Source organism: Aythya marila (assembly GCF_965140915.1).
Source record: "Aythya marila genome assembly, chromosome: 3".
Classification (NCBI taxonomy): Eukaryota; Metazoa; Chordata; class Aves; order Anseriformes; family Anatidae; genus Aythya; species Aythya marila.
This window is the reverse complement of record NC_139044.1, coordinates 71,231,558-71,510,814: the sequence shown is the minus strand read 5'-3', so window position 1 is coordinate 71,510,814 and position 279,257 is coordinate 71,231,558. Positions and strand designations below refer to the sequence as shown.

At 39.5% G+C, this 279,257-nt stretch overlaps 7 protein-coding genes across 9 annotated transcripts; 4 read left to right on the top strand and 3 right to left on the bottom strand.

Moving 5' to 3' along the window:
* Window positions 1–20,608: 20,608 nt before the first annotated feature.
* On the bottom strand, window positions 20,609–21,595 carry GPR6 (G protein-coupled receptor 6; the record flags this gene model as incomplete). Its single annotated transcript, XM_082758085.1, has 1 exon — window positions 20,609–21,595. The coding sequence occupies one exon, from the start codon at window positions 21,593–21,595 to the stop codon at window positions 20,609–20,611; it is 987 nt and encodes a 328-aa protein (XP_082614211.1).
* Window positions 21,596–47,913: 26,318 nt separating this feature from the next.
* Window positions 47,914–115,758, bottom strand: FIG4 (FIG4 phosphoinositide 5-phosphatase). Its single transcript, XM_082757405.1, has 23 exons — window positions 115,597–115,758; window positions 109,521–109,619; window positions 108,379–108,502; window positions 105,499–105,655; window positions 104,162–104,212; window positions 101,794–101,942; window positions 100,255–100,383; window positions 99,251–99,351; window positions 98,638–98,800; window positions 97,355–97,452; window positions 94,364–94,497; window positions 92,321–92,437; window positions 90,856–90,901; window positions 89,105–89,253; window positions 87,050–87,216; window positions 79,865–80,003; window positions 77,112–77,170; window positions 76,659–76,806; window positions 75,688–75,771; window positions 73,125–73,320; window positions 69,805–69,887; window positions 64,613–64,702; window positions 47,914–51,005 (listed from the first exon to the last, which is right to left on the bottom strand). The coding sequence occupies exons 1-23, from the start codon at window positions 115,660–115,662 to the stop codon at window positions 50,828–50,830; spliced, it is 2,727 nt and encodes a 908-aa protein (XP_082613531.1). The 5' UTR covers window positions 115,663–115,758; the 3' UTR covers window positions 47,914–50,827.
* A 1,137-nt stretch (window positions 115,759–116,895) lies between these two features.
* On the top strand, window positions 116,896–181,544 carry AK9 (adenylate kinase 9; the record flags this gene model as incomplete). Its single annotated transcript, XM_082755922.1, has 35 exons — window positions 116,896–117,012; window positions 119,553–119,616; window positions 122,307–122,359; window positions 122,444–122,540; window positions 125,924–126,036; window positions 128,024–128,197; window positions 128,888–129,013; window positions 129,502–129,576; window positions 131,067–131,165; window positions 133,254–133,393; window positions 133,477–133,657; window positions 134,125–134,269; window positions 135,279–135,401; window positions 137,220–137,353; window positions 137,970–138,130; window positions 142,119–142,229; window positions 142,648–142,715; window positions 156,489–156,695; window positions 157,618–157,745; window positions 158,616–158,828; window positions 159,409–159,675; window positions 164,987–165,105; window positions 165,562–165,781; window positions 167,759–167,821; window positions 168,597–168,803; window positions 169,805–170,023; window positions 172,826–173,039; window positions 173,589–173,790; window positions 175,018–175,164; window positions 176,745–176,965; window positions 178,183–178,379; window positions 178,902–179,071; window positions 180,546–180,644; window positions 180,727–180,829; window positions 181,383–181,544. The coding sequence occupies 35 exons, from the start codon at window positions 116,896–116,898 to the stop codon at window positions 181,521–181,523; spliced, it is 5,118 nt and encodes a 1,705-aa protein (XP_082612048.1). The 3' UTR covers window positions 181,524–181,544.
* Window positions 181,545–183,673: 2,129 nt separating this feature from the next.
* Window positions 183,674–194,748, top strand: ZBTB24 (zinc finger and BTB domain containing 24). 3 transcript variants are annotated; one of them, XM_082755782.1, is made up of 7 exons: window positions 183,674–183,703; window positions 185,306–186,305; window positions 186,728–186,895; window positions 187,060–187,143; window positions 187,803–187,886; window positions 190,205–190,286; window positions 191,181–194,748. In XM_082755782.1, exons 2-7 carry the CDS (start codon window positions 185,333–185,335, stop codon window positions 191,989–191,991), a joined length of 2,202 nt encoding a protein of 733 aa, XP_082611908.1. In that variant the 5' UTR covers window positions 183,674–183,703; window positions 185,306–185,332; the 3' UTR covers window positions 191,992–194,748. The 3 variants fall into 3 exon arrangements, 2 of the variants coding, with proteins under 2 accessions (XP_082611908.1, XP_082611907.1); XM_082755781.1 differs by lacking the exon at window positions 183,674–183,703 and adding an exon at window positions 184,007–184,423; XR_014317101.1 differs by lacking the exons at window positions 183,674–183,703; window positions 191,181–194,748 and adding an exon at window positions 184,007–184,423 and having other exon boundaries at window positions 187,724–187,886; window positions 190,205–190,268.
* Window positions 194,749–198,808: 4,060 nt separating this feature from the next.
* PPIL6 (peptidylprolyl isomerase like 6) lies at window positions 198,809–205,452 on the top strand. Its single transcript, XM_082758084.1, has 9 exons — window positions 198,809–198,904; window positions 199,187–199,326; window positions 199,554–199,649; window positions 200,054–200,242; window positions 200,714–200,776; window positions 200,922–201,069; window positions 202,014–202,070; window positions 203,920–204,055; window positions 205,248–205,452. Exons 2-9 carry the CDS (start codon window positions 199,243–199,245, stop codon window positions 205,357–205,359), a joined length of 885 nt encoding a protein of 294 aa, XP_082614210.1. The 5' UTR covers window positions 198,809–198,904; window positions 199,187–199,242; the 3' UTR covers window positions 205,360–205,452.
* A 4,538-nt stretch (window positions 205,453–209,990) lies between these two features.
* Window positions 209,991–218,183, top strand: CD164 (CD164 molecule). Its single transcript, XM_082755876.1, has 6 exons — window positions 209,991–210,214; window positions 211,824–211,901; window positions 213,299–213,370; window positions 215,135–215,260; window positions 216,484–216,561; window positions 217,480–218,183. Exons 1-6 carry the CDS (start codon window positions 210,115–210,117, stop codon window positions 217,629–217,631), a joined length of 606 nt encoding a protein of 201 aa, XP_082612002.1. The 5' UTR covers window positions 209,991–210,114; the 3' UTR covers window positions 217,632–218,183.
* A 2,520-nt stretch (window positions 218,184–220,703) lies between these two features.
* On the bottom strand, window positions 220,704–279,051 carry LOC309876176 (coiled-coil domain-containing protein 162-like; the record flags this gene model as incomplete). Its single annotated transcript, XM_082756175.1, has 30 exons — window positions 220,704–222,834; window positions 222,962–223,092; window positions 225,519–225,633; window positions 227,456–227,665; window positions 230,441–230,593; window positions 232,230–232,364; window positions 236,162–236,314; window positions 237,246–237,413; window positions 239,915–239,968; window positions 240,139–240,288; window positions 241,081–241,190; window positions 242,311–242,431; window positions 242,833–242,971; window positions 244,398–244,627; window positions 245,570–245,725; window positions 246,168–246,263; window positions 247,471–247,624; window positions 250,882–251,153; window positions 254,908–255,025; window positions 259,988–260,164; window positions 261,836–261,885; window positions 263,081–263,192; window positions 264,137–264,288; window positions 267,199–267,336; window positions 268,237–268,327; window positions 269,605–269,760; window positions 273,803–274,005; window positions 277,003–277,231; window positions 278,268–278,389; window positions 279,043–279,051. The coding sequence occupies 30 exons, from the start codon at window positions 279,049–279,051 to the stop codon at window positions 222,721–222,723; spliced, it is 4,218 nt and encodes a 1,405-aa protein (XP_082612301.1). The 3' UTR covers window positions 220,704–222,720.
* Window positions 279,052–279,257: the final 206 nt, after the last annotated feature.

Genomic DNA, 279,257 nt, shown 5'->3' with positions numbered 1-279,257 from the left:
TGATCCTTAAGTTTAAAAAGAAAAGAAAAAAGTGGGAACTTGTGAGCTATATTAAGTGTTTTTTTAAAGCTTTACCATCAACGTATCTTGAGAGAAGGGGAGGTGCAGCAGTCAAAATCGTGGTCAGTGAAAGACTGCAAAGAACATGGATAACACTGCAAAGTCATTTTTAAGTGCTCCCTAGGAGCGTACTGCATGTTGAATAGTTACAAGGCTTTTGTGTTTCTTTCTGTTCTCTGGAATAACTCCTTCAAATCTGAGCAGAGAGTCAAAAACCTTTTGGTAACGGAGGCATGAGGGGCTGCAAGAGCACTCTGCTTTGCTTACTCCTGGAAAATGGAATTACATAACAGAGGGAAAATAGTGTTGAAAGTCGGAACAAGATTTCTGAAGGTGGGACATGAAATGTGTAGGATGTGGAGCCATTTGCAGAGGCATGTGGTTATTAACCTGCTCTTGGGACTGGGCAAAACTCCAGAAGCCCAGACGAGTAGGAATACGTTACAGCAGCCCTCCCAGCTTTGCTGTCACCATCTCAGGCTCCACTGCAATTTTCTACACAGCCTCCTATATTGAAGACTTTTTCCACTGCAACAGTAATGCCCTTGTTGTGTTTGCAGGAGAAAAAGCATTCTCGCAATTTGTGAGTCTGTGTGTTTATTATGAGAGATGCAGTTCTTCTCCATACACTGTTTTCCTTGATAGTTGTCTAGGCAATAATGCCATCTGGTTTATTCTGCCATTCTCAATTAACTTGCAACATGCGTGTCCTTAATAGCTCCCCATAATTCTTAAAGAAAAGATGTCTGAAGCACCACTGCATGATTATTAGATAGTGTTGGTTCTCAATCCTAAATTGCCAAATCTGGCCCAATAAATAAATGTGGGATGCCATTTACACAGCTGAAAGTGATTGATATCTTCAAGCAAAAGTGCTATGTACGTGCCTGTAGGGAGCCAGATCTACGTTTTAGGGAGCTTGTTGCCTACATCCCATGTTCAGGTAACTTCTGCCAGTCGTGAAAATACTTCTCAGCTGATGTTTATACCTGTTTCTGTCTGAAGTCTCTGAACTCCTGATTTTCCTGGTGGATGTTACAGACAGCAGCCTGCATTGCCTCTTGAATTGGAGCAGCTTCTCCTCAGTGCCTCGGCTGTGACTGTTCAAGGCAGATGCTCTCCTTGCACTGTCACACCTGTCCCGTAGGTATGCTCCGAGTGCACCCAAGAAAAGTGGACTGGGTGTATTTGTAGCATAAAGCACAGAGGGATTGCAGGGGGGAGCCTTACATGACGGCAGCTATCATGTAATGGACTTGAAGGTATAAAAAGAAGTCCTTATTGACAAATGGTTATTATTGACCGGCTTTGCTGTCCTGGTGATTAATGGTATCACTTCCAAACTGGTACCCAGGGCAGACAAAGCACTCATTTAATATGACAGAGTCGCACAAAGTAATGAACCTTGTCGGAGAAAAGTCAAGAGTTAAATTCTGTCAAAATTTCAAAGACGGGATTCTTGGCCTTCTGCCATCTCTACAGCTCTCTGCCATAGCAACTAGTCTCCAGATAGCAATAGCGTGATTCACTAGTAGTGCGAGGTGAGGGTTGAATGTGAGTATTTGCATGTATGGACCTACTCAGACCGGTTTCTTTTCGCAGCTCCCGTGATATGTAGCCCTCTCACTGGGGTTTCTCTCTGCCCTTCTCGTTTGGTGGAACGCTGCTCAGAGGGCCACGAGGCTTCTTATGCCAGTGATTAGCTGCGTAATAGATTATTGATTGCTTTGTCTTGTGAGCTACTAAATCAAGTCTCCTGTATTGAATTGTTTATAGATTCTGCTGTTTACTTCTGTACATTTACAGCAGTTGGTTAAAATCGAAGACTCAAAAGTCTGCCACGGAAATAATGCCTTGGTAATGTTGTTCAATGTAAGTGAAGAGAAACCTTTGTTAAACTTCACACCTTTCTTGAACTGTAGTCTGTGGTTGTCAAAAATGACCTTCCTCTCCTGCAAAATGGGGAAAAAAAGAACAAAATAAAAGCATTGAAAGAAGAAGTGCCAAATAGTGGGGAACAGAACTGGAACGGAAGACTAAGGAGTTATGAAAGTGGTTATTTAGGGTTTTTATCAAAAGGTAAAGTAGTAACAATGAAGCAGCCATCATTCCCAGACTGAAAATAAATAGATAAATGGGCAGGAACAAGTACTGAAGAAGCCAAAATGACAAAGAGACGTAATTCTGGTTCTTTCCTAGCATTACAGCATGAACTGCTAGCAGCCTTTAAATATGAGGTATCATTAAGGGATTATGTAATCTCCCATGAAATTGGTGCTAAACAAGCAGGAGGCGTTTTTTAAAAGATCTTTAGTCAATAAAACCATCCCTCTGCCTGTGGCAGAGGAGCACTTTGCTCAGCACTCAGGTGGATGCTCACACACACCGGTGCCTGCCTGAGGAGTAATTTGGGCTGGCTTCTGAAGGTGCTGTGGGGCTGGAGCACCCAAACAGGCTCCTGTGGCCCCGGTTTCATTGCGACTGGTGTTCTCTGCCCCACTGGGACCACCTCAGCTTGGAAGCGGCTGCCAGCCCTGAAGCACATCCCTGCTTGTTCTGCCTGGTGGCCGTGAGCCCTCGGGCTGCTGCGAGGATGCAAATGGGAACGTGGGCCAAGAAGCGGGCTCTCACATCTCAGTCCCACCAGTCTGTAACAGGCTGTGCTGTGAGCAAGCTTCAAGCATCTCCTGCCAACCAGGGCTGAGTATTCCCCTCTCTCATTTCTATCCTTGATAGCTAAATAGCTTCGCTTTCGGGAGCCGAGGGCCCCCTACAGACATGTTGTTTCCATTTCCCACCCCCTCACTTATTGCCTGCTCTTTCCAGCTGTCTCCCTTGAGTTAAAACTTCAAAATCAGTAAGGAAGCTTGAAATGTCCCCGCAGTTTCGTGCAGCCACCATGCAGCCCTGGCAGGCTCAGCGAGGACAGGACCATCCCAGGGTGCTGCTATGGGGTGGGGGCACACGGAAAGCCCAAGGGCTTCTTCTGCAAGGTGAGATGGAGCCATGGGCATGTGGCCTGCCTGAACATTCAGCTGTGCCACCTCTTCCAGTCTGTTCCCACGTCTGACTTACACCGGTGTCCTCATGTGCTATGTTAGAGTGCTATCTTCTGGGCGGCTTTTACTGTGCTGCACACCCTCATCTGTGCGTTGGCAGGTGACAGAGACACATGGTGTTGTCCTTTTAGCATGTCACTTACACAAGCTCAGCAGCCCCAGTGTTTGTTATCGCTGGAACCAAGTTACTTCTTCGTAGCAGTATCGCTAAAAGAAAAACTTCCCAAAATCTCCCTTCGAGTGATTTTATACTGTATTTCAGCCACTTTCACTCCTTTGTGAGCCATTTTCTCCATCACAATTTTAAAGTACCAGAACAGGGCTCCTCTGGGCTCCCCACATTGCTCCCTTTGAGCTCACAGCCTCCCCTGGTACTGCATTGCTACACCTTGCTTTTGCACTTCCCAACTAGCCAGAAATAATGCCCCCCAAGATCCCTGACCTAAACAAAAGCAGTTCAAAGGCTAGGCAAACGCAGCAGGGTTACAGTCCTAAAGCCTGAGTATTTTCAGGCCAGGCTTGGCTGCCTCTTTGTTTTTTGCAGCCTTTCATGGAGATGCCACAGCTCCACAGCTTGCAAAATCCCAGGATGTGAGGGTCTCTGGAGGACCCTGCCGGCCCCATTTGCATCACCATCATGCTCTCCGCAGCAAGGAGGCGTTTTGGGGCATATAGGGCCCACAGCCCTGCCCCATTTGGTAGGGGTTTGTGTGGCTGCAGCCACAGGTGGCCATCACCCCATCTCTGGGCTGTGCACGGAGCCCCAAGCACCCTGTTACACCCACAGGGGAATTGGGGCTCGGTGGGAGCAGGCAGGGAGAGCTTTGTCCCCTCCAGCAGCCTGGAGGTGCTTCGCTCCAGCAGTCCTCTCTTTCTACTCCAGCTTCATTAGCTGGATTTATGCAGTCACTAAACTGCTTGGTACGGTGCTGTATTCACAGCAGGAAATTATTTACCGTCCTGGTGAAAGTGAGCACCGCCTGGCATTGTCAGCGCAGAGCAGGGCATTGTCAGGGAAACCATAACCAGCCCAAATGAAGGAGGTTTTGATTCACGGTAATGACTGCTCATATGCAGATTACTTACGGCTTTAATTCTTCCATCTCCCACTGTTTGCTTGGTAAACCTGTGGAAAATAAAAAATAAAAAATATATCAAATATATTAAAAAAAAAAAGCCGAGGCCAGGGGACTGAGCAGGGCCATGGCCCGTGAGGGGGCAGCATCGCCCTGCCGGCGGCTGCCACTGCCTGCTGTCTGGCAGTTTTCTTTTTCTTTTTCTTTTTCTTTTTCTTTTTCTTTTTCTTTTTCTTTTTCTTTTTCTTTTTCTTTTTCTTTTTCTTTTTCTTTTTCTTTTTCTTTTTCTTTTTCTTTTTCTTTTTCTTTTTCTTTTTCTTTTTCTTTTTTTCCTTTTCCTTTTCCCTTCCCCTTTTCTTCTTTTCCTTCTCACAAACAAGAGGCACAAAACCACCTGCAGCAGCTGGAGCAGCACCCCCGGGGGCTCACCAGGCAGCACCTTTTCCCCCCATGGGGCCTGTGGGGTCCAGGACCACCCCAAGTTCTGTCCCTCTGTCCCCACAGTCTCCAGCGAGGACAGGCAGCCCCACGGAGAGGGCTCCTGTGTTGCTGATATCACCCACGGTGATGCTCAAGGGGACGGGGCTGGCAGCCTCCCCGTGGGGACATGGTAAGGCTCCCTCCCCGGCCCTGTACCTGACGCAGCACAGGCTGGGACAGGATGCAGCCCGGGAATACAGGGCTGGGCTGGTTCCTGTAGCAAAACCTCTGCCCTGCTTTTCTTTATAGGAGGCAGCAGAGTGAGTTGGGGAGGCTTCATTCTCTCTGTAGGCTTCAATCCCTCTGTGGGCTTCAGTTGACCAGCCCAGGGCCCTACCTGCAGAAAATGCTCCTAAAAAACAAATTTTCCTTGCCCTCACTGTATCGGGATGCTACAGAAGGTGTAATTCCTAATCGGTTGCTATCATCTTTCATACAGCTTCACTTACACCCAGCAGGTGACATGGTGGCATCTGTGAATGCTGCTCAGGTCTGCACCCATTCATCACATCCTCAGGCCAAAGGTGGAGCCTTGGCAGGACTTGCTGTTGCAGGGACACATTTTTGGGTTGCTGGGGTGCTTCTCCATGCCCCTCAGACCCGAAGCACCTTCTAAACCTTCTCCTGGGGCAGGTCCTTACTTCTCTGCCACCTCGTGTCCCACAGCAGAGAGCAGCCAGGGGCCTGGCCCACCACCTGGAAGGCCTGTCCTTTCCAGGGGCTCCAGGAACTGGCTTGCCTCAGCAGAGATGCCAAATATGGGCCTGGACAGGCAAGTGAAAGAAACAAATATTGCTTATTTTATCTTGAAAAGAGAATTTTAGCTGTGTGGAAGACCTGCTTGGGCTGAAACAACATGCGCCTTCTGGGAAAATATGCACAACAGGAAAGCCCTGGGTCTTTCACATGCATGTGGGGCAGAGGAGGAGCAGGACGTCACTGAGTTTCTTTTCCTGCCCCAGGAAGGAGAGGGCAGATGGCAAGGACAACACAGAAACCTCCCAATGCCTTACACTTGGAGGCTGAGCCCCAACCCTCATCCAGGAGAAGACCCTGATCCGTGGCACGGGCTCACTGAGGCATTTCTCTTCATGGAGCATTGAATGCCAGCAGAGCAGAGAGCTTCACAGGAAGGAAACAGTGACCACATGAACATGAAGACCCTGATGTGCCACAAAACCATTAGCACATCCCAATGGCTTCAGTGAGTCAGACTGATGGGGGTGCATTAGAGGAGAGTTGGGTGTGCCACCTTCTCCCCCAAGGTTATACAAGGAACAAGACCTGATGGAAGCCCACCACCCCAGGGAGGGCAGGACGGGGTCCAAACCTTTCCTCCTCACCACCAGTGGGAACTGGGCCCACACCTCTCCCACCCCACACTCTCTTGTGTGCAGCCCCATGCCAGGGGCTTGGGGATGCCTCTGTGCAAACATGGACAAGGAAACCCTTCAGTGACTGCACAAATGAGGAGACAAAGAGCCTGCTGGTTCCCATTAAATTAAATACCTGGTCCCTCTTCTGTAAACTTTTTCTGGTAAACAGTGGAAGCTGTACCTTCATCAGCAGCCGGATATTGAGATATCAGTGCCTGCGATTTCCTCAGCTTGTTTAAGCACACATGGTCCTTTTACAGGCTGCAATAAATCAGGCTGATGATGTTGATTAAATTGCTAGTTTTCTTTTGACTATTTGTCTGTGGATTAGATTTTTATTGTTGCTGATAACTGCATGTTACCATGCCGCATACCTTCCTAACAGGAATAATCATAACAGTATGAAAAGAAAATGCTGTAAGAATCTCCCTTCCTCTTCTCTTCAAGGAAGAGCTATGAAGAGCCAGCCATAAACCAACATGAACTCATTGCCAAGCACATGACTGTGCTAACCATCTTTATTAACCTGATGTTCACAGAGAGACACGAGAAGTAAATATCACTAAAGGCACTGCATTTTATTTGGAAGGTGGTCACGCACCACGTGCGCTTCTGGGCACAGCAGTCAGGTGCATGCATAGCAAAGGTTTGTGAACAGATGTGAACTGCCAAAACTGAAGGATCATGAGTCAGGTCCGTAACCCTTATTCCAGCCCTGGCCACGGATCAGGGCCATGTACAACAGACATGAGCAACCTACTCTTTGCTGTGGACACAATATTTTGAGTCCTGCAGCAAAATCAGTGCTGTGAACCTTGCATCCAGCCACACCAGGCAGAAATCTCCTTTTTCTGTAGCAACAACCTGTGTGCAGGCACTCCCTGCAGCATCCTGCCCCAGAAACAAGCATCTCCATGAAGTCCCTCACACCATTTCTACCCTCCTGAACAAGCCTTCCCCTGTTTCTTCCTTCATTCATCTCTTGCATTGCTTTGCACATTTTGTCCATGGGATGGAGCTCACGTGTGCTCGGAAAGGCAGACCCAAGCGACACTTGTCTCAGTGGAACTGCTCTGCCACGCAGCTTTAATGCCACACACAGGCTCCCACTCAACGGTGATTTAGGGCAGAGAATGAGTCTGGTTTCTGCGTGGGGTGATCAGCTCCTGCTGTAAGAGCTTGAACATCTCATCCTCAGCACCTAAACATCTATGAACTGCCGTGAACACAAGGTCATTCAAGGCCTTTGTTGATGACAGTGAAAGCCCATAAGGTTAAATAAATTCACAGTAACACAGCGTGTAAGGCAAGGGAGATCTTGCAGTCCCTTGCGTTGCACAGCCCCATAGGTATCAGCCAGTACCTGTCCCACAACATTTACTCAGAACACATCCTGTCAGAGTCCCTCGGGCTCCAGAAAACTGAATACTTGCTTTTTTTAAACTAACTCAGTTTGACTAATTTGAACTCAGTAACACGAGCATCTGAACAGATTGCATCCCCACAGATTTTCTGCGAGGCTCCTTGTCAAAAGTTACTATAATTTAGATAAATGCCTACTGCCTTCATCAAGCCGATAGCTTTGACAAAGACAGCTATCGATTTTGTCAGATGTGATCTGTCCCGTATGAACACACGCAGCTTCTCACTCATCAGCTTGTTACCTGCTGCATTATTACATATTGATTCCCTTATTTGCTCTGTATTTTCCAGCTGTGAAAGTTAGCTGAGTTGTTTGCCAGTTTGGGGGATCAACCTTCATGAAGACTCTTTACCCCAGTTTTCTTGCAGCAAAGCATTACCAAAATTTCCCAGAGGGATGACATTATCTTCTGTTAGGTTCCATAGGTTCCCCAAATAACCCGAGCAGAAAGGGACCCAGATGATCTCTTAAAATCCCTCCCACCCTGATCTTTCTCTCAAAACCACAAGCTCTGTCCTCTGAGTTTACAGACACTGACTTGTGTGCATATGCACGTGCACGCCTACCTTAATTCTGCTGCCAGACACCATTACATTACAATCACCATTAATTAAAATTAATGGGAGTGTCCTAACGACAGGGACTAGAATTTGACCCCATTTGTTTATCCTCATCATTTATGATTTAATTTGCAGTCTCTATAGTGCTATGCCGGTTGGAACAGAGCACGTACAGATGATCAGACCGGAGCATCTCAAGGAGATTTCCTTCCACATCCCACTGCTTTTGCCAGCATCATCCCCTGCTTGCTGGAGGCCTTTCCCCTGTCCCACAAGCAGTCGCTCACACCGTATTGATGGGAAGTGTTCAGACAAGAAGTGTTCAGTGAGCAGTGTCTTGCAGGCTGCTCCTAGGAGCCCACGTTGGTTCAGAATCCCTTCCCTCCCACCTGTAGTAGATAACTTGGAATAAAGATCACCTCCACAGAGATCACTTTACTTGTGACATTTTTCCTATCTGTTCATCACCAGCTTCTGAACCCAGCTTTAGCTGAAGAGGAAAGGTGGTTTATTCCTTTGTGTTTTTGCGTGGTGTCTCCAAGAAGATGAGCCCTTCAGCTTGACCAGCAGTGCTGCAGACGCAGCTGTCCTCAGACGACTTTGGTCTTTTCTCTACAAGAGCCTGGAGTTCAGCTGGGTACAATCGTTAATAGGAAATGTGACAAAGCACCTCCTGGTGTGATAGATGATTGGTAGCACTCTGTCCTAGCAGTGGGCTTGCATGCAAGGCAGTCCAACAAAAGAAAACTTGATTTAAAAAAAGATGTGTATATATACACACACAAACTCAGAGATCAGTACTTGATTAAGAAGATGCTGATACCCTGTAGGAAATGTTTCTGGGGGAAAACAAACAAACAAACAAACAAACAAAAAAACCCAACTCACCATACTTATCCATAGGCAATTCTGCTTGTGTAGACTCCATTCTGGTGTGTAGATGCTGTATGAGCTCCACCACCCAAGGCAGTTACAAAGAAGCCAAACCACGCCCTGGCCAAGCCCAAGACCCATGAAACATGACCCAGGACATCCCCCCGCCCAGGCAGCGCACCCCAGAGACCACCTGCCTGTAAAACTGTGGATTTTACAGGCAGTTTTGCAAAGAGCTACTGAATCTTTACCCAGACCAAGTTCTCCTCCCTTGCTTGCTTGTGATGCTGGCTCAACACCTCTGAGAGGTAATGTAGAAGAGCTGGGGGGGTGTCACAATTTCTTTCCTTATTGCAGTTACAAAGGATGCTTGCACAAAGCTGTAGTCATATTTATAGCTGTTCCCTTCATTAGTTGTGTCAGTGAGGGGCTGAGGAACCCACACCGTGGCCTGAGCATGCAACTAGTTAACATCCATGCAAAATGGGGAAAAATCCAAATGGAGAGGTATGGATTGTACTTGGCCTCTGATAGTTTACAGCTGAAGCATGTAACTTCATCATAACATGATTTCAAAGGGAAAAGAAAAAATAAAATCAGATCAGTGATGGCAGAAGAGACAAAAACAAGCCCCCCCCCCCCAAAGCTCTCAGGTTCTGCAGATTCAGTGGTCACGATGTCTGCTCCAGCTCCAAGCACTTTATTTGCAAAAGCACTTTAGCAATTAACACCAGAAGAGTAATAGAAAACACATAAAGGTTTCCACCATATCTCTCTACAAATGAACATTTTTTGAAACTTAGACTTGGCTACTACAGGGTCCCAGCACACAGGAGCTTGCAGAAGGAAGGCTGATATTTATGTGATGAATGAAGTGTGTATGTAGCTCTCAAGAAACACAGCTTGACAGCAAACTGTGCTGAGTAACAGCCCTTCTGCCTCCTTCGGCCGGGGTGAAGCGGGGGAATGGAGCAGGTTAACCACGGCACCGAGCGCAGCGCAGCCGATCGATACCCCAGAGTGCTGGAACAGCCGAGAAATTGTAGCGATGGCTTTATATAAGGCTATAAATTTTAAAGTGAGGCCCTCTGAGAGTAATCCCGGGAAGCAGGAACAGCAACTTTTCTTCTGTGTGGAAGCAAAAACAGAGGTGATGCCAGGACAGAAGAAGTCGTAAGTGCCATTGTAGGGTATTTGGGAATGGGGCGAAGGCAAGATGATGCAAAAGCTGACTTAGACCACGTAAAAGATATTTCTATTGCCTGGGGGCAAGACATTTAAGGAGATAAATGTGGATATCTCAGCCTCTGTTTCTGATTAAGAAAGTCAGAACAATGCAGACCGTGACTGGAGCCTCTCTGAGGGTGATTCACCTTGGTGTGCCTTGGGCACCGATGTCTCTTTCAGGAGGGCAGCCCTGAGTGACACAACCTGCTCGGATTCGGGGTGTGCATGACCTGAGTGGTCAGGCATGTGTGTCCACATGAAAAGGGAGCTATCAGCAGGAGTACTGCTGAAGGGGAAGAGTGCTCACCTCTAGCAAAGTCTGGCCGACTTCTTGGATACGTGGGAAAGCAGCTTGTGGTGTGCTTTTAGATGAATGTAGAAAGAAGTGGAGCTTCATCACCACACATGCATCAACCTGTCCTTCCCCTCCCTGGAGAAAATGAATCACAGGGCACTGCACTGCCTATCACACCCTGAAAGCTGGTCTTGACTTTGTCCTTCAGGAGGCCCAGCGGCACAACATGCACTTTAGGGTTATCCTGGTTACAAAACAATGTGTAAGAGTGAGGATACCCACGGCATCACCCCCATACCCACAGCTGCTGGAGAGCTGCCTATCCATGTGAGAGGCTCACTGGCTGTGATCCCAGAGGTGGGGCAGGCTGGCATGAGGCTGGGTGACAGCCCCCCTCTTAGGCTGTCCTCTTGGCCAGCCCTGCCTGCACCTCCCCATCCACCAGAAAGACTCTACGGCCTGGGGCTTCCCTGGAGCTCACACAACCCTGAAACACACAGATCAGGCAGATGATGGGCTCCATAAGTGGTGTAATGTCCAACACAGAGAAGTGCCTTGTGAGTCAGTCTACAACACTGACAGGGTAGGACTCTCCATCCACCTGAGATATCATTTTTTATGCCCAAGGTCCCGAGCCCAAGACCTTAGGGACATAACATGCTGGTTTTCCTTAGTACCAGCAGACAAAAAAGCCCACAGCTGTGATAGACCCAGATATATTTGCTTCTCCCTCTGCAAGATCACCCCATGCATCCCTCTTATTTATGTTTTTTTCCAGGTGCAGCAAAGGCAGAAGTGGAACAGAAGAGTTGGGGGGAGCAGTTCCCTCTGAGGTGACATCCACACACCTCCTCACGAGTGAAACCCCTCCGAGAGAAGCAGTAGCACCATCCAAAAAAAAGGAAAGCTGGAGATGTGTTTGAGCAAAGGCAGTTCACACCAAGGGCAGGAAACCCAACATTTTCCCAGTGTTTTCAGGGAAAGAATAGCAGAAGTAAAGACCAAGGGAGGTGTCAAAGGAAGAAGAGAGAGAAAGAGGAACAGACACACATGGATCTTCCCTAAAAGAAGACATGCAGAAATGCATTCTACCTCTGCTTCCTATGCAAATATCTTGCTCCAAGAGAAAAATGACTTTTCTAATTTATTTATTTTTTGCTAGCTCCCAAGCAAGTTTCATTGTTACCTCTTCTTCTCACACCGTCATCTCCTCCCCTGAAGAAAAGAAGAATTACAGAGCACAGGCTTTCATGCAGGTGTCCAGCTCTCACCTGTTAGAGATGCTCCACACAGCAGGACAAAACCCTTTCTGTGTCTTGAAGCATCCAGTGATATTCTGTACTTATGAGATCTGCTGCTCACTGTAGCTTGGTCCCTCAGAGCTGTGCATGTGGTATGGCTGTTTCTTAATAAAATAGCACAAACAGAAAAGCAGCAGCTAGAGACAAAACTGTGAGACTTTCTTTAACATGGAAAACAAAGATGCCACTCAGTCACTAGCAGGGATGAAAGCAAGCACTGCCTCACTCCAAAGCCCTGAGCTGCCCACTCGTGGCCTGTGATGGGCACAGAGGAATGATCAGCTGGTTGTGAGGCTGCTGGCAACTGAACTCCAGCCTTCTGGTCAAGGGAAGGGCCATCCCTTCCACCTCAGACCTGGCCCAGCACCACCTGAGGCACCAGGGGATGGCAGGAGAGGTGCCAACACAGCCATGTAGCTTGGTAGGTGACCTGGGTAAGAGACCAGTTTGGTGGAAGGAGACCTCTGCTGCCTGCATGACAGAGAAGCTGCACTGACATCGCCAAGCATCAGGCACACTCAGCGTGCTTCTGACAAAGCAGCCAGTGGTCAGTTTAGGCCAAGCAGGGCAGGATGGAAGTGCATTATTAGGAAGCTTTTACCGATACAACAGACATCCCACGGGTTAGGCAACAGATCCCAGTTTTAATGACTGCGAAGGCAGAGCCAGAACCTTTCCTAAATTCTAAAAATACCTCATGAAAGAAGAAAATTGGAGATGTTTCTGCTGGCACAATAGCTGCCACGTGCTGCTAGTGTAGGGGTGGCTTTCTGCAGAGGTGGGCAGCGGGGGCACTCACCTAATTAAGGTGGGAGGGAGATGATGCTTCACAGAGCTGCTGGGTCTTTATTTCCTACAAACAATTTCCTACAGTATTTTCCTATTGTCTCCTGGCTGAGGGATCCTGCAGAACTGATGCTGCTTGACAACACAGCAACTGCAGCAAAGTTGGGTAATTTCTCCAGTTCCATTTTGGATGAAAATAATGCAATTAGCTGTTCTAGTTCACAAATAGGCAGCCTCTGATTACCTTACGGCTTGCTATTCAAGCAGCATGAGTGAGACCTCGTGCTCTAGGTTGCTCTGCTCATACCTGTCTCCCACGAGACTGCCTGTGACTGCAAAGAGCAGCTCAGGTTGGGGGGGGGGAAGGAGAAAGGAGTCCGTCTTCAGCCACGTCAAGCTGAGGAGCCACTCAAGGTCTTGGGCTTGTGCTTGGCTCACTGATCACATTTAGTCCCCAAAATCTCTCCCTGCAAAAAGGCTTTCTGAAGTGTCTATTTTGGCAGCATAATTCAATCAATTCTATTATTTTCCACAGGCCATTTATAGAACAGCAAGTGTACAGAAAGGTGAAAACCTTAAGTTATTTGTCTCCCACTTTCCTTATTTGCCACTGCATGAGTACATCTAACAGAATATTCCACTATTTGGAGAAATCATAAGCATTTAGGAAAACCTAACTTCCTGGTCATTAAGAATAATTAGCATGATGTCAAAAATCAGAGATTGTTTTGGGGAAGCAGCAACGTCCCCGTATTTACTGATGCACTTGTATTCAATTTCCAACAGAAGAAACTTCTTTTGACAACATCCTGATATTACCTAGATGCACTTCTTTCTATAAAAAGCAACACCAACTAGAAGTGACAAATTATATCTGCCTGCAGGTATACAATCACATCTCACTGTGATGCAAAGGATAACGTGTCACTGAAGGTGATGATTAAAAAAAAATAAAAATCTGTCATTCAAAGAGTGTCATAGATCTAATTACATTTTATAGAAGACTCAACCTTTATTCAAACAATCTTCATTTTGGAGAATGCTTCCAGATCCTCTCCTTCTGCCTCAGTTTTAAATGTAATTATTCACCTGCATGCCATCACCCTGTCAGTGAGAAAATGAGAGTTGGTCCATACAGGATGAGCCATTTCTCAAGAAGGACAGAAAGTTCAAGTTAATTTTTAAAAGCTTTTTCCAAACTTGTCCTGACGGACCTCACCCTTCCAATTCAGCATCAAACTGAAGCAACCAGCAACCAAGCAATGAACAGGCCACTTGGAGAAACTCCTTCCCAGGAATAAATGTTGTTTTAAAAGAGCCGAAAGACAGAGAGTGAGCAGTAGGAAGAGAGTGGGGAGATACTCCCCTAGTTCAGATTTTCTTTCCTTCCCCTTGAGCTGCCCCATCAGGTCCCAGGACCACCTGGGCTGCTGCCAGCATCCCTCAAGCCCACAGAGGGGCAGCCCAGCTCTAAAGTGCTCGGAGGATAAAAGTGCAGAGCAAGAAATTGATACTTGGTACTTGCAGCCAGAAAGCAAGATTTCTGAGGAGCCCACCTTTAGGAATGCAAGTGTGTGCTTTCTTCTTCTAATTCTGCTCCTAAGTCTCTTCTTCACACTTTTAAGCACTGATACTTCTCTTTAAAAAACTGCCCCTCAGGGCTGCCGTCCTACAGATTTTACATTAAAAAAAAAAAAAAACAAGGAAAAAGAATAATCCTCTTTCCCTTCTGAGTGAAGCTAAACACGTGGATACTTTCAGAATCAGGAACTCAATTTACCTAGCACTGTTTCTTTTTCTTGATTGCATAACTGTGACTCTTATTTACATATTTATGAAGAAATACAAGGATACAGCTTAACTATAAAGAGATCTCTCTATAAAGAGAGAAAGCTCAACTCGGAAAAAAGTTCCCCTAGCACTCATTCAAATTTGCTGTTTCCACTCAACAACTCTTCTCATACCTGTGTGCACTAGCAACGGGCAAAAGCCGTGAAGCAAAGTGCATGCAAATATTGGCAGACGTTTTCCCAGATATTTTCCTGCCGTGACCATCAGCCAGATTATGAAGACCTGCACAGCTGTGAGTGAGGTCAAAAGCAAGCTCATGTTGGATCACACTTCTGCAGGAAGCAAACACCTCCAGGAAATGCTCCAATAACAAAAATACCCATTACGACATGCAGCTTTCTGGAGACGTGGAGCCAAGAACCAGAGCTTGGGTCATGTCAAGCAGCACAGCAGCAATCCATCAGTGTGGATGAGATAAAGCACATGGAAAGACATGGAAAAAAACAACAACTATAGATTGAATGTGTCCAAGACACTGAGGACACCTCCTGCTTTGTGTTCCATTGAGACATTTGAAATTTTGTTCCTTTTTTTTTAATTGGTTTTGTCTTTTTCATGAGTTAGAGACGCCATGATTGGATACCAAATGTTCCTGCCTGAGACATAAATATCCATCATAAAAACACAGACTCTCTTGCTTGAAAACAAACAAAAATGTCTGTTCCTAAAGGAGAAGTGAAACGAGCATGGACTAGCCCCGATGGGCTATGCTGGGTGGTGGGGGAAATGGCCCTGTTCTGCCCCACACTTTGTGACAGGGGCACAGAGAGGCAGGAGGGGATAGACGAGGCATATTGTGCTGCTGGTAACATTGCCAGGTCTGGGCTTGAAATATTAACTTGATTGCACTCAAAGACAGAGTGAAATGTGTGTTATTCCTCCTCAAGGCTCTACGGTAAGTTGGGCAGCTCAAGGGATCGGCCTGCACTTGCAGTTGTCCACTCGAGGTGTCTAGCATTAACGATAACGCAAAAGATGCCTCGGTGAAGGACTACTTTTGGTCTTGTTTCTCTTGTGCAGCACCAACACCCTTCTGGAAGGGAGCACATGCAGCTCTTCTCCAACAGCTTTTGGTGTGCCCCTCACAGAGGCCACACCACGGCTTCGGCTCCTCCCTCTTTTAATGTTTTTGCAGCAGAGCCTTTGACATGGGCAGGCAGACCTGCCTCAGCTGGACGGGCTGCCACATCGAATGTCACTGCTGGCTTAGTGCTTCCAGCTCCCCAGGCACTGTGGCAGCAGCTTGATTATTTCGATACTGGGTTGCTGCCCTCAGTAAGTGAAACTGCCCCTGGGGGGATATTTCCCCTGGGAGCATTGGGAAAGAGTGTTGTGTGTTCAGAGGAAAGAGTTTGCACATGGAAAGGGCACTGGAATGCAAGCTGGATTTCCACCCAGGGGAGTTTTGCATGGCATTGCCATGCAGCAATCCAGGGGCTGATTCCTGAGCTTCCAGCTCTCCCTGCCACAGCAGCTCCCAGGGAGGTGTCTACTAGTGTCACCCTGACTAGGAACCAGCAGTGGGCAGACACTCTGCAACTCAGTGTCTGTCCCCCAGAGCATCAGCCCTGCAACCAAGTGATTTTGGGACTGTGGTGTGCTCCTGGTGTGCTTCGCCTCCCTGCAGAGCTGAGGCGCACCCGCTCAGTCACTGATTTCCCTCCGTTGTGCCGTGAAGCAGCTGGAAGGAGACAACATGGTGTTTTTTCTCCTCTTCTCCTCTTTTCAAATGAATATCACAAAAGATGGCTGAAGAGCTTAGGAGCAGCTGCACTATCACAAATTATTTGTACCTCTTGTAAAAAAAAAAAAAAAAAATTAAAAAAAAATTATCCTTTTAAAATTATAGCAGCAGAACGGAGATGAGAGCTTCTGTTGCCGTGCTGTGTGTTACTTAGTACCTGTGGTTCGTTACATTCATAAGAATATGTACATACTCACTTTTCAGGTTTTAAAGTGTTTTGTCCTTTTGTTTGGTTAGCTAAATAAAGGGTTTTTGTTTGACCCGTGATTTTGAATCCAGCTGGCTTTTTAATATACAGTGATTCACACACAGCAGCCTGCGGAGCCATTCTCGTGGTGGTGTCACACCACTGACTGCAGCAGAAACCCTACAGAAAATCAAGCACTGCTTGCTGCTTTCGGACCAGCTCCTGAGCAGTTCCTGCTCACAGGAGCTGTGCTTTTCTCTCTAATGACTCCTACTGCAGTGATGGAGCTGGACAAAGGGAGAGGCACTTCACACGAGTAAAGTTTCCAGAATCTGGCCTTTAGAGGCACTGCAAGTCTTGTCTGATTTTCAGGGTTAGTAATAAACTATTCGATTATAATGAAAATCAGAGCTGAGACCTTTCTGCCTCAAAATTGAAAGTTTTTAATGAGATACTGTCATCATCTTCGTTCTTGTGTAATAGATAAAAACACTGCTTCTAGTGAGGGCAGAGTAGTAGCTTTTAGATGAAAGTTGATGTTATCTGCTTTTATATATATATATACACATATATAATAAACAAACAAAAACCCACAAAGAAACAATTTTAACTGTGTCAACACTGGAAATTTCATTTTCATTTCCAGTTAAGGCTGCATATAATATATCATTATTAAACATTGGCCTGATCCTTGCACCTAACTAGGCATATGTTTTCTCCCCTGAAAGACAGCTCCACTGATGTAAGAACTTGAAAAATGGTGAGCACATGGGCCCACATGTCCAAGGAAAGATTGGCAATTACTGTTGCAATTGTGCAGCCCTTGTGCAGACCAAATTGCCCATTGACTTGTGGAAATACAAGATCAGACACACAGTATGTGATTGTCCTCAGCAGCATTACAGGCAGTGACAGCAGAAGGGCCGCAGGTTCCTTGTCAGGTCTGTGTGGGGATTAAGAGGACGTGTTTTGCAGTGGACTGGCAATGGGGATTCCAGGAATTCTCTTTTTTTTCTTCCAAAAATCATTTCATGACCAAGGTAAAAGTGTCATTGGTCTGACAACATGAGATGTTTGGGATCCAGGTACTGCAAATGTAACACCATTTTGTCAAATAAGCATCTGCTGTTTCATGTTTTCCTTTTCAATAAAAAACTCAGCAAGGAAACTATAGGTGCCATGCTATCCAAACTTTCTGAACTTGCTCTATCAGGAATTGTGAATACAACCAGGGGTTGTAGGTCCTTTTTTTTCTAAAGTGAGTTGTAATGTGAGGAGACAGAGATCATGTAGCCTGCTTTCTGTTATTCTGCTCGGGTATCCCTGCAGATCAGGATGCTCTTTGGAAACGAAAGGCCATATTTTACTGCAACTAGGTTGATGTCAGTTTCACTCTGAGGGATAACCCAAAACCACCAAAATACTCTCTGCCCTTTTGTATTAGTCTTTTTCAGAAATTATGAGTCAGCAAAAGCTTTCTGAAGATGAGGTGTAGAAGAACATTTGTATTGTCCCAACAAAATGAATGATTAACCTTGCTGAACACGAAGTCACTTCCTGGTAGAGGGGAAGAATGGCTTGAAAGTGTTGTGCTTCAGCTTTGTTTTGTAGACACAGCAAATCATTGGGAGAAATGCTAAAGTAAAAGCATGGTCATACAGTGAAAACAAGCAAAGAAAACAAAACAAAACAGAGAACAAAGCCAATATATGTTGGACAAAAAATGGCAACATACCTCATATAAGGTTTCGAGTCCTTCTCATTCCTCATCAAGTGGTTTATTACTGAAATAGGATTCGATCCATCTAAATTCTCTATAACTAATTTTCACACAAGTTATAGCTACCTGATGAATTTATGGTGAAAATAAGCTCCTGATAAAATTAATAGAGAGAAGTGGGTATTGGTGATGGTGTCTAGCAGATTCTGTCTCCCTAACTTTGGCATCTAAAAGTAGACACAAGAAATCTTCCCCCAGTGGCATTTTCTTTCTTTCCAAAGGTTTAGGAAACTAAAGTCTAGCAGGTGGTACATTTTCCAGTTTTACCAGAAAATTTTACCAGATTTCACCAGTCTAAGGCACTTGCTGGTCTTACCTCTCGGCAGTTAACGTGGATGATGGAGCATCTTTGGCCAAGTCTGTGCCAATTGCTCAAACAGGACCAGGATGAAGGCTCAAGTGTTTTCTACCATCACCATCACTTGGTCACCAAGTTACCAGTGCAAGTTGCCAGTGCAAATCTTTGGCTGACACCAAGTGGTATTCTCATGGGGCATTGGGGCACTGCTAGAAGCACAGCAAATATCAGTATCTGCTTCCAGCCCAGAGTTTGGTCACTATTTTCCTGATTTTGCAGAGGGAAAGGAGTTTAGGTATGCTCTTTGACACCTCACCACAGAGCTAGTGGTCATTCTTTGCTCTGTTTTATCTAGTGGTTCAGATGTATGAGATGAAAAATTCTGGGGCTGGGGTCTTGCCCTTTTGGATGGCCTAAAGAAGGGGAAAAAATTCTCACTAGCAACTTTAAAATTCTTAATCTGATCAGCAGTTTGACCTGTCATAAGATCTGTTTTATATCACATCTGTAACATCACCACAAGGGTGCCCTGATGAATTACTTGCCTGAAAGTATTTATCAATTACAATGTCACATTTGTGATTATTAGAACTGATAAAAATAATGGAGCTACCTGAGTCTGGAACATAGTTTTCCAATCAGATCGCACTTCAAATGAAATGTCTTTCTATTATCAGTGAAATTATACTGTTTTTTCATAATACCTATTTTCATGTAAGAACAGTATTACTGATTTACAGCTTCTCTGTGGCCCTGGCTGCTTCATCAGGCAAGTACCTGATGTGGTGCCCCCTCATTAGCTGGGAAACACATCAAAACAAACTCTTTATATAGCACTATGCACATAAGATTAATCTGTTTTAGCCCTTGAATACAAATTTGAATGAGTGACAAACTATACTATAACAATAGTAAAAATGGAATATAAATATAAATATATAAACAGCAAAGCAGCGACATCACTTTTGAAATCATATGTGCATGTTATTGCTCTAAACAAATCTGTTGCCTGTGAATTTGAACCTGAGTGAAGAAGTGTTTCCAAAATCTGAACAGCATTGACCTCTGATGGGCTCTTTGAAGCCGCTAGCTATGGGATTATCAGAAAACTGCATACTGCTCTGAGACAGGGAGACAGCAAAGATGCACTTAAATGATTTTTCTGCAGCACACAATCAAAAAAAAAAAAAAAAAAAAAAAAAAAAAAAAAAAAAAAAGGAGGGGGTGGAACAATTCATGTTATCCACAGAACTGTGGGTGATAAGAAAAGTCAATTTATTATGGCATTGTACAGGCTTTTAGGAAAGGAAATGTTGCCTTTATTTCTTTTACCCCCTCCCTGTAATGTTAGGTTATAAGAAGAAAAAAAGAGCACAGATTAGAGTTTGATTTTTCCCCACAGTTTAATAACTTTTTAAAATGGCATTATCATAATGCTCTAACTTACAACTTGGAGAAGAAAGCTACTGGAAACCTGGAGAATTATTGTAATTAGCAGCCTATTTGCCTGGGCTTTTTGTTTCTTTGTTCGCTGGAGAATAGAAAGGAGTTTGTTCTCTTCTTTGCTCTCTATTTGCCAGAGAAAAAGAAGAGAATAAACAAACAATCAAACAGAAAGGTTCCTTTCTTGGTGCAATATTTCATCTCCATAGTAAATGATGATCTCTTTAGGTGGAATTACCTGGTAAACTTTCAAAAGTAAACAAAAGGACTTTACTTAAACGGAAAATTTTCAAGCTCTCTCATTTCTAAAATCATATGAACACACAACATTTTTACATCTTAAATGCTTTTATTTGTGTACAAAATGTTATAATTTATCAACATTGTGCAGCAATGTATTGTTACACACATACATACATACACCCCCTCTCCCCCAACACACACACACATACTAATACGACACAAAACCCAACTTTCTTTCTCTCTGCCCTTCAGAAAGGCAACACTGTTTTGGCAGGTCAGCAGCTAGAAATAAGGTGCTATAATTAAGCAGTATCGGAATGTCTTCACCTTACAAATGTGATGTGAAAATTAATATACAACCACATTTTTTCACAGAACTGAAAATTCCATACCCTGAACACTCTCAAAAATACAAACTTGTATAAAGTGCTAATATTTAAGCATGTTTCCAATGACTTCACGACATAGTTTGAAGTTTTAACAGGCACTGTAATAATTCACTAAGTAGATTGTCACCTGGTGCAGTACTACAAAGAGAAAAGTCACTCAGACATCGCTAGGGGACCGGGAACGAAAGGACACTTTAGACTGAAAGCAGCCACAGAAGAGAACCCACATGGACCTCTGGATTTCTTGGTTTCTGTAGGCGTAAATGATAGGATTGATCATGGAGTTGTAGGTAGCAGGTAGAAGTGTGGCATAAGTGTACACAGAAGGGTAATCGGGATCCCCGACCACACAGTATATGGCAAAAGGTAGCCAGCTTGCTCCAAAAGTCCCGAGAATTATAGCAAGAGTAGACACTCCCTTTTTGGTAGCAACATAGTGCGATGCAGTCAGGAAATGTTGCTGAAGAGCTATCTGATGGGCATGTCTGCAAACTATTTTACAGATTTCAATGTAGAGATGTAGCATGATGATAAAAATGAGAAAGAAAGAGGCAGACAGCAGAGTCACATTGCTCTTGGTCAAGGGTCTGACAACGCTGCAGACAGAGCGGTCGTGGAGGCAGTTCCAGCCCAGGACCGGCAGCAGCCCCAGGCAGAGGGACACCCCCCAGGTGCCCACCAGCATGGTGTGGATGCACAGCACTGTCCTCTCTGAGTAGTAGGTAAGGGCGTTGTAGAGGGAGAGGTAGCGATCGACCGTGATGGCCAGCAAGCTACTCACAGAGGCAGCGAAGGAGGCGACGAGGAAGCCCACCGTGAGGAGGCTGACGGTCTCAGAGCGGATCACGTACTGGAAAACAAAGTTGAGGATGAGGCCGAGCCCGGCCAGCAGGTCAGCAGTGGCCAGGCTCCCGACGAGCACGAACATGGGGGTGCGCAGGGTGGGCGAGTAACAGATGATGGCCACCACGATGGCATTCTCGCAGGCGATGGCGGTGCCGGAGACGCACAGCATCACATCCCAGGGGTTGATAGCAGCGGGCGCAGGGGGCCGCGACGCCAGCTCCAGCGAGGCGTTACCTCCGCGGGCAGGCATCCAGGGGACTGCCGCCAGGCTGTCGTTCAGGGCCGGCTCTGGCTCCATCTCCTCGGGGGCCGCCTGTGCGGGGCAGGGGCAGCGAGCGGCAGCACGGCGGGGGGGGGGCTCGCATTCCGGGCGGGACACCCCCCTCAGTGCTGTGGTGCCCGCGGGGATGGACGGCGCTGCCCGGGGTGCTGGAACCGAGCGGCCCGTTGGGGTCAATGGGCGCTGTCCATGGTGCTGAAACCGACCGCCCCCGTTGGGTTCAATGGGCGCTGTCCACGGTGCCGAACGGGCGCTGTCCGTGGTGCTGAAACCCCTACCCCCGTTGTGGTCAATGGGCGCTGTCCATGGTGCTGAAACCGCCGGCCCCGTTGAGTTCAATGGGCGCTGCCCGCGGTGCTGCAGGGCGCTGCCCGAACTTTGCCGCTGTCCCGGCCGCCGCCTCCCCCTGCCCTCCCGCTCGCTGCGGCTTCGGCTTTGGCTTTGCCGGGGGCGGGCCGGGCAGCCTTGGGCTGACGTCAATGCCGGCCCGCCGCCGGGGGCAGGGCCCGAGACACCGGGACCGCCGCCGGGCTCCCGAGGGGGCGGGGGAAGCGGCCGCCGGGGGAGGGAGAGGCGGGGCGGGGAGGAGAGAAAGGGGGGAGCGGGAGGGCTCCGGGGGGATGGAGAGAACGGGTCGGGCACGCTCCGGCAGCACCGGGGCTCCGCCGGGCCGGGAACGGTCCCCTGGTGGCGAGGTGTGCAGAATAAAGGAGAAGAGAAGGTGTCGGTGGTGCTCTTGTGCAAAAAAAAGCTCGGAAGCTTTTGTTTTCGGAGTGAAAGTGAGCTGAGCTCGGTCACACCTCAGCTCCCGTTCTGTCCTCTCGTGAAGGTGCGGAGCAGGCTGCTGAAAAACCCCCCATGCAGGAGAGAACAACCCCCCATGCAGAGGAGGGCTCCTCTCAGCATCCCCTCGCGTTTTGCTTGCAGCTCCTTCTTTTTCACTGTCCCGGTGCACGAGTGGCGAGTGCTGCTGCCTGCCCTCAGCCCTGCACTCCGAAAGGGTCTGCACAGAACCGGACTGAGGAGGTTTGTGCAGAAGGCATGAGCTGGAGAAGCACGGGAATGAATGCTTGTTGATACAGCTTGTTTGAGAGAATAAAATTCCTCCCCTTTTCATTCCCCACTACTTCTTTATCAACATGGTTTTGTGCTCTGAATGCTAGCTGCAGTGTGTTTATAGGAAGAATAGGCTAAGTTTTATGTTTGTACAGCACTTACTATAATGGCTCTGAACCTAGCTGTGAGCTTTGTATACCACTGAATGTAAATGTTTAAAAATAGTACTAGAAATTGCCATGAAAAAGCCTGTCTCACATTTATCCTCTCAGAAGAATGCCTACTTTAGAGTAGACAGTCTGTTTACCAGTGCAAGCACCCACACTGCTTTCTGAGATACCTTCTCTAAAGCATATTAATCGATGAAACTGAGTATAACTGTGTCATGCCAATCACTACCCAAGCCAGTATCAAACACAGGCAGCAGGTAGTTTCCATCTGCAGCAGAATGGCTTTTCTAGTTATTAAGGGAACAAGCCAAAAGGTACCCAAGTCTGGAAGAACATGTTTGTTCTATAACTGCTGATCAAAAGAATGTGGAAATAGAATTACATCTCAGTTATGGGAACAGCATGTAAGCCATTTAGACACAATTTCAAAAAATTCATTAAAGAAAATGTGTTTACTGTCTTCAACAGTCCAAATGAGCAAGACTCATAGGCCATGCCACATTAAAGGTGGACACATTTAAAGGGAATTAGAATGTCAGTATTCATTACATCCATCCTGATCCACATCCTGAAAGATAAATACTATTATCCAGACAACCTGTGGACACATTGTATCTCTACAAACAAACCAAGACATTGTGTCCAAGGATTTCTGAAACAGTGAATTTCATATAATTTAGTTTAGAAAGGATTTGTGGGGGTCAGTTTTGTGCCATTTCTAACGGTTTAATTCAGTCAAGCCTAAATATCTTCAAGGAAGTTTGCACAGCCTCTCTGGGCAACCTGTGCCAGAACTTCACCCTCACTATAAAGATTTTTTTTTCCTTTTATCTAATTGGAATTTTCTTCACTGCAACTTGCACACACAGCCTCTTGTCTTCCATAGTGCTCCATATATTCTACTGTGCCCACCCAGGCTTTACAACATCATCTACAAATGCAGCAAACCCTGTAAGAGGGTTTAAGAAGAGTCTACACATCCACATGTCTGTTGCCTTGTATTTTGTTCTGTCTTCAGGACAAGCTGGTTGCTATAGCACTAACACAAGCATCTGCCTATTAGTTATTTATTGAGATGTGATTTATAAATTTGAATTACAAGCTAAAATAATTGGTCAAGCATAATAAGGTATCTCCGAAAGGGAGATTCATAGGTCCAGCTTGACTTTGCTCCTTATTGTCAAGTGTATTCTGAGTTCTGGCTCTTTAGTCCTGTGTATTTCTCTAGATTTCAGGAAGAGGATGTTCTTACAGCCTGTGTCAGGTTCTTAGGCTCTGTGCTTTGCAAACACTGCTCTGAATCTGCCCAGCCCAATAACTCACATTGCCAAGTATCAGTTAGGAGGATTAGTGACCAACTCTTTGTTTATTAAAATGGTTACATTTCTGTGGCAACTGTCTATATATCCAGAATAATTGCTAAAGATCTTTTATCTTTTTAGTGGAGTTTCTTGCATCAGTCATTCCAACAAAAGGTAAGCCATCTGGAGTGTTCTTAATTTTAACTGATTTTGGTGAGAAAAATATTCAAATATTAGATAAACCTGGCATAAAACATCTGGGTTTTGAGCCAGGTGTGCTTCTTTATTTAAAACTTTGTAAAGTTGCAGCACGCAGTCATTCATGCTAACAGCCTACAGAAAAAGTCCAGAGACAAAACATTTCTTTTCTCCTTGGGCTGTCCCATACAGACAGGGAAGGTGAGCATGCATTGGGCGTAAATGAAGCCAAGTGAGGTTCTCCACCTGTTTGCTCCAGCAGCCATATTCATTTAACACAGCAACACTGGGAGCAGTGGAGAGAGGAGCCTGGCCAGACCTTCCACAGTACCATCAAGATGTTTTCATCTTGGCTTCCTATATCTGAGACTGAATCCACAGATGTCATGGAATAATTTAAAAATAAAAAGCTGTGGTGCAACAGTACATGCCTAAGCAGAATGTATAACATAGCTAAGGAATTATCTTAGTGAATTTCTGAAAATTAAACAGCAATAAAATTAAAAAGTTGCTGAAATAAATAACCTATAAATCTTTGCTTGATTTTTTTCCATCTGTTCTGAAAGCTGAGCAATATTGCAGTGTAATTTTAATATGTGATTACTTAATTTCAGTTAACTATGGATTATTTTGATAGCTGGTATTCTTTAATGATTAATAAGTAGGCTGACTAAATGTTAAGTATTATTAAATGTGCTTTACATAGCATGAGTTGGAACAAAAAAAGCACTTCAAAAATTTATCTTTCCAATAACATGCTGAAAATATTTAAGAGTCATTTTTCTTCTGGCAACATAAAGAAACCTTAAAATAAAAGAGGGAGGAGGGGAAGAAAGAGTGGGGATAACACAGATGGTGAGCTAAGCAGTGCTGACATTTCAGAGCTTTCTATGCAGCTGGTGCAAAAAGATGTTTTAAACACTTAGGAATCCATTTAGGCACCTCTTCAAGTTTATCATTTTCGCGACTTGGTGAACTCAGCCACATCACCTAGTGTCACTGATGACCACTTCCTCATTAGCATTACTCCCAGCTGACTGTTTGGATTTAGACAGATGTCCACCTGCAAACACACTGCATTACAAAAGCTACAGATGAAATAAACCTCAGAGGGATTCAGGTGCCATTTAGAATCTAAATTGTATCCTACGCAGTCCCATTTCTCCACCACACATCATGTTTCCCATACACTTCTTGACCATGCTTCTTGCTGAGCATGCACTGTGCCTTCAGTCCTTTTTGACCAGGTTTCAGCTGCTCATCTGCTCAGGCTCTTACCCAGATAATGTCCAGAAATGTCAGTCTGCTAGCATGTCTTGAAAACTGTTTTTACTTGCACAGTAGTGTTATATATGAGCACAGAAACACAACTGTCACACTTTTTCTAGCACATGCTTGGGATGAATAAATCCCATCTTACTACGTTACATTTACAAAATTGCATTTCTCAGATGGATTTTATGGGTGCTTTAGCAAGTACTACTACAGCTTGTTCAGTCTCTGAATTGCTAGCAAAAAGTAAAGGGACAAATGTCGTGTATGTGGGTGAAATAGTGTAATAAATGCTTAATGTCAGGAACGGATTCAGACTGAAACTTTGGTTGAAACCTGAAGAATTTTTGAACTATCACACATTTCTTTTTCATTGAGAAGAAAATATAACTGTGGATATGTGCAGAAAAACAGACAGAAGCATAGCTAACACTGTTAGGAGGTTTCATTTATGGCTCTCAAAGGGCTTTACAACAATTTAAAGCTAAATAAAGAGAGAGGTCAACCTGTGACAGCAGTAGTGTCGTGGAAGCATCATAAATCCCCAATGAAATTTCCAGGAAGAAAAAATATTAATCTCTTAAATTTACTCTTCAACAGGTTAGTCTCCAGTTTAAGACACTGTCACAGAGGGTTAGAAATGGTGGTTTTAAGATCTAGGTAGCACTGAAGGAAAAGAGAAAGGTCAGAGTTATGAATTCTCATTAATTCTTCCCAATGGACACTTTCTTGAAGCTCTGAAAGTCCTCAAGCAAACATGACTCTGTCAAATATCACTTGACTTTTTCCTTTATTCTATATGAGCTGTGCACACATTGAAAGCTCACAAATTCACTTTCTGTTTTATCTAGGACAGAGGGTAAACACTGAAGTAGAAAAGGTCTCTCTCACTCATTCCTACTTCTTCTAGCCCGCCAGCTGAGGTTCTGCCTGCAAACCTCCTTGCATCCTGGGGTATGACACCCCGCCAGCCCCCCCTCTCCCTGCCTCACCAGTTTTGGTAGATGCCAGTTCTTCCTGCAGCTGGTGGCGGCACAGTCCTGGGCTGGGTGCCCTTCTCCTTCTGCCCACTGCCTCTTCAGACATGATGAGGCTTTGAGGCAGCTTTGAGCTCTCAAGCGTAGGCAAGTAGGGCCTCTCCTCTCCCCTGGAAGACGCTTTGGAGTGTTCATCACCTGGAGACATCATTGATTTGGGGGATGAGGGAGCTTGGGCAATCGTACAATCTTTTGGGACCCAATAAATATGAAAGCATTCTACACACCTGAATAACAACTGACACATCTGTAAGTCTCCCTTCATTAGCCAGCAAGGCTAACGTTTTCAGAGGAGCTGGCTTAGCTTCCAAAGGAATGACATTTGGAAGGAACATGTCATAGAATCATAGAATAGAATATCCTGAGTTGGAAGGGACCCTTAAGGATCATCAAGTCCAACTCTTGACACCGCACAGGTCTACCCAAAAGTTCAGACCATGTGCCTAAGTTCACAGTCCAATCTCTTCTTAAATTCAGACAGGCTCAGTGCAGTGACCACTTCCCTGGGGAGCCTGTTCCAGTGTGCAACCACCCTCTCTGTGAAGAACCCCCTCCTGACGTCCAGCCTAAATTTCCCCTGCCTCAGCTTAACCCCGTTCCCGCGGGTCCTGTCACTAGTGTTAATGGAGAAAAGGTCTCCTGCCTCTTGACACCCCCTTACGAGGAAGGGGGATGCTTAAGGTGCTGCACACAGATTTGTATATAGACCATTAGGAAAGGCATGGTTGTTGCTTACCTTTATTAAAAAAGATAGCCTCTGGTCCACTCTGTTTATTTCTGCGATTAGTGAAGAAAATACTAAAGCCAAATACACATATTTTGCTACATTTCTTCCACTGCACTTGATGAAACATCTAGCATTGAATAACCTTTGTTGCAGATGATTTCTTTGCATCATTGGAAGAAGCAGGATGGGGAAGGAATTTTTTTCATTGTTTTCATTCTTCTAAACTTTTCCAGAAACTTTCTTCCCAAGCTTTTCGATGGCTTCAAACCAGCCTTTAAATTGTTGAGGGGCTTTTCTACACATCTAAACTAGATGAGTTTAACTAAACAATTTCTGTCTGTAGTTTTCTAAAAAGATGCAATTTTATCTCACTTAAAATAGATCTTGTTTTGCATGATCCTATAAACTCTTGTTTAGTTACTTCTTGGAAGGGTGTATATATTTTTTCCCTTAAAATTAATAATAACTTTGAGACCAATTTTCTGGATGCTAGAATGAAATCTAAAAATAAATTTCATTGTGGAAAAAGCAATGTGTCCGTCTTCCTTTATATAGATCTTCAGAGAAATTGCTCTTTCAGAAATTGCTAGAAGACAGACCCATTGTCAGCAGCCTGCAATTTACCCACCTGCAGGCCAGAATCAGCTCTCTAGTTTCTATAAAGGCTTTGGGAAACAAAAGTGAAGTGCATGACCCCAAAAAAATAGAAAAATACATATTTCTAAGCCAGAAATCCACCTGCTGAGGATCCCTTGCACAGGTAAAGCTCAGAATAGGACCCAAACTGAAAAAGGACCAAGCTCAGCATCGATTTTGACCTCTGTGGAGCTGGTCAGAGGGATACGCTGAGGGAGGTAGTGATGTCTCAATACAGAAGAGACCTCTGACTGAGCAGGAGCTGCATCAGAACTCTCTCCCCAGAACTGGTAGAACTGTCCTTGCTTTTCAATCTCGAACCTTATTCATCCATTTTTATTTTTAAAGCTAGGAGAGAATGTTTGGCCACCTCCGAATGTTTGACTAGCTCTGTATGTTTGAATCCTCTGTGTACTCACCTATTGCCTAAACTATTCCCTCTGGAAATGGAGATGGAGGTCCAGTTCCCCTACATTACAACTGCCAGGCAAATAAACTACTACACACCTTACCAAATATTTAGATCAACAACTGTACAACATTAAACAGTTCTTGTATGTAATATAGAAACAACACTTTTGGATGGGACCAAAATCCACACCTTCCCTCAACTTACGAGGCTGCAGGCATGCTCTCTTCCATGTGTTTGCCCTGGCCCATCTCCACACAGCCTCAATACAAAATCAGCCATACCTAAGCTATTCCTGCCAGATGGGTGTCCAATCTGCCCTTAAAAGTGACAGATTTGCCTCACCTCCATAGGCAACTTGTTCTAGGGATCAGCCAAACTCCCAAACTGCAAGGTTATAGCCAAGAAACACTGTACGGGTTTGACTCGCTAAACTGTACAAAACCACAGACATCGTAGAAAACTGTGTACTAAATCGACTTCAAAGAAAACATAGGATCTTGGATTTTAGTGACAGGAAAATCGGTGCAGAGCTGCTGAAGAGGGGTCATGGTGGTGGGGCAGAAAGAAAACTTCCTGCTGGCCAGTGGGAAATGTTGTTCTGGGTGCTTGGCCTGGGATTTGGACATCACAGGCACAGGTCCGTACATCCCAGTCCAATGTATCATATGTCAAATTAGACATTACTTAGAGATATTAATGACTCATGTTTAAACCAATATTATATATGATTTTATGTTTCATGCTCTACATACTTTATTTGACTTTTCCAAATATGAATATAGTTTTATGTTTCTTTGAAGAAATATAGCTTTTTATGTCTTTATATGCCTGCTTGGCAACCCTTAGCAAAGACATTTCTTCTGAGAGAACAAATTAAAGCAACTTCAAAACAAGTCTGTTATTGCTCAGCAGCCTGGGTCCCTGCCAGCAAGAAACAAGTTGATGATTATTTAGCTGAGGCAGTAAAGGAGAATTGCAAATTCTCAGCAAGTGTTGATTTTTTTTTGTGCGTATATTTTTTGGTTATTTGGTTGGTTGTTGGTTGGTTAGTGATGTCAGCTTTAATATAGAAGTAAGTCAAACATACAGGCGACAAGGTTGAAGTTCCTGACATCACAGAGTGCTTATGGGGTAGAGGCTGGGAGCCTTGATGGCTACATTTCCCAAGGCAGCAGGATCAGCTGGGAAAAATCCATAGTCAGAGCAATGCTCCGGAGTGAGCCCAGAGTGAGCATGCACTCGGTTGGCTCGGCAAACACAGTGACAGAGCCCTACTGTGGCAACATCTATATGCCTTCACTGAAAAAAAAAAAAAAAAAAAAAAAAAAAACCAAACCAAAAAAAAAAAAAAAACACAACAACCTTCTACAGATATAGATCACAAATTTTCCAGGAAGAAGGATGACTGCTTAATCCCTGTATCCCTGCAGAGGGGCCTATTTCCTGAGATGACCACAAGAATGATTTTTTACCATACACTATTAGGGGTCAGTTTTTACTGTTATTTCCAAAAATCTCTATATTATGGCAAAATGAGTTTGAAACACAGTCCTGTAATATAGAGAGCTTTAAAATAAAATTATGGGTTGAGTCACTAGCTAGAAGTTCACCAGAGAGAGAGAGAAAGAAAATGTAGAGAGTTGAATGAAACAACGTGTTCTGGAGAGGCAGGGAAGGGGCAAAATGCAAGGTGAGCATTGATACTTTACTATTCTCTTCATATATGTGCTAATTGGTAGCATCTACTTTTTATCTAATCAAGGAAGTGTGAATATGTGCCATAAAAAGTACAAATCAGTTGCTTCCTGATATTGCCACAAAGCCAGCAGTGTGGTAGGGAGCTGCTCTTCTGGCATCTCTTCTTGGGAACCCCTGAGCATGGGGCAGCCTCCCCAAGAGACTGCTGCCCTCGTGGAGATCACCAGTGCAACCAGGAGAAAATATAGCAAACCTCACCTGCAACCAGTAGTAAAAATGGGCTTTGAGTGTCTAAAAATAACAAGAAGTCCTTTTTATAATCCAGAAATTGCTATATTCAGCAAGAGGTAATTTGATGGTAAATTACATTCTGACAAAGAAGAGTTAATCACTGACCTAAAAATTAGCTGTTGCCTAGGTACCCCTGGTCAGGCTCTGTTGACATTTATGTTGTGCAAACAGAATGCAATACCAACCAGTCGTATGTATATTTAGGGCTTTAAAATGGCCAGTTTTCCAAAAGGTAAAGCAATGACTGGGAACACAAATTTACTGGTGGAGATGTTGACGCCACCTGGATATCATTCAGATGTGTTCTGTGGGTGACCTTGAGGATTCAGCTCTAAAAATATTGTAAAAAGCTCAAAAAAAACCCTCCACAATGTATTTCACTGGGGAGAAACCACCCTGGTTAAAGGAAGATGCAAAGGCAGCTCTCTTGGTGAGTGTGACATGCCGAAAACTACCTGATGTGGGTAGCATGGTTTCTCAGAAGATAGATCACATCACAGAAACCTTTTTTTTTTTTTTTTCCCCCTTTTGGTGAGATTAGATGGATAAACACCCCTATGCAGAAAAACTCGCTTGGATTTCATACACTTGGATTTCTCCGAAGCTTTTGACCTCATACTGCTGATGTTAAATATTTGTGGGATGTGGTGTTAACCGGGCACACAGTGGAGGGGTGAAAATGGGACTCGCTGTCAGATGGCAGCAAGGGGGTGAAGGGAGAGGCACGACTCTTGCTGTCACTAATTTTAACACTGTTATTGTTATTATTTTTTGAATCATCTAATATTAACGAGAAATAAAATTATAAGAAAAAAAAAATACAAACACAACTGGTAAAGTTCAGAGGTAGCACAAAGATTAGTGACGTTGTAATGAGCAAGAAGACAAAGTACCGCTCTAGGAGGAGAGGGATCATCTGGTTGAAAGGTTGCAAGCTAATAAAATGCACTTCAATTACAATTAAAGACTAAGTGAGCCATTTGGGAGCAACTCACAGAAGCTCAGCCTAGAGGGGCAAGCGTCTATGGAAACTGCAACTCAGAGGAATGGGGAGTCACCACAGATAACCAAGCTTATGTCTAAGTTACAGAGCACAGATTGTTTTGTTAAAATGGGAATTAGCAGTCATTTTAAAGATGTATGGTAAGCCAGGCTCTGAAGAGCACGGAGGAATGGGTAGGACTAAATTGGACAATTGCATTGGGGTGGAGGGTCTTTCCAGCTCTTGAGTTCCCTGGAGATCCTCAAAAACCACTTGGACATGGTCCCGGGCAAGCAGCCCTGGGTGTTCTTGCTGGAGCAGGGGGTTGGGGCAGATGGCCTCCAGAAGTCCCTGCCCACCTCAGCCTTTCTGTGATTCTGAATTACTTCACACCTTTCCCACCAGGCTCTGTGATGCCTTCAGCAATGCCACAGGATGCTCCGACAGCTGCATTCCTGCATGAGGGCAATGGTCTTCAGACCTCATGCTTCAATTACTAAGCTGCTTGCCAGCAAACAGGTGTTTGTTTGTTTTTCTCCAGAATCCTTAAAGAATTGCTTTTTTCCTACTGCACAGCTGGTTTAATTTTCTTTTTGTTTTGTCATTACTATAATTATTATTGAGGAGCCAGCTGTGTCCTCTGAGATGACCTAGTGGTCACCTATGGTCCCTTGTGTTGGACTGGCTGAGTGCAAGGGCGATGTGGTTCGTGTGCAGGGATCACCTCCCTGCGTCAATCCCCTGCCGTTACCAGGGGGTAGCTGACACCAGGGATTAATTGCATTTTATGGGTCTGTGAACGGATGACTGCTTGCTTGCCAATTGCCTGCAAGTAAAAAAATGCACAAGTTCCTCCAGCTCAGTCCCCTGCATGCCCTCATCATTTTTGAATGCTATGACACATCCCAGCCAGATCACACCCTGCCTGCAGCTCCCCCCAGGCATAAGGCAGACAGAAACATGGCAGAGCTGCTCCTTTGTGCACAGTAGTGCTTCATTCACGTTACTTCTGCGTTTACTCATGAAGCATGCTCCCTAGAGGTTTGCAATGCAAGGATCTTGTGAGTGTAAAGAGATCAGCAAACCCAAAGTGGAGCAAAATGTGACTTTGAGAAGCAAGTGATAAATAATACGTTTTGCAATGGGTTCAATAGGTCAATTACACTTCTCTTTTTTTTTTTTTTTAAGCTGTTGACCTGATTTTATTCTATGAATATATGTTTATAAATAGCTAATTGCTTAAACACAGCTCAGGCTTCCAAGGGGACACTCGACAAGTTCATCAGTTTCCACTTGCTTCCCTAAAAACACTTTCCTAAAAACTCATCTGAGCACGGTGACTAGCATCATATCAATGTGCTGGGGCGTGAACAGGTGGAGCAGGGAGAGCACCTCCAACCAAAGCTGTCCCCACAAATACCATGGAGCCAGTGGGTGGTGGTGTCCCAGCTCCACCTGTGGCTGCCTGCCTACCGGTATGGTGGTACAGGGGGCTGCCTCCTTCTCATGGGCTGCACCATGCTCAGATTTGGGCTGGAAATTAAAATAAAGAGGGGAAAAAATGTAAAAAGGTGTCTGTCCTCATGACCATACTTGTTGGACCACATTACCTCCAAAAGGGCTCCCATCAGAGAGGTGGTTGGTTGCATGGCCACCACCCAGCCTGGGGATGTGGATGTGGGAGCAACCAGAGCCCAGAAGAAACCCCATGACCGCTGTCCCCAGGCTGAAGCAACAGCATTTCTTTGGGATCCTTGGCAAGCTTCTGCTCCTCAGAGAGTTTGGGGGGCCTGTTTTTCTCCCCCACCCTGATGAACCCTTGTTACAGAGATGTGTCCAAAGGGCACGGGCTTTGCGTCACGCTCCTGATGCCCTCCTCGCCTGCCCTGGAAACCAGCCCGAGCTGCAAGCTTGCGTGCCAGGCAGGGGCTTCACATCTCAAATGTGAACACTGCTTAGTCTGCAAGCTGCTCCGGGCCAGTTTTTCCACAATCTGTTTTGAAAAAGAAAATGTGTGCATGATAATCTGCTCCCGTGGAAGCGTTACAGTCTACCTCTGTTGCATACACTCAGTGTGGAAATGTGTGTTACCATAACAACAAGAGGAATTAATTTAACCATATTATTAGGCCCTGTTTATATGCACACACAATCATAAAGGAAAAAGAACATGTCCTGCTCTTCAAGAAGACCCCTATGAGGTCTTAATGCATGAGTTTCATCATGATCACCAGACCCTGATTTTCACCTTAGAGGTGCAAAAGCAAAAGCCAATAAACCAGAACAAATTCAGCACCAGAGCACCAGAGCAGCACATTCCTATGCTTTGGAGACACTGTGGTGGGAAGCAGGAAGACACCAGTGGGAAGCTGGAGGAGAACCCAACCCATGGCGTGCTGCACACATATGGGGGATTCACAACATGTTCCTCTTGCTCTGTCTTGTTCTTGAAGGATGCTGAGGTCTGGACTCCTTAGTGTTTTGTCTACCTCATCCCACTGCTGGTGTCTTTTGGACTATCTTTGTCTCATCAACAACTCATCAACCTCACGTTGGAGATTTCCATAAGACCTGAACCACTTCTTGTTTATTTCCCTTCTGCTAATCCCCATCTGAGCTAGCCAAAAAAGCTTCAAGTAGAGCCCAGCCTCTTTCTGCGTGTTAAAACTGATACTATACCTTAAATATCTCATAAGGATCCATTCAGCATCATCAAGGAGAGCACCACTTACTCTCAGGAATCACCCTCTGGTCAAATTGTTTAGTGACTTTGGTATCTAAACTAAATTGTTTGGGAAACCTTGTTGTGAATTCCTAGCGGGAGTCAAAAGACGTGATAAACAGCTCCTTTATCATTGAAGTAGCCATCCAAAAATGACACTCACCTGCCTTTTGACATTTAAAATGCTAACATGGATTATTATTATCGGTTTATTATCTCAGGGAATGAAAATGTTTATTTTAAAATGTCCAAAAAGTCACAAGAGTTCACCTCTTGTTAAAGAGATTTCGTAGACCATCAAGAGCAGACATCTTTCTAAATTATTTTGCACTCTTGTGGTGAAAAATCATTTTTAGTTTATATGCCTGAAAACACCCAGTGCAGTTCTTAACCATGTGCAGGGGGTGCTTGTTTCATGGGCATGGTCTGCACTCGAGCTTTCAGGCACTGCTGGGTACACGAGTGACCTCAGGCCTGCACCAAAATCAATCACAAGAATTTTCTTTTGTGTGGCACTGATAGACTCGGTGTTTTCTTCAGTAGCTATCACAGTTACTCTGTGAGCTGATTTGATGTTAATAAGTTTGGGGTTTAATTTGCAGGACACGATCTCACAATCTCACAGGTTTTTCTTGGGTGGGAAAAAGAGAGGACTGATGCTCACCAACCCCAGGGGAAGAGACAGGCTGGGAACAGAGACGTGGGGATGCAGCTGTCCCATGGATACTTCATCAGGCTTTCTGCAAGGCATGGTGCCTGAGCAGGGCAGCAAGGCTGCCCTGGAAAGGGAGCTGCAAATCCTGACTCAGAAGCACATGAGAAAGCCCAGCCTGTCCCAGCCGCTGCTTGTGAGAACCAGGAGACAAGATGCTGAGGCAGAAAAGAAGGGGCCATCTCCACCGAAGCAGCTGATACAAATCTGGCTTTATTTTGGTCACTTCCCCAACATACTGTTATCTCTTTCGTCCTGTCTAAATTGAGATTTAATAGTTGGAATGCATCCACGCTCCAAAAATATCCAGATACGGAGAGAAAAACACTGGATGAGTCACCAGAAATCCAAGCTGAAGAGTTTGAGAATGCATTTTAATTATGCATAGCAATAATTTAATGCTACCTGCAATGCCTTTAATTACACGGCCATTTATTTTTAGCACCAAAATGCAACAAAATAGGTGTTCATTTATTTTTGAGTACTTGACTCTATCAGTAAGTACAGCATTGAAAAGGGAGACCAAGGTGCAACCATAATGACACAGGTTATGGCATTATCTTTCACAAATGCAGTTGGGCCTCACAAGGTCACAGATGGGCCACCTGAAAAAACAAAATGATTACTCTGAAGAGATTGTTGTGCTGAGAAAGGACAGAAAGATTTGAGTACCTCGGTGCTCAGAAATGCACTCTGGTCCCCACTTTGATAAGATTGATAAGAGACACAATATAGAGAATAGGCAAAAACGGCTGAGTATTAAAAAGCTGTTTGCAGGTCACTTCTAAAAAAACAGCCCTGGTCATGCCTATTTCCAAAAATCTACTTTCGAACCCAATGGCTTAGCAAATAATCATCTCATATCAAATATCCCCTTCAAAACCTTGATGCTGGAACACGTAGTGCTGATATGGCTCAATATAAACACTTAAATAAAGGTTATTATTTCCAGGTCTGTGGAAAAAAAAAAAAAAAAAAAAAAAGCAGCAATGGGGCAGCTGTGTTTGAAAGATGCTGAACAAACTTATTAAATGCTGATTCCATTCATTTGCTCCCTGCTCTTAGATTTCCCCCAGGGGAAACTTGGCCCCATCCTGTTGCAGGAACCCCACTCTCTGCTCGTAGCGTGAGTACGAGCCTGAAGCACCCAGATCTGAAACACATTTACGTAACTCAGAGAAACCAGGCTATTGTGGTCCAGCCTCTCCCTTCAGCACAGGAAATGATGAACTGCCTGATCCCACTAGGAAAGAAAAAAAAAAAAAAAAAGTCCTGGTATTGTGTATTCACTGCAGTCAGAAGCAGCTGCAGAGTTTTTTTCATGTTCCTGTCATTTCAAGCTATTGGTATAAACTGCACATTGTATGAAACGCCACTGAGGTCTGCACGTGGCAGTGCTCTTGTCTCTCTAGCTGGGAAATCATCCCCACAAACACGTGCGTGGTGTACAGGGAGTCCAGCACGGGCCAAACACAGCTGCTGGGTGGCCTGGGCATCTGTTGTGACGGCCAGATAGTAAGATTGCCTTCTTCCATCTCAACAAGATTCAAGGCAGAGTGTAGAGAAAAGGAGGCACCCACTCACCTGGCAGCCAGCCCTGCTGTCTGTGGGGTTCAGATGGGTCGTGGACTTCTCAACAACCACCTCAGGTTACCCTCTGTCAGTTTGTACCATAACTCTTTCTTTACCTGCCCTATCAGCAACCTGTGAAGCTATACAGTGTTTTTAGTCATGGCCACAGTCTGTTAAATATCTGCTGAACAGCCACTGCCTCCATTGAAAACAATGTAATTGCTGGGATGTAAAGATGGCCTGGGGAGCATAGAGGTGACAGCAGTCACCCTCCAATTAAAATAAATAGATAAATAAATAAATTGCTTTTACTGAAAAACGTAGCTGAGCTCCTTCACTCTCTACACTTGGTGGCAGCAGGAAGAGGGAGAGGGCTCAGCCCAGCGAGCTGCCAGGTGCTCTGGCCATCCATCAGCAAAGCACTTAGGCACGTGTTTGCTCACAAGTATTTCAGCATTGTCATTGACAGAAAGCTGGAGCAGACAGCATGACACAGCCCCCAGGATCCTAATCAAGGCTAAACAACGTGTGTGAGATCTTGAAATGCTGTTATTTCTTCCCAGCAATGATACAAGGATTGCCCAAATAAACAAAGTTGTCTTGTTGAATGAATGAGTTTTTTCTGGGACACAGAAAAACAGTGACTTACCCAGTTTGGTTTACAATTATACTGAAGGGTGGACCGTGCCTTCTCTATCGCAGACAGCAATATACTTTGAAGACCTGGCATGAAAACAACAGCTCTAAATTTCTTGCAGTTCTGACATGAAAAATTATAGAAACCAAAACCAGTGTCCTGGAAATCATCAGGAAACATCCTGGTGGTCACTGCTGCCTCTGTTGCCAGTGAGAATCAAAGTTGAAAATACTTTTGCTTGGAAGCAAAATACATGCTTGGAAGCGTTTCATAAGTGTGCACAATTTCTGGTGTATATTTCAGAGCAAAATGCTAATGCATAGAGGCTGTGATGGGTTGAATGCTTTGGTAATTATTATGCCTCTGTGCACCATATATGACAGATGATGAATAAGGTGTCACAGGATAAAGACTCTAAATTAAGCACATTTTCATAAAATCATAGAATGGTTTGAGCTGGAAGGGACCTTAAAGACCATTCAGTTCCATCCCCCCTGCCATGGCAGGGACACCTCCCACCAGCCCAGGCCGCCCAAAGCCCCATCCAGCCTGGCCTTGAGCACCTCCAGGGATGGGGCATCCACAGCTTCTCTGGGCAGCCTGTGCCAGGGCCTCACCACCCTCTGAGGGAAGAATTTCTTCCAAATATCTAATCTAAATCTACCCTCTTTTCATTTTAAACCATTCCCCCTTGTCCTATCCCTACACTTCCTGAGAGTCCCTCCCCAGCTTTTCTGTAGGACCCCTTTAGGCACTGGTAGGCCACTATAAGGTCTCCCCAGAGTCTCCTCTTCTCCAGGCTGAACAACCCCAACTCCCTCAGCCTGTCCTCATAGCAGAGGTGCTCCAGCTCCTTGATCATCCTTGGGGCCCTCCTCTGGACTCATTCTAATGCTTCCATGTCCTTCCTGTGCTGGGGGCCCCAGAGCTGAACACAGCACTCCAGGTGGGGTCTCACAAGAGCATAGCAGAGGGAGACAATCACCTCCCTCACCCTGCTGGCCATGCTGCTGTGATGTAGCCCAGGGTACTGTTGGCTTTTTTGGGCTGCAAGAGCACATTGATGGCTCATGTAGAGCTTCTCATCAACCAACATCCCCAGGTCCTTCTCATCAGGGCTGTTCTCAATTTTCAGCTCAAAATAAGTGAAAGGTAAGCCAAACCATTCAAAATGCAAAACGAATGCAAGCCTGTGCTTTCCTATTGAGTAACATTAAAAAGAAAATGTCGTTTCTGTCATTAACTCTTGATGATTCATACTTAACCTGGGCTATTTCATGCTGGGTTTTACTGACATTTTCCACAATGGCCTTTGTCTGGTTCTGGCTAGGTCAACAGTGCCTGTATTCCTTGAAACTAATTGTTAAACTATCGACCAGACACTATTTTCACTGTGATTTCCAAGTCACTAGAAGTCAATTTATCTAAGCAGACTGGCCTTCAGCAATAATGGGACTAACTCCATTTCAGAGAAATATACTCCTTCTTTTTCGGAAGTTAATGATTTTCTTCTCAGATCAATGTATGGTTTATTGAGCTCACTGGTTTGAGAGAAAGTGAAGTTCTTTATTGCCTAAGCAGAAAGTTATTTCATGCCTGATAAGGCTGAGCCTCGACTCTTTCAACTCAAAAAACTGTCCCTCCAGTGTTCCTGTTAAGGGTCAGGTGGGATAAAATAAGAAAAAAATAAGATAGGGAGAACAATTACACCTCAGTCCCAGCAGAACATGAAGTAAATGAAGTGTTCTTCAGACCTGGTGCCTTGTGCCAGAGGATATCAGAAAAACATCTATTTCCTGCTCTCCTTGTGGATGGTTGGTGCAGAAGGCCACAAGTTGCAGCACAGTGGGTTGTCGTGTGGTCTGAAGCAGTGGAGATGGAGGCCATGACTCCACTCACTCAGTTCTAGTCACCTAAACACCAGGCCAAAATTGTGTGGTCAACTGGGAGAGAATACGAGCAGAAGCACAGAGCAAAGGTTGAGGTGTCTGCAAGAGAAGCAACAGATGGGACTTGGCCCATGTCTAACTGTGCACACCACGTACCTCCTGGCCTGTGCAGGACCCTACATAGTAACCCAGGGCACGCAGAACTCATCAGCCTCCTTGTACGTATGTGCATTAATCCCCTCCCACAGGCAAAGTCTTTGTACAGTGGCCATCGAGCTGGGGTTTCCATATGGCTGGGAGCAGAGTAAAATGCTATTTATTTCACAGTAAAGTGCTCCTCATTTTGACCAGCATTGTTGCAGGCTTGATGCTGTGTAACAACCATTAGCATGAAAGGCAGCTTTCAGGTAGCTGCTCTGTAAGTGTGCAGAGATCAGAATCCATATTTGATACCAGAAGACTTTATTTATTTTTCTAGGTCACTCACAGACTTTGTAACAACATGTAAGCACTTACATAGGTTTCTTCTTTTCCATATGCCAAACTACTATTTACAAATGTGGAAACTGATGCCAAGGGATTTTATCCATCCCTGCAAATGAACTGGCATCAGCACTGGGAACCAGAGCAAAGACTATTATGTCCTAGCCCAGAGCCATCACTGGACCACACCGTGTCTGGCAGGAATCCCTCCTACACATCACTGACATTGAAGCCTCCATGTTGCCCACTGGTACTAAAACGAAACAGTAGCAGAGCATCTAAGAGTTACTAGTATGCTCATCAGATCAATGTGTAAACAACAGTGCAGGATTCATTTCATTCCCTGAGAAATGCAGTCAGCTACGGACACAGCACTGAGGCTTTTGCTTCCTTCTGTTTCCTACACTGGTTTTCTTCATGTTCTATATCAACACCTCAAAACGACTGCTTTGTTGTCTAGCCACCGTGCTCTGTCCACAGGTGGCCATCACAAAGTCATTGTTTTCAGATGTTGAGGTAGGAACCAGGTGGAAAACAGAAGTGCACAGACAGTAATTACCAGAGAGCCTGGGATCTGGCCAGGAAGGAGATCATTTCTTTTACAGAGATCTTAGGGAAATTGATTTTGTTGGTTGTGCTTTCTAGAGCACTAAGTAAATGGAAGACAGGATTCACGATGTATCCTTTCAGTTATTCTTACCTAAAATATATTGAAAAATCAATGCTTTCACAGCAGGCAAGAGACGTCTACAGTTCTGGAGATTTCCAGGGTGTTGCTGGAATGATGCCCCTGGTTAAACAATAACCTTGCTGCTGCTGCTCAAAGCAGTGCTGCTGGACAACATGAGGAAAGTACCACACACATACAGTATTACATAATTCTACCGACATTTTAGAAGTCTTTTATGCTAACATTTTAGGGTTTGATGTTCTTACTGAACTCAAAGCAATATTCCCACAATGCTCAATGTGAGAAAGAGCTGGACCTAGATACCCATGTCCTTAAAAATGAATTTTTATCTATGAACCAAAGACGAAATTACTCTCATACTTTCCCCCTACTGTCCTTTTTTCTGAAGCTGAAGCTCCATGGTAGTCTTTGTAGCTGGAGCAACAGGCAGCCCCCTTCATGTTAGTGTCATTTCACATGAAGGATACTCTGTTGGGACTGAACTGCGAGCAATGGCTTTTAAGCACATTAAAGTGAGTAGCAAATCTCCAGAAAACCCTTTCGGTTACTGGAAGAATATCTGAGATGCAGTCTGTGGAGCGTGGCATGCCTACAGGAATAAGCTACTGTAAAAGAGGGGAGGAAGAAAGGAAGGAGGGAGAGAGAATGTGAGTGTGAGAAGGCTTTCCAGCCACGTGGGCAAAAAGCACGCAGTCAGCAAAGAGGAGGGCTGCAGCCTTCAGCTGGGATTCAAAGAACAAGTGCTACAGAGAGCCCATCAAGAGTGCGTGCTATGGCACTGTGAAGTAAGCTAAGGATAAGGATATAAAACCCTGGGACCAACTCTCAGTATGGATGAAAACTGAAAACTTCCCACTTATGATCCCTTCCATATATGTTTTGAGTTACAACAGGTCAATGTGCAAAATGATGCTGAGATGAGTGGAAAAGTGTCTAAAGCCACAGCACTCAGAGGAAGAGTCTTGGAAAATCTGTTTCTGCCAGCAAAAAGAAAGGAACTGAGAAATAGAGAAATGTGTGTTCATTATGTCCAAATATTAAAGCCTTGTGATTTCTTTATATAGGTGCTTGAGATTGTTTCATAGTTACAAGGTAAAAAACATACTGAGCTAATGAAGAGGCCACTTACATTGAGGATATATATATATAGAGAGAGAGAGAAGATTTAAAGACAGATATAATTAGCTCAAGTTAAATGGTTCCTTTGAAAAAAAAGCATACTGTACCAAACTCTTTGTAGTGTTGATGGTGTTTTGATGATGTTTTTGTTTTGTACTGGAAAAGCATCCTTCAATGGAAGATAAAAACATTCAACATCAGGGGATTCTGTAGAATCACAGGATGGGTTGGGTTGGAAGGGACATTAAAGATCCCTGAGTTCCTACTCCCTGCCATGGGCAGGGACACCTCCCACTGGATCAGGTTGCCCAAAGCCCCATCCATCCTAGCCTTGAACACTTCCAGGGATGGGGCATCACTTCCAGAGATGGGGAAGAAAGCTGTACTCTTTAAAATCACCTCCCATCTCTTGCTTTTATCAACCCACAACCCAACACAAGCTGCTGTCACACTGAAAGTACCCATCTCCACTGGCTGTGCTCATGCAGACGCAGCAACGTTCAGTCTGAAGTATGATCATGCAGTTAAGAAGAATGGATTTCGTGACCATTTTTCAGCTTCTGCAACACCAGGCACGTGGGCCCACCTCCTGGTGCCTGGGGGCTGACCATGTGTTGATGATTTCAGGTGGCAGTATGAGAAAATAGAGACATTTGCAGGAGACAGGTCTTTGATGAAATTATAGGAAGAGAACAGCTGTTTTACATTTATGTCTTCCAGGGCTTTTTATGAATAGCCTGTTCCCTTACAAGGATGTAATGAAGTGTCCCTAAAATGATACTTCAGGACTGCACCTGGAGCACTCAGGCCAAACTGCAATTTGAGTCAGTCACAACCTTCGAGAATGTGGAAAGGGTCTTAACTGCCTTTATTACCTGCAGCCTCTATTTCTGCCAGACAAAGTTAATGGCAAAATCACTGAGCATCTGCTGAGGAAAAGGAAAAATTAAACAGAAGGAAAATATACAGGGAAATACACTGAGATGTTTAGTTCCAAGTCAGCTCAAATCTGCAGCCCAGAAATGACAATGAATAAGCAAACTAATGCCTACAGGAAGAATCAGGCAGAAATGCATCCTTGACTAAACTTCCCAGCTTCACATCTGCAACTACAGAGCTGAGAAGGTGAAGGGCAATCCTGTGAACCCTCAGAGCAGGTATGCTGGCCTGGACCCATGATACCAGAGACATGGAGACAGATTTACAAAATCAGCAATGATGAAAAGATGGCTATGAATTGGAAGTTGTAAAAAAAATAAAATAAAATGTAAAAAGCCCATCTAAGAAAAAACTGATCCAATAAGATATTTGTGCTATCCACAGTATGCTCTACACCCAGCATGTAATAAATGGGAGCATGGAGCAGGCATGCACTGATGATTAAAACAGATGAAGAGATTCAGTGATCTGTCAGGCACACACAGCATTAAACACCTGAAAGCAGGATATGCTAGGTAGATGAGGGGTCACACAGTGTTTACATGGCAGAGAAGTGAAGGTTCTCCAGTTGTGACCAATTATTTCTGAAGAAATATGAAGGTAGCCTTGTCTTCAGGCCATGGACGCTTTCCTGTGCTGGTGGCCGAGTGTTGCTCCCACATGAGCAAGTGCTCAGCAGGCTGCAGAGAAAGCTAACACACTATTCAAACCCAGTCTTTGAAAGTAAAACATCTCATGAGTGGGAAGTGGATAGGTCTCTGGGTTCTCTAAGGGTATAAATGTTACTGGAAAAGCCATTTCATAACATAATGTTCATCCGAAACCCAAGCCAAGGCAGCAGAAGGAGAACCTGCTGTCAGCAGGCAGAGGGGAAGCTGAGCCAAGCTCTGTGAGTCCCAGGGGGGTCAGGGAGAGCTGGTCCCTGGACAAGGCTGTTGGAAAGTGTAGAGAAGCAACCCCCACCCATCAGCAAAGAAGACACATTTTTGGTTCAAGACTCTGGTCACTGAGAAGCTCTGCTGGCCCTGAGCAGCTCGATTTTTTGTGCTGGCTGGTAATAGATCACAAGGGCCACGTACTCCTGGCGATGTGGGGTTGCCCTGACGTGTTCTGTGCCCTTATTTTGGAGAGGTGCTGTTCCAGAGGTGTGCCTGCCCGTGTCTGGAGTGGCTGAGCCTCAGTGGCAGCCCGGTGCCACCCTGCCTGCATACAACAGCCCGCTCTGAGGCTGTCGCACAGGGCCAGCTGGAGACGCTTGTTAATGAGAACCGCGCAACGCCCAGCGTGACAAATGTGACCTTTGGAAATTCAAATCAGGCTCGGCACATGTATCTCCCAAACGACTGCTGTGACTCCTGTCAGAGTTCACGGGGTGCCGGGCATGTCTCGGCCGCAGGGCCGTACATGTGCTGCGGCCCAGCAAGGCCTCGGCCCCACGTGGGCCCGCGCGTGGTGGGCCCTCAGCTGGGGCTCCGCAGGGCTTTGTACCACCAGCCTGCCCGCTTGGCTGACAACGTGAAAGCAGGCGGTGTACTTGTGTACTAGCTCGTGTACGGCTAGTCACTCAGTGCCTTTCTGCAGCTCCTAGCAACTGAGTCATGGCCTTCCTCGCTGCTCTTCCTTGCGCATCGTCTTGGTTGTTCCACACACCTCGCTGAGGTCCAGCCCAGACAGCTCTGGCTCTTCCCTTGTCTGCCCTTTTTCCTTTTCCCCTTGCCTCACCGGGACGCACACTAGCTCTTGCTCACCCCTGGTGTGAAGGCCACTGTAAAGGACTGCCAGCTCCTCCTTAAAATCCTGCTTCTGATATGAAAGGTTTCACCGAGCTGTCCCTCTCTTGCTGAGCAGGAGCTCATGATCCCTCAAAACAACTTTCTGTGCTGGGGAGAAGGAAAACAAGAATTCCCAAATGAGCCTTCAGCTTCACAGACACAACTTGTGAACATCCCGAGTCTGCTATCCAATAATTTGAACAGGCAAAAACCTGGGAAGAGAGCGGCACAGAGCATTTATTGCCACTATGGGAGAAGCTATTGCAGGATTTCTGGGCTGTGGAGAATGTATGCACACAATGAGATGGGTTTAAATGAGAGTAGAAATGTTACTATTTTCCTTGGTTTCTTCTTATTCTTTTCCTTTCTCCTCATGTGCTCTACATTGTATTTCCAGGGAAGTATGGAGGAAAATAATAAAAAAAATAAATAAATAAAAATTAAACAAATGACTCATTGACGTCAACTCTGAATACATTAGTAATAAAAGAAGCAAAGCTAAGTATTAGTAATACAGATTAGACCAAAAAAAAAAGTGCATATACTGCTCTCGTAGCATCTTTATCATGCTATTAGAACAATTCTGAGTAATGTTTTTACCACGGTAAATTATTACCTTGGGCCACCTGAATCAGAATTCCCAGGAAAAGTGGACAGGGCCTGTCTGGAACATCGGATGCTGTCAGATGCCACAGACTGGTGACATAAAGAAGCAGGTTTTCTCCCAGACCTTCCCGTCCAGCCTCCTGAGGTGGTGCTGTGTATGTGTAGCCCAGCCAGCTGCTGTATACCTACCGATGGGACCTACCTTCAAACAGAACATGGTCACACTGCTATCCGTAGGCATCAGCGGTGGTTTCAGTGCAATTCAGGAACTTTGCTCTCTCAGTTTACCATTATTGAGGCAGAAAATCCTGAAATTAACTATGCAAATGGTGACTCATATAGAGTAATTTTGAATGTTTTAGTAACAGGCAAACAAAAACCCCAGAGTGAAATCAGGATGGCAGGTTTAGCCAAAAGCATACATTTACTTTCACATTGGCAGCTTCCACTAACTGCAGGGAAACTAAAGCACTGGCCACCCTGCAGGTCTCTGCCAGCATCGGTGAGCAGCAGTGCAGCTACTCACAAGCCTGCAGAGTCTGAGCTGGGCAGGTTGCAGATAGCAGCCACCGCCACGTCCTGCCCTCGGCTTGATCTCCCCACGTGGTTGGGAGAGGATAATGGAAGCTGCATTTTATTGTAGCTTAGAGACATCCACATGCTCACCTTTTAACCCCATTCAGTCAAGACATCCAGGATACGGTAACACGTTCTTTAAGGAATGGGGTAATGGGCTGATTTTAAGCGTGCCAAGTCGCTTTTAAATCTGAGCTTTGCTCACACAAGTGGACATGTACCAACCATCCTCCTGAGGTCAGAGAAAGGGACTCTGAATGTATTCCAGGGTTAAGAGTACTGATACAATTAGGCAATAGCAAAATCAACATTTGTTTATTTCCATCATTGGGAAAGAACAGAACCCTCCCCTGCGGAACCAGAGCAGCCAGAAGGGACATTGGATGTAGTGTGTGAATGTGTCCCTGCATGACAGACCCAGCAAGGGGAATTCCCCGCTTGTGCTGGGGACTGAGAGGAGACACAGCCCTGAAGGAGTGGGAACCATACTCCAGCTCAAGCCTGCAACATAGTTAATGTTGGTTTTAGCACAGGTAACAGCCACAGAAGGTGGCAATGTGAGCCCCAGCCCTGTGCTGATCCCAAGAAGAAGCTCTGGGAGGGAAGAGGCATCCAAACTGAAAGGATAAAACATGCCAAGGGACCTAAGCCAGACCTGTCACTGCACAGTCCCTCACTGGACATGGCAGTGAGCTTCGTAATGTGCTGACAGCAGCTCACTGAAACTGGCTGGATCCACTTGCTTGGGAGTACGAGCCAAGAAACTCCTCCCTCCCCCTTGGATATCGCCGTGCAGTGGGGTGCAGCACGCTGCTACGACAGGGCCAGAGGCAACCGAAGGGCACTACTCGAAACGCTCTCACTTCCTCAGTCAGAGCAGCTCTCGTCTTCCTCTGGAGGAAAAGATTAAAGTGATGCCTGCAATTTGTTCAAGCACTAACATCCTGTACCCAAGCAGAGCACTTCTCCCGAACGTGTTACCGAGACACGGAGAACCCAAGAGAGACAACACGCGCGTCTGGCACCGCCACGGGAGGTAGGAAAACAAGCAGGGCAGATGATGGCACAGCCGGCCTTTAAAAAGGAGAGAGATGGATTGCTGCAGAAGGATTCAAGGTTTTTCAATGTAAGGTGTTTTTTTTTTGTTTTGTTTTGTTTTGTTTTGTTTTGTTTTTTCAGTAAAAGGATTTAGGGAGTTTTCATTCAAGTGAAAGCTCCAAAAAGGTGGGTATAGAGGGGGAACTGCAACTTGTGGCATGGTTCTGGGTAAGTAAAAGGATTTTGAGCTACAGGTGGTGGAAAAGGTGAAGGGAAATTAAAAATAATAATACTAACTAAAAATCAGAAGAAACACAGTGAAAATGAGATAGCAATAGGCAACCCTTATGAAAAAGGAGTACCTGAATTGGCAGGGAATAGAAAAGGAAAGTGCTCTCTTGTGGCCTAGGGTTTTTGAGGGGATTTGGAGGTTGCAGTATGCACACTATCTCCTATGTTCAGTGTGCTACAACAGGAATACCACAAATGCACACTCTGCTGCTACTGTAGTGCCTAAAAACCATGCTGGGCTTTAGCCCCAGCAGCACAGCTGCTCCTAGAATGGGAAAACACCTAAGGGCCATCCAAGATAGTTTATTACATGCCATTTGTCTGTCTGCCCTTATTACCCCACCTCTTTATTCTGTACAGATGAATACAAAGCAAGGGAATTTGGACTTGATGATCCTTAAGGGTCCCTTCCAACTCAGGATATTCTATGATTCTATGAATTTAAGCGTTACAGCCAAGCCTTGGTCAGATATGGCAAGAAGCATGTATCGCTCCTCTAGAAATACAGTAATTCATGAAATGCTTGTTTTTCAAGCCTTTTCTCGGTGCTCTTTTACTTGACTCTAGTAGACCGATTAGGGTTTTCTTTGTACCACAAATTTAAGCTCCATTAGGTAACTGCTGAACATCAATATTTGCAAGGGTTGCAATTTTAATGTATGATTTTTTTTTCATGAATACTTCATAACATATTGCACTAGTTTCATATTACTTTTAAATCACCACCAGAAGTGACAAGCTCAATTAGGTTTTTTAAGTATATAAAAGACAGAGGGAGGCATGTGGGAGCCAAGCACATTTTCTCTGTTCCACATCAGTCTCCAGGTGATCACTCAGATTCAAAACATGCCAGCAAATGGAACTTCATACATAATGCAACGCTCGTGCAGCTATTGAAGTCACACTGCTTTATCTTCAATGAGCTGTACTTGGGGGTGTGGTTATTCACCAAGTACTGACAGGGTGAAATGCACATGAAGAATGAAATACCTCGAGAGAAGCTGCTGTTTCACCTTATCTGACAGGTCACATACTTTGGGGTTTATTCTAGTGATGACTGGCCTGTCTGCGAAGGCCAATGTAACCTTCCTAGGATCCTGTGCAAAAATCTCCAAAACTCAACACCAAAATGAGGAGCTACCTTAAACATTATCTCAGAAGTAAGTACAGCTCTTTTACCATTTCCCCTCTTGTAGCTGCAACAGTGTGCACATTACAAGCATTGTATTTCATGTTTGAGTCTTTCTGGAAAGGAATTTGAGTGAGAGAACGAAGACAGTGAGTGGGTTTTGCAAGTGGGAACAAAACTCTCAAGGATGTGAAAGTACCAACAAAAGTGCTGGGAGTAATTGCTCCTAAGGGCACAAGCATCAGTCTGAGCAGTCACAGAACACAGCTCAAGCTTTTGGACTGTCATCAAGGAAACACTGGCTCAAAAAAGACAGTCCTAAACCCATGGCTGTGCCTCCTCAATTGACAAGGAAAGAAACTGAAGTCATTATCTCCATGTATACATTTTGGTATTTTATTTAAATGTAGTCTTCAAACACATCAGAACAAATTAAATTTTGGAGGAAAAACCACACGTTTCTCCGAGAGATATTTCTCTTGTCCATATGGATTTATAACATTAAGATGTTAAAGATCATTAGCACTTAGGGTCAAAAAAGCACCATGTTAGTATTCACTTACAACACAGCCCATTCTTTGTGTTATAAACAAAGATATATATTACTTTGCACACAGTTTCCTCAGCTTCTGAAAGGTAAACAGATTCAGAACTTCTCACATAGCTGACAACTGGAACTTACTCTCACAAGAACAGAATATAGCAAGTACATGCAGACCAGCATCTCTGGAATCCTTTGTGCAACTTAACTTGTGTGGGCAATGAATATATTATCCTTTTCAATTAATGCTTTACATACACAAGGCTGCAGATTTATTCAGACAGTTAAAAATTTTTAATTCAATCAGTGTTAAGCTAGGAGTCCTTGTTTGTGTGTCGTTTTATTTTTTTTTTAACAAGCCTAGTAAATAGTTGACATCAGCACCCTGAAGTGTTCTTAGCAGTTTCAGTACTCTCGTGGTAGAACACACAACCAAGCACCTGAAAATTAATGCCCAATTATCTCATGAAGTAATGAACATGGCTCAAACCACAGTGAAAACTAGTGTTTTTGTTTGCTTCTTTTTAAAACCTTTTCTAATTGGAAGGAGAAACAAGAGGCAGCTATATATGCTGCAAGATTCAAGGGGATGCTGCTATAGGACTGTCATGGCAAAAATTTAGAAAGACACTGAAAATCATGGCAGCAGATAATGGGCTGAGATACCATTCATCTCTCAAAACTGTAAAATCAAAACCCTTTAATCTTTTTTTGCTAAATAGTGCTTGAATTGCTAAAGTCTGAACATATTTTCTCTTAGAGCTGTAAAATTATTTCAATTACTGTATTTTGCAGCAACTTTGGCTGTTGAAAAAGGATGCATCTTTCACCTATCTGTGGTTAAGTGGCACGCTTTCAAGGACAGCTTTTATGAAATTCCAGTATCTACAAGCAACAGAAGTACAAGGAATGTGGTCATCTATAAAACATCTTTGGAAATAGTTTAAGTGCAATAAGAAAAGCATGCATGTGTTTTGTTAGGATAAGGACTCCAGCTCTACATTTTTCCAAAGGAAACATTTATTCTTTCCAAGTATTTTTTCATAATGGACAGGAGAGTTTGGTACTTTTTTGTTGTTGTTGTTTTTGTCTTAGTTTTTGTTTTGTTTTGTTTTTCCAGAGGAAAGAGGTTGCCAGTTGCAATGAAGTGTTATCTGAAGTGTGTTTTCATTCTCACACCTGCAAAAATACCTTAATTTCTTTCAAAACAATATGAATCAATTAACAAAAGAGAATGGACACCAACATTTTTGGTAGCTTGAGGTACCACATTCTCTAACTGTCCACACACGAATCATTTCCTGAAACACACAGACCCCACAAGAAACTCGAATCTCTTTGTTCACTGCATCTCTTTTTTTGTTGAATTACTGACAAAAATGCTACCGACTGCATGAGATATGCAAACATATGCAGAATATGTTTGCAGCATGCAGCCAAAAATCTGGAGTAGCTGCCTGCAAGCGACTTACTGTGAACACAAACGTGTTCGCTACATCTAGCATGCAGTTGGCTGACATTCCCCAAATAAGTTATTCAGAGTTGGTCCAAAAAATTCTGAAATATGGCCTGTACAAACACGTGGAATAACATAATCTATCAAGGATGCTGTTGTTGCTGCCAGTGTTCCTCAAGGCAGAGGGCTAGAAAGCAGCGTTGGAAATTTTAGCTTGTAATTGCAAGTCATAGGTTTTTGTGTGTGTGTGGTTTATTTCTTATTTGAGAAAATGTTTTGATCACAAGACCAACTTAAATAATCTACGTCAAATACCTGATACCTCTCCACTTCTTACATAGCACTGGACATGATGCTCAGTCTTCCCTGAACCCAACTACTGCTTTCCCTTGCATGACCGTCCCAGCTGATCCAGTCTCTCTACACCACCACTTAGTGACACTGAGTTGTCAGGAGGCTGTAAGCTTATATCTGGAAGCATCTTAACTGAGCACAAATATGAGGCCGGAAAGAATATGCTGCAAAAAGGGTAATGCCTGTCATAGAGTAAAATGGTCTTGCAACCTCCAAGACTCTAAAGCCAAGAGCGTTCCCTCATTTACAATGTAGTCAGTGAGTGGTTCACCTCAGAGGCCTACTAGAAACCCACAATAATTATTCATGAGCCATTTCCACCCTGCATGTAGCACAGATTTGTAGCTTCTAGAACCAATGAAGTTAATTTGACACAGATGAGAGTTATGTTAGTCTAGGTGTTAATTTTGATTTTAACATAAGCAAAAGAAAAAAAAAGCGTGGTTTAAGAAAGCAGCAAAGTGCAAGAAGTCATTTGGGCAGTCAATTTGCTAAAAATCTCAAGAAATATCAGAAAACATTTGATTGTAAAAAAGATTGTTGCCATAGAACAAAGAGGAAGAAAAATATTCTACTCTGATTCTTATGTACAAATCATTTCATCTCTGCTAGCAAACATAAGAATGTAAGTAATATAAAAACTTAAAAGACAATATTTTCTTTGCCATAAATCACCACATACCTTTCCGTTATTACAGGTGCTCAAATTATTCACTTAATCTCTTAAAATAACACTTTTCTCTTCCAGCTGAAGAGCAGATATTAAATCACTTTTTCTCCTGTAAAGCATGATACCATAAATGTGCAATAGCAAACCATAATAGATAGAACTGTTAGATAAATAAATTTATTATTGCAAAATAACAAAACTAGATTTCCTTTACAGAATTATTTTTTATGACCTATCAGTACTGTAGACGTCACATGAGAATCCAGCTTGTATTTAGAGGTATCTGTTTCGAATGTACTCTCTGTACATGAAGAAGTCCTCTTTTCCCAGTGGCTGCATGTTTCCTTTTCCAGCCTGAATGTGCGCATGAAAAATCTCTATTGATTTCCTATCGGCTCTTGGAGGCTGGACTTCGTAAATATTATCTTGAGAAAAGGAGGAGATTGGTATTCTGGAAAAACAAACAAACAAACACAAAAGATATTCAGAGGTTTAAGTAAAACAACTGCATGGTTAAAGAGGAGTATTTATTTTCCTTGAAATATATATTATATGAGAATCAACAAAAAGGTAACTCTGCACTTGATAATCTATTTACCTAGATTGTGAACACTACTGCAGACCTTGTAAGACCCGCTTTCCAAGTAGGGTAATTAGGTAAGATGCCACTAATCACATTAAGGATACTTTCTGTACTTTCCTCACTCTGTCCTCATTTTTTCATCCTTCCTCAGATCTGCTATGCTCAATAAGCACCCGAGCTGACCTGTGCCATACATTATAGCAGGTAACAGGAAAATGTTATTGAACTACCCACTTAGCAGCAATTATAACAACCAAGTGATTATACTCTAAACCACCAAGCAGAAAGAAGTTAACAGATAAGAAATTTCTATCTAACTATAAAGAAACAGAAAACATAGTACCAGTAACAGCACACTCTACGCACTGGGACAAAGGATGATTTATGAAAATCATAAATCATGACTTATGAAAATATATTTTGAATAGTTTCATAAAATACTTGCTGTCTTTGAATCCTAATATTTAAACCTACTAATCTTACGAGAGATACATGTAGTCTGAAAGTTTACACGAACCTGAGTATGTCAGAGCTTTTCTAAGCACTACTGTGAATCAGACTCACTTATAAGGTAGAAGCTGGTCTTTCAACTGCAACTCTTGAAAACTGCAAAGCCAGCAGGTCAAAGGAAATGATTGTTTCCTCTCTGCTCCAGGCTCGAAAGACCACATGTAGAACACTGTGCCCACTTCAGGGCCCCCCAGTACAAGACAGACAATGAAATACTTGGATAAGTTCAGCAAAAAAACCAACAAGATGGTTAGAGAGCTGGAGCACATGACGTGTGAGGAGAGGCTGCAAGTGCTGAGTTTGTTCAGTCTGGAGAAGCTAAGGCCAGCCTCATTGTTGTCTCCAGCTACCTAATGGGATGGTATAGATAGTGGGGAATCAGACTCTTCTTGGAGCATTATAAAAAGACAGATTTCAGAAAGGGCATGTAAAATGCAAGGATATTCAAAACTCAAGTGTACGTGGCCCTAAGCAGCCTAATTTGGTCCTGATCCAAACCCTTGCTCAGAGGAGATGACCTCCAGGGTACTTTCCAATTTATAATATTCTATGGATCTAAGCCAAATTCCTCAGCAGTAATAATGTGTTCTCCACAATCAACTGCAAGGTAGTAACAAAACTATTTATACTCAATACATAATAAATGAATAAACTCTAGAAGTACCTGTGTAGCAAATCATTTTCATTTTAAAGCACTCAGCTATTGTGAAAGCAGTATTCATAAATATACTATGTGCATTTCCCAGCAATATTTTACTAATTTATTTATAAAACACTCCCAGAGTTGAACAGCGTTGATGTTTACCTGTTTGATAGCAGATCAGTTTGGATTCTGCAACAGAACATCAATGTCTAATACACTGACATCTGAAGGCAACCTATGCATTAACTTTTCTTTCTGTCAATACTGTTTGATTTAGTGGAAATCTGATTTTGAAATGAACTCCAAGAAAAAAATATCTGACAGAACTCAGAGTTATCTAGAACATTGCAATACACCTGTAAATCCTAAGCAGGAGAAATAAATCATTTCTTGGTTATGAAAAAAATGACATACATGTTTTGAAGAGTTCTCTGAATCATCGGTTTAATATATTTTTAGTCTGTATTTCAGCTGGAAAAGCTAATTTAACTCTTTAGATAGCTATAAAAATACACCTGCTTTATAAATACTCTCTGTAAATGAAGCTGCCAAAGTATTCACTACAAGAGGTACTGAACAATCCCTTCTCCAGTATATTCTCCCATATTTCAGCAAACAGGATTGAGAAACTACCTGAGGCAAAATTTGAAACTGGGCTACTGCTTCCTGAGAAGTGATTTCCATGGGTGATTTTTCTGATGTCTCTCTGAGACTTATGGAATCCTTTAGGAACAACCTCTACTACTTGGTTGTGTCTGATGCTATGCTCCTTTCATTTGTGATTATGTGCCTTGGTTGCTCATAGCTCTTAGACTGAGAGAAACGGTGAACAGTCATTTGCCTCCTCCACATCACTATTATACAACTAAATGTATTTCATTTCTCCTCACACACTAGTTATTTTCTGATCAACCTCAAAATCTTGTCATTTATGGAGCTTTCCAAGGCCTACTACATCTTCTTTGATAATGCATTGAGCAAAACTGCATTTAATACCTGAGATTTTTTTTCAACTAGCTTTTTCATTTGTCACCTACTACTTTAGTTACCAAAGACAAAATTTCTAAAAGCTTCACATTACTTAATAGTGTATTGGAATAATAGCCAGTGGCTGAAAAACAGTCAGAATGCTATTGTTATATATTGTATTAGCATATGTATACATTTTTGGACTATGAAATTACAGCTGCAACTTCCTATCAAAGCCAATTATTTCCGAAGGCGAACATTAACCAGCCCAAATGCAAGGAAGATCCACATATATTAGCATCATTGCCATACTGCACAGAAACCACAGTCATAACTCACTATCTGGGTGCTCTTCAAGAAACAAGAAGTTACTTCTGTGTGAATAACCTCCTCTTTTAGAGAGAAAAAACAGTGAATGGTGCTTTTGAAGAATTGGGGCACCCAAATGATGGCACAGCTCTTCTGTAAATGAAACACAGCAACGTTCTTCTAGTTGTGCTATGACCAGGAAATAATGTTTGCAAGGTCAACTTGGAAAAAGCCCCACTTATTCCCAGTCCACTGGAAGAGAAGTTTGAAGAAAAACTTCCAGTACAACAGCCAGCGGGTATCAGCCATTCAAAACTACCCAGCATTTATACTGTAATAGCAACCATCTGATTTCCAGAGATGTAAAATAACGAGGCTGCCTCTGAATTAAAACTTAGTCAAAACTGATAATGCCAGAGTAAAGAAAACAATCAAACAAAGAAACAAATGAACAGAATGCAGAACTGACTTCTCTTTCAAATCTCCATCACATAGATTTTACGTTTGTGTTTAAGAGATGAAAAATTAAATTTCTGGCAAGAGATTAGGCCATGTCAACATATTTTTCTGTTTGCAAAAGCAGAACACGCTTTACTACTTACAGTTTGTCAGATAGCAAAAGTTAAAGGTTACCTATTTATTACATCTTGAATTGTTATGATAACATGGTCTAACATTACTAGTATTTTTTATAACTTAAATAGAAATACCACCACTTATTTGAAATATAATTTGAAGGAATGAATTTACAGGAAAAAAACTCAAAACCTTTGATTTTAAACAAGACGGGACTACAACAGAAGTTTCCTTTCAAGCCCTTCTGACCACCTCCTCGAACTAATCAAGTAATTTGTATTATACTCCCTTTCTATTAAATACAATAAATTGACTAGCAATATGAACTAGTTTTATGAAAGAGTGAAATACAACTGCATAGATTTAATATAATAATGCAAAAAAAAAAAATAATATCTTCTGGGAACTGAAGACAAACATTGGACTTGCAAAAGGTTTATACACATAAGCCATGATACTCCCTGATTTTACTGAGTTCTTACCAAGTATAGTGCAAATTTAAAACATGTACAGTTGTGCTTTCTCTCTTGGGACTATGCTGAATGGCACAGAATATTGATTGTTTAGTTGTTACAACTACAGCATCCAAACAGAATATGACATTTAACTGAAAATCCAGCCTTTCCCGACTATTATTCAATGAAAGGTGCCTTAGAGGATACTGCACTCTTCATCTACACATCTTAAAACCTGTAGTATTTATGTAATGCAATTCTAAGCGCACTGCACAGCTTTCATCGGAGAGGTCAGCATCTCATCTTACTGTCACTTCTGGACCACTACTCCTCAGAGCTACAGACGTTACATCAAAAACTGTCCTACTACAGTCCTACTGCATAAGGAAGAACAGACAGAAGAAGCAATGCTGCCCTTAATGGTTTTCTCCTCTTTCTCTTCTTTTCACTGTATGCTTCTCCCAGGATCTCTGCAAGGGAAAGGGGAAGTCATTCAAACACACGTCCCTCAGATCTAAACACCAGGGAAGAAGAGTGAAGTGTGGAAAATGACACCTCTAATTCTTCTTTGTTACTCTTACTTATTGTACACAGAGTTTGTTGTAAGGAAAATCGGTCAGTGCATTTCCAGTCTGGACTGCTCTTCCCAAAAATAATCGATGCATCAGCTCCAGCCCCAAATTTCCACTGAAGCAAATCATGGAAACGTGCTTATTCCAGGCTACAACCAGCTAATTTTCAGCAACGTAACAAGAAACTGCTCTGACTTATATTGGACTTTAATAGTTATGTGGGATGGTTGCAATTTAGTGTCTTAGTGACACCACTGTTGGCTGCAAAAGTAGCTGTACTAAAAATGAACCAGGACAGCTCTCTCTTTTTAGGCACTCAACTGCACTACATGTACAATGCACATTTCTGTTGGATCTTTAAAACAGGAGAACATATGAGCTGGCCAGTGCCAGCTCACAGCTAATTGAACTTGGCTCTGGGCTCACATCATCTATACCATAACCATACTTCACCAGTTGGTCTAGTATTACTATAGTAAAGCTTGTATTAAAAATTCCTGCTCTGCTCCATGTTCTCTGTATAAAATGTATTTTATCTGAGTGGAGGAAAGGGGAGGAAGTTTTATCCTAGGTATCTTAGCAACATTGCAGTGCATTCAAAAAGGTGAATGCAGTGTTTTAAAATCAAAATGTAATTGTCCATTCTTTACAATTTAGTTACCAAATGCTGATCAATTCAATCATAAATTTGGTAGAAACTTTAAAATGCAAAGTTGTGTGGACAATTCCATTAGATGCTGCAATGTCTGATAAGTTAGATTTTACACGTACTGTAATCGGAATAAAAATTTAGTGTAAACAGGGTAAAAAGGATTGTGCACAAAAGGCAGCACACTGTTACTGCCATAATAAGTATTAAAATTATTCCTTAAATCACTAACTTCTGAGGCATTAGATATTATAAAGTGATTACAATGTAAATTCTGAGAAGTAATGCCTCTTATAGGAGGAATTACAACAAGTATTTCTTCATGAGCCAATCACGAGTTCCCAAGCAGATAAAATTCTGACCCAATTTTGAATACTGCAATTTAGTTTTGTTCAGCTATGATTATCACAGCTGAGAAAACACTCTAAAATCTATTTCTACTCCTAGAATAGGAGAGAGAGAATAAGCATTCACTTTTAAGAGGCAAAGATGAAAAAAAAAAATTACTAGTTGCTGGTACTGTGGCTGGTGATTTCTGAGAAAATATAGCCACTGCATATTGCTCAGGTCTGTGTTATGCAGCTCTTGGTGTTGAATGTTAGTATTTTTTGCAAGTTTCTCCAAGCTCTGATTTTTGGAGCAACTTGTTTCTATGCAATGTTATGTTTCAATGCTGATAGACATCGTATTAGTTTCCCTAAGGGATCAGGAATCTGTGGAGGAACAGATCTACTCTTGGTCTTAGGGCAAAAGATGTTACTCTGAAAGATGTAATGCTTGAAACATAAACCTAACTTAAACATAAACATTACTGCAAGTAACTTCAAGATAAGACTCCGGTCCTTCCACAGTTGTACTTGTTTTAGAACCTGTATAAAAACCCCTTGTCTATGCAAAGTAAAATGTTTTCTTGTTAAATGACATGAAAAATATTACAAATCGTACATTTTCAAATCTTACAATACTGTAATGTTCTGTCAAACTACAAATTGAAGGGCAGAATTCTCTGCAGGTGTTTTACAGATGTTCTAGGAACCCTGGTCAAAGTACTCATCCCTACAAGCAATACAGGAAAAAAAAAAAAAAGACAAAAAAAGACAAAACCTATCACCAACAATGTCAGTTATAAAGTCACTGGTCATCCATAGAGTTTGTCTGCGTATCTAAGATCAGTTTGCTAGGTTGCATCACAGAAACATTTGTCTGTTCTAGAATTAAACATGCGTAGCTAAAGAATTTGCAAAAAAAATGAAGTTTTACTGCACAGAATGAATTCTTGTTCTTCCTTATTTTAAATTGTACTGTGATTCCTGTAGAGGCTTCTTAATCTCAGAATTCTGTTGTACTACACTGGAATGTAAACTAATAATAAAATGTGTATTTTGATGCTTTTCTTGAACAACACAAAGCTCTTATTTCAAAAGAGTTGAAACTTGTGTAGATTTCACCCTCTGCTATTACACTCTCACCAAATCAGCATTTTGTTTTATTTTTCATTAATAAACTGCATGAACAACATTGTGGGAATTCAACTTTTCTTTCTATTTTTTTCCCAGAGTGGCTGTTTCTTCTAAGCCTCACTAACATATTCTTCCAGTTGATTAGAACACACTAATGTGGGTGTTTTTCAGTATTAGTACCAAACACTAGTCCATCTATATTTATATCTAAGTGCTTGTAAAGTAGACTGCTTTTCAAAGCACCCACAGCTTCTGCAGATATTTACCTAGTTTAAAGCATTCAAGCTGAACCTCTAGCAATGGCATTTAACACCAGAACACTGTGATAACTTAACAATATCATTATCTAGCACCGAAAGGTGATACCTCCTCAAATGTAGCTGGCCTGCTTAGTCTGCTAGAAACTGAGCATTATTAAGCAAAACCAAAACATAACAAAACCCACTATACTAATTTGATGTTTTTTCTCTTTATTGAATTGTTTCTAAAGACATGACATTTCTGAAGCACTTGTGAGTCAAAGTAACTTCCTTAGACTTCGTGAAACTTGGACAACAAAGTGTATTTTGAGCATTTAGTTTCTTAAATCTCTATTTTCAACATGCTAAAAATGTTTTGAGAGAACTTCAGTTTCATGCATGCCAGGTTTGATTAATAACCCCACAAGAAACAATGGGCACAAACTGAAACACAGGAAGTTCCATCTAAATATGAGGGGGCACTGCTTTACTGTGAGGGTGACAGAGCACTAGCACAGATTGCCCAGAGAGATTGTGGGGTCTCCTTCTCTGGAGATACTCAAACCTGCCTGGATGCTATCCTGAGCAATGTGCTCTAGGTGATCCTTCTTGGCAGGGGCGTTGGACTAGAGGATCTTCAGAGGTCCCTTCCAACCTCAGCCATTCTGTGATATTAAACTGGAGATGTTTATGGAGTGGTTGTATTATCCAGTCATTTAATTAAAGGCATTTATCTAACATTACTCATGTAAAAATCTAATCTGATGAATAGGTTTAATAACAGTAGAGGCGCAAAGAACAGCATGTTATTTAGGACTAGGCTATCATATATCCCTGAGAGATCTGTATTTCTATGTCCTCCCAATGAAAATTACACAGATAGGAATGCAAACTCCATGTCCTGAATGACAGCACCCTTGAAATGCAAAGAGTTAGAGCAGTTACTTTCATCCCACTTGTGACCAGGCTTCATGGTGTTATCATCTCACTAAGAGTAGTATTGTCTCTACAGTAAAAGATATGGTTATAGCAAACATACAGTTATAGCTTCAGTTTCAGCAAAGATGTTTCACACTTTGAAGAAGTGGTGCACGGACGGCTTAGCTCACAAGTACAGCAGTCACCAGAAAGCCACTAGATTAGTTCTCCTCAAGTCCTAAAGAGTATCTGAAGAAGGAGACAAAGCATACTCTATTGCCTTGTTTGAATCCTAAGTAAATAGATCTGACCTACAAAACCCTGGCAAATCTAGTTGCTTGTTTGTTTGTTTCCCATAAATGATATCCCCTTAAATTGCTTGCTGAGCTTTTGAAAGAGTCTTCAACATTTTTTTCCTTCCTTTGGCACCATTCCCTACATACAACAAAATTTCAATCAGTCGTCAGGAGGGGAGTGGACTGAAAAATAGGAAACCTCCTCTGTCCATTAGCATATACTACTGCAAGTTGTTTCTTGAAGAACTGACCAGTAGCAAAACCTGGACAGTATCCAGGTCCCTAAGGAACCACCTGAAACTAACAGCATGCACAGTTTTAAAGGTTAGAGAAAAAAAAAGACTCTCTTTTCAGTTATACATCCAAATGAGGATTTTACAATCCAAATTAGAAGCAGCTTCTCTAAAGTGCAGACAAGGAATTTGAGAGAAGGTTACAACACTTGATACAGAAGGGTGATCTCTGAGGCAAGATCATTTTTTTTTTTTTTTTAAGTAGGGATGATTTATGCTGACCACACTAATTCAAAATTTAAAGATTCAATCAATACAGAGGAACCAGGAGATAGGACAGGACAAAACAAGGCAGCTACCCAAAGAACTCACTCATGCACACTCCAAAAACAAACAAAAAAAAAAAAAAATGGGAGAGGAGAGAGGAGGTGGCCACTGAAAGGGACCTAGACAAGCTTGAGAAGTGAGCCCATGTGAACTCAATGAGGTTCAGCAAATCCAAGAACAAGGTGCTGCACCTGGGTCAGAGCAATCCCAGACAGGAGATTATGGGGGCTTAAAAAAGGGCTTAAAGGGGGCTTATAAAAAAGATGGTGAGCAACTTTTTTGCATGGGCAGATAGCAATAGGATAAGGAAAAACTGTTTTAAACTAAAAGAGGGGAGGATTTCGATTAGATGTTAGGAGGAAATTTCTTATTCAGAGGGGTGGTGGGGCACTGGCACAGGTTGCCCAGAGAAGCTGTGGATGCCCCATCCCTGGAAGTGTTCCAGTTCAGGTTGGATGGGCCCTGGGCAACCTGGTCTGGTGAGGGGCATCCCTGCCCATGGCAGGGGATTGCAACTAGATGATCTTTAAGGTCCCTTCCAACCCAAGCCATTCTGTGATTCTGTATGACAACTAGAACCAAAATCTGAATGATTTTGGAGCACCACACCAGAGACTCACTATTAGATGTTGTCTCAGCAGCTCATTCTGCACATTCAAAATAAAAGGAGGAAATAATCTAGTTAATAAATGAAACACTGTGAGAGAAAGGGCATGATCCCTGGTTCATGATAGTACATCTTGTACTACAGGAGTGAAAAGACTGTAGCTCTTACTGAAGTTATAGGAAATGCTCATTATTTTATATGATCAGTGCTTATAATGGAACCATCTAGTGTAATTATTTCCAATATAAAAGAGAACAATATATTACTCCTCAATGAATGCTATACTTAAATGCATAGGGGAAAATACTATCTTTTGACTTATGCAGTAAGTCTACTAATAATTAGGCAAATGATAAGGAAGTTATTGAAGATGACATTACCTCAATGTAATCAGGATATGAGCTTATAATTTCTAAAAAGTTACTTGTTGACTAATTAATTATGAATGTGCTTTACTTTGGCCTTTGTTCCCACAGTTGTGTCAAGAAACCATTTAGATATTTAGCAAAGGTTTCATGTAAAAAATATACTAACCATTCTTCAGATCCCTTATTCATTTACTTCTGCCTTTCAACATAAAGACTGCCCCCTCCAAGAACTCCTCAAGAACTCCTGAGATTTAAGAACATAGCAAGATGACACACTCAATAACAACTGTTTGTTCTGTGCAGTTATATGGAAGTGATGCCACGTCTACTTAGCAAATTTAACATGACTTTTTTTTTTCTAATCCTCCCAGAAACAGACATTATATGAACAAATTCATATGGAACTACTGAAAGAACAAGACAATTGCTCTAAACAGAGGTAACCAGCTCTCAAAAGTAACAGCTTTCAAAAGTAGCTAGGGCTGTAAAACACTCCATTAGAATTACAAAATGTTCTGCTGTATTTTTACTTTAATATTTTGAAGTGGTACTATCAGATTAAAAATACTCCAGTAAAACATTCAGTAAGTTAACAGAAATTGAAAATTACGCATTGAACTTCAAGAGAATTTTGAAAGCACGGACTACAAGATACATCTTTGAAGAAGGTCCATTTTCTAAAGATTTAAGGAGAACACAGCTCTGAACCTTACTGCAGGTATCACTGAATTATTCTCCTACTTGAGCTTCACCAGTGCCCTGCATAACAAAATAGGATAGTAGATGTATATGGATTAATTAAAGTTGGTGTAAGCATTGTTGCTGTATTGCATAGGCCACAATGTACAGAGGCACTGAAAACACTTTGTACCCTGATGTATGCAACCAGCTAGCTGCTCTTCATTAAAGCATATCTACACTCTTCTCCAGAAGTGCTACAGTGAATCAAAACACTCAATTCCTTGTTCAAGAGGAAATCAAATTTCTAGCACTCCTAGATTATTTTTATCACACTGCAGGGAGTACTAGGAAACTAGGTACAGGTGCATGGTGTCAGCCAACAGCAATTATACCCCGGTACTCAACAAAGTCTTTCTTCAGATACACCATAATACATTGTACTAAAAGAATCACGTTTGTCCTTGTTCAAGGGTCCATTTTTTGCTTCTAATCTATACTTGCAGTTTCTAAATTTAGGCCAGAAGCTTCTTTCTTCATTATTTCTACAGTGCATATTCACGTTCATAAATGTGCTAATAAAATGTGCTCTACGAAATCAATTTGCCCCTTAACAGTATATATAATATCTAATCTACTGGTTCAAAACACATACCTTAGGTAATAGTAAATTAAGAAATATTTATATTGGCTTTATGTAGTTGATACATACAAGTGGCCACAGGATTTAAGGCTGTGAGCTTTTACAATCTAAAAAGGAGATAAATATAAGATTTTCTTGAAAAATGTGGAAATGACATTGATGCAAAAGTTAATCGTGCATAAGACATTTATATAACTGTATTCTATCTCACTGCTGATAAGAAACCAAAGTTTTAGACTGAGTACTTCATTTTACTATAAAATGACTGGAGTTTAATTGCATTTTTATCTGTAAGGAACTACTGGAGAATGAACTTTTTTTTTCCAATTTAAAATGTACCTAACACCATTTTTTTCGATATCTTGAAGAACTACTGGAGACATAAGGGAACATACAGCCCAACACAATGCAAGACGTGCCTCAGCTGCTGGTACTGAAAACTCTCTCTCAGCCTAATCTTGAGCTTAATATGTTTATACTATTTTATGTCTAAAAGGTTGCTATTCTCCAAGGAAATTTCTGGTTCAGAGCACCAATTCAAATATTAGCACACAGGAAGAAAGCTTCAGTGTTCCAGAATTGAACAACATGCTTTAAAAGAATGGCTACATCTATGACTTTTCTTGAAAGAACATTCTGTTGCCATCTAAACAGTACTTCAAAGTTTTTACGAAGTTGCAAAACAAAAGATTAAGGTTTTTCTTTTTTTTTTTTTTTTTTTTTTTAAGCTGTACAAACATAGACTTTCAGGAAAACAAACAAACAAACAAAGCCAACTACCAGCTATAAAATACCCTGTTTCCTCTCAGATCTGCACAGAAGAACAAATTATGTAGAGTTGGCAGAGAAAGATGAGCTGTATGATTTTAGTAGGAGGAGTGACAGGAGGCACAGATTTGCGTGCTCTATGACTTTGACACTTTCACAATACAGATATGCAAGGAAATTACACTTGAGAAAAGAATAAAAAGAATGTCTGACTCCACCCATCTGCCATCACAATTATATGCATGGATTCTTTTTATTGTGTTCGTTTTACAGCAGTGGAGCATGGGGAACAATTTACTCTAAGTTAAGGGGTCAAGAAAGGAATCATAGAATGGCTCGGGTTGGAAGGGACCTTAAAAACCATCCAGTTCCAACCTCCTGCCATGAGCAGGGACGTCACCCACTAGGTCAGGTTGCTCAGGGCCTCGTCCAAGTTGGTCTTGAAGACCGCCAGGGATGGGGCATCCCAACCTGAATGATCGTCTCCTACAACTGTCAAAAACACATTGGGAGATTTTGCAGTTACACAAACAGAATCACCATTGTTCAAAGCAAAAATATTCCTATTGTTATGAAATGATTTCTTAATAACTGTTTCCTTTCAAAACACTCTGAGTTGTTCCTTCATGTTTAAAAACAATTTTACAGTTTGCCAACCTAGCTTACTATTTTAATACCCATCAGATATAATTCATTATAAAACTACAGACATGTTCACCTACAAAGTGTAAGCTTATTAATGATGAACAAGGCACAGTGGTGCCATCAATTTAAGTATATATAATATCAAGTGACTAAGAACTGATATTAGGTAGTATTTATCTTACACACAATAATAGATCTGTTCCATGGTATCCTGCTCCCTCATTAGACACCCACAGTCTTTATTCCTGCTCAGGCAAGAGCCATGTTCAGGCTTTCCCCACTTCATCAGCACACAGGGAATGGACTACAGGGAGTGCAGGAATCAAAGCTGAGGTGTCTGTGCATCAGTGGATTGCTGTAGAGGTCTGTAGTCCTATGGAGTGGCAGTGCTGTCAGGCAAGAGATCAGGTACCCAGAAACACGAGCAAGTAGAAGCCTGCCCTGGTGAAACTTTAAGCAGCCTACAGTACAGGGAGATTTCAACTGGGAAGTTAGGAGCTGATCATCTAAATGTCACGACCTACATCAATAATAGTATGATTCCTGAAAAACATCATGATCCAATGTTTTTAGTATTAAGAAAAGATTCAGATGATCTGTCCTGGCACTAGAGGACATTCTTGTACAGTGATAATCAATTCATAATCATAAACAGTTACATTTCCTATCTCAGTATAAATTAAATAGATACACCTATTATAGCTTTATTTTTCAGCTTAAGTGAAAATTAAAAAAAAAATACATAGAAGTTACTCCAAATATCCCTACAGAGTGATACTCCTACCATCCTACCTCAATTGCCTGGCTCTGTTGAATACGGTCCTTGTGTGAATCTTTTGGGATTAAAGTATTCAAGCAGTCTTTTTTTGACAGGAAGAATTTTGACCTTGATTTTCCCTTTCCTGAGGAAAATGTCGTCGATTTTAATTGTTCAAATAACATTTATGCAGACTCAACATGCTCTTTTGTTGAAATGCACTGCATACTGATTTAAGCTAGCAGATCCTCTGATTTCAGTGACACAGATAGGTGTCAAGTGCACAAAACAAAGCAGGAATCCATTCCCCCTTTACCTGACTCTCCCTAGCACTGGACCGTCCACCAGAAAAATAAAAATAGAAAAATATCCCATTTGACCTCCCAAGACTCCTTAAATGCACATTAAAATAAACGCAGGGCATTTGTAGCTTTCTTAGAACAAATAAACCAAAGGTTACGGCACATTAAACTCTGAATTGCAATTTTGAAAGTTTTTTATGAAGCGAATGTATGTCAACCAACCTCTTTCAAGCTACCTTTTTCAAAAGCAATTGTATACCCAAACACATACTCAGTAACTTCAGCATTTTATGTAGTGATAAATCATGAATGCTAAGAATTTAGAATGCAAAAATCTTTGACACAACAAAACCTAAAAAATAAACAAGTTAAAAAACAACAATAAAAATGCACTTTTTAAGTTCCAAGGGAGAAGTATGAACCTGGTTCTTCATGCTATGCAATGAATCCTCAACAGAAGTATGGCTCTATAACATCAAATTTACCTGACAATTTTTTAGGTCTAGTAACAAAAGTAACTACAAATAGGCTAAAAGAAAAAGAATACTTACAAATTTATAACTCTATCCAAGTGGAGTTTTGAACAAAATTGCTGGCTGCTCTTGTCTGGTTTATGTTGACTCTGTCCCAGCTGAACAAATCTGGGAAAAACAATAGAGTACATTGGAGAAAATGAATGAACTATCTCCCAAAAACCTCAACAGATGAAAGAAAGTAACACAAACAATACGTCTTTAAGTAAAAATATGCAAGTCACTGACGCAAACATGCCCCTGTGGTAAATACGAGAGAGTTAAAACCTCACAACAGGTGCATGTGAATACTCAGCAGCTTCTTTTAGCTTGAAAAAAGTTTGCCTGTTAAATTAATAATCACATAGGAATTCAAGGAGCAGAAACAGGCCTCTGCTCCTACAAAACAGCCCGCAACAGTCACCTCCTATGTCTTCTTCAAAGCAATCAGTCAGTTGGGTAACCTACGGTAAAAGTCAACACAAGAGACAAAGTCCCTCAAGAAGTTTCAGATTTAAGTCAGCCCTCAGACAAACTCAACCTAGTCCATTCAGGTGAAATGGTGGCAGTCCAGTTCACAAGCACAACCTTTTGGGAGAATTTCTCCATCTCCATGTGTTTGCTGGAAGACACCGAAGACGTAAAATACTTTAGCTTTTTTTTTTTTGTCTTTTTTTTTTCCCTCTTGGTAATCAATTGGAAGGAAATAGAGAAAAAAAAAAGTTAATTCCTAGTCTAATAAGACAAGTCAAAGGGTTTCAAATATATGGGTGTGTACTTAACTCAATTTGTTCACTCTCTAAAACTGTGCTACTGAAGATAGAAGTAAATGTTAGTTGCAATCTTAATTCAGTTTTCTAAGGCAGAGTTTGTTTTTAAATAGTAAAATCCCATTTAACTTAAAAATAAGCTTATTGCTCTATTTCAGAAATATTTACTTCATTTTCATAGGGGGCAGTGCAAAAAGTGCAAAAGTAATTCTTCACAGTGCAAAAGCAATTACAAGGAATAGTACCCAGAAGACAATGGAATAATACATTCCTGAACAACTGATGGTGTTGTTTTTTTTTCTGTTCCATTCAGATTCTATACTTTAGAAATGAAAACACCAGAAAACTGCAACATGAGATTTCTAGATAGGAGAATTAGCAGAGGAAATAAAGATCTTCTTAAATATCTTCTAGTGCAGGAGCCTGCTACTGAACCAAAGTGAAAAAAATGTTTGTTTGAAAACAAATACAGGCAAACTAAAGGTGTATTTTCATTAATTGCTTCAAATTATCCAATATTCTGAAACATACAAGGCCCAAATTAATACAAGTAAGTTACCAGACTTCAATAAGATACAATGCACAGCTGATCTGCAGTATAAACCTTTAATTTGTTTCTATTTTGATGAGAATTAACACAAATTATATCATGAAAATGCACTGAACAGATTCAAATTATTCTTCATTTGCATATATACTTTGTATGTATCAGTTAACATAAAGTAACTTATCCTGAGGTACTTTATATTTGTGAGTCCTCAGAGAGTAATAACCTGATGATGCTAACAAAGACAAAAATATGCAACATGTCCAACAATGTCAAGTAGAGCCAGGATCTTCTATCTCCATTTCCATTATTATAATAATAGAAGAAGATTTGAAGCAAGAACTATAATCATACTGTGAAATAAATTGCAGCTATTCTCAAATGATGTACATTATAATAAAGGATGCACGTAAAATCTATACTTTCCGCATAAATCAGCGCATCAGGCCATAAATAGCCCTATGTCATGTTAGATAAAAGAGGTAAGAGTCTGTAACTGTTGTATTTTTAAAATCTGCATTCCTTGAGGGAAATTAAATGAATGCAAGCTTTTTTTTGGTCTTGAACAGGATATGAATGGGGAGCTTCAACCCCAAAATGAAGTTTACAGTATTTTCTAACAATATGAATGTTTTTCCAGCCTGAAAAATTGTAAAATGTTCATCTGCATAAAGTAGCTTGCAGTAGACAACAAACAGCACTGGCAGCATTGGGTTTATGTGCAAGGTTTTGGTAGCAGGGGGCTGCAGGGGTGGCCTCTGTGAGCAGAGCCCAGCAGCTGCCCCAGGTCAAATCAGAGCCAGCTCCAGACGGCTCCAAAAGGGACCTGCTGCTGGCCAGAGCTGAGCCAGGGACAGATGCTGGTTGGGCCTCTGGAAGGGATGTCTGAAGAAAGAGGAAAAAAACCTGCTGTACAACAGCAGCTGGGAGAGCAAGGAGTGAGAAGCAGCCCTGCAAATGCCCAGGGCAGTGCAGCAGAAGGGCAGGAGGTGCTCCAGGCAGGCAGCAGCAGTTCCCCTGCGGCCTGTGGAGAGGCCCCTGGTGGAGCAGGCTGTCCCCCTGCTCCCATGGGTCCCACATGGAGCAGATCTCCACACTGCAGCCCGTGGAGGAGTCCCTGGGGGAGCAGCAGGGGCAGAAAGTGACCGTGAAGGAGCGGTGGAGATGCAGCTGACCACAGCCCCCATTCCCCATTCCCCTGCACTACTTGGGGGAAAAGAGGTAGACAGGAGTGAATGGGAGGGAAGGTGTTTTTAGTTTGCTCCAGTGTGTTCTTAGCAATATGCAATAAATTACACAAATCTCCCTATGCTGAGTGTTTTACCTATGAGGGTAACTGTGGAGTGATCTCCCTGTCCTTATCTCAGTCCAAGAGTCCTTTTCATCATGTTTTCTCCTCTTGCTCTTCTGAGGAGGGAGCGTGAAACAGTGGTGTGGTGATGCACTGCCAGCCGTCAGTGTGAAAACACCACACCGGGCCATTTCCAAAATAACTGCAACTAACTTATATAGCAAAGGATACTTGGCAAATTGGCACCCATCTTCTAGTGATTAAGGAACTGAAGTTAGAGATATCAAGTTAAAAACTTCATCAGAGGTAATGAGAAACATTCTCCTCAGCCTGTTTCAAGTGAGCCATCTTCAAATTACACCGTATATAAAAAATAGTTGAAATGGGAATTCCAAAGCACAGAAGAGTGCAAGAGAAGTACATGTAGCTACCCCTAAACAAAAGTTAACAGAAAAATAGTTTTTAAATAAAAAGAAAATTACTGTTTTTTTCCTTAAAATGTTTAAGAGGATAATTAACAGCCACGATTAATGAACTAAGACATAACATATCATCAAACCAAAAAAGATCAAAGTGAATTAGAACATCCATCACAAATTAAAGATGATTCAAATACTAGATAGTCACTGCTATTACACATTAGAAAACAAATGCACACAAGCTCATTTCAATTTGCATGCCTCACAAGTGTTCACTTCAGTATACACATGATGTTTTTCTGAGATGACGTGTACTTTTCTTGAACCCTTTTCAAACCCCGTTAATTCTACAGTCAAGCAGGTGTTTGAAACACGGGTTTGTTAAGCTAATATAATTGATTTGCACTCCTGGTGTCTTGCATAAGCAATTGCTCTCTTGGCAACAGCATTCCAAGCCTTTAGGAAGTTGGAGGGTCTTCAATTTGCCTTCAGATTTCTCCAACTGACCTCTGGTACTGAATTCCCATTATTCTGGCTAGTTTTCAAAGAGAAAGACTGCCGCTCAGGAAATGATGTCCTTAACCAGGGAGTTGTATAAGTAACTTTTCAGTTCAATTCTAGTTTCAGTTCATCTGCAACTGAAACTATTCTAGTGAAACTATTCTGTGATATTGAGGAATGAATGTGAGAATAGCTTAAATACACATTTTTTAAACAATGGCATCACACAACTAGTGCCCTATATGGGGTTATGATGATTCAGAAACAAGTGTTCCTGATACAATAGGAGTCTTTCCCTTTTGTTGGAGCAGCATATTATTAATTTGCTCATTGCTCTGTGGGAGCTGGCAGTTCATGACTCCTGCAGGAGTGGTAACAACTGTCTTACACAGGATGAAAGTCCAAGTTACCCTTGAAATAAAAGCAGAAGTTTTTGTAGCTGCTACAACTTAGACAGAGCTGGGAGGTGACACCTTGATGTTTGCACACCAGCTCTTACCTCCAGCCGCTCACAGTAAGCCAGCAGCTCCTGAGAAGCAACTGCACATGCTGTGCAGCATGCTGCCTCCCATTGTAGCAGTTTACAACAAAGTGCAGGAACTGAGTGGGAACTTGCTGGACCACCTGAGGAGCTGTATTCTGTCTTGCAATATGCTGTACCTTACTCTCATTTCCTGCATGTATGGTTCGGGTTCGTGAGACCAATTATTACAAACAAGTGGCAGCATGATGCAGTTCAAAACGAAGTATGTAAGAGCACATTATTACACACGCTACATTTCATGCTGTGCATATGTATTTATAAACATAAGCACATGTAATCCCACACACCACATATATTTGTGTGCTGTTATTTCATGCAACTTTGGTAATGCCAACAGCCAAAGTCTCTTCTGAAATTTACAAAGTCCTCTACTGAAATTTACAGTAGAAATACCTGTCACCTGAATATCCGTGCCCCTAGAGTGTGCTGCTACCTGCTTCTTCCTCCTGTTTTCTCAACTTTACTGTCCAGAGCCTATACCAGATTTAGTAACGGCCTCAAAGTCTCCCTATAAAATACACTATTTTGTACTTCAAGCTTGAATAGTCAAGATGTTTCAATAAAAAAAATTTCTACTAGTCAGAAAAACATTTTTCTTTAAGCATCAAAAGTCACACAACTATTTACATTCAGGTAAAATGTAACAGTTAACACATACTTCTATGAATAAGGTAAGTTTTTCAAACAAAAAAAACCCTTCCATTCATTTGTATGCATGTTTATAGAAAAGGCTATTTCAGTTATGATCAATCTGCATTAGTGTAATACAGTATTTGGAAAAAAAAAAAAAAAAAAGAAAAAAAAACAGGAAAAAATCACAGACTACATAGTTTAGAGCCATGAAACCACTCCTAATATGGAATTTGCTTATTAATTTCTAGGAATGTATTAAGTGATGGTCATTTCTATCAAAGTCTATTTCATTTGATTTAAGTTCCAAATTTTGCATGTGGAGACGCATGCATTACTTCCACAGAATTTAGAGTTGACACAGACCATCTGAAAATGGTTTGATTTTAAAAAGTAGAACAGTGTTTGGATACATCCAAATATGCCTAAAATTTATAATTTAAATAAGCTTCAAAGAAGCCCTTTTGACAAGCTTTATTTAACTAATTTAAGTTATCTCTTAATGATTACAGCTGGAAACTTATCTCACCTTGTGTATATTGTGAGATCATCTTCTGAAGGAACATCTGAAAGATTAACTCCATACACATCTTTGGTGGACTGAACTACATTCTGGAACATAATAAGAACAAAGATTCAGACCAAGGATACTGTAACAACATCTAAACACAGAATTGCTTTCAAAGAGTTATTTCTAAATCTGAAAATAGTTTTATAAGTTCTGGCAAAACCAAACAAGTTTTTCATATACATAGTAACATTAGGAAGTTTTCTTTAAATAAAAATCATTTAGTAAAAAAAATCTTCAAGACATTTGTTCATCAAGAAAGTATATACATCAGATAACAATCAGGAAAATAATTTATATTTATAGGGCATATAAAGATGTACGTATTAAATTCTGTTCTGTGTTGAGATTTAACAAAGAAAAAAACATGTTAGTTCGGAACTTGCTTTCACATTTCCTTCTGTCAATTCTGAAATAATTACAACCTTCAGTAAAATAGAAAACTATTTTTATTTTATAAGTTACACAATCACGTCAGTCAGCTATAATAAGGAGCCAATGCACATACAGTACTTAGTATGTCAGTGTTAAACTAAGGGGTTACTGATAAGGCACATGCAATTGCAAGAGTGTCAACTATAAAAATAGGTAGCTTTCTTTTAGTTCAAAAAGATCTGAAGTGAAAGGAGCTCTTCAGAAAGGTATGTCCTGATCAGAAGAATAAAAGATTTTTATTATTAACTTCTGGGAAATATGAATAGGAAGGAACTAGCTGGTTCCACATCCCCCCACCCCCGGCTATACAATTCTCTGCTTTACAATTGCTGATGTAAAAAAGTACCAAAATTCAAATCCCTGACCAAACATCCAATTGTTCTGCAATAACTATATATACTCAAAAATGCACCTAAAAATATAAGCTTACAGATATAAACTCCTTCACACACAGCAGTGCCACATGCTGCTGCTTTTCTCCCAAACTTCTCATATTTTTGAACACTATTAAACAAAATCCATTTTCCACAAATGAGAAAACAGTAAAGTGCAGACTGACACTGGCTAGAGTGTTAGCATATTGTCAATTTAACTAACAGAGACACATAACAGAGTATTTGTAAGCTTATGCTTTTAAGTGCAGTCTTCATTGAAGTTTCTTCTTCTAATTTAAGCTTAACTGAAAAGTATATCTGGAATATTTTTATGATTTACCAGTTCTAGAAAATAGACACTTATTTAATCAATTAGATAGGCTATCATTTTTCACTGTTGTTTTGCTTCTTGTTAGGTTATTAACAGCCATCAAGCTTTGAAACCCTGCATTTATAGGTCTTCTTTTAAAACTTTTTAACTACAAGTGTTGAAACAACAAATAATTGCCACTGCCAGAAGAGTAATTTCAAAACTTTTCTTAAAAAGCCTGTATTTGATGTTCTGCTTAGCCTAGTAATGGAAAAACAACTCTTCCCAAGCTAAATGAAGATTAGCTGGTGAATATATTAAAATCTAATGGGTAACAGTCTTTAAGATTACTAATTTATGTTTGACTTCTGAACAAAAAGCTTCCATAAACATTATGCCTCAAAAAATAATGCGTCTAATACAGGCTTTGTACTTTTGAAGAGAATAAACAAATTTACAATAGCAGGCACAGACATTAATGATAAGCCAAGTTAATTGCTAACACAGCCTAGCAGAACAGGTAATCCTGATGAAAATTAGCAATGCAATTTATGACTAAAATTTGATGCATGAAAAGGTGCAATAAAATGGAAAGTATGTCTTCATGTGCATTAACAAAAATCAGAATATTTCACCCAATTGTAAGCTATTAATATTCAATACTAACTTAAATCATATTTTGTGTTTACATGCACTGTTCATTTAAACATCTTTAATATCTAAAAAAATGTATCTTAGGTCTCAGTGTTGAAGTGTGCTTAATACACAGATGGAAAATCTGTAGTGAAATATATTGTGTAAGTGTTCAATGGTAAGAATCATAAAGAAAATAGGATTGGATTTCTGATAAAAAACAAAAACTCTAAAAATAACCTGAATTGCTGGAAAAGTATTTAACAGTTAATACAAATTCTCCAAAATTAATATCACACAACTTCATAGTTATTTTATTGCAAAAAACTTTGCTGAAGTTTGGAAGAAAGTGTTATACAGAAGGGTGAAAATCTACCGGAGGGTAAAGACTGATTGGAATAAAAATTTGAATTGTAGCAGAAAAACAAGCAGGTTTATTCTCTGTTGCCTGTCAGGTACTACATCTTATACTGACGAAGGTCACGAATACTGAAGTTTCTACAAAAGCAGTAACATACACAAGTAGAACATGATAACCATTTAAATTAGCTGTGACTTGGAAGAAATACACGTGTTTTTAAGACATTTTCAGTGGTACCCAAAATAGGTATTTATTAAAAAGAATTTGGAGAAACGTTACATGAATTTGTAAAATTGGTATTTGCATAATACTTCATACAAATTAGTGTAAATTAGCACTAAAGGGATTCCAACAGAATTGGAGTTATGCTAGCAAAAAAAAAAAAAAAGGCATTAAAGGATTAATAACCCATAGCAGAGAATACACGTTCTTTTTATATGACTCTGCATGCACAATCGCACCTATTATCCTGCCACTGTCTTTAACCTTGGAGTTAATGGTCAGCATTAACTCCAATTAACCAATGTGACAAAATGATAACAGTCATTTTTAGAAGTAGTTTTGTTCTATTGTTTTTGACAATTCAGAGAACTTCATTAGGAAACAATTTAAAACTCCACAGATAAATCGGGGTGAAATTTAGTCAGATTGAACATTAATTTACAGTAATATCCACATGAACAAGTACCATTACTCAAAAGGAGGCGATTTCTAAATGAAAGAGGTGGTCTGAGGTCTCAGGACCTCAGATCTGTACCAAAATGTGAGCTAAAGCGTAGTAAGGGATGATGATCAAAAGTATACTACTGCTTTGAACTACCAAATTAACATAGATATATTTTAGACACGGTATTATGGACTACACCTGACCTGAGTCCCTTTCAAATGCCGTAGGTTTTAAACATTATTTTCCATTCTTTATGTATGTTATTTTCCACTTGAAGCTGTGTGAAATGTGCGGTGTAATTGAAGACTCTTATATGAAACTGAAAATAGCAAAGTTTTATAGCCAGCGTGGCTAATACTGGAAACGTTTTTCTCTTAATTTCTGTGTTTTACTTCTGATTGTTCTGTAATATTTACTGTTTACAAAAACTTTTTTTTTTTAATGGAAATGTGAACTTGAAGTTCATGGTTAGCTTTTTTGCCCACCACAATGATTTCTTACCTCTGTGATTTTTGTGTTATCTCCTGTATCAGTCACCTTTACTGGAGTAGAGCGCTGAGAAACAGCTCCTTCATCTTCTTTGTCTGTCCCGGAATCATCTTCAGAACTACTTGACACTGCCTCCTCGCTTGGGGGTGGCGGAGCACTAGCAGCAGTTTTGCGCTGCAGCACAGTTTCTTCTCGATTACTTTTGTTCCTATGAAAGGCAGTGTGTATTTATGAAATCAGAAAGCTATTAATAGCAAGTACTTCAAACTCCTAATTTTGATTACTACCTTACAGGAGGAAAAGAGAAGTTCTATCCGCTGGAGCAACTTGCTGCTCACGTTTTGAATCCCATGATTGATTTGATTTTCACCAATCTCTTGTTATTCCAGAACATCTAAAGAGATCTCACTGGATTAAGCCAGCTTTTCCTCAGCAATTCTCTGGCTCTCTTTTTAAATGTTTCCCCCATATTGTCATATTAATATATATATACACACACACAAGAATTCATTGAGACATAAGATGTTTGATTTTATTCTGGGAAAAAGTTTCACTTGCTGATGAATATTAACCAGTTCACTAACTTTTTTATTCTCAGGTCCCAAATCTTCCAGGAGAAGGCCAACATCTAACTGTCCTAGGGGACCACAACACTAACAGACGAAAACAGATTATCAAATCCTCCAGAAATGTCATAATAAATCAGAAGATGCTGAAAAAATGCAAAGCAAAGAGACCACATCTAGCGGCCATATAAAACAAAAAATAGAATTTCACTTATTCTGGAGAAAGTCATTATGAAGAAGTTACCTAGACATGAGTACGTAATTATTTTCCTTTTTCTACAGAGCTGGCCATGAGCCAAGTACCAGCATCTACCAAAACAATCTGACTATCTGACAATGAAGAGGTTGAAAAAATTAGTGAGAAAAGAGAAGTAAAACTTGGTTGTGGCAAAGCTAACGATTCAGGACTATAACACTCAGCTACAAACTCTTCTACTGAGAATGACAGATTGCTGTGTCAGGCAGAAATTTCTTAGCATTTCCCTAAATAGAAAAGTTGGGGAATATGAAATTGTAGTAATAGAAAGAGCTGGGATATAGAACTACATCCAAAATGTCCAACCTTGAAAGTGCTGAGGAACTCATCTCACTGGCAGGATTCTGTTCTCTAAAGATCTTGCTGCCTGCCTGGACTATGCTGGAGAACTTTATACTCTTGAAAGGGCATTGCAGGACAAATTGCTAGACTTTTTTTCTGGAAGCTGCTTGAAAGACCTGTAGACTAGAAAGTTGCTAAGAAATAATAGGAATAACTCACTGTTGCATGCATTGTTGCATTTAGAAATAAAATCTCTTTCCCATCTAAAGGGTTAAATATCTCTAAAGTAAGGCGGAAGGCTGAAGCCACATTTTACGCCAGAACATTAGCAAATGCATGGAAAGCCTTATGAGAAATACCCAGGGATCATGGCTCTGATCCAGCTATCTATCTTGTAACAATCCCTCAAAGTCAGAGTGGAGAGCCTGAAGCAAAGCACTTGAGAAAGATATAAAATGGTTAAGTATTTCATAGTATAGCTGGACAGAAGTTAGTCCAAAATATGACACTATACCAAAGGAGAAGAATAAAGTTTTTTTTCAAAAGCACACAAACAGGCACAGTTCTTAGAAGAGGTAAATTGTATAGCTATCAAACAGTCTTTCTGCTTATTCCCAGGGAACATTACCTGTATGAAATCGGGTTCTGCTAGTGATAAGCATAGACTGCTCAACATTTATGGACAGTGAGTCTCTCACGGTCAAGGCATAACAGATGTTATTTATGAGACAGTCAAATTTTATAGCTTGTAACAGAACGCAAAGTTTTCAGAAGAACTTACAACACTGTGACGGCACAGGTTTAGTCACTACTGATAAAATGTTTCCTTAATATGAGGTATCTAAGAGAGAATGAAGTGGTTCCAGAAGAGTCCCACAGCTCTTATGTGATTTGGCAGATCAAACACAATGATGGAATAAATGAAGTAATGATGCGAGACCAGAATGGAAAAGCAGCTACATGAAACATTCATTTGTCCCAGTAACTATTGTATAACTGCTTTATATAATTTTATATAAATATTTTCCTGTAACATTTTTACTTTTTTGATCAAAAACTATGCTGAAATAGTCAGTTACTGCTGTTTCAGGATATGTTCTATTTATACAAAATTTACTTGTAAGGCAACAATGATATATGGTCCATCTACAATAGTGAATACAAAGTTGGCACCAGTACCAAGAGATGATCAAATTTTAACAAGTTCTGTATCTTCATTCTAGAAAAAATTACCTTATGAGTTTCACTTATATAGAAAAGATTAAACAATCTGAATAAAATATTCCCAGCATCAAATACAAATCATGAATTAGATATGATTTTCAAAGCATACACTTCTACAGTATACCATCAATGATTTTTTATTTCTCACGTCACAGAGAATATACTACACAAACACACAGTGTTTATATATTTGCATTACAATTTCACTATTATTGAACCAGAACAAAATTTTCTATTTCTAACTTACCCCAGCACTGATTTTCCAGTTTCATCGGGTTTACGAACAGTAAATGGGCTTGGATCAATCCCCATATTCTTAGGCATAAAATCCCTGGCAAAAGAGAAAAGAAAACCTCATCATAAGCAAAATTGAACACACACACACACACACACACACAGAGAGACACAGACACACACACACACACACAATAAATCTGGAAGAACTACTTCTAACATTTACCTTTGCATTAAATATATATATATATATATATATATATATATATGCATGAAAAGAACTTTGTCACTACAAGTTAAGGTCACGTGCATATAAAACCCCTACTACATATTTAAAAAGTTTTCCATAGCATCATTTGGTCTCATGAAACAGCTACAAACATTACCACTTGCCAAGGAGGCTAGAGCAATGGCATACTCCTGTACTGATGAAGCCCTGTGACTCACATACATTGTTTTCAAAATGCTGCCAACACTGAAATTGGGTCAAAAAGCTACATGAAGCATAATCTGCCTGGAAATCATTAGCTAAAGCGTGATTAAGATTATGCTTAGAATATCCATCTGGTTGCTGCCAACAAAAAAATTACCAAGCCAGCTCTGAGAACCTGGTGCACTAAAAAAAGTAATAAAGTAAAATGCAAGCAGAACAATTAAAAAACAATTGCTTTGAAGGTAGCCTCCATGATCTAATGAGTCCACAGAGAAAACCCATTTCTCAGCCTACAAATGCCCTTATATTACATACTCCATAGTGGAAAATAATTGTAAATTTAAGTGCTATCTTAACAGAATTTTTCAGCACTAATTTTCCATTTTAGTGTTATGGTTTAGTTTCTAAGAATTGGCTAAATTTGAAGATTCAGAAAAAATCTAGCCTGTTACCTAGCTTTAAGTAAATTAATCAAATGCATAATTCATTCACTTTGAATGAATTCAAATTTTCAGTTCAAGATTTATACTCCCAAAACATCCCAAATATACCGTGTAGAATTGGTCATTGCCAAGCAGAAGGTCTCATCAAAGCTGCTCAACTCATATGGCCGAAAAAACTCATTATGGATATCAATTTCCTCTTCGTACTTGTGGAATTTCTTCACTGTCAACTTACGTCTGTTTTCAGCACATGTCACTGGGGAAAAGAAAAAAAAAATATTCTTTTACTAACAGTTACTGACTTGACTCTACAAAAATCTAGGTAAACAGTAGCCCATTTACGTATCCACCCTACCAGGCATTTTTCTAGAGTCTTATTCCCTCTAAGACAAGAAAATATGAAGGAAATATGAAGCACATCTTTCATAAATACATGTTATCAACCACCATAATTTGATTTCCCTTCATGATGACAATTCCTCATAAGATATCCTCCACAGTATCCCAGAGAAATAAGACACTGTATGTCTACAGTAGGGAAAGATCAAATACAGTTCATACCTTCATCAAAAGGAAGAGGTAAATGCTTCAGCACATCAGTGGTCCACCAGTAAGTATAGCTGTACAGGAAATACAGTCAGAATTGATACAGAAGATCTCATCTTGCATCCAATCTAAGGATTTGCACTTAACAGTTACCTAACCATACAGTCTCATTGGTAAACGTTTCCTTATAATCAAGGGGAAGGAAGTAAAGAATTATCCTTGGATAGATGCTCTCAACAGGCCCCTACTTTACAACTTTGCTCAGAGGACATGAAATTTAAACACATGAAGCCTGAACACCTGAAACAGGTATGGGGAGCAGAGTGGTTTTGTTCCACTGAACAAAGTACATCTGCCCTACCTATGGGACTGAAAATTAAGCTTCTATGACATATAGAAGGTATATGGAGAAATCAATTAAGAATATGCAAAGCCATGCAATAAGCATACTTTACATGTATATTTTTTGTTCTTATTTAAAAAAAAAATAATAAAGTAAATATTCCCACCCCACCACCATTTGTTATTTAGATCACAAGATTTAGGAAAACAGTATGAGGAAATGAAGGTAAATGAAAATAAATAAATAAAACCAGAAGATTTTCAAAGCAACTGACTTGTACATGTAGAAATAAATTTTAATATGACACTTCTCTCAAGTCTAAGAATTATATGTTAGCATAACTAATAGCAAAAAAAAAAACACACATGGCCTGCTGGAAGCTTATTCAATATTTCTGAAAAGAACAAAAACAACAACAACAAAACCCAAAGGAAACAGCATTCCTAAAATAAAGCATGTTTTATCTTTTATATTTACATATTTTGATTTTCTCTTCTCAAACATACTTCAAAAATTTCTCTAAATTACTCTGACAATTTCTATTATTTCATTACTTTGAAGGAAAATATATTTACATATCTTCATTGATTTTATTTCAAATACATGTGTATTCATGATGCTAAGGGCTGTATTATCAGGGTATTATATAGCGGTTATCTCCTCCTGATGTCAATGTAGCTACCTGGAGCACAAGCAATGGGTGTATTCCCATACCCAGGGAGAGGTTTGTCAGTGGGACTTCACAAATGGTGTAAAACAGGTAGGGCAATGTATTTCAGTTCCAACAACTGTGAATGTCCTAAACAGAAAAGACTGAGTTACATCTGACAGTCCCATCTCTTCATCTCTTGATAAAGTATTATATCAGGCCATGCTAGCAAGCCAGTTTTTTCAGTGCCTTCAGAATCTGTGTAGACATATCCAAGTCTTGTTGCTTGCACAAATGACAAGTAAAAATTTTAAGTAAAAATTTTTACTTAAAAATTTACTTAATTTAAGTAAAAAAGACAAAAGAAAATCTTCTTTTCCATCTTCACTGTCCTTTCATGTGAGTCACAAATTATACAAAAGTAATAATGAAAGTCATTATGAAATCTTTCTTTTTTTTTTTTTTTTTTTTTTTTTTCTGATGCAGAGACAAATACAATATAGGAAAAGCAGAAATAGTCATAAGACGTTTCAATGACAGGAAACATCTTCATTCTCTTTCTATATCCTTGTTTTCATTGCTTCCTTTGCTCCTCTACCCACGGATTCTAACAGAGAGGCAGGAAGAAGTTATCTGAAGACCTTGCAAAATACTTCAGTAGAAACAAGCAAAAATTACTCACAAGAGTTTTTTTTTGCTATCTGCTTATTACATGGAGATGTCATTTTGTTCAGCTGAATTCATTTTGACATACAACAATGTCTGGAACCAGTAAGCAACAAAATGAATCTTGCATGTTTCACGTCTGAACTAGCACTCAGTTACATGGCTGATAGGAGCTAGCCTCAACAGAAGCCTCGGGAAACAGGAGAAAAAGACTAAAATTTAAGAACTGTCCTATCATGATGGGTTAATGGAACAAGCAGCCAACAGGGACCATATGCACAGTTTAAACACTTGGACTCATCCCCAGACAAAAATCTAAATGCAGATATTTGCATCCACCATCAGTGATACGACCATCAGCTTTACAACTTGTAGAATGAACAGAAATGCAAAACAACAAAATCCATAAAATATACGTAGCAAAAAGCCTAGTACTGTCCTTATTATTAAAACGAAAACATATTTTTAGACATAGCATTTACAATCTTTAATGAAATCATTCCACATTCCAAAGCAATCAGTCTAAAAATGACTCTACAGTTTTTAAACTTCAACTCTATTATTTCTGTATATTACTGTGCAATTACAATGGGATGCAATTGAAGGAAAACAAATCTTCAAAATAGGCTGAAAGGAAGGTAAAAAATGATGGGCTTCCTGGTAAGCACAGCAGCAGACTAAGTGCACTAGACAAAAATATACACAAAGTTTATGCGCATAAAAATACCCAATACAACACCAACTTAATACATTCAACCATCAAAACCACACCTGTATACAGCTTATCTAGGGCATTGCTAACTGTATTTCACCAAGACAGTGAAACACTTCACACTGCAGGACTATTTCATACAAAATGAAGCTTCTTTTTTTCAGTACAGCAGGAAAATAACTTATTAAAGCAAACCCTTCAAAACACCAACGTCCAACACTTCTGGTAATCTCTTGAAGGTTTCTTTTTTGTTTAAGTGTTTGTAAAAGTGTAAAAAAACGGTAGTTAATTAAGAAAATGAGTTTTCAACAGGTTGACCACATTATTTGGTTAGCAGCGTGCATTTTTAAAATTTATTAGAGCAACACTAAACAAAAGAAACCAGAACATCAAAATACCTTCGCCTGGTCTGGGATAGACCGAGGGTGTTCTTGTGATGCAAATAAAAATCAGTAGGTAGTTCCCAAAGATGAGGCTTCCCTTCTGTAGGCTTGAATACTCCCAGAAAGAGATTGATGGAGTCTTGCCTGTCTGCATCTGTGAGATAAGAGATACGCTTACTGGCACTGCAGAGCTCAAGTTCCTTCAGGCAGCTGCTTATTTGTTAGATTTTCTCCTCACAGACCCCGCACACATGTCCTAAGACTCCCACAGGGACCTCTGGGCTTCAAACAACACAACAAAACTTCCTTTAGACTTGACTTTCTGCCACGCTGCAGTGCACGTGGGGCTGGTTTCAGTGCTGCCTCTTTCCTTGGCTTCTCTAACAAATTCGAGGCAGAAGCTTGGCCTGAAACCTTGACAGAGGTAAGATCTCATCCTGCAGCTTGGTCTCTCACCTCTGCGTGTATGTGCATGCACAAAACACGTGCATGCATTTAGACTTGGTCTACAGAGCAGATACCAAATACACTGAAGTCAGATACCAAACATTCAATAACAGAAGAGTAATTCCTTGAAATTAAACAACCACCAATACAATGCACACATTTCCCTCAGCAGATAAAAATTAAGAATTTGTTGTTGTTTTTTGTTTGTTTGTTTTTTACTACAGAACAGTCAGTAAAATGATTAAACTTTATAAACACCTTTTAAAAATGTGGACTTTTTTCCTGTAGGCTGAAATCATCAAAAGATGAATTTCCATCACCATGTCCTAAACTTCATTACTTTAATAAGGCAAATACAAAATCCAGCAGTTACAGGCCACTGTAGATGAAGCATGACAAAAAATGTTGTTCATCTACGTCTTTGAAATCTCCCTCACTACCCAGCTGCAGATAGGATGAGTTAAAACAGATCTGAGGAAAAACAGGAGTCAGGTGAGGGCTTGGGGATGGTGAACAGTGAGGGCGACAACTTTGCAAGCAGATGTAGAGAAGCAGAGGATGCTTACATGGAAAAGATCTTCAGGTAGGGGGAATATGTGGAAATTGAGCTCTACTTAAGCCCTGAGGAATTAGCATGTGGAAAGCTCTCGTCTCCACTTCTGTTGGCACTTCAGTAATCATCAGACACAGAATAGTTCAGACTAGAGAGGCACTCTGACAGCATTACTTCTTCAGCTCTCTCCGTGTTTCAGAAAGAGTATTATGAGACGAGTGTCCCTTTAGCAACACACTGCATCAAAAAAACAAACTGAATTCTCAGTGTACCAAAAAGCAGGTAAAATAACCAACAGAATCCACAAACCAATGGTGTGATACCAAAATCTCAGCCCACATCTCTTTCCCCATGCAAGGTGTAGTGTTTTTACAAGGAATTCAGACACACAAACAGCTGACAAATGAAACGCTATATAGAAATCTGGTGGCAAGATTATAGGATAGTATGAAACTTTACAGCAAAGTGCACGTGTTGGAGTCAATATTTGGATATGGAATCTTCTGTATTAAGCAGCCACATGGTGAAGCAGGGCAGGGCACCAGGAAAAGTGAAAGAAAGGGGAAATGTTGATGTTTTTCCACATCCCCTCCCTACTTAGAGAGCCCTTCACCCGGAATCTGGCTTTTTCTTCCTTTTCTCTCCACTACTCCTTCCAGATACTTTTATTGTCCCTTCAGAGCACTGTGCAAAAATATACTTATTTTACCTTCTTTTTTGCTGCTCGCCTTATTTATTTTCTTAAGAGGATCAGCTTACTAATTCTTACACAGTAATACTCAAAAGCATACATAGGTCCTTAGGGCTTTCAGAACATATTACTTCTGCAAGATAGTGTCACAGTTTAACAAAGTGTATTGGGTTTACATGGCAAGAGATGCTGCAGGGGTGAGAGGAGACCAGGGGCAGCCCCATGTCAGATCAGAGCCAGCTTCAGATGGCTCCAAAAGGGACCTGCTGCTGGCCAGAGCCAAGCAATGCTGGGTGGGCCTGTGGGAGAGCAGACTGAAGAAAGGGAAAAAACCTTGCTGTGTGACAGCAGCTGGGAGAGGGAGGAGTGAGAACCAGCTCTGCAGACCCCCAGGGTCAGTGCAGCAGGAGGGCAGGAGGTGCTCCAGGCAGGCAGCAGCAGTTCCCCTGCGGCCTGTGGAGAGGCCCCTGGTGGAGCAGGCTGTCCCCCTGCAGCCCATGGGTCCCACATGGAGATCTCCACGCTGCAGCCTGTGGAGGAGCCCTCAGCAGAGCAGAGGAAAAGAGTGACCATGAAGGAGCGTCGAAGATTAAGTATTAGGGACTGACCACAGTCCCGATTCCCCACACTGCTTATGGGAGAGCATAGAAGAAAATGGATTAGGGGTGGAAAGTGTTTTTAGTTTGCTTTTACTTCTCATTGCTCTCTATTGTTACAAATTGGCAATAAATTAATTTAATCTTCCCTACACTGAGTCTGTTTTGCCTGTGACAGTAATTGGTGAACAATCTCCTTGTCCTTATCTCAACCCATGAGCTTTTTCATAGTATTTTTCTCCCCTGGTTCTGTTGAGGAGACGGAGTGAGAGAGCTGTGTGGTGCTTGGCTACCTACCAGTGTTAAGTCAGCACAGGAAGACACGAGCAGAGAATGAGGAAGACCAGGACCTATGCAAGAAGGCTATGCAAAACTCAGTAAAAACATCTTTTTTAAAGAAAAACTTGTTAAGGACACTGAGTAATAAACAGAAAGGAAAAGTCACAAGCAATAACATACATTCTTTCTTCCTGATAAATTATTTATTTAGTGGTTTAAAGAAAGTGCTTAACAAGATCCAAGAAAGCAGAGAAGTTTCCACCTTGAGCATAGTAACTCAGGAACCCTCGAGACAAAATTAATTAATTGGTTAATAGGTTAAAACTGGTGTGATATGTAAACACTGAAGGCAGAGATGTGCCTTTGTTCATTTACCATTGTTTCACCTCCCACGAACAGAAGGTATTCTGAAATTGTTAACTAAATCAGAGTGAAACAACAAAATTCAATTAACAAACTATGTCACTACTTATATGACAGATGCTAAAATTAAATGAAACAAAATGAAATTTGTTCCGTGAAAAACAGCTTGAATCTAAACCCACACCAACTGAATTAACCACCTGTATAAAAAGGTCTATGGCAGCAGTTCATTAAAGCTTTTCCACTTTTCTTCTGTAGCAAAAAAAAAAAAATGACTCTGCTGTTAAATTTTACTCTGCAAAAGGACACAAACTCTCTTCTACATTTTGTGTTTCAGCTGTAGTGTTGTAACTGCAAAGTAGAAATATGAGACATTTGTCAGAAAATGTCTTTCTAATTTACTTTTCAATGCCTAACTTGAATGTAGGTAACATATATGTGTGAGACTTGGGAAGCAGATAGTTAACTCAAAAGGAGACAATCCTTCCCCTCTTTACAGTCTTACTTCAAGAGTTGAACAATTTTATCACATATTTTGAACAAAAATAATGAAAGCTTTTGTCTTTGACACACTAGGCAGAGAATACAGGATATTGAGCTTTTCAGATCAATTTTCTTATCTAGGTGGAAAATCTCTTTTCAAAAATAAATAAGAATGTGTCAATGCACAGCGGAGCGCAGACAAAAGAGCAAACAGGTTTTCTTACTTCGTTGTTAGCACTGAATGTTATAATTATGTACAAGCAAGTAGAAAGACTGCACCGATTTTTCAAAAGATACTGCAATGTACGTGTAGACTAGCACATTTTAAGACCATTTGAGAAAACAGGAACTGAAGGGGGATGTTTAATTCAATTAGCCAAAAATAATCTACTGCTCTCAATCTGAGTTTGCAACAGCACTACATGACAAATTACTAAATCATGAGAGATTCAACACAATTGGGACTGTAACATCCCATGACTAAAAGGGTATAGTAATTAAGTTTATTTTCATACAACACTAAAAGGTGGTTTACTATGTCCAGTCCTGTCTGTGGATAAACAGATTATTCCAGATTCCAGAAGCTTATTATGCATGTTGCAACTCCAGCACTGAAGTCTGTAATGTCACCTTACTTTCTAAAGGCATAAAAGCTAAAAGAGTATTATTTGGAATACTATTCCCTAATTTTTAATTGCAAACAAAAGAAAAATGTTAGAATTCAGATAATCAGAACGCCTGCCAGAGATGGTTTTGAAGGAATATGCAATCCTTAGCTAGGTGACTTTCTTATCCTGGTACAACTTACCTGTTTATAGCCAGGGTACTTTCAACAGATGAATTCCCAAACTACACTATACCCTCTACTTTTTTTCAAATGTTAAATTTAAAAACATGCATGGGAAAAAAGGCCAGAATTTTTGCCTAAACCTGTAAGATTTTTTCTAGTTACCTTAAAATTCATTGTCCGATATTCGTAGAAGAAAAACTTGGTTTTCTTCTATGCTTCAGCTACTAAACTGATCGTTAGAATGTATTTTAATTCTGCACTCTTCTATTATATAGGCGACATATTACAAATTTATAGATACAAAAAATCTACAGGAAAGCTAAGCTGCACAAGAACTAGGGTCAAGCTGCACTCAAAGGTATCTTTCTTAGAAGTCTAAGTCTTATCTTTCTTAGAAGTCTGTCTGATCTACCGCATCAGTATCTCTGGGCAAAACACCTTACCATTACATGTCTTACTTTTTCTCATCTGTACGACTTAATTACTGGTAATTATCCTACGAGCTTTGAGGTCAACAGAGGAAACCATCTTCTTAGAAAGTGAAAATTAATTTTATAATCACATTTTTTTACAATAAGCAAAGCAAGAGAGGCTAAGTGGCATATTTAGGAGGCACTGTTAGCAGGCCATTTGTAATCTTGTTCTGAATCTGATACCTTGTATGACTTCAAGCAAGTCACTTTCTGTGATTTCTAAAACTTTCTGTGCCTGTTTACTACTGGTAAATAATAAGCATTAAAAAGAAGTTTCTCACATCAGAAGCATAGGGAAGTGATCTCTCTTCGTTTGTCTCAGTAACAGATTGGAGATACCACATGAAGAGCAACAGGCAGTGCTGGACAGTGAACCTTCACATATCTCTGAAATTAATCTTTTAAAATTTCATATTAAACATGCAGTAATTAAAACAGAATGTTGCATTTCAACAACACCATCTTCAAACGCAAGAAATGCATAAAGCATATTTGGCTCAAATGAGATCAAATACCAAAAACATATGGAAATTGGTGAAAGTGTGCAGAAACTTTATGAAAGTCTCCGTTGTGCTATTGACTTCAGTAAAGACTAACATCTGTTTGTGTACTCAGCCGCAAGTTTACTGTTGTGCCAAGATAGAATGCAGAATGAAAAAATTAATTCTCCTTTTTTGTAACACCTTTTTCAGAACAAATTCTTTGATTATGAAAACAGCAGTTTTGACTATATTTGCAAGTAGACCAAGTCCTCAAATGATGATGTGGACCTCTGCTAAAGCTTGTTTCCAAAAGCTTCCATCTAAATAGTTCAGTGTCTGCCATAAGTATGAACAGCTTCAGAGTTCACAGAATCACACAGAATATTTAGGGTTGTAAGGGACCTCTGGAGGCCACCTGCTCCAACCCCCTGCTCAGTCAGGGACACCCAGAGCTGCTTGTCCAGGGCCATGCTCAGGAAGCTTTTGAAAATTTCCAAGGGGGTGACTCCACAACCTCCCAGGGCAACCCGTGCCTGTGCTCCATCACCTGCACAGTGAAGAAGTGCTGCCTGATGTTTAGATGAAACCTCCTCTGTTCCAGTTTGTGCCTACTGCCTCTTGTCCTGTCACTGGGCACCACTGAAAAGAACCTGTCTCTTGTCTCTTTACACCCTCCCTTCAGGTATTTATGCACATAGATAAGATCCCCTTGAGCCTTCTCTTCTTCTTCTCCATCTTGTACTTACCAGAACAGGTGATACTGCAGACATGCTTCCCTTTGTTTATAAGAATTGATGAAACCATACCTTTACGATGGCAAATAATAAGTGACTCTAACACTGAAATGAACAAGCTCTCCATTTCTCACTAGTCTGAGCAAATATGATATGCAGATTACACGAATTACATTTAGAAACAATACTTGAAATGCTGTGTGCTCTCATTTTGTCACATACACAAAATTGTCACTAACAAAAGCAGTAACTTCAGCCAAAGGAACCAGAGAGTACTCGAGTATTTTCAGCTAGAGTCCATCTCACTGTTTTAAAGTTAACATAGTTACTAAAAATCAACTAGAAAAAATTACAACACTGTTCCTTAGCAGTGAAGCTTTCGTGACCAAGAGTAATAGGACTGACACAATATTAAGAACACAGCAGCACTCAGTGTTTGCTGTCTTGACACACAGTCCTAGACTGTCCTTGATTGTTCTTTTAGATCTTTCTCATAACTTCTAAAAACACTAGGCATTTTTAAAAACTTTTTGCGTAAGATATGACTCAGTGTTTTTCAAAGGTGTTTTTTTTTTTTTTAATTTCCCTCTTCCATAGCCAAGCAGAACTGTATGAATAAGTGACACATGCCAGTAAAGGAGTAAGCTAATGTTTTACAAGTGATTTATCTTAAATAATAGTTTATCTACTTGGTGGGGCTTGTTTTTTTAATTCAATTTTATTTGCCCTTTCTACCACAGATTTAATAATTAGTAGTTTCTATTCATGCGTAACAATCATGTGCATCAGAGCTTGCTTTCCCCAGGAATCCCACAAGCTATATCCCCCATGATAGTCCCCAGGAGTATCACATGCTATACAAAATACCAAATTCCATTCTGAGAACTATTCCACTTGCAGCCTTCTACTTCTGCATAGAATTTATATTAGCCAGCGTCCTATTATTTTTTGAAACCATTCTCTCCATCACTTTAACAGCTCTGTAATAGCTACCTGCTCCTCTGTTGAGCTGCAAATGTCACTGCACTGGCAGCTTCAGTGCTACCTGTGTACATTCACTAAACAGTTCTTATATCAGTTCATTAACTTAACCAAATAAGGTTACATGATACAGCACACTTTCGAATAAGATATGCTATAAAGATTCCATCAAATCATAATATCCATTTGATATCCACCAGTTTTTACCAAATTATATGGAAATCATAGTACAGAGGATCTCTGCCATAAGGTCATAGTACTGATTATTGAAGCATTACATGATGTTTTCTAAATAATGGCTTAAAAGAAAGGACTTAATTAGATTTACCTGAGAAAGCATTACTATAATATCTTGAGAGTGTTTGCATAATGTCTTTGGAATGCTGAGTCCATGGAGCTATCTTTCTATAGGTTTTTACTCTGTGGACAAGCTGAGAACCTCCATATTGCAGAGAAAGTGTGTCTCCATGATCTTCATACAATTCTTCAAATAATCTGAAGGAAAAGCAAAATGTGGCATCTATTAAACTGGTGAAAAGAGCTTTTAGAAGAAAAAAGGAATAAAGTTTAAGATTCAAAATAACACTTGGAAGTAAAAGAACACAAGAACTTTAGAGATCTTCACACATCCAATTGCTTTTCTATGTAACAAGCAATACCTTTTCTTCTCCTCGGTACTTCTTCCAATTTACAAAAACAAGTATTTCATTAAAACATGCTATTAACCTGTTAACTCTGAAACTTCCAGCTGTGTCTGTATTCTTCATTCAGACATAATAACTACTAAAAAGGATGAGATTAAGATTTTCACTGATTTGTAATATATCAGAATACATTCACACTACAGAATAAATGGTACCCAGCCTAAAAGACAACAGACTGAATAAACACTTCTCAGAAATAGAGATTATGGCCCAGCCTTAGCGAGACAATGACAAAGAGGACATCTGGCTAGAATACACTGAAAGTGTAGTCAAAAGAAGAAAACTAATATACTTATCATCTCCAACCCTGTGGACATTTATTTTATTTCACATCAGTATAGCACCTAAGCAACAAATCACTTTCTGTAAAAATAAAACACTTGTCCAGCAAATCTTCTGCCCAAGGTCAAGTAAGAAAAGATGTGCTTAACCAAACCAAACACATTTGCCTCCTTATTGTTCACTGCTCATGATGCCACCCATGAGAATCTCCAGTTTGTTTCTGTGATTTTGGAGACATGTCCATCTCCTCTTGATCCCCACTAGTTAGAAACCAACAGCCCCAATTACCAAGTCCCCAGGGGCTGCACAGCAGCTGCAGCAGTTGCTTGTTCTCAGAGGTAAAGACGCAGCACCCAGCAGCTGGTACATGGTGTTTTGCTAGCACACTGAGAAAGCCAGCTGGCCATCGGGCAGAGGCCAAAAGCCACTGCTTGCCCAGTGAGCCAGCATGCTGCAAGTGAGATTGTTTCTGTACAACTTACCTGCTCCTGGCACCAGGCAAGTGCCAGAAGCTAACAGAGGAGAAAGGACAGGAGCTGAAGGTACATCTCAAGTAAAGGGGAGGAGGATTGAGAGAAACGTGTGACCCAGTGCTTTTTCGTTTCTAGAAATATGAGTTACACGTCCATGTTCTAAAACTAACAAACCAGTAGACAAAGACAGCAATGAAGCTGTAAGTTTCATGGCCATTACTACAGCTGTAAGGAATAAAGATGCATCGCCTCACAGATTCTTAGATGAATTTTCAAAGTGCATTCACAAGTTAAGTAGCTTAGTTTCCTCCCACCTCCAGAGCATTTAATTTAAATGCTGACTTTTCTTGTTTGTTTGAGGATGCTTGAATAAGTGCCATTGATATTTGACTGGAGAGAACAACTTTGCTGAAAACTCCTTTCTTCAGTAAATCAGGAAGCACAACATTTTTCCAATGAAAAGTAGGAAATAGCAAGGTAAGACACAAATCAGATACAAAGATACTTCTATACAAGTATCAGTTTGGCATTCTGTAGAAAAGCATGTATCAATTTCAGTTTTCGTTTTTGGTTTAGATTTTGCATGAAGCAAATGAATGACTACTAGAGACTTTGTTGTTGTTGTTATGGTTATTTAAGAGGGAAACTCTTTACTCTAAGTTTAGGTACATACAGAGAATGAAGCCAAGCAGTTAAGTTTTAAGAAACATGATTAACACACTTTTTCAGAGTAGCAAACTTTCAACCTACCTGGATTTTCTCAAGAAGATTTCAAACATGAATGACTTTTGACTTAGATGAATAAATATGAAATCATTGCAATAGAAAAAGAAATGCACGTTTCTTGTACACAGACAATACTTTTCCGAAGTCCCTTCACAAAAGAATAAAATAAAACTGACACACTGAAGTAGTATTTCTTACCTAACAGCATCTGTATCAAATTGTAAATTAGGTTTATCAATCAGTCCCAGTGAGTAGAGCTGGTATGCCAAAGCACATTTTCCCACCATAAATTGCGCTGTGTTAGTACGGTCTAAGCAGTCCACACAATTGGTTCGGAGAACTCCAGTCTGGTAAAGCAATCCAGATAAGACAATTTTTTTTTATTTTTATTTTTTTTTTAATTAAAAAGCTACTGCACTCATGATTACTATTTTTCCTGCTATCCTAAGACTTATGACATCTGACATACTAAATTTTATGTCAGTTCAAGCCTTGAACTAAAGCCTTGTTCAAAGACTTTTTTTTTTTTTAATTAATCTCTAGCAATCTAAATTACTGTTATAAGGCCAACTTCCAAAATATTCTTGCTTCTCTCACCACACAAACTGAATCTTTCAACTCATAAACAGTCCTAAAAATTTACCTTAAGAAGACTGTGTTGTGTCAGTGAAGGTCTAATTTTCAAATATGCTTTAACTATTGCACAAAAGCATGCCTGCTTGCTGTGGTTCTACTGTGATGGTGCTTGTATTTTAAGCTTCCCGTATCTTAAGCAACATGTATGAATGTTTTGGTCACAGTCATACACACTTTTATGCTCCTTGCACCTCCACTCTTCAATTCCGTAATGCACACAAAAGAAGTTATTATAGAATACGAACAGCTGCTAGAAGATGTTTAATATAGTAGAATGGGGGATTCTTCTACTCAAATATATATATCTATATGGTTACATCTGTGATAGTCATCTAAATGTTTATTGTCTTAATAAAGAAACACATTTTGAGTGTGACACGAGCTGTGTATCCCAAGACGAGACAAATCATGATTTAAATGCTTATGCAGTACTCCTGTGGTGACAACCTCAAATGATTAAGTTTAGAGAAAGAAAAAAATATCGTACCCCTAATACAGGTAAAACTGTAAGAATAGCATTAAAAAAAAAACATGACATTGATATGCGTCTTTATTTTAGAACAGACCAAATTCTACCTGCTTTGCTGTTTATCTGCCCTTAAGGACTATATCCTAGTGTGCTCAGTTAGTAAAGAAATGGTCACATGCTTTCCAGCTTAGGTGAACTACAAAGTAATGAATGACAAGTCAAAAGGCATTGATGTTTCTCCAGAACACATCCTGTGTTCAGAGTAAATAACCATAACATTCAAATATGAATCTGTTACTAAATAATTTATCACCCTGCACTTTTTTGACCTCAAAGCAGTTTTTCTAGTTGTATTTTCGTTTAGTGGCAGTAATTGTAACAATGTACAGAACATTCCAGCAGTAGCAAAAATGCATTTAATACTCATTTTCACGTGTGTAAATGTCAACAGACTTAAGTACGTGTATTTCTCACCCCTCCTAACTAATATTATATTATACAGATTGCTAAAAAGCTGATATTTTACCTTTTGCTACCTGGGTAGTACTACAGACTATGTAGTAGTGACATCTATTCTAAAATCTGAACATTTCTCAGACTATATTCAGCAAAAATATAATTCCAGCAATTTTGTGATACCACCCAAGAACTTAAAGCTCTATTTCCCAGTTAGGTTTCTCAGATGGACTCCAATAATGCTGTTGACTCTACTACAAATATTACTTTAAAAGAGCAACCTGTGAATCACTAATGAAGTATTTACATGATGTGGCTTGCTGGTGCTTTTTGAGTGCTGATTTACATCACTACAAATTTGAATTAATGAAGTATATTATCTTAGTACCTGCAGGCGACCAGTGGACACAACACAACCTCCAAGTTCATTCCACCTGAAAGAGAAACAAAATAGAATAGAATGACTTACAAATCCTTTTAAAAATATATCAGATCATACCATGTATAGATCAGCTCAGTGAAAAAGGGTGTCAACTAAAAACCTGCTGCAAAGCAAAACTGGAATCACTGAACAGAATAAAGCAGGGAAAGCTCTGTGCATTAGTAAGGTGTTGTATTTACACCAAAAAAAAAAAAAAAAAATCTAGCCTTGAAGTAGAAATGTTGCTAAGCCATATGAAATATTTCTTTTGCTCCCTTCAACAAAGAGTCTGAACAAGCCTTGCTCAATGGGTCCCAAGTGTAAAAACAGAAAGAAGTAGGCACAGTGCCAGTGACTGAAAGGTAGAGGCAAAACGTTCTCTGTAGCACAAGCTGGTTGATTTAAATTTTGCCTTCATATTGATTCTAGACATACATACTATTCATTGTCCAGTTCCTGCTACTCTGTACAGGCACTAGCTGTACCCCAGAGGCAGGGAACACGAATCTGAAATTAATGAAATTTTGAGGTAGAAGAACAGTTATACTTAATGCAAGTAAACCCTGAACAACAGACTGTTTTCAAGCTAGGAGGGTTAACTAGCTTATGCACTACTTTTGAGTCTCATCTGACTCCCTACAAACCACAGCATTACAAGGATGCATTGATCTCATTCATACCAGTTTATAGTTGCCACTTTTACTGTACTGCATAGCAAAAAAGCTCTAAGAGTCTCTGAGTTTTACTTCATTGTTTCTGAACAGGTTAGGCTAAAAATGCAAAGATACTCTTAATGTAAAATAAAAATGCCCAGTAGGTAGTGATGAAATTAACTTGGAAGTTACTTTATTTCTGAATTTTCAAAGACCCTAGAGGATTCAGCTGATTAAATCATTATATTTCCATAGCACTCTACACAAATACGTTTTCTATATTAAAAAAAAAAAAAAAAAAAGTTTTTAGTTTTGTATTAATATAATAAAAATCAGTTGGAAAACACAGGACCAAGTAACATTTCACTGATAGGTACTTTGTTCATTCATTTATTTAAGAGAAGCCCCTTACTAAATTCCAAATGTTGTTCTCATTGTTAAAGTTTACCCTCCAATTTAGCATTCTGTTGGTTGAGGAAAAAAAAGCTTTATATAAATACACACGGCACAGAATACAAGTTAGAAATAATGATAGAAATAAATTGATATAAGAATTCATTATAAGTGGAAAAACAACAGCATAATTATACTGACTATAAAATTTTCAGTGTATTATATTTCTTAGCATATGCCTTTGACTACAATCCTTTTTGGTTAAAACTTAATAATGAAATATATATTTTCATGTTAACTGAAGCCTTAAAACAGACAGTAGAAATTCCAGACAACTCTCCAAACAGTAGATATTATTCATTCTACAGCTGTATAAGAATACATACTTTTCATCTGGCCGCAAAATACTGCAGTAGGAATCAGGTCGATTCACAAAAAATCCAGTTTTCTTTACTACACTTTCTGCAATCACATTCAATCTATCGAGCACATTACAAAGTTTGCTGAGAAGAGAAAAAAAAAACACAGTAAAGATACATTAATATTCAATAATTTTCACTGCTTGGAAGTCTTTTATTAACAAAAATGATTTAATTGAAGACTCCCATCAGATTTATTTATCTAACAGTAATTACGTCTACACTTTTCCTTACAGTTTGCAGACCTAGAAAACAAACATTGAGCAATTTTGTTTAGTTATTAATAACCATGTTACATAAAATTGAATTGGAATCAAAAATCTAAAACTCTTTGCCTTTAATATGGCACACTTTTCCCTGCTGAAGTTTTTGTGATTACCACAAAATAAGAATGTGACAGAAAAGGATACATGATCATGTTAAATTGCATGCCCTGTTTTTATTTGCAAGCTGCTGTGTTAACATTTGTTTCAGCGTGTTCTTCACATTTTCCTATACCAGTTTGTTCAGATCAGGGCATCCATCCATTAGTTGAGACTTTATTACTCAAGTGGAGTACATTTTAGTACAGTTCTTACATTTTAGTAAGAACTTTGAAAACAAGTACGTGTAAACAGAAGTTAAAAATTACTTGTTTTTTCACATCTGCTTATCTTAAGATGGAAATATTATTTTGAAATGTGTCCACCAATATTACTTCCCAGAAAACTTACTTCAAAAGTACATGTTGAAACAGTCTCAGCATTCCTGAAATGGTCAGTTCTTTAAGCAAAGACACATTATCGTTCGTTCTTTAGTATCTCTTGGTTGGATAAAAAACTGATCTTGTTCAATGCCCTCAGATATTTTTTTGTATCTGTACTAGTGTGGTTATAAATATACACTTCTCTTACAGCTGGAAGGGGCATCTTTTGATCACTTGGTATCATTCCCTATATGAAGCATTGCTCCATACAGAGCCCAAGAACTTACATCTAGCATATCTTGTGAAAGAAAATCTACTCTTCTTTTGAGATTTGTTATTTCACCATAACAGAAAAAGACCTAACCTAACTGGGCACAATGACATTTTAGAATAAAAACTGAGCGTGAAACCAAGTCAAACTTTAAATTAATAGTCATTCACATCTATGTGACCTACCATAACTCCCAGCTTGTAATCTCAAATAATAAGGATTGCTTTTCAAAGCATTTTTTTTCCATTAAAAATATTTAATTACATCCCTATCCTTTGAATTAAGCTAGTTTTTTCATTATTTTGCTCACATTGATACAGTAACAGAGACCCAAAACCAGATACAACCATTCTTGTTATTCATCTGGAATTTTTGGTATCATAAGAAACAGTAGATATAGGCAGGCCACACAACTTCAAAACTGAATTGTGTGTTACTGAAGAAAAGCAATTTGCGTTTATAGATTTAAAACGTTTCCTACTTGTAAATGTTTCACCATTTATGAAAACATTAATCCTTTTCACATGATACTAGTACAACAATCTATTGTCAAAAATCATAAAAGTTACTGAATATATTTGCCAATGATAAATAATCTAATAATCTAAATGCTTTATAACATTGAAATTAATACAATATCCTTATTATCCTCATTTCCTTTTGTAAGCAGAAATGGAAGAGACATTGATATGATTCACCCCTCCTCCTTTTTTTTTTTTCTTTAAAAAAGAATGTTCTAACTCAATAAATTCCAGACTGGTATGAAATACCTGACAAAATGCAGTGTTTTGACTCATTCAAAATAAAAAGAGAATGCTGTTGGCTTTTCTCTAGAACTTTCCTTTGCAGAGAACTTCAAAGTTTTCAGGGCTTGCTCCAATTTGGTATGATGCTATATATTTGAACATTAAAATTCCTCCAGAAAGGTCAGGTTTTATTCTGTCCATAGATCTTAATAAGACTCTCCCATCATTCCTAAGCTAAATTTAACTGAAATCATACAGTTACTTGAATTGTGGCTAAGAGCACTAATACAATGAATGACCTTTTCTACCTTTTTGTGTATTTGGCCATATCCCAAGGAATATATATAATTGCATGCTCTGGGGGTAAAAACTGGTTGAGATATGTTACAGCAGCAACAAGTTCTTCGCTAAGAATCCTTTCATGCTTTCTTTTTTCACGTTCCTTTGGTGAAAAGAAAAGGACGTTAACGTTAGTACTCTCATTAACAAACATATGTAATCTGCACACTTACATATGTAGGTCTGTGTATATATTATAGACTGATACACTCTAACACAGACTCTTTAACTTAGACTTAAGTGTTACCTGCTTGGTATGAATGAGGTAGAAACAAGACATAAACAAAAATAGTAAATTATGTTCACACAATACATACAAAAAATCAGGAAATGAGCATTTGAATTTGAAGAACAATATCAGAGTAATATCAACTTATATTAGTAATATTTTCTTAAGTGAAATAACTGATAAAATCTGTGAAAAATCACAGTGATACTATGTATCAGCAACAAATAGGGTATAACTGTACTAAAATCAGAACTAGCAGTAGGTGTGCAGTGTCAGGCATATTTGATACCTGTGTTCAAATAGTTATCCCATTTATTTCCTAGGTATATTTTTTGGGAGAAATAAAAGGTCTATGGGAGAAACAAAAACCTAAACAATGCCTTCTAAATTAAACAGTAAGTATCACGAGTTTTTCTTCAAGAATAGCTTAGACAAGGAAAAACAAAAAATCTAGCAAACATTTTGTCTGTTAAGCCAATAAGCAGACAGTTAACGAGCAGCATTAATTAAACAGTCATATAGTAGCAGTGCATGCTTATTTTAAAGACAGACTCACACCCCTCTTATGCATTAGTACATTCTCAATCGATGCACAGCACTATCTCAACCATCTTAGAGAAAACTTTGTCACTTTTTTGAATGCCACAGAAAAAAAAGCTAAGCATGAGTAGTTTTACTTCAATTCAGTGGTGTACTTGAATGTTTTAGTCATTAACAGAAATTAAAATTGGAAGCTGTACACCACACCACAGCTGGCACATCTGCATAACTAGTCTAATTGCACTACAAAGAGAAGAGAGAGTAATCTAAGTATTTGACAAAAGTTAGAATTACACCGCCATTCTCTGAACATACTGTATGTTTTTGGCACTCTTATAAAATAGCTTTTCTCTCAATTTAGTCTAAACTGAAACCTATATTGAACTTATGTTATAAAGACTGATTTAAATACATAATAGTAGCCATAAATAACCAAACCCAAAGAAAGTCTAATACATTTGTTACTGATGAACAAACTTCTTGGCTAGACAGGTAAAGTGTGAAGTAGATTTACATTTAATCAGCTTTTAAGAAATCAAATAATAAAAGTACTAGACACAAAAGCCATTAGCATTTGTGTAAAAGCAAAAGCAACATGCAAACAAAGGTGATTTGTTTTTGTTTTTTTTGAGGGAAAGAAAGAGATGCATTTTCAGCTATAGTATCAAAAGGCCTGTGAATAAAGACATATAATCATTCACATGTCAAGGTTATGTGAGTCTAGACTCACACTGTAACAATGGCCCTTGAAATCTATGGCTGCAAGAGAGAAAATTTTCTTGTCAACAAATGCTATCCTAAGTTGATTTCACAGACTCTTGGACAGTTTTAAAAGTATTGCTATGTAGGAAAGCTTCTCGAAATAAAAAATAGGTCATCTAGTTGCCATTTATTACAATTCTGGGTTTTAAAAGTCTTCCTTTTGTATTTTCCCTACCTTTTTTCATACTAGGAATGGATCCTACAAGCAGATAAAAGGTCCTTTTTTCTACTGAATACAGTTCTACGTGATAAATGAAATGATAAATAGGTTTTTTTTAAAGCCTAAAAAGTAGTAAGATATTCAAGCAAAACAAATCAATTTAAAACAGAATGTGGAAGCAGTTCATTAAAGAAAAAAAACTGCAGTAAGATACATAAAATAACCTTTACTGTCCAGCTATCAGAAGAAAATACCAAATAAAATGACAGAAATTCTGGAAAAAAAATCAAACTACACAGTTTGCATCTGCTCTACTAAAGCTGCCAAAATGTAAAAAGAATTTATGGTTTCTGCCTTGTAGCAAATAAAACTAATTTTAAAAACAGGTTACACTGTTATTCTCTTCTGACATCATACTCAGATGTTTGAGACTTATTTTCACTTATTTTATTAGAAATTCTGTTTGAGACTGGGTAAACTCCCAGGGTCTGGAGTCCACTCCTCCTCTCTTATTTATGCTGCCTGGTATACCTCCCACCTTCCAACAGCAAGCTCAAACCTGCCCAGCTGAGATACCATGAGAGAAAATGGCTGAATCAGAACAGGAAAACAAAAAAAACAACCACAACCACAAAATATAATACTCAGAATTACAGTGCCACCCAGATTCCAGGCTTTGGCTACCACAGCCTTCCACACAGCAGTTAACAGAATTACTGCAGCAATCAAGGAGCTTCCCTGTAAGCCCACCCCTGCTGCCCCTGGCACTGCCCATTAACCAGCATGAGATGCTTCAGCTTTGTCTCCTGCCCATACACCCATGACTCTACCAGACCAAACAAAGTGAAATACCATTTATTATGATATTTCAAAAAAACTCAGTCATTTGTGTTTAGAAACCTACAAACTTCATTTTGCATGGAACCTTACTATCATAGAAAGTTAATAGTAAATTAAATTTACTAGTCATAAATTTATTTGGACTTACTCCTATCTAAGGGGTAGTAGCAAGAACCTGAAAACATCAGTGAAACATAATTATGAGAAGTTTACAAAAATGGGAAATACTTCTTTTTTTTTGGAAGAGCTACAGTGGAAGATGTTATAAAATTATGTACACTCCTGCGTAGGATTAGATTTATGAAGAAAATATGCCACTTACAAGCTAACGTTAGTTCGGAGTACAAACAAAAGTACACAGAGACTCCACAGAAAAGCATATTGTATTTAAAATAAGAAAACATACAGAACATATTCAAAATATTGTACCTTCACGAGATTCAAAATAATAATGGGAGAGCCGAATCTTTGAAGCATTTGGTCAAAGTGAAGAGCAGCAACATGTGCAAAAGGATCTGCTTGGTCAACTGCAACAGATACATATATCCAGGATGACATTAAGAGTCACTTAAATCATTTTCCCTTAAACGTACTTGTCCTGGTTTCAGTCAGAACAGAATTAATTTTCTTCCTAGTAGCTGGTGGAATGCCGTGTTTTGGCTTAGGATGAGAAGAGTGCTGATAACACCCCGATGTTTTAATTGTTGCAAAGCAGTGCTTATACCAAGCCAAGGACACCTCAGCCTTTTGCTCTGTCCTGCCAACAGGCAGGCTGGGGGTGCAGTAAGAGCTGGGAGGGGACAGACCCAGGACAGGTGACCCAAACTAGCCAGAGGGGTATTCCATACCATCTGACGTCATGCTAAACAATATATAGGGGTGGCTAGCTGGGGGGAGGGGGCCGGACTGCTCGGGGTTAAGCTGGGCATCGGTCAGCGGGTGGTGAGCAATTGCATTGTGCATCACTTGTTTGTACATATTATTATTATTTTCCTATTATCACCATTGTATTATTATTATTATTATTGTTAGTTTAATAAGACAGAAAAATAATAATGTCTTTATCTCAACTTACGGGCTTCACTTTCCATTTCTCTCCCCCGTCCCAGAGAGGGAGGGGGAGGGTGAGCGAACGGCTGCGTGGTGTTTAGCTGCCAGCCGGGTTAAACCACGACAGTACTCTTCACAAAATAATTACTAATCACATTCTTTTCTTTCCATGCAAAAGCTGTTAAAAAATCCTCATTTTTCATAAATGGAAGTGACTTTTAAACCAAAACTTTTGTGAGATACTTAGAGAGAGCAATTATTCTGGCCCCATTAAATTTAACCCAGATGTTTTCTAACAGGTTCAAAATTTTATCTACAACCCTTTAAGATAAAATACGTAACTGTATACAAACCAATAAGCACAAAGAAAGCTGACATTTTTAAATGTAAGTTTTTTTGTATTCCATATCTGACTATGAAGTCTAAGATGGGGATTTTTTTCTATTCAATTTCATCAAATGCAGCTGTTTATATGGTTGAATGTTTATAAGCCACTATGTTTACTATAAAGAACTCTGTTTACCTTAAATGATAGCCTCCCATAAAACAAATGCTTAGACAGTTTATTCACTTTACAAGTTCATTTTTCATTTACTCTCTCAGGTGTTCCATTAGGACACAGTGCTAGCCATAACCTATTACAAAGAAAAATTTGTACATACGTGTTATGGGTGGTTTAGGCATCATAGTCGAAATATCTTGAGACCAGTACAGCGGGACAGATCCTCGAACCTGAACATAGGAAGAATAACTCCCCGCAGAAAATGACATAACCGATGCATCATAAAGGATTTGTTCAGTTTCCACTTCATTAGCAACATCCCCCTACAACGAACAGAAATACACACATGAAATAGACGTGACACTTCAGAGCTGCATGCATTACAGAGAACTGATCATTACAGATGGAGCACAATTAAGCTGTAAGACACCAAAGCATAGTAGTGACAACACAAATGAAGGCTGAATATCCATTTATCCCTAAATGTATTTGATCTATTTTTTTTTCTATTTGACAAATAACGTTATTGATGCAAATAACATAAATGCTATAAAAAACTTCCAATTAAAAATTACTATTTTAAGAAAGCTTTATTACCTGCCTTTAAAATGTAGTGATAGTTTTAGTAACATTATCTAATAATATAATTTACAACCAAAGCCATAGCAACCCTCTAAACGTATCAGTTCACTAGTCATCCAGGTTCATGTTTTCTACATTGTTAGGGGACAAGGGGGACCTACCACACAACACTGCGATCACACTTATTTTACCTCACAGTTTGCTCCTCGTTTCAGAAAACGTGTTCCAGCAAATTTGCTTGATCTTCTGGCTATCAGAGTGACATATATGGGGCGACCATAAATTAACAGTTCTTCAAAGAGAAGTTAAGGTTTACATGTCGTACATGATTTTTGTTTGCTTAATTCAAGTGAGCAAAAATAAATTCTAGGAAAAAAAGTTGGGGTGCAAAACATCTGTTCTACTAAAATCTCCTTATAGAGATGAGTATCACTTCCAAATTTCTTTTGCAGTTGGGAGAAAACATTGCCCTTTTCAACAATCATTTTGGAAGCATTTTGAAAAGGGAATTTACATCACAATACATCAATACCTCCTCACAACATACGGAAGAGAAGTATGTCTATTTTAACTAGCATTATACTGTTGATGATTAAAATCCAACATCCCCGTAATATACTAAATTCTTATCGACTAAGATATTGAGATGGCATTTCTTTGGAATGAGACATGCATGCATTTGTTTTTTTGTTTTTTTTTTTCCTCCTAGTAATATTATGTAAATAGAGACATTTAAAATAATTGCTGCAGAAGTCATGGAGGTCTATCATCATCTTCCAAAAGAAACAGCGTAAAGTCAAGATTTTCTTCAAATCTCACTTACTAAAAAACTATTTTAAAGGGGATTAGTTAGAGGGCGTTTCTATGTCAGCAATTCAGTTCTGTTTAGCTTTTCTGCCCTTCCTCAAATATCTTTGAAAGATACAGCTGAGCCTTAAAATCTTCTCAAGCTCTTTATTACTGAAGTCCATGCTTACTTAGTGCCTCTGTGAGAATACAGCCTACTTGCATCACAACCATATAAAAAGAACATAACCATATTTAGCCACAAAGCCTAGAGAAGTAATGAAAATAAAAGGCAATCGATAATTATAAAATTAAAAGGTGACCTTACAAAGAAATAGTTCAATGCATTTCACACATTCAAAGTTTTTAAATCAATAAACTGCCATTAGTTACAAGGGTAAAAGGATACTTGATTGCCCACAAAATCCATGAATGATGTACAGCAGCCAGTCACGATGAACAGTATTTTTTACTGCCTCCAGCAGCTTCCCATTCCACACGTACTTTTCGTAAGGTTTACTGCAAATTCCAAATACACCTAGGAAGTCATTACAATGAAACAGCATTAACGATTAAGAAACAAACTCAATTACATTAGACTCTTTTTTAAACATGGGGTCATTGGACCTTTATTTTTATTTACCCTCGGCTGCAACCCAGCATAACATCTACTCTGATCTACCAGTACAAGGCAGATGTACATCTACCTTGAAGTTTGCCAAACACAGATAACATGAAGCAATTGCTGAAGTTCAGCATTTATTGAGATGTACAATTTTTCTATGGTTGCCAGTCACTGTAGTATTTGAGTGTCTTCAACACACTGTGCAGAAGTTTCTGATACTTCCAATACTAGAGAGAGATCTCTGCATGGTAACAGAGGATTTGATAAGAGAAAGAAATCAAGTTGTGAATTCCAGTTCAGGCAAAAATACTCTCAGAGGAGGACTATATAAGCTTTTCAATTCTGGATCAGCTCTGGAAGACTGTGAATAGCATTTAGCCCTTTTAAAAAAAAAAAAAACAAAAAAAAAAACATTTTATCTCCCCTTCTTACATAATTTAGTCTGGTTTTCTTAATTTGCGCTGACGCTAAGAAACACAGCTATTGTTGGGCTGCATATTAAAATTCAATTTCCAATATATCTGGAACCTGAGTCTTTACTCACTTCAGAAATTAGAATATTACAGGTTTAAACAAGTAAAAAAAAGTGGTGACACAATACCTAAAAATACACAATTTATTACCAGTGCATTCAGATTATTAGTGCAAGTCACAGGATAATAAAACCTAGAAACATCAGCTTCAACAGAATGAAATCCAATATTAAGAATTTAGGGTAGGGTTGATTTTTTGGAATGGGGTGGGAGGGCGGAGTTGGAATGGCAAAGCATAAGGGAGAGAGAACAATTTTCAAGTCTGATTGGTCATCTTTACAATCTTTTGTCTAATGTGTGTATGTCAGCTCCAAAGTGAAGGCTGTAGTTTTCAACTGAAATCAACAAATATTCTTGGGCTTCCTGACAGTGCTTGATACAGCAAGTTGATACTAACTTCATACAATTTCTCTGCAGTAAGTATTTCCCAAAATGAAACAAAAAAGGGTTAGTATTTAACCAGTTATTGCTTCCTATTCTGTTTGTAAATCAATCCTATTGAGAATACTACAAATCAGTTCAATAATCAATTGCTGAAAAATGTCAGCATGCTCCATTGTCTGCCTGAACTGCAATGTAAATTACCAAAACAATGATTGATCATGTCTACAAATTGCATTGTTCAAATTCAAATGTCTAATTGGCACTTTACGTAATCTTTTATTAATTCACTGCTTTATTGACTACTGATTAATATTGAAGAAACAACTGTTTCTCAAAACTTAAATGGAATGTATTCTAAATGTACTCATGACCAACAAAATTTATTTTATAAGCTACATTTGCTTACCACTTCCACCCTGTGCTGAAAGTCCTTCATCTTCAAATATATCAAAACTCTCTTGTCGGGTCTGACTTGTTTCGGTTTTCAATATCTCAAGTGGCATTCTCAGAACAGTAAGATTATACTGAAGGGAGTGAGACAGATCATAGCTGTAACTGATAGACAGTTAACATTTATTAATAATTGTAATTGCATGAGACTTCTCTGAAAGCCCTTACTCTCTATCTATACTTTTATTTAACATATTATGTTATACATTAAAAAATGACATTTAAACAACATACAAAAATTTTGATTCTATACTGGCAAATGGTACAGATGGTTTCCAAAAGAAGCTTTACAAACACAGAAACTGTTTATGCTACAATAGATGAAACTGTATTTATATTCTTATTATAACTGAAAATTGAACACAGCTTTTGAACAAAACCTATCTGAAAACATACTTCCCTTTGTTCTAAGGAGCAATCCAGATGATCAAAGCTAGCTATTCCACTAGAAATACCCATACAGAGACAACCTACATTTTCAGAAATTTAAGTATCACTTTCTACCTACTACCTGAACTCAAAGCAGGAAGAAATTTGACCCACAAAAACTTTCTGACCTGAAATTTGTGATTGCAGCATAAATACATCCTAAGAGTGGGGACTGCTGAATAAGCAAAAGTTGTCTTTTTTATTTTTTTTTTTAATTTAGTTCCATAACAGTAACAAATGCAGCATCTCATGCCTTTTATACTGACAGCACTATGCTTACAAGCCATTAGGATTCATTTCCCCATGGAGAAACCAAATTTATGCAACACTTAAATCAGAAGTACAAAGAGACTTCCACTTTAGCCTAAGGCAGCATCGGTGATTATTGGCCCTCCAGTAAATTCTAAATATTCATTAACAATCTAAAACAAATTAGGCGTATAGATTTATGGTTGATGATAACGACATCTAACCCACGTATCCACTATATTTCCATGAACAATTAAAATTAAACTGGTAAATGTGTTTATCAGAGAGTTTTACAAGAAACCTTTCCTTTCCCCTCTAGGCACAACCACCGCAATAGCATATGTTCATCATCTCCAAGCAGATTAAAAATGGGGGTTATATTACACTAGGGCTGAAAGATAAGAAAAAAGCAGTTTCAGCACTGTGAAAACAGTCTTCCTGTGCAAAGCCATGAAACAGACATGAAGCCTGGGTAGGTTTCTTCTTCACTGATACAGCTGTGACATAAAGCCTCTATTTTCCAAGAGGAAGTATGTTCTAGACTGTTAGGTACTTTGGTACTTTTAAGAGGTTTTGTTTCGTTTTGTTTTAGGACAAAGTCTCGTAACTAACACTGCTAGGTTTAGCACAACCTTTCCCTCATTTTTCTGCTGTACCAAAAATCTCACGTGTGATAGCAGCTGGGACTAGACATAGGGACTTGTCACTTTATGAAAGAGTAGGCAAGTGAATCAGTAATGCCAAGAAGGCCCTATGAAAGATACACTCTGCATAGGGTACTATTTCTGTTCTTTTGTTTCAGAATCAAGGCAAAGCTCCATTTCTGTGAAATGAGATCAAGAAAGAAAAACTGACAGGACAAGCAAATCCCCAGAAATACGCCACTTTTTTAAAGAAAGAACGACTGTGTTATCTGGCAAGGGTAAACAGTTGTATTATTTATTTAAGGCAAGTAGTATTACATTCTCCCCATTCAACTTAACTAGAGAAAACCAATCAAGAAGAGCTGCAGGAAAAAAATTGCAGTTTTTATAATGAGCCTGTAACAGCACACAAAAATACTGGCAACTGTTTACAGTTTGCATCTAGGAGACGCTTATTGTGAACACCTTGCAGAATGAAACAAAGGTAAACGATCTGAGAACTGGGCAAAGAGAAATCCCATTATTTTCTGAGCAGCAGAACTGTTTATCAATTTCAGTTCAATGTCCTTCTATCTACAACTGCAAGAAAGCAGTGATCCCAAAACTCTCATTATATTTTACAATTTCCTCAGCTCTACAATTTCCCCTCCAAGTTCATAGATCTCCACAAGGTCTTCATGTGCAGACTGACAAGGCAGCATAGCAAACAGAACAGATTAGTGCTGGGTTCATACTGCAGTTTTTCTGTCAGTGAAACACAAATTTCAGTATCTAACCTGTCATTAATATTTCTATAAGTTTTTCAGCTTCACAGAGGCTATATTGTCAATGAATTTGTTGAAGCAGGTTCAAAAGTCAGAGGAAACAGACAAACTGTGTGATCATATCCATCTAACTTCCCTAAGATAACAACTTAAAGATCTTGATTATCAGAATCCAAAAGCAGAATCTTATAGGAAGTGTAATTACACTACTTTAAAGGACTTAGTAATCAATACTTACCTAAAATAGAAATTGCTAGAAAGGTCCACATTTTGAAAGATTCTCAGATACCTAAAAAAAACAATGGAAGTTAAAGAGACAGTTATTACCAGCCATACAGACCAAAGTCAACCAGGACCTCGGCAAGTAAACTACATATAAACATTGATTCTTGTTATAAGTTCTTTAGCTATCTTACTGCAATTGTTTCGACAGTCAGGTAATTCCACTAGAATGTCAACAATTGGATTAAATAAATATTTTTTTTTATACAGTGTCTACTCATGTAGATCCCCTTTCTTTAGGCAGCTGTAGAGACAGTTGTAATTCTGTTTTCCACAAATGTGGGTCAAAATTTCTAGGATTTACATAAGCAAACTCCCAACAGTACTATATAAAAATTAAAGATTTTCACAGTTATTCTCAAATGAACAGAGAAAGAAATATCTAGATCAACCTGTTATACACTTACAAATTCTCAGAAGAAACTCTAACACTGCCTATGAAAGATAAAATGGCTAACACCATGGGTATTGAAATAATAGCTTAGATAATATGGTTTGCTGCACTTTAAGAGGAGAGACTGAGGTATACTGTCAATCATATTTTAACGTGGAAACTTTTTTTAATAGTTGCCATCAGCTTCATTTATTACCTGCCATCAGTTTATCATAATCCATTACAACTTTTAGGCTATTCACAATTGGTAGAGACTGAGAAGTAGTTTATTGATACCATTCACCTGGTGTTTCATAGAAGTAAAGTTACACCATCCTGATAAATTTAACATCAGGATGTATTTGTACATTTCATACAAGGTTCCCTGATGATCAAATGCCCCATTTTTTTAATTCAGAAAGAAGTCACAGAAAGAAAAATGAAGCTAAACTTACCCATGGGTGAGTTTATCACCCTTTACAACACCAACATCCACAAGGTTCTGACAGCACAGAAAGATTACATTAAATCACCTACTCAGAATGTCTTGAAAGATCTCTTCAGGTGAGATTAACATGATGCAAGTGATAAAAAAAAGGACAGTAACCCCAAACAATATAAACTAGTATTAGCATTACATTGCTTTTGTAGAGTACAATGCTTATATTGGATGTTTTGTGCTGTGCAATGGCTAAGATGCAGCTTTGACATGTGGCATGGAGAGGCTGACAAACTGCTCTGAGACTAACAGCGGGAGGTACCCTCCAGGGTAGAGGCCACAGAACTTGTGTCCCATTCTCCTGGACTGATTTATCAACTAGGATAAAATGGCTTGAATGACGTAACAAAATCTCTAGTTCCAGTTCCTCATTGCTTGTAAAACATTCAAAAGGCACACACCATTTGCCACCATAACTTACCTGGCTTCATCAGGATGAGTGACTCTTACAGAGTCATTTGGAATGTATATCATGTTTGTATCTTCTATTTTATATATGGCGTGACCTCCGATATCTGCCATTTTTCTTCTTTTAGTTATTAACACAATATAGTAGCCTTCTAAAAACCTGACAAAACCTGTTTAAAAAAAAAAAAGTATGAAAATACCATTAGTTGGATGTTTGGATTGATTTGATCGTAGTTAGAAAAACAGTATCAGAACCATTCAGGGCTTCATAAAAATATTCTTTTTTTATATATATGATTATATGTGTAAATAAAAATACTGCTATTGATAGATTCCTAATGTTCACCTCAATGCGTTATAAAACAATGTACATGTAGTTGGGGTTTTTTGCTTGTTTGTTGTCTGTTTTTTTCTTCTCCTCTCCCTCCCCCCTTCACTGTTTATATTTTTAATATTAGGTAGTTAAGACACAGACTATTCCAAATAAGTTGCTGTCTGCTTACGATACTTGCATTTACTTTTTATATGTCTCTCAGTGCTCAGAGTGAAGCATAGCCTGATTACTTCAGACACCATAAGTCTAGAAATTTTCTTTTCAGTTTTATGTATTCTTTGCTGGGAAGGGGCACAAAACAGCACAAGTGTACAATATCACCATTATGCTCTCTATCCTTAACAGTAGGGAAATGTCTCCCAGAATCTCCCAAAAATTAGCCATTCAGAAAATCGAGGGTAATCCTTTCTTGCCATTTATTCTCTCAGGAAATATGCTTGCCCCTGCTGAAGTCCAGAACAGGCAGTGTCTGGCTTTATTGTGTATTAAAAAAGGCTTCTGAACTCTCTACTCATTCCTTACCACTACAGGGTATAGCCATACTTCTTTACTGAGTTTCTTTGCATGTCTCTGTTATGTATCATCAGGAAAATGTGTAATAAACCATACAATGCAAAAAAAAAAAAAGTATAAATTCAAATTAAAAAGAGAAATACATAAACACCCCTGAACCAAATTTGTTTTCAATACAGTGTAAGTAGTAACACAGCAACACAAAGTTTAATTAACTAATAAATTGTATGAATGAGCTCTTGGAAAATAGCTGCTTCGCGATGTTGCTACTAGGAACAAGACTGAAACTCAGTAACTGCTGCACTGTCAACAAATATATTAATTTGGAAAAAGTAAATCATAATCATTTTAAAGTGCATTTATAATTTCTTTTAGTTTTGCATTATAACTTAAAGAAGGATGAGTAAGCACACTCATTTTCCTCCCTGTCACTGCTGGAGGCTGCAAGGTGATCGAATGAATGGCAATTTTTTTCTTCTCCCTTATTATCCGCCATGGAAAAATGTTCTCACCTCCACAAGGAAAGGAGACCCTGCTGACACTATGAAGCAAAACCTTCTGTTTGAAAGAGCTGGGCTATTGACTTTCAGTTCCTAAATAGCAGTTGAAGTCCTTCCTGCATCCTCCAGGTAGTGAAATCTCTTAAACAAACATGCTTTGTCCTTTGAATCTCACCAACTGTTATCCTGAAGTCTGACTGGGAATACAGCCCTTCCATTTTGCTTGGTCTTCCCCATTTAGTAGTGTTTTCTATTTTTAAACACTATACAATCTCCCCCATTCTGGGGCACCCACATGTACCATCTCTGGTTAACAAAGTAACCAGAAAGCAGAGCAAAACTGTCATTTCAGATTCTACAAAAAATAGCACTGTCCTCCTGACCAGGAGGCAGAAATAAATTGTTAAATTCCCTCAGATTAGATAGGACCCAGACATAAAAGGCCTGGAGCATGTACCTTAACAGCGCAAGATAAATACCTGAGGATTACGAAAAGAGTATATTGCTTCTTAAAAAATGTCTAGAAATAGTACACCATATCTAATAATCAATACATAGAACTTCAGGTCTCATGTAATTGTTATGAAGCATACATATAGATATACATACAATTTGGATGCAAAATTTTAATTGAACATGACTACTTGCCAACTGATTAGATTATCATATGTTTATGTAGGGAACACTGGTAGTTTGTGCAAAGAAAGCCAATGCTGTAAGACTATAAGAAAAATCTTTATCTTCAGCTATTATTAATACCCCTACATTAATAGGAAACAAACTTCATCTGAGGAATTTCTGAAAAGAAGTGGATCCATTGACAGCTTCCAAATTGTCTTTTGGTTTGGGGGTTTTCTTTAGCAGAAAAAAAAAATATAGACGGAAGGTTGCAGAATCTGCACCTTTAGAAAACTATTTTATTTTTATTTGGTTGTTACACAAAATGTAGGAGCATCTTTTAAAGTACCTGCAGTCTCTACCTTCCTTGCCGTTTTGGATTTAGATGTTCAGGTGTATATTGATGTCAATCAGGCACAAAGTATTCTTTGGGGCTGTCAGAGCTCACATTAACATCTACTTTGGAGACATCACCCATCCAAATATTAAACTCAATATTTGACAATAGGGAGGCAAGTAGTGACTTTCATATGAAGTTAGTTAGAAAATAGCTTCAAGAATTTAGTATCTTCTAAGATAACGGACAGCCGATCAGCATTTAAAAATTCAGTTGACATACTTGACAGTCATACCTGTTCAAACATGAAAAAGAAATATTTGAAGATTTCAGTGCAAAATTTAACCAAAAAAAAAAAAATTAGTCATCTTCCTGAATAGTATGTGATGAAGAAATACAAGCTAATAAAGGACACCAACTCTGACTTTTGTTTTACTTTAAAAAGCATTTGATAAGCTCTGAAATTTAGGAGACCGTTTTCCATGTGAAAATCTTCAGTTTAAAAAAAAAATCATGGGGAGACAAAGATGTACAGTGTGACACAGTAAGCCTCACCTCCTTAAGGGGATAAAAACCAAATGAAATACTTACCTACTACTCCAAAAGCAGAGACAGCTCGGGATAACCCAGAAGAGCCCTTCTGCCCAATCTTCGTTCTGTTTCCCAAGTCTAAGCGGCCAAGAAGTTCCCTCACCTCTTGTTGCGTATACACATGCTTTAAAATAAAAAGTCCCTCAAGTTACTGCTTTGGTAGTTAGATGTTACTCCATGTCAGAGAACAGTAGAATTTACTTAATATAGAATAAAACAATTTTTTGCCCTGCATCCTCAGTCTCCTGTTTCACTCTTACCAGGAGGTACAACAAGTTTTTATGCACAAAAAACAATGTCCACTGCAACAGTAATAATCACAGTCACATGTGAATTCAAACATCTTTTGACTCTTACACATTAAGGCTTTAAATTATAACCTTCTTGAAAATATTTATTTTGCTTCAGATATGATATATTAGAAACAATGAAAACCTGGCTAAATAGTAATTAAAAGTATTTTGCATTCAGAACAGCATAACCAAACATAAGAAAACTGTTAGGAGCATATACACAGCCAACTTAAGACCTTGGGAAATTTTCATTAAAGTGAATGTACTATTTGGAGATCTCAAGACTACTCCCCATAATATAGTCATTATCATGCTAATAATGTATGTATCTCACATATGAGGCCAAGAGTGCTGGGACTGATTTGCCTGCAGAAGAATAAGCTCAGAGATCTTATCAATGTGTATCAAAATACCTAAAGAAGAGAGTAAGGATGACTGAGATAGACTCTTCTCAGTGGTGTCCAGTGAAAGGACAAGAGGCAACAGACAGAAACTGAAATACAGAGAAATTCCTTTTGAACATAAGAAAAAGCTATTTTTACGTGAGGATGGTCAAACACTGGAACAGATTATCCAGAGATGTTACGGAGTCTCCATCCATGTTCAAAGAGTGACTGGAAATGGCCTTGAGCAACCTGATCTAGTGGATACGGCTCTAGGGATAGGGCTTGGACTACATGACCTCCAGAGGTCCCTTCCAACTTCAACTGTTCCATGACTCTGTTATTCTGTACCACACCTTTGTTGAAACAGATTAAATGTGCACTATTAAAATTCAGCCAGTGGATAACACATGGTATTTTTGGAGTAACTGGAAAAAAAAAAAAATCTAAAAAGAGATGCACTCACCTTATCATCAATTATAACCAAATCCTTTGGTTCAGTGCGGTCTATTTTCAAAACACGGTACTTGGTTTCTGCAGGATTACTTCCAACAAGAAAAAACCTCTAGATAAAAAAAAGTCAGAACATAACACGTAAGACACAACATAAAGCAATCAAAGCCCATTATAACATTACACATCAGCAATGCTGTTTATATAGCTTCTAGATTTGATCCATTTCGATGAACATAAAATAAGCTGTATTCCATATGCACTGTTAATAAACTGCTCTAGATATAAGTACTTTAGGCAAGTACATTTGCATATAATCAAACTTCACAACTTAAAAAATCTCATTCACTCCACTGTACAAGAAAGGGAAAAAAATAAAAAATGAAGAAAGGTGAAAACTTGTCTAGAGAAGAAAAAATGCATCTTACAGCAGGCACTGTCCAACTACCCTTGCCACAGCTGTTAACTGTCTTCCTGTTTGCTATACAGAATTCAGCAGTTTATACATATGAGTTTGTGAATTCTTCAACCACTTGGCCTTTTCCACCAGGCTGCAAACACTTGCAGCTCAATGGCAACCTAACCAGTGTCTCTTGGTGGCATTGTGTAACAAAGACCCACAGGAACAGGCCAGTTTGAACGAGTCGGTGTCCTTCTCCACTGACACTGGAACTCAAACACTCTTACAAAGTGAAAGATATAAGAGCTTTGACAGACAATCTGATGAGAAAACGCTAAAAAAAAAAAAAAAGTGAAAAGGAAAGATAATTCAACAGCAGTCAGACAAAGGAAAACAGCAAAAGTAAGAAAAAAAAAAGAGAGAGAAAAAAGGGGCACAAATAATGCAAGTTCTACATTTCATAACCATTCTTCTAATCAACACTTTCAAATGAAGAAGCTTTCGATAAAATTTTTGTCTCTGATTGTGAATAGGAACACGTATGTACTAACAGCTGTGTGGCGGTGTTTGCAGGAATAAGGATGCAGTTTATGATTAGGACCAAACTACACCTTAATTAAAGAAAAAGCTTACTTCGAAATCACATGAAATTCTCCAGACAAATCATCTCCAGTTATGCAGCTTTTCATTCCTCTTTGTAAAAATATATATTAAAAACGATTACATTTCTCATTTAAAATAAGAAAGGCTGCAAATATATAGTGTGTCCATTTCTCATTTAAGGGAAATGGACTAGAAGTAATTTTTTACATTTAGAGGAATTGACAATAAGTGCAGATTGCAAGACTGACATGCTGTAGGCAGCTCTCATTTCACTAATTCATTTAATCAGTATGGTGCTACCACGCAGCAAGATAACTCATTAATACTGCTCAGCCTAGGAGGAAAGCATGGCAAATTCATGTGAATCTATGCAGCCAGCTCTTAACTTTAACAGTCACATGGATTCAAGGTGTGGGAGAGGAGATCAATAACAACATTCACACAACACTCAATTTCATAATTCATACCCATTATTTATTAAGAAACATCTTTGAAGTCAAAATGTTCAAGGTGACAGAAGAACTTAAAGCCCCTTTCAGTTTCCTTGAAAGCACAACAACACTTAAATAGTAAACTCTTGAAGAAAAAAACACACAACTTAACTTTAAGAAGAGTAAGAGGGAACATCATCATCACCTCCCTCCACCTTGTACATGGCCATTACAGTGCTTACTGTACTTCACCAACCATGGCAGTACACCATGCAGACAGTACCTTGAGATCTCGACTGAAGCTTATTTTATTGCACAATTATCACTAAGCAATCACAAGACAGGAACAATCGTTCGTCACCTCCACCTGGGACTGAGCTTTAAGCAAAGAAATCTAATTGAAAGGCTTTACACCCTCTCTTATCAATCTCTTGATTCAGCCAAACCAGTAAAAATAGCTTCTTCTAAAAGGAGTTGGAGTATAAGCAAAACAAAAAACTTCTGCAAATTTTTGTTTGTCCTCATAATTTTGTGGTAGTCTTAATACATAGTGAACTTGATTGTAAATCTGAAATTCTTCATGGCTTAAACGAGGCATTATATAAGCTTTAAAAGTATATAGGTTCAGCCTCTTTACTATAGCAGAGACAGGGAGAAGAGTCATTGCACCTAGACATAAGGCATAGCAAAAACTTTACTATACTCCTTCTTTCTATAGAGCCCCAAGCTCTTATGGGAGTATCTTTCATCTCTCAGACAAACTGGCGGAATGACATGAAGAAAGGTAGAGAGAAGGAGCAAAAAGATGTTTCTGGAAACAGCAAAAACTCAGCTAGCATGTTGTATACTTCCCCCAGTCTGTTGAAGTTCCTCAAACACTTTCAAGATGGGAAATTTTAAACCATAGCTTGCCAAACACCACTCTCAGGGCACGTAGAAATGGCTACTTACTCCCCATCCTAAATTCACAACATTTGGTAATTCTTTTCTGTCCCAGTGCAACCAAAGTGTTTCTGTCCCAGTCAGGACTTTGTTCTTGCTGCTTCCGCTGAGGATCTCAAGATACTCCCTTCTAATTTTCAGCTAAATTTATTAACCATCCATCTATACATATTCCTTTAGCCAAATACTTCTCCTCTCTTTAGCATCGTATTCTACTGGAATGCTCTTAGTAACATAAGTAACTGGATCCCTTTTCAGCACTCGCTACAACAGACTAAAGAAACATTCCTGACCCTCCTAAGAGAGGTATCTCTAGCACCTGTTACCTCTTTGGACCTTCACTGTACCTTTTCCATGATGAATTCTATTTTTTGTGGACACTTTCTGTTCATCCACACTCAATACACCAAACAAGGTCTCATTATACAGATACATTAGTATTTCTCATTAATGACCATACCACAATAGAACAAATCTGCCTTTTTCACAGTTGCACTTCAGCAGCTCAACCTTCCATCTTTTTTTCAGATAAAACACCCAGACCTTCCTCCTCTATACCTTCTGAATTGATAAACTCTCACCAAACTTCTGTTGGTGTGTAATCTGTCCCTAGGTGCATTGTTTCATAGTATACCATTCTATTTCAAATTATTTCTTTTGAGGGTTATCACCATTTCATGCTATTTGTACTCTGATTATCCTAATTATTGGCAATATTTCAGAACTCAGCCCCATTTGGAGTCACAATCATTACTGTAAATGCTAAAATATATTGGTCCTAAATCCATTACTTAAAAAATAAAATCCCCCCATGAGATGATTCCTTATTCACTTTACAATTAACTTCTCTGCTAACCTCCCTTCCATGTGTGAAGCCAAAAGCTTTCTTCATAGCACTGCACCTCAGCAGAGCATTTGGTTTAAATACGTAAGACCATCTAATTTTTAGATGAAGATAAGCAAAACAATCAGACTAATCTGGCTGCATCTTTCAGAGTCTAGACTGCACTTTATGTCACTTATCTCAATTTTCAATTACTTTCCTCCAGAAAATTATGCACAGGACTTCAGAATGGATTAAGCATTTCATTTGATGTTCCAGTCACAGCGTCACCCTGAACTTGAACAGCTTGTTGAAAATATTTACAGCAATACCACAGTTTTGCATGCCTGTCTTCAAGTTTCCAGCATGGAGGTATTACCCTCCAACCAGAGCATGTTGAATACATCCAATTTTATTTCTAGCCCAACATTGATCGTTTCCCTTTTCATAAACTCATTTTATCTTTTTCCCCTCACTCACTATGGTCATTCTTACTTAAAAATAAGATAAATGCTCATTTCATTGTAGGGCCATAACAACCTAGCTAGTTTGTTTCCTCTTTCTCTATGCAGGTCTCTATGCAGGTCTACTTCTCATTCTGTTCTTATTCACATGCCTGAAGAAACTTCTGCAGCTGCTCTGTCATCCTTTGCAGTGATCAGTTGAGCATGACTTTTGGCAGTGCTCTCTTTAGAGATCAAGATGTCAGGGAGTAAACTCAGTTTTTTGGCCAGTAATTCCTTGGTTTCCACTTAAAACTTTCTGTGAAATGTCAGGCCCATCACACGCCTCTCCACCTTCACAGACTGTGGATTAGATTCCTACAAATTTTCGCTCTTCAGATTAAAGGAATCTAAAAAACACATTCAGGTCTATAAAGTCTTCAACATAATTGTCTGAGGACTTAGTTTTGAAAAGAAAAAATAGTAATAGAAAATACCTATTTTTCTTCATCCATCCACTACATTTAAGTGCATTGATTTGTGGTCATTTATCCACAAATCCCTTATCATCCCAACCAGAAAAGTGGATTCACAGCAAAACTAAATCCATATGAGTACCTCTCTCCTTTTGACATAGTGAACACGTGATGACCCCTGAGAGAAAACAGGACAAAGGAAATAAACTATCTGCCACTTAAAAAAAAAAAAAAAAGCTCAGCAGGCCTTTGAAGGCATATCTTTCCTATGCAGTGCTGTGCTTCCACACTGCAGCTTTAGTGTTTTTCTTCCAGCTGAATAGCATATACCCTTCAAAACTCATTGTGTTCTCATTACTGTTATTCCACCAAGCACTGCTGTACTTATAAATGGTCTCAGATCCCCCACACACCATTAAGAATAAATTTCTCCTTTTTTTTGCCCATATACCTGGCACTACACCAAGACATTTAAGACAGAAACAACATTTTCCTGAGTTTCACAAAACTCCTGCCCTTGCCCCAGCTCCATCCTCGGCTCCGCTATGTCATCGCCATTCCTGGATGGTTCTTTCTCTCTTGTTAATGAAGTCACTCCAGAGAGACAAAATTTCACAGCAACTTCTAGCTAGAAAATTATGATAGCTAATTAGATGGTCCAGTAGATGGTTCATTACTTTTAATAATTTTCAAATACTATCTATAACCACCTATATAAATAACCATCTATATAAACCAGTGCACTTCATAATTCTGTAAAAGCTGTGTAGCTTTTTCTGTCAAATCATTTTTTACATTACAGTTTCTCCTGTCTGACTACAGACTAACCTCAGCATAAGCTAACCAGGTTCTATGACCTCGTTTTGTTAATACAAAAACTTTCAAATTATTTTGAGGAGAAATTAAATGCATAAAAAACCCACAGAGTTTTCCTGAGGGAAAAAGGCAGAAAAATCCACAAGTAATTATGCAAGTCACATTGCTTAATAAACTTGTGGAAGTCATTTGGGTACTATGGAGACAAAGACTGTAGAAAAACCTGATTAGAATAAAATAATATTAATTAAGCCTCATAAAACCCTGAAAATGGGTAAGTGATATGCTTTTACAGGGATGGCACAAGTTGCTTTGCTCAATGTCAGACCACCTCCGGGGAATGAAAATTTCCAGTGAATCAGCCTACTGCTTTCAGGTGGGTGTCACTTGGGGCAAACACACAAGATCAATCTTCTGAAGAAGAAAAGAAAATATCTTTTGTTTCTTCTTCAGATTCCTGAAGTATCTTGGCTGCCCTCTGGTGTGCATTTCAACAGTAAACATATGCGTAAAATGAAAGATTATTGGAATTGATCTGAATGAAACTGTTTCAGTTCGATGACTTCTAAACAAGCAAGCCCTCAACTTCCCAGGATAAGCAAGAGATATAATTTGCATCTCCATGGTACTTATTGATCCAAGCTGTTCAAAAAGTCTTAGCAACTCCCCTAAATATAAATGTTAATAGAAAACACAGAATTTTGCTCTCTGTTGCTTCAATTGACGCCGTGAACTCAGTTCTCCTCACTTCTAGGAGTCTTTCCTGTTTGATTCCAATAATGCTAGCGCATTCTTATCTCAAGGAGAAAAAAATAAAGAGAAAAGGGAAAAAAAAACACTTTCTGAATTGTTTTTATCATCCATTTTGTCTCTTTATCTTTTGATACAAAGGCCTTTTACAGGAATGGGCAGCAGGATTGGTGTAAACTCCACTGTGCTCACAACCTAAGGCATCCTTTCCTCGCCTTCTCACGGTTTCCATCGTGAATTTTGGGGATACAGTTTCGTGTTACCTCAGATCCGAGAGGAAACAGCAGCGTGGGGCGCAGTGACAGGAAAGGAGGAGGCTGCGTGGGGCCAGGGTTACCTCAGGGTTACCTCAGAGGGCCCCACACCACACCGGCCGCCTCCCCGCCGGGCCCACCCGCTACTTACGGCCCTGGTCTCGTACAGCACCAGCTTCTGCACGCAGCTGATCAGCGGCGCGGCGGCGGCCGGCATGGCTCACGCGTGGGGCGACAGGCGACAGGGGCCCGCCTGTCGCGACACGGCCCCACAGGCCGCACTGGGCGCTCCCCGGCGGCGGGACGCACTGCGCATGCGCGCGGCGGCGTGAGGCGGGGGGGCGGCGTGGGGCGGCGCCGCGCGTGGGCTCCCCCGCGGGGGGTTGGAGGGGGCGTGGCCACGCGGAGGGGGCGTGGTCAGATTGGGAAGGGGGCGTGGCTTTGGGGTTGCCATGGTGACGGGGTACACAGGGCGGCGGCGCGCGCTGCGGCCGTTGCCGCCTGTAACGGCCCGGGGGCGAGCTGAGGTGCGGGGCCGGGCGCTGAGGGGGCAGGGGTGGGTGGGGGGGGCTGTGCCTGTGTTTTGTTTTTTAACCTTAAAATGTCGGCCCTAACGATCTTTCTCTCTTTCTCTCAACGTGTCTCAGCTGATAACCTTTCCTGGCCTTTCGTTCTGAAGGAGGTTTTTTTGGTTTTTAACTCAAAAGTGAATTTTCTGGGGGAGGTTGAGACTTAAGAAGCCCTCTTAAAAAAAAAAAAAAAGCGAGTTCTCGCTTTGCCTTTTTCAAATCACTTTTCGTCACGCTCCTCACGTTTTTGGACTCAATTTGTTTGAAAGGTGCACCCAATTTCTGCTCTAGTTTACTTTACTTAGAAATTTCTGTTTCCCTTTGTGGCATAGCGCTGGATGTCCCCGGATTTACCAGAGGATTGCAGGACAGATCATGAGCCGTGATTTAATTCTGCAAAGCTTTATGCCTCTACCTGGCTGTGGACACAGTGAGTAGTTCACTGGTGGTGGCGGGGCTCCTCTCTGCCTGAAGCTCACAAGAGGTCCTGGCAAGGCCCATTTCAGGGACCAGAGAGAAGTTCCAGCCATGTGGTAATTGGGTAAGGAAGGAAAAGGCAACAAAACAAATAAAGGCTGTTTTAAGAAATACTACGAACAGTTGGAGAGTCAGAAAGAAGAGGATAAGTTGTTATCAACATCAGCATAGTTACATCAGGGGTGGCTCCAATAATCCCTTATTTTTCCGAAGCACATCCTCTCTTAAGGCTGGATGCATTGTGTATGTTCACTAAATTCTTTTCCTTCTTATTACATCTGCTGTTACAAAGCAGTTTGCCTTGTATCGTGTTATTATTCTGTTCCCTCAAGAATGTGTCATTTTATACATATTTAAAATATATTTTATAACAAGCTGTCTTTTCTTTCAATCTTAGATACATTATGGCTTCACAAGGAGAAAAACAAGCTCTGCCCTTTACAGACATCTTCGATGAAGATGAAGCTGAAAAATCCTTTCTGTTGTCTAAGCCCACTTGCTTAATTGTCCTGGGAAAGCCCGTAAGATGTCTGATAGAAGTTAATTCTTTTTCTTCAAATACACTGCTAGTAATGTTATTTTTCCTTTCAAAAGCATTGGTTTAGTAACACTGAAGAAAAGCAGGCATTTACTTTATATTTTATCTTTTCCACTTTGCAAATCCTGTAGAGTGAGGTAAGTATATTGATCATATTGACCGAAGCCATTTTGGGGCCTGAATGACAGGTTAAATGCACTTGAAAGCATTATTAGTATAAATAAAGTCACATATTGGCAAATATGCAAAATACTACTTGGCAACCAGATTGTTTTTATGTTATTTTAATATTCTAATTTTTAGTAAACTTGACAAAGACATAAATAGGCATAAAAGAACTTTCAGGTTAATGTACTGACTTAGAGGCATGCAATGAGATATTAAATATTTAAATGACTTTGACATAATTAGATGTTATATGATTGGGAATAATTGAAATCCTTCTAGGTATCCTGATAAGAAGAATTGCGCTATATTAGAATTATAGTTGAAGCTTTCCCTTTTTCTCAAATAATTTGTGGCCTCCTTGACTTAGGAAAGATTGATACTTTGTAATTATAGACTTCTCAGATTTCTTCTTCCCAAGTATGGGAGACTCTTACATTAGCCCCTTAGTGTGCTGAAGGGGGTTCTTTTTACATGCCTTAAGTCTGAACTAAACCTGGTATGCACCAAAACATACAACTGATACACTGGAAGCTGCTTTCCTCTTAAGCACTGCAGTTATCCATGACAGTGCCTTCAGAGCACGGGAAGCCGTGTGAACACAAGGTCTTCTAGCAGCTTGCCCTCTGCATGTACGTGTAATTTCAGTAGGTACTACAACACAGTCTGAAATGACCGTACATAAATCTGCTTTGTGCTATCCAGGCAGAGTTAAGTGATGTGCACCTAGAGCTGGCAACCAACCTGAACTTCAGTGCTTATTGACCCACCAAATCACACTCCACATCCCCCTGTCTGGGCCACACCACATACTAATGCACACCTATCCTGTGTGGTGCGGTATGCCAGGATGTATCGTTACATGACAGTGACAGATTATGTCATGGGGAATGTCCATACAGCCAAGATGCAGCTACAACATTCGGTTTCTTCAAAAACTTATTTCAGCAAGCCTGAGGCTCTAGTGTTTGCTCTGCATCCTTTCTTACTTCTTGGCACCAGTTGCTGGGTAAAGGTTAACTGCAAATCTTTACACCTGAGCAAAATGGGAAAGAACCCAGGGTATTGTTCTGCAAGTAGCTGAGATACAAGCTTCACAGAGACAGAACATAAGCTGATAGCTGACAAGTGACCCTTTGGTCAGCGTGAGACATGAAAGAATGCAGTCAGCTCAGTAGACAGCTACAGTGGTCTGGCTTCTCAAGTTTTAAACAAAGCTCAAACTTCTAACTCTAAATGGAAAAAGTAACTTTACATTTTTATAAACAAAAACAGCATGAAATGCCCAGTGAAAGACAATGCAAAAACATTTAGGAAATAGATATTATCTTCTGAAATCATTACATTCAGTAAATGATTGACATTATTACTTAATAGGTTTGCAAATTTTAACAAAGGATTGAAAATGAACTGTCCTGGCCAAGAGGACAGAGTATTAAATTTCTATTTTTATGATAATACCTTGTATTTATATGGCTAATGCATCAATCTGTCTTTTTTAAGATATTTCTTTTCAGCTAAAAAAATAGTGCCATTAAAGCAAAAACAAATGCGTATATTCTTGTCACATCTATAAGATGCAAGCTATGACTAGGCTGGAGTGTTTGATACAGAGTTAACTGGGAGTGCGATTTATTTGTGTCTGTTTTTTGTTTGTTTGTTTTGTTTTTACTATTTTCAATAACAAAATTTATCTAGGGCAAACAGACAAACAGACTGGCAAAAAAAAAAAAAAAAAGGTCTTTTTGAATACCCTCGTCAAAAGGGACTAATCCTAAGGGTGGAAGATGGTGAATTTGCAATATCCCATTCAGGTAGCCATACTCTTAGAGGACTCATTATTCTTGGTGATGTTGGTTCCTTGGGATTAATTTAAGTGATAAGATTAACATTTTGTCAGAATCTAAAACAGGTCTATGGAGTAACAAGGGCAATAGTTATGTTTTCATTGTTTAGCCAAAAAGCACTATCCCTATGTATCTTATTCAGAAATATGACCATACAGGTTTTAATCATAATTTTCTCTGAGACTGAAGATAATTTTAATCCTGGAGAGTTTCTCAAAGGAATTTATGGACAAATCATACCTGAGTTTTAAAAAGAATTTCTCAGAAACAAAACCAATACCATTGCTTTGGAGATAGTCAACTGCAAAGGACAGTGACAGTATATTAGCAATGCTGGGAAGTGTAAAATAAGGGATGGTATTAAAATAAATGTTTGTGTTTGTCCAGTGCAGAGTTCACAATGGCTGCTTTTAACTGTTTTTATCATGTAAAATATATATGATTTATTGTGTAATATGAATTTTTTTCATTCTGACTATTTTTCTTTTAAATGTGTATTTTTCATTTTAAGGGTTCTGGAAAGAAAACATTAGCTAGAAAACTAGCACAAATATGGAAATGCATTTATATAGAAGGTAAACATACACTATATTTGGAACATTGCATTGGCTTCATAATACCTTTTGTTTTAGAATATCCTTTTTTCCTGGTAATTCAAAATGATATGTTGCTGATTGCATCAAAGACTACTGATGAAGACCAAGTAATCATTTTGCCAGGTACACAATTGCTCAAAAATAGACTTTTAGGTATAAAGAGGTTTAAAAACTGCCCTCCCGCCCCTTTTTTTTTTTTTTTTTTTTTTTCTCAAAAGCCTATATATAATCAAATTACATTCTCAGTCATGTGAGGTACTTCATGTGACCCTTCTTGTTTATGTGGAGGCAACTGATTGAAGTCCAGGGATCACAGACATTTTCTGATACAGACCATGAGAAAATAGGAGAATTTTTCCTCTCTGTATTTATGCAGTGCTAATACAAGGGGGGATGTACTCCAGGAAACAGAAGCACAGCTTTTGAATTAGTGTAAGAAATCAGTGAAAGAATGGCAGCTGGCACTTTCAAGTTTCTAAAACAAATACGTCCAATGGCTTATTTCACAAAGTTTAGCTAAGTTTACCATAGTAGATGCTTTGTAGTAAGCATCATACACCAGACTAGAAGATACTATTTCATCTTCTAAGCCATTCAGCTCCATTTCTTACAGTCCGTCTCATCAAAGATTTTTAAGTCTGTAGAGTGAAATCCGATGTTTACATTATATTCCCCCTAAATATATTGCTAGAGGGCTTTATTCATTTTGAGGTACCTCAGCAAGAAAGTGGGTTTCCATAAAAAATAATTATCTGGCAGTTTTCTTTTATACCAATTTTGTCAGTTGTAACTTATATAGATATATACACTATATATATATATATATATTAATCTCTTGTAAAGTTTTTGTATGTGTGATGTTGTATTCACAAATTGTAATCCATTCCCTTAAGCCTTATGAAAAAAAAGAAGATATTTTTTCTACCAGATTTGTCCTACCTGTTTGAAGGATAATACCTTACTTTAAGTAGAAGAAAAAGAAGGCATATAGTAACCTGAATTATGTAGAAATTTCTTGAATGACTCTTTGAGGATACCAAATTATAAATCTAATTTTATGGTATATATTTGTACAGGCATTGTGAATTAACTCTTTATCTATCAATTTTCATTACATTTTTTCTTTTAAATGTGCCCCAGTATTTTTTTATTGTTCTAATAAAAGCCCTCTGGTGGACAGTGTAGCACTTCATATTTCTGTGAATATATAGGTTTACTTATCAAATGAAGTATCTTTATTTTATTTTAAAGGCTTGGAATTATAGTATTATAAAAGTCAGTTTTATCAAGTGCCTTTTTTTTTAACTTAAATAATTATAGTATTTTTAAATAATGGGATAGTCTAACAAAAAAAATTAATACCTGGTCCAAAACATAGGTCAGACCAAAATCAGAATTACCTAATTGGAATTTCACATTGTCCTGCTTGCATCTGTTGCATCTTGTCCTCTCAGCACTTCTGTGAAGAGAGTGCTTTTGATTTTGTGCCTTCTCATTAAGTAGTCTTAGACAGCAATAAGAGCTGCCCTCAGCCTGTCTTCTCCAGGCTGAATAAGACCAGTTCTTCTGGCCTCTCCTTCTAATCATCTTGATGCCTGCCACTGGCCTTGTTCCAGTGTGTCAGTATCTGGCCTGCACTGTGTTATTTATCTGGAAAACAATCCAAGTTTAAGAATTATTAAATATGAAAAGTGTTCACAGTCTTTTAATGTGACAAAATACTGTCTATTCGTTTATTCAGTGGATAGGTCATAAATAAACCAGACAGGGGTACATGTACAATACCATTTTTCAGTGGTCTGTATTGTTTGTCAGTGCATTCCCTGGGCCAGTTTTGACTCCCTGCCAAGTAGTAGTATCCCAAGCAGCCATTCACTGTGTGGGGAATATTTGTGACAGTCATCATCACTACTAATAGTAGTTTGGACACAGCCACTGTGTTTTGGGGAGAAAGATTTTAGCTGTATAAGCATGAGCCACTAGCTTCAGGAACATTCCCTGGCCTGGTTTATTCGGTAATATATATGTAACCTTAACGGTCATTCTTGAAAATTTTTGTGAGCATCTGCTAATTTCAATAAGTGTGAAAGACTTCCAGGATCATTCTGCCATGATGTCACTGTCCAGAGAGACAGCAGGAAGGAAGACCTTTGAATTTGAGGGGTGTCAAACTGGGTAATTAATTAAATGATTTATTTAGACCATATAAGGAGTAGGCTTTTAAGGGCATTATTAAAACAGATGATTTTCTCTGTTTGAACAGTTCTTTTTCTAAAACTTGCTTTTAAAATTTGTAAGTGTTTGAGCTCAAATATTCTTCTCTGGATTACACAACAGTCATATTAATATGATATAAATCATTAGTTAAACTTGCAAGGCTGCTATCTTTACTACATAGACCTGAATTGTAGGGAAGGTAATTTACCCATCCATTGCTAGAAAGCACCAAGTTCTGGATGGACAAAATATTATAAAGGCCCTCAATATAATGGCTGTCATTCAAAAAATAGTCTGGCTTGCTGCTATGCAGTGTTTCATCACAGAATTATCTTGGAGCACACATACCTACCTTTGTGTATTTGTCTATGTATGTTTGTCTGCATGTACACGCATGTATATGTTTATTTATGAATTGTTTTAATTTTATTCTGTCTGATGTGCTTCTTCAGCTTTGGAAGTAATTGAAATGAATATTCGTGAAGAAACAGAATATGGGCTTAAGGTAAAAGTATGATGTGCTAGTAAGTTTTGTCACATTCCTGACAAATATATATTAAATAAGGCTATGTTTTGCATTTTGTCTTAGTGTCAAGAATTGCTTTTCAAAGGTCAAAGTATTTCTGAAGAACTGGTTACAGAAATGATTCTGAAAAAGATTGAGTCACCAGAAGCTGCTCATTTTGGTAAGTATGTTTAAATTTCCAAGAATAAAATAACTATAATTTTGTCACATTTTACATCCGTTACTGCTTAAATATAGTTTATTTTATATTAGACTGTAGCAACTTTTCTTGTGCTCCTAAGGTTGCAGAGCATCTCTAAACTGAGAGTGTAGGTAGGGATTAATTTACCAACGTGGGAGATAAGAAAGCATCGTGCCAATCCTATATTGTGTTAATTTTGAGAAAATTAATTTGCCCCAAATTTTAAGTGTTGCAATGACTCTCATTTAGCAGAGGATGTAAATGTTATGGGATTTAAAATACAGATTTTTTGACTTGAATACTTATGTAACAAAAAAAAAAAAAAACTACCAAAATATTTTAAAAAAAATTAAGGTATAGAAAAAGAAAATCATTATTTAAAATGTGAAGTAGTATGGGCTTGCTTGCTTTTCCATTTTGTCACAGCAAGTTAGATAGGAATAGTAATGCTAATGATAATAATGTTACTCTGTCTGGTCAGGACTTCAATAAAGGCCTACAGAGACATCTGTGTCATCTAAGTTCCCCTCTCTGAGTCAGTCTGATGATGAATGTCATAGATGTATCACAGAGGACCACAGAGATTCTAGAGACTGTAAACAAAAAAGTTGATAAAAGTTTTGTTGTTGTAGTAAAGCCATTTTTTGTATTACAAATCCCCCAAATGCACAAGGGATAGAATAACCTATGGCTTTGCTGTTTTTTCTACTAACTAGAACTCAACTCCAAACCCAGTTTTTTGTTAAGTATTTTCTATTCATTAAATATTTTCTCTCTCTAATTTTTTTTGTTTAGCAACCGTTATTTTAATATAATCCTTGGAGATTTTAAGTAGGCTTTCAGCAGGAACTAATCTGTTAATTGGCTGTTATTTATTCATTAAACATTCATTAAAGATAAACAGTTATATGAGAGGCTGAGGTTTTACTTTTAACTTTAGTTGTTAACATTGCAAAATTGAAGTTTCTAAACAGTACACACAGTAAGGGATTATTTCAATTATATTCTTCTGACTTAGAAAATAAACACCTTCTATGTGGGGGACTGATGCGTCAGAGGTATTTAAAAGTGCTAAAACAAAAGATGGTATTTTAAAAGTTTAAGTCACTAAGTGGAGTTTAATTCTTTGAGTTCTTAAGGAGGTCAGATATGAAGCCGCTAAGCTATTTCTCAGAATAAGCAGTCTCTCTTTTTAAATTAACATAGCCACTGAAGGACTGGAGAATAACAAGCACACTTGTATTTTAGGTAAGAATTTACAGAATAGTAACCTCCCTGTAGCTGGTGTGCTTGCTAATTTTTTTCAGTAGAACAATAAAAGCATAAGAAGTTCATACCATGTTAGCGTAAATAGTATTTGCAAAGAAAGTTCTGTGTCATTGTTACCAGAGAAAACTGCTCAATTATTATTATTTAAACCATATCAAGACCAAGGCTGTTTATTGATTTATTAATGACAAGTAATTAGCTGGCAATCAGTGAACTGATGATCAGGGAATAGGTTCAGTATCAGGCATGCAATAAACCACAGCACTAGGCACTTGCCAAATCTTAATAAACACCTACAAATTTCTGAACTCCTAAAACTAATTCCAAGGAGTACACTCAAACTTGCATGGTTATGCATTAAAACCCTCTCTCAAACATGGGTGGGGGTTATAAGCACACATTCCCTCTTCTGAGAGCACACATTCACCTATTTAGACACACTTTCTGTTGGAAATGTTCATGTTGCAGCCTTGTGTGTGCTATTTCCTCCAAATTGCTGATCCACACACCAGTGAGAAAACGCCCCAGAAATTCCCATGCACTCTCAGGGTGTGGGTCACATAGCCTGTGCTGTCAGTCCAGCAGCTGAAATGCAGGTTACTCACAGCACCCAACGTGGAGGCTGCTCTGTCAGGCCTAGAAGAAGAGAATGTGGCACATCAAACCGGTTTGGCTGCTGTTACCTTATTATCACTTTAAAGAAGCATTACAATTTGTGGTAAGAGACCTTAATGTTTCTTTTCGAGATGACTCCTTTTCTCAAAAGTCTCTTGATACTACCTTGGTTAATGTTTGATCTGGTTGATGGTTGTCATATAGGTAAACTTCTTCATTGTTAGTTTCCTGACAGCGTTATCAGCCTTAGGGCAAAGACCCTCTCAGAGAGCAAACAGTTTCGAGTAATCTGTGCAGATGTTGTACTCACATTCTTCTCACATCAGCTGTTGTTAACCAGCTTTTTATAAGCGGAGGCTGTGCAGGCTCCCCATATCTCACTGCCTGCTAGAATCCTCTAGAGGTGTCAACTTAGATTTTCATTTCCCAGAGGAATGATTGTGCTCTATATTTTCTCTTGCTAATGCTATTCCATAAATTTTACATCTGTGGATCGAAACTCCCCAGAGAGCTCAGTTCCAGTACCCATTACAGAGGCTGCTGCTATGTTTTTGTGTTGCATAGACTTGAATTTAAATGTTATCACATACAAGTCTAAGCATTTGGAGCATTTCATGAAGGGAATATTCTTATCATTAAGCTAAAAAAATCAGCTCAATTCTTGTTTAGTTTTTCATTCTGGCCTCATGAATATTGATTTCCTTGCTATACAGCAGTTCTTTCTTCATTGTACGTAGTTTTTGGTAGTTACAGTACTCGAAGCTATCGGTTCCAATCTCTCTGGGTCTGAGCACACTAATACTAGGAAAAAGGTATTACACTACTGTCATGTATAGTCAGTGCCTTTGCTGAAAAGGACTCGTATTGCAAATCCTTAGTGAATGGATGCTTGCCAAGTCATGTGCCTTGTTATGCATACTGTGTGCATACTGCCTCCTTCTGAGAAAATTTAACATCTAGGAGCACTGTGTATCCAGCAGAGGAGTTCAGCTTCCTTTATTGTCAATAATGGCCTTTAAAGCCTGTAGAAAAAGCTTAGACTCCTATTTAAAATGCTTTAAATGCTATGTGTCATAGAGTGGCTGTTTTGTGCAATACCTTTCACAATGACTTTTAGTGGGGAAAAAAAAAAAGTTACTAAAAGCTAATTTCCTTTTAGTCAGCTGTAATGGCTGAGTTAGGCATATGAAGCAGGTGGTCTGAGTATGATCCTTAATGTCTACATATTTCTAACATTTCTTAAGTGAGTTAACAGACTTTAAGAGTCCCATATTAAGTCGAAAATAATACACTCTTATGTCTGTATTTCATCTAGAGTGGACATGGGTGCACGATTTTTGTAACAGTGTTATGTCATGTACGTGGTTTTAAATTGTGCCACTAAATAGATGTGTTATTTAAAGGAGATCAGTATAACTGGTATATTTGTCATAATGTTCTAAAAGATATACATGTATTTAATAAAATGTGTTTGGCAGGTTACGTTCTCAGTGGATTACCTTCTCTCTCAGAGGAATATATGACTGTTTCACAGCAAATACAGAAAATAAAAAATCTAAAATTAAAACCAGATTTCTTGATTAACATTAAGGTAATGTTTTATTCAATAACTTGTTAATCATTTCCCTAATTATTAGTAAACTTACATACTGCATAAGTCAAAAGATAGTATTTTCTCTTATGCATTTGAGTATAGTATTTATTGAGGAGTAATATATCGTTCTCTTTTATATTGGAAATAATTACACTAACTGGTTGCATTATAAGCACTGATCATATAAAATAATGAGCATTTCCTATAACTTCAGTAAGAGCTACAGTCTTTTCACTCCTGTACAGATGACATTGGTCAGTCTTCCATTGTCAACTGATGCAGTCACTCCATCATAGAAGGCCACCAGATTGATCAGGCATTGATCTATGTGGTTTGTCAGATGCTAAACTTTCATGCTTGGACTGAGTCTATCACTTTGACAGATTTAAGTCAATGTCTTAATGACAAGGCTCCTTACATTCCATACTTTCCAGACTTAATCTGTTTGGCCATGCATTATTAAAATGCATGAATGCCTATTTCAAACATTTTTTTTCCTCATTTTTTTTCTCTTGGAAAAATCTTAAAACATTAAATAAACAAATATTTGTGCTGCTTTCTAGGCTGTTTTTATTTTTTCAGCTACAGAAAGTCAACCTTTTTTTTTTTTTTTTTTAATATCAGGCAGTGAGAAATCCCAGCTCTTGAGAATGGATGTTGTATAGTTTCATATGGAGCAGTACATATGGAAGAGTGATATTAGCTACACTAGAAAGAAAACAGAATTCTTTACTTCATGTAATTACATCATTTTCTTGGAAAAAACTGAGACGGAACGCTCATTAAAAATCCTTGCCCCAAATTCAAATAAATAATTTTGCCTTTGATTTTGCTGGGTTTTAGCAGTTTTCATGGATATGTCAGAATTGTAACTATTTTCATTATAAAAGAAAGAAATGGGGGACATACTAGATATCTCTGGGAATAACGAAATACTGTTATTACAGATCAATTTAGAGAAATTTTGCTCTCAAAGAAAAAAGACCTTTGAAAAAAAGAGCTATATCTGACCAAATTTCTTCTTCCCTATTTCAAAATGTGCTATGTCATATAGTAGTCAATGTCAGCTGTATGACTCACTGTTACAGCAGAAATGTAGAAATATCCTGAAGTATTGTTATATTTCAAGGGATACCTTAGGTAATGAGCATAGATAGTATGCCTCTTACTAGCAATGTGATCACAAAAGCTCTATTTTCTTCTGCAGAAATCAATCTTCCCTTTCTGGCATTCTTCGAATTTATTAACTACAATATTTTCTTGTTATTTCAGGTTTTTCATATGTATGTTTGAAAGTTTTAGCCATTCAGAAGGGAAGACTTTCTTCTTTGTTGCACACGATTCCCAATTCTATAGTAGAATTTTAAGACATCCATGTTAAGACCACATCCAGATTTAACTGTGTTTATTGTTAAACTAACGTTGTCTGCAGGTGGTTTTATAGAAAGACCTGTACTTGTTCTCTCAGAGCTCTAAACTGTTGAAAACCTTTAACCTCTGGACAATAGCACTATGCTTTTGGGTACTAGTGAAGATCTGGGAGGTCAGAGGCACCTATTAAAATTGTTTTATCTTGCTCAAGTCCAAACCCCTTCAGCATTAATTGCAAGAGCAATCACAAGCCTCTTTGTAAAAGACTTTTATCCATAAATTACACCTGAAAAAAAAACGGATATGGCAAAATGTGCTCAAGCTGTGGCTGCACTCCTGATATGCAATGTAAAATACTAAAGGGGAGTAACTATGCAAGTGATTAAGTCTTTTTAATAACTTATTTTTGCACCAAGTAACTTTGCTGCTTTATAAAAAAAAATATATATTTACTTAGAAAGTTATGGGGGAAGAAGTTTATGAATCCAAATATTTGCCAAACAGTCCCGTCCCATCGCCCGCCCTCCCACTCCCCGGTATTCTGCAGTTTAAGGAAAAATAATATTGTTATAGCAGTCCACTAAACACATTTCTTTTAATTATTCCTTGCTAGTGTTCAGACTATGATTTATGCCAGAGAATATCAGGACAAAGGCAACACCCTGATTCGGGGCAGGTATATCAGAGGAACCAATGGGATCCTAAAGTTATTGAAAAGCAAAAGAAAAATAGTGAACAGCATGGAGAGGAGGATGAAGAAGAAATTGAAGAGCAGGAAGAAGAAGAGGTAAATACTGCTAATTCCTAAACAGTACAAAGTATTAGAATGTACTCTAGACAAAGCAGAACAAGTTCTAAAATATCCCATACTACATTATGAATTAATTTTTCTGAGCTGTAATCTTAATTCCATTTCTGTTCTGCTTTAAGAGATGTGGGAAAATATTTAAATGGTAGATTGAAATTACAGTAAATGGTGATTATTGTATAGCTCTGCATTAATCCTCTAACTTGGAAGTCACTGAAATCTTTTTTGCTGTAAGTTAAAAGGGTGTACCAGAAGAATGGTGACTTTATATTGCCTTGAATCTTGGTTTGAGCGAATACAAGTTCTTAATTTTTGTTTATTGTAACATGTTTTACGTGTTGGATATATGCAAGATAGAGTCTAACACGATATTTGGTGTTAGACTACTACAAATAGATTTTGTGTTATTTCATGAAGTTACTAGTTTTGACTTCCAGTTGGGTTGCTCTGGTTTATAATTCTGGCCAGACACAGTGCAAGTTCCAGTCACATTACTCTCAATTTCCAGGAACTGCATTTCATCAGAAGTAGGATCTTTGTCAACAATCACTGGGCACTCATTGCAATATTTCTGAAAACTACTTTATTTACTTCTGAGTGTAGACAAAATTTAGTTTAGTACATTATTTTATTTCTGTATCCTGAAATATTTAACTTTTGATTCCTCAGATTGCAGAAGATTCACTTAAGACGTCAGAAATTTTGCATCAATTAGTGCAAAGGCCTGAAGATTTTCTTGAAAATGCAGAAGAAAGAGTTGGCATGTATAAGGATATAATGCTTCGTTCTTTAGAAGTAAGAAAAAGCAAAAAAATATGATAATGCTTAAAAAAAAAAAAGTTGTTTAAAATATCTTACACTATTTTCAGGGTGTCGTGGCTCTGGCTGAGATAGTTATTTTTCTTTATATTGGCTGGTATGTTCCTGTGTTTTTGTATTTAGGAGAAGAAATAATGTGCTTAGCTGCCTGCTGGGTTAAACCACAACAGAGGGGTTTTTCTTGAGTTTGAGGCCTATTTCATGGAGGTGGGCACAAAGCATGCTAAAACATATCCCCAAGTTCTGTAATTCATACTGAAATCAATAATACAAAATTGTCATCTGTGTGTGTTGTTTCTATTCTAGAATGTAGAGGGTTTTTAAGTCATCAGCATAATGAATTTTGTTTTTTTCTGAAGTCCACAATAGTCCAACCTTTAATATTTACAGGAACAGAATGAGCTTCAATGTCATTACATGGTTAGGTACATTCAGTTGATGAGCATGTCTTTGTTCTTAAACAGGACTTGATGGCTGAACAGGATTCTCAATATCTCATTGAACTGGATGGAAATCAGCAGCCAGACGAACTCTTTGCAGTAAGTAAGCTATACACCAACTTAATTAACTTCCACAACAATGGAATTTATCAGTTCTTTGGATTGCTTTCTTTCTTAAGGTGTTAACAAAATTTTAAGTTCCGTATAAAACTCACTTAATTATTAATAGAAAACATCACCTTTGAAATGCTTGCTTTTGTTGTTCTGAAACTACTATATAATTCACTGCACCCAGGCTTACATGTGTGGTACAGGAAAACGTTTCCAGGTAGGTTACAAACTCATTTGCATTGGATCCATGCAGTTTTACTGCTTTATATCTTGTATTAGTGTCAAGTATAATTATTATCATATGAAAATAAAACATTTTTGAAATGATATATTTACAGAATTGGCTTAATGTGCTTGTGTCTAAAATGACAGAATTCTTATTATCTTTGTTACTGTTTTACAGTGTAATAGAAGACACTTCATTTTTTTCCATTTGACAGATCTTCTGAGTCTTTGTATCTAGATTTTTGGCTTATAACACAGCAACTCATTCTCTCTATTAAAATTTAAAATGATAAATTTTGAAGATAAATAATCTTATCCAATGCCTCAACAATAAGAGTTACTTCCAATCAGAACCTAAAGTATGGGGTTGAAAATGAAATGAGAGATTGTCTTTGAGAATGCAGGATGTGAGCTGTTCCTGCACTTTCCCTTCTGTTGTTTGAAACAAATTAAATTGAGTATAATTCTGTAAGTGTTTAAATTTAAGCTTGACTTTACTATCAATTGTAGTTCTATGGGTCGTAAATAATAGATAAACAAATAAATAAATTTTGAGAAGTGGGAATATAAAATTTCGTCATCTATGATCTCTTTGTGAACATCACAACAAGAAATTTATACTAAATGCAATAAAGTTGTATAGTGATTTCCAACTATTTAACCTATGAATAAGGCAAAGAGAATTATGGAACTAGTCCAAGCATGACAAAATTAGCTTATTCATTTCAAGAACTCTTGCATTCAAGCAAGATCACATTCAGGAAATACTTAATTAAATTCATTATCATCTGATTCTCATTGGCAGGCAATAATAAGTATCTTTTAAAATAAATTACCCAAAGTTGTATTGCTTTCAAGTGTGCATAATATTCTGATCTCCTAAAGAGATTTTCCTCCTATTCCAGTCTTCTTGGCACAGAATGGAGGTCGTCTGAATACTTGTACTGCTTTGTAGGAAATAGTCCTTCCAGTGTATTCCTTTAGAAGGCCTTGGATTCACAGCATACTGAGGAGACACAAAGGCTGTGACTCAGCATTTTACATTGCCTGTATATACCAAATTGGTTGTTAGAGCTCCACTGAATAACTAGCATGGCTTCAAGTTAGAAATTGGACCTCGTTTTATATACATTTGTATTATTTATATAATGTGGCCATTATATAGACCATAAGTTACAATTTAAGTACTACTTTGGGGGTCCTTTCAGATCACAAAAGCAATTTTGATTGGTACTAAGATGTTTTCTTTTCAGTCAGTTGTAGTTCGACTTCAATCTATGGGTGTTCTAAATGGAGCTCCTATAACAAGACTTCAAAGTCAGCAAGAAGAAGTGCTGGAAGGACTGGAAAATGTAAGTATGTTCTAAAATGTTATTGACTGTAATAATTATACAAATATTTATTTTCTACTATGAGCTTATACTATAACATCTTTGGATGGGGTTTTGAGCAACCTCATCTAGTGAGTGGTGTCCCTGTCCATAGCAGCAGGGTTGGAATTAGGTGGTCTGTAAGGTCCCTTCTAACACAAACCATTCTATGATTCTGTGATTCTACAATCTTTGTTTCACTGCAACCAGTTTCTTCTATGACACAATGAAGGCATTTTTTGAACCTCAACTTTCAAAAAATGTGAATTCAAGATAACTCTGGGACTGAAATCCACCTAAAATTGTGTGGAAAAAAAAATAAATCTGTGATTGAAAAAAAGGTGATTTTGAACAAAATATTTGTTTCAGCAATGGATGAAGAATGAATTCCTTTGAAGAAATTTTAGCCAAAGGATTTAACCAAAGAATTTTTAGCCAAATTTTAGCCTCAGCAGCTGATTCTTAGTTCAATCTTTGCTTTTTTCCTGAAAGAAAAGCATAGCACGCTAATACAAATTTAGCAACATAGCTGAATTTAGCAATTGCTGAATTCACATACATTGTGTTTCCTTTAGTTATTTAGAAACATGACAAGTTACTGTTGAATTTTGCTGAATCATGACAATTAAAATATGTGGCCATTCCAAATGAAACTGAAAACCAAAAATCTTTGCATTCACTTGGCAGTGTCATCTTTCACCAAAAAAGATCTGTCATCTTTCACCATTTTTCAACAAAACTTTGAATATATGAATACTGTGAATATATGTGTACTGTAACTGGGGAAACCCATCTATACAATTTCAGAGCAAAAAAAAAATCCATTTGTTTGTTTTCTCAGTCCCTGACAAAATTCACAAGTGAAGGACTTTCTGCGTCAGAGGAGGTCTATACCTATTATTTAGTCTATATGTTTGTGTTATTCTGTGTGTAAGCTTTTAGCATGTGCAGTGTTTGGATCAAGGAATTCTGCAGCTTAACTGGACGTTATATACAGAATTGCTTCTCTTTGTGTTAAACCTGCCACCTTTTAGTCCTCTAGCTGCTCACATGGAAAAGTCAGTGAATAGTTTTGTTTTTTTTACATGCCTCCTAATAACTCATGATTTCAGACTTCCATACAGTTTTTATGTAGCTGTCTCTTTCCTGAACTGAAGAGTTTCTATCTACTTAATCTCATTTCTTGTTGCATGGAAACCATTTTGTGTCATTGATCCATCACATCACATTTTTCTGAAACTTATTCTACAGCATACTTTCTGAGATTAGTGTAGCAGAATGCACACAGCAGTAAAAAAAGAGGGCAGGATTTATACAATTTAAAAATGTATCTAAACATTTTACTCTCTCTTTGCTAACTATTTCTGATATTCAGTTCATTTTTCTGACTGCTGTTGGGCATTGCCCAAATATTTTAAACTCCAAGATCTGCTCCAGAGTAGTAAGAGTCAATGACATTTCATCATTTTATATGTAAAATTGCTATTTTAATGCCCAGCTTTCTAGATCCTGAAGCTTGTTCTGCAGTTCTTCATAGTTAGCACTTGTCTGTACTATTTTGGGTAATTTAGAGTCACCTTAAACCTTAGAATTCATCCAGTATTCATGTTCTGTAAAGGTCTATTAAACTTATTCCTGTCATGTGACATTTCTGCATGCCTGAAAGAAATATTTTGGCCTTGCTATTCCCCCTCCCAGATCTTGGTCCTTTCTTCATCCCTTTTAGAAGAAATCTCGTTCACTTTCAGTCTTCTTCATTAACTGGCTAACTTGTACCTATTTATTTTACATATTTTAACTTCTGAAAATAATTAGTGAAGCCTACAGGAACTATTTCAAGTGCTCTTTTTATTAAATAAAATTGAAAACCTAAATAGTTTCTCCTTAAATTGTACTACAATACTGAAATATATATGTGTTTTTAAATATTTTCAAATTCATGATTTGATTTTCTTTTTAGGTTTGCTTGTTTTCCAACAAAATATTTCAGAAGGCTAATTTATATAGAACAAGGTATATGTAGCTTCAGACAAGAATTACGTGTGCCATTATTGTTGTTTTAATAAACAGGATGAACTTTTCCGTGCTCTGTCATCATTCAAACAAATAGCACCCAGATACCGATGGCGTAGAAGCAGATGGGGACAAGCATGTCCTGTGGCTTTAAAGGAGGGTGATATTGTAATGGGAGACCCAGAACTGGCTGTCAGGTTAGTGGATTTTGGCACTTCTTATTTGTATTTCTGTTTTATAAGACAACTGTCTAAATTGTTAGCTTATCTTCTGTTTTAAGTTTTCTAGGTAAAATGTATGTACTGTCATCCCCAGAGGCACTGAAAAAATTCATGTTGAATCCACGGCCTTACCTGTTACCACCAATGCCAATTCCTCCTTGTAAAGTACTAGTATTTGGCCCTCCGTTTTCTGGAAGAACAACTATTTGTAAGCTAATTGCAAACAAATATAAAGGAAAGGTAGGTTAATAAATACCTTATATAATACGAGTGTTAGCTGAGGCTTGGAAGTCAGTTAAAAACATTCTTATTTCTGTTGTATCATTAACATATATATTGCAAATATTAACAAACATACTGCAAGCATACATACTATGCAAAAATAGTAGTTAAATGAAATTCATTTACAAAAGTAGCTAACTTCCAAAAACCGCTCTTTTACTTCTCCTCTATGTGAGACAAATATTTGTGTCAGTTATTTGTCTTAGCATAAAAATATTTTGACTATCTGTTGCACCTAAGCTAATTAGATGTAATCACAAATTAGAAAGTATTTTAGACACACACACGAAGAACTCACTGAATTATATGTATTTTTTTCTGAAATTTGCAGAACTTTTCCAAATTTATTTCACTGTGTAGCTGTTAGATCTGGTGCTATATGTCTATTCTTCATTAATTATGATTTTTTCATGTACTTTCATTAGGTTCTTGATATGACGGAACTCATTCAGCTCCACATAGAAGAATCAAGAGAACAAAACATTGAGCAAGTGCGAAGGGATACAGTAGAAAAGGCTATAAAAGCAGTGAAAGATAGGTTGGAATCAGAAAAACAGTTGAAAGAGCCAGGTGATTAAGATGTTCTGTGGTCTTTGAAGTTATCGTTGCTTTAGGTTATCTAATGGAAACAATTGTTGTCACTGAGAAATGCTCTAAGTTACTCACAAAATATTACAGAAGTTGTTGTGTCTACTGTGTATGTTATATAAATCAAAAGAACATGAAGTGAATGGAATCTAAATAGAGCTCAATATTTTGGTATTATATATAAATATTCAGAAGTTGAGAATCATATTACAAGAAAGTTTTCTGAACTCCTTTTGAAAGAAGAAGTTGATTCCAATTCATACTGGTTAGAATCTTTCCCTTTGATTTTCTTTCTGAAAAGTTAAATCTTTTCAAAACTGAATTTTTTTTCAAGAAAGCAGCTAGTCTGCTACGCTTGTGTAAATTCGCGAACTACAGGTGTTCCACCTTAGGGCAGCCTTCCAAATATGCTGTCTCAGATTGCACATTCACAAGATTCTGCATATCTGGCCATATCTAGACTTCTTCAGCTGCCTAAGTTTCTGCAGCTTGATGAAGTCTGGAAATATTTTGAATTAAAATAACATGTTCTTTTAACATCTTTAAACAAAAAGTGCTAGTCTTTTAATGCACTCGGATGACATCTAGCTCGAACAGAACCACACTGTTCTGTTTTGGGGATCAGGTGTGGGGGTAAGAAACCTGTTGAAATGAAGAAGTGTTCAGAATGTATGTATTTTTTACTCTTTTCTGTGTTTTGTCATAATTCTGATCTTTCTCTTAAAGAGAAAAACAAGCATATAGACAAATGATACTACTAGAGAGCTGTTTGTGTCTCTGATGGGTACAAGTCTTGTCCTTTGCCAGGGCTTGAAAAGTGCTTACAGTTCCTAGAAGGTTGTTTGGGGGCTTTCACAGACTGGGAGGCTGGAGTTCATGAAGGGAAAGCTGGCATGTTTTAGTCAAATGGATTTAGTGGTGAAGTATTTGTATAAAATGATTTTCTACTTATCTGTTTTTTCATGACTTTATTATGATTTCATAACTATAGGAGACTTGAAGGAACTTAGTAGTATCGAGGAAGCAGATGATTCTGAAGAAACCACTGAAATGGGAGAAGAAATAAACTTGGAAGAAGAGGGTAGTGAGGTAAAATCTGACATCATCCAAGAAGGTAAAAAGCAAATCTTAGCTACTCTAAGCATGGCACTCCATGCCTTCACTGTGTCTTGGACATTAAAAAGTGAAAGATAATCTTTTTTTCTTATTTACACTTGTAGGACTATCTTATTTTTTTTTTTCTGTTGCTGATACTATGATTTTAAGAAACAAAATGAAATGGTTAATTTTGTAATTGAAAATATATCTAGGTTAGTTAACTCATTAATACCATTTTACTATACAGGGAAAAAAATCCCACTGATTTTTGTAGGAGCTAAATTTGGTGTTTCAATTACACTTTGTGTTTTTATAGCATAAGCTCATTTCAGAAAATTTTCGTAGATAAGGGGACAAGTGTACATTCACACACACACACAAAAATAACTGAAGAAAGAAAGGATCTAAATTCAATAATGAGATTTTTTTGCCACTTGAATATGAGAAACTTAAAAGCATGCTGTGTTTTAATTAGTTGAAATAAACAAATAAGCAAAATGAAAATAGTTTCATGATTTTTTTCATTTTTCATGATAATTAAAATAAACAAATGAAAACAGTTTGTAAGCCTGACGTGGTTTACAAATACTAGGATTTATTCTCATACAGAACAGACTGACATTTTGTCGTAAGTGATGAAAATGGATTATTAGGTGTATACAATTAATAATGGACATTATTAAATATATTTATAAGGATCTAAAATGGAAATGAAATAAACATGGGAAGTGAAGTAGTTTTTACATGTTCCTTTGCCTTTTTGAAAGGAAAACAATTGTTCCTTCAGTCATGATCTTCCTTTCAAGGTGTTCTTTAATAGCAAAAGGTATTAAAGAGATCGCTGAAGAAATAGCATTTTCTGAATGTGGGGAAATAGAATATAGTGTCTGTAGCTACAATAAGTGTAAAGTCTATTTATAGTTTTTTCCGTTTGGTTGTGGGTTTTGGTTGCTTTTTTGTTTTCAGAATAGAAACACTTAGAAAGCTATTATCTCTTTCCCATGGAGCTTGTAATTTGTGGGGAAAAAAAAAAAAAGAAGAAAAAAAACACAGCAACTAGTAATGTGTATATTTGTGCATGTAAAAATATCAATACGATCACTGAAAAATATTGGCATAATTAAAGAAAGCAAATACGACATTTTTGCTGATTATACTCCTTGCATAATAGTACTGCAGTTACTAAGAACGGTTCTTTACCAAACTATGTTATAATTTTATCAAATTAGTATGTAAATTGTGAAGTAACTCTGAATGTTTTCTTAAAAAATTCATAAGTAATTACAGTTCATTGTATCAGTAATTATTAACATAATATGAATCTAATGTGAGTATTTTGTATAGATTAAGGAATGCAGGCTTCTTGATTATTGATGATATACTGTCTTGAACTACACATTGTATTAATTTTTAAATTAATCTGATCAACCTTTGGATTTAAGAATCAAAGAGAAATCAAATCAAAGGAAATTCTCAGATGCCGCAGCTGCCTGATATTTCTAGTATGCTAAATGTTGTTCCATTCATATTGAAAGAATACTTCATTTAGCAGTAGAATACACTGTAGAGTTAAAAGTTTTTGGATTTGTTTTTTGAATAAGAGAGCAGCAAATCAAGATCCTAAAACTTAAATTTTAAGATATTCCTCGGAAATGCATTCAGAGGGAGTACTATTTGATTCTTTTTCAATATCATTGTGTAATATTGTTTAAAATGACTGCTACACTGTACTTATACAGTGGCTTAATTTAGTTGGCAAGCAGTTGCTCCTGATTAGAGGAAACACGTATTTTAGGAATTTGTGATGTTCTTAAAATAAAATCTATATTGTTAGAAATGTCAGAGATAACTGCTGACCACCCAGAAGTTCAAGCGATGGTAGAAGAAGCTGTAAAAAGTGCATCAGAATCTGAAGTTATATTGTCACCTGAAATATATGCTGAAACACTGGAGAGAGCTATTGCAGAGGTAAACCTACAAGTATTGCATAGCAAAGCACTTTCTTTCTAAGAGCAGCCTCTAACAGTTCATACATTATTGATACATATATTCTTAATTTTACAATTTGAAAGATCAGTCTAGTTCATATCACACAGCCTGAAATTTTACATATGATTGATGATAGACTGAGCAAGATCATGAAAGACAAATCTATTGAAGGTTGATACAAACTGTTACAGACAAGGAGAAATATCTTAAAGAAGTACATTGTTACACTCTTAATCACTGTTAAAGAATTGTATTTGGAAGTTTATCCAAGAATCATGAACTGTTTTAAATTTATGCACTGTTTTGTAAATCTTGAACCTGGAATATAAATTGTTTATAGGCAGCCCTAAAAATTACTGACATATTCATCTCTCTTTGTTCAAAATGTTTTTATTGCATTCAGATATGTAAAGTTATAAATGTCTTAATTTTTATTAACATGAAATGATATTAGGGAAAGAGTGATAACATTTAGAAAATCATTTTGTATTGTACAGTCTTTTTAAACATATCACAAGCTGTGTTAGTCTTTTTATGTTAATGAACATAAATGTTAATGTTAATTAACCTTACGTTAATGAACATTTCATAACAGCTCACGAAGCAGAACAAAGACAGGTATCCTGGTGCTGCAGAAAAAGGAGGATGGGTAGTGGATAATTACCCTTTGTCAGAAGATCACTGGTCAGCTTTATCAGAAAAAGGACTTTTACCTGACACTGTTGTCTGTCTGCAGGATACAGAAAAAGATGGTTAGTAAATACACACTAGTGGAACTTAACCTTTTCTATTTTCTGTGTTGAAAATAGATATCTGTAGATAAAGCACACCTGCAAGAAAACCCAGCAGTTATGTTCTGTTTACAAATTTTGGGAGTCTGTAGAAAGTGAACAGAGAAGGAAGTATTTAGTGGATCAACAAGGGTACTCTAAATTTCGTATAGTTTAGATTAAGGGAATTAAGAAAACTGAAAAGAGGAATGCTTTACAAAGCAGTAAATGCCTTCTATTTACAAACCTATTTACATTCTCCTCCTACTTACAATCAGTAATACTAGTAAATAACACTGGACTCTTGCAGACTCTGTATTCCATGTCTGGCTGACCACTAGCTTCTAATGTGGCTCTTAGTCAAATTTCCCTGCCTGTGCATTGGTTTCCCTGCTTGCAAAATCAGATTATAACTTATGAACTTTCTCTGCTTAAGAGAAAAGTGGGGAGTACCTATATGCAGATGTACCTTGTTCCCCATCCTGAGGACAAAGAAATTTAAGGAACTATTTGGCTAGGTTGATACAATAGCTTAATATCAGTGAATGCAGAGGAAGGGATTTTTACTTCAGGCTTTCAAACAAGAAGGAAGGTTGGTACCAGGTATGGAAAAATGAAACAGATTCATACATTGTTAACAGTTTTGCTTGCCAAATCATGTCTTAATCGATTGATTGATTCATACCACACAGCAGGTTTCATTGTCCTGTGACAATCATATATAATCATTATTTGCTCAACCCAGTTTCTTATCAAAATGTTTTTCAGTAGTAGAAACTGCCCCTCAATAAAGGAACGTCTATTAACACTTAGTTCAAAAAAACCTCAGTAACTGATATTAAAATCAGTCAAAATCCCTCGTCCTTGAATATAAAAACAAACATTGCTTACATAGTTTATGTAGAGCAGCTTTCCTATTTAAAAAAAAAAAGGCTTTTCAGAAGCATGTCATCTTGATCAGATGATCAGCTAATCATCCTTACAGCTCAGCTAAGTACCCAAACTACTTGGTTATATGACTTTGTGAAATTTTTTAACTTTTAAACATCTTAACAAAAAGTAAAATGTGGCTGGAGCTTGTATACATACTTAAAGCGGGATGAAGATTTCTATGAGAAATTTCTAGATCCACTGCTTGTCAAAAAATCATATTTGTTGTTCCTGTCACTTAAGAAGAGCTCATCTTGGGTAGTCCCAGAGAGAACTTAAGGATACATTGCATTTCCATGCCTGATCTTTGCCTCCCAGAAATTTCAAGAATATTAAAATGGTCACGAACCTAGTTTCTGGAATGCTGTGCATTGTCATTTCTTCCCACCACAAAAAACACCTTAATGCATGTAGTTGGTATGTAGCAATGTGATGTTAATATGGTGTCTTGTTTACAATAATAAACACAACAATACTGTGATATATTAACATGGTGTATGTTAGTTAATACTAAATAATAGACAGCAGGAGTCAAGTTCTAGCCTTTTCTGCAGGGAAAGGACTGAGGTGGGGTAGATGCTTTCAGAACTATGTTAAATTCTGACAAGTGAAGAACAAGTTAAGAAATTAGTGAATTAACTGGATAAAGAAAAGGTTGTCTAGTCTATAATTATAGTCTTTGTTATAGATCAGCCACTTTAGGAATAGATAATTCTTCATGGGAACCATGTTGAAACTCATCAGTAATAATTTCCCCCTTTTTTCGTTGTGGAAGGGAAGAACTTGAAGTCCATAACAGAGGTTTTCAAGTGAAGACCGCTCTAGGGTCTGCAATGCACACCTTTCTGCCACTACCACTAGTTTTCAAAACTTATCTGTGGATCGCTTGTTCTGATCTGGACAATCTGTTTTATCCTCTTGGTAGCCATCTCTTCCATGCAATTACCTTCTGTTTTTATAGTCCGATAGTTGGAAGATTCTTTAAAGCCTAAACCTAAGTCTTCCCACCTAGAAGTGAGACAGATCTTCATGAAATTTAGAATTTATGCTCACAACACCAGTGTAACCTCTATTTGAACTAACACAGTCATAATCTTTATATTACATAGGAATAAAGACTTCTTTTTTAATTGCACTCCATTTGGTCCTAAGTTTAAGTAGAGTTCAAGCTTAGAAGGAAATCACCATTCCCATTTTTAATGTTTTTGAGATGATAATAAGACTGTACACTAATTTTATCCCTGCTACTGTATCAGATTTTCATATGAATGGATGTCTTTTTTTTTTTTTTCCCCTGAGTTTCACTCAGGTGGGAGAAAATGAACTAACTTACTTTAAATGATAAAATATTATTTTTACTGTCTCAGCTTGAAACCAGTCCTGTGCAAATTGAACGCAAGACATAGTATTTGTATTGCAAGGGAAATATAATGCTGGCATTGAGATTTTCATAACAGACTTTAAATTGCAGTTAAACAGGACACTTCAAGAACATTGTTCTTTTAACCAGAATCAGATCAGCTACCTACAAACCTGCTCCGTTAGCAAATTCATTTCTGGTTAATACTAGTGGTTGATATTCTCAGGTCAGCCACTTGGAAATCAGCTAATTTATTATCTGTTATTATAAATGCTTATAAGTCACTTGCTCAATTTGATCAAGTGATACTGAAATCGTTTATGAAATGTAATAATATTGATCCTTTAAGTGAGAAACAACACGTGATGGTATATAAGGAAGAAAGAATGGTTGAAATTGTAGTATCATAGATAGTATACTAATTGTGTTTCCTCTAGATGTTCTCCATAGGTTGATTCAGTAATTAAAGCTGCTTCACTATAGTTCAATGTAATTTGGATTCTGAATAATTAATTAAATTAATGCTGTTTGGCATTGCTGTTTTTCATAACACTGTGAGAAGACACAAAGTCGGGGAAGTACATATCTGGGCCACCAGACAAAGCCACTGAAAACTCACAATCTTTTTGCAAAAGAATATCCAGACAGAATTATCTAACAAACTACATAAAAAAAAAATCCCATTACTCACCCTCCATTTTTCAGAATTATATATATTAATTAAGAGAATCTATTTCAAATATGTACCATTCACACAAAATTATCATCTATTTCAAATTGACACAGGCTCGATGTTCTTAAAAGTTAAATAATGTGTGCTTGAGTTTACTTAAAAATAAATTTTATATGAGTTGACAATAGTGACCACATGAGATTTGGGAGGAATAAGTATCGATAAGGTGAGGTGAAGGAGGCAAGTCCATAATGTCTGCTAGAAGGCTTGTTTGCAAGCGTAACTTTTTGTTTATGGCTGTTTCCTTGAACTTAGCAATTTTATTTTTTTTTTATGTTATTCCTTTTTTTCCCCCTTTGGACAATTTATTTATTACTGAACTCTTTATTTGATTCCCATATTTCTGTCTCTAAATAATAATGTGGTACTAGAGTTTACATAGCATTTTGAGTCACTACTTTGTAAGCTATTCCTTGAAGTAGCCTGAACTAGCATGGTTCAACTGTTGGAAATAGATTTCAGCCACACAGCCATGTATCATAAATCTATTTGCCAAAGTAAATAAATCAGTTGAAATTCCTAGTAGGAACAGTGTATTTCTTCCTTTCTGTCAACCAGCTGTAGCAGTACAGGTATGCACAGGCTTTAAATTTTTATTTGAATGTTTTTCATTTGTTCTTTCATAGTTTTCTTTGTGCGCATCCAAACAAAATAAATGCCAGAGAAATGCATGATACATAGAAATATAAGATAAATCATTTCAGTGTTCTCTCTCCTTATAGCCTTCATCATAGCCTTCCAATATCCCAGTGTCAGTTTATTAGGTGCTTGAAGTTGAAAACAAAGCTCTAAAACATTATAATAACATTTCAGGGGTATATATGCCTTTCCTGGGCTTTAAAAAGAAGTAGGAAAATTGTTTATTATTTGTTAAATAATTTTCCTAACTCAGCTTTAGTTTTATACAGCTGCACAAAACTAATTACTGTTGTATAATTGTACTGCAGGCAGCTGTATACTACGCAGAACATACTTAGCAAATAAAGATGAAATTAATTCAAAGATATTGAGAAGACTAGAAGATGAAGCATTAGAAAAGAAAGAAGCAGCAGAAGCAGCAAGGTAAATTATACTAAATATTTAAACATATAAAGTGCTCACAAGAAAATTCTATCCTTACTTTGAGTTAAACGTTATCAGTGCATTTATCAATCAACAGAAATTTAATAAAAAAGCACATTAAGCTTTGACCTGATGGATATAAAATAACCCAGTATGTGTTAACTTCAAGGGTTATCTTATTTAGATTGATACATGTGGTGGCAGAAGATTATCTTGCTGAACGCATTTTCATTAGCCTTCTACCAGCCCAGCATTTTGAGACAATGATACAAGTATGATACAATGATACATGTATGAACCAAATTATATTTCAATTCTGAACAGTATTTTTCCACATATTTACTTCCATTTAATAATTTGCAATTTGCTATGTTCATATTTATATAAGTCTTTAAGATGAATTATCTTTTACTCACAGAAGAGAAATGCAAGAGACACTAGAAGAAGAACAGCAGTCTCAGGAAGCTGCTGAGGAGAAAGGTGAAAGTATGTATCATTCAACCTTTATTTTATCCATGTATGTGTTTCAAATGATTTAGGAATTTGGTGTTTATGCAGATTTTACAGTTTTGAATTTCTTTTTACATTCGACATTTAGAAAAATGACTTCAAATTACTGTATTTGCTTCCTTCACTGATTCAGGCCTGTATTTCTATGTGGCATTCTTAACGGATGTTGCAGAATAAAGATGTTTATTAAATCAGCCAGCACAGTTATGGTTTTCAATAAATCTGAAGGGCAGAACTCTTTATTTCCTCTCTAGTAACTTTTCTAAGTGGGTTGGTAACTGTATTGAAACTTCATACTCATGAAAAAATCTGTATCCCCCTCATAAATTAGAAATTTTTGTTAGAATTTAGCCAATGGCTAATCAGAAAATTGCAAGACTGTCTGAAGATGTGTTTTCCTCCAAGAAGCTCAGCCTGAAACAATTAAAGGGGAATGGAAATTACTTCAGGAGTGGCACTGTTAACATGTGTTAAGGATTGCTGAATACAGTAGCAACGTATATTACAAATTGATGAATCCTATATGCCATTAGAGGCAAGGCTGCTGCAGTTCTGTGTCCCCAGGTCCAGCCAGTAACAAGTCTGAGCATTTATTCCCAATTTTCCTTTCATCCTCTTCTCCCTCTATTATCTACACTTGTTCCTCTACAGTCCACTTTGATCCCTTCTTCTCCTTGCCTTTGGTCCTTTTCTGAAATGCCACCCATAATATTACGAGTCTCTCGCAGTCCCAAACTGCTTTTCCTGGCATCTCTTAATGAGTCTCATGCCCTCATAGGCAGGGAGAGCCTCCCTGGTTGACTCCTCTTCCAATGGCCCCGAGAGGAACCAAGTCAGGGTTATCTTTGTTCTGATTAAATAATCGGGATTCAAAAAAAAAAAAAAAAAAAAGAAATGAGAATATAATTGTCCTGGTTTTGAGGGCAGGCTAACTGTCACAAACCAGTTGGAATTTTGCACCTCAGACAATTCTATCAGTTGGGTCAAGATTTAAAATTAATTCTGGTTAGTTTCAACATTTTTGAATCTCAGTGGTCAAAAAAATTGTAAGGTTGAACCTTCCTTTTTACCTTCTTCAATCACTGCCTACTTTCTTAGAAGATTGTTGCTGTCTGATTTAAATCTGCTGTCAGGATGAAGTACCATGCACAAGTATCTCTTTCTACATTAAGAACCAGGTTGGGGACTTCAGGGGATTTGCTTCTGCTACAGGGTATGTAGGTAGCTCAATGGCAGCCTAAATTATACCCTACAGCTTGGATCAGAAATTAAAAATTGACATACATGCTGATATTCTTTTTTTTTTCTTTTTTTCCCTCACAGCTATAGGGGTTAGACTTCCATTTCTGTCTTACTTTCAGGTATAATATACTAGTTTCTGTCAAAAGATATTGTGGCCAAGCTTATGTTCTTTTTTGTCAATATACCTCATACACTCTTTCATTATCCAGTGTGGTATTTATTTTATCTATCTATAAAAAGGACTAAGACATAAAGGTAGTATAGGATACACTGAATTTAGTAACTTGTTTTTTATTTTTTATTAGGTAACGTTTTACCTTTCCTTGACAAATACTCTAGCTTTGTTCTTTCAATTAAATTTTCAATTTTCAAATAAAACAGATAGCTCTTCTCCAAAGTGAGTGGGTTCTAAAATATTAAATATAAAGTGTTCTACAGACATACTATATTCTTTCTCTCAAACTACAAAGTTCATCTTAATTTTGAATATATAACTCATTTTTATCTGAGTACATCAAAACAACGATTATTAATGACAGAAGAAATAATGTCACACACACACTTGTGCTATTAACACGTGATAAGTCCTTGTTCAGGGAAATCGTGTTTTCCTACGCCTACATTTGGTTTCAATAATCAAACACTGACTCACCAAAAACACTTCAGTCATGCTGTTCTTAGCTTGACATCTGTTTTATTTCACATGTAGTGCCATCAGCACACTGACTGCAGCTTTTTTGCCATGTGACGTCTTTACAAAAATATAAATTGATTATATGTTCACAGTGCTTTTTTTATAGCAGTTATGATAGTAAAATGAGAACTCAAAAACCAAAACAAACAAACAAAAAAACACAGAAAAACACTGCAGAGCCCCAGTCATGCTCTTTTGATGTGTCATATAAATAAGTTGCATTTCAGTAACTGCAATCTTTGTTACCTCAGTGTTGAATTAAATGGGAATTGCTTCAGGACTGAACATATTCAAATTTATAATATTATCTGTGTTTAAAAGGAAAAAAATATTCTAGTAATGAGCAATGTATTTTCATGTCTCCTAATGAAATTAAAAGTACATAGGGAAATTTTTTGGCTGAATTTATCAAAAATATTTAATTAGGTTAGGAAGCTAAGTCCAATGCTGAAAATGTCTGGAGAAGGTTTGCCAAAAAAATTTACATAGGACCTCTTGTAGTGTCTAGCTGCAAATTATAGCCCCATATCTTTTTCAGGTTTCTTATTCCGAGCTCAAATTATTTTCAAGAGTTTTTTTTTTAATTGTCTTTAAGTATTTTTTAGCAGTTTTGCATGAGTATGGATTTATTTATACCATATGACAGCTATATAACTTCATGAGAATATAGAAGAGTTATACAGCTTCAGGTAGATCTGGGTGATCATTCCAATACTCTTGAGATAAAATCTGGCATTGTCTTGGATGGAATTGATCTTGTCCACTGAAGCAAGCAGCTGTCATGGTTTAAGACTATCTTCTGTCCTTTATTTGTCAGCCCTGCTTTTCTGCCAGAGATTATCCCTTCCTTAGAGCAAATTGGACAGGAACAAATGCATGTGTATGCCTCAGTTGCTGTATCTCAGTGGGGTGTGTAACTACAATCCCATCTTCTTGTTTGTTTTTTCTACCTCTACGTGGAAGCTTTTCAGTGAAAACAGAAATTGAAGAAAGAAAGTTTATTAATCTGCAGACAGGGGAATAGCAAATTACTCGTACCACAACCTTCAAAGCAAGCTGTAGTGATATTATCTTCTCAGGAATGGTTTGTTCAGTCTTTGAGCATTATTGCATGGTCTTCAAAGCCACTTTCTGGTCTCCTTCTTAAGCCAGACACAATAATTACATTCTAATGCCCATAATCACAGCTTTTTAGGCAGAAGAATTCCAGACTTTCAAGCAGAAAGGTTTTGAACAGCTTATCAGTTAAATAACAAATATCTTCAATTTTGAAAGTTTTTGGCCTTTTATTCAAAGAAGAAAAAAAGGCTAAGGGATATTGGTTTAGTACAACTATGCATCTCTTCTCAGCAAAAAGAATGAAAGCCTACGATTTGAGAAAAGCTCGTCAGCTTCTGCACATCTATAAGAAAAATCTTCTCTGTTTGCTTTGTTTAAAGTCTGTATGTCTTTCTTGTTCCCATACAGCACCAATCTTGTAAATGAAATCTCTGAAGTACTCAGGCACACTGTGAAAATCAGACATGCTCAGCTTCTCTGCCACAGCTATTTCCAATACCTTAAGGACTGTCTGTGATTTTGTTATGTATGCATGTGAGGGTTTGCACAATGGCAGCCTTCACAAATTATCTTCCATTTTGCACATATTTTTCTGCATGTCATTCTCCTCTTTGTGCATATTACGAACTCTTGATTTCTTTAATACAGAGCATCAAAACTCATTTTGTTGGACTGCATTCCTGTGAATATCAAAAGGAAATAAAGAATTAGACTAAGTGAAGAATTTTCTTGCTTTGACACATGCTAAAGGCTGTGGGGTTTTGTCTGCTAACTATATAAGAAGATGCTTGTTTATGAGAAATTTAAATCTTCCTGATACTGCATAAATCAGAAATTCAATTTGCCAAAAAAGAGATATATGTAAAAATAAATGCCATAACTTCAGATTTTAAAATACATCCTTGTATAATATGATTTCAGTTTTGGGTAGTCATAATATGTTTAGATATATTAATGGTGTTTTACTACTAAGGGCATAAGCAGAACAAGGCTTGTAGAAAAATGTGACCAACTCATTATTGACCAACTCATACAGTCAGAAAAATTATACCAGCCTTCAGGTACATAAACACTTCTTCAAGTCAGAAGCACTGCCATCCAACAGGAGCTGATCTGTAGAACACTGAGTGTGTTCTTTTGCAAGGTCATGTTTTTGAGCATAGTTTGAGCACAGATCACATAGCTTATAATGAATTCAAAATATTCTTACATGAAAGCACTGAACTAAGTACTATTCTTCTCCGCTTCACAGTATTGTAGCATCTGATAGATATCTATGTGCCTTTCTGCGCAGATCAAATAGCTGATTGTAGGCTGTTTTGTTCAGTATGTAATACCTAAGCATCAAAGGAACAAACACCTTTTTTGCTGGTGATTAAATGTAAGTTTTGCAGCGTGATCCAAAAATATCTTTATTTCTCTAGTGCCTCAATCAACCATCAATGGGTATGCTAAAGTCACCAACGAACATAAATTAATAAAGTTACTTCTGTGCCTACAGAATTTGAGGACAATGATGAGCAGCTTCCACCTGAAACTGAACAAGTGTCTCAGGAACAGTCCGGTGATTCTGCTGGTCATAATGAAGAATCTAATCATACAGGTTGGCCTTGTAGCATATATAATCTCTCTTTCTTACTTGTTTGTATCCTTTTCTGCAAGTTTTTACTAAATGAGCTGTAAATAAGAAAATTTACAATAAGAAAAAAGAAATTTATAATGGAATAGTCAACTTCAAGTTATTTTAACATTTATAAATGCAATTAAAGGCATGTAGTGAATTCCTGTTAAAAATAATTCCAGTCAGCATGGGTTTATGAAAGGCAGGTCCTGCTTGACGAACCTGATCTCCTTCTATGACAAAGTGACGCGCTGGGTGGATGAGGGAAAGGCTGTGGATGTGGTCTACCTTGACTTCAGCAAGGCTTTCGACACCGTTTCCCACAGCATTCTCCTCAAGAAACTGGCTGCTCTTGACTTGGACTGGCGCACGCTTTGTTGGGTTAGAAACTGGCTGGATAGCCGGGCCCAAAGAGTCGTGGTAAATGGAGTCAAGTCCAGTTGGAGGCCAGTCACTAGTAGCGTTCCCCAGGGCTCGGTGCTGGGGCCAGTCCTCTTTAATATCTTCATCGATGATCTGGACGAGGGCATCGAGTGCACCCTCAGTAAGTTTGCAGATGACACCAAGCTATGCGCGTGTGTCGATCTGCTTGAAGGTAGGAAGGCTCTGTAGGAGGATCTGGATAGGCTGCACCGATGGGCTGAGGTCAACTGCATGAAGTTCAACAAGGCCAAGTGCCGGGTCCTGCACATGGGGCGCAATAACCCCAGGCAGAGCTATAGGCTGGGAGATGAGTGGTTGGAGAGCTGCCAGGCAGAGAAGGACCTGGGAGTGATGGTGGATAGTCGGCTGAATATGAGCCAGCAGTGTGCTCAGGTGGCCAAGAAGGCCAACGGCATCCTGGCTTGTATCAGAAACAGTGTGACCAGCAGGGCTAGGGAGGTGATCGTCCCCCTGTACTCGGCTCTGGTGAGGCCGCACCTCGAGTACTGTGTTCAGTTTTGGGCCCCTCGCTACAAGAAGGACATGGAGGTGCTTGAGCGGGTGCAGAGAAGGGCGACGAAGCTGGTGAGGGGCCTGGAGAACAAGTCCTACGAGGAGCGGCTGAGGGAGCTGGGCTTGTTCAGCCTGGAGAAGAGGAGGCTCAGGGGCGACCTTATCGCTCTCTATAGGTACCTTAAAGGAGACTGTAGCGAGGTGGGGGTTGGTCTGTTCTCCCACGTGCCTGGTGACAGGACGAGGGGGAATGGGCTAAAGTTGCGCCAGGGGAGTTTTAGGTTAGATGTTAGGAAGAACTTCTTTACCGAAAGGGTTGTTGGACACTGGAACAGGCTGCCCAGGGAAGTGGTGGAGTCACCATCCCTGGAAGTCTTTAAAAGGCATTTAGATGTAGAGCTTAGGGATATGGTTTAGTGGGGATTGTTAGCATTAGGTAGAGGTTGGACTCGATGATCTTGAGGTCTCTTCCAACCTAGAAATTCTGTGATTCTGTGATAATGTTCCAGGTACTATGCATTTTGAAAAACAACAAAACCCCACTACTTCCACTGCTGTGTCCAGTCTAAATACCAAATTAATACATGTGTACAGGGATCTATAGAAATAACAAGTGAAGTGAGGCTTTCTGAAATTCCAGGTTAACTTGACCTGTCTTCAGAAACCAATTAGTGCTCTTTACAGGATGAAGTGGTAAGTGAGGGAAATCAGAAGGAACAACAAAAAAAAAAAGTCAGAAAGTCACTATCATGAATTGTGATCAAAGGAAAAAGAAAAAAAAAAAAAAAAAAGGAGAGAGAGAGAGAAGGGAGCATGAGGGAATTTAAAATATATATATCAGGAAACAAACTCAGGTATTCACAAATAGCTGCATGTGATCTTAACAAATCCCAGTTCTACAGACCACTTTCAAATTAATATAAATATCCACATTAATCTGAAATTACTAATCCATTCTCTGCAGCAAGGAATCTTGGAAAAAAATAGAAATGGATGAATTTGAACTTTGGATGTAAATAATGGGAATATGTCCCGTATTCTTGCTAATCATCCATTGTCCTGTTTCATGTTTTCCCATGGAGTTGTATTTTCTTCTTTTTGGTAGAAGGCACAATTCTACAGTATGTGGCATGCCATAGAGCCATTACCTAATGAAAATAAATAAGAAATAATATCATAGCTTTCTCTCAAAAAAATATTTTGAAGGCAACTCGTCTTTAATGAGGATGGTCCTTTATAGTATTTAAAATTAACATTTTAGATTTTAATTATTAGAAGATTTAGAATATATTGAAGTCCAAGAGACAAATAAATCCAACATAAAACATTTAATGTTTTAGCAAGATGTTAAATATGCATTTTTATGCTTTTTGCGCAACCTCAATTCTTATGCAGTGGAAAGAATCAACTTAATCTGTAGACTAAATAGTTTTTTTACCAAACACCATAATTCAGTACATACAATATAAGGTTGCCTACTAAGTGCATTTCACAGTAATTAGCTAAAAATTATTTGGCAGCATATATTTATAAGTCATAAAAAGTCTTTATTAAACAAACTACAGGATCTGTTTCAAAAAGACAAATGAAAACATGTTCATAATGAAATATGTATCAGTTTCAAGGAATGAAAGTGTCGCTGTTATCCCACATTTTGCCTGTCTGTTTATTTTGATGGTTAAACCCTTAACGAAGAAGCCATGATAGCTTCTGTTCTCTCTGTCTCAGCTTTGGTAGGGTTTGAGAGGAGGGAAGGACTTTTTCATCTTTTTTGTTGTTGAATATGGACTGAGGGCAGAACAAGTCATATCTAATACCAGCAGAACACTGTAAAAATACATTAAAGCCTCTCCTTCCCCAGTAACTCACTTGGAGAATGTGGGGGCAGAAAGCCTTAGAGGATTGTTTGTCTCTATGGTAACTACGCTCAGTAAAAGCAAAAATGACACAGAGCAAAAGAATATGAGAGACTGTGGTATAGACATGCCACGTGAAAGCTCCAGATTTAAGGGTGTGGGGGATTGTCTCCTATCACCTCAGTTATAAAGAAAAGAAACCGATTAAAAACAGCATGGTTAGATTGACTGACACCTACTCTGCAGGAAATGTGTTTGGATTTTTAGATCCAGTTATTTTTAAGTCATTACTGTCTTTTCAAGATATTTTTCTTGATTATGTTTCTTTCTTCAAAAATCTTTTCACACAGTGAATCACCTCTGTAAGCACAATGTTTTAACTCATATATAATAGCAAAGGTGCAGTTGCCTTACTAAACTATTCTCCAGTATTCTGGGTCCCCAAGACCGAGTTTGAGAAAAGCCGAATGTCAGGGAGGCAATGTTTTTTATCATAACAATGTTGAAATACCAGAGCCAATACAAAATAATATTTGGGTTGTAAGGTTTTGGGGTTGTCCCTTTTCCCTAGGAATGTAATTTTTTTTTTTTTCTCTTTTGTTACTTCTCCCCTCTTTTAAACATTTCTTCAATTTGCCACATAATCTATTAAAAACTCCCTAAGTATGCAACAACTGCTGTTGAATAAGATTCCTTAAGCAAGAAAACTCTCTGGTAGAGGTAATATGACTGAATTATGTATCTAGAGTAGAGAATCAGACCTGGAACATCAAAGTTGCTTATCATCATTTGATAAATGTAGCCTATCAGAAAAGGTACAGCATGAATTGTGAGTGTTCCTGAGATTAAGGTTCATGTGGGAAGACCTCTATTGAGTGGATTTGTTACCGTATTCAATATGCTGTCTCAGATGATGCCACAGATTCATTTAAATCCATTATTCTGCCTGTGTATTTTCAAAATTTCATGACCTACTCAGAATTGAGAAGTTTTTAAAGGGCAGGACTCTGAAAGATGCTCTGTCAAATGCTAGATCTAGACAATACACATTACCATCTTCCATACATTACTGCTTTGAATAGGTCTGCGGTTCACAAGGCAGCACATGTGATTTCTACAGTGTGAATGTGCCAGGGATAATGTGCAAAAAGCAGTTAGTGTAACTTAGTTATTACTGTATCCTTTGCTTATTTTCTTGATATCTGTGTTCCTAATGGAATCATCATTACATAATGCATTACTGCTGCCCAGATTTATACGGGTTTTACTTGGCTAGATGTCTGTCTCATTTGGAATACATCACTGTAGACTGAAACATAATTAACTGTGGCGTTTATACAACATATTTTAATGTACATAAAAGGGAAGGTAGTTTCATGTTCCTATTTAGAATCACAGGAGACAGCAGTGCCATTGCTGAGGATAACTGATGCGATGAGATGAATGTTTAGCTTAGTAAAAAGAAAATGTTTATAAACATTTTCAAGAAAATAATTAATTTCTAATTCAAGATCAAATTACATAAATTCTGCATAGTGTTTCTGCTTAATGATATGCCCATTTGTGCTTTTGGACTAAAAATTACTCAAATGCAGGGAAGGTTAGCCACTGAGGTGTCAGTCTAACAATTATGTGCTGTTCAAAGCTGTAAAAAGAGGAGAGGAAATGCATTAATTATTCTTTGCTATAAAGGATCACAAAAATACTCGTCAAAATGCTTCTTTGTTAACCTATTGTTATGGAAAAGTGGCTCAAATAAAATAAAGTTTTGCCGTTCACCTTAGGGACAGCGTGTCAGGAACTGAGAGCAGTGTACAAAACGGCCACCAGGGCAGAGGACCAGAGGCACCAGAGCAACCCTAGCCACAGGTCACCAGGTGCCTCCTCAGGGACAGGCTGATGCTGGGCCAGGACATGGGCCCACGAGTGGGCCTGGCTTGACAGAGGCTGGGGCCAGGCAGGGCAGAGCTGTGGGGAGCTGGAGCCTGGCTTTGCTGCAGCTTCAGTGGGGCAAGAGCTGATGGTCTCAGGGTGATGTGGGACCCTGGGCCTGGGCAGGGTTGGGGTGCTCCAGGGGGTGGGGAGCAGGAGATGGTCAGTGCTGGCAGGGCCCTTAGGTCCTGCATGCAAATTGCCATAGATGGCCAGATATATTTAATATCTGTTTATCATATATATAATAGAGGTATATGGGGATATTGAGTGAATAATAGCTTCAGCCCTGTAAATGAAAGAAGAAGAAAATTCTTAAGACACGGAAGTATCTAGGAATTTACTCTAATTCTAAAGGACTACACCTTAAGACCTAGACTCGTAAGGAGATGTAGGCATTGCAGTTCCCAGAACTTTAAAATGCCTGCCTTCATATATGGCATTTAGGGTTAGAGAAATAGGCATGAGTAGCAAACTAGGAAGGGGCTGACCTTACTAAGCTATGAAGGAATGTCAGAAAGAGGAACATGTCTGAAAGCTTGCATCTTTTTAAATTTGGCTGATGACAAAAGAATGGGAGTCTCTACCTGTATTTCTTCAGCAATTAACTCACTGGAGGCAGAGCACAGACTTGATGACTTCTAGAAGACAGCACTGATACTTCCTTTGATACAATAGCTTCATAGGTAGCTTAGCCAGGCAAGTCAGAAAAAATTAGTTAGATGTGTTCCCTGGCTGCCAGGTGTTCATAGCCCCTTATCCCAGCTGCTATTAACACGCCTGGATGTTGCTTTAGTAGGTAGCATGTTAGAGAAAAGTTAGGCAGCATCTCCACACTTGCTGTTATGTTCAGTCCTATTTCCTGCCATATATTTCTGATATCTAATCACCAAAATCCACCTACATCATACTTGGTAATAAAATTTTTTGAGCAGGCTCTATTTTGGAAAATATAATGTGGCATTTGTGTATTTCTTCAGCAATTCACAATAGAAAAATAAGCATTCAGTTTGGGGAGGAAATAAATTAATTTTCTTAAAGAAGAAAACAATAACAGGGCAGTCTCACTCTTCATGAACCAGAAACACATTTTTTTGAGTTTTCAGGTTAGGGCAAACAAAAAATGTAAGTTACATTGCTGTAATTTCACATAGTGACTATTGGCCTGCTTTATGTCAGGGGGTAACTATAAAAATCCATCAACCAAGCAAAAAACAAAAACCACTTTTTCACTGTATTCCCTGCATTTTTAAGAAAATGGTCAAAGCTTTTAACATACAGAGCATTAAATATGTCTTTCTGGTTTAGTAATACCTTTTTTTTTTTTTTTTTTTTTGGCTAACCCTGATGTTGCTTGTGTCAAAGTCTGTTCCTGCTCTCAAAACAGGACAGAAACACAAGGAGGAGGGGAAAATTATGGCAAAGTAGAAAACCACTCTGTCCCCTGTTCAAGCTCTTCCATGCAGCTTCATTTCTGGCAAGAGACAAACACAGCATACAGCAAGGTTATAGTAATATCAGGCCATTACAGTCATTGCTCTGAACTTCTTTTCTGTCTGTGAGCTAAAGAGAGTGATGTCAGCCTTGTTAAACAGAATACAAAAGAAAAATGACAGGAGAAGGAAGAAAATCAGGGCTGAAAATGCTAGGAGGGCAAGGAAGGTGAACAGTAGCAACAACACGCTGCAGCTGCTGGAGGCTGTGGTATATTACAGACAGGGAAGTGATGATGCTATCTAGGCACCTCTGTACCTTCTAGCTGAGACAGAATTTCATACCAGGACTTGCAGGACCTAACAAGGTCTACATGGATATGAAATGCAGCCCTACAAACTGATGAGTTTCTCCTTCTCTGTCGCTGTGTTCTCCTACTGTCAATAAGTTTTTAATTACTTCTGGCTTTTTCGGCAAATGGATGGTGTTGGAAGCAGCTCTCTCTTTATTATTTTGCTCGCTGTGACAGATTTGGTATAGCAGCATACATGAAGTTTTTGTCATGTTTGTCATGCATAGTACCTTGAATTTCTTATTTAAATCAATGCATTTTTTTCAATTTCTAACTTTTGTTTACTTTCCATGAGAAAGTGTTACGAGACAGGCTTGGACAATCTTAAAACAATTGCAATTCTGGACAACTTATTTAAGAGATTGTCTTTCCTTTCCTTTACCCATTAAACTGTGTTATTGTATGTAGACATGGCTTCATTAAAATTATTTTTTTTTTGAGTTCCTCAGTTTAAGTTTCCACAGAGGGAAGCCTTGATATATACTTTTTGTTTAATTCTATTTATTTATTCGTTTTGTATTATTATTATTATAGTACTCCTTGTCCCAGAGTATATTGTCTGGTCACATGGTATCTACATTCACTGTCTTTTTCCTTGTATACCTATGGATAACTTCTGGCCTCCAGAGAAAGGGGTTACACTTTTGCATCTCATTATTGGCACTTCTTAAAATTACTCTATGTACATACATCTGTAATGTTTCATAGCACCAGTATTTGGGTTCAGTAGGTCATTGGTTTAAGTATAAGTCATTTCTTAAAATGCTTCTGTCTGCAGAATTAAGAGTATTCTTAAGATCCTTATAAGTGCTGAGCTGAGAAGGTGCAGAGGGAACAACAGCACACTAAGTCATACTCCAAGAACACAGTAAAACTAGGCTGCTGCTACTTGCTGGGTTTTGACAGTAGTGTAAGAGAAGCTGTTTCTGAGAATCCTGTAAATAGCACAATGACTTTCAAATATGATGCAACTACTTTATTTGTGTGGGAACCTTCAGCCCTCAATACATGCATATTCTCCCCATATTCAGTAGCACAAATGGGGGAGTTAACTGTTTCTTCTGGGACAGTGTGTGAGCACACTAATTTTATCACACTGATCCATTTTGTTGGGGAAAAAAAAATAAAATTTATCAACAGATAACTAAATGAGAGTTAGTAGAATATAGAAGCAACTTATAAAATTGAAGAAGTGCAAAGAGATGTTCCAAGCATTATTTTGTTTTCTGTTTTTACAGTTATTGTCAATAATATAAAGAGGAGGAAAAGACTTTTTCTTTGAAATTGGAAGAAGTTCCATTATGATATTCATGATATTGTGTATTTTGAGTTCATATGTAGTGCATAATTTATGACATTATCTGTTAAACTTTATTTTTTCTTTACACATGCATGACCAAATTGTCTCTGAATATGTAACAGATCAACTCTGAGTTAATATCTGTACGTTAATAGCAATACACAGTTGAAAAGATGGATCCTTAACTTCTAATTCCCTCTTAATTCTGTCACAGATTTGGTTGTGACATTGAAAGTATTCCAGTTCTCTAAACAAAGAGATCTAAATATCAAGCTATTTAACACCCAGTTTCTGTTTCATGTTACGGCAAAAGGGTGTTAGGTGTATCTGCAGAGATTAAACCTTAGGTATTCGGGAAGCAAGACATTTCCAGTACAGATCATTTTTAAAAGGTGGATCATAATGTCAGTGTACCTGTCTTGCCTCGTTTTTTAGTTATGGTTAGAAAGGTCATTTGTAATTTGTTTAATAACTCTTATATTGCATATTTAGGATTGATCAATTTAGGATTTCAGTCTTTGATAGCACCCTCATATCCTTGATATTTACACTGAAGTGAACTTCTCTGTTTAGTCTCTTTTTTTTTTTTTTCCCTTCTCTGAATCTTCTGTTTTCTCAGCAATGTTGGCATGTTGATCTTTATATATCTATGTACCTCTGTTTAAGTAAATGAAAGTTTGATTTATTAACATGCATATATTGAGATCTTGTGCAGGAGAGGAAAAACACCTAGTAATGTGCATTATACTTATATTCACATAAACAGAACATACGCCACTTGAAGAACAGATACCTAGCATGCAACCTGAGCAATCCACTACGTCTTTAGTAACTGAACCTGAACCAGGTTAGAACATTAATTTATTTGCAGTGTGTGCTAGTTTTCTTATTCTTTATTTCTTCCTATATTGACAAGTTCTATGTGAGGTATGACCATAGGGATTGTCTGTCAAAAACTGTTCATCATTAAATCATTATTTTAAATTATTATATATACTGTATTTTGCTATGCATAAAAAGCCATTATATATATGTGTGCTAATTTAAATAACCACATGCAAATTTAATTAAGTAATCAAAACTGCATTCCTGGAGATGCATCAGTATATAGTACCTCAACATAATGAAGCTGGCATTTTCAAAGTATCTTCTTAAACCAGTAATATAATCATTTATAATTAGAAGAGAAAAATTAAAGCATTAGGGAGAAATTATACCACCATATCTGAGGAAAATAAAAATTATCTTAAAACATGATGATACTTACTTAAATGCAAAATATTTTAGAGGAACATTGCCTTCTATATATGATTTGATTTTCAGAAATTGTGCTACCTGCATTTGAAGAGGATGATTTTCTAGATATACCAGAAATGGAAATAATTAAAACGAAGATTAACCTTTTCATGAATGACTGGCAAACAGTGGAGTCAGAAATTAAGCAATCATCTCAAGTTCAGGTTGTTGTTTTAGAGATTGCTGAGCAAACTCCAGAAAGTCTGCTTAATCAGATTGTTCTGGTTATGGAGGGTAAGTAATATTGTTTATGTGATTTACATTTACCTTACCAAGAGGGATTTTGGAGAGCTTGTATGATGAATGGGGGAGAAGTTAAACTCGGTTCTATCTTACGCACATGTAAGTAAGCTGAAAAGCACGCTAACAGCTTTCCAGACTTGGAAGAGTGGGGAATATATATATATTTGAAATACATATACAGGTATACAAATACATACAAAATAGTTCCCTAAACACTCTGATGTTGTATTTCCCTAGTCACTTTCTCTATGTTTTTGTGCCAGGATACCTGTATGAGAAATGAACAGATAATAAAGGTTCACTAATGTACAATATTCATTTATGTCAATGAGACTTTCAGTGTGTGAAATAATCTACACACCTGCATCAACTGTGTTTCAAGGCTGAATTTTTGCACTGTTAATATTTTTATGGCAAATACACTTTCTTCACTCAAAAGCTAAAATCTCTAACAATTTTGAGTACTGGATAAATAATATTAGTAATACATTTTTCCTATAGTTACTCCAGTGCAAGTTAAACAAAGTATCTATTATGCTAGATATATAATCAAATAAAATTTGACTCATGATTTTTGCCAATAAACAATATGAAAGAAACTGTTGCACAAATTAATGTCACTATCTGCATGTGTTTGTATAATACTTTCATACTAGGAGATCCCATTGACAACACTAATTTACTTCAATTAAAAAAAAAAAAGTAGCAATTTAATTTTTGGAAGAATCAATACCTTAATATATATTTATTTCATCTGTTTGAGAAGAACATTTTATTCTATGAGTAGGAGAAATGGAATATACAGTTGGCATGATTTGCTTCCATATATGTGCTTACTTCTATGGACAAAGAGAATTTATTTTAACATAGCCAAATGAAAAATATTGAAACAGAAGAGAATTAACCTTTTCAGAACCTTTTAAATATCATGGTTGGGAGTTATCTGCTGAAGACTTAGATGAGGAAGCAGAAGACCTGGTTGCTGAAGTGGAAGCTGAAGAAGAAAATGAAGTTGCGGAAGAAGAAAATGAAGATGAAGAAGTAAGCATGCTGTTCTTGTCCATCTATCATCTGATTTTAGTTTATTATCAGTTTGAGCAGTATCCCATAGAAATCAGTTTTTGCACCTGGTTTTGTGTGATCCAGTTTCAGCTGTCTTAAAGAATAAATGTAAGCACATGCTTCCAGAACAGTTTCATTGTATTCCCGTGTTCTGGCTGATAGTAGTTTTATTCCAGCAGGAAGCATAAATACCCCATGCTAATAGAATCAGTGTAGCTAGTTGTTTTTGTTTGTTTGTTTGTTTGTTTTTAATGGTATAGAGGGGTTTTATAAAAAAAAGGAAATGAGAACTTTAATTTCTGTCAATCAGCAATGATTTTGTGATCTATCATGCAAGTATCAAAAGATAAAATTTAAAATTCCTAATGTACAATCCTCTGTATCATCTCGGCTATTTATAATATTTCAATTAAATTAGAGGTCTGGCTTCAGCTTTCTTTAATTTTCATCCTATATTCAGATATGTCATTTCCCAAATTTAACAGTACAAAGTGTCTATATACTGTACTGGAACAGTATTAAAGAGATTTTTTTTGGAATGTCATTTTATTGGATAAATAGATTTCGTACTACCAGCTCTCACTGATTTTCCAAAGAGGTATACTTGCTTTTTAACATTTAGAAGCAACAGAAAGTGAGTTGCAGGAACACTGCAGGAAAAGATATTATCATAGATACTTCTTTACATATTTTCATAGACTTACACTCAGCTTATAAAGTGTTTTGAGAACACCATTCTCATTCAATGGTCAGATGACACATTTGATATAACTTGTTCTAATCTACTTGATCTGCTTAATCTGAGTGAACTACTTAAACAAATTTTGAAAAAATTCGTAATCTTTTCAGGATGAAGAAAAAGCTAAGGAAAAGAAAAGGCACATGGGAGATACAAAACACTTTTGTCCAGTCAGTCTGAAAGAGAATTATGTCCTTTATCCAGGACTCTCTGAACTTGCAGCTAAATATCAAGAAAAGATTTATTATTTTTCAAATCCTGAATACAGAGAGAAATTTTTGAAGAACCCTGAGGAGTATGTGGCTCACAATGAACCAATACAAGTAAGAATCTTTAACAATATTTGAAGCATATAATAACAAATTATAATCACTATTTTCCATTTCCATTTATAATTGTTTATCATTACTGATTTTTTTCTAATTAATTATTTGTATATCATGCAAGTCCCTGAAACAAATAAAACATGTTGCTTCCTTCGTAACTTTATGGTGTACATTTGAATTAACACATTGTATTGATGATGCAGGTAAAGCAGAAAAGAGAAGATTTTAAGGGCATACAATAATCACCTGATGTAAATAACAAATTACAAATATTATTTTTCTAAGTCTTCTTTTTTTTTTTTTTTTATTGGAAGAAGGGTAAAACAAGTGCATATTTACCAGAATTATCTAATGGGTTTTCATTTTTACTTAGTGTCATTATCTGCTGTATATTTGTTTATATTTCTAGAGAGTGGGTTATCTGTTTGGAATGGTAGCAGAAGACCTGGAAAAATTAAAATGCAATATCTGTCTGGTTTTTAGGCAATTTTTATGATATTTCAGAACTGAAAAACAGTAGGAGGTGCACTGTGGAGTCTAAATTATTTTAAAATATTCCATTTTTTTTTTTCTATAGGCTCCTCCCTTAAGGGTGTGCTTACTGGGGACTCATGGAGCAGGTAAAACCACTTGTGCACGATGGCTAGCAGACAAATTTGGTATTTTCCATATTCAGTTTGAAGAATATCTACAGGAACTGCTCTTACCCAAAATTAAAGAGAAAATTGGGCCTGATTTTGATGAAGAACCTGAAGAAGATGACGATAAAATGCTAATTCTGTCACAGGGACAGGAAGATTTCTCTCAGACCATGACTGAAACTGAAAATGAAGAAAACAAACAGGTAACAATCTGAACTTTTTTGTGTCTGTACACTACATAATCATTTTCAGACCAAACTAGCAATTACCTATAAAATTTTTGCTAGGTAAGAAGTGCTCATGTTACATTATTTACTTGATAAAATTAGGGAATAACAGTTCTTTCCAATAAAATAATACACATATTGACAGTGTTTTCTTATGAATGCCACAAAGATTCTCCCAAACATTTATAAGAATTATGTATGTTTTTTGTTGTTGTTGTTTTGGTTTGTCTTTTCTTTTTTTCCAAGATACTAGAGTTACTAAATGGGACAAAGGAAGACAAATAGAGAAAAAAAACACAAAGTCAGAATAATAATGGGAAGGTATGGTTTTCTTCAAGTGCTTATAATCAGTAGGTTCAGGCTGGTACACATACACCAGTTGCAAAGAGTTTTAAAATGTTCCCCAGCAGTGCTCTGTGCACTGTCTTGGGACAAAAAGAATAGAATGCTTAACCATCCGTTCAGTCTGACCATCCCATGTTAAAAGTCAGAAATATTTCGATGTTCATACCAGAGTAAGGTTTGGTTTTGTGTTTTTTTTTGTATGATTGTTTTTAATATGTTTTATTATCTGGATTGTAGTGTTGTCTTTCGTTCTCTTATTGTCAGAGGAGTTTCTAAACAGAAAAAAAAAACTCTTAGGCAGATAAAATATGGCTTGTGGTTTAAAAAAAATGTTTCACATAGCTGGATACTTATGATACTTGTAAAATAATTCATGAAAAATAGTTTTCGGGAAATTAGGTGTTTTCCTTAAGATTGAATAGTTACTGTAAATTTTTATACATACATATTCTAAAACCTCTCTCATCCCCAAGCAATAAACATTTCTGTTTAGCAATAATCATTTACATAATTATTTACCAGGAGACAACAATTTCTTTTATTAGGCAGTAATATACTGGGGGAAAAAATGCAAGGCTTTGATGTCGATGATTTTTTCTTTAGACAGCAATGGATATGATAAAAGCCTTTATTGTGTAAAGAAATCACTACACATAGGTACTCAACATAAAGATCTTTCAAAAATGCATAGTACAAGAAACTCTACCTTCTAGACAATACAAATAAGGTTTTATCCAACTCTCAAAGCTTCAGGAAGAAATAAGTTTCTGCATCACATTCTAAGAGCCATTTTTTTGTTCTCCTGATAGCTGTCATGTTTCTTCATGTTACTAGTCATCAAAGACTTTCAAAGACATCCTAGTACTGCATCTAAGGAAACACGCAGGAGGGGAAGCAGGCTATGGAGGAGGCATACACACCATCAGGAAGTTAAGCAATTATTGGGAGTTGAAACTAGCGAAGGGTAGAAAGGATATTTACAGGAACAGCAGCAGCAAAAGGAAGACAAAGAAAATAGGAGACTGCATCCAAATGGGGCAGGTGGCTTTTTTATGAAGGATATTGAAAAGGCTGAGGTGCTCAATGCCTTCTTTACTTCGGTCTTTACAAGTACAGTCTAGTCTGTAGCCTTCTAGGTCTCAGTGCAAATAAGAAAGCATGCATAGTGGTACTACACACAGCAGAGTAGGACCAAATGAGTGGTTGTTTATGGAATTTGAACATAAACAATTCAGTGGGACTGAATGGAATACATTCTCAGGTGCTTGAGGAAGCTGCCAAAGGTTCATTTGAGGCCACTTTCTCTTGCCTTGAAAAGCGGGGTAGGGAGGGGTCCCTGATAACTGGAAGATAGCGTTCCTGATGAAATAATACAAGAGCAGGTAATATTGGAAACAAATGCCTCAACACAGATGGAGTACTGATCAAATCATGGATGTCAGAACAAAATTTCAGGTTTTCATCAGTTAAATCTAAGAGGAGGTTATTTTGGCAAGTCTGTTTACAACTTGATCATCACAGCCAAAAATAAGGCAAGTGTTCTTGGCACTGATGTTTATGGCTGGCTCTCAGTCAGCATTATTAATTTTTTTTATTATTTTTTTGGCACCAAGACAATGTTTTACATTGATGCCCTTCTGCTAGTATTTTTTTCCTCATCAGCTTTTTATCTCCTGGTAAACAACATTCTTCTACATTAGTATTTTTTTCTTAGACTTGCTGTAAAGTGCTTTATCTGCGGGCATGACCAAAACACAGCTGATATAATTGCAGTTCACTTTAGAAACCTGCTTCTAGCTCCATTTGTAGGCCAACACTGTAGGGCATGGTTTCCAAGATTATGGACTGCCTAAGCATTTCTCTGGGTGTGATTACCACCAAATTGTATGATTATCCTGCTTTCCAAAGACCCACTACTTCTCCTAACTCAAATCCTTGAAGTATATCCCTTGAAGCTTCAGGTAAAAATCAATTATAATATTCAAAGCAAAAATACTACAAGGCAAATAAAACACAGCATTCAGTCTGGGGAATTTAGCAAGCAAATATCGTGGTGGTTTTAGTGTGTCAGCCAAGCCCTTGCAGCTTTAACCAGTCTGGAGAGCCAATGACTTATTTTTCACCGGGCAACTTTCTCCTTAGAACTACCAAAACACTGGGTGCTCTTTTCTGCACCCAGAATACACATCCCAATAATTTTATCAAATACAGATGCATTTTCAACACCACATCTACAGTGACATCAGTGATACATTTTTACATGCGTTTTGCTCTTTCTCCCACTTCACACAGTTCTATCAAGATGTCTTTGTGGCTTCCGCTCTGTCTTCTTAGGTATCTCATATGCCATATTACCATCTTTTAATATATACCCTGTGTCAGGCAATAGAGGAAATATTACTCATACTCACGCTTCATTAGACCTGTGGCTTCCAGCATTTTCTCAGGTTCTTTTGGCTACGTTATTAGAATCAATATCAGACATAAGAATTCTTATTCAGATTTGGCCTTGTGGCAAGCGGCTCCCTACCATCATTTTGAGGGTTCCTGAACCACCTTGGATCCTTTTGTTAGTGAGGGTTATTGCTTTATTTTCTGGCAGGTCATGCTAACAAATTCTTGAGCAACTTAGGTTGATGTGACTACCTACAATGAGGAAAGTATAGCAGAACTTTATAATGAATTTCAGGGTACAACTTAAATTAATTTGCTGAAAGAGACAGAGGAATACCTAGCTGCATGTTAAGTTTTATCTCTAGGTGACTTTGGATGCAAGTTAAGTGAATGTTTCATGGCCACTGGCATTAAAAGACAAACTCATTTAGCAGCATGTGTCTAGTCTTCTTAAACAAACATAGATGACTTTTTAGAAGTGAGATTTTTATAGAAGTATGGCGGAAAAGGTATTGCATTCGTTAAAGGATACCAGATAGATTTCTCAGTTATGAACTTGGCCATTCTGTTCTCAGGTGAAAAAAAATCTCAACTAACTAGAAAATAATATTTTCTTCTGTGAAATATTTCCATGAAAAGTTAATACTGCAGCTGAGTAACAAAGATATCTTTCTGACTTCTAACGTCTATACTTCCAGTATATCTTTAAAAGTATATATTTTGACACTGTGACTGATATAAACAAATCCAGGATCATCAACTTATATCCTCTTGTCATTCCTTTTTAGTGCAGTGTGTCAGGAAGCCATTCTATGAGAAATGCATCCTCAACCATATCAATCTCATATGCTGAAAAAATATTTTTGCACAAAATCTTAAAAGCTAGATTTGGTATTCGAATGCTCAGCATGTGACTAGTCATTAATAACCCTACTGCTTTATAGAACAATGTTATCTTTGTGATATCTGGTCACATGCCCATACTCAGTAATCCTACGTACATTTCTTTGACATCTTTGTTTTGATTACATCAAAAGTTAAAAATTGCTCTTAAAAAGTAAATAAATAAATAAATTTGATGTAAAGCAGTGTAGTCTTCCAGCATGAGAACATGTAAAACTAAGTGGAAAGCTTCCTGTAGGCAATTGGAAAGAAAGAAAAAAAATTAAAAAATAATAAAAAAATCAGTTTCTATTCCTCTGAGTTGAGCCTATGTATAATTAAATATTTAACAATTGTGCTTGGTTTAGGTTTCATACAGCAGTAATTTTGAGCTTGTCATGCACTAGCTTAAAATACTTCCACTTTTGCCTGTTGAATAATGTATATGTTTCTGAGAGGTTTATCTAAGATATTTCTATTAGTGAAGAACTTAATTCTATCAGGACACTTGGATTTCTAACAGAACCTCCATCTGTTCTCGTCATCTTGCTGATTTTACCACTTTTCAATGAAAACTGTATGTTTTTACCACCCCCAAAGTATATTTTATCAGTAAGATGATTTCATTAATTTTCATGAATTCTATTTCATGTGAACAGTAACATCGTGGGTGTTCAACTCAAGTGCATGGTAATTGTGATATCCAACCTCCTTGTCAAACAATGACAACATTACATCTTAGTTAACATTTCAGTTTCTGCCCAGAGCATGCATTAGAAGCAAATCTCACATTTGTTCCCACCTTTTCAGTTCACATAGAACAGTTTCAGAGTACATGAACTGAATTCATCTTGAACCTAAACACAACAATACACTTCAGAAACATGCCTAATGCATTTCATCTGCTAATGGATGTTCAATCCACAAGGCCAGATCAGAGCTAGGCTTAGGTACTACACATAACAGCTGCACTTTGGGACTAGCTTTTAGAGCAAGCACCTCTCTGCATTATCTGCAGGCAGCCTTCAGGCTGTTTATGAGGCAGCCATTTGGACAATAATGGAAATTAAAGGTGAGAAGACATCAAAATGTATTGTATTCATGGCCACCTTAGGCACTGCCCTTGGAGAGTCATGTAAATGTAGCCCATGGGACCTGTGCTTTGTAAAGCTGAATTATTATGCAATGTTGCACTACAATTTTTGTTGTCTTTGTTGTTATTTTAATAGTTACCTCATACAATGAATGAAACTATGATGTATTTTCTAAGTTTCTGAGGCCCACTTTTACATCTAGTGCTTCTAAATGATGAACTGATTAATGCCAGTTAGGGGCAGATGCCATACTCAGTTATGGGAAAGCTAACCCCTAGTATAGCCAGCACCAAGCTTGTGCCCTTCAGGTTGATAGGAAATTGCCCAAACTCTAGGGAAATATCCAACCTCAAGCATGTAGAAAATAACCCACAAGTATTCCAGGCATTAATTTTATGTATAATGTAGTACAATGAAATGTAGCAAAGGAGTTTACTTTGTTTCTGTTGGATTAAGTCAAAAGAAGACTGTAACCAGTGCCTTATTTAGACAAAAAGAACAGCAACTGTCTCAGATCTTTTTTCTTTCTGTTTCGTTTGTTTTCATTTGTTGTGGATTTTCTTTATATAAAGGAAGTGGAGTTAACTGATGAGGAAGAAGCAATCAAAGCAAATCTAATGGATTCAGAGGCATTGCCTCCAGAAGTACTTGATAACATTGTCCCTGACTGGTGGAAGAAAGAGCCATTCCGGTAACTGTAATTAGATTCTCTGTTTCTTTAATTAATCTTAGGAAGTATATCATCCACCGTGTCCACAAACACAAAAGTGCTGTGACAGATGTTACCAAAATAATGCTTGGGGCATGTTCTCTTTGAGAGCAGTGGCTAAGAATTACAGTTTTAGGGTCACACAAATAATACTGAGGACACCATTTATTTATTTATTTATTTTAAAGTTATTTTAAAGTAACTTTTTATCTCTGTACTTTAAAACCCCATGAGAAATAAATGCAATAGTACAACAATTAAAATATGTAGTGATTTATCACTTTTACATTGTGAAGTTAATACATGAAAGTAATTTTTAAATTTTATCATTATAAGAGAGTTTTTGTTTGTTTGTTTGTTTTTTAAATTCACTGCAGTTTCTCTGTGGTGCACTTTAAACTACATTATGTAACGATAAATATCTATTTTTTCAATTAGGTCCACAGGCTTTATACTAGATGGTTTCCCTCGTACTTTAGATGAAGCCCAGTATTTGTCAGAACGAGGACTCTGTCCTGATGTTGCAGTTTATATTAATGTAGAAGAAAATGACATTATCGACCGTCTTTTTCCTCCACGTCTGGAAAAATGGAAAGAAAGACATAACAAAAAACTGGAAAATAAAAAGAAACTGAAAGAACTGAAAGCAAAAATAAGGGTAGGTTTTTAGTTCTGTCAACCTTTTTGCAATTTCAGGGGCACAGGTCTGAAGACAGATTCTAAAACTCCCAAAATAGTGAAGAGCACACAGAACAGATATAGGAGCCAGGAGACACAGCTCCCCACATTCACAGCATTCCCAGATTCATCATAGGAACCAAAAAGAATTCATTTCTCCTTTTCTCCTCTGCCCCTTCCACATTAGCACAGCCTGCTGCAATTAAATCATGCAGGAGTGTAGATATCTGATAGATCAAGCAAAGTAACTGTGCTGCTGGACACCTGGCAGTGTGACAGCACTATTACTGAATAGGTTACAAGTGACTTGAAATAGAAGTTTCAACTTCTATGCAGACATGTACAATCCGTGCAAGATATTCAAGGTTCCTAACTTTCTATAAAAGGAAGTTATATTACTTCAAATGTACTTTCAAAAAAGGTCCAAGTTACTACAGAGCTGCTAACACACAGTATGTTAGTACAATGGAGCTTGGGACAAGACCCATGTGGTACCAGTAAGTTACATTAGCTGCTTGTTCCAGAGGTTGGCTCTGAGAATGCATATAATCTTGCAGAACTCAAGTATTTTTTGAATTTATCTTCCCTGACACAAGCTGGAAATCTATCTGGAAAAGGTGCATTCTAGTGAACAGCCTGTATCACTGTATTAAGCTCACCTTGTAAGCACTTACTCTGAGAACTCTAGTGACAAATATGTGTGCTACTGATTTTAGGGTCCAAACTTCTACGGTGTAGGCATCAATACATCTATTAACAAAAAAAGAACAGTAACAGTCTGTTACTTAAAACACATACACAAAGCAACTATGCAAATTGATCGAGGCATAAAAGACCCCCACTTAGAAACAAAGAAAGGTGAGAATCAGGATTTCTGGAGTAACAATATTTTGATCTTTTTGCAGATGTGTATAGCATTACAGTTTTTATTTGCATGTTGACTATTTTTCCATAGCATACAGTCAGTGAGCAAGATGGACACTTGTGAGACTGGGGTATGGGTGGGCGCGCTACTCTCTCTTCTTTCATTACTAAAGTTGCATGGAGAATCAGAAAAGCAGATACACCTGTTGAATGCTGCATTAGTTTCCTTCTGCACTGAAAGAAGCTGGCAACAGGGGACTGAGGAATGAGTACATCTGCATTGCGGTGCTGCTCAGCAACACCTGAGTTTAAATAGCCATGCGAGTAAAGAAAATTAGACTGTGCAGTTTCTTGCTGCTCTGCATCCAATGCCCTGGTATCTAGACTACTTTGTTTAAAGTTAATGTGGATTTCTAACACTGCAGTATTGCCTGCAGTGGTGACGTGCTCAGTTTATCTGATCTCAGTTCAGGTGGAAGTATCAGAGTGTGCAAAAACAGCAGGTACAGGTTGAATCCCCATTAACCCCAGTGGTCTTAAGGAGAATGCTTCTGTGTATTACTTCTGAGACAGAATTTAATGACTGTGTATATGACAGGTCTCTACTGAGTGTATATATAAAGGAATGTATTTTAAATGCTTATAACTTGGTCAAAAATGTGCAGTTTTAAACACACTTAGCAAATAGCACACATATAATACTCATTCACCCCTTTGCCAAATGGCAGTAACTACCTACAAATTTAGAAACTGTAGCTTTTTTGAGTCTGACTCTTTTACTGACAAAAAAGATAATATTCAATATCAAATAATATCTTCAGTGTGAACAGAATCACGGTCTTTTCTTCCCCTAATCTCATTCTCAAAAGTTGCCAATTTAGTTTTACAAAAATTTAAGTACATGTTCACCTAGAAGCATATCTGGTTTGCAATAGTTGAGGCTACACAGACAGGATTTTTTAGCATTAGAAGCAACTCAAACAGAGTTTTAAGGTGGAAAGAATAACGTTAATTCTAGTTCATTATACCAATTCTAAGAGGAGATTTATGAGAAAATATCATTGTCTTCTTACATCTTTTTTTTCATTAACAGGATGAGAAGATTGCTAAAAGAAGGGCAGAACTTTTAGCAGAACAAAAAGAAAGGAAACAGAAGGTAAAAAAGTTACAAAAACTATTTTAAATAGAAGTGTTTGCATTCATATCTTAGAAATTTCACATTTTTCAGGGCAATATATAATAGTACAAATGTGATAGACTGTCTGAAATCTCTGCTTTCTGAAGTAATTTGGCAAGATGTTTAAATTGTTTTAGAAACTATTGATTCATCAACACTAAAAACAATTCTCAATATATGCCCCAATTCAGCAAAATACTTAAGAATGTCTTTAACTTACCTACTTTGTAAGCATAAGAGTGATTGCAATTAGGTATGTGTTTTAAGTATCCTGTCAAATCCACAGTTAATGCAGAATAGGATTCTACCAGGACTTCTGCCCAAGCTCAATTACAAAGCATATTTATAAATGCATTGATGAACAGTTAGACTGCTGACAAAACTTGATCAACTACACTATCAGCTAACAAGCGGGTTCTTAACAAAGTCCTGCCAAACTACAATACCCAGGTATCTGGAACAGATACTTCTCAAAAATATTGTTCTCATCAAAACTGCAGCATAGTGATTAAGATTTTTAAGCATTCTCAAATATGATACTTCACTGTATGCACTATGCAATACCTCTGTATTTTCTTCTGAAATATGATTTTAGAATTTACTAGATTTTTGCTTGCAACAGAGGACGCCTCCAAAATGAGGTTTGGTTGAATTAATGATTTTTCTAATTCAAAAAAAAATTAAAAAAGATAGTAAATGTTCGCTCAAAACATATGCATAGAAGACATGAAGACAGAATATTTTACATTTATAGGTTTTAGCAAGCAGGGAACATGATGAAACCAGTGAGGAGGAAGATGAGAGTGAAAATGAAGACATTGAAGCTATACTTGAAGAGGAGTTTTTAGAAGAAGAAGAAGAAGAGGCTGAAGAAGAACAGGAGATTGATGCTGTTGAGCGCATGCAAAATGAGATTGCAGAGAGGTTTGATTCGGAAAGAGACAATTTACAAGGTGTACAGGTACCTATTCCACTGCTTATTTTATTAAATTACATGATCTATAAATTATATGATAATAAATGTACGATGCAAGAAGTCTTCAGTGTTATTTTAGTTGTCAGATTTTAAAGTTACAGTGCTTGTGCAATAGTACTGCTGATGTCATGATCTAAATATGTGAGCAAGATAAAAACTGTACAAAGACACTACATGCTTACAAAAGTATCTAATTTATAAGACAAACAGAATAGTCGATGCAGGCAACCAAACTGGAGAATCATGAAGATATGAATAACGTTTCATATATACTTTTAAATGCAAAATTCTTATTAACATTTTAATTACGTTAGCATGTGAATTATGTTAATTGGGATTGCACACTAGTTAGAATCCCTTGTTACATTTTCCCCATTTTTCAAAAATTTCAAATAATGTTTATGCCTTTATTACTAATGCTATATAACTTGCTATTTCTGATACATTATTCAAGACTTTTGCTTATTGTTATCTGATTCTTTAATTGATGGTCCTCTTTGACATTATAGAATCTTCATCTTTTATGGAAGAATAAACAATGACTTTAAAACGTTATAGCACTTGCAAAACTATTAATAATATCTTTATATTTTTGTTGAATAAGCTGGGGAATAAGAAGTCACCAGAGAACAGCAATATTTTTAGACAGTAGCTAAAGAAAGCATTCTAAATTGTTTGGAGTAAGGAAGAATGATATTTGAATATTTTTATAAAATATATTTCTCAAGCTTTATCGTACTATATTCCTCAGTGTTAACTGTCAGATTTTCCAATTCTTTTTGAATACTGTGATACTTAATGTAGCCTGGGTAACTTGAACTTCAGTGGGGAGGAAGACCAGTCTCAAATAAAATTTTGCTGCTTTACAGGGACTGAGAACTTGCTCAAAAATCCTTGAAAGTTCACAGAAAATCTTGCTGATGGTTATTAATGAAAATCTGAACATGTTTATTATTTTAATATTTTATTATTTTTCAATTAACCAGGAGGAACTTGAAAATTTGCTAATACCACTAATTGAGATCAACGGAGGACGAAAGCCTCACATCGTACGCTACCAAATATATTGCAAGCTGAATTCTCTAGTGGAAAACCGTGGAAGCATTTTTGAGAAATGTTACCCGATAAGTTTGCCACTTGCACATAAGATGTTGATTTTCTTATATAAGTTTCCAAGTTCTTTTGGTCAGTGGGATCCAATCAAGGTAATTTTCTTGAATAATACAAAACTATTTTTAGAAAGTAATACTTTCAAAGAATATATTTCACATACAAATGTTATGAGACAGTATCATGTAATACCAGTAATACTTAATGAAAACTACATTACTGAATCAAAACTACATCACTACAACACATACACAAAATACAACAAGCATTTGTAATGAAAGGTGTTAGTTTTTTCAGTGTTGCAGCTAAACTAACACTGAGAGGCATTTATTAAAATTTGTTACACTAGCACTACTGATGCAGTTTAAAGGTGGCACTGAGTCAGAAAGAAATGCCTAATTGGTAATGACCCATGAAATGTAGAACAACAAAGATATTAGAGCCTTCTAGAAGCAGTGAAAACAAGCTGGAAAAATTTGGGAGTTGAATTTGCAAGAAGTCGCGTAGGTGGCCATCAACGCTTGCAATAGCAAAAAAGTAAACCAACACATGTTAAATATATGTCACTCATCAGCAATAATTCTTTGTTGTCATTATGCATGAATTTTGAAGAACAGTAAATCTGATTTCCTATTTTACCAGCAGTCTGGAAAGTTGAGGTCAGTCTGTACTCATATTTATCTCTGTGGGCTTATAGATTTTTATAGGTAACAAGCAAAATGTTAGTGGGTAATACATGTATTTTTTTAATGCTAGAAATAAAAGCAAGTTGGATTGTGAGTAAATCAGAAATAAAAAGGAGGGCTGATAAATAATAAAACTACAACAGCAAACAAGAAATAGAAAGCAGAAAGTTTCTGAAGGAAACATACATTTGGCCTTCATTTCACTATGCTAATTAATTTTTTCTTTTTGCACAGAAATCGTGCTGGTCTTTGTTTTCACCTCTTCCAGATCATGTTTTTCCTTTTTTAATCTTGGTAACCAGAACTGTACGTAGATCAGATCTGATTAGGACTTTAGAGAATCAAAATAGTTAAAGTGTGTTAGGATCAGAGCTGCCTTTTCCATGGCTGCATCAAATTGGCATCTAATAATCTAAATGACTGACTAATAGAAGTAGATATGTCTTCTCAGAATTCTGTCATTTCCAGTTACTGAATCCCAGCTTAATATATGAAATTCTTATTAGTCCCTACATGCTAGGACTTGAGCTTTGTCCTATTAAAGTCACTACAGTTTTGCTATTCCATTTCTTCAAATCCTTCATTTATGCTGAAGTGTTTTGTGTGTTTTGTGTGTTGTTTTTTTTTTTACCAACTAAGAAAAAAAAAAACAGTTGGAAGAAAGTCCTAGAAAGCCATTAGATGAAATCAGAGGAGTGTGCTGACAGTAGGAAATGTACATGCTCACAATAATGAAAGGAAAATAAGATCATTTTAAGGGTATTTTAGGATATTATAGAAATAATGAAATTGATTACAGACTGGAGGGTTTTCGAAGAAGGGCAAATAGAGCATATGACAATTACTTTTAAACTAAATTGATAGGGGGAAGTAGTTATGTAACTGATTAGATACCCAGAGAAGAAAAATGATGAGCTGAAAGAGGAGTGTGAGCAAATATACAGTAGATCAGACTTCTGGCATCTTATAAATTGAGGGCAAATGCTCGGAAATGACTTCTTGTGAGAACAAGAACCTAAGAATTAGTCCAGGGTCTGGCAAGGTAATGCCATGCAGCAAACAGTCCCTTATCTTACTGTATCAAGCAGATTGTCTTCAACAAATACTAATAGATTTGTGAGGTATGATTTTCCTCCACAGAAGCTGAGTTGGCTTCTCTGCATTATTTCTTGTACCTACCGATTGTTTTTTTCCAATTTGCTCAATATAGGGACAGATGTACTGGACTGTGGTTGCCAGGAGGCGTCCTAGAGGCCTTTTAAAATAATTATCAATTTTCCCACATTACTTTTTTGTTGAAGGAACCAACGTAAGCAATAGGTTATGCATCAGTCAGTAACAATTTCACTTTCCCCATAGAACTGTAACATGAATACCATCTGGTCTTTGCAGTTTTCCCTACAAACGTTTCCAGTTTGTTCTAAAACAATTTTTGACACTTTAAGGCAGTTCCTCAAGAAAGGCTCTAACAGGGACGTGACTAAATTCTTCCTTAGTGAACAGTGCTGCAAGAAATTCATTTAGTGTTCCTGCAATGACCATTTCTACCATCGCTTCGTCTTACTACTCAATTAGCCATCAGCACTACAGGCTTTCTAGTAGGTAACCTGATGTATTTCAAAAGATTCCATCAGCAGTGTATTTATTTTACCAAAAGCTTTTTTGGCTTGCTTCACTGTGGTTTTACATTTCACCACAATTTAATATTGATGTTCATTTCTGTTTTCTTCTTTTGGAAGTGACTTCTGCTGAGTACAACATTCTAAGTGTATCCTCTACTGTCAGGCAGATAAGTGTTGTTTGTGTTTTGTTTTTAATTTACAGAGGAATATTTTTTATCCTTAATAGAAATGGCGTAAATTCTTTGAAAATTTAAAAAAAAAAAAAAAAAGACAAAAAAAATTGTTACACATTATACCTCTGATTACACTCTGCTGATGGACAGAAAGTGTTACGGTACCACCTACTGGAAACAGTGAATATTCTTTCTCTCTTCAGTGTTTATTTCATCTTTTTGTACAATTACATAGAAAAATACCACAGACTCATACAAAATATTATGTCTGCCTGTATGTATTTCAGAATACTTTGATATTTTATCTCCACCAAGTGGTATTTCTCAACCTGCCTGTAAAACCACTTTTGTAGGATAAAGGGGGAGGGGGCTATGCCAAACCTAATCAGTTGCTTCCCATTTTGTGTATTCTACAGCTCAGCGAAGGAGAGGTAATCAAGCCAGCACAAAGCCCTGAAAACACACTCTTTCCTGTAATCCATCGACAATATATTTATTTCTTTTCAAGTAAAGAAAATAAAGAAACATTTATGAAAAATCCCATCAAATATATTTGTCAGCCAAAACCTAAACCACCTGTGCCAGTTAAGATTGCAATTGTGGGACCTCCAAAATCTGGGAAGACTACAGGTAGGAGACACTATTACCTATAAAGCAAAAAATTATCTAATGAGTGATGTTGTGTCTGTCATTACTGCTATTAAAAAAGCCATAAATCTCTAATATTGTTGGTCTTCCTGCTCTTTTTATTGGGCATAGAAACCTTTAGTTACACTCTGTAGTGTATCATTTTATAGTCAGGTACTTAGGGATTATCCATCTTAATTTTATTGCAGCTTCTTACAAAGTTAGTGAACTGGAACTGCTAGACTGTTCTGTAAAAGGGGCAATAACAGAAGTGTATTTTCGAAGATATTTTTGAATAAAATTGACTATGCCTGCTGAGGTTTGAGCTAAATTGAGCTAAAGTGTGCCCTGGACACACCTTGCACATACACAAAGGTCTGGGTCCTTTAGAGAGCTAATTGGGGTTAGGTGCCTGCTTACCAAGATTATGTATTGCAAATGACCCAGGGAACGAGTACATAGCTTGTAAGACTAAGGACATACTTCAAAAGACTGCTAGGCTGTGATGTTGCTTATGTAAAAGTTGGTTGTTGAAATCAAAATGTTTTACAGTTGCCAGGAAATTTGCAAGTGTATATGGGCTGATGCGGCTGAGTATAGGAGATGCCATACGGCTAGTGCTAAACAATCAGCCCGAGAGTGCATTGGGACTTCAGTTAAAGTGGCACCTTCACAAAGGACTGACTGTACCTGACGAACTGGCCATCCAGGCCCTGGATGTGGCTCTGATGGATTGTGTATGTATGAGCACTGGGTAAGAGTCTTTTTTGGGCTTTTTCTTTAGGGATTTTTTCAAGACATGACAGTTCCTCCAGAGGCAGTGATTCCCACATTATCACTGTAAAACCATTTCACTAAAACACATCAGATGCATTAAGAAAATAACCTGTCCAAAATGCAATTCTTCACATTACTCAGGAAAACCAGCCCAAAACATAATTTTCTGCAATTTTCAAGTCAGCTTATTCCATCAAATCAAAGTCATATGTTTTATGTTACCTTTTTCTTCAGCCAACAAGCCAATGCTTTCTATTATACATTGAAAACTGCCATTTTCTCTCTCTTATTACCAACTGCAGTAAAAACTTGGACACCTGATTCTCTCTGGTCAAGCAGACTGGTAGTTCAGTGTTCCTTTTGTTTTGTTTTGTTTTGTTTTGTTTTGTTTTTCTGGTTTTGTTAAGAGTTAATTTACTAAGGAGGAACATAAACCAGTAATTCTTTCCAGCTAATTTCTTACGTGATCCAGATTTCCTATTTCTTTTCCCACCACTGAAACACTGTCCAATATGGGCAGACGTAAAAAGCTTTTCACTTCATGATCATGATTTCATGAAATTCATCTCTCTCAAAAGAAGAATTGTTACAGGAAAAGGCCATTTGGGATTAATCTCTGAAAATTATTTCAGCTTGAGATCAGAATTTTTTCAGCTTTTCTATCATGCTAAATACTGGAATACTGTTTCAGTAGGTTATGCCCCAGTGTTTATATATGTCCAGCATATATAAAGCATTTCTAACATGAAGAAGCATTTCTTCTTCAATAGGATTAAAAAAAAAAAAAAAAAAAAAAAGAGAGAGAGAGAAACTCAAATATTGTAAATCAATTTATTTTTCATCTTGAAAACTAATTCTCCCAATTCATATGGAGTTTTCACATAGTTAAAATTATGTTTCTGAAAGACTAATGTGTCAGAGTTTAAAACTCCATCATCTGTACGTCCACTTACATTTCTATACCTTTTCCCCCTCGTGTATTTCCTTTACTTGTTACTATTTCTAATTTTAGCTACTTGATTTTTTAAATTTTAATTTGATTGTAAGTTCTTCAGAAAGAAGACTGTGTCTGTCAAGCCAGGATTGATGGCATAGGAGTAGACTTTTGTCTCTGTTGAGAATGTACTGGGAATACAGGTAGTCTTAGTGGTTAATTAGGAACTTGTTTCCTAGAAAAACTGTCTTTGTTTCTGTTTGTATGCAGAGTTGTTATTGATGGGTACCCTGTAACAAGAAAACAAGTAAGGCTCCTGGAATCAGCTAGGATAATTCCAGTGAAAATCTTTGAATTAGAAATGGATGCAAAGGAAGTGTTCAGAAGAGCTCTGTCGGACAAAGAAAGCACGAATAGGTAGTGATAATCCCTGATATTTTTATACACATAATATTGTCATCTCTTTCTATGTATCTTTCTATGTATGTGCCTCAGTGATGTATTATGAGAGGCTGCACTGCTGCATAATCCAGCTGCCTCCAAACTCCATATATGAACAGACATGGGCATAAGGCCCTTGACAATCTTTGATTTCCATAGAACAAAAATGAAGATATAAATTGTCAAAGAAATCTGTGGCACTCTCTGGACAGATCCCCAGAGCGCGTGGCTGAGGATATTGATATGCAATGGCATGCACCTACTGCTTAATTTAATAGATTTTAATGAAATTGTGTATCAAAAAATTTACTAGTTCACTCTGCTGCTGAAGTTTATTATTCATCAATTCAATATTATCATTATAAGAGAAATTGATAATTTCTTTAAGTCTTAATTGTAGTTCTTTTTAAAAAGGATAGAAATAATGTATAATAGCATACAGTTCATGAGTTACTCATCTATATCTTACAATTAATCTCTCTCTCTGGTTTTTATGAGTTAAATATTCTGTTTAAAGACCTATTGGATGTTTTTGAGGAAGACCACTAAGTAGTTTATAAACCAACAGAGAGTTAAAAAGAACAGAACATTCACCTTGAAATTAAATTGTATAAGAACCTGGTTCTCATCAGGGGAAGAATTTCTAAGAAGTTCCAGCTATCTTAGAGCATTATTGCATGTCTCTTTCATTTTATCAAGTAATCAGTACAACACTTAATTGTTTACTGAAAGCCTAAAGACAATTTGCATAGCAAAAAATTAAATTAATGCTTCTCTTTGAAAACATTTACTTCAAACTCTAAATACCTTCTTGACTCTAAATACCAAACTAATTACATTTACAGGTTTAAATACAAATAAATGTACAACATCAGATATAGAGAAACGAATACTGTTAAAACAGAACTTTCTCTTTTTTTTTTTTTTGGACTCATTTACATTTAGAACCAGAACAGTAAAAGCTTCTATGTTCTAGTGAAAATCTCTCTTCTGGTCTTGCATATTGTTTTAGAAGTCAAATGGATTATTTTCATTTATGTATATATAAATTTTACAGATAGTTTTCAAAATATATCCAAGGATTATGACTACTACTCAGTTTCAAACAACAGTGTAATTCAGAATTAAGCCTGTTTTTCAATGAACTACTTACCTCCATTCTAATACTCTCATAACATTTTGTCTAGGGTGGCATTTTATGGTATATAGATTGTGTGTGTGTTGGCTAGTATGTGCTGACACAATCCAAAACCTTTACAAAATATTGAATTCTATTTGGGAAATAAACAACAATTTTTTTGTTCTTTGTTTCTGAATATAACTACCTGGTCAGAAGCATATAATGCATCCTATGATTCTATGATACTACTTTCCATATGGAACTGGTATCATTCCTAATAACAAATCTGTGTTTCTCTAGTATATTCTATTGATTCAGAAAAGCAGGATTTTTAAAAAGGATTTAAAATGAACTCTAGAATTTACATCAAACATTCAATAAAATGATCTAATCTTCAGACTCATATTAAGTCAGTGCTATTTTTTGTTGTCTTCAGACCTTCCTACCCTGTACACGACAGCTCACAGATTCTAGCAATTAAAAATTCCTGCTACAAACAGCACATTGATGCAATCAGGACCTACTATAAGAAGGAGCACCAGAACTGGTGCATGGTTGATGCCACTCAGAGCAAGTGGTGGATATGGAACAAAGTACTGCAGGAAGTTCAAGTGGTTGTTAAAGAAATACAGATATACCTGGAAAGAATAAAAGAAGGTAAAAGAAAAAAAGTTGTTCAGAATAATATTAATTTCTTTTACAAGCTGTAATGAGTGCATTTATATTCAACTTCAACTTTCTTTGAATAAACCTAATTCCTGATTCTTTGATCTCATCTGGAGAGAGCTTGAAGAGATCTCTTGAAGACAGAAAAAACCAACTATGCCTTTGCCAATAGTCTGCAGCCATCTTCCTGAAGAACAGGGTAGCAGAATACAGCTGAAAGAAGTCAGAGGTCTTGAAGTCCAGGGCAGATCTCTCAACTTTGAGTGATAACAGAAAATCACAAAGGGTACCCCAAAATACACAAGGGAAACTATGACTTGCAGATTCACAGAAATGTCAGTGGAGGAATTAGGAATGAAGGGAAAAATGTTAATTATAAATTCAGAATTAAGGTTAAATGTCCATTTGAGTTGATTTCTGAATTGAGGGATGAAAAGCATGAAATGGGAAAGCTCCCACTTGAATTTGTGTGTGTCAGCATAGGTCAGGATTAAATGTGCCCTTCAAATATGTCTGTACAGTTTAACAGGAATTTCTCTAAAGCACGAACGTGTCTCGTCTTCCTTATCTCATACCTTCCTTTTGGTTTTAACTTTTACAGCTCTGTGGTTGCACTCTCCTTACACATTTCAGTCTGAAGTCTCATCAAGTTTGAAAAGCAGGGTTCTTAAATAACCTGAGTTTTATATGGCATTTTATTCAAGACTTTGAATATATTTCATCCAGATAGACTGTAGCAAGATACAGATACATCTGCAACATACAGATGAATAAATGGGAAGCTTTCCTCACATCTTGCACTTTTTTTCCACCAGTGTTAAGAAATATAATAGCTGAAGTATGCCTTAGCAACACAAGGGATTTAAAAAATAAATAAATAAATTTGTCCTGGGGAAAACACACTAGTAAGCTAAGCATGCAGAGTATCCCACATAACTAATGATTATTGGATTTCTTAAGTAAAGAAAAGGAAAGTGTCCTTTTGAGTAAAGAAAATGAAGTGCTAGGAAAGTGTCATTAAAACTCATTTATAAAATGAGTTGCAACTTCATTTTAATATCAATCTATAAAAATTGCTATTTTGATTCTCATTATTTGATATCATTTTCACGTAATAATCTGGAACATCTTCTAAACTGTAACATTTCTACATAGAAATGCTTTACATTTCTGTCCTTCGTTAGCAAAACGTTAATTTTTATTAACAGGCAAAGCAGCCAGCATTGCTGATTTATGTATCACCCCTGAAGAGCTGCAGGGTCGGCTGGGGGAGTTTGGGCAGTACTGTCCCATCAGTCTTGCAGAGAAGGGTGAACTGGTTGACTGCTCTAGCACAGCATCACTGCAGTTTGCTGCAGAGTTTCGAGGACACTATTACAAAATGGCTTCACAGGAAGAACTGGAGGTAAGTGTCAATATGCTTGTGGGGAAGGGACTACAGGGGAAGGAAATGTTGCCTGGATTCTTTGATTCTGTGCAGAAACAAGCAATAGGTAATTTGAATTAGGCTACTATTACTAGTATTCTCATTTTTGGTCTGTATACTTTGCTATCAGATGTCCAGTCAGACGAAATGCAGCTGACAGCCAGTTCAAACCAGTGCTCTTCTTACAAATTGTCATAGATGAAAAATTCATTTTAAAGTAACCATTTCCTCCACTCTCCATCTGTTTTGGAGGGGGCTGAGGGTAAGAAGCCCCAGTGATAGCAATGGATAGTGATGGATGGTGGGTGGATAGTGATGATTTCAACTGAGAGTGGGTTGGAAAAGAAATGACTTACCCAACTGTAGCAGCAGTGCCAGCACACTAAGAGGTGTTGTAGAAGAAACATGTATCTAAATTTCATGAGCCAGTCCTCTGGAGTTTGACTAACAGTCTTTCAGTCCTTCTTTCATTATACAAACATTTAAATTCTCCCTTTACAGAAATTCTTGAGCAGACCTGAAATATATGTGCCACCACTGGCACCTCACCCTCTTCCACCCCCAGACATGCTACCAAAAAGACTAACAGCAGCAGAAGTGAAGGCCTTATTCCCCAAAAGTGCTGAAATGCAGGGATACTGTCCAGTCACTTACCTGGATGGAAAACAGAGGTACATCATTCCTGTTTTTATAACTTGAATTACAGACAAAGTATCCTATACTAACACATTAATGATGAAATGCTTTCAAAGTACTTTTTAATAACATTTGGGGTTTGGAAAGAAAAACTGATCACAACCCTCTACATTGTGCCTGTGGCCTTGCAAATCTATGCAAAATAACCTTCTGAAACTCATATGACTACAGGTTTCAGACTGAATCTGGACAACCTTGCATAGAAAGTAAAATGAGTACAAAATGTCTAAATTTGGGGACCCTGGAAGACTTCCCTTGAATCTGAGTTTGTGTTCCATTCATGTCATAACTCCACCTCAAAATAAAATGCAGAAATGCAGCATTGTCTCTCTCTTCCATCTGCTTACAGCTTCAACATGAAGGAAACACAAGTGTGCAGTCTGGAAAGGAGCAGCACTACACTATAGTGTGAAAACTGGAGACCAGCCTTTTCCAGACTTCTGCTCCTCTCCTCCACTAGTTTTCTTGCAGTAGTGGGCACTAAAAACATTGTTGCTTCAGCTGTTAAAAGATTTTGCATTAGTCTTTATTCTGAGGGTGAAAAATTCCCTGTCAACTCCCTGCCTTTACAGCATGGTCTAGAGTATTTCTAGTAACCAGATGAGGTATATCTGAAGCATCCCAAAAATCAGCAGTTCCTCTACATCTGTAAGTGAATGAAGCAAGAGGGTTGGGTTTCTCTCCAAAATCTTTTAATGGTTATGAGGCAGGCTTATGTAGTGGAGACTTAGGTTGGCAAGGTGGTCACTTACTGAAGATCGAGAAGGACAGATACATAGGTCATCAGTTCTCTGAACCCAGGATTACTTCTTATGTATCTTGGGTAATGCCAATTTACTTAAATTGACAGATAAATGGAAATGTATTAAATGCATGGGATCCATTTCGCCAAAGCTGACTGAAGGTGACAGCAAGCTTAGCTTTCTGAACGAGTATTAAGCCAACCACAAGGATCTGTGTTGGCTTACTGTCTTTTGTGATAAGTCTGCTTGCATGTAGTTTGAGTTTTCCCTACCACAACCCTTCAAAAGTTCAAACAAATTCTACAAAACCTATGTAGATGGAATACTGAACTATTACAATCTTTTAAGAGATCCATAAATCTCCACCTTAAAGCCCCAACAATTTCCTCAGTGTGCAGGAATTCCTCACTGAGGTACAATCTTAGGAGTCAATTGTGCTGTCCCATGTTAATCTTCTAAACAACCACGGTTGCATTTTAACTAGAGGAGCTCTAGAGTGGCTCTATAAAAGTCCCTTTATAAACAGGTTTTGAGGCAGGGGCTCACTCAGAGTTTGACCCTTGTAGCTGCCAGTAATGTGATGGAAGCATGGACAATCTGATTGCTGCTTTTTTAAATTCCTACAAATTGCTAAATTGCCAGAAGGCTCCCAGTATCTGATGAGTATGCACTGCACAAGCATAATACTTTCTTTCTATCTCTTCAGATATGAAGCTTTGGTGCCTGGCAACATTGAGTACGCTGTAATGTACCAAGATAAAGTATATGTTTTTGAGACTGAGGAAAAACTTCTGAAATTTATGAGGTGAATATACTAACTGCATTTTCAACCTTAATCATGTCACATCTTATACAACTTTAAAGTGTTTACTTTTTTATCTGGTTAGGTTACCAGAGAAGTACTGGAATTTGAAGCTTCCACGTAAGCTCCCTCCCAAAAAGGAGCCAATACTACTCACTGCACTTCCCATGGCTGGATACCTTGAACAGGCCAGTTGCTGCTGCTTTTTTTAAAATGTGATTGTGCAATGTATACACCACCTAGTTGTTTTTGGTTTTAAATGCAATTTAAGTCTTATGAATATTAAGAGGATTACATTAGATTGAAATATGTGTACTCACCATTGAGGATTTTTTTAATATTTAAAATAATAGATATCAGTAACTTAAATGGTAAAAATACAAGCAAGATACCAGACAGGAATAAAAAACTGCAAGATTATGCAATGGGTTTCATGACTCTTTTATTTATCATACCTTGTAACATTACATTTTGCTTTTATTTGTAAAACCACGATAGATACAAGCCTATCTGGAATCATTTAAGGATAGTTGGTTACATTTTCAGATATGGTTATGAAATAAAGACAAGATTTTACAGTCACCTCCCTCCCAATTTTATATTTTTATTTGTTTTTTTACAATTCACTAGCTTAGATGTCATCCTTGTTTGTTAGATTTGCATGACAACAGGATCAGGATTTGTATACATTTTTGTTCTAGATCTATGTAATGGTCTTCTAAAATGGTTTTATTTCTTTAGGGAGTAGCAACTTCTCTAATAAAAGCTCTGAATGAAGTTGGATGCTTAAAGCCGAAGCTTCCATTCCTAAGTGTAAAAAGAACTGCTCTGCTGTTTGTGGCCTGCCATTTAAAAGGTAACATACAAAATAATATGCTATGAAAACAGTAAATTAAATAACTGCAGTAAATCATCTGATACACTGATAATCAATTTATTTTGTTTTCTTATGTCCAATCTGGAAAAATACCATTATATATTGATTGAAGTACACATTGCCAAGTTTCTTGGAGATATGTATGGACCAGGGATGAAAATAAGGTTAACAGCTTAGGTAGATAAACAGGCTTACAAATCACAAGATTTTAATGACATTTTATCACCAACAACTTGATGGCCTTGATAACATCTCTAACAGGTATCACAGAATTTTGAGACAGAAGGTTAGATTTTATAATTTAGGTGGCACCATATTTTAAAGCAGTCATAAACAACCTTAATTGTCTTTAAAAATTATGGAAATCACTGTAATAAAAGACTGCTGAAACACACTCTGAGAAATGGTTTTGGTGCCTGAATGTTTGTCTTTTTTTTTAACTGTCTCAAGTATGCAAGTAAAACTTAGTAAAAAACCTCACCTTGCAAATAACTTCAGGACAACTTTCTGATCATGCATATCTCTGACAAGACATCACCTAAATATGTTAAAAAAAAAAAAAAAGTATTATTGTATTGAAAACCAGCTTAAGTGCACATAAAACAACTGTCACTTTCAAGAAAAGCATTTCTTTTACAAGGGCTTAGTGATACACTAAATTATACAGTACCAGAGAATAGATGTCTGTGCAGATTCAAGTAGATTTTTATGTTTTTAACAAAGAGAAATGAAATGCTATTTATCAGTCTGCTTGTTTGTAGTTATCTGACAAGATTTCAATATTAATATAGAGTATCAGTATGCTGATTATTTTTAATTCAAAATTTTTAATTCTTTTTTTTTTTTTTTTAATTTAATCTATGATCTGACCATCTTACCTTTCCACAACAAAGATAATTCAAAATTTAAACTAGGTGTTCATACTCTACCCACAAAATTATGATAAAGTAATATCTCATGGAGCTAGCAGTGGTAAGGACTATGTCTGCACCGAGGAAACTTGTTCAAACTTCATCTCCTGCGCTCATATGGGCTATTTTGTAGAACTTTTTTTTCTTTCTCCACTCCAAGACAACAGTTGCAGCTAATAATCTTTAACAGTCTGCAATCAGGCTACAACAGTGCCTGATTTCTGCAGCCTGATTTGCAGCTCTGCTGTGGCTTTGGTCTGGTTTCCAGTATGTACATGTATTACCAGAGATTTCTGAAGCAACACCAACACTTCAGCGCACCAGTTTTGCCTTTTACAAGCCAACCTGTTTGCTGGGTGATCTTTACCTTGCCTTTTGTTATTTGGAGGTTTTGCTTACCCTGTTGGATAAGGGCAACCTTTATTATCTGTCTGCTATTCTTCACATCTAGCATTATATCAATAATAATTGGCATGATAATAATAAAGGGCAGCTTCCAGTGCCCTTCACAATTTTCTTGGGCTAACAGACATTTTTGCTGGAGTAGCTTCCTTACGGAAGACCACTGAACAGCATAGGCACTATGAGCCCCTGTCTAAACATACAGTTCTTAAACCAGCAAAGCTGGTTTTGTACTGCAGATTTTTTCATCCATGAAGACTGTTTTTATTCTATTGTTAGCACAGCTTTGCTAATGTAACCATGTCCATTCTAGGAATGCTTTGCTCGTGTGTTGTATCATTAAATCATTGTTAGTGCTGGATGATGACCTGTAAGGGTTATGTAAGTGCACAGAACTCTCCTCGTGCACAGTTTGACCACAGGAATCCAGGACAACAGGTTGTCTTCTTCTAAACTCCTTCCGACTTTAAGACGTAGCGTTCTAGCGCACTGGAAAACCACCTTTGCAAATGTTTATTGTTGTCTCTGGAGAACAGCAGCTGGCTGCTGTTGGTCACACAGGCGGCGCTTTGTTCCCGCAGCGCACAACCCTCGCGGCTCGGCGCAGGGCCGCCGGGCGTACCGGCAGAGGCTGGCGGAGCTGCGGGAGCACTGCGAGCTCGTCCCCTACCTGGGCCGGGCGATGCCGAGCGACTACACCGAGCCCCACCGCCGGCCCCCGGGCTTCGACCTCAAGCTGCGGACCTTCTTCTCCCTCAAGGACGCCCGCCCCGCCTTCCCCTAGCCCGGAGCCGGCGGGGGAGGAGGGAGGGAGGGAGGAAGGAGGAGGAGGAGGAGCGGCCGCCATCTCGCGTCACGGCGGCGGCGGAGCGGTGAGTGCCCGGCCCGGGCCCCCTGCACCCCGGCCCCGCTCCGCCGCCCGACCCCGGGGGGTGCGGGGTGGGCGTCGCTGGGGCTGTGCCCCCCGAGGGGTGAGGATGTGGCTTAGGGGCGGGCAGAAGCCGCAGAACCGGCGCAGCCCGCTGTGGGAGGCGGGTGTGTGGTGTAGGGACGGCCGCAGGCCGCGGTGGTGCGTCGGGAGTGCCTGAAGTACGGAGCAGATCGGGAGGCACGTTTTAGGGGGCCCCAGGAACATCAGGCCCGCATGCCCCTGAAGTTGGGGCTCCCAGGTCAGCGTGGCTCTGCTGCGCTTGGTCAAGCAGCTGCTCCTCTCCTTGGTAACCGAGGACACACAAGAACAGCACAGAACAGCACCAGGCTGGACATAAGGAAAAAATCTTTTACCGTGAGGGTGATCAAATGCTGGAACCGGCTTCCTGGAGAGGTGGTCGATGTCCTGAGCCTGTCAGTGTTCAGCTGGCATTTGGACAGCACCCTCAGTAGTACACTCTAACTTTTGTGTACCTTGACGTGGCCAGGCACTTGAACTCGATTGCCTTTGCAGGTCCCTTCATATCGAACTGTTCTAGCTTGGCTCTAGCATGGGCTGTTTGGTGGCTGAATGGGCCTAAAGAATCACTTGTTGGCCACCTCAGTAGCACTCTGATATCACCTGTATGTAACGCATGTTGTTTCTTACAGCATTCCTTCAGGTAATCATAATTGTTGCCTTCACTGATTGCTACACTTTAATATGTATTTGTATTTAATATGTCGGTTTTATAAGTTAGGATGGCAGGTAGCTAACCTGTCTCACATTTGGCTCAGCTGGTCCATGTGAAATGACCATTTTTGGCACATCTTCCGTGCTATTTTCATTTGATAGATTCTTCGGAATTGCTGGATTATTATTTTTTGTCTATATTTATAATTGAAAATGTGTAGCAAGCCAAACTGATGCTTAATACTTAGAATACTCAGCCCTATTTTAGACACAGTTCTTAGAAAAATCTGCTGGCTTTATGCCTTTATTGCGGACATAGCCTGAAGCCTCACAGGTATGTGTGCTGAAGGAGAAATTTTTGGAAGGACATGGAGTCTGGCCAGGCTGAAGCAAATCAAGTTTTATCATTGTTTACAGGATCTGATAGCCTGAATAGTCTGAACTGGGGCATCTGTAGTGATGAAGCTGCAGTTGTCATTTTTTTTTTGGTTTGTTTGTTTGTTTCTGTTTAGGAGCAGCAAACAAAGAGAGCTTTTTGTTCAATTGTTTGAGTTCTGAAAGAGGAGTTTTCAGAAGGGGCAGCCATGTTTTTAGATGCTGTACAGTTCACAGTACATTAGAGCTAAACAAAATAACTGGCAGTAATTCTGATCTCAGAAGAAACTGTCTGTAGCCATTTCTTAGGATTTTAAAATGCTTTCTGAAGAAAAAAAAAAACTGTCAGCATTAGAATTGACTTTATAAAAAACAATTCAGAGGTTTCAGAAGTGCTTTAGAAATTGTTGCTCTGTTGACTAGTAAACAAAACAATACTTTATGTCTTTATATGCTGACTTCCAAGATGTGTTTTAAACTTCCTCTATTCTTGTAGGTGCCTCCTTTCATATTTGCAATAAAAATGGCAGAGACGGCTCCTGACCCTTCTGAGAAACTGGTTGTCATCCACTCGAAAACTCACAAAGATACCATTCTAGCTAACTTTGAAGAACAAAGGAAAAAAGATTTTCTGTGTGACATTACTCTAATAGTGGAGAATGTGCAATTCAGAGCCCATAAAGCTCTGCTCGCTGCCAGCAGTGAGTACTTTTCAATGATGTTTGTAGATGAGGGCGAAATAGGGCAGTCAATTTACATGCTGGAGGGAATGGTTGCCGACACCTTTGGAGCACTGCTAGAATTTATCTACACGGGTTACCTCCACGCCAGTGAAAAAAACACAGAACAAATTCTAGCTACTGCACAGCTCCTGAAAGTGAACGACTTGGTGTGTGCCTACACCGACTACCAGGCCAGCCGCAGCCCAAGTAGCGCGCTGCCGGCGCCGTCTAACAGCAGCACCTCCATAGCCCTTATTGCAAGTGACAAGAAAACCGAGGAGCCGCCAAAGCGAAAACGAGGGCGACCGAGGAAAGTCAAGACGGTCCAGGAAGAAAAATCAGCAGCAAATTCTCCTGAAGATGTGCAGCTGAGAGAGAACAACTCCATGCAGAATAAGCAAAATTCTATGAAAAAAGACGTGGCACTGGAAGAAACTGTTGTCAGTGAACAGGATCCAGCAAGGAAAGATGCAGAAGAAGCGGAACCTGCTTGTGGCTCAGAAGCTGCTGTTAATATGTCAGCTGAGAAGGATGAGAATTATGATCCCAAATCTGAGGGGATGCAGAGCACTCAGAGCCGTTACAGCAAACGTAGAATAAGGAGGTCAATCAAACTAAAAGATTATAAGTTGCTTGGTGAAGAGGATGAAAAAGGACTGGCAAAGAGAACTGATGGAAAAAGAAAACGTACAGGTTCTGAAGCTCGCTGTAAAGACTGTGGCAAAGTATTTAAATATAATCACTTTCTAGCCATTCATCAGAGAAGTCATACAGGTAGGCCTTAAGAGACTGCTTCTTTGAGTGTAGGATTTAGTGACTTGCTGCTAAATGCAAGCCTCTTGTTTAAATATGGGCTGTTGTCCATAGCAAGAGCTGCCCAAAACAGTACACTCATCCTAATTATTATGGTGCGATTCTGAGGCTGTTTGCTGTTTTCTTATCAGGAGATCTCTTAGCCTTTATGTCTTACCTTAATTGCAGTTTAGTTAATCATTTCTCTGTTAAAACACTGAATTATGTGGCAAGACTTAAGTATTTTTACTGCTGCATGAGGCCTGCCTCTTTCTTTTAATTCTCCTTATCACTATCTAAAAGTCATTTGGTAGATACTAGATTGCAGTGATCCCACTGTCGGCTTGGAATATCTAGTGAGAAATACCAGCTCTGTGCTTCCTAATGTCATCGTCTGCTTTCAGGGGAGCGCCCTTTTAAGTGCAGCGAATGTGGCAAAGGCTTTTCCCAGAAGCACTCCCTTCAGGTCCACGAGCGGATGCACACTGGAGAGCGGCCGTACACGTGCACTGTCTGCAGCAAGGCTCTCACAACAAAGCATTCTCTTCTGGAGCACATGAGCCTACATACAGGTAAATATTACAAGGCAAAGGTAACCTCCCTCCCCCCAGAAATGCGCCTGTATGGGCAAAATAAGTGTTTCTGCTCTTTCTCGTATGTGCTGACTTTTTTTTTTTCCTGTTCGTATACTTACTTTAGATGCAGCTTGCATTTTAATAAGTGATTTTCTTTACAGGGCAAAAGGCTTTCACATGCGATCAGTGTGGGAAGTACTTCAGCCAAAAGAGACAGCTGAAGAGCCATTACCGAGTGCACACAGGTATCACAAGTTGGGGTTGAAGAGCTGGCTGACAATCCATGCTCATTTGTCCTCACAAAGATTGACTAAGGCTGAGTATTCTCTTGCAACAATGTATTTAGGCTCAAAAGACTGAATAGTGTGCAATAAGTGGAATGTTTAAAAAGATAGTTAATTGAAGAGGACCCTTCTGATGTTTGAAAATTAACTGTGCTGTATTAGCCATAAAATTTCATTCGTTTTAGCTCTGCTGTCCACGTTACATAAAAGCTAGGAGTTTTATAAACACTTGTGCGCTGCGTGTTGCCTTGTAGTTTCGCATTACTTTGGATTAGTAATGGCAGACAAGCTTTAAGAAGTGTTTTACAGTTTTGTTTTAGAAAGATGAAGGTAAAATTACATACGCAGGAAGTGGTGGAAAAATTCAGATTTTGCAAAAGTTCAAGAGAAAGTAAGCTTGAGGGGGAGCAGGTGTCAGGCCTGAGAATAAACAGAGTCAGAGGGGTGTGTCATCCTGCTAGTTTTCATGACGAGGTAGGGAGAAGGCAGTGAATCACCTTGTGTTTTATCTCTATATTATATCAAAGTGGTTATTTTACAGGAAAGTGCTTTAACAAAGATCACTGAAGAGATACAGGGGATCACTTATGCACTGACACTTTTTTTGTTGTTGCGACAAGGCCGTTCATTGCCGGAATGTAACCAGTGTCATCGCAAATTCATGGATGCAGCTCAGTTAAAGAAACATCTAAGAACACACACAGGTAATATCCTCTGCTAGTTTTAAAATTTTAATTGTTTTTTTTCTTTTTTCTTGAAATAACACAGACAAAACAATACATTGCGCAAAGGACGCTCATTTCTTTGGGATGGGGTTTGTCTGTGCTTACACATAATGGTGCCTGTGTTTCTGATTAGGAGATACGCTATTGAGATTGCATAATGAGCACAAAACAGGACATACTACAACAGTGCAGAAGCAGCACCTACTACAAGAAAAGCTTTTTTTCTTTCTTTCTTTTTTTTTCCCCTAAGGAAGCCATCTGCAGAAGGTGCTGGTTAGCTCTTCTGTGGTAAAATCTTACACTGGGAATTAAGTTCATCTGGAGAGCCACATCCAGCATTTATTGGGCTTGAAATTAGCTATGTAGGAACAGAAAATGTACGTCCTAAAAGTGTCAGTGGGAGATGGATGCTTATGGAAAATGTTGCTGACCGTAAAAATAATTATTTCAGTTTATCTTTTTATTATGCTGTAGTAAACCAGGTGCTGGCAGGAGATTGGCTGGAAGGGATGGTGCAATGCAAGTGACATCAGAAGGTGTTTTAAAAGAGATTTAGGGGGTGAGGTGATACTTGAATGGCCAGACAACAGGAATAAAAAAAAGTTGATCTCTCATGATGACAAAGCATAAGCTTCTTAAAATACTTTTCTTTAAAGAAGTTCATAAGATGAGATGTAAATATTTTCTTTTAAAATTGCTCTAAGCGTTGGCAATTGTCCCCAGAATTGAATTATATATGATTATATCACGTGTGGTTGTAGTAGTGTGCACAAGATCAAGTTGTGAATTTTAACTCATGTCCTTCTCAGTGAAAATAAGAGCTTTAAATTCCTTAGGACATGATGAAGTCAGAATTTGATCTTTTGGGAGTTTTTGGTGTATCAGGGATAGTGTTAACTTGTGATACTTTTAAATGTTGCCTTTTTATTGAGGACAATGTAGCATGTGTTTACACACAACATTTTTGTATCTGAAGCCGATACAGCTCTGTAAATGTAGCAGGAGATGAGCGTGATGGTGGGAAATGAGGAGAGGGGGCACAGTAGCCATGTAAGTTGCAAAAATAGATGAACTGAGTTCTAGTAGAAACTGATCTGCAGTAGGTAGTGCTTCTGGAAAAGACAGGCTGGACACCAGTATTGTCAGTGCAACGGATCTGTCCCATCTCAAAAACAAGAATTAAAATCACGAGGAGTTTGGGGGAAGAGTGTTAACATTGATTTGACTGTTAGGCTTTGGCAGCAGTTCTGTAGCACTGGATGTCATAAGAACACAGTCCCCTTAAGTTGCTCCTGTTTTTCCAGTGCGGTCTGGGACCAGGTGACCTCAGATGTCCCTTCCAACAAACATTTCTTCTCAAACTTCACCCCAGCCCTCTGAAGCAGAATGAAAGCTGAAAAGCTTTGCAGGTGTACACTAAATGTGAAGCTTCCTTGGAAAGCGGCTGCAGCCCTGTGCTGAGTTTCAATATGCTTGGGTGGTGTGAATTACCGCTGTGGTGATCCAGATTCTCCTGCCTAGTGTCTTAAAGTCGTCAAATGCAGAGAAAATCTGTGGTGTGAGTTAAGCATTCGTTTTGCTGGGTGGTATCTGTTTCTTGTGAACCTTTCTGCTATTCAGTTCATTCATTCTGCTTCTACTCAATTAGACGCAAGAATTAAAATTACAGTAAAAAGCAAACAACAACAAAAAAATATTCAACCCACCATAAGTTATTTTTTTTTTTTCTCTGATTGGTGTTAGAATCATAGAATAGTTTGGGTTGGAAGGGATCATCTGGTTCCAACCCCCATGCCGTGAGCAGAGACATGGGATGTGTTCCCAGGGTATTGTGGGCGTAGGATGGAGTCTTAGAGGTCAGCAGGCTTGTTAAGGTGATGGATTCACTTCTCAGGTTTGGAAATAGGGGCTTACTCATCTGCTTGGTGTGCTGCACGTGAGCCTGGCATTCATGTCTGGAAGTTCAGGGTCAGCCTTTCTCAAACTTGCCTGTTCCATGTGGATTGAGCTCAAGACACCTCCATCTGTCTTAGGCATGATTTTTGTTGCTCTAAGGGCTTGGATCACCTAGTTCTCTGTCTTCAAAGAGGAGACATGTCAGAGACGTACCTTCAAAATTCTACACCCTCATTTAAAGCATGAGCTTGTTCCGTTTCAGTTAACCATCCTGACCCATGGCAGAAGCACAACCATTTGCCTTTTCATGCTTAAGAACAATGTGCAGTAAAGTGTCACATTTTTAAATAAATTCATGGGAAGCGCGACCTGAAAAACGATGTCAAATTTCTTTTTGATAGGTGAGAAGCCCTTCACTTGTGAAATTTGTGGCAAATCTTTCACAGCTAAAAGTTCTCTTCAGACTCACATTAGAATTCACAGGTAAAGTGTGTCTAATTTTCATCGCATTCTTTAAAACTGTAATTTCTCATCTGCTGCCTGTATCCAGTGCCTGTTTGATTACAGATGGTCAAGGTTTGTTTGCGTTTGGGATGGACGATTGAGGGCTGACAGTTTTGTTTAATTTATTTAAAGAAATAATTAGTAGTGGAACGTATTGCACAGTTAAATATTAGTTTGCCAAGATACTGAAGATTCTTCTTCTCTACATTGTGTCTGTTTAATGACGATGTACTTCGGTATTATTTATGAAAAATATTTCCTGTGAATTTTTGTTTGACAGCAAAACAGCAGCCATGGTGTAACAAGGTTATTAGAGCACTTTCCTGTTTTCCTGTAGTCTATCATGTCTTTTTAATAGCATTCCTTAGCTTTTATCGATGTGAATATTGCATAAAGGCACGTCAGATTTGAAATCACTTGAGGACTGTTTTGTGCCTTAAAAGAAAATATCTCCAGTATAATTTCTTGACCTTTTGAGACAGGCAGCAAGGCAGGATTTAGAGACTCGTTTAGTTAGAGAGCCCATACTATTAATAAACATCCTGAGAACAGTCGGTGCTTACGATCCTGTAAGTTGTTGCATTCTTAATCAAGATCTAGCAGCACAGAGCTTGTACCTCTGGTATCATGACAGGAGGGAAATTGTGTTGTCTCTGTAGCTCTTGAGCAGATATAGACTAATGTAGGTGTTGTACAGCGTGTGAAGTTGTATACAAATTAGGAAGTCAAACAGAACATTTTTTAATGTTGAATATTCTTAAGTGTTTATGATGCAGCAAAAGAAAATTGTTTTGATTTTTTATTCTATATTGTTGTCAAAAGCAGTGCTTTTAAAGTGAATATTTTCATGAGATCAAATCTATTCTTTTACAGAGGAGAAAAGCCATATTCTTGTGGGATATGTGGAAAATCCTTCTCTGATTCCAGTGCTAAGAGGAGACACTGCATCTTACACACTGGCAAAAAGCCTTTTTCTTGCCCGGAATGCAGTTTGCAGTTTGCTCGACTGGACAACCTGAAGTCTCATTTGAAAATTCATAGCAAGGAAAAGCAGTTTCAAGAAGCCAGCGCTGCTCCCAGCAGCACCACGAATTCGGAAGGCAGAAACATTCTTCAGCTGCAGCAGTATCAACTTGCCACCTCTGGAGGGCAGGAAATTCAACTGCTGGTTACAGACGCGGTGCATAACATAAACTTCATGCCTGGTCACAGTCAAGGCATTAGCATCGTCACTGCAGAAAATGCCCCAAATATGACAACGGGGCAGGCTGCTAACCTCACGCTGCTTGCTCAGCCGCCACAGCAGTTGCAAAACTTGTTGCTTTCAGCTCAGCAGGAGCAAGCGGAGCAAATCCAAAGCATCAATATGATGGCAAATCAAATAGAGGCTGCCCAGCCCGAACAAATGCATGTCATCACTCTTTCCAAGGAAGCACTAGAACATCTCCACGCTCATCAAGGGCAAAATGAACACATCCACTTAGCAGGATCTTCCCATCCAGCTCAGCACATGCAGCTGACTCAGGAATCAAGTCAACGGTCGCACTCCAGCCAAGATACAGTTCCTTCCCATCAAATTAGTGGAGAACAGAATCAAAACGTACAGGTTTCTGAATCCCATCAGCAGCCTCTGTCAGTAAATGAGTCAGCTCATGAGCATCCTATTCAAGGGCAACCTTTCTGAAAATGCTTATTTGTCATCAGAGGGCTAGGCTACAGCGTGCGTCTCAGCCAAGCAGTGATTACACGCATCGCACTTTCTTTTCTGCAGCATAATCTATCTGAAGATGCATTTCTTGGTGATTTTCCATGGGTGACTTTCAGTTTTCTTAATAATATTTATTTTAGACATTTTAATTATCGCCAGTTGGTATTTCTCTAGTCCATACCTCACAAGCGATTCGTGCTTTTTTTGTGTGTGCCTCTTACACATCCATGCCTACTGAGCAGGTACTTGCCCTGCAATTTGCATTTCCACGTGACTTTCCAGGGAAGTGTGCCTTGCTGGTGGAAGAACAGTGTTGATCTCTCTGCTGACCTGAAAGTACAGCTTCTCTGATGGATTTCACATTACCTGAACTACTGTCAAGCTTCAGATAACCGGTACTTTTTGCAAAGATCATGCCATATGTCTTACGTCTAATGAGCTTTCTCTCTGCGGGTTAAAGAATCACTTCCTGTGTGACCATTCCCTTAAGTGCATTTTGATTTATTGAATACCAAATTGGTTTGGGTTGGGTTGAAATTATTGCAGCCTTTGCCTGGCTCCAGATTGCCCCTTCCATTACTGTATGCTTTAAGAGTTTTGCTCCTCAGAAATGCTTCAGCCATTGCACTTGAACAGTGGCAGTGGGATGCGGTGGTTACACTGGACAACTGAAAAGCCCGAGTTGTGTTCATTCCGCCACTCGCCCGCTGTGTGACAGTGAGCAAGGCAGTTGACCTCCGTGCCTTAGTTTCCTAATGTAGTAAGCGTGGATAACGTTCACACGCTCTGCCAAGCACTTTGAAGAGCTCTTGATGTTGGAGGCACTGTCTGTTAAGTGCAAAATTCTCTTCCTGACAGGCCTCGGTCTAAGCTTAGGAGCCAGTTTATATTTAAAGTGTTATTTTTTCTACTTTTGAGAGCAGAATGTAATGTTACTTTTAATATATGTTAAAGCCAGAAATGGTTTTTGTGGGAACTTGAACAATGAATCTCTCCAGAGCATAACGAGCTATATAAAGGGGGCATATTGCGTTAAAGCTGTACAGATATTTTTGTTGTCTAGATTAGATGTGTACAGATTGTTTTCAGTGACTGACTGCTAACAAAAAGATTTGTCAACCTAATAAAATGGTGTGCCGGAGTATACGCTTTGCATCTTCAAGTTCAGCTACTGGTAACGTCTCATGTAGTGTACAGGTGTGTTAAAATCCAGATAAAATGGTACTAAAAGCAACGTACTCAAACATCACATCCATTTAAAAAAGTCCTTCTTGTGATTTACATTGGTATTCTGTGTTTTAACAGATTAAAAGTGTAAAAAAAAAAAAAAAATAAGGCATCAGCAGGTGAATTTGGAAACAAAACAAAATCTTTGATGCTTGGCTTATGTGACTGACCAGAGGGAGTCACTGGCATAAAAAAGCAGTTCGTGAATGGTACAACAGTGTAAGGTGGAAGGGACTTCCAGAAGCCAGCCGGTCCATCATCTTGCTCAGTTTGACTGTTTCCAAGGATGGAGATCCACAGCCCCTTTGGGCGACCAGTTCTGGTGTTTGACCGTACCTGTAGTGACAAAATGTTTCCTGTATTTCATGGCAATTCCCCAAATTCCAGTCTGTGTCTGCCGCCTCTCATCCCGCCGCTACACCTCTGAGGAGTGTCTGGCTCTGCCTTTGCGCCCTCCCATGAGGCAGTTGAAGACAGCTCCTCCCAGAGCCTTCTCCTCAGGGCTGAGCAAACCCAGTTTCGTCACCTCCAGCTCTTTAATCACCTTGGCAGTCTTCTGCTGTGCTCAGCCCAGTGTGTCAGTGTCTTCTGAGGAGCCCAAATTCTGGTTGATTGATGTTCCTTATCTAAGTATTAGGCAGGCTCCTGACTCTGTGCTGCTGGACTTTGGGTAAGCATCTCAATTTTTTCCACGGACTAGGTCAGGTTTTATACAGACTGATCATAAGGAGGGTAGGCAGTGGGAGTGGATCAATACAAAGAACCAAATCCCACAGCAGAACACTAGTCAGGCTTTTCACCTTCTGATTTTTTCCCTCTCAGAACAATACAATTTATGCTTCCTGCCACTGAGGAGGAGCAGCATGTTCTGCAGCTGTACTTCAAAAGCTTGAAGTCTTGGTGCTGTGAGAACATACAAAAAAATGCAGTGAAGCTGCTTGTAAGAGCTACAGAAATCTTTCTGGATTGTATGCATTTAAGATAAATATTCCAGTGGTTTCATACCAACAACTTCTATCTATAATGAAGGTAAACTACAACACTGAAATGTGCAACTCTGCCGTTTACTGACATAACTCCTGGAATGTTTAGAAGCTGATTACAAGCTAAATTCCAAGCCATCAGTAAAATAATTGTCATACACTTTCTACTGTTGTTTTTTTTTTATTATTATTATTATTTTATTTGTGCTTTAAATTGTTCACTGTGAAGCTCCCCTTGAAAACCACGTTTGAGCTGCAGTCACACAGGCATGGCTGGATGCTCTCTTTCCCTATAATTAAAAAGGAAGTTGTGCTTTTGGAATTTCCTTACACTCTTCTTCTACCAAATTACCCAACAAGCAGTGAAGAAACTTGCTTCTGTGGATAGCACAGCAGTGACTAATCTTGCACCCTGCATTGCTTAAGCTGTCAGCACACGTTTTAGCTTGCAGTTGGAAAATTAAAAGCTCGCGTGGTTTCTCGCACCACAAATGTTGCATTTTGACACCATTTACTTCCTTTGTAGTGAATACATTTATATTAAAGATGAAAATCAATCTCTGTTCCGTGTGTGCATTTCTAAGGCTGCAACTGAAGCCTAAAATTGCTTTGAGTTTTAAAGGAAACCCCTGCAGCTTTGCTTGTCAGTCCAGCTGTCACCAAGAACTATTTAGCAAAAAATGCGTGCCCCTGAAACTGTGCTTCAAAGCAGCTCTCTAAATATCTTTCCTCCCTAGCCAATAAACACCTCAGCTTCTCACCTCCTCACACAAGATAATCTTAGCAAATTCACCTCATTGCTTACTGTGTTAAAATGAGATTAGGATTTTGGATGTAAATGTAGGAAAATAAGTAGACTATTGAAAGACCCCTTTTTGTGAGCGATTAACACATTTGTATGTTTATGCCACTCCGTTTGTAAGCTGCTCAGTGTGTGTGACCCCTAAATTAATTTCACTATTCTTCCAAATGCAAGTTAATGAAATACCAGCTTTTTTTCTGGAAGATTTTGGCTGATTGTCCAAGTGAAAGTTTAAACAAACTCTTATGGGGTAGAGCAAACACGTTGTGCTGAAGTATGTACTTGGCTATTGTGTGCGTGCTTACGCTGCTTGCCACTGATATCCATGGTTTAGCTGTAAATAACATTCGACCTCAGCAATCTGAAGCTTACAGCGCATGCAGGTCTGCGTCTAGAAGCCGGGACGCTGTCGCTGTGGATCAGATGTATTTTTTACACTTGTTTTATGCTCCCTGCCATGCTCAGGGGCACCACCAGGGGTATTACAGTGACTGCCTCTTGGTGTCTCAGGGCAGGAGGCGGTGACCACCTCCTCGTGAACTCCTGCAACCTGAATGTTTGTTCACACAGTTCAGGATGCTGAGCCTGGCATTGACAACCTTGCCAGTTGTTCAAGGAAGAGATTGTTTTGTGTCCGTGAGTGAAATGATTGTTTCAGTCTCTGAACTAGTGAGGCATCGTGATCAGGCCACAGATGGTATTTGCTATTAACCTATTGTGCTGCTGTTGTCTTGTGTGTTGGTTTTTTGTTTCTCTAAATCTTTCCCTGCTTCAATGAAGGGTAATATGGGATTCGTGCCTAATCCCGTACCGATGCCCAGGTGAGTGCTTTCTGTCTCCCCGTGGCAGGCAGACCTAGTGGGAAGTGCCCAGAAGCAGGGGAAGCAGATGCTGAGGGGAGCAGCCAGGAGGAGACCAGCTTGCAGACCAGGCGTGCCACAGAGTCTGGGCTGTCATCGTGGTGCCTCCTGCGTGTGCGCATCTGCCTGTGGCCAGCAGTCCTGCTCTGGAGGCTTTTCCCAATTCCGCTTTTTCCCAGTTCCTCTTAAAGAGTGGAGAGGGAACTGGTGATACCGTGCTTCCCAGAGCTATGGTTTCAGAACCTCTTGTATCTGTTCTTCATAAGATTAAAGATGCTGCTTCTCACAGACCTGCAGTTCTCTGAGCTACCAGAGACCCTGTATGCTTCATCCCTTTTCAGATCTTCCATATAGATGGTGAACAACGAATGGTTTTGGACAATAGATGGACCACCGTTCATCTCTGGCCCAAGCAGTTCTTCCCCATGGAAAAACACCTGCAGGCATATTCTAGGTGATCCAGCATCTCACTGTAGTACACTTACTGCTCTTTTCTGGCTAATGTTTTAACCCTACCTAATGGAAAGTATCTTCGGAATAGATGGAATAGCAACTCCCTGGTGTGTCCTGCAGGATTTTCTATCATCCACGGTTGTAGCCTGGTGTCTGTGCATCCCCAAAGGGGACCAGCTCCCAGAAGTGTTCAGGGGTCTTTCCCGCAGAAGTCAGTTGGAGAATTTCAGGTTGTGGACAGACCATTAGCGAGTATATCATCATCTTCACAATCACATTTCCTCCTTGGGTGTGCTTTAAATTTTTTAATGAAGTGATGTCAGCTCCTGCCTTCCACCTGGAAGACACAGCTTCCTTAGAGGTCTGCCTTGTTTCCTCAGCCGAATGTGTCCATCATCCCCTCGCAGTAGGAAGACTTTTGAAGCCTCCCACGCTGTTTGCTTTGACCGCTGGGTGACCAACAGCTGCATTTCCCCTCCACAGCCCTGTCTGTTGTGGTTCAGCAGCTGCAGCAGACGAGCTGGGCAGCGCTTCCTCTCTAGGTATTTGCTATAAAGTTCTTTGGTGTTTGCATCTTCAACAAGCGCACCGTTATGCTTCCTGCTGGGCGGTGCTGTAGCCACTGGGCTGCCCCAATGTATATTAATCCAGCCTGCCTTTCTGTTCTCTTTCTCAGCCTCTCTCGAGTGCTATCTTGGACCAAAAGGAACTGAAATGGCAGCAGAGGCAGCAGGTGGAGAGGTTTGGCGAGGGCAAACCCTCCAAGAATCACGCAGAAGGAAAACTCGGGGCTCATGTGTCAGGGCACGTGTACACATTTCAAAGCACTCCATGTTTCCAGGAACATCAGCTGCACGCCTTTTGAAAGGGCTCTGGGATCATCTTTTAAACGTACTGTACAACTGCTTGCGCTTGCCATGCTTTCCTTCACTGTAATCCTCTCTCAGAAATGATGGCAGTGCTGTGTGAGCACACTTCCAGCAAACTCTTAGCACCCGCAAACCATTTACACCCATCTGAGTGCTGTGACTAAGCCTGCACAACAGTTTCAGATTGTCATAAATGGGTAACAGAAAAGCTGAAAAGAAAAACAAGCACCCAGCTTAGCATTTTGATAATTAAGGATTTTGGTAATTGGCAACCTGCTCAGTAGATTTTTGTGTACCTGAAGTACAAAGGGACATGAAAGGAAGGGGAGAAACAAAATAAGAAATGGATAGAGACAGCAAGTAATCTGTGGCTCTTGGCTTGTTCTCTCTTAAAAAAGCCCAATGTAAATTTTCAGAAAACAGCCCTGCTCAGCTAACGATATTGTGCTGCTGTGGTTAACTGCTGTATCTTTTTTTTGGTTTTCCTTGCTGCATTTTTTTCTTTGACCATTGGTTTTCATTGGCTATTAGCTGACTATTAGCAGCATGTCTGTAGCTAATTCCTTCTTGCCCACAGTGGCAGTAAGAATTTGCACATCTAGAAATTATCAGTAAAAAAAAGAATAAGCTATATGTTTGTATGTATATATATATATATTTTTTTATTATTATTATTATTTTTTTTTTTTAAGAAAAATGAATCTCTATAAGGTTGCTATATAATTTTCTGGCCAGAGCAGAAGCCATACGGTCATGCTACTAAAATTAGGCTCTGCTTGTCACGAGCTGCAGAGGCTATGGCAGCCTGGAGAGGAGGAAAAGGGTTTTCCTCACCTTCCTTTGGCCACAGTGTTGAAAAAGTAGCTGGAGTTTAATGTGCTGTCTGGTTGTGGTTAGCTAGAGTCACACCTAGGCTTGTTCTTTGCCACCCCATTTAATTTGTGTATACACAAATTAAAACTGCTTCATCTCAGATGGGATTTTAATATGTCAAAAATGCTTTTTTTTTTTTCTTTTTTTTTTCTAGTGGAGACATGATTTATTTCCCACAGCCTTATCTCTGTGCTAAACTACATCATGCGGTAAAAGTAGAGAGCACAGCAAAAATGACTTGTGATGAAGCGTCACGTCAGTGCCTTGCAAAATGCGTTTGTCACGCCTAAATGAAAACTAAAAAAAAAAAAAAAAAAAAAAAAGTGAAAAGAAAAGAAAAAGGTGGGCAATAACTCTCTCTGTAAGAATAGGTCTCAGTTTGCAAACAGGCTTAACTTCTGCGAAGCTCCCAGCGCGGTTCAGAACTACTGAGCTGCGAGGCTCCAGGCTTTTGTGGTTCTGCCCCTGGGGTTATGAACAAGTGTAGCACTTGATGAAGCCACTTGGATATACAGTTCCAAAAAATGTAAATACAAATGTGCGTTGTTACTAAGACAAGAAATGAACGTAATTCCTTGTTGTGTTTAACATAGGTTCATTCTGTCATGGTTTTCTTCTGCGTGAAAATTACAGCTGTCTCATCAGTAGTCAGATTTTGATGTGCTGAGGATGTGTTTCCTCTGGGGACTTGCAGACTGTTCTGTTGTTCTGCGGTGCCATGAATCTCTGACCTTACACACCACCAAGTTTTGTCCTGTCTCATAAAAGTGTCTGCTAAAATCCACGTTGCTCAGAGACTGTAAGCGAAGTGACCCGACTCAGGTGAGCTGGCAGCGACCCTCGCTGAACCCGCAGCCATCCCACAAAGCCACTTTTACACAGGATGCTTCAGCAGAAAAAAGGGAGCAAACCTGCTGGGGCGGCAGAAAGCTTTGCTGCGATAGCTGCGACCCCTCCAGAACTGCTTTGTCACCGTGCCGGGCTGCATTCACCACGGGGAACAACGTCCCACCGTGTCACCGCAGGGCGCGTCACGCAAAGAGCTGGGGGGAGCTGTATGGTTACGTGCGATGCATGCATGCTACGAACATGTTGTACCCGCAGCAGGAGGTGCGTGGCCGGGTTGCCGTGGCACCGGGCTGTGTTGACGAAGGGGCGCCATGGCCCGCAGGCAGCTGCTGGCGGTGGCGGTGACGGGGCTGCTCCAGGACCCGGCTTTCCACGTGGCCAAGTGCGCAGCTGAGGTGAGCGGCAGGGAGGGGAAGAAATAAACCCCACAACATCCGCGGGCAGGTGCCGGGTGCCTGCTTCTGCAGGTGCCAAAGGCAGGAGGGGAGTGGTGCGGTTACTGGGTTAACACGTGGCGGAGGCTGCAGGGAAGTACAAGCAGCTTCTTGCAGGATAGGACAGGGTGGAGGGGTATTAAACTGCTCATAAGCATTTCTTTTTTCCCCATATCTGGAAAATCTAGGCACTGAAGCTGAAGTTTCCAAGCAAGTTTGCGGATCCTGTAATATGTCCTTTATTAGAATTTGCATGGCATGAATATTTACAGGAGAAAAAGAAGGTAACTCTCATTACTAACAGACACCTGCGCCTCTATAATTGAGAGTAGGTCTTGGCTCGTGGGCCCCTTGTTTGACAACTTCAGGCTGGTAAGATAAGCAGGGCCCTCAAGGCTTGGCTGTGTCTGTCAGTGCTGCTCAGAAGGTGCTGGGTGGCCCTGGGGAAATCCCTGGGGGATGAGGGCTGAGGAGCACATAGGCAGCAGCCCCTGAGCTGTGTGCAACATCAGCGCACCTCACCAAAACCCAGGGTGCAGACCCGTTGGGTTGGCCAGCTTTGTGGTTTTGAAACCAGAGAAAGCATAAAAAGAGCACAGGCCACCCGAGCAGTGGTGCAGTGTTACCCGTCGCTTCTTCACTCAAGGTGGAAATGATTCCTTGAGGCTTTAACCCCTCTGCAACGCAGGAACTGCGGGGTGAGGTGTGGGCCTACGCCTCCCGCGTGATGTGCTTCGTTGACGGGCGGCTGCTGGGGGACGAGAAGGAGCTGCTCAGGTGGGCCCTCCACCGGTGGGACTACCGCGATTTTAGGCCCGAGGTGCTTTATCAGGCCATCTCTGAGGATTGCTACACCAAGCACCTGAAGAACAGCCAGGCAAGTAGCACGGGTTTACAGGAAGAGCGCGAGGTGTGCGGCCAGCTGTACGCGTTATCAGATAAAACACAGAGGATGCCGCACGGATTCCATGCAGATTTGAGAACGGAGGGCACAGAGCAAGAAACGTGCCTCGTGGTGGGGTGGTGGGACGGGCATTGCTGCTGATTCATTTGTCCTGTTCTTACCGTACAGGCTGCCACAGGCGTGTGGACAAGGGCAAGGCGAAGAAGTGGGCCCTGCCCAGGATTTGCTTTAGCACACTGCTAGGGTTATTTCTGCCCAGAACAGAGTGAAACGTCCTCTACTTTTTTGTTTGCTTACACAAAGCAATAGAAGTACTGTTCTGTACCAGCAATCCCGCTGAGATGGCTCTCACTGGGCTGCTGGGTGCTGAGATGTGTTAGAAAGTGAGAGCTGCACTGAAAGCTGGCCTTCATCTCACTGGATTTGTTTTTTGTGTCCAAACAGCACGTGTTTGTGTACCTGGACATAGCCATTGATGAGCAGCCCGTTGGGACGCTTCTGTTTGAGGTATGTTGCTGTGAAGAACAGCAAAAGCAAAGAGCAAAGATAGCAAATGTGGTGGTTTCATTTGCCAAAGGAGGGGGGGTCCAAAATCCGACCAGTTGGCATCGGTTCTGAATTTCACGTTTCTCCTCTCACACTCACTTTGCAGCTCTTTTCTGATGTGTGCCCCAAAACCTGTGAGAATTTCCGTGCTCTGTGTGTTGGAGGAGTGACGTCTCCTTACAGCGGTCGAGAGCTGACTTACAAAAATTCCTGTTTTCATCGGCTGCTAAAGAACGGGTGGATCCAAGGAGGAGGTGTGTTTCCAAACAGCCCGAATAAATCTGGGTCACGGCAGATGTAGGATGGGATGATCTGAATGGGTTCCAGTCCAAGAAGACATAACCAAACACAACAGAAAAGCCAGTCTCTGCAGGACAAGCTCTTAATCAATGCATATGAAAAACTGAAAACATTTTATTTTTTTGTCCATCTTACTTTCTAAATAGATAAAAAAAGAGTAGATAATTTGTTCTTTTAATTATCCAAGACTTTTTCCAAATATCTTCGGAAACTAATTGAAACCTTAAAACACTAAGAATGTCCACAGGAAAACATGTTACTTGTTTTATGGGGAGATTAACTTCCAGAGGCATTTAGCCAAGGCTCAGAGGGCCAGATAGTGAGCTGTGTCAGGAGAGGTTGCCTTCATTACTCCCCGTTGGTCTTTCATCTGTCTTTACCTACCTGTATTTCTTTCCTGTGTTTGCCTTGCCTACTCTAAACACAAGTGCTCAAATCCATTTTAAGTTTATACTTTGAAGATGAACTTCGTACATTCCACAAACATCTAAGCAGATATCTACGCAGTCCACAAAACCAACCTAAAATTACTGTCTCACCTGTCAGAAATCTGTCCCAATGGGAATTTCTCTTTTACTATACTTCTTTCTCAAGCAAGTGAGCAGCCTTAAGCTGCCATAGCATCACAGCTGCCTTTTCCTCCTTCCTTGTTCTAACCCTGTTCTCTCTGACAGATGCCCTTCTCCCAACCTGTCCCATCCTCAGCTGATGCAGTGACTCATGAAACGTTTCCAAAAGTCTGTTAAAATGTTGGTACGAAAAGAGAAAGGTCTGTGCAGTTGTTTCCCCAGTGGACGGGGAACCCATGTCTCCGAGCTCTGCTGGAGCTGCTCAGACAACCCCAAATCCTGCCTGTGCTACACCCGGCCTCTGACTGCTCCTTCTGTCTGCCCTACAGACATAGTCACTGGGAAAGGAGACGGAGGAGAGTCCATCTATGGTCCCACCTTTGAAGGTATGTTTCCTTAATTACCTTACTGTGCAAATAGCAAATTTAAGCAAAAATCATGTTGTTTCATTTCCCCGGAGGAAATAATTTGATTTTTTTTTTTCAGTGAGACACTTCAGTTTTAGGCACTGACTTGCAGTCTTGGCCCACTCCTCTGATGCTGGGTGCTCAGCTCCACCTGTCCCTTTTCCCTGACAAAGTTAGGGCTGAGATTCACCCGCCTGCCCACTTCAAACATGAATACTCACCCTTGTGGAAGGACTTTAGAAGTGGGTTAGCTGCAGATCTCCAGGCTGCTGATACCACTCGTTCAAATGTGTTTAAAGTAATGGAAGTGAGTTGGCTTTATCTCCACATTTCCTGGACCTCAGGCAGCTTTTAAGGCTTGGGCACACCGCAGGCAGCGCTGCTGTTGGTTCTGTGACTGCGATGGGATGCAGAGTTACTTCTGAATCCGACGACGTGCAGAAGGTCCATAAAGCTGTGAAAGTCGAGAAATGACAGGCATGAGCGAGTTTAACAATAAATGTCCCCCCATGCTGATAGAAAGTAATGAGATGTAAAGAAAAAAGGACATTATGACATGCACTATTTAAGAAAAAACACCCATATAATTGACATAGGCGCTTGGGATACTCCGTTTGGATTAAATGCTGCCCATAAAGATGTTTTAGGGCAGTTGAAGCGCTTCTGAAAATGATTTATGTTCTCTTATGTAAAAGTTTGCTTTCTGCCAATGTCACAACCAATGTTATATTCGAGCAGGCTGGGCAGCAGCCAACAGTGAGATCAGAAGTGCCAAGAGTATCTGAAAACTTTATTTCCAAAGGCAATGAAGAGCCCACTTTCACCTCGAGGCCACGGACTGAGCCAAGGCAGGCTGGAAGCGGGAAGCCTGGCGGGTTTGACCACCACTGCCCAGAGCCCTGCTCTTTCTCCTTAACATTTCAAAGTTGCCCATAGCTTTTCATCCTCCAGCAAGGTGTTCACTCGGGTACGCCCGTCTATTTTAAGGCTTAGGTTGCTTTCCAAGTGCTTCCCGCCACCCTGTTTACACAGAGGACAGAGGACAAATATCTTCGATATCTGCAAACAGTGACAGATGCCTCTGTCAGATGGCGAAACTCTGTTCTGTGAAACTGGGCACTTGGCACACCTCCATTCACTGCAACGCTTGCTGAAATTAAAGGGACGCGGCTATGTTTTACTGTAATGAGCTCAGAGCCCTGAGGTAATTACAGAGAATCATTTGGATCGAAGCAGCACGGAGCGCAGAGCATCCCGCTCCAAAATTAGACTGCTGAAGTCATTCTGCGAACCACGAGTCAGCACTCGGGGAGTAACTCTTCAGTTAACATTTCATTACCATTTTTGTGAATCAGCTTCTCAGAAGGGCACTCGAACAGGGTAAAAACGATCCCCCCCAAATCAATTTTACAATCTAAACATTTCTACAGTTTCAAGCTTGTTGAGGTTTTGATGGAGCCCTGGATCACTCGGTGTGACCAGGCAGGAGATGAGCAGTGGAGAAGGTCAGGATTGGTGCTCCCCTGCCCCACCTCCTCGCCGGGCTCCTGTCCATGGAAGAAGCATCCAGCCCTTGCTGCCATCCCACAAATCGAAGTACAGCTTCTGCTCACCCTGTCACCTCTCCATCCCCAGCTGTCCGTTGGAAGGCTATTGATTCACACCAGACTTTATTCACACGAAACTTGAGGGACCTTTGGGGAAAAAGGAAAAGGGAAAGTGTGAGCGGGGAAGAAAGACATGGGAGGTCGTGGGAGCTGGAAATGAAGCTCAGCAGAGGAAGGAAGCAGCACAAGTGCTGCCTCTCATCCCTGAACTCTTTTCCCAGATGAAAACTTCGCCATCCGTCACAAGGGAAGAGGAGTCCTCGGGATGGCCAACAAGGGCCGCCACAGCAACAGCTCCCAGTTCTACATCACCCTCCAGCCAGCTCCCTACCTGGACAAAAAGTGCGTGGCCTTTGGGTATGTATGCACGAGTCTGCACCTGCTGCAGCGTGCAGGAGGTTGCCCTAGCTCTGCGGGACACTGCTGCCCTGGAGGGAGGTCCACTGAGTCCCTAAAGCTGCAACATGGATGTCTCTGGCCAGGGGGAGGATGGATACATCAGATTTGAGGTAACCCCCTCATTCCACGTCTCTGCCCTGGCTACAAATCGGAGCCTGCATAGCTCGGTGTCAGCTGAAGGTGTGACCTGACGGGCATGGAGGCGTTGAGCAAAGCCTCCAGCCTCCGCTCTGCCGACAGGAGCTGAGAGAAATTGTTTGAGCAAATGCTTGTCTCAGTAGGTTAACGCACAGGGCTGGCCCTGGTGGGATTTTTACGATTTCCAAAATGTAATAAGGAAGATAATTACTCCGAGCAGCTTGCTAGGCATAGGAGCGTAAAATATGCACATATTGCCACACAGAGAGAAATTTACAGTACAGCTTCCATGTAGTTGCATGATGGATAGCGTTTTGGGAGGATGTGAAAAACATGAGTGCCTAACCTGCAGAGAACAAACCAAGCGGGATGGCTGGCTGGACAGATTTCTAACCCGTGGTGTTTACCTCGAGTTCCTGCCTCGCCACTGGCTCTGTGTAATCTGGAAGGTGCAGAATCCTCGAGCATAACTGACCCCTGTTACAAGGCTAATCTCTACAGGACAAGCTCTTAATTAACGTATATGTACACTGGAAAACATTTTCTCTTCTGGCCACCTCACTTTGAAAACAGAGGAAAAGTTTGGATGATTTGTTCTGTTGCTTATCTAAGACTTTTGAAAAGATCTTGAAAACAGCAAAGGTTGCAGAACACAGGGTGCAGGTTGGCATTGCCAAGGGAGGAAATGAAAGGTATTTCTCCGGGACACTCTTCCCATAACTGTCACTGCCAACATTTAGCACATTTTTTTCACTTCTTTCTCCTCAAAAGTATTTTGCAGCTGGGTACAAGGCCTATTTCTTGAAATAAATGCAACTGCGCAAACTCATAGTATTTTCTTATCTCCTACAACACCAATTGGCAACCATTTAATCAAGAGCCAATGGCATTTGCTACCCCATGGCAAAAAAAGAGCAGAGCCTGCTTGGTTCTGTTACAGCCCCACAGCAGCTGCAGAGGGGATGCTGCTCGGGCAGTGACAGCAGCTCAGAGCTCTTTTTCCCTACCACAGGCAGGTGATTGAGGGCACGGAGGTTCTCCAGCGACTGGAAGCCGTACCGACGTACAAAGAAAGGCCTACAGTGGACTGCAAAATTTTGGACTGTGGGACCTTCCAGCCATGATCAACAGTTGGTTTCCCTGCGCGCAGTGAGATAGAGCACTGTTTCCTGCTCAGGCTTTCAGTTACGATAAGAATAAAAGCACTTCTTTGTACATGAGAATGTTCTGGGATTGTTATTTTGACTTTAAAAAGTGTTTGTAGGCTGTTAAGAGCACTTTTACACACATATAGGGAAAGACTTGTGGACATGTTCCAGTGCCAGCCCCTGGTTCATGAATAATGGTGTTAAAATATGATGATACAGTGGGTAAAGTGCAGGTGGACAGATGTGTATGCACCCAGATGGATAAAGCTGACCCATCTTGGCCAAATTCTGCCTCTACTGCAACCTCCACGCACAGCACAGAGCGCTGCTTGGGGCACCAATGCCCTGCACAGCGCTGACACAAGATGCAGCCCGTATGTGGTAACTCACATCCCTTAGAGGAAAGGAGAAAAAAATGTCTGCAGGATTGAGGCCTCTCTGAGAGCCATATGTTTGATCCTTCACCGACCACTCTTAACCAAAATCCCTTGACATAACCCTTGAAATCAGGTTGAGCTGCATCAGGCTAAAACCAGAAATGTTAAAATAAGCTTAAGTTTTACGTAATTGTTTTTGACAGATTTTGTTAAAACCAAAAATGTTTTTTTCCCACTAAAACAGGGAAAAATCTTGTTTATAAAGTTAATGCACAGCAGGAGATGTTAAGGTTACCTATGGATGCAAATCTCTAATACACAACTGCTGGTGTTGAGGACTGCACACATGGAAGACATCTCTGGCAAATGGAGCAGAGCCTGGGTGCTGACGACTCCAGCAGAGGATGGCAGAGAAGCACTAAAAGAAGAAAATGAAAACGCAGCCTGGAAAGAGAGGCCACGAGGAAGTGCACGGGAAATGCAAAGTAAGGGGCAGTCATAAGGGCTGGGGTGCAGATGCAATCTGTGAGACACACGGACACTCTCAGCTTACCGTCCTCTTACCTTTATTTCCAGTAGCATGAAGAGGCTGTACCGAGGGAGTGACCTTTGCTCCTGGGCTGAGCTTGCTGCGTGAGCCACTCAAATCTGCAAAACAAGGCCAGCGTAAGATGGGAAAGGTGGAATTAGCAAAGCATTAGGAGGGGCCCAGTTTTGTCTGAGCTTAAGCCTGTGGATTTCAGGAATAGCAACGTGCCAAAGTTTCTTTGCTAACTGGGGATGAATTTAACAAATCGCTTACCCAGTGTTCAACTTAATGCATTAAGAGGGTGTAGACTTAGCGTGATCCCACATGCTCTGAGGGGGTATAACGAACATCTTAATTTTAGCAAAGAAATTCAGATTTTTCTTTATCTATGGTACAAACAAAAATATTCTTTAGCCTAAAATACACATATACGTCTTCAGCTAGCTAAGGAGCTGTCAACACATTTTCTCCTTTTATTTTCTAAAGAGTTCTGAAATCTATACACGGACCAAGTCTTCTGTAGGAACATTTCAGATCAATTAAACTGCCTAGAGAATAATTATTTTCACTTCATAGTTCTGTGCCAAAGGCAAAAATATGCTGTTATGTTTTCTTCATAAAATAATATATGTCCTGACAGATTACTTTTCATAAGCAGTAGAGAAAATGCTATAAAAAGATATGGCTTCAAAGCTCAGTGTTGGGATGCAGGTTAGTGGTTCATATTTCTTGCAAGGACTTTAAATTGTTTAAATATTTGAAGATGAAAGTTAGAAAAGTAGTTTTAATTCTGCAGGTTATAGAAGAAAATTCTAAAAGGACAATTCTTTGATTTGTAAGGAAATTACAGCGCGTGCTTTGAGTCCAAACAGCCTGAGCTGAGAGCAGCAGGCAGGGCACGGGAGCTCGCGCCCCGCAGACGGGCAATGTTCAGGATCCCGCAGGGCAGACAAGCACCTGATTGCGTCAGGCATCAGAAAGCTGATCCTGTGCCAAAGGTCAGAGCCCTGACAGAAAGCATGATGGCTGGATGCATGACATACAGGATACGTTTTGAATTTCAGGCACAAGGATCCTGCAGGCAAGCCACAATTACTGTATTCGCATTGGTCGGGAAGGACACTCTGCCAGAAAAATTGTGGCAAAATCTTTCATCCAGTATTGAGGAGGGCACCTAAAAGAATGTGTCCTTTGTCTCTGGTCCCCCAGTTCCTGCAAGTAGGATACGCCTAAGGAGCTCTGGGTGATGAACAGTGAAACAGTAAAGAAAGGCTCTTGTTCATCTTGTTAACCTCAATCAAAGCACGTGCCATGGGGCTGTATCCAGCCCTGATCGGGTGCACCTTCACGGCAGGTTTTGCAATCCTACCCGCCTCTCTGCACGAGGATTAGCTCAGGTTAGCAGGCTCTGAGCACGGGAGTCAAAGTACCAGCAATATTTCTGAAAGGTTACAAAGGTTAGAAAATCATTTTGCAGATTCCAACAATGCACCAATTTGTAATGGTATGAAGTACCCCAAAACCACTTTGGATGCTGTATTTTCCCTGTCAAAACCACGCAGGTGTGATAACACTTTTGAAACAAACAGAAATGTTTGCAAACTGAAACAAACACATGTTCCCTTCAGTTTATCTGCTACATTTTGTTTTATTCATTGCCACCATCCCAGACTGCGGTCGGCTCCCCTGGCACCTCTTCAAAGCCCTGTCATTATTGTCTTGCCCAGCACCAGCAGATGCAGAGGGTGATCCACTGAGATTCCTGGGCATTCACTACATTTAAAATGTGCTTCCCTAAAATGGACATCTGCAGACCCTTAGGCTTGATCCATTTCTGCCAAGTGCTTTGCATACGTTTCCAGTAACACAGTGCTTGCGTCCTGACATTCAAAGCAGAGGTAAATGCCTTACTGACCACTAAGTATATAACGGCGTAACGAGAAATGAATACAGTGATGAGTCTGGTATTTTAAATCCAACAACAACAACCCCGACTGCCGTGATCCTGCTGACCATATTCCTCAACAAAGTCCCGAGATGCTGACTTTAAGAAAAAACAGGCAAACCACATTTATCATTCACTTGGATTGTCACCAGCCCCCAGGATTACAGGACAGACATATTTTCACTCACTTGTGGAGACAAGCTGTAGCTGTAATTCTTGCCCTGCTGGTAGTCTTGGGTTTGTTTGGTTTCATTCACTTCATTTTCTCTCTGGTTTTCCAAATATGTACACGCTATTTTTTATCAGTCATCTTTTAACAATCACACTTAGCATATATCCTGTTTGCTTGCAGTTTAAAAAGATTGCTGTCCTCCTGCCACTCATAACACCAAACACCCTATTATTCACTGCTGAAAACACATTGAATACCGTAACCCCCCCAAGAGCTGCAAGAAGGGAAAAACGCGAGTTCAAATAACGCCTGATGCCTAGGGAAATTACGAGGGACTGACCCAGTGAATCAAGGCCGGCAGGATGCCAGCAGGTCCTTGGTCCTTGTCCCAACAGGACAGGCACCCCTGCGGCACGGCCAGAAGGGATGTGCAGGAGCCATGAGGAACTCCCGGCTTCAGCTGCCGTTTCGGCAGTGCTGCAATATCTATTTATGCTGCTCCACAGCTTATTTTACGTGCTGCTGAGTCAAAGCCATAACAGAAACATGGTATTTAAATAATGGATGTGGAGTCTATTTCTTCTCATTAAGGACCCAGCAACTGTAATCATACTGAGGGAATAACCGAGCTGTGTCACACCGGCATGTGCAGACCGAAAGGTCGCTGGGGTGGCGCGACTTCTCTGCCTTTGTTACCTTCCTGAAAGGAGTTGGAATGCCGTAAAATTCACAGCCAACAAGACATGTCAGGTCATCCCGCCATCTAGGAGGTGCCCCTTTATACCACAAAACTCATTTTGTCTGCTGTTTCTTTTGCTTTTCTGTTTCCTCTGTGAGGCTTCTTCACAGAAAGGCAAAGCGTGAGACATCCTACGCACCCCGACAGATGACAGCACAGAACTTTCTTCACCCAAATTATGTTATCAGCAGTCACAGAATCACAGAATATCCCCGCTTGGAGGGGACCCACGAGGATCAGCGAGTCCAAGCCCTGGCTCCACACAGGACCACCCCAAACCCAAATCCTGTAGTCATTGCCCAGTAACCCCGACAGGCGGCTCGCCTGAAAGCTCCCGATGCTGTATGGGTCTCGTGGCAATACAGCACCTTCTGGCAAGACACTAAAATGGAGGATTAAGCCAGAAGTTTATTTGGCTGCCTCCTCCCCTGTAGTGCGCAAGCCCGGCTCATGCTTAAGGGGAACGGGAGAATTTTCCCGATTTTATCTTTTCGTCTTTCACTCTGCCGGCACTTTTCCTGGATCAGCACCGCAGCCGGGCTCCCCTGCGTGAGGAGCACCACATCTCTTCGCCTCGGCTTCCCACCATCTGCCTGCGTCGGCGTCGCGCAAGCCATTTTTTCAGACATTTTTTTATTCGCAGAGGGCAAACGCCGCCTGAGGGGGGGAAGAACAACGCGGGGAGAGGGGGAGAAATCTCCTCAGCAGCGAGAGCAGAAGCCCTGTGGCAGGCTGAGGGGGCCACGGCGGCGGTTGGGGCAGCCGTTACCCGCCCAACGGCCGCCCCCTGACGGCGGGCGGGGCGTGACGCGGCCGGGGCGAGGCGGGGCCCGGCGGCGGCGGCGGCGCTCAGAGGGTGCGCGGCGGCGGCGGGAGCGGAGCGCGGCGGGGCCGAGGGCAAGAGAAGAAGGAAGGGAAAGGAAAGGAGAAGGGAAAGGAGAAGGGAAGAAGGGAAGCGCCGCCGCCGCCATGGGCCGGGGAGCCGCGCTCCCGCTGGCCGCCCTCTTGCTGGCCGCCCTCTGCCTGGCCGCGGGCGGCGCGCGGAGCCGTTGGGCGCGTGAGGCCGCTGGTGAGTGCCTCACGCCCTCCCCCCCGCTTCTTTCTCCCCCCCTTCCCTTCCCTTCCCTTCCCTTCCTTTCCCTTCCCTTCCTTTCCCTTCCCCTCCCCGCTGCTGACGGGGCAGCCCCTCCCCTCCCCTCTTCCCCTCCTCCCCTCCCCTTCCCCGCCCGGTGCCGGTCGCTGTGGGGCGCTCGGCCGCCCGCGGGGCCCCTCAGGGCTGCCCCGGCCCCCCGGGGGTGGCCCCGTGTCGTGAAGGCTTCCTAGCGGGTGCTGAAAGGCACAGGGTGCTTCCCCGGGGGGGGTTTGGGGAGGTTTGAAGGGAGACTGGAGGTCCTGAGGCGCCGGGTATGAGCCTGTGGGCTGTGCCAGGTCTCGGTCAGAACCAGCGAGGGGGTCCCAAAGGTGGACGTTGTTTGTTTGGCAGACGCGAAGCTGTGCCTGATAGCTGGAAAAAAGCATTTTTGATCTGGGAGCTCGTAGCGAGGAATGGCCATATACCCAATGGAGTGGTTTAAGTGGCACCATTTGCCACTTAATTGTGCTAAGACTGTCATATCCCTCACTGAAACGAACAGGCAAAGATCTTGTTACATCTCATTGCTTCTAAGAAGCATAAAGAAATAGCACTGGTATTCCTAGCCCGATCCTGCCGTACCCAACAGAAGGTCCAGCAGCATTCAGGCATGATTCAAATCCCCAGAATACTGAAGGCAGAGAGACGATCCCTTTCTGGTTATCATCTGCTTGTTTCGATTGCCAAAAATCCACAAACAGCCAAGCTGCCTTCGCTGGTGAGCAGAGAGAGGCGAGAGGTCATCCATCGGTGCCTGGAGGAGGTGGAAATGTGCGTGGAACGTGTTGGAGGCTGTGGTGCAAAGAGCCGTGTGTTGTCTGAATGCGATGAGCGTGTGACTAAGTCTTATTCAAAACTAATGCAGTGAAATTGTAGATTGGGAGAATTTGTTTGATCCAGACACTGGACGTGTTGACATTGTGGTTTCGAGAGGACAATGTGTGGCTCAGATTGACATTAAAAAAAGCAGCCCGACTGGTTGGGTTGCTGGCTTCTGCTGTGATCAAAATGGGGATAGATTTACTGTTTCTGCTTTCCTTTATGTGCACTTTTATGTGAAGTCCTCGAAGCCGGTGTCTTTATTTCCCCTAAATCAGCTGCTTTCTACTGCAGGATTCTCTCTTATTTATTTTTTTCATAGTTGGCTGTATTAACAGATCCATAATCAAAAGGAACCAAGCTTTTGCCATGGGAGGTTTCAATTAGCTACTTTGGTAGCTTCAATTAGAGCAGTATATTTTCTGTTGTCTGTCCAGGTTGACTATAATGAGAGATTATTTGAGGCATATTCTCAGTGTGTATGTGAGGTCTGGTTTTGGAGTATCAGTAGTGTTGGGAGGGAAATGTATTTGTCTCGTCAGATACATTCACAAATTGCAGCTTTTAGGAGCAGTTAGTTCAGTGAGAATGGTTGTGCCTTAACCCAGGGCGTTGATACGTGAGAAGTATCAATGGAAATATCATCCTAAGGACTGTTTCCATGGGTGAAGTTGCTCTCTTACAGTGCTACTTTTGACCTAACCAGTTATCTGTTTCTTCTTTTCAGACACCTGTGGAAACTTTTCTACCTGTGTTTCATGTAACAACACACATGACTGCCAGTGGGTGAAGTGTGCAGAGACAAGTAAGTAAGACTACATGAAGCAAATCCTTTAATCCAACTAGATGTATTTTTTCTGTATTGATGTTCACTACAGGAAATACGTTGTTCTGTTTGATAACCTAATGGAGGAAGAATTCATAATTTGTATCTGTTATTCAGTAAATTTGAAGTTCTTCTGTGAGACAATTGAAAATGTTCAGAATAAGCCCAGATTTGTAAGGCTTCTGATCTGAATCTGCTGCTGCTATCTGAATCTGCTAACGTTTTCCAGAACGTCAGCAGAACAAACTGGTCACTTGAGCTTATTGTTAAGGGGTCAGGTCACAAGCGGGCTGTGACATGCAGGTGCATCCCGGTGCGGCCCCTTTTGATGCTGTGCCATAGACCTGGTCACAGACACTGCGCCTGAACTGAAATGCAGTCAGGGAAAGGAATCCATAAATAAGATCAGTTAAGAGCAGCGTTCCTAAAAGTAAGAGTTGCAACCCACTGAAGGGGACGTAGTAGAGTCAAAAAGAATACAGGGCACTTGCTGGCCTCAGTCAGAACTTTGTTTTCCACATTGTTGGGGAGGTGGATGTAAATACTTCTAGGTGACCTCTTGTAGAGGAGATAAAGCTGCTGTTGACAAAGGCATATGAAGGCTACAGAAGTAGTGCTCAGGAGGATCGTGTACACTTTGTGAGGTGGATATAGGTAGAATAAGAAAACAGAACGGCTTGGCTGTAATAATGTTCTTGTGGATAGAGTATGTATGAATGCAGAGGATGGTTCAGAACTGATGAAAAGAATTTATAAGTTACTTGTCCGGTACAAACGTCCTGCAGGAAGGTGCACTGCATGTACTGTCTGACCAGCAGGCAGATCTCTCAGGTGTTTGAAGTAACTTCTTTGAGGGCAGAGAATAAATCTGAGTCGAGGAAAGTGCAGACAATGAACAAGAAACAGATGCCTTAAACAGTTACAAGGTCATGGGTCTATTGAAAAGGTGGAACTAAGTTGTGCTTGCGTGGAGAATTTAAGACAGTAAGAATTCTATACTGTTTCCACAGAGAAGCAAAATATTTAACTTGAAAAGTGTAACAAATAGTAGAAACACTGCTGAATCTTTATAGGCTATAAGGAAGTGTCAGGCTCTACTGTTACTGCAAAATGGTCTTTAATCAAGTATGTATAGTGCTTAAATGTTGAGCAGTAGAGTAACTAGTGGAAGAATGTACGAAAACTTCTGTAACTTTTAATATAAGACTGAGGTCCTGCATATTGAAGTGGTTTTAATGTTATCCTACCTAGAAGATACTTAGTTTATCCTGGGAACAGTTTATTAGCATTTAAGAATATCTACAGTAGCAGAGCTTTTTTTTTTTTTTTTAATATAAAAAAAAGTATTTAGAACTTGTTCTTTCCTTTTCTGACAGACTATACCTGTGTAAAAAGAGCAGAAGTAAACAGCTCAAAGTATAATGAATGTACGATTGAAGATTGTTCACGTAAGTACTTAGATATTTTGCTTCTAGGTTGTTTAAAGTGAAGCAGTCTCATCTGCAACTCCTTAACGTGGTGACCTTTGTTAATGACTTCTACAATTTACATATGCTCGCACGAGTATGTAAATAAGCCCTTTGCTTCCAGCTTAAACCGATGATGTGACATAAAAATACACAATTCTATTACATGTTCAGTAACTGCTACCGATGTTGTTTCAAGAAGCTTGATGTATTTTAATAGATGTCTCCTCAGCTAGTGCCCTGTTTTCTTGTATTAGAATGGATGAAATTTCCTGTTAGATGGAGCCTATCCTGTTTAGGAGCTTAGCACTATCCTCAAGAGAGTAAGTTTCATATTAAACAAAAATTTTCACATGGTAAATTCTCAGCTTTGTCTGAGAAGTAGTAAATGGGAAGGGGAAACTTAGAAACATACCTGTAGGCTATCTTGTGGTGGCAGTGGCCAGTCAGAAGTAATTCTGCCAGGCTTGAACTTCGGTATTGTTTCTAAAATGGTACCGGTACTCTGCATTACCCACGGTAGCTGGAAGGTGGCTTATCCCAAATAGCTTGACTGTGATGGTTACAGCAGGCCTCGTGTTGTGTGTGGGTTAGCCAGCAGTGGACAGCGGGGCTGTAAATGGGTACGGTGGCAGTGTAGTCCTGTGCCTCACCTCATGTCCTGTGAGGCTGAGGGGCAGGAGTACCTGGGTCACTTGGCTGTAAGGCAGCCGAACTCAGTCGGCTCTGATACAGGTGGCTGGGGAAGGGAGGCTCTCCTCACCAGCCTCCTCCCCGCTGCCCAGCTATGGCTGGTTCCTCCTGTTGTACAAGCAAGGGCTCGGTTTTAATAGGCACCATGGAAGAGTTAAATTAGTGATGTCAATCACTAACGTGGATGGATGGGAGCTCCTAATGAGCCAGTGGCTTGGCTCAGCACTACCTCTGCGGCGGGTTGACATGGAAGTATATTAAGGTGGTGCTAAACTGGCTTGAGGCCAGGCGTAGATTCTGATGTCTCTCTAAAATCAGGCTGCTCTGGTTTCCCACCATGCCAAACTGCTTCAAGATGCCAAAAAATATTAAATGACTCTGAGCTCTAAAGGCTTCTGGACATAATGGTATTCCCTCAGGAAGCTCAGGTCTGAGTGTTCATAGTGTGATCAAGTCCTGTCCGTGTGGGATTAGCTCAGTTAATACAGTAAATTGTAGAAGGCTTCGCAGGTTTTTCTGCTAGTTTTTTTTTTTTTTTTTTTTACGCCTATACTAGCCACAGCCTTCAGAACAGAGGCTGTCAAACTGTTGAGGATGTCCTAGTTCCCATCCCCCCAGCTTCAGCTGTCTAACCACTCTGCTTTCTGGTTGACCTTGGTAGGTCAGGTTTGCTTTTCTGAGCAGTGAGGTCAGGAAGCAGTACTGATTACCTACTTCGGTGTTGTGTAAAACCTGCGCAGTTTGTGGTTGTCCAGGAGGGCTGTTCTACTTTCTGTTTGCTTTGAGGAGCCTGAGTTGCCGTAGTCAACAGGGATCTTGCATTCTAATTTGCACCCAGGCTGAGCACTGGGTTGATTGCACTGCCTGTGACAAAGTCTACATGTATTCATTTATGCAACTTGTGCTTAGTTCACAAGATTGTTAGTTCAACTGGCTAGAAATTACAAACCAGAACTACAGAAGAATTCAGAGTCCCTAAAACTCTGCCTGCTACTGTTCTTCTGTTAAATACTGTTGCTGATGATTTTAATGTAACTTTTTATTCTTTCATAGTTCTTACAACTGCTCCTCCCGCTACTACATCGTCATCCAATACCACGACACCACCTTCCAATTCTACTACAGAGTCTTCCAATGCTACCACAACAACTTCTGCTATCACAGCTCATCCTACTATAGGTAATATGAAGGAGCATGACCCGGTGAAGCGATGAGTGGACGCACAGGATCACTTAGTAAACTGCTGCTTGAACTGGAAACTGTAGTGGCAATTAGAATGCAGTATGCCTTGCTAGGATTGCCTCTGTTCAACATAGAATGGCAGTAAGCTAGGGCTTAGTGAAGGAAAACAAGGACAAGGGCTTTTTCTGCAGCTCACTGTAGTAGCATGACTGCTTAACATCTGAGGCGTGGAATACAGGAATGGTCCCAAGGCTTGGAAGAAGTGGATTGTATAAACTATGACAGAGAATTTTTTCCTTCCGATATAACTAAGAATTGGCTCAGTGGTAGTTGTTTGAATTACATTAGTCATTTCCACAAATCATGGGTTCTTACGAGCCTGACTTTTTGTTGCCCAGTCCAAAAGCTTCTGTTCTTTCACACGCTGCTGTCTTAACAGTCAGGTTCTTAAGATCTTGTCTTTAAAAGCATCTGATCCTTAAAACAGCTGGGGGGTAACAAGAGCTGTACTTGATTAGACTCGTAACAGCTTAATGTACAGAGGGGTGATGATTACCTATCAGTAAATGAACAAATGTTGGCATTTGTCCTAGGTACAGAGCGGAATAGTCATTAATTTTTAGTAATACTAATCGTGGGATGGGGAAGGTCAGAGAGCCAGATTTCCATATTAAGTGAAGAGCTTTTAGGAGACAGTTTAGCTACAGGTGAAGTGTTCTCATATTCCAATTATGATGTTGGCAGTTAGTGGTTTTGGGAAACATTTTTTGGTGTTTATCTCCTATCTAGAGATAGTGCATTTAATTACTTAAATACAATAAATACTGAGTCTAAAGGCCACTCAGTGAAAGTCCTTGACCTTGATGCAGATTCAGTTGTCTTGAGGCAGCTGTCCTGATTCTTATTCAAATAACATTTATGTTAGTATTTGAAAGAAGGGTTTTCTGCCTAAGTGAAAAACTATTCTGATTTGCGGAGAGCCTTGAAATATTTGGATAACAATGGTATGGTCAGGCTGTAAGTTTAAAAAAAATAAATCCTTGTTGCGGAAACTTGGCTTAATGCCATGCAGCTGAACATGTAAATTGGATGGGGTATAGTCTGAGATCAAAATCTATTCTTGCTGAAACAAAGCAAATCACTTATTTAAGAACTTAAATACTTGCAAGGTTTGCTCTTGAAGCTTATGATACATGCTGAATTTTTCTTCTCTCAAACAGCTAACACCACCAATGCAACTACACATGCTCCTATGCCTTCAACCACCGCTACTCCAGTCACAACAACCCGTACTCCAGGTAATGGCTATTAGTAATATAGCTGAAGCATAAAACACTTAGAAATTGGTGTTAGTGTTGCCTTGAAAGGTACTTTTAATGTTGTACCAAATTTAATTTTGCTGAGGTTATATATATGTATGTATGTAGCAAGATAATAGCCCGACCAGCAAGGCTCATTGGTGAAATGTTAAGTGTCAGAAATGTGTTGGTCAAACTAAATCAATTGGCCACTTCTAATAGCATGTCTGAAAGTCATTTGTAAACTCAGCTGCAGGACTTACCTCTGGAAGATGTTTTATTTTTCACTTGTAGCATGGGATACCTTTCTTTAAAGTGTATGTATAGTGGGGTGCATCCAGTGGTGGGAATAAGTAAGTTGTAGTATTTTATTTCGGTATTAGTCCTGAACATGCTGTTTCATTAAAAGCTCTAGCGAGGTGAAGCTCTTTAAAACTAGCCATCAGCAGATGGCTGTTACTTCTAGATTCATGGGTTTTGACTTCAGTTGAGTTCTTAAAGTAAAATTTCTGGAGTAAAGTATAGTAGATGAGAGATAATGCAAATTTAGGCAAAAAAAGAGCAAGCAGGAAAAAATGGAAAATAGGTTTTGACTGACCATATCTATATTACACTATGGAAAGGAGGAAAACTTTTGGCTTTTTGAAGTACAAATAATGTCCAGCTGGGACTTGCTCAGTATTGAGGTCCAAGGCAGCTTGGCTATAAATATCCCTATCTTTTTTACAAACATTGCTTAATTAAAATTTCAGTATCACTTACCTAAATGCAGCTGCTGGCATACCTTTACTCTTACATTTTGTTTTTGTTGGTGTTCAAATGTTTTGTCTGAGTAATCTTAACAGGAGCACACCAACGCTACAATCTGTAAAGCTGTAAGCATTGTACACTCACAAACTGCTTTGTGTCCTTTGACAGGTACTGTGACTCCTGCACCTTCTTCACGCAAGTCTACATTCGATGCTGCCAGTTTCATCGGTGGAATCGTCCTTGTTCTGGGTCTGCAGGCCGTTATTTTCTTTCTGTACAAATTCTGCAGGTCAAAAGACCGAAACTACCACACACTTTAGGACCTGTCACTTTATAATGGACTAGTAGGCCAACACCTGTAGTTCACTGAACCAAAATATTTTCTGTTGCTCATGGAAGACAGCAGTTCATAATATCCTTTAAATTTCTAAGAGAAGACTTCAAAAGAATATTTTTGCACCATTATACTTGGCAAGAGGTAATATGAATCTCTCCAACAGGATTACTTGCAATATGCTGCATGGGTTCTAATGGCTGTCTTTTCTTTAATGGCTGCTGATGTGGGACTTCTTTTGTTTTTGATATGCCAAATGTAGATGTTCAAAGTCTCTTTCTCAGTGGCAACACTGTCTCGAGTAGACAATCTCATGACTTCCTATGAAGGCTGATTTAATCAACGTTTGATACAGTGTCCCTTCAGTTTTATTAAGATGTGAATTATTGGTGACTGATTTCAGGGAGTGAAATACCATTTATTCTAGCTTGTGGCTTGCACAGCGTGTTGCAAGAAAGGTGAACAAAATTGTAGAAGTAGATAGTCTCATAGTGGAATCAAAGAACCCTTTTTTCTTTTTTCTTTTTCTTTTTTTTTTTTTTAAACAGTAAAAAAATAAAAGGTTGCCTGACAAAATAATGCATTCCAAACAGAAATCCCATGCCCTTCCCAGATAATGTTGAAGGTGGAGAGGGGATGTATGGATAATGCTCGTAAAGGGGAAATGAAGATTAGTGCCTTAAAAGACTAAAAATTAGCAGGCTGTAAAAGTGTCTCACCTATCAAAGATAAATAAAATTTAGTAGGTACTAGCTTTATATAGGAGAAAGGAGTATGTGTGACTTAAGCATTCCAGTTTCAAAATCTTCTGCATTGAATAACTGTCCCTTGCTGACCTTGTTTGCAGGTGAAGGGAGTTTGGTACAGTAATGTTCAGCTACAAACTAGCTGTAAGTCGTTTACCTTTTTGTTCTGGCATGCAAAGACCATAAAACTGAAGTGATAGAGAAAGTACAGTTCACTCCCTGTGTGAAAAGGCAACGATTTCCATTTATACTTGAAATACTGGTGTTTGGGGAAATCCTGACTTTCCTTATTCAAATGCAACTTGATTTCAGTTTTTTTTTGTGTTTAAACCTTCCTGTGTCTGCTTGCTGCAGGAGCGATTAAGGGTAGTCAGAGGATCTGCTGATTTGATCCAAGTCAGGATTGCTGTAGTCCTGGTAGTGTCAGGGCTGTATCTTCCATGAGCCTCATTCCTGGTATCGGGTTTGTGTGACCCTGCAGGAAACTGGTTAAGAAAACTTACTCAGCCAAATGCTTTTCTTTCCTTTTTTTCTTTTTTCCCTCCTTGGCTGGATCACCCCTGTGATCTGAGTGTAAGCAAAGGTACGTCATTTTCAAAGTAGACCTACTTGAAGACCCACAAAGATAACCCCACAGGAAAAACTGAAGTAAAAATAAAATGAAACAGTGGGTGTAGCACATGAGAGTAGCTCTTCATGATACTGCTTGATCATCTGTAGTACTGTCTTACTAACTCTGATCTGACTTAAATTTGGCAGAAATGCAACAAAAGGATAGCATTAATGCAGGTAATAGTCATGGCAGTGTAGCTTAGACACGAAGCAAATCAAGTGCACTTCATTTGCAGATCACTTAAGTGCACGGTGTTGCTTTCTTATGTTCTAGTTTGAATGGCATTGTTTCTGTTGTGCTGCATAGAAAACTCAAATTACTACAAAATACAAAGGTTATTCACCAGTACTGTATCCTTGAGTTCATGAGCTTGTGGTTTTTCTAAGCAAACCTAAGACAATCAGCTCAGGTTTATTAAAACAAGTGAGCAGCCAGCTTCCAGCAACAGTGTGTGTGGGTTAGATGGTATATCCTTGGCCTTATTGTGAAATCACTTAATCTCTCCTTTCCCTATCTCAGAACTATTTTATTACCTTTATTTGTTTAAGAAGATATCCATGAGCTTGTATTCTGTGCTTTGAAGTGAGCAAAATACTCTCCTAAAGTGTGACAGAGTTCTCCTCAGCTCAGCAAAGCAAACTGTATTCGTAGTGTGTTATATATATATATATTTTTGCCTCCAAGGGCTATCTTTTCGGAAACTTGCAGAAAAACGCTACAGAACACTTCATAGCATGGAAGACGTTGCCACCAAAAAAAGTTGTTGCTTTGTAATATGTTGCTAAAATGCTTATTCATGAGCTATGCTGATTCTGATTTAGGTTGTAAAATACGCTGATAAAGCAAACGAAAATAATTTTCAAGTGCCTTAAAATTGCTTAATCTTTTGCCTCTGATTTTGTTTAAAAGGGTAGAAAGGATACCTTGCCTTAGTTACTAAATTTTTTTTTCTTGGTGCCAGCAGTGGCTACTTTCCAAGACTTTAGGAAACCCAGGATCTCTGACACGTACAGATACCAGTCTGAAAAACTCGAGCTTGTACTGCGTCAGCTCAGCTGTGTTCTGGAAGGCCTGCGTTGCGCATTGCTTGCTCATCAGCCTTGCTGCCGAGGTATAACCCACAGCTTCCAGAGTTGGAGCTGGGGTCATTTCCTGTTCCCCTCTGTGGGGAGGGGGCCTGGGTTGTATGTCTCCACCCTGTGCTTGGCTGCCTCACTGTAGAAGCAAATTACTCCTTGGCGAAGTTGCAGTATTGGCTACTTTGTGCTGTGTACTAGCAAATAACCCGAAGTAACAACTTGCAGTTCTTCTCGGCCTTGTGTTTTGAAGTGGAAGCTCATAGATCTGTAGTTTTATTTGCCCCTAAATCAATTTTAGGCACTGAACTGTAGTGACTCTTCAAGTTATCTGGCTTTTTCTCGAAGCCAATTGTGCAAATATCAAGCTGTTATCTTATGAATGTTCTTTGCAAGTGTTGCTGTAAAAGTTTATTTTGTCTTCAGTGGAAGAAAACTGAAACAGTTGTAATCACAAAACCAAATTGATAAATAAAAGCTGTTGAATGGAATTTTACTTGTAAACTTTCTTTCATGTGAGCAATCCCAGAGGGGACAGTCTGCCAAGTTTCTGGAGATAAGAACTGTTTTCAACAGCAGTCAAACACTGGGGAAAGTGCGAAAACAAAATCTTTGAAGAGTTGATCTAGCTCTCCGAAGTTGTTAACTTTGCACTTGGTTTGTACAAAAGTACAGATTCAGATTTAGAATTGTCTCAGAAAAGTAATTTTCAATTAGGTGATGAAATTTGCTGTGTTAGATTAACTCTGTTGTGCTTTGGCTGTCGGGTCAGAACAAGGTATTTGTCACATGTTCCACCTGTGACAACCTGTAAGTCTAATGCTGAATGTGCCTTTTTCCAGTAGCAAAGTTCCTAATACTGACTGGCTGCCTGTAAGGTGGAAGAGGGGCTGCAGTCTGTGGCTCTGGGCAAGCTGTTAATGTTCATGTTAAAGCATTTCTTCATGTTAAGATCCCTGCCTACGTGAAAAAGGGGTTGCTCTGGATCTGATTGCCTTTTCTGTGTAATCAGGAGAGCAAGGATATTTGCTAGGGAGTGATTGTCAGAGTATGCTTGAAAAAGCCAACATAGGGTGTGCAGTTCTGTAGTCAGAGGCTGACTGAAACCATCACCAGCTCTCAGTGAACTAACCTCGGTAGTTCCACGTTGTGACCTCGATGGTTTTGTGAGTAGTCAAGTGCGAATGTGTCACTAGGGTAGTGGTGGCATAACTCGGTCAAATATGAGAAATCTGCAAAACTTGAGTACTGTTTCTGGAAAGGCTGTATGGAAATGGAGGAAACCTAGAGCTTCCTGAGGTGTTAAAATTGTGCCTTCCAGAAAATTACCCATTACATCATGCAGTCAAGCACTGAATTAAATTTGTCACAGTGCAGCACTGAAAGCCTTTGCAGGATTGCTTTTTCTTATAGTACTAGCCTTGTGGTACTGCTGCTCTTGGAGGGTAACCTTCTGTCGGTGCAGCACTCATTCAAAATTCATCTTTGAATTTTGCTGTATCGAGCTCCCAGAGGAGTATTACATCAAGATGCTGCGATTATCCTGAGCCATCCCTTCCCTTTTTACCACTGCAGTGGCATGTAAGTGCTTCTTGTAGGGGATTTTGTTCTACGTCCAAATTGGCTTCTGGTTCCTGGAATGTGTGATGATCACATTTGATAACTCCTTCAGCAACAGCTGGCCTTATGTAATTACCAGCCCCCTTTTTATTCATTTAAGGCACACCTTAAAAAGAACTCATGTTATTTGATGACTGATTCCACAGCATTCTGTTTATATTGTGACTTGTTTTAGTGTAGTACAGTAGCAGCCAACTTGAATGAAATAATAATGCCTAAGCCTTGGTTATTTATAAATGAGGTGAGTATTGTTACTCACGTCCACAAGCATCCAGCGACCTGGGTGATGCTGATAGGTTAGCATTCTAACTCATCATCAAAAGCTGCAGTACAATCTGACACATCTCTGAAAAACAGCTTTGATTCCTTTATTGGTTCAGTTATAAAAACAATGGGTTTACATGCGGGAGAGGTGCAGATAAGGGAGCATGAATTTATGCATTTTGCTCTAGCAGTGCAGCACGGTGCAAGGAGCCGCTCTCCTTCCCCTTTCTAGGGGGAAGGAGAAGAAGGTGCTAGGGAAGGTAAAGGTTCTGACGTTTTGATGATTCATTTTTAAACATGAGAGGTTCACTGCACAGGCAGCAACCTCCGGGGGTAAAAGCAGCCAGGCAGGATGTGGTGGTGTTCGATGGTTGCAATAGGGAAGCAGTTTAACTAAAACCACTTTTGCTCTGAGAACTTAGCTGTGCTTTGCACGGCTGTGTTCCAAGGTTACCGCAATAAAAGGAAGCCTGTTAGTTTCGACTGGTATCCTTGCCTTGCTGTGCTGCACTGGCCGTCAGGGGAGGACGTGCAGTGCTGCTGTTGCTCAGGAGGAGGACCTGCATCACCCAGTTAGAGGATGAACTGGCTCTAGCTGCCAGCACTGCATCCAAAGGTGTTGGAGTGTACGTGCACAGCACTGGAGGATTGCTGCCTCCCTTTGATTTGTGTGTAAATGAGGCTTCTCTCACTTCAGGGTTGCCAACCCGGGTAATTTCTGAAATGCCTCGAACTGATTAAAAAACACATTTAGGCTTACTTCTGGACAGGCCTCTGTTCCTGTAGCTGCAGGAAGACAGTAGGAAGAGGCTTTTCATTTAGGTGTGGTAACGGCCTCTCTGCCGCGCTCTCCTTCCATCTGCTAGGAACCTGGAAGCACAAGTAACAAATGGAAGAGTCACCAACCATCTCAGGGTACCCCAGGGGTGCGTGGAGCAAAAGAGTTGTTTATTTTGCAGCTCTCTCAGGCTGCTGTTACCAGCGCCAGTGTTCTTACTGTCTTCGGTCTTTGAGAGTTTCTTCTTTTTACGGTGCTGCTTCTTGGGTCAGGATTTGGAGGGCGCTGCTTCTGATCCACAAGCAGAGTGGATGCTGGAGGCCTGTTCCTCTGGACCTGGGCTGCAGAACCTGGAGTGTTATTGACAACACAGCCAAAGGGGAACTTGAGTTGAATAAATGCCACAGCTGTTGTTTCTGATCTCTAGCAGAATGTTAACAACAGCAACAGAAAGGGAGTGAGCTGTGAGCGCTCAGGGCAGTGCTAACAATAGCTGCTTGCCTGGCCTGCACGAAGTGGTTCACAGATGATCTTAACACAAAGCAGAGCAAAAATTAGTTGCAGTATTTTTACATAACACCTCACTCTCAGCTCTGCTCATTCACAGTAACGAAGGTATCAGCATTTATTTTTCAAGCAGGAAATAGATCAATGAAGCAAAAAAAAAAAAATTGTGCCCAATTACATGCACCTATTTTCCCTACAACCCTGATTTTTTTGGTCCTGTTGAAAACCAAGATCAAAAGAGGTGGGAGTGGAGGGGTTAATAATGTGCTCCTGGTGAGTTCCAGTCTTTGTCCTTTTAGGATTCCCAAAAGCAGAGATGCAGCCGCTTAACGCCACCCTTCAGCCTGCTGAACCAAATGCCGTGGTTGGCACCACCCCTAACACGATCTAACCCCGCTTTGTACCTGTGCACGGCGTGGTATTGCTGTACTGCACCAAAACCACCCGTTAGCCTTGCCAGTAACTGTAGGCGAGAAGTGAGGGTGTTTTGCTGCATAGCTGCAACCCTGCACTTTCTGGGAAGGCGTTCCTCTTCCTCAGCTATGATGCAAAACGTTCTGGACTGTATAGGTTGGCTGTGTCTGGTGTTATTCCAGGATGTGTGTCCAAGCCACTTGGCCTCCTGTGAAGCACCAGGAGAGCAGACGCCTCTCCCAGAGCTACCCCAGGCAGACTGCAGGCAGTGTCTGCAGCCCGAAGCATGGGGCTTGAGAGGAGAGACTACACAAGCACCACAGGAACCCAGGGAGAAGTGCAGTGGCTGTTTTACACTGCCCAGACAGGCCATGGCTCAGCGCAGCTGGGAGGGAAAAGGAAGATGTGAAGACGGAGGAGGCGCACAGGAAGAGCTAGAGGATGTGGCTCAGGTTGCTCAGATCAGGGGGGCTGGAACTAGATCCATGGGAAAACAGATCTGCTGTATTCCTGCTACCTTTTTGAAGGGGAAAAAAATACCTCACAACATTCATCTACTATTACAGACGTAGGAGAAAAATTAGGAAAAAAAGGTAGCTGAATATATTGGAGAGGTTCAGACTAAGTGTGTAAGTCTATAGCTTGATGGTAGTCCTCTGTTGACAACAGAGAGCTCCAAGCTCCTCAGACAATTTCTCTAGCTCTGCATCATGTTTAACACCAGCAATTTACTGCAAGGGAAAAACAAAAAGTCTCCATTCTGTCTCACCTGCTTTCCTTCTTCTCACTATCATCAGACTTAGAAATTTTGCACAAACTTCCCCCGAACTTCATTGTTTTAAAGCCACAGAAACCACACAGATGTGTGCATTAATTAAAGATACCTCCCTGTGCTTTATTTCTCCATGATCGGTTCATGTCTTGTCTTCAGCAGCGTGCTAACGAGCATTTCTCAGTTTCCTCTGGCAGGAATAACTAGTGTCTTTGTGCAGAGCAAACTGTAACTAAATCTGTGGTACTTTACATTCCTTGTGGCATAGAGCTGCACCTTGAAAGATCATTGTTTATTTTTTCCTATCTATCTATTTAATTTACTAGGGATTTAGGTATCACCCATCGTCTGCATGAGTTTCTCAGACTGAAGCCCCAGTAGGATTTTGATACCACAGAGAAAGCAGCAATTTCAGGCAGATAGGAGTAGAATTCCTTATTTGAGTGTTCTAAACTATGTGAATTATGTAAGCATCGTATAAAAAAATAAAAACACTAGCAAATAGCAGAGAAGGAAGATTTTTCTTAAAGTTTAAGTTCCAGGTTAAGTTGTCTAAAGGCTAGGAAGTTCTCACCGCTGTTTTGAGCTCCTCTAAAGACACCTACAATCATGGGCATGCAGCTCATCAAATTACCAGTGTACCAATTTGTTTCACTGGTCCACATGATTCGTAAGCAACCTTTATGAAGACCAGAGCCACTAATGAAGCCTGATTTCCTACCACTTGGGATCCTCGGTTTCCTAATTGCCTCCTCCCCTGAATGCAGACCCCTCGTATTTCCCCTGATGTCCCTACAAAGCAAAAGATGACCTAAGCAGTGGTTTAAAGCTATTCGCTTGGGGCTCAATGTTTCTTGTACTGCTTGAGCAGCTGCAGTGAGGGAAGGAATCACTTCCTGAGACTGATTTAGGTCTTTCCCTTCCACCTAGGCACTTAAGTTATGAAGGAGGTCTTCTCCTCTTTCATACTTGGCTGATGTTGCCTGGTGGTTCAAAGGTTAAGGAGGGATTCGGGGAGGTGGACACATAGCTCATAAGACTTATTTCCCCAAGGAAACAGGTTGCAACACAATCTGTCTTTACCTGCAGTCACATTCCTCTGGGAAGCTTCCAGGCCATAAACTTGACACGGTAGTTCATCAGCAGGCTGGAAGGTCTCCAGTTTGAAACTGCACTCTTGGGTTAACTGGCTTCCTATCTAAAAGGTATAAAAGGATTAATGGCAGCAACAAAAATTCATAATCCAGCAATTCCAGCTTAAAGCAGGGGCCTAGATTTAGAGGAAAAAATGTTGATGCCCTGTGCATGCTTGTGAATGAGAGACCATCACTTCTTGCTGGTTGTAATAATCTGTAATTACAGCTTTGCTAAGCATATCCATGATCCCTCTAGATGCAAAATACAACAGAAAATAGGGCAAACTGACGTCCTCGTTATTGCTTAATTGGAATCTGCATTTCAAGCTTTGCGGGAGGAAAATAAAACCAGCACAGAGGACCTCTCTCACTGTTCTCTGTGTGTAACCCTACCTCTGGTTTCAGGGCTGAGGTATGTGAAAAAAACAGGCAGCTTTTCCCTCATCTCTCCCACAGAGTTTGCCAGCCAAGTTTAAATGCAGAGCTTGCTGTTGCTAATGATCACAGGTGCTACCTGTGGCTGGGACTGCTGTGTGGCAAAAGCCTCCCCACTGCAGTTGCCATTGCCCTCTGCTCTCCTCGAAGGCTGATCCAGCTGTTGCCACCTCTGCTCTCTTGAAGGGTTATTTTGCAATCACAGCAAGTAGAGCCCCAGCTCACAGCCCCATCAAAGACAGAAAACACTGCAATCAGTGGCCTCATGTCTGCACCCACTGCTTCAGCTGTGTAGCAGTCTCTAACTGCCCTACGATTTTGCTGAGAGAACATGCCAGCAGCCTGGAAATTGTTCCCAGCAGAATGGCATTTGTCGTCCTGACTCTCTCTGGAAAACAGTCAATGCTTTCACCTTAGTGCTTCATAAGACTGAAGACAGAATATACTTGCTTGGCTTACAAGAGAGGCATTCAGATACATTTACAAGGTGCTTTCTAGATCAAGAACACAAGGGCTAGGAGACTTTAGTGGTAGCAAAGCTGTCAGTTAGTGGATGGATTCATCTAGTTAAAGTCTAATCAAGCAGTTTCCAAACAGCATTTTTTTTCCACAGGCTACACGACAAAAGAAACACTGCACATTTCAGAGCCAAGAGCTCGCTCTACCAGCTGCACTATCCACAGAGATTTACTTGGCCAAACCATTTTTAAATTGAAGTAGTTAAATCTCTACAGTCCTTTTCACAGGGGGATGCTCTTAAAGTGACCTGGTTACTCAATTGCACTAAATCCACGACTAGCAATGCAGTAACCAATTTGAAGTCAATACATCAGTTCGGTACAATGGCCTCGGTTTAGTTAAAATTAACGCCATTTCTGTGTGCAGACAGAGTTAAAGCTGCCCCCTCCCCAGTATGTTCACTTGGCAGTTCAGAATTTGGGAAACACCGGTGTAATGTATGCAAAACAAAGAGGTAAGGGCAGAGGGTTTACGTCACACGCGCAGTAGATAAAGCAAAAGGACAGCAGTTTATCAGCTCTGCAGCACTGGCACAGAGGGAGGAAAGCCCTGCCTGGGAAATATCACAGGGAAGTACCAGGCACTGCAGATTCTTGTTCCCGCTGCACAGCACCTTGCATGAACTCCCAGGTAGTTTATTTCTAAAATAAGGGGAACAATACTCACTCTATAGGACAAAGATACCAAAACGAGCTCAACAGCTACCAGAAACACAAGATGCCACCCAAAGGAGGAGCATGACCCCAAGCATCCAGCACCCAGCACAGTGCCACTTGCTGTGAGACCCTGGAGGGCTGCTGTGAAGCACCATGAAACTCAGACACTTGAGGGGATTTGCTCAGATGTAGCTAGACAGTGTTAAAACTGTCCAGAAATGCTACTCCAGAAAAGTTATCATTTCTGTTTTTTGAATGCATACTTAGAGTTTACCTCGTGCATTTCTTTTTTGACCCTTTTTTGTTGAAGCTGGCCTATTTTAGAAGGCTTTTCAGCTCCCTTGGTCAGGCATTCCAGTCTCTGCTCTTTTCCTTCTATTTCTTCAAGCATCTTCTCCACATTTTCAGCTTTCATCGCACTGAGAATTTCTCTCTTCCTAGCTTCTTGTGTCATCTGATGTCCCATTTCCAACAGCATTTGTTTCTACAACAGAAGATCACGAAAGTTTCAGACTTGGATTACTTCCCCCAATTCTCATACCCACCTTTTAGATTTCCTTTTAAACCCTGGTGACCAGTCCTGAGATATTATCCCCAGCTGAGCAGAATGAGGAGAGACCCCGTCCAACATGGCTTGGTGTTGAAGAGAATGAAATGTTGGTACACAAATCTGAATTATCTTCAGATCTTATGAAAGGAACAGTCAAGACCTAAACTCAAAATAAAATCTGGGTTGCAGGAGGGGGGAGCACATGGGAAGGGTAAGGGGGAGTGGGAACAGAGTTCTGTATTTACAGCATTGCTTGTGAGAGAGAGAAGCCTCGAAACACCATTTGTGTGTAGAACTTGCTCAATTGCAAATAAACAAGAAGGCAGTTGGTTCCAATTTCCTTGTTCTGCTGTAATTTGCTCTCTGCAACCAGCCTCTGGTCTGCATGTGGGACTTGTCTTTAAAAGCAAAGCATAAACAAGGCAAGAGAGGGGAAAAATGAGCACAGCATTTTCAAACATTGCTGTTTATACACTGTGTGTCAAGAAAGCCAGTAAGTGTGGCTGCATTTTAGAATCTGTATCCCAACTGAATGCAATGGTATTACAAACCACGCAGATTGGGTCAAGCTGTCCTGCACAGCCAAGGGTTGTGAAATGGAGTCTGCAATTTGTAAACACCTTCATCGCTACCTATACAAAGGAAAGAATTAGAAACAAGAGAAAGAACCAGAAGCCGATGTCAGAAACCGAAGGAAAAAACAAAACCAATAACAAAAACAGCCACAAGAAAGAAGGTAGATGCGGTGGGTCTTTTGGCAGTAAATTGGCAGCTTGTCTGTTCAGAAAAAACAATTTATCATCCAAAGGCAACACCGTACCAGCAAAAAAATCAGAGTCAGAGCGTAAAGCACTCAGGCCCCAAATATTTTATTTGGGAAGCTCTCTAAGCCATACTAAGACTGGAGGTTCATAGACCAACAAGCTCAGAGTGGAACAATTAAGCATCAGATTTGACTTTTTAATATCACATGCCACAATATTTACCTCAATTACTCTCACACTGGAATGAGCAAGCTGGTTTAGCTAAGCCATCTTTCCCAGAAAGGCACCTGGTCTTGACTTAAGGATACTCAGATGTTGTCACTTCCATGGTTAATCCCATTTTGAAAATATTGTTTCTTATTTCCAATTTTCAGTTTGTTTGTCCTCAAATTTTAGGTACTGCCTCTTGTTACACCTTTCTCTAAGGACCCTTTAGCATCTGCTGGTCTCTCCCTACAAAATACCTGTAGATTATAAACAAGTCACTTTCCTTTTAGATAGGCACAACAGACTGGGTCCTTCTCTAGACTGTTTTCTGCAGCCTTCAAATCATTTTTTGTAATCCATTTCCACATCCTCTCTGTATTTTCCCATCTTTTTATAGCACACTCTGGAACCAGAGGCAGTATTACAGCACGTTGTACACAAACCATTTTTAATGTGTATGTGTTATTTAGCTGTTTATAAACTAAAAGACTGCAGCATCCATCCTTTCCTTCCACTGCATTCATTTGCCTGTTACGATCCCTGCCTTTTGTAGGGATGCTGTTACCCTGTTCTGTAGAAGCCTTGCTTTCTTCTCATTCTGTATCTACTCATAAACCGCAGTATTTCCTGGAGAGATAGTTAAGTTACCAAGCTCTCTGTACAACTCTGTACACCTGCTCTGCCCACATCATTATTCATTAAATGTAGCTCATCAAATTCACTAACATTCCTACTCAAATATGTCATCAGTAAGCTTTTTAATCTATAATTTTGCATTTATTTCCAAGCCACTGACCAAAATGTTGAATACTGAAAATTCTGCTACCAGTCCCTGTAGAAATCCATCAGAAACCATCTTCATTTAATAAAAATAACACATTTTTAAGATGTCAAAAAATCTAGTTCTTAATCCAGGTAGCATTTTCAGAGATACTGCATAATGCTAAAATTTTAAATACAGAAGGTGTATGCTGCTAACCCACGTTACAAGGTCTTTCCAAATATGTATTACATCTCAAGCATTATGCTTATCTATCTAACTTGTAATCTTATCAGCAGAATGAAATGAGGTTGGCTTGACAAGGCTTATTTTCCATAGTCATGTCACCTGGCATTAATTATGTTGCAAGTGAAGGGTGCACTTTTCAGTTTGTCTTTGAGGAACGAGCCATTTCAGCACATGTAGCCATGTGTAGAAGGGAGCTCATTATGGCAGTGATATATCCATGAAGCTATTCAGATGGCAAAAAATGTGAAATGATTTTGTCGTGGGTTTAACGACAACATGTCTAAATGTTTCCTTGAAATTTAATGATTGGGTAGGAGATTAATAACCTCAAGGTCTGTAACTTTTTTTTTTTTTTAATTATTATTTTTGCCTGTGGAATAAAATATCAAATGCATTTTTTCTTCTGCAAAAACATAGATCAAGCAATGTTGATCACATATATGAATATAGTACCTGCAGCTGTCATTTTGGCATGTGACTTAAACTTTATACAAGATGCTACAGATTTTCCCTAGTTCTCTCTACCTGCAGTTGTGAAAAAGCTCAAATGAACACACTATTTCAGTGCTATAAAATACATATCTAGCTTCAGTAATTGTATCATGCAGTTGGTTTTGAATCCATTCCTCTCACAAAATAACAGTAGGCAAAATCCTCATTAAAGCAAGTGAGATGGAGAGGAGAATTCAGCTTGCTATGCTGATGAATCTGGAGCTCTAACTCAGATACCTGTTTATGTAGCAGTTTCTTTAGCTTGTCATTGTCTGCTTGAGATTTTACAAGAGCTTTCCTTATGGACGTGAGCTGACCATCCAATGAAGTCACCTCTTGTTCTGCCATCATCTTAGCATTCAGACACTCTTTTTTGTTTTGAACAGCTTCCTGTAAACAAAGTAAATAACAGGAACAGTTATGAGAGCAAGGATTTTCTCTCTTCCATATAACAACAGGTTTCTTGAAAGATAATCTCTAAGAGATTTTTAGTAGAGCAGGATTGAATTGTTCATATTTTCTTCTAACTGAGGCTGGATTATTTTAAGGCAAAATGTGGAACAGAATGGACAAGACAGGTTCATTAAAGATTAAAATCTGCATTTTTTTTCTTGCTTTGACCGGAGTTACAGGCATAAATACTCCAGCTGGAGATGACAGTATTTTTTAACTAAAATAATAACAATCTTTCATGAGGGTACTACTGCACCTCTTTAATTACATCCACATCAACTATTCAAGCTCTTTTGTGTAAACAAGCGCAGAACAAAACTTCATCTTGTTTGTGCATTAGAAAGAGCTGTCCATCTACTAATGTGTTTATTCCTTTGTTATCTGTAAAGGAAAAATGTGTGTGATGTAGCTTATTTTCCTTCTGGGTAGGGTCTTTTTGTTTGTTTTAAACACAAATGTAAATGTATATATATATATACATGATATTATGTCAGGCACAGATTTAACAGCTCTTTCTCCTTCCCCATTATAAGCAAGCTCCAGGATCCTCTGCACTTGAGTGGAGGATGGTGAAATACCAGTTTTTAGATATGCAGGGTCATTGCAGAGTCAGACACAAGAAAGTTCTGTCTCAGCAAGATGAGCTAGTTCAGCATTTAAAAAAGCCAAATTTTCCCATTTATTTTTCTTTCAGACTTTTCTTTTTTTTAAATACTGTGAAGATAATTCTTATTTCTTATTTAAATCCACAAGTTTTCAATAATTCAATCCATCTTTGGCTGATCTACATCTAATATAAATTAATAAATTAATAAAATACCAATTTAGCATCTCTGTGATACAGTTGAACTGAATACATACATATTCAGTTTTATTTGGCTTCAAAATTAACAAGTACAGAAAAAAGATTTTGCTTTCACTCTTTTTAAGTTAACAAATATGATCCACTCAGCCTTCCCTTTGCTTGACATGTGCAGCTAATTAACCTATATAACAATCAATAACCTGTTTGTTCCATTCTAATCAGCCTCATTTAAAGCAGTGAGGCACTTTTCTTTCCATCCATCTTCACTTTAGTTTAATTTAGTCATTTTTGTGCTTCATCTTGTATTTCTGTAATTAAATTTATAAACCTCATGCTGTGTTCTGCTTTGTTTAAGCAGATACCAATTTCAAAACAAAACAAAACAAAACACAACGTCAGCCTTCTCTTAAGCAAACTGTCTACTTCATTTTCACTTCATATCTGCCTGTCTTCTTTTTCATATGGTTTGGTCAGTTGTGATATAGTTTATTTTGATATAATATTATAGTTATTCTTCTAAGTCAACAACAGAATTAGGAATACTGTAGGCTGCTTATACTTCCTAGGCTCTTGCTTCAAGCAAGCATCAGTGATTTGTTTCATGCCCTTCGCAGCTGAAGACCACCCTTATACCTGTAACTTAGAGGGGAAAAAGTTTTATATCTAAAACCTGTGGTTATCTTGAAAGCCTATAAACTCACTGAATAATAATGAGTCTGACCAGTTTAGCAGACACTTAAAACAGATGAAATGGTAAGGAAATATAACCTTCTCAGCATCCCTCAGTTTTGCGGAGAGCCGTGCCTTCTGAGTGGTTTGCTTCCAACAGTTCAGAGCCTTCAGCTTGCACACCAGCTTGCTTAGCCTGATATTTTCATCCTGCAAGAGCTGCAGCTGTTCCTGCTACAGAAGACATCCGTAAAAGTAGACACCCACGAAAATTACCTTCCCCAAGACATGTATGTGGTTTTGAAATAAATACAATTGAGAAAGCAGACAACTATTTGCATTTCATTCTAATTTTCAAATGTTCAAACTTTGAACCAGCACAGCCTTTGGCAATAAACTTTATTACTGTGTCTCCAGGGAAACAGGAAATGTGAACATTGTCCAGGGACTGGGGAAAAAAATGGAAGAAATCTAATCCAAAATAGCAAGCAGGTAAGCCCCTCAGAAATGAAGCATGGTTAATGGTGATAAACACTGTAATTATGCCAGATGGAGATTCTGGTTCATACACTATTAGTAGCCTGGTTCACCCTAATTACAATGTCCTTATTAAGAACAAAATTAGAAGATTCATGAGAAGTATAGTCATCAGGTTTTCTTTTTCTTTGTTCAGAATAGCAAATTCTTCCTGGAAAATGTTCTTAAGGCAGAGGAAAGCAGTTTCTTTACACAAAAATCATAGAAAAAAGGGTTTCAGAGGACCTCTGGAGGTCTTGGCCCCAGGTCAAACCTCCTGCTCAAAGCAGGACTGTTGACAACACTAAGCCATGTCTTCTATGGTCTTGTCTAACCAAGTCCTGAACAACTCCAGAGGTGGAGCTCCCACAGTTTCCCCGACTTGTCCTGTTGCTCCACCGCCTTCCTCATAAAGAAGACTTCCCGATGTCTAGCACAAGCCTCCCTCACCACAACTGGTGCCTGCAGCCCATCTGGTGCTACCAAGATGAGTTCAGCTCTGGTTTAGTTTGCTGTAGTTGAAGGCTGCTCTTAGATCACCTCTTGAACTCCTTTCTGCCTGCCTAAACCAGATCAGCTCCCTCAAATTCTTGTAGGCAATGTACTCCACAGCAGGCCAGTGGCCATTTTGGCAGCCACCCGCTAGACTCTGCATTTTCTCAAGCTCTCTTATACCACCAGGCCCCTCTACAGGGCTCTGTGCCAGGTACCACCTCATCAGTGCTGAGTAGAATAACAATATTCATCTGTCTTATGGCCATTCTTAACAGGTCCTTTCCAGCTGCCACTCAGCCAGGTGGCTCCCAGCTTGTACCATTGCATGGGGCTGTGCATCTCCTTTGTAGTTCTCCTTAAAGACCTTCACAAGGCTTTTGTAAATCCAGTCCTCCATTTTTCAAGGTGTCCCTGCACTGAAGCTCTACTATCAGGCACAGCACTGTCAGCTGGTCGAGGGAAGGGATTGTCCCACTCTTCTCTGCACTGGTGTGACCTCACCTTGAGTACTGGGTATAGTTTTGGGTGTCACAGTATAAGGAGCAAATAAAGCTATTAGAGACTGTCTAAGGGAGGACTGCAAAGATGGTGAAGGGTTTGGAGGGGAAGATGTGTGAGGAGCAGCTGAGGTGCCTTGGTGTGCTCAGCCCCGAGCAGAGCAGGCTGAGGGGAGGCCTCATGGCGGCCTGCAGCTCCCTCACGAGGGGAGCGGAGGGGCAGGCGCTGAGCTCTGCTCTCTGGGGACAGCGACAGGACCCGAGGGGACGGCATGGAGCTGGGACAGGGGAGGGTCAGGATGGGGGTTAGGGAAAGGGTCTGCACCCAGAGGGTGGTCAGGCACTGGGACAGGCTCCCCAGGGCAGTGGTCGTGGCACCGAGACTGCCAGAGTTCAAGAAGCATTTGGACAACGCTCTCAGACAAATGGTCTGGTTTTTGGGAGGTCCTGTGTGGAGCCAGGAGTTGGACTTGATGATCCTTGTGGGTCCCTTCCAACTCAGGATATTCTATGATCTAGTGTCAACTCACCTTCTTATCCCGTGTGGCCCATATTAGTTTTATCTGAACTTTGGCCTTCCTAATTTCATCACTATAGGTCTGAACTCTGTGATTCTACCTTTGTGGCCTGTCCATGTTTCCTCTACTTGCAATATCTCTTTCTGCATTTTAGTCGTTTAAGAAAATCCTTGCTAAGTCAAGTAAGGCCAAGTTTCTAATAAACTCCCTGGTCTTCCTGTACAACAGAGCAGTTGGTTTTGAAATCTTAAGTTTTCTTAAAAAATCAACCGGCTTTCCTAAGCACCTTTTCCCCTCTTGGAAGTTTCCACAGAGGTTCTGCCTAGCAATTCCCTAAAGAAGTCTGCTCTCCAGAAGTCTCAAGTCGCAGTGCTGCAGCATAATTTTGCAACCTTCCTCCTGATCCTGAAATCTTTTCAGTCACTGCAGCCTCAGATGACATCTGTGATGATACCACCAGATTTTCCCTGTTTGTGAGCAGCAGAAATAGGGATTTACCCTGGCTGGCTCTCTAGCATTTGCATTTAGGATATTATTACTAATGCTGTCTAGGAACTGCCTGTGCTTTCAAAATGCTTTGTTCTGCTTCCAGTAGATTTCCACAGGGATAAAATCTCCATGAAAACCAAGGCCTCAAGTTAAGACTGCTTTTCTTAGCACCCAGTAGACAGCCTATCCAATTTATCCTCTTGATCAGGTAGTCTGCAGTGGATCCCCACCACGGACATTAATCATCACCAATGTTCCTCCCTCCCCTGACCTTGACTCATAGGCTTTCAGGAGTACATCTCCACACTCACACAACAGCTCTGTCCAGAGAATGAACTCCGTACAGATTCCAATTCTTGCTCCTCTTCCCTGCTGGCCCTTCTTAAAACACCCTGTAACCACCCAGGACCATGCTCCACCTGCGTGCACCAAGTTTCCATGACCCTGCCCACACCATAGCCATTGGACTGCATGTGAGCTCTCTGCTGTCCTTATTCACTGCCTCTGCATGCTGTCCTTTCCCAGTGGGAATGTGGACATTTCCCTGCAGCCTTCTCAGGCATGGAACTCTTTCATTTCCACTAGTTCCTCATTTACTTCTGGGCATTCCTATCCCCCGGGTTCACTGGGAGGGTTGAAAACCCTTCTCTCTACAGTGGTATATTCTGTTTCACAAACTTCTCTGCTTGAAAGATCTGGAGGCATATTTGCTTCAGACAGAAGTATTTAGCCATTACCCATTTGATCTCATTTGTATTCACTGACTGACTACCATAGTTTCAGTACAAATTGAACTTTACCAAGGAGAGATGTGTTTGACTATAAAAGGGATTGATTTGGAAATTGTAGCCTCAAAATTACTTCCCAGGCTTTAGTTTATAACTCCCAGAACATCAATTTGGGGGGCACTTTTTCAAAACAAAGTTGAATATATTCTTATTCTAAGTAACCCCAAATGGAAAAAAAAGGATTCGGTCCCCACTTTTTTATGTGAACAGCTTGCACAATAAGATAAAACACCTATCAACACATTTATCTGGGTCACTGCAACTTCATTTTCTGTTTCCTCCCTGCAAAATTGGGAAAATGACAACAGATGACAGCACAGTCTGACGTGATTGAATATGAGTTCACTTTTACACTTATTCAGATGGAAGTTTAACCTCTGATGTTCACCTACATAGGAACTCTGTTTTATCTGTCGTGACTGAAACTAACACCATTCTTTCTAAGTTTAAAAACAAACTCAATTCAAATACATGCAGATATTCAGGATCTAAGGACTGCGTCTGGCTGAAAATTTCTGTACTTGGAGTAGAAAGAAACAATCAAAGATGATTGATTCACGACAGCCTGACAAATGAGTAGCCATTAAGAGTCTAGTAATGGGCCACCTCTATGCTCTTTACCCAGTGGATGTCCAAGATAGAATGCAGTAACTTAAACCATCTTCAGAAAACTTAACCTTATGTTATTATCCTTGTGTTCATTTACTGACACGCATATGTTCCCTTACTTTAGACAAGTATTCTTTCAAGTCACCATTATTTTCGGAGGAGCCAAACTTTTTCTTCAGATCAATCATATTGTCAACTCCTTCCCTTCTCACTTCACTGATGATTTCAAGCACTCGTTGCTCAATGCTAAGTCGATAGACATCCAACTTCCCCTGCAGTTACAAACAGAACCCACTGGAGATTAAATGTGCACATATGGGAAAGCAACATTCAAAAGATTTCAGAAGTCACAACCAGATGGTCTTTCTTGATAATTATTTCCCTACAATCAATGTATCAGGAAGACAGAGCAATATTGTTATTACATCTGGACATTGCAAGGAGCGTAATTTCAATTATATCATTTATAGACAAATTATTGGCAGTCCTGAGAGGTATGGATTTAATGGAAGCAGTGGCACCATGGTGATAAAATAGGCTTTCTGGTGAAAAATGCTCTCACCCTCAGGACTGCAAAAGGAATTTCAGTATTCCTCAAGTCACTCTTGTCCTGATCACAGACATTGACGGGCTTATGGACTGTGAATAAAAACCCTGGGGATCTGCTACAGGCTGTTGTTCTATAGCAATAGTTGCTAATAGTTGCCCTATTGCGACACATGGTCACAATCAGGTCAATTTTTATAGGCTAGACTGCGGTATCCTTATTTTTGTAAGTAATGACATATGATAGTGCAACACAGAAATAAGCAGACTACTTGAAAAACAAAGGCATTGTTAGAGTAAGCAATGCTATTACACACTGGACATAAAGTTTTCAAGAAAAATAATGTAGAATATTACAAATTGAAGTATTATATCTAAAAAGTTCCTCCACAGTAACCAAAAAGAGCTTCTATCACTCTCTCTAATGTGGTACCTGTTCCACTGAGACTATGCCTCCTGTCTTGGAACAGGTACACAATTTTTCTACCAGACATTTTTACAGGATGCTTCTAAAATATACAGGAGGAGATAAATGATTCACCCACTCATCCACCTGGCACACTACAGCAATATATTCCTTTGAGTGCTACACATACTGGCAAATTATCAGCAGCACAAAAAAGACCAATTAGGTACCCCATCTTATTTTGTACCTACTTTTAGATGGACACAAGTCACAAATAGGTTCTGCACTAATGATTCATATTCATCCCGTACTTCTTTCCTTATCTTCTCTTTGAGACTGAGATTTTCTTCCTCTAAGTCAGCGACCTGGGCTCTGAGAGCGGTTATTTCCATAATCATTCCATGACTCAGCCCCGCAATCTATCACAGCAGAGAAAGTGAATGAGCAAAGCTGAAGATGAGCAAATACCATAGCCTAGGAGTAAATGATTCAGAGTTCTGAATATGTAGCATGATACAGAATTAAGTATTAGAGTGACAATATCTTCCTATCTGAGCGGCTAGATGAAAATAACCCATTGAAATAACCCATAATCCATTAGGTACATCTCTGTTGGTTTTAGAAACATTTTTTTCTTCTTGGAAACAGTAGGAAGAATTGTGGCAGTTCAAGAGCAATCTTTGAAGGGGGGGGAAGATTCATATATAACCTTAAAAAGTGTTTGTGGTAATCACAAAAGAAAGATGTAGTGGGTATGAGGACTGACAGATAAAAAAAAAAAAAAAAGAGTGCAGGAGGGAGGAACAGGATTAGAGATTAGAGAGTAGGATTTGGGAGCCTGATTTTGGGAGATCTTGTGCACAGGTCTACTCTGCAGGTGAGCCTGGCCTCCTGTAGCATAACCTACCTTGCCTCCAGAGAGAAAGCCAGAATTGTGACGAGGCTTTGTTCAGTAAGCTGTGAGGTAATACATTTATCGGAGCAAACGTGCTGTCTGCTGATAAGCTTGTACATACAGACCATTTAATACACGATAAAAACAATTATGTGCCATTTGTTGATATTTGACAATTAACATAGTCTCAGAAAGGGCATGCAGGTTAGCACAAATAGGAAGGTGCATGGTAGAATTTAAAGAGATTTAAATGACATCATTTACTTTTCACATAGGTGGGTCATTGCTAGGTGTAAAAATTTGGTCATTCTCATACTTCTGAACAGCATTTACAACCAGATGAGCACACTGGAGGAAAGCTAAAAAACATTCTTAGCATATTACATTATGAAGATAAGAAATAGGCATTGTAGGTATAGCCAACAGCACACTCTGCTTTTAAGTTGCCTGGCACCTCTGCGTGCCAGGTCTAAGTAATAAATGCTAATAACTTCAGTTTCTCAGTGAAATGTTCTTTCCTTTTTTTTTTTTTTTTTTTTTGTCTTACAGAAAACATTATCTAGAGATTTCTGAAAATGAATGTTTGGGAAAATACACATATTCTAGCCCTACTGAAAAACTCTGTTGATCTTTATTCAGAGCAGAATGAGTTCTCATCTGCTTTGGATGCCTTTTTTGTAAAATCAGCAAAAAGTCAGTCAAGTCTGGAGTACATTGGGGGAAAAAAAAAATGGTCCATGTATATTACGTAGAGATTTCTTAGGTTTAAAACTGTCTGCCATTCCATTATGACTGATCATGCCTGAACCTTTGTCATGGTTTCTGTCACCTCTCCTCAGCAACTGCAGTTACTCTCTTCAGACTTTTAACAGCCTCTGTTAGTTGCTGTAGGCCACTGAGAAGACAAGTGGAACTGGGAACAAGTCCCTTCTGAGGTTAAAGTGGAGCCCAGAGACAGCAGGCAGCTATCCAGGCTGGCCATTCACAAGGATTAAGCTGTCTTGTACTTGAAAGAAGAGGCAGATGAGACAGGGATTTGGTGGTGATGGGCTGGCAAAGAGAGGAGAGACTCCAGTGCACACAGACTTCTGGAAAGTCCTATCAACTCTTCCTGTATCTTTCCACCCAGCTCAAACCTCACACGTTTCTCATTTTCTCTCTCACCCAGCTTTCCCAAACATGCAGACAGTGGAATCAGAGAATTAGAGAGGCTGCTGACAAGACACTGTACAAAAAAAAAAGATATGGGGGCAAAAACTGGAAAGAGTCAAGAAACAGATAAGAAACTTTGAGAATAAAAACTGAAATCTTGTAGTCAGCAACGAGGACAGATGAGAAGAGGAACATGCAGGTATTCCAGTGCTGGTGTGCAAACATCCCTGAAACCCAAGCAGTCTTCTCTGCACTGTAGATTTCTGTGGAAGCTGACATGTCTCTAGCAGTGGCGTTTATCATGATGGAGCCAAGCCTCCAACTCTGCTAATAGATTATAGGGATATCACATGATACCACAAGATGGCATTTCTAATTTATTGGCTGGATTTACTTCTTCAGAGAATTCCACCCACACATACCCGCTATCCTAAAAAAAAAACACAGATGAAGTTGCAAAGTCAAGTCAACTTGAGGGGAATTGTTTATGCAACCATCATGCAGCCTACCTGGCACCTACACTGCAGCATAGCCTACGTGCCTGACCCACTTCTATTTCTGTCTTGCTCAATGCATATGACTGAAGTGCTCTGGAAAATGCCTCGTGTAGGAAGAGAGGCCCATCAGTGAAAGCTTAAGTTCAAAGGTTACCAGTATATCATCCATTCTGAACACGCACCAGAGAACAGCAGGCTACTACTACCTTTGCCTCCAGGTTATCTTTATTTCACACTTCCTTCTGGTATTGAGCACAGGAACAGCAGCCCCAGGACCCCCTTACCTTTCTTCTCAAAGACTATCACCATGTGTTTGTACACTCTGTCCCAAATGGGACCGCTGAGCCCTACCAGTCGATAGGCCATCACCACCAACCTGCATCAGAGCCATATCGCCTTGGTTGCCACCTTCTTCCACCGCATGCAGCTCCTGAAGGAAAGCACAAAGGTACACGGTGACTGTGCTCGTGTAGCCCAACTCCACCTCAGCAAATTCCCAGCCTGACAGCTTGGCTTTCATTTTCACTTAGCAAGTACCTCCCACCCAGAGAAACCTCTTTGCCCTGTTCTTGAAGAGTAGAATCAATGCTCTGAGCATACTTGTTCTTTTTGGTAAAGTAGATGATGCAGCTGCTGGAGAATATTTTCATAAAACATGGAGTAGGTCTCAAAGTTGCTGCGTTCTCTGGCCATGATGTCACAGCCCAGTACAGTAAGACACTGTTGTAAATGGCTTTTTTTAAAAGTAACCTAGGAAAAACAAAAAAGAAATCTTACAGCTTGCCTGAGTCACAAGCTGCTATATACAGCATATTGTCAAAATGAAATATGGTCACCTTGTTGTAAATTAAATGTTTCTGTGATATCAAAGTGATGCAAAAATAAAATTATTCAATGTAAATGTTTTTACCCAATCTACAGTTTCACTGATCTAATGGTAAACAAATTTGTCAGGTTTTTGATTGGTTCTAGCTGGAACTGTATAACGTATTTCTTTCTATCTGAAGCTAAAAGACAATTTTCAGTAGATAAATGTTTTCAGCAGCTCAGAAACTGCCTGAGCTGTTGGGACCCAACATCCCTTTTGTCAGAAAAAAACACGCACTGTGATTTTTAACCTGAAATGGTCATTTTGTCGTAAATATTTTCTTTAGATTTCACTGAAAAGAAAGAAAAACAAACCTGCTTCCTAACATAATTCTGGACCCCTGATTTAGCACTGACTCAGGAAGAAGAATTTCCCCTGCTTAAACTGTGCATAAAGCCCTGCAATCCTGCACTGCAGTTGGACATAAACCTGCAGCCCTAACTCATCCTCACGTTATTACAGTCCTGAGATCTGACATAAAGCTGTCACAAGGCAGCAGGGCAATACACAAGCTTGCTGCCAATACTGTTATTACAAAACAACATAATCTGAATATGAGCTCAAAAGCTTAAGAAATGTGTTTCTCTTTTAGGTCAGTGATTGACAAGAGCTTTAATAAACAAAGCTGTAAACATGGCTTAATTGTCGCTTCGATAGAAATGCAGAATATGTACCTCTGTATCTGATTCTTGGTAGTTTTCCATCAGCCTTTGAACAAATGTTTCAACTATCTGTGGTCGTACAACTGAGAAATTTTCTTGCATTACCCTATGTTTCCAGAGCTCTGCAGGAATAGAGGGAGAAAAAGAAAAGAAAAGAAAAGAAAAGAAAAGAAAAGAAAAGAAAAGAAAAGAAAAGAAAAGAAAAGAAAAGAAAAGAAAAGAAAAGAAAAGAAAAGAAAAGAAAAGAAAAGAAAAGAAAAGAAAAGAAAAGAAAAGAAAAGAAAAGAAAAGAAAAGAAAAGAAAAGAAAAGAAAAGAAAAGAAAAGAAAAGAAAGGAAAAGAAAAAAGAAAAGAAAACAGACCACACATCAGTGGGTATCGCTGTCACAAAATATTGATCCCTCAGTAATCCCTGGGATTTGACACTGGGCGTGCTGTACAGCTTAAGGTTTCTCAGCTTTCCTAAAATGTTTACAACAAAAAGTAAATGTCATTGCAAACAGATTGCAAAAGCTGTGTTGAGCCGCAATATCACATTTGTTCTGGTATCAAAGCCAAAATGCAATTTCATTATGGAGCAGTTCCGTCAATAATGACCTGGCCCACAATTGTGTATAGGAGTTTTCTGTAAATACTGAGAAAGGAACATGGCTTTTGTGTGAAATTGAACATTTCTGTACAGTAATTATGGCTGCCTGCAACCTCAGCCAGAGGCAGTTGGGCATATTTTTCATCCCTTTTATTTCCACTTTTTCTTTTTGTATTATATGTGCCTGTGAATACACATGCTGTCACTGTACAAAGTAAATATGTAACATGCTAAAAAGTCTGGCATTTAGATTGCATTGCTATGCCTAAGATATTAACACTCCATTACAGAGGAGGAGAGAAGTATTTTCTTATCAGTCTGTTTCAAGCTGCCTGCAAATTCCAGAATAATTAGAGTTCAGTGCTGTCTGCAACATTGTCTTTGCAATGATTATGGTTAAATGCTCATCTTATAATGGGGAAGTCAAATATTAGATTTAGGGAATCTGAATTTGTTGTCATTTTCGATCAATGAAACCATCCCTTGGTTATCTGGTCCCGGGCCTCCAAATGGGGATGTGGGGAGCTGAGACCAAACCTGCCCTCTTGTCCACACACAGGGCAGCTTTGCTTCTGCATGCATCAGGGCTGCTTTTCAGCTCTGAGTCTGTGGCCTCCAACGTGTCCCAGCAATGGTACTTTAACTCTCCTTACCAGTGGGGAGGCTGCTCTCTTGTCTGGCTCTTTCAGATGTCACTAGAGTCATCTCTAGTTTAATCTTCTTCTGCACATCATGGATCATGTGGATTTCCAGGCTTTCCAGGAGCTTTTGAAGCTGGAATGAGGTTTAACACTTAGCTTATACTAGATGTGTATATTGTTTATAAAACCACCTGCTAAATATCGAAAACTACCAGACTGAACCAAAGCAATTTTACTTTCCTTTTTTTTTTTTTTTTTTTTTTTTTTTTCCTAAAATAGAGTAGTTTCAGGTACGGTATCATGGTTAATATAATTTTGGGGTGACTGCATGCCTCTCCCTGTGCCACACGTGCTTTTGACAGAGGCGGGCTCTCCTGTTGCTGTGGGCTGTCCCAGGACCCACACCATGCTCCACGAAGCAGAGGTGCCACTGCAGACCGGCCCCAGTCATCCACACCTGCTAAATGCCCCCTTCAACAGCCTCCACAGGTGCCCACCAGACTGTGACGCACCCATTAATGATCCTCCCCTTACCTGATACACTTTCATTTCAATTTCTGATGCTCCTTTTGGGGGAAGTATGTGCTGAGTGCTTGTAACAGGCCCTCCAAAGTCCTCCTCTGTGCCCATTTCTCTGGCTATGGCTTTCATGGCCGGGTGCAAGACGTCTGCGCTAGAACCACCAAGACATGCATATTTCATTAATTCCTTCTACAAATGACTGTGTTTGCATTTACTGACTTTGGACCTTAGCTTCATTTTCCTTCCCTTGCCCCTGTTCCTAACCTGTGCAGAATATGCCTAAGGCACTGAATATGCCCACTGGGATATTCCTACTCAACCTCCAAACATGGCAGGAGTCTCTTTTGCATGGATCCTGCCTCATTGCATAGTTCAGTAATTTCTCCAGGTTTATACAAACACAGAGAAAACTGAGAGGAAGAAACAAAGCATCAGCCAGATAAAGCAGGGAGATCTGGTCACCAACAAGCAGATGTCCATCACTGTCAGTGAAGCAGATGAAACTCCTTCCACCTCCTCTGCCTGCTCTCCTTCATTCCTGGTCACAGGTTTGCGAAGTGCTCCTGAGGGCTAAGTGCCAAGGCAGATGTGCCCTTTGCTCCGAGAGGCAGAGGAGCCATTAGCAAGGCATATATACCTTGTTACGTTTTATTGCTTGAATCATGCTGCCTTTTAAACCTTTGGTGGCCTGACACAAAGGTTACCACAGTGCTCAGGGAGAAGGAAGAAGGAAACTGTAGTCTATGCAAGGGGGACAGGTGAGGGTGTGGAGGAGGGAAACACGGTGGGATTTTTGGGCACAGCATGTCCCAGGAGCTTCAAAACAGTCCCATCCTTGCCACATGGAGATCAGCCCAAGCTTGCAAACACAAAACTTTCTGTGGTGGATTCCAACCTGTCAGTCCAAAACACCTTGGTGTCATAAGCAGAGGCCCACTAAGCCTTGCTTTCTCCATGCTCCCTTGCATGACAGCTTTGTCTTCCAGCACCTTCATGCTCAGATTTCACCCTTACTTCACCCATCTTGCTCTTTCACTTTCCTTTTTTTGTGGTTTCTGGGGACAAGGCTTTTTAAAAGGCAGCGTTCCATTTTCTACTTCCAGAAGGGCCTCTCTCATGGAAATCTTCCAGTTTTCTATTCTTGACTGCTCCAAGTTGAGCCAAGTGAGGGGGTTAGGAAGAATTCTACTATTATTCATCTAACAGGCTTCCAAAATTACCATTTATTAAAATACTGTACTTAACATTATTTATGAGGCTTGAAATACAGAGGCAGGTCACACAACTGAGAAGAATGCACTTGGAAAACATCATCAGCAAACAATCCAAATAGACATAGAAAAAGGAAAAAAAAAAAAAAAACATATGGAAACACAGGAAAGAAAGGCAGCTTTCAAGCCTCTAGAGGAAAACAAAAGCACTAGGTTAATAATGAGAAAAAATAAGGATAGATTAAAAAAAAAAAAAAAGCTAGTGAAGGAGGGTGACAGGAGGAAAATGGATAAAGAAGGCAGAGGCTTCCTTCCTTTGTCATCTTTTCAGTCACTTTGGAATACTTGCATCCAACAATAACTTACCCATATTGCTCACAAAATTCTTTGTAGAGAGAAACTGTATTTATATCCTCAGTCCTCAGCTTCAGCCGGCCCCATTCTGCCTTTAACATTTCCAGTTGCTTCCACAGTATCAGGAAAGATCTCAGTAAGTTACATGATAGGACTGGATCCTGATGCCTCAGCAAAAGTTTGCACATTTTTTTGCTGCTTTGCAACCAGTTAGTACTTGTGTCAATCATTTCTGCCAAGTTCTGTGAAAAGTCATAGAGAAATATTTTGCTTCTGAAAGTTTTGTGGCAAGTTTTTCACATGTTCTGCTTTGCTTAATAGCATCTCATGCAATATACAGTGGAATGAAATGTGTGACAGCCTCTTGCACAATCAAAACTTGCATCTGGCCTGTATACCAGTGTCCTTCAGAGCACAGTGTAGGAAAAAACAGGGCTACTTTTTGATTGCAATGAGTAATTCCATACAGCACAGATGGGGATAAAACTACACAGAAGTTAAATCCTTTGTTATATTGCAGTGAGTATCTTCAACAGCAACTCTGCTTTTTTCTCTAAGGAAAAGTATTGTTATAGAAATCAAACTCTTAGCTCAGATCTTAAAGGAAATAGACCTTAAAATAACTACATTTGTCCTCTTCACCCATTAAAATAGGTGAACCCCTTACAAATTGATCAGCATATCTGTTATCCATCACAAGCAGTTTGGAAATCTCCTTTTCTCCTTGAACAAAACCTTTGTGTAGCTTCTGGCAGGTGCCCCCAGCAGGCATCCCTCACATATATGTCCATAACACAAATAGTCTACAACTTTTTTTTTTTTTTTTTTTTAAACAGTGGCCAAGCTGCTCCTTTCTCTTTGGCACTGAATAGCTCTTGCCAAAGAAAGAGCTGGGCCTCATGTGGGCTGTGGGGAGAAGTCAGGACAATCTCCACTTTCTCCAGAATTCTAGCAATACCAGCAAGCCCTCAAGGTGCATCAGTCACCAGAGCTTCTCTCAAGAGCACTTAGGATTTGTAGGAGACAACATTGTTCCCTTGGCCTTTTACCAGATGGCCAGGAGCAGGTAAGGTTATTACACTTCTCAGGTCTGGGTCTCTTATGTTCACAGAGATTTGGTTGCAAAACCTAAAGAGAGTCCTACACCGAAGCTGTATGATGCCAAACTGAGTTGTCAGAAGTACCTGCTTGCTCTTAGCTAATGAGGCTTGACAATCAGTGTGATCTTCCTCAGCAGAGCTGTAGCAGTTCTGCAAGACATCCTCCATTAGAAACTGCATTGCAGTCAGCTCCCCGTGAGCAACTTTTCGGTCTGCATCACTCAGGTTGCAAAGGCACAGCTGAAGAGGAAGGGAGAGTTTGTGAAGGTCTGCTGCTCAGAGCTTAGCAATAGCAAATCTCAGCTACTGTGAGCACAGGGTTTTTTTGTGTGTGTTATAAACCCAAACAGAGTTCCAGCTTTTAGCACCATGGTCCTAAAACCCATATGCCCATGCATAAAAATAATCCGATTCTCTAGTCCTAGCACACTAGAAAAATGACAATTATAGGTTCATTATCAACAGAAGTGCTCTGTGGTGCTTAGAGAAAGATCAAACATAAAGTAAACAGTAGAACGGGCTTTTGGACAGGAAAAAGGAGAGATGCTTTTGGTTCACTCCTGTTCTTTAAAAAAGAAAGACAGGAAACAATATAGCATTTGTTTGTTTTCCTCTTGCATTGTAGATTCATCTTGTCTCTGTGTCTTTTGAACATAAGCATAAGGCTGCTGTCTTACAGTACCTGCATGTTGTAATTTACATTAATTGAGTTGTTGATAGTGACTGGAAACAATCCGCCATCCATTAGGAATGTCCTCCAAGGAAAATGCATGAGTGTCTAAAAGAAAAGAGACAACTGCTCATAAATAAGAAGAGCATTCAATTAGTTATGAGACTCCCATCTAATTTGATCAAGAAAAGGCAACTCAGAGGCCAAGATGCTTGATATGTTGATACACTCTGCTCTGACTTTGAAAGTAGGCCATGTATTAGAAGAGAGAAGCATCTATTATCTCTCTTTGGGAAGGAAGCAATAAGATTCATTCCAGAATGTATTTCCTACCAAGATGCTGTGGTACTGCTGCCTCCACAGAATAGCTCCTAGGTTCCTACTCAGTGACTGCCCATCATTTATTGCTGGTCATATCTCAGAGGCATCAGAACAAGGTTCCCCAAGGAGTGTACATCTTATTCATCAAAGACATTGCAGTTTTGCATGCAAGTACAAATCCTGTTTCTCCATTACACTATAGAGGTCTTATGTGTCATTGTCACCAAAATCAAGGCAGAAATGGAAGAAAATTCTATTCCTATAACTCCTTGTTCAAGAAAGGCATTTTTAAAAATAAAACAATATTATCAAATATTGGAAAATTGGAAGGATGAGATTAAAATGAGGAAACATGAACTTTGAATGATCACCTAAAACTGCCTATTACCTCAGAACACGCTTAATATGACCAGCAAGACTCACCTTTACTTCCCTTACCATTACACCAGCTTTTTTTGCCAGTGTCATTCAAGGTGCCTCTTTAGCACACAGACAGCTGATGTGGCATTGTGTACCTCTGTGTGATGATACAGCTAATAAACCAGTAGACCTAAACACTTTATGTATAATCATAACAGACATGCCGGGCAAGCAAATCTGCTGCTAGGTGATGAAAGAGCTCATAAGGATTATTACCCAAAGCAGAAAGTTATTAGAAACAGCAGCAACGGAGTAGAGATAGGCAAAATATTCCAACATATAGCGCAGAGAATAACTACATTTTGGTGACACTATTGTGATTACATTCCATCCTAAATTTTTATTATTTACTTTTGTAGACAGCATTTTCATCCCAGAAGATGAACCAAGTTAATAAGCTGTGATCATGGGATTTTTTTTTTTTTTAAATTAGCTATCATGTTCTTAGCTATCATGTTCTTTGCACCATGGTAGGGAAAAGTAAGCACCCCAGCAAGAACTGCAGAGGACTTTGTTCTCCAAGGAGCTCCATGCAAACAGATGAAGACTGTCTCTGCAGGTATGCTTTACTCACCCTGCAACTTTGAGGATCCAGAAACTGTGGGAGCCGTAGCTGTGAAGCAAATGCACTCTGAATTGCAGAGTTACTAAGTGGAGGCAGTGCATGAGACATCCTGTCTGTAACATTCTGGTAGGCTGAAACATTCCCTGAGGACAAAAATGTTTCCCTGTGAAAGAACCAAATTTTTTGCATTAGAAATAATTAATTGCTTCAAAATTCTCCAAATGCTCTACAACAAAAGCTACTTCTTACTACATCCTATGCATCATGTAAATACATTATTCAACCAAGTTTAGTCATGATGTTGCCATTTCACCTCAGCCTCCTTGTCATACTCAGTTCACCTGTATTTCGTTCACATGCTTTCAAAACAAAGAGCCCATGACAAAGTGGATCTCACAATATAAGCAGCAATCTAGGCTTCAACTCTTTATGTGGCTGCATATGCTCCTTTGAATGGCAACTCTAAGAAAAGGATCTTGTTCTTTCATTTTTGACACACACACACACACAAGCACTCTTAAAAATGCCATGCAGTTCTTATCAGTTGCAGGACTAACAAAGGAATTACGGGAACAAATAACAGCTTCTGGGATCAAACTTCGCAAAGAAGTTCATAAAGGAATAAATTAGTGCCACACTGTACACCCTGTGTAGGTGTGTTGTGATGGGAATGGTGTTGTAAAAATGGAAACTTTTTGCCCATGCAATAAGAATAATAAAGATGAAGTATACGATACACTGCATTTCTTTATACTTCCTGTTAACACACAGTTCCTTGTTTGAGATAAAGGTCCTACCTCATGAGTCCTACTTACTCCATGCAGCAACCTGTTCTGTGTCTTTGATCATCTGTGTGGTTTCATGGGAACCTTCCTGAGTTCTCTGCCCTTTCTGTTATGGAGTGCCAGAACTGCATAGCCTCATCAACACTGATTTATTCAGTGGTATAGTGGCGTTCTTAATTTTGTTCTCCATACATTTCCTAAAGGGAATTGATTTGCTTTTTTTCTTTTTTTTTTGATCGCTACTGCACTGAAATGTTGACAGAACTATCTGTCACAACTCTGAGATTTCATTACTGCACGGTAACGATTAAGTCAGAGGCTGTCATTTTACACATTGAGATTAGTTTTTTCCCCCCAGTTGCATCTTTTTATGCTTAATGACACACTGACCCCCATCTATTTTATTTCTGCAGTCAGTCTTATCAGGTCCTTCACTAGTCAACCCTTGCCCTTCTTGTCCTGGATATCTCAGTGTCATGTACACACTGTATCACTTCAGCCTCAGTCCCTTTTTGAAGTCATCTCTGAATGTCTGAACAGCACAGGAGGAAGTTTAAACTCCTGTGAGACACCAGTAGTAACCTCCCTTATCCACTGCAACTGTTACCCATTTACAGTCTTTTCCTTCCTAAATTTCAACTAAATTATTTACAAATGTGACCGTCTCCTCTCATGTCCAGTAGCTGATTACACTCCTTAAGAGTCTCCATTGAGACTAGCAAAGCTTTCAGGGAATCCAGACAAGCTGGATCAACCTCTTATTCATGTTTGTTAACACTTTCAGAGAACCCAATGCCTGTAAAGTGTGAATGCACTTTCCAGAAGGAGTCCTGTCTTCTTCCAAATACATCACATTTACCCATTCATTTGCTTTATTACAGTTTCTGTTAATTTGAACCTAAACCTAATTAACATTGGGTTTATGAGCCTGTGATTAGCCAAAACACTCTCACAATCCTTTTTAGAAACTGGCAACACACCAATCACCTTCAGTCTTCAGATATCAAAGCAGTTCTGTGCAAGAAACTACACACTACAGTTAGTACTTTGCCTTTTCTTCTCCCCCTTTTTTTTTTTTAAATCCTCAAGTTCTTTCATAATTCTTGAACATTATCTGCTCTTGGTAACTTGCTGCTCTCTGTTTCAGTTCATTTGTCCCTTAACTTCTTGTGGCAACTCTTGTACTTGCAGCAGATCCTCTTGATGCATCCTCCATAAAAAAAGGGTTTTGTGTGGGAACCTCTGCTATATGGAATGCAGAAACAAATTGTTTTTAAAAAAACGTGTGCTTTTGCCCTATCTTCACTGAACCCTACTGACTGACAGTATACTGACAGACTGCTTCTGATATATTTGACATAACAATTATTATTTATCTTGATGCCTTCAGCAAAATTGTTCCTAAAAATCATTCCTGGGATGTCTTGAATCAGCCCATTGCAGTTTATACTCCCTTCTATTTTCTTCTTTGGAATGAAACTTCAGCTTTTTAAAGGATGCCGTCTTGCTTTAACGATCTGTTTCATCTTGCTGTTTAGCAATACCAGCATCCTCTTACCCTTTCTTAAGTCTTTGTTCACATGTGGTATACATTTCTTGAGTGCCTCCAGTATGTCTCCAAAGAGTCTCCATGCCATCTGCAAAGATTTAACTCCCTTAGCTAACCCTTTTAGTTTTCTTTTCCTTTTTTTTTTCCTCCCCCTTCATTTAAGTATTCTCATTTTTATGTAGTTTTCCAGCTATGGCGATATTTATTTGGCTTTAACTTTTCCTTTAAGGATGCTTTGCAGTCATACTGTGCTTACATAATCTGAACTACATCCTGCATGCTACTCAGGACCAAGTCCAGGAGTTTTTTTCTGTTCTGTTGGACTCCCTAACCCGGTTGCTCCATTAGATGGTCTTTGATTACACCTACAAATCCAGCCTTATGTCATGCAACCAGTGCATTTTACTGAGGGGAGGAGAGCTGAAATTTCCTTTACTTTTGCACATCCTGCCCTTGTTTCAGTTCTGCCAAGGATTTCTCTTGAGTACATTCAAACCATTCTGTGATCACTACTGACAGACAACATATGGTAAGAGAAAGAGGAGAAAAGGGAGACAGTTACTTTTTAGGAAGTCCTGAAAAGTATATCTTATTTCAGTTTCTGCAATGGGGGAATTAACATTTTACAGGAGGGTAAACCTAGATCTCAGTATCCTGGAAGTCCTCTACATGCTATTAAGCATTCTCTGACACAGGAAAATATAAAATGTAGATCCTGTAATAGAACAAAAAGATGAATTCTTAACTCTGCCTCGCAGATCCTCCTCCTTCCTCATCCTCCCTGATTTGGTAAACTATGAATCACAACACAAAGGGGCTATAATGTTCAGATAATAGAACAGCTGTACTCAGACACGTGTGTTAAGATTCTTCAATGAAGCATGTAAGAACTCTTATCAATTCTGGTGAAAAGAAAATCAACACGAGGTATACTTCTACACTTACAAGACACATTTCATGATCTTGGAGCAGATACCATGGAAAACATTTAAATTAATCTTTCCTACATCTTCTTTCTTTTGAACATAAAAAGCCTCTTTAATAAAAAAGGTGCCCCTCCTATCCCTGAGAGGCTGTAATTCCTACCGTAGTCGATGTCGGATTGCTGCATCGAACTGTAGAAACATCACTTCTCTGTAAGCAGCTAGCAGCTGGGCTACTTCACTGGGATCTAGTGGATTCTGAAGGCTGTCAATCATTTTCTGTATCTCTTGAAGTTCACTCCCTAGAGTCCCAAGAACAGTCAGTTTACCAGATAAGGTGTCAGGAAAGGCACATAAAAATATCTCAGTTCTGTAAACGCTTGTTCCCTCCACGTTTTTTCTACCTCGTGACTTCCTGTAGTTCTCCTCTTTACCCTGTCAAGCAGAAAAAGAATGCACTTCCATCCTCCTCAACACTACAAAAACATTCTTTAAGGAAAGAGATTATGCTGAGTGGAGAATTACAAGGAGGTAGTAAGGGAGGACAAGGCACAGGAATGAAAAGTTACAAGCAGCTTTAATAGTTCTGTTATTATCCTTACCAATTAAAAAGTCAATTGTTACAGAATGCCAACAAGGCCAGTGCTATATTCCATTTTACTGGTTATCGTATCAAGATGAAATTTGTCAAATGGGAGCAGAATCACATCCTAAGATGGCATTTTACATACTCCAAAGACCCAGACTACTTATGACCAGATAGATGATGACAGGGACAGGTTCTCCAACTATTTTCAATAAAATACTATTAGGGTTCAATTCTGTAAGCTAGCAAAGGTTTTTCTGCTAAGGCTCTGAAGTTTTTGATTCTCTTTAAGCCCAACAAAAAACCTTCCCAAAGCAACGGACCTCTCCGTATATATGTTTATGTTTTTTTACAGGAGCACCTGATCTTACTTGGTGCTTGCACAAAATGTGTGCATGGAGCTGGACTGCCTCCCAAGGTACATCCGCTGCAAAAGTGATTTAACTTTGAAGCACCTATTACAGAAACCCAATGATCCTTCTGTCAGGCTACACAGGCTGTCATTGTTTAAGACAGTTATATATTCTGATTTAGGGGAGAGGAAAAATATTCCTGAAGAACAGCAACAAGAAAGATCTCTTGGTCAGGAGCAACACAGTTAAATTGTCTGTACAAAATGCTCTATGGAGACAGCAGAGTACTGAGGACTCCTCCATTGTACACAATTTATGTTTTAGCAGCGTGGTAGCTAGGCACGCATTAGATGTGTCTGAAATTCAAGCAGCACCTTGCATAAAATATTCCTCCTACATTTGGTTATGTGGTTTCTCACTGAGCTCAGCCCTTTTGATTGTTTCAAAGCTCATTAAACATGCTAATTTACATCAGTTTTCTCAGCCATTTAGAAATGAAGTTACTAACGCACACCTAATGGTACAATGAGCACACACCACAGAACAGGGAGTGCTTTTTGTTGGAGAAAATAAGCCTACTTCAAAATCAAACATTCACAAGCACAATTTTAAAATAAAAGCTATAGCAAGTATTTATGATTCACTGAGTCCTTTCTTCCTTTCCAAAAAGAAAATTCAAGAAGATGTATTCAGAACTGGTAATAAAAATCTTGCTCACATAAAAAGAAAAAATACATAAGGCATCACATGACAAATTTGGACACATTGAAAGACAAAGCTAGCAATTTTTCTCAATTCTTGAACAGTTTTATATTTTTACCCAATGGATGTAATCAATTTTTCATTTTTTAAGAGATGCCAGGGTAGGAGGGAAGCAGTTGATGTTTTTACTCCTGAGTTGTGCCTGAGTGGTGCCAAATCTATAAACATGGGCATTTCTAGGTGGCATGAAAACAGTCCAGCCCTGCAGCACGCACACACACGTGCACAGAGAAGGGATTAAATATAACACGCCATGTTTTGAAACTCTGGCTCACTACACAGCAGAAATAATGCAGTGGCTGAAAAAAAACATACACCAAGAACACTTCAGTGCTTGGGACAAGGTTGTCTTCTGTAACTTTAGTTGCCTATTTATCAGTCGTGAAGTTTAATTGGGCTTCTGCAACGTTAAGTAGAGGAATACAGGCAGCTCCAGAGAGGGTTTCATCCCACTCACTATAAACACATTTTAGCTTGGGATGAGCAACTCCCACAAAGGTGTCCAGCAAGGATAACAGTGCCCAGCAAGGGTGTCAGTGACAGCAGAGGTACTCAGCTAGTGGTTAGACACCAGCAGTTACGTACCTAACCACGAAAGTAAAGCTACGTAAATCCCACTCCTGAACTACAGGTTAGCATGAACAACAGGTCAAAGCTATTAGGAGAGCCGGTACTGTTTCTACACAAATACATATTCACGCAGGACAACACATGCCACATCTGTTTTAGCCTTTGGATAGAGAACCAAGTGACAGATTTACTAAAGGAAGCAAAGCCTGCTTTTTTTAATCTGCTGGTAAAGACGAAATCCCCACAGGCTGACCAGATGGCTTAACAGAAACTTGCGAGAGGCGGAAGAGCAATTTTTGGACCATGTTTTCTGTTTCCTGCTGGAGCAGAAGTCCTGAACCCAGTAGGTGAGCTGCTTTTCTCTGAGATTGCTTTAGACCTGTGTACAACCTTGAAAAATGACAGTCCTACACCAGGAAAATGGAGCAGAAAGGGCAAAAAAAGATAGAATGGAATTTTGTTTTGATTTCAGTCTTCAGTTAACATCGATTTCATCTTCAAACTTGCTTTGTCCCTTTCTCACCCTCAGCATTTCACACTCATTTTCAGGACTCGGAGAAATCTATCTTGAACATGCAGTATCTGTAACTTACCAATCCTTTCAGTTCCTCCCCAGTCTGGGGTCAGAGGCTCTGGGTTTAAGGCAGAGAAAGGGCTTGGTGAATTTCCTAATTGAGCAAAAGCCAGGAGATATGAAACCACGTCATGAAATGCACCGACAATTTCTAGGGTTAGGTGAAGAGCTCTGAGAGCAGCCTGCAGGCAGGACAAATGCACAAAGAAAACCACTCAGATGATCGGCCTTCAGAAAATACACCAGAGTAGGAGATTTTTTTTTTTAACAAATATGACTGTGTCCATAATGGTGGACACACCAAAAGAAGACCACTGGATCTTCACTGAAGAATTAATCTTAACATCCCATCTACTTTCCCACTGAGGAAGGAATGGGAGCACTAACAGATGCTGCTACTCATTAACAGGACGCACGCTGGTCCTGTGGCCACAACTGCTCCAGCACAAAGTCAGACCTTCCTGTGAGGGGCCCCAGGGCAGGGAGGGTTGTGATGGCAGCCCTAGTTCCTGCTGGAAGCCCTGCTTGGCCTCCCAACCCCAAAGACCAACGCTGAGTGCCAGATTTCATTCAGGCTGAAGATAGCACTCACAGCCGTCACCATACCATCTGGTGTTGCAGCTTCTGGTTTAGAAACTGCTACCCCGGTGCCTCCCAGCCATCATTTTCACTGTTTATCTCAGTCTAAACAGATGGATGCTGTTTTCCTTTGCTAGAGGCAGATAAACTAGTGTGAGGAATATAAGGAAGAGAGAAAACTGAGTGTCCAAATTAGGGATGTGAAGATGGTGAAGGGTCTAAAGGAGAAGACGTGTGAGGAGCAGTTGAGGCCCCTTGGTTTGTTCAGCCCCGAGCAGAGCAGGCTGAGGGGAGGCCTCATGGCAGCCTGCAGCTCCCTCACGAGGGGAGTGGAGGGCCAGGCGCTGAGCTCTGCTCTCTGGGGACAGCGACAGGACCCGAGGGGACGGCATGGAGCTAGGGCAGGGGAGGGTCAGGCTGGGGGTTAGGGAAAGGGTCTGCACCCAGAGGGTGCTCAGGCACTGGGACAGGCTCCCCAGGGCAGTTTGGACAACACTCTCAGACACACGTTCTGTTTTTTGGGAGGTCCTGTGTGGAGCCAGGAGTTGGACTTGATGATCCTTGTGGGTCTCTTCCAACTCAGGATATTTTATGATTCTATGATTCTTCATCAGCTGTCTTCATCAGTGGCACACCTTAGCTGTACCCAGATTAAAAACACTGATGTACATTTCCTTATCTCCAATAACAAGCAAAATTATTATGTGTGTGTAAAGATGTCTACAGCCTAGAACAAAACCTCTTTTAGCATTAGCAAGTACTGACCTTCTCTGGAAGCATCTTGAACATAATCAGCACTTCGGCAGGGTGAGGGATGAACCACAGGTTAAGGAAGGTGAGTCCATCTGGAGACAGCAAATGGTGTGGTCGAGGATGGAAGGATCTGAGTGATTGCAAGAAGTGAGAGATGTTTAACATTCTGAGACTTGTTTCTGCCTGTCACTTCCCTGAAAGATTATTTTTTTTCTTTTTGATAAAGCTGTTACTTGGATATTGGAATTGCCTCCAATATTTGGAGCAAGTGTGCTTTAGACCTAACATTATTTAGCATTGATGTGTAAAATACAAGGCAAAAATTTGACCTTAAAAACCTGCTGAGTTTGACAGAAATTTTCTTTTTATTTGATTTTCAACCAAGCCCTAAGACAGTTTGGTTGACAAGTTTTACAGCAGCACCTTTGAGTTGAGCTCAGCCACAGAATAGAATACAATAGAATAGAATAGAATAGTTCAGTTGAAACAGTTCAGAGATGATCTAGTCCAACTGCCTGCCATCGCAGAAGCACCTTGGGACAGAGGTATACACCTGCATCCATTGCTGTATAAACGCCCTGAGACATCATCTACTGAATACTGGCATGCAGGTGCTACAGAACTGCTGAGTTTTCTATCCCAAGTGGTAGCTGAGTGGGAGGTGAGAGAATCTAGCATCTCCTCAATATGTCTAATGACATTGTTGGCCCTAGCAATATCAAAACAGTACTGGTTACTGAAAACTAACAGGCAAAAGACCAGACACGGAGAGATGCTCCTCGACATGCTCTGGAAAGGCTATCATCCAAGATGATCCACTCCTCACAAATCCCAGGAGACTCAAAGGCATTCAGCACCAGTGAGAAGCAGGCACGAGTTTTGAAGAAATGTCCCCTTGCTCCTTAATGCAAGAAGCAAATAAGAAGGGTGGAGTTGTTTTGCATCATCCGCCAATTTTGTCCACCTCGAAGATAACAGGTCCATCAATGCCGTGCCCCCTTCCACCATGTCAGAGAGAAGTTAGTCCCCAGATAGTGACCAATGCATCTGCTTATGTAAAGCTGGGACATGAGCTTCTCTGATTAGGACATTCAGAGTCTCTTCCCCAGGAGTATGTTTTTCTGTACAGAATGGGAGGCAGGCAAGGCAAAGCAGCAGGCAGGCATTAAAAATCTAAATAACTGTTTTAAAATATGATGTGCAATTACTAGTAGGCAGCCAACCTTTCTCTCTCTCTCTTTTTTTTTTTCCCCCAGAAGATATTAAAATGCATTTATGACATGAATAATTCATTTTCCTGTTTTTATATACAATATGTCATTTCTCATCTTCACATACATGAAGTACAATATGCAGCTAGTACATTCTGAGATGAGATATAAATTCAATCAGGAGATTAAGCTCATCTCCTTCTGAATTAAGTTTTTCAGGGTTTTTAGGGTTTTTAACTTTTTTTCTTTTCCTTTGTCTGGACAGAGCAAGGCTGAATGCAAAAAATAGACCTTTGGTTTGGGTGGGATGGAGTAACGAAAGGTTAAATGCTCTGTGTTGTAAGCACGGAAGTTATATTTGGGCAGGGTTTGTTTAACCAGCTGTCCCTTCCTAACTTTTGCAGAAGAATGATAAGCACAAATTGTGCCTAAGGAAACTGCACAAGTGACGCTTTTCGGGGTGAGATTAGCATTTGTGCTGTAACTCTCCGTTTCCTCTGCTTGACATCACAGCCCATAAATGACACCGGCACGGAGAGAGCAAACACAGCGCCCAGAGCATCTTCCAGAGGCTGAAGCATGTGCTCTGCCCAGATGCTCTGTGTCTTTACAGGCTTGAGGGAACACGGGCAGCACTCCGACAGCACTGCCCCGTGGTTGCAAAGCAGTCCAGCAGAGTGTCACCCTGGCACCTACCTTCTCCAGAAACAAAACAGGGACACTGCATTGCATCCAAGTGAGCCCAGGTGCTACGAATGATTTGCGGTGCCATCTCCCAAAAAATAGCTAAAAGATGGTTTAATCCTGGACAAAGCAGATTTTCTACATTATGGGAAAAAAAATAAACTAAACAACAAAAACAAAAGGTGTGCTATATTTGGTCACACAGATACTAGGGCATTTTAGAAGTGTGTAGCTAAGAGCTATGACCCAGATTTTAATGCCAAATCTGGGAACAAAGAAACAGGCGGGGGGAAGGGAAGGACAGGATGGTCCTGTCCTACACAAAAACCACAGCCCTACATTTCCCTCTTTCTTCTTTCTTATATTTACTTTCAAGACAGCAGTTGCTGAGGGAATTTTTAATTACCTTCTACACAATAAGACTTGTCTCCTACCTGAGTATTCCTGCTTTTTTCTCAGGAGCACTGCTCATGCTTAGGTACGCTAACGAGGGTGGGCACAGGGCAGGTGTCCACAGTCCCCCCTTTTGTCCCACTGCAGCAGGGCTCTGCAACAGGAGATGGCAAAATTGGGAGGGAGAGGGGCTTCACACTACACACCTGGCCAAATGCAGGTATATACGATATGAGCACCTTCCCTGAGGCTCTCCTAAGTTGTAGAGAGCAAGAGGCACTTCTAGGACACAATTCATATCATCCTAAAGCAGGGATCTGAAACAGGTCAGATGAACCATCCCTTTAAAGCACTGATTGATAATCAGGGGACCCTCATCAGATACAGGCATCTCCAATTAGGTGGGCTATTCTGGAACATTTTCATTGATGTTAATGAACTTCAGGCTTTCAGAAATACATATATATGTGCAAAAAGCTTTTCATTACAACTATTCCCATTCTCATTCCTTCTGCTCTTTCCCCGGAACCTCTCTCTCCCTTTGCTCTTTATTCCATGTTATTTTTTTCCTTTTTTTTTTTTTTTTCTCCTCTCTTCACTCCGCACCAATCTTTCTCCACCACACCTAGCCACCTTCCCTCTCCACCGCATCCATGTTTCTTTCACCCATCTGCTGGTCCTTCTCAGCAGGAGGGATGGGCAACACAAGCCCTGCTCCAAGTGCCTGGCAGCCACAAACGCAGGCAACGAGATTAGTTCAGAAGATAAGAAAGTAATTGAATTAATGTCTTGCTATAACCTTCTAAATGCAGGCAAGATGGAAGCTAAATTTGTGCTTTCATCATAACTAATTGACAGTTCCTGTCTACAAGGTGTTTCGTAGCTCCTGTTAAACAGCAACAGAAAATGAAACATTAACTGGTAATGACTGATAAGGCAGGGATGAAAAAAGCACAGAGGGGCTGAGAGGGCAGGAGACATTTTTAATTAAAGCCTTTCCTACAGCTTTCTGCAGCTCTCCAAGGTGACTTTATAGCATCAATGCCCGTTTGTGTGCCAACCAGGGCAGGGGTAGGTCCAAGTAGGTGCAAAGGGTGGATTGCAGAGGTCCGCATGCCAGCTGCTTTCTAGGTACTTCCACTTTAACTACCTCTACTAAGTAAGCTTTTATATTTTCCTTGTGTTGTAAGTTAAAATGCTTATATTAACATTTTTGAAGAATTGTAGTGGTATAATCTTTTGAAGTATTCCAGGGCATTAAAACACTTCCTTGCTGTTGAAAAGTTACCAGACCAAGAGGCACAAACAACTATCTAGTTAGGGTGCACAAAGCTAGCACTTGATGATCTGCATGTTGAATATCCCACCAGAGTGGGATATTCACACACTCCTGAAACCCACCATGGCTTTCTTCTTTGCTAGATGTTCCAAGAGCAGCAGGTATTGCATAGCACAAGCTGCAGATGTATAGGTTCTGCAGTCAAACTCAGCTCCTCTGAACAAGTAACTCGTGTCTGATTAATCCTTGCTAATAAAACATTAGCAAACAAAACAGCTGCTAGGACCAAGAGTGGTTACTTGCCATAACTCCCAAATGAGTTTAACAAAGAAAGTGGAAACTGTGATCACAAACCCCCTGACTGAAAGCACTTGGGGTTGGGGATAGCCTGAGCTTGAAACTAAGTCTATTAAAACAGTTTATGTTGCTGTGTTCAGAGAAGGCTCTTTCTAAAGCTAAGACTAAAGGTGTTACAAATGGCCTGTGAACTACTTTTTATGATTGTATGCAAAACACTGTTGAGTTCAAAAGCTTCTGAGGGCATCTGAGATAGAAGTACAAAAGGCAATGCCTTAGACAACACCCAGTGAAGGCAGGTTGATAAAGGAAGAAAATGGCCTGCACCTCGGGCTTGTGATGGGGCTGGTCCCTGGCAACTAGAAACCAAGACCAGGATACATCCACAAACCTACGACTGACATGGAGTTGAACAACAGGGAGGGGTTAACAGTCTCCTTGTCAAGTATCTGTTGAACTATATATTTTATGACTTGTTTGGCTTGTAAACACATTCCCAAGCTTTGTTATCAGGACTAACTTCTTGCTTGAACTTTAACAACCATTTTCTTCTGTATTTGCTGCTGAGCCTCTCAATTGCCAGGGGAAAAGATGAACAATAGCAGAACCAGTGTGCTGGGTGACTACTTTCACATCCGAAACCATCTGTCTGCTGGTGCTAACTTGGGCAGACTTACAGACCATCAGCATAAGGGCTTGCCTAAGTTTTGAGGAAGGAGATCCTTGTGACATCGCCAAACAGACCTCCCTTCTGAAAGAAGCAGATGATTTAGGGTCATCCCATGGTTTGTCGTGTGCTCTTCCTCTCCCTAACTTCTGACAAGCCTCATGTCTATGACTGACTTGTTAACAGGTTTCAGTTCAATCCTAAATAAATAAAATGTACAGGGTATAACAACCTCACTAGATAGATTTAATCATTGAAGCAGAGGATTTTCATCCGGAGAATGCAATCATCCACTTATTTTCCTATTACATACAGTGTTGGGACTAGAAGCAAGCACATTTCTGAGGTTTTACTTCTTCGTACGCCAGCTCTTGCAGGAGAGTCTGACTGTGCACATTCTCCATCCATCAAAACTGACTGAAAATTGGCTGAACATACTGCTCAGGGCACCTTTAGGCTATCACTCCCCTTACAAACATGTATTAATTCACCTTTACTTAGTAATACGCACTGAATGAGGAATCTGGCCCCCAGGAACACTTTTTCAAAGATGATACAAACCTGGGATCAGCTACAAGGTTTTCCTTTAAGTCTTGCTCCTCCTTCTTTCCTTGAGAGACTCCAATTATAAAATACTTGTCTCTGATGACAGGAAAATCATCTAAGAGGCTTCTTAGGCTATTGTAGTATGCAATGAGCTGACCTCTCAGGGTGTGCTGGGACACACGCTCATTCAGCCTAAAAAAGTGTAATATAAAATTATAATATATATTGTGCAGGGCATCACCTGCTCAGGTGAAAGGTTCTACCTTTGTTGAGCCCGATTTATTTCTGTATGGACATCTTTGGCATCTTCTATGGCAAAAATTACAGGCTATGATTCTTCCATACTGAGACAACTAGAGGAATTAAAATCACAAAGTGGCATTTACATACCAAACGAAATTTTACATGTAATGCTTGTCAGACAGATGTCTTTATAATGCTTTAGAAATATCCACAAATGAATACAGCAACCGCTTTGTGGTAGCTATTGGTGCTTACAGAATGATAAGGAAGCTGAAGCAGGAAGGAGTTAAGTGACACGATGAGTTAATTGCAGAACTGGGAATTAGATGGTGTGACCCTGAGTCAGATTTCGTAATCACTCAGCTGCACTGAAACTCCAACCCCTGGCTGCAAGCTGCAGACTGATTGGTGTGGCCTTACCTACATGCTGGATAAGCTGCACCTGGGCTGGAGGAAGTCTGCATCTGCTGCATGACACAAAGCTATGCAAAGAGGAACCAAAATACCCACCTTGGTTCACATTTATCTGTGAAACCAAAAGGTAAGCTGCAGAAATTCCCAGGTTGTACAGCTACACAGTGGAATAGACATTTCTTACAAATCTAAGAATCTACCTCAATTGCAAGACATACTGAAACAGCTGCCCTTTTTGCAGCTTGTTCCAGGGCTCCTCAGACACACCTCTGCATACCTTGGCATATGAGGAAAAGTCAGATGTGGATGGCCACACTCCAGTTTCTTGCCCAGTCTTTTGGCAAAGTGGAACTGGAACATATAATTCTTTAATGGCTCATAACAGGCGGTGCACTCCAATAGAAAAGTAATGTACAAACTAGTCTAGCGGTGTTTATCAAGTATGGTCCATTTCTCAGTGAAAAATAGACCAGAAATAGCCCATTTCCTCATCCTCATAGAATCACAGAATATCCCGAGTTGGAAGGGACCCATAAGGATCATCAAATCTAACTCTTATCTTTATCCTCATTCATTGGCTGGTGTGCTCAATGCTGTTGTGTGCAAGATGAAAATCCCAGATACACAAAATCAGCTGTGAATAAAAACTACAAAATAGTGAAATTTGACATATGAACACAGAATTTAAAAAATAAATAAAATTAAGTCCAACTCTGTTTGAAACTCGAATTTCTCACAAGTTGTTGTACAAACTAGATCTAAATTATAGGACAGTACGTTACTACCAGTTCATTCTCTGACCAACTGCAGATTATTTCCACTACAATTTCCCTTTTGTATTGATGTGTTTACTTGGTATTTCTGCATTCTACTTACTATCCTATCGTCAATCCTTTCCCCTCATAAAGAAACTAAGTTGCATTTTTTCCTAGTTGTCCAAGAACATGACTTGTACTGCTTGTAATGTTATCCCACTAAACCCTACTAAACCACTACGTGCTTTTCTTTTCCTCTGTTTGTAAAATAGTTTACAGGTGTATTCATAACATTCTGCATAGAAAGTTCATAAGGTCATACTGTCCACATAAAACAGATACCTTCAGAACAAGAGTTATGTTTTAAACATGTTGTGTTTGTATGGAAATGTCTATACTAGAAATGTATTAAACATAGTAGACATATAGTAATTATATCAGATATACTTACTTACGACAATATTCAGCAATAATGTCTCTTTTGAGTTCCAGAACTTCACCCTATGATGAGAAAATATTTTCATGTAGGACTTACATGTCTAACATAGCCCCCCAAAAATGTAATTTTCTATTATTTTAATTGTATAAAATAAGATTATGCACAGCATTAGAAATATCTCAAAAATGTAATTTCAAAACCCTAAGGATGATAAACATTGAGAAATTTCAACCAGTATGACAGATGCAGCAGTTAAGGCAGTCTTGTGAATAAATTCAGAATTATTTTATTCAAGTCTGGTTCACATAATTTTGTTCAAAAATTCTGTCGCATTTCCCAAAAGAGTTTGCAACTAGCAGTTATTTTTCTCACATACCCATCTAGCCTACTCGGCTGGCAAGAAGCTTATGACTACATTAAAGTAAATAACTTATGTTGACAATTTTCAAAAACAGAATAACCATTAAGAGTTAGTGTAGAAGGATTTTGGTTGTTACTACCTGCTAAGTTCTTAAAGACCACACCTAACCTGTTATGTTTTCAGCAAAAGATAGGGAATCAGAAACAGTTTTATTCAGGATCCATGTTTTCACCTTTATCTTGACACTGGATAAAGAGGAAATTTGCAAAAGGCAAATAGGATGCCTATCGTGGTACTATTACAATTTTCTATGACTCTCTAAAACAAACAAACAAAACAAAGGGGGGGAAAATGCTGAAAGGTGAAAATGAGGCATTTCTTAAACATACAAAATCTGCCATTTCCTCCTCTACAACCAAACTGAGCTTTTCACTTTTGGACTCTCCCCTTCAGTTCCATATAGCACATCTCAAAGCCACTCACCAAGGACCCTCAAGTCACCCACTAGTGCTGCTATGGAGCTGCATCACCATTTGCAGCCCTGAGTCTGACCTGCACACCCTAAAGCACGTCCAACCTTCCTCACCTCCTCCAGGTCTTCCACAGCTGCCATCAGGCATTGCTCTTGTGGGTGCTCGGGCAGCCTGTGAGTACCTGACCAGCCGCACAAAAGTTGCTGACCTCTGAAGCCCCTTCACAGATGAAGAAATTGAAGTCCACAGAGTCTCAGCATCTTTTCCCAGACCACACAGGCAGTGTGTGATGGGGCAGGTCATGGCTCTACGTACCAGGAGGATGTCCTAAGAGAATACCTTTGCACTCTAAGATACCACTTTGCCTATGTGCCAAAAATCAGCAGTCCTTATCAAGGAGGCTAAGCCTCCTGATATACTTACAGGGTTTTGCATTCTGCTGCCCAGCATTTCTTTCTTTTGGATGAAAGCATTCAGCATCATATCTCGGGGCCCCAGTTTCTCCAGTTGAATGGAAATAAAAGCTTCAGGAGGCCTGACAAGGGAAGAAAAGCATGCAAACTGAGAGGAATCCCCTTCTCAAAGGGTCAACTGATAACTGTCATCTGAACTCCTCAAATAACTTCTCTAGATTAGATGCTTCTCCAACTATATCCAGTTTGATGGTTCCTTGTATACAACAGATATCAATGCACACAATTTTGTGGATTAGCTACCAGTGCCAAGGTGAGTTCTGAGGACAGTCTCCCATTCTTATTTTTAATTTCATTGCAAGTAAGATAAATGGTAAAAGAAATAGCAGCTAACTAAAAATAATGCATCTCCTTATACTGGCACGGTACTATCAGGAAACGTGAGGCTGCCTGGGTTAAGATGAAAATGTTGAATACCCTTTTATTTGTACCTTCAAACCAAACATTCAATCAACACAGTTTTCAGTGCTCAACTTCCAGATGATCAGCACTCAATAACATTAAAAATTATATAAACTGGGTCTTGTCAATACCTTACTGGTACACAGTACCTCACAGGAAAGCCAGGAAATCTGGCCAAGGAATAAGTATTTGGTCATAGAAGCGCAGAGGCAAACCTCTGCCCTGCAGAAGTGGCATTATATTGAATGACTGTATTCTGTTCCGGTTACTATTTTTCATAATTTTGCAAAGTTTTCAAGTGTAAGGACACTGATGTTCAAAAAACCCTATGAGATATCTGGATTTCTGCCTTTAAATAACAGAGGATTTGACATGAATCTTGAGTCCCATTGATGGGGTATGGCTAAAGGACCACAATGCTCAGACTGAGTCACACCAAGAAGAGGGGAGCCTGGGACCATGGCCTTGCAATCAAGAGCACATCTTTACATTTTGTCACTGGGGAGGACTAGGAGAACGTAAAGCAGCATGTGCTCAGGATTCACACATACATCACACCAACCTCTATCCAGTGACAGGGGCTTGGCCAGACTGTAACAAATACCTGTGAAAGGCACGGCGTAAACCTGAAGAACGTGCAGAAAATGATGTGTCCAGCGTGGTTGCTAGCAGCAGCTGATCCTCTGCTTGGCTTCCAGACACTGAATTTCTTCCACTTGCTGAACTCCTCTGACTTGTTAGACTTACATTTCCTCCCTAAAATGTGATGAATATCAATTCTGTGCTTGCTCTCGTAAAGAATGGCAGCTCTTCCTACTAAATCAATGTAGATTTGCAATTCTGTGTGCTCCCATTTACCCTAACTTTATGATATAATAATTCACTGGGATCACTGAAAGTCACAGAAAAAAAATCATTTCTCATTGAGCAAAGGCATAATGAAACTGTAGAAGCAGTGGAGTCAGAGGCAGCACCCAATTTATAAATCAGACAACATTCTCGACATTCAATCAGCTACAAATAAAATATGAATATTCCAAAATATTCACTTTTTCAACTATGTACAAATAATTGCACATCCAGACCACTTGTCTGGAAAATGATCTTGCCTCCCTATGAACAGCCCCAGTGGATCCTGGTATGACGGAAACTCAGAAAATTCTGCATATTTATGCAAAAAAAAAAAAATCCTAATTTTCAAGAAGGAAGACTTAAAGAACTTAGAAAACTACCACTCCTTATTTCAAAAAGTGACACAGGCACTTTGCAGTCCAGCTTTCTTTGGTTTTCCCCAATAGTTGCCAGTGAGCTAGAAAGGACACTAATTCCCTTGCAAGTCAAGGAGAACTATTGTCTTTTGAATTGAGTGGGAAAGGGAGAGACCAAAATGGAGAAATAAAGCCATGTTTCGAGAGTTTATTGAGTTCCTTCTTCTAAGTACAAACCTGACTTGGTTTAGTGCCAGCCTTCATATGGGTCTGCCCAAGAACACCTCTGCTCTGCTGTAGTAGAAAATGGAACTTTTACCCAGAGAATAAGAGAATAATTCTTCCTGCTTTGGCTGAGCACGGGGAATATACAACTTTTATTATAAAAATGTGGTCTGTAACTGCCTTAGAAGTGAATGGGAAAACATGAGCAGTGTCATTTCTGACAAGAGGGCATCGTTTTTGAGAAATACCTCTGCCTATAAAAATGTCAGTATGGAAAAGCCTTTGTATGTTGGACACAGAAGTTACAAATATATGGAAATTTGCTGTTCTAAATGTCTTTAGACTATGAAACCAGTAGTGAACAGGCTGGCCTGGGTGAAGGCTTATTGCACTGTGAGGTTGGGCTGGTTAACTCTGTGCCTGTCATGGCACAGCCTGCAGGTCTTGGCTCTCAACCATCTAGATGAGGGAGATGTTTCACGTGGACCCTAGGATATGCCAGGGGCCTTAGCCGTTCCTGGGCATGGCCAAAGCACACATACCACCCACAGCACTGGGGGGTCCCTCAGTGCAGACAGCCTGTGACATCTTGATAATAATATATCCAACCATCTCTCTTTTCTATGCAAGGAGGGTATTTTTTCCAGTTTTACTTGTTAATCTGGCACAACAGATGTATGAGCTCCTTATCATTGCCTCTGTTGGTCATATTAATTGTTCTGTGTGAATTTGATTGCCTAGCTAATAACCATTAACTGTAAATCAGCAAAGACTGATCCAGAATGGATGAGGCAGCTGTTAAATGATTTACAGAGGAGGACAGACATCTGAAAACAAAAATTGCATCCTATGGAAAATAAGTCATTCACCATTTAGACAGGAAAAGAGCTCCAAATGCTTGGAAGATCAATCCTTTTCACCACAGGGGATGATGAGCTATTGCCAGAGTAAGGCTACTCATAGTTATCAGCAGAGACACACAATGCCAGCAGTTTTTGTGGCAGTGCAGAATGATTTGGGAAAGAAACCAAGGTTGGAACTGTTCATTTCCACAGTGGATTCCAGTGCCACAGCATCTGGCTAGAAATTAGCCAGGAAGTCTCAGACTTATCATAGAGAGGGAAAGGAGACCAGGGACAAATGAAACCATGGCCTCTCTGGTACTTGCTGGTCCAGTGAGCCCTGGGAGCCTCAACTCAGCTGCACAGTGCCAAATCACTGTCCCACTTTATGTTAGGGCAGGATAGAAGCCAGGCAGCTGTGAAACAGGTTTGTTCTGATGAAGCTTACAATCTTTGGGGTGAGTGTTGGCCCTATCAGCTCCCTTACATGTAAAGAAAGGAAGTATATAGAAACTATATACTATGTTTTGCTCTAGGAATGGCAATTCATGCTCAGGAGCTTGCAAGTCACAGCAGCAGAGGATGGCTTCCCCCCCCACACACTGCTCTGAATAACCTAAAATGAGACAACTGGGAACCATGATGAAGCTTATTTGTCCTTTTTAAACTTAGTAAGAAACTGATGTCACATAGGAAATATTTTAGCCTTGTTCCCTTAGCTGGTTCAAACCACCTCCAACATCTTTTGAACCTTCTGCCTAATTTTAAATACATTTGACGAAAGAACAGAGATCTCAAGGGTATAATGTTGCAAATTCAGCATTCAGCTAAATTGTGGATCCCTCCTTCCCCATGGAAAAGGCAAGGAGAGTTCAATCCCTGGCCATTTTGCTTGGCTTGCTCAGCTCCCACTGGCATGAATATTTCCCATAGGAAAGAGCATTGACCATTATTTCTGTTTTCAGAAGACAGAAGAAATTAAAGCAGCAGGAGCTGATGGTATCACCATCCCAGAAGACTACATATTTCAAGGTCAGGTTGTGATTGCTAGCCTTCCTGCATACTACAGGCTATAAAATTTCATCAGTGCCTTTTGAATCAAATTCATCTCCAATCTCTTTCAGCCCTACCTTGAGGTATATTTTTAGCTATGCCTCATCACTTACCCAACTAATAAACTTTAAATAAATCACCGCTGTGACACTATTTATTTTTATGTCATATGCTAATACACAATCCCTGCAGTTCCTGCAGTCATCAGTGATGCTGTTCCAAGTGTTGCACAGGACCAACATCCAATCAATTACAAGCAGAATTAACAGATGCCCTCTTTGGGCTAAGTCTGACAAAACCCATTACTAGTGCAATGTGAGGAGAAAGGTGATGCTAACCTTTATATCCAGGCTATGGGCAGGCTGGAGCAGGTAGCAAAATGAGGCTTGCTGAACAGCTGCCAAAAGAGCATTTTTCTGAATGACCTGGCAGGCAAGGATAAGTTGCATGTTCTTTATTCCAGATGGACACAAGAGCTAAGGAGAGTGAAAACAACAAAGCATTAGGCATTTTATGCATTAGCCATTTACTAGGCATTGCCTTGGCTGTTTTGAAGGTGTTTTGCATTACAGATATCACTCTTTGTCGTATACTACTTCAGCATATTAATTTAGTGAAAGAAAGGGTAAGGGACCGTTCTGCTATAGCTGTAGATGTTGTTATCATTGAAACATGAATAAATGTAGAGATCAAGAAAACATGTAGAGATCAAGTTCACTTGTATTTAATGGGCTTTATTCTCAGCTCTACTCTGCAGAGCATGATGTTACCAGAGCATGCAGCAAAGCACAACCAGGCTGGGAACGGAGTAGATACCGAAGAAAATATATTTGTTTTTCCTTTTTTACTACATGCCACCCTGCTGTAGAGTACAAGTCATGAGTGAGTTGATGGCAAGAACGAGACTGAGAGCAGCTTTAAAGAAGAAGCCTCCATGGCTTGGCACTGTGCAATACTGCTTTTATACACTCATACAACAGAGGAAAGGACTTAGTATGGAAAATGGCACTGAAGACTAAGGTCATTTTCTTTCTTTACAGAACTCTCTGCACCCGGTGTTATTACTGTGCATGCACACAGCCACATGCATGCATCGTGCTTTATTTAATGAAGTTCCTCAGACAAAATCTTGCTGACTTAACAAGTTTCATCCCAGTAAGGATATCTGAATTAGGCCACAATCTGAACAACCACATTTTCAGTGTAATTTTATAAAGTTAATTACAAAACAGTAGACTAAATCATATTATCACTCAAACAAAGTGTAGAGAAGTCTGTATTGTCTAGCAAACATATAGTTGAGGCCCTTACACACCCCAGCAAATAAATAATAATAATACACATTCTTCGCTTATTCTGAAAATTTAATCATTCACCTGCATAACAGCATCTCTTGTACGAAAACTAAACTTTCCAATATGACTGTCGATTTCTTGAATGCTTAATGGTAAGCTAGATGGGATATATCTGCAACAGAAATAAAATTATCTATAAACACAATTTATAACACAGATTGAAGCCAAACTGAGGATGAAAGGACAATTTACTTCCTATATTAGAGATCTTAGAATGCTGCTTGAGTTCTCAGAAATAGTTTCCTAAGAAGAATAATATTACTCATGAAGTTTTGTGCTTAAATTTACAATGATTCACTAGCTCTTCCTGGATGAGCTTGGTCTAAACCTCTGAAAAATCTGCTTGTTCAGTTTGATGATGTCTTGCTGGCCTTGTATTGGCCAGCAGTATACAGCAGAATAATTGGCCTACTGTGTTTTATTTTTTTTTTTTTCACTGCCCTCCTGTCTCCTGTACTTTGATGTTCATCACTGGCCATGATTCAACTTGCAGCTGAGATTTTCTTCCAAGTTGATTGCAACTGCTAAAAATTTTTTGGAACATCCTGATTTTTGCAGATGGCAAGAGCGTACACAAGTGAATGGGATATGAGGAACAACACATGACTGCAAGTGGTATACACACAGGAAGGAAGAGAGCCCTATTGCCTTTGATAGCAATAGGGAATAACAGGAATGCCCTTCCTAAATGTTGTAAGAAAATTCACAGTTTTTTTCCTTTCTTCCTCCTAAAGCTTGGTCTAAAATACACACAAACCAGTGTGTGTATATACAAACATATGTACCAATTCTTTAAAAAGTAAATCAAAGCAAATGCAAAATCTACTTGTTCCAGTCACTTTTCCCAGGGGAAGAGGGATGATGATAGATTGTATTTACCCAGTGCAGAGATTGGATCTATTTGTAGTCACTGAGTGCAAAACAAAGATCAAAGTTGTCACTTCATAAAATGCAGTATAACTCTAGGAGAATAAGCTTTCTCCGTGCTCAGAATTATGAGTTTACCCATTACAGTTCTTGAGGTTCTGGTTTGCTACCTTCAGGTTTTGTGGCAGCCATTTTCAGAATAGCATCTATCTAAGCATTGTAGGGCATCTCTCGCTTTAAAAGAGAATGCATTTTAGTTCCAAAACTGTCACTTTTCCACACAAATTGCGTCTCCTCACTTTCACTGTTCAATGTCTTAAATTAGAATTATTTGATCTCAGGCTGTATAGGAAAAGGAAAATAATCATGTACCATTTTACATTTTCCACGTGAATCATTTTATATATCTTAATCACTGAAGTTTTTGTGGCCTATATTTGAGCCTAAGCAGTTTGAAGACTTGGGCACATCCAACCTAAAGAGACTGTGTCTTCTGAAACAAAAAAAAAAAGTTCAGTCTACCTGTCAACACAGCTGTCATCTTCCAAGAGAGAGGTAATGAATATTGGTGGGAGATGGTCTGCTTTCTCCTTGTGAACTGCAGATTCAAAGTGTGCTGGCCTCAGATACAAATGGAACTCCCCAAAACCTGTTTCCATTGCAAAAGCCTTATATAACCTAGAAACAAAAACGTGTATGTATTTGAAAAATTAACTTTCTCTCCGCTGTAAGTAATGCTCACCTAGAAATTTACATCCAGCAGGTTCATTTCAACATAACATCAGCATTCAACTTCAAACATTTCTTGTCACCTGAAGTAGCATGGTAGATATGAAGTGAACAAGTGCTTTATCCAGATAGCTGATGTTTGCTTAGCATTTACCATTCTATTGATACAGACAGGACTTATAAACAGTAAGCTGAGAGTCTACAATGAAGAATATAATTTTAGACAAGGAACTGGGAGGAGGACTGACTGTAAAAGAGGAGGTTTCAATAGCCAAGCAGAGCCCAGACACAGTATTACTATGAAAATTACGATGAAAACACTGACTTCATAACTTAAGAAAGCCCCCAGTATGACAAAACCCCAACACAACCTCCCCAGTATGACAAATGATCAGGGCAGTGCATCAGCAGGCAAAAACACATGGTCTAGATGTAACTATTAGCTCAGGAAATCTCCAAAGCACCAGAAGTTAGACACTGTTTATACTCCCTCCCTAAGGATCCATCACTGTATTCAGTGACCTGTGATCGCTCTTTTTATGTAATACAAGAAGATGGCATAAAAAGAAATGTGCTTTTTAATTCAGACTGCAAAGGAATACAATTATTCCTTCCTCCTAGCACCTAAGACAGGTGTTTTACCAATCAATAAATCAGGTCACTGAGAAGCTACGTTGTGAGAATGTGATAAAGACATAAATGGAGCCTAGAAGTCATGGTTCTCAGTTCTTTAAAGAACTTAAAGTTCTTTAAAGTTGCTGCTTTAAGGTAGCATTCCCTGCCTGCAAAGTTAGAGAAAGAAAAGGGCGGAAGACAAAATTTATGAAAGACACCATGCACATCACTCAATAATCACATGGAACACATCCAAAATCAACTCCAAGGTCTTAAAACAGAGCCCTGTGTAATGACTGCAAATACTGCTCTTACAGTTAACCAGTACAAACACATTAATAGCTTATACAGCACAGACGTCAACACACAGATAAGTTTAGTGGTACTGAGCAGAGAAAAGAAAAAAAAAAGGTAAAACAAAAGAAAAGGTGTCCAAAAGGTGAATGTGTCAAACAAAACCAGAGAGAAGCAAAATTCAGACTAAATCTGCACTATCTAGTTTTACTATTCTACCAAAGCACGTCCTTTTTCATCAGATCATAGAAGGAACTACCATCTAAATTGTGCAGCTGAGAGACACTGAAGAACAAAGCAAGAAGGGCTATCAGGAATAGTTCATACAATGTAAACGTGTACTTATGAGCTTCCACTTCAGGTATGGACAGACAGACAAGTAATAGGAGTAATTCTTGCAGATCACCCAAAAGTCTGAAAGATGTGGTAATGGAATTCTCCAGAGGAATCCACAAATGTAGGTGCTCTTATTTCACGTTACTCTGCATAGCAAGAGGAAAAAAAATACTAGCCTTTCTGATGTTTCAGTCTGAATCTGAGTGTCTAACAGTTCATAATATAATGAACAGTAAACTTCATCATATCAGGTGAGGATGTAAAAATAGCCCCTCAAAACGTCACCCTGAATAAACCACGTATATTTACACTGGCATTCAGACTGACCTAACCATCTGTTAAATGAAGATAACGTTTTGCTTTAATGGCCTTATATATGCATCATGAAGTCTTACTTTTTGTCACTGAATTATCGTCCTTTACCAGAAAAAAATGACAATTTACTGCTGCTTTTCAGGGATTTCTAGGTATGTCATCTCCGGTGAGTATGTCCTCTTAGACCTGACCCCAAAACAAAGGCAGCCATGTAACCACCCGGTCAGCTCATCTGTCTCCTCTGGATAACTTTTACATCAGTTGATAAATATCATTGAAATATAACATGAAGATAGGGCTTTCAAAATACTAGGTTCCTACCGGTTTCATGAAAAGAAGGTGAATTGATACTGATTTTTCAACTAAATGGAAAGTCGCAGTCTAAACTTACCCCATATTAATTACCAGAAAAAATGTGTATGCATGCATGAGTATTGGAAGACAAAGATAACTCAACCAGAGGAGTAAGTTTAATTAGAATCTGTATTTTATTAGAAATCTGATAATTCAAACAAGAAACACAAATCACCAAGAAAAGACATCTTCTTGCTTCATGGACTTACTTGGGTTGAAGTAAATGAACGTGTTTGTAAGTTTGCCTAATAAAGTTCCAGATAGCAAATTACAGCTGTTCAAGAAGGTTTTATTTTAATGGAGAAGAGTTGTGACAGAAAATTAGGTTTTCCATCAAACTAAGTTTGCATTGTCATGGTTCACATATCTTAAAGATATGTCTAGGTTTTCTGCCGCTGAAAACAAACAGTTCTGACTTTTTGATATGGAGCATAAATTTTCCAGAAGAAAGCTTGAAGAAGAGTTGAGACAAGGGGAAAATATAACTGGAGTGTCATCTACCTAATACACAAAACTTTGCTATTGCAAGCAATCATGTCCCCCAAATCCTTTTCATGAAAGTATCAAGCCACATTTTAAAACTGTGTTAGTTTTCTACCCTCTGCTCTTTTTGTTACAGAACTTTGTTGTCCGATTCTTAGAAATTTCCATTTAATTTCCAGCTTAAATTTATTCACAGTGATTAGATCCATTTGTTCTGCTGCCAAAATTGGCTGTTAGCTTAAATTACTGCTCTCCATTCCCAGTGCTTATCTTCCTGATGTATTTATAGGGAACACTCATATCTTCTCTCAGCCTTCATTTTTGCTAGGACAAACAAGCCAAGATATTTCATTTGCTTCTGTAAAACGCATTCTCTATTTCCCCTCATCATCCTATTAGATCATCTCTGCTCCCATTTGAATCTGAATTTATCTTTCCTGAACACAAATCTCCAAGCTATACTTAATAATCTAGGTGAGACCTCACCAGAATCACGTACAAAGCATCAATTCTCCTTATCTCTATGGGAAACAAAACTCATTGCCTGATTCACAGTAAGATATCATGACTTCCTCCCCTTCCATGGTTGCAAAATGTTGGTAATTCAGTCATCCAAAAGCCAGACATACAGCTCCTCCTCCTCCTCCACTGCTTCCAAATAATAAGCTCAAAGCTCACACGAGAGCTTCCTTTCCTAATATTACACATAAACATTAATAACACAAAGCTTAAGGTTATCTTATTCCTACTACCCCAGTCCTTAGAACCATGTTTGTGTAAGATATTCTATTTATTTTCCATATATATATATATATTTTTTTTTTAATCTTCCAGCACTATAATGTCCTAATTTTAATAACACACTCTTCCGCTTTCTACCGAGCTCATTCCTAAAAACGTCAGGTAATATGGAGTTGAGCAAGTTGAACTTCAGCAACAACCTGCATCCCCAAGTCCTATACAATCCTAAATACTATCCTTAGTGGTCTCCCCATTAGCTCAGTCCTTATCTTCTTTGTCTTCCTGTACAAATTGTCATCATCTCCAGCTAATGTGATAATTTCCTAATTGCAGGACACTGACTTCCTTTGTGTAGATTATTTTATTATGTTCACAAGGATCAGTAATCCAGGACAATTTTTATGCTTTTCTCTTTCTGGTAGTGAAAAAAATGTTTGTGCTTCTTGTGTGTCTTTTGTTATATCGCAATATTTTTTCATAAGAAGGCAGTTAAAATAATTATCAGCATTTCACATTCATTTGATCAGTGAATTCCTCCTTCTTTTCCTTTCGATAAAATTTCAGTAGGATCACAGGATTCCCATTTTCACTGGGCAAATTCCGTTAAGCTTGGAGGAACAGCCTCAAAAATGGTCTCTGATCTGTTTCTCAACTTCTGAATATAGCAAACCTCTGCAACCCCAATTCCATATGACAAATAAATGTATCTCCCACAACAAAAATGGAAGTGCGCCCTCTCCCTCTGATTTTTCCCAGATATAGTAGCTGGCCAATTTTTTAAAAGTCACTGTTTCCTACAAACCACATCTCTCCTAGGTCATCATAGAGAAACGGGCACTACTAATCCACTAACCTGGCTAACTGTGCACTCTCTGTTGCCACCTCTATCAAGCGATGGCGGAGCGTGACAAGCTCCAGGAGTGTGGAGAAGGAATCCAGCATCAAGAACTGCCTTCCTCTGCCTTCCATTATTTCTTGATCTGCTCCCATCTCTAACAGTGATGAAGCAATCTCTCGCACCAGCATGGGGTCCTCTATCAGTACCTCTGCAAATAACTGCAAGAGAAGGAAAAACAGCCATCATTTACATGTAGATGACAAAGGTTCTTAAATACTTTAGGGAACTGATCTCTTTTTTGTTTTTCTTAATGACTGAAGTTGCTTCTGACTTGCAACACATGCAAGGTCAGGACTGGGTCCACCCTGACCTTTCCTGACCCCTAAAAATATACTGGAGTTTTTTCCACTTGCTTCCAAGGTACACAAAGGACTTAATAAAGTCCATTTCCTGGAACACAAGATATTTGCCTTTTATTATTGCTATTATTTTTATCAGAATTCTGAAGGCTTTCAGATGTATATATCCTTCTAGAGAAGGGGCTCTGTAACTTGATTCACATTACTAGCTGAGGCTATTCCTACTATAACGACTGTGCAGATCCCAACACGTGCCATTGCAGGTATGATGCTCCCAAAACGAGGACAGTAAACTCATAAGGTCAACTAACTCAGCAGAGCTGGACCCCTCTTCTGTTGGGATGGTGGAAGCCCACAGAAGAGCAGAAATCCCAGGAAAGGAAAATGCTAAAAAGCTGCAGCTAGGTAACATGGAGTCAGACAGAAGCTAATGGCCCATTAGCTGTTGAGCTGTGGCATGTCAGCAGGAACAGCTCCTGGCTCTGTGTGTAGGAAAAAATGCTCTTCATCTCTATCTGCCACAGCTTGTACAACTGTGCCACGCTGCTCATGTCACACAGGAAGACGTGGCCACTATTAGAACTGAATGGCTTCATGCTTTGCTGCTTGTGATGAGTGAATCACAGGACATGAGGAAGTCTGAACCCAAGCACGCTGTTATTAGTAACCAAGTCTAGATTTCAACACCTGCTATTTGCTGAAACCTTCACAGCTACATTGAAAAAAATTGAAAAGGCAACACCCCAAAGTTTAGGGGCAGAAGTTGTGCAACTTTATTTTGTCCCTCTTTCCCAGCACTTTACAAAGTGCTTTTGTAATTCTGTGACTATGAATAGGTGTGACACAACAGCCTATCTTCATGTGCTTCTCCACAGAATTGCTACAAAGAGAATAGCAGGATCCCTAGTTCCAAAGAGGACAAGAGAAGCACAAATAAGCTTAGATCACAGCAAGACAAATCTGTGCTAGACATTAAGGAGAACTTGCTAATGGTGATGCTGGTGAAGCACTAGAATAGACCATGTCTATCATATGGTGTGCTTGTGAATTGGACATTTATCTCAAGGAAATAAATAATATAATCTTATATGTTGTATAAGATCCTGGCTTGAGGTAAGAGAAACATCTCCCAGCTTCCTATGGATCATTTGGTTGTGTAGTTCCAGAATTCACTTTTCTTTTTATAAGGCCTCTCTTTTAAAAGTACCTGTTCCCGGGCTGGCAGCATCTGTACCTCACCCCTGGGTAATTTGTTTATTACAAAGTTGAAGGATGTCTCGGAAGTCATATGGGGAATAAAAACTGAATCTTGGAAAACCTTCTTTGGTGAAGGGTTGGAAAAACATGGAAGAATGAGGTCTAGGGTCACAAACGGAGCAGTCCAGGAAGGTGAGAAATGTTGATTATGGCATACAGAGTCATACAAAAAAAAAGTGATCATGTAAAGACCGCATCATCATATCTATGCAAAAGCAAACCAAATTAAATCTGCACTGGCAAAGGCAAATTTTCTAAAATTTAAATGCATGACTTTAACAGCCTTACTGTCTTCTAAACATTGCCTTCTTGCATGCATTTGTCTCATTCTTAGCTTCTCTTGGAGGAAAAAGAATGGGAAAGAAATTTCCCTTTTCCCCTTGGCAACAGCAGGCTGACAACTCTAAGATCCATGTACAGATCTCTGCCACTGACTTATTTAAAATTAAAAAAGCAAAGAATCATTTGTCATCTGCAGTGTGCAAGAAGAGTGGAACACTGCCAGTGGATTTTATTGGCATCAGAGGGATGCTGGCTAAGTAATTTTCGGGATTCACTCCAGGGCAGGGAGGGGAGTATCTGAGGTGGCTGTGCCCTTTTGCCTTGCAATGGTTTCTGTGTTTTCTTACCCACCACTGCCTCCACTGCAGGCAATATGGATGACAGTGAAAGTTTGCAGCTCCTCATGCCCACTTTCAGTGCTCAGACCCAAATCAAGCATAGTCAAAGCTTAGTCCAGAGACGTTACTGCAATAAGTGGAAAATCCTGATTTGCCTCACATTATAGAAAAACCAGGGAACACAGGAACATATTTCCTCCCTAACAAACACTGTGCAATTGCATATCTTCCTTTAGTTTATGATGGCCAATCTTGGCAGCAATGAAAATATAGCACATCACTACCTATTGAGCCTTTCCAAACTTTAACAATGCTCCAAAGCACAGCTGTACTATGAACATGTAGAGAAAAGAGACAAAACCATTTATTTTCCATTTCTGGCTCTCAAGCATCAATTAAGCTGGCTAAAAAGTATATTTTTTAAATCAACGCAATAAAGACATCTAGCATCAATAATTTCATTCAAAATAATTAGTATTTATCAAAATTATAACCAAAGAAATTCAGAGTCCTACACCAGGAAATGGTGCACATTATAGTAATAACCAGCTTCAACTATAACAATATTTGCTTTAATGTCCAGTCTTTTTTGCTGTTGTTGTTGAAGGACTGTAGACAAACACATACAAAATTCTGAGACTTACTGTGATCTCATAACCATTTAAAAAGTGGTGTTCTGCCAGTCCCTAAGCTGATTGTTCCCATTTTGTACTGGTGTGAGATCAAGAGTTCAACATTTGTGTTCATTTACAGAAAAAAAAAAATCTTACTTTTAAGGTAAATGGAATGGATCTTCACCAAGCTTGGGAAAGTAACTGAACTGATTAAATATTATAATTATTAAATTATAAATTATAATTTATTATTATTACTAAAACAGCAAACATAACCAACAAACATAATTGAACTACGCAGGATCACAATCCTGGGCATTTGGCTATAAACAGTCATTACTAACTCAAGCAAAAGTGGAACTTACATCTTCTTGAATCTGAGAGCTGTAGAAAGATTGTGGTTTTTCCATAGTCAGCCACTCATTAAGTGCTAGCTGAAGTAGTTGTTTTTCTAAATCAATCGCTTTACTGGCCGTTTTGGGTCTACACATGCTGTAGTATTCCTGGTAGATATACTCAAGAACTTTGGGGATCAAGCACACCAGACCAAGAGAAGGGTGAAACTCCATCAAATAAATGTTCTTCAAAGTAGGACTTAAAAACAACAAAAATAAAGAATAAATAGCTTTCAGATAAGGCTTTTAGAAGTTGCGTACATAAGGAAACCTTGCAATTGCTTAATTTGCGAGAATAAATTGCAATGGCTTTAGCTGTACAGAAATCAATCATCAAATCTGAAAATAGAACTGAAGCGTTAGTAAACATAATTACATTGGAATACATCTAAATAGTCTCGATTGCTAATGAAAATAAAATGTTTAAAATTATCTTTTGTTAGCAGCCCTGCTTTATTAACCATATTTTCATGCCCATTATGCCCACCCGTGAGAAGTGTCTGCGCTTGAAAATAAGCTGTCAGATAACCAACACAAAATCAAAGTGTGTGCAGTGGGAGCAATAGGGGCAAGGGGCTTCACATAGAGGAATTAAACCAGAACAGGCCAGAGGCAAGGGGCTCTTGGCTTCTAGGTATGTATTAGATGCTAAGGAAGTTCTTCACATAACCCATGATGTTGCACAGCTGCAGGATGGGAAACATGGTGCAGATTTATACTATAAGTAATATGTGGATTTCAGGTGTTAAAATACAGTACATACATATCCAACCACATGGCTGGGCTACAAAGGGTATCAGACTGTGGCCAAAGGGTAGTGAAAGCTGAAGAGCCACATCTGAGTACCGATAGTCAGTCTAAAGCTCGGCTAAGGTTAAGTACTCACTCTCATGGTTACTGTTTAATATTCCGTCCCCATAGGAATATTAATTTCAAGATGAATTAATCAAATTCACTGTCAAGTTAGAGCAGAGCAAAGGTGATATGGGACAAGTCGCTCTTCTCCTTTGAATGCTTTTCTGGCAGATCCAAGGTATATTAAATAGCATGAGACTAAATAACACGAGACATTTCTCTACTGTCTGATTTATCTTAAAACTGCCATTTTTTCAAATAGTTGTACTTTTCAGGTGCTGGATCCCAGATTTATTTATTTATTTATTTATTTTTAAACCATCGGTCACAGAAACTAGAACAGTTACTCTACAGAAAAATAAAACTGTAAAGTTACTCACTGGCTAGTGTTAAGAGAGATAAGTTGCTTAGTAATCACATTATAAGGAAGTCCAAATTCACTGATGCCACCTTTCTGACCTTTCCGCCAAATCTTGTTGACATAATCCCTCTGAACATCTATCTAAAAATCAGCAACAAACATAAGTGACATTAGCCAATAAAATTCAAAAACATAGATAGAAATCAGGGTAAAAACAACCATTCTTTATTTAAGCACGATCTGTTTAAATTATTATTATATAATAAATGTGTTGTATATAGAGAGATATTATTACTATATATAATTTTGAGTCTTTTATATATATACCCACTCCATCTGAATTATTTCTGCTAAAATTATTTTGAAATCTTTTATATTCCTTCAGAACATTTGAGCTCCAATGATGCTGGCAATGTTTCATTTTTACTGCTAACAATATGTTAGTATTCGTGGCAACAAAGGCGTAACAGTAGCTTCTTGTACCAATATCAAAACTTCGAGCTGTAGACTAAAAGTTGTGTTACAAAGGATAGCTAATTAAACCGCTGAACTTGCAGCCTATGAGATCAACATTCAGAGAAAAGAAATACCTTGTTCCAGGATACAGAGGAAGTCTAAGGCAGATTTTAAACCAGAATAAAAATCTGAGGGTTTGAAATGTTGTGCTTTAATTATTAGTGCAGGGATTCACAGCTATCTGAAATATACTGCTTTTTACACTTTGAAATATAAACTTCATTTACATGTCTTTATTAGGGTGAGAGAAGAAACTTTAAACAGGACTAGATCCCTACCAACTGCATTACAGAGCAACTATGGATTTATTTATTTTTTATTTTTTTTAGCTTCCACACCTCTCAACTCCTATTTCTAACTGTCTCAACTAATATCAGATGTGGCTTTAATGTGCTTTATGAAGCTCTGCAATCTTTTCAACACTCTCTTTCTGGTATTGATGAAATAATAGTATTTTACTTTTGAGTTTTAGGCCTTCCATTTACAAAGCTTC

What these genes read in the sequence shown, in the direction of transcription:
- FIG4 (XM_082757405.1), bottom strand. Translation starts at nt 115,662, where the DNA reads ATGCCGGCCGCCGCCGCGCCGCTGATCAGCTGCGTGCAGAAGCTGGTG. An exon ending in GCCTAAACCACCCATAACAC is followed by an intron (nt 97,453 to 98,637) that starts GTATGTACAAAT and finishes TATCTGTTGCAG; the next exon opens with TTGACCAAGCAGATCCTTTT. An exon ending in ATGGCCAAATACACAAAAAG is followed by an intron (nt 92,438 to 94,363) that starts GTAGAAAAGGTC and finishes TTCTCTTCTCAG; the next exon opens with CAAACTTTGTAATGTGCTCG.
- ZBTB24 (XM_082755781.1), top strand. Translation starts at nt 184,397, where the DNA reads ATGTTGTTTCTTACAGCATTCCTTCAG. An exon ending in TCATCAGAGAAGTCATACAG is followed by an intron (nt 186,306 to 186,727) that starts GTAGGCCTTAAG and finishes GTCTGCTTTCAG; the next exon opens with GGGAGCGCCCTTTTAAGTGC. An exon ending in CCATTACCGAGTGCACACAG is followed by an intron (nt 187,144 to 187,802) that starts GTATCACAAGTT and finishes TGTTGCGACAAG; the next exon opens with GCCGTTCATTGCCGGAATGT.
- PPIL6 (XM_082758084.1), top strand. Translation starts at nt 199,243, where the DNA reads ATGGCCCGCAGGCAGCTGCTGGCGGTGGCGGTGACGGGGCTGCTCCAG. An exon ending in CGGGTGGATCCAAGGAGGAG is followed by an intron (nt 201,070 to 202,013) that starts GTGTGTTTCCAA and finishes TCTGCCCTACAG; the next exon opens with ACATAGTCACTGGGAAAGGA. An exon ending in CTATGGTCCCACCTTTGAAG is followed by an intron (nt 202,071 to 203,919) that starts GTATGTTTCCTT and finishes CTCTTTTCCCAG; the next exon opens with ATGAAAACTTCGCCATCCGT.
- CD164 (XM_082755876.1), top strand. Translation starts at nt 210,115, where the DNA reads ATGGGCCGGGGAGCCGCGCTCCCGCTGGCCGCCCTCTTGCTGGCCGCC. An exon ending in TTGGGCGCGTGAGGCCGCTG is followed by an intron (nt 210,215 to 211,823) that starts GTGAGTGCCTCA and finishes TCTTCTTTTCAG; the next exon opens with ACACCTGTGGAAACTTTTCT. An exon ending in CACAGCTCATCCTACTATAG is followed by an intron (nt 215,261 to 216,483) that starts GTAATATGAAGG and finishes TCTCTCAAACAG; the next exon opens with CTAACACCACCAATGCAACT.